Below are 251,496 nucleotides of genomic sequence, written 5' to 3'. Positions count from 1 at the left end.
GCTGCTGGTTGCTGTTGCTGGATGCTTGCAGGATATTCAAACCAAACCATTCCTTTTGTTTTCCTTCGCGACCACACACATCTTACCTAACTACCACGCAGTAAAACCCGCGATGAGAACATGTGTCCGTTTCCGACCGGTATTTTCCATTTCTGTTACAATTCGGGTAAGCGGATTGAGCGATAGGCACAGGAACAGGAAGCGTAGAATATTGCGAGTAGAATTCAGAACGTAGGGATGAGACGAGGACGGGAATAGTATGCGAACCAACCACAACCCAGGTGAATGTGCAGGTGCTTTCGTTACAAATCGGGAGAGGAGGGAATAGGAACACGAACATGCGATACGCGTCTTTCGGGGCGGGCAGTGAGCGTTCGGGCTCCGGTATGGGCTGCGACATCACCGGCTGGAAAGCAAATACTTACGTTTACGTGACGCTTTAGTAAGCAGTGTACAAAAAACCAAATCCAACCCGCCCCACCCCCCTCTAGTAGATGTTTACGTTTGTTCTCTCTCTCTCTCTCTTCCGTTTGTATGCCTGATCAGTTTATTTAATGCTCATAACACATATCTATGTATCCATTATTCTTACGTTTAATGTACACGATGTTGTTATTTGGTTTTTAGTTTAGTCAGCTTCGAAAAGGATATGACAGTTCGGATGTTTGGCTAGTTGTTGCGAACTGGTCGGCTGTTTAATCAGCATGCACAAAACCGCACGCCCCACACACACACACCTACACCGTACTACTTCCAAAAAACGTGTGCGGGATCATACATTTTACACAAGATGCTCATCATCACTGGTGTCGCTGTGCCTACTGTTTGTCAGTATCAGTAGTCAGACCCTTCGTAATAGTGGCTATATCCAACTCGTTAGTGCCACCATCTACTGGTGATGATTCATCTACACACACAACACTTATCTACAGCATCCTTACACGCATACAAACATATCGTACGAAAGAGATAATTCGAACCATTTTGTTGCGTTATTAGACGGGGTATATATTTCTTTCCACTGCTCCATTTCTCGTAGCAACAACACATTCAAAACCGAAACAAAAAGGGTCAGCTTATAGGACAATAATTGAAGCAAAATGGAGAGCAAAGGGTATCTATTTTTTTTGCTGTAAAAGGATAAAGAACAAGTGTGTTCTTTCCTACAGAAAGCAGTTGAAAGCTGTGTCCTAAGAGTCGACATCAGTTAAGTAAATTTGGAGGGATTTAAGGAAAAATTGCGACAGCTGTAATGATCACCTAGTTGATAAACTGTGCTTTGTACAGTGCGAATGTGTATTCGTAAAAAATCCTAAAAAAAGCGTGTTATGTACAGTATGTAAATTAAGAGAGAGATGATCATATATATATACAGTTATTTATATACAAATATGCAAACAGGCAAGAAAAGTTCTACATACGAAATGTAAATGTATATTTTCTGCAAGTAAACGCAATAGTCGTGAGTGTAAGAATAAGCAAAATGTAATCGATGAATAACACGAGGGTAATAACGTGCGCAAAAAGAAGGGATTTAAATCGGAAGAAAACGGAAAAACACAAAAAACAAAGCATTAATTAAACAAAAAGAAAACAATACGGATGTACACATGTTCTCATTTGGTTTTACGTTTTGTGGTTTACTGCTAAGTTTTGTTAAATATTTTATTTAAAAATAATTTGCCTAACCTTTATACACCTTGGGCGGGTATGGTTTGAACAAATACTATAGGCTTACCGACGAACGACGCGAGCAGGCACGCAAGGATCTCAAGGGGTTGGAGGATACAGTGGCGAAGGAGTTGCAATCGCTGCACGCCTTGCGCAAACTGTTCGTGCTGGATCTGCAGGTAAGTTGTTGCATCCGTTCGGTAGCATATTTTCCGCAACAGGGCCTAACATGTTTCCCATTCTTCCATCCCAGGCCCGCATCAAGAAGTCGCTAAACTCCGAAGACACCGAGGACGATGGTGGTTCGCTCGCCCAGAAGCAGAAGATTTCCTTCCTCGAGAACAATCTCGAGCAGCTGACGAAGGTGCACAAGCAGCTGGTGCGGGATAATGCGGATCTGCGGTGCGAGCTGCCGAAGCTGGAGAAGCGCCTTAGGACAACGGTGGAGCGGGTGAAGGCACTCGAGACGGCACTGAAGGAGGCGAAGGAGGGTGCAATGCGCGACCGGAAGCGCTACCAATATGAGGTCGACCGCATCAAGGAGGCAGTGCGTCAGAAGAATTTGGCACGCCGCGGACCGCAAGCACAAATCGGTGCGTGTCTAATGAATTGCGATTGTTATATAAGAAGATTAATGAACTGTTCCCTCCCATCTGCAGCTAAGCCTATTCGGGCCGGACAGCCATATTTGTTCAAGAGTGGTGGAACGGGTGGGGTTACCACGGCACCAGGCGGTGGCACCGCCATAACACCGAAAGCAATGGCGGACGAGAAGCGGAAGTCTCAGATCAAGGGTATATAAATGCAAAAGGGGAAACACATTCCCACCCCTGAAATGGGAGGTCAATTACTAATTTTGAAAAATTATTTCCCTATTTTTAGATATGGACAGTTGAATGCATTGATCACGGACACGGACAATTGTAGTAGCTAAAAGTGTGTGATTGAGCGCGTGTGTTTGTTTGCGAGCGCGCGAAAGCAGAAGTATAGGAGGTTAAAGAAGTTACAGGCAACAGCAACACGGGGAGGGCGGGGGAAGAGGTGTAAAAATGGATGGCAGAGAAAGAGAGTGAGGGAAGAGTGCAAGATAACAACAAAACCAACAAGAGCAGAACAACCAGCAAAACAGGATTTCAGCAAACGATAGAGTTAATTAAGTGCTGCGATATGAAGTCCTCCTACACCTTCTCGAGCTACTTGAGTGCATTACGTTTACACACTGAAATTCGATCCCGTTCGCTGTCTCGCTCTCTGTCTCCTCCCACTGAACCTCGTTATTTCCCCCTTTTCGTCTCCTTTTTTTTCCTTTTACTGCATGGGACGCGCTCAACCGAGGCAAAATAGTGAAAGTGTAAAGATTTATTATTATTTTCATTATGAGAACTATTATTATTATTATTATATTATGATAACTATTAAAATAATTAATATTTTTGTCATTCGCTTAAGTCAGCCACGAGAAACAGAGAGAAAGAGCGAGTAAAAGAGGGCGAGAGATAGAAGAAGAAAGAATGAGAACAGGGCAAAGGTAGACACCTACAAGATTCAGCATAATAAGCACACCGGGACAGATAAATATGGACAAACGCCGTGGTAAATCAAAGGCTTTTATGACAGTGCAATTGGTCAGCGGTGTTAAGTGGTAGAAAGGAGGAAGAAACGTTGTGCTTTTCGCTTCAGTCAAACAAAACCCAGAAAGGGAAACTCCCGAATGAACAATCCGTAACAAGGTACTATTATATACTTCTGCTACTACTACCAACTACACTACGTCTACTACCGCTGCTAACCGCCATCGTTCGATTGCGATGGTTTTAACAAGAACCCGGTTCCAGAATCATTCCTCTTTTATTTACGTTTGCGCAACTCTCTCACGTCTCACGTACGCTTACACGATACTGTTGTGATCTCGTGTAGTTTTGTTCTCTCGCTAGGGCAGAAACATGCACAGTGAAAGTGAAAAAAAACAAAACTAACTTAGCAAAGTTAGTTGCATCTGATTGGATTAAAGTATAAGGAAAAGTGAGACCGAGAGATATTGCGAAAGCGTTAGTACGGAGTAGTTCATGTAGGGACATGTGTGCAACTACATTAAGGAAGAAAACACAAACAGTATAGTCGAGCAATTCGATTCGAACACACAATCAAAGAAACCCAAAGGACATTAACTTGACGGTATCGCAAACGATCGCAACAGTGAATAGTGTCCCGCATTGAAGTTGCCTGCATGCAGTTAGTGACAAACTGCTCCTTACCTTTCCCTTTCCTTTTCCAACCTCTTTTCACCCTTGCATCAGTGTCAAGATGGATGTTGTATCCTTTTTTCCGATCGATGTCATTGTCGCTTCGCACTAAAAGAAAAGGCAAACAAACAAAACCGAACAGTAGGAGACCGTTTAGAGGAGAAAGTGCAGCGATGCTTGCTGCAACGAATCAGTTCGAAGGGGGTTTGCAAAAAAAAGCTAAATACTAGAGCAAAAAGCAAAAGCTAAAAGTTGTACTCAAATCACACAATAAGAACCCCGCAACCGATGGTGCACTGCGCGAAGGAGACTGATTAAAACGAAACGGGGTTGAGGGATGCTTAGAACAAGATCCTACGGCGCTCACGGATATGATCCGTCGCGCCGTTGCAGTCTGTGCTAATGGTAAATTGCTTCCTGTAGACCGTTACCCCTACAGCGGTGCTCACAGAAAAGGTATCGAAAGAAAGGAAGAAAAAAAAAACAAGTAGTAGTACTAAAAGAAAAAAAAATCCAAACACACAACGTTCATGTAATCACGCTTCACACCGTCGCCGTGTCTCTCTCTCCCCCAAGCATATTACAAACTGCAGATCCGTTTCGGCATGCCGTTGGCCTGGATAAATCGCGCTAATAAAAAAGAAACCTATTCTAACAAGCAAGATATGTAGCTCCATAGAACCTGTAACCCTTTACCATCCCCGCTCCCTGGTATAAATTACTGCTTATTTTAGTGATCAACAAATATACAAATGATTGAAACAAAAACAACAATATAACACCTCCCCTTGATGGGTTTGTGTTTGTGCGTTAGTTTACTATGTTTCCCGTCGAATTGAGCTTATTATTGGGGTCGTTTTTTTTTGTAGTAAATTAATATTAAATGCGCTCAGCGATTTTACGTAAACTGAATCACCATTCACACAACTGATTCTTTCTAGCACGACCGCGTGACCGTGCCACATCACCGAAAGAAAAAGACAATTACATCACAGTGCGCCTCCACTGTGTGGTGAAAGTTTTCTTCGCTTGAAATATTTCATCAGCGGATGGGAAAAAAGCTTCCAGGAAAAGCATCCATCTTGTGCTGTTTTCCTTGTGATTGCAGCTATCCCTTTCAATTACAACGCATTTAAACTTCAGTTTGCAGTGCTTAATTGACTATTTCGAACCATCAAGTAGTCTTTTTTTACGTAAAGAATAATATTTTACTGCAATTTAACTGGACGGGGAAGTTTTTTTTCCAGATATTATTTACTAACGAGTTTGTCACAACGGTATGACAGCACATTGGTGAAAAAAAGGTAATAATTAGGTCTTGAGTAACTAAATGAATTTTTTTTTCATCCGTCAGGAAATTTTGGAACTCATTGTAAGCGATTTTCACCATGGAATGGAAATAGTTTTATTCCATTTTAAAAGTTTATAGTAATCATTAATATTAACTTATTTAAATTTCCGCATAGTTTCCGGTAAATTATTTTAAAATTTTGTACATGTTTACCCATCTTTCAGAATCTCGAGGATTTAATTACACGGATCGGAACTCATTCGAACGTAAATAAATTCAATTTTGCTATTTTTTAAATCTCAAGAAAGTAATTGTTTGAAATAACTCACTAAAAAATTCCAAAGTACTTTATGGTTAAGTATTCCAACATTATTTTAATAATTTTCTCAATCTCTCAAAAAGTTGAGAAGCATTATTGGAGTAATTGAAGCTGCTTGAAGTTGGTGGAGTAGAGGTAAGGGATGAAGTTTTCCAAGTTCAAAGTTTAAATCTCGGCCAAAACAATCGGATAAAACATAAAAGTCACACAAGAAAACGTGACAGTTGTCAACAGTGCTCATTGTGCGGAATGTTCCGATGCACGATAATTATCAAAAAAAAGCTCGGTGGGTAATGTGCGTGCAGGGTTGCATTGAACTGTTTTCCAAAGCTTTTGGCCGTTCGGAACGGATCGGGCCCGACTCCAGCAGGGTTCGGGTTTCGGATGTTCGGAGCTATTTTCCATTCGCCGGACAGCGCACATCACTACTATACGTGAGGTGTCACTAGATTACGGATGTGGATTTCGACTTCCCGAGTCACGGCCAATATCGTACGAAATATTTTACCATTTTTCCCCCCTCACTGTTGGTCCTTAGCATTAAATCACGTAGTGTTTACTGGTTCAGGGAACTTTGTGAAGTTTTCGGCGGAATCCGTATTTAAAAAGGAAGAAGTTCAGTTTTCATTGCTTTCCACATTTTTCGCCTCGCTGTTGTGTGTGTTGAACGTTTGCGCTTACTTGGTGGGTTTCTCGTGTGTTTCTGATTTTCCTCCCAAAACCCCACCCGTGGACACACCAGTTTGGGTTGCTGGTCCGTCTTTTTTTTTGTTACGTGCGTGCGTATATGTGTAATCTCGCTGTACCCGTTTATCGCGCTGTCTCACTCCGGCCAATGGGCGTTAAACCGCGCGGTATTCGGTTGTGTCTCGGTATTCTTGACGAGCGCGTTGTCTTGCCTGCCACAGTCAGCTTTTCCAGCTATCCATTTTTCCCATTCGATACATTGTTTTCGACTTTAGCGGCTCGAAAAGTTGCTTCCTTTTTTGCCAACCTGTGTTAAATTAGTAAGTTACACACGCGGTGGAAGTTTGTTTGTTTGTTTTTTGTTGCTCTTAAAAGGAGATAAACCCCGTAGGAACAGGTCAGGAATGAAAGAAAGCAGACGTTGTCTTTTTAAGAGTGCGTGCGAGTGTGTATGTGCATGTGTACGTGTATTTAAGACGTGTTGTTTCGTGGGGTGGTTGATCTGTGGCGATCGTCTCCAGTCCCGTAGAAAAAAAATATTTAAAACGTCATTAGCCACCCCTTTAGTGACGACGGTAGTGGTGACACGCGGCTTCCGGAAAATCTTCCTCGATCTGCGTGAAAAGCGATGCCTACAACCAACCAAAAAAGAAATTGATATAAAAAAAACTGCCCAACCAATTCAATCAAGCAAAAAAAACGGCCTAGCAGTCTCCTGCCTGCGTCAACCAACCTAAAAAAAACCAGCCGATGCACTGTAAAGCCTGCGTATCGTCCGCTCCCTGTCGCACGCACTGTCCAGTACGCGTACGACACAAGGCATACTCCGTCCCGCTCGCACGTTCCACGTAAAACTCACTTTTCCCCTTGAAGAGGTTGTGAAGAGAGGAGGAAAAGTGGGGGGAAAAGGGAAGAGGAGCGCGATGGAATTTCACATCATCACCTCATTAGCCACCAAAAGGAAAGAAAGAGAAATACACGCAAAGTGCCACATGTGCGTAAAAGAGAGAACACACACCCTTTACAAGAAGAAAGTGATAGAAATCAAACCCACACACACACACACATGGGAGGAAAGGAAACAGTAGAAAATATAGTGCTTGAAATGGTTTTCTGAAAAGTTTGTGTGTGTATATTGTTTAACATGTTGATAGTGTTGGTTAGTGATCGGATCGTAATTGCTTTATGACTAAGCTATATTGTCATTTTGGCACAGTGCATAAAATGCCCGTAAAATAATCTTTTTTCACTTACAAAATCACATACTGAATCACAATTGTCAGTCTGGAAGATGGGAATTACAGTACTTACACTTCTTTTCCTTATGCGTACTGCTTTCTCTCTCTCTCTCTCTCTCTCTCTCTCTCTCTCTCTCTCTCCCAATGCTACCGGGGAACGCGATCCCGGCGCGATTACCAACACCAAACCGTTTTAACGTTCCGTAGCGCAGCAGATCGAATCACGTTCGTGTTGTGTGTGTTTAACTATCTCTAAAGAATACGCCCTATCCTTCTCTCTTTCTCTTGGAGAAGTAGTCTATCGATCTTGCTTCTTCCGCGATCGAGTCAGGTACCTGTTTTTTGGCGTCTCCGCACACCACTACATCCAGAACGAAAGCCACACACATACTAGCGTTGCGTTGTGTCCAGGCTAACAGCAGAGTTGGCAGGTTGTTGCAGAGTTTATTTTTCCTGCTGAGTTTGCCTTCCTTCTTTCAAAAACTGATTTAGAAATAAGGTGTTCCTTTTTGGCATCGTGTACAGGTAGGTGTGTGTGGTAATGTCGATTATTAACAGGGAGAGTTGTTTTCTTTCCCCCCAAGTAACGTAAGCAGATTACAACTATCCTGTTACAAAAAGAAAGTTAACGTTACACATACACACCCACCACCTGATTCAGAAATGATCCATTTTTGTAACTTTGTATCTTTTTTTTAACAATTCTATGTTATTTGGAAACATTTGGACAAATTGCTATTTGGGGTGTTTTTGTTAATTGTAAATGCTAAATGTTTATTGTTTCATTTCGTTTTTCCTCTGCACCCGCACCATGCGGCGTTTCCGGTGCCTGTCCTTCGTCATCAACCCTTTACTTCCCCTAACCCCTCCCACCAACCACCTGATTCACCCAGCCACGACAGCTAGTGACAACGCGATCACTAATCGCGCACGACATACAAAGAGTGTGTAAATCGAGCGAAAAAGAAAAGGATAAGGCTAGTGTGTGTGTGAGTGACGTTTTCCGTGCAAGGTGGATCTTCTTGTAAAAGGACGTGCAAACAAAAAAGCAACAATAACAAGTGTTCTATACAGCACGCGTGCGTGAACTCCTTTTTTTTTATTTTTCCTCTGTATGTGTGTGTGTTTGTGATTTTTTTTACGTGGGAGTAAGGTTCCCCCGAGAGTTCCATCCAAGTTCCAAGTTTGTGCTCTTTTTTACCTCGTTTGTGTGTAGTAGTAGTAGTAGATAAGTGCGAAAAGAGGGTGTACATGGTGTACTAGTGGTACTAGGGTGCCTAGTGTGTACGTAAATTTATGCATATTATTTTCCTCTGTCCCATACACTATACTTCCTCCACAAACCATATCATTTTCCGGGTCTGGTAATTGTTGTCGCGTGCACCACCCAAACCACCTCACACTACCCACTTATCACCACTTCCCTCCGAGCAGTGCAATCCTCTGTGCGAGCCGTGCGCAGCTAAGGCCATTTCCGCAAGTCACCGGAAGTCGGACATACGCCAGAAGTCGCGCCTCGAATTTGCCTACAGTGTGAAGTGGTCAAGCTAGCGGGGTTAACCAACATCATCCCGTTTTTTTTGTTGAGCGAGGAAGTACCGACATATTTCTAGGTAAGTAATGATATCGTTTGATGGAAGCATTGGAGTTTACGATTAGCGAGTTGACGTTTCTTCTTCTTCTTTAGTGGTACTATAACCTCAAGAGGTCCAGGTCTGGTATTTCTGGCCTTCTTTGACTTTATTGACTCGTAGCTGGATAGAAAGTCGTGCGTAGCGGGGATTGTTCCAAATGGGAACCGGCGTTAGCTATATCAAATATGCCACCCAAGTTGACGTATAGTCTCTGAAATAATCGAACCTAATGGTGACATGCTGCTAGAATACGAGGCTGAGAATCGTCAGAAAGCTTATTTGTGATACCTCGCGCAAGAAATCGCCACCAACGACTGAGACATCACTCCAGTTTGGCGTAACCAAAAGAGACCCAACCGGCTTGAAGAAGGGTTCGTCGCTTGTATACATTGGCATCTTTCGTATCATTAACTTGGGTGCTTACCATAAGTGCAGGTCGTTATATTATTGTGCTGCCCGACTTCAAGACCGTGATCCTTTCCCTTCACTCTCCTTATTTGACTTCACCCGCAGTGTAAAGGGTTAATGTGTACACGTTGACCTGCTATCACTACGTGTCCTCTCACCGGTTGCCGTGTGGCAACCCGTTTCGAAGGCCAACAATCAACAATCAATCCACCAAAACGAACAGTCGTCATCGGTGTGGAACGCAGTCTTAGTTGTTTCTGAATGGTGTCTAAAGAGGAAGAAAACAACAACAAAAATGGCGCAATATTTCTTATCAGCAACTGCGGTGTCGCTCTTGTTCCGAAGAGATTACATCAGTCTTTACCAATTTCAAAGTGGATCTGCCGCTACTCTCGAGAACCGTTTGAGAGGGGGTGAAAAGAATGCCCAGGCACCCATGTTATCAGAGTTCAGTTCTGGTGTGGGGGAGCTTTTCGGACGTACCGCGTTGTTTTAGGTTATTTTGCATTCAGAAGTTACGGCGGACAAATCACTCAGAAATAGAATTGGAAATCTCCCGTTGTTCCCCCTTTGCACGTTAAATCAGAAGTAGGTGAGGAAGAGGAGAAGGTAATACCACCCAGGGCAACCTGTTTCCCATCCAGTCAATCGCTAATGATGCGTGCATGTCGCTTTGCTTACGTTGGCAGTTGGCCTGCTGTGTGTGTTTGCGCGATTTGGCCGTCGTTGCCAGGTTGGTGTGTGCGACATTGCACCGTTTTTGCGCTTGTGAGTGGTGTGTGGACATGGGAGATGTGGAAAACCTTTCATTAACCCGCGCTCAGTCCGCGGACCGTTGAGTTGCGCGAGTTGAGCGGCGGGGGGAACGTTGACAACAATCGAAACTCCACCCTTAGACCGCACCCTTTTCCGGTTGATTGAAGAAACACACCTCGGGACGAAGGGATAGGAGGAAAGGGAGTAATGGTGGAAGATGTAACGCAATTGGGGGTAAAAAACCATAAAAACAAGAACTGTATCAAAAGAGTTACTTTTCAATGGTTGTCTGCTTGGTGTGTGTAATGGCTGGGCATGGCTGTCATCTGTCACATTGTTGTTTGTTGTGACGTTTGAAGGTGTCATTGGTTTGACATAGATGTCATAAGAATATCTTCTATTCAGTAGTAGAGCATCCCTAAGTAATCCACTGTATTGGGTTGAGACACCCAGATGTGCTCAAGATCTGCAACTAAGACCCGTTTAGTGTCAGAATAGGATATGTGTACTTTGACTTGACGTCATGTCAGTTGACCAAAGTGCGTTATGCACGCTTTACTAACTATCTGTCATTTTGAACTCTGACAGGCCTAACGTCTCGCTGAACTTGTCAATATGATGCTCGAAAATCCTAAACGACGGCTATCTAGAGACATCTGAAGCCCTAGTGTACTTGGCGTTTCAAATCAATTCCATATCCTAAGTGCATAAGAGCTATTAGTGGTGATTTTTATGAGTTTGACATTGACACGTTACAGGACGTTACAGCTTAGACGTTACGGGATTAGTGTACAACACGGCTGTACTCCTTCAGATGCTGCGGGATTTCTGAACACTTATATTTCAGCACGTTATCTCACAAACACTCATATGGCGTTAAATGTTGCGTTTGAAGAAAAAAAAACCACCAATAACAAAAGCATCATGTTGTGTTACTGTGCTTTATTGTCGGCGCCTTATGCGCGTTATGCGTTCATTGGCGTGATGCGGTATTGCTTTGCTTGCCACCATTGGGGTGTAAAGGAAAGCGCAACCCTGCCGGGCAGATTGGTTGGTATGTTTCTTTTTTCTCCATTGGACCGCACAACAGTACCTGGTGTTCCGCGTGATAGGCTCGCACCGTTTGACAGGAACACAAGCGTCCAATGGTGCGCACACTGGACCCCGGGAGAGCGAAAGAGCGACTAGAAAGCGTAGTTGTTCCGTAAGCACTACTAAGCGCATGGTGTGGAAGCGAAACAGCTGTCAAACAGAATGCACCTGCTCAATACAAGGTATCGCCGCGTGTATATTGAGCGGGGAGGGTTGAGGAGGAGGTTGATGGACGTACGGTGAACGCCAGAGACATTCCGATACTGCGCCGATAATGGTGTTATAAGGGGGAGAGGGGGGAGGACTGCCGATCATCATCAGTGTGGCGATGCGAGGCGGCCCCCGAATTGGAAGATGTTCCGCCGATAGACGCCTCGGTGGCCTGAGGGACCTGAAGAAGTCGACCAACAACAAAAACATGCGTTCGCAGTCGTTGGTTATTGAGGAATTGTGAGGAGGGGGACAGATAGGCTTACGTATGTTTTCGCGTGTGTGTGGCCCAGGTGTAGCTTCCTTCATCCGCATCCCAGCGCTCACTGAACGGGGAAACGGAAATGTAACTTTACGTGTTGCAAAACGGTCTCCTACCGTATGACAGTTGCTGACAGGGGCCTTTTTGTGCGAATAAAAACCTAAAGTCGAAATTGATCGATTAAGATATAGTAGTGAGTTGTCGGTCAGTCTGTCTAACGGACGTCTTCTCTTCTGCAATTTACAGCCCACACAAACACCAGCCACATCAACCAGTCCTCCGGACATTCCGCCACCCGTCCAGGCACGCTCCAGGACTCTGCAAAAGGAAAAGAGACGTCTAGCGTATCAGTTCATTCAAACCCATCCACTTCCGGCCGTGTAAACTACTATCAAACTCAATCAAAATGCCGAAATCGGTAAGTACCTTCCGCTGTTGTTGTGTTTTCTTTTTTGTTTGCAGCTCTCAACAGTTACCTCAATCAAACGAATGGATTGATTTATTGGCAAGATATTGGGAAGATACACCTAAAAAAAAAAACAAACAAACAAAATCAATGCTTATTTCAAGCGGATATTTGTTTGCGCAAAACTTTTTCCCTTCCCCAGTCGGTTGCGTAAGTCTGGGAAGATGAGTGGTAGTTGAAGGGAAAGCTTGGATATAAAAGTGCTTGTTTATTTTCCTTTTTTTTTAGTTGAAGGAAGCGAAGCGATCATCTAAATAAAATCCCCGTGCGATTCACATGAATGCAAATGAAATGGGGCACCTTGCGCGTGTAAATGCTTCTGTGGGGAAATTTCGTAAAGGAGGCGCCTTACATAACGCGCGAGAGTGTTGTGCGGCATCGTTCGGAGTTCGGTGGTGTGAATAATCTTCGATCCGATCGGGTGTCTCCCGGCCGAACATTGGAATCGATGACGAGCGCCTAAGTATATCCGTCGCGTATCGTAAATGAACCGTTTTGCCTGCTACGCGTAATAATACAACCGCTAGACGGGTTTCACTTTTTCTTTATAGCTGTTTTCCCAGAAAAGTAATAAAACGGTCTTGGGGTTAGGTTGGTTCACAATCGATCACTTGATGTACAGTCGTACGGTGACGCGTTAGACGTGAACACCCAGACCCAGAGTACACGATTACGTTTAATGTCAGCATTTTATGCACGTGTGTTTGTCACACGTCGTAAGGTCACCTGACGTATGGTAGCTGTCACGCAGTGCCGTTGTACGGCCGGGCACGCTACCCCGCCAATCGATTGTGTGGGGGTGTATGGATTCGTCATCGTAACGTACGCTGGTGGCAGAGTCGCGTACTTGTACTGCTGTTTCTGTTTTCATAACGTCTAGCAAACACGGCACATTGTACGCTGTAGTTTGGGCGCATCTGTCTAGTGATGGACAAAACTATTTCAGGTCCATTCCTCAACGACGCGGAATGATTGGAACAACATGTTTGAACCAAGTCTATTAATACGTTGATGGTATCTTCAAAGAAGCTACACATCAAGGACTCTTAAATTAACCAATACTCACAATAATAGTGATTTTTGTACAGATATGGAGTACCTAAAATATTCCTGAATAAGTTTGCCTTCTTCTTTATCGGCACAACAACCTCAAGAAGGCCTACCCATTTCTGGCTTTCTTTGATTTTGGTTACCCGGAGCTGGATAGCCAGCCCGGCGTACGGGGGATTGGTCCGGATGGGATTTTGGTGCGGTCCTTTCGTATGAAGACCGGTGCCGCTAGCAATACATCACCGAGCCGCCCCAAATAAGTTTGCCTAACTGTCAGAATTATATCCAAGATGTCTATGGCAGGATTGGCTCATCATTAAGCAGTCCATGAGATCTACTGATGGTGTCTGATGAAGTATAGAAGAATATCTAACTGTCAGGATTATATCCAAGATGTCTATGGCAAGATTGGCTATTGGAGGCGAAGTGTCATCTGTATTCAACATTAACATATATCCGCGTTACGATAACCTTCCTAGTTAGTCCAAGTTCCTCAGATCGTTTGAAGTATGTCCATCACTACTTCAAACTACTCAAGACATTCTTGCAGGAATGAAGAGGAAATCCCTGACGATGCGAGGTGCAAAAAATGATCGACACGACCCCCGTCGATGTATGAATGACCAAGTGCGACAAGTGATGTCAGCCCGACCGCTGGAATTAGCTCCCCACGGGGTGGCGTTACGTAAGCTTGTCCCGGAGCTGCATACGGTAGCCGCTAGATCCAACCACGTACTCCACGAATGTTTTGTGTGAATTCGAGCACAGCAGAGAAAAGGGGTGAGAGAGATATATTTATAGCAGCCACAACAGTGTGCAATGAACCGAATGAGCATGAAGTTACCATCTGTCACCGGGTGTTCCAGTTTGCTCTTTGGTAATGATTGTTCCAGTCCGGGCACACGTTGGAGACTAGCAAGAATGGAGAAGTGTTACGGAATGTTGCATTGTGTGTCTGGTTTGGCGAAGTGAGCGAGAGAGAGAGAGGACGATGGAATGATTTCGGATAATAACAAACAAACTGCAGACTTTTGGAGACATAACATCATTAATTTTTTTTTACTGCGATATAATTACTCTAAAGTACACGAAAATGATGTCCAATTTGCATTGGCCTCACTAACATCATCCACGCTTAATGGCCACTCCGTTTCAATTTCTTGGAGGTTGCAATCAAACCTGTCTAGAATTTCTAGGAAGTTGTAACAAGAGCTCCAGTAGCGACCCGTAGACATGGATGGAGTCTTTCGCTATGGAGCATGGGACGGAAAAGTAAGCCAATTAGTCGTCTGTTGGGGACTTTCCCAGCGACGCTCACCGTTTCGAACAATATTTACCATACGCTGTGAAAGCAAAAAAAAAAAACAATTGCTTCAGTTACCTCCACGGAGAGAGAAAGTAATGAACGTCTGGGTTGTTCTAGGTGCTAGCGGACCCCGTTTAACTACCTCATGTCTCATTCGTCCAAACGATCAGAAAATCATCAGAGAAAGGGCCCGTCTGGTGGAGAGGGAGCAAGACGAAGCAGTACACGTTTTAATGGCCGCATCATGAACATTGACGTACGGCAACGGATGGCTCATCTGTTGTCTTTTGCAGTACGTCACTGTTTGTTTAAGCTCTAATTGTTGTTTATAATTTGCTGCTTACACAGACGCTACTGATTCTGCAATCGCTCGTATCTGCTGCTGGGTGTGTGTGTGGGTGCACGATGTTGATTTGCAAATTGTCTTAAAAATAGTCCCAGTAACGAGTGGAAACAACCAATGGCATCATCTTTATTTCATGTGTCCCGCTGCTTCTCGCCGCGTTGCACCTGTCGATCCATGTTTGGTGCATGTTTTGGAAATGTTCAAACAATCCGGGGGCACACGTTAATGTCAAACCATCAGCGAATGCAAATATGTGCACATTTGCACCCGCCAACTCCCGAGAGGTGTATCTCGTCGCCTCCGAACACCGCACTGCAACTGAGCGTAATGCGACCCGGGGGACGGAAGGAAGGAGTTGCAAGCCGTGGCAAACCGGTCCTTCGGGGGAGGAACTTCAAGGACAGCAGGATTTGTTTGCGAGGATGGTAAAAATGGCAGTACAATGAAATAATAAAGAGGAATGGGATGAGGCACCGCGGGGTAGGGTAAACGGGGGGAAAGTAGAGGAACAACAACAAAAAAGTGCACACATCTTTCCATGACATCATCCGGCCTGTGTCTGTGCTGTTTCCCTCTTCCCTTTGTAGGGGCCGCTATTGCCTATTTTGGCGTGTGATTCATTCACCATCCCTAACACACATGTTCCTTTCTCCTCTATATAACGCAAAGAAAAATACCGACATACTCCACGCCGTCTTCTTGCACATGTGTGCCAGAAAATGGGACAACAAATGTTGTTCTGTTGGGGAGAGTAATTCCAACAGCAACGAAACAAAAAAACATATGAAAAGCAAATAAAATCTTTGAGATAATGAGATCATTTAGTACGTGGGGAGGAACATTGGTGAGTAAGTGTTTAATTACTGGTGAGTGTGCGTAAGCCGGCAGTGAGATGGATCTTCCGTAGCGCTCACTGTGAGATACCTATCGACGAGATCAGCGAAGGGTTCACCGTGATGAGACTATGAAGTTCACACCAGTGTTGGGTGAATCGGAATACTGAATGAATGAATCTGAATCTCGATCTAAAAGATCCCCCAACAGTTACTTTCGGACCAAATCAGATATTCCAACATAAGCAACTGCATCTTTAAGTTTCGTCTAACTCACTAATTCTTCACAGAAATTAACTTATGGACTGTTTTAATAAAAAAAAGCTGCATTTTTTTAGTAAAACTATCTCCCTTTTTTGAGTTACCGCAACTGTTGAATATTATTCAACGGTCGATTCGAATTTGATAGCAGGCTTCGATCGTAGGACGGTAGAGGGCGCTACATCGAGCGGTGAAACCGATCGAGCCGAGGATAAACGAGCTAAGTGGATCAACGATCGGGAGAATTAGAACATAGATTTGCAAAAAAAAACTGATTTATTTTTGTTACTATTCACTCATGAGAACATAATTTGCAATGAGTTGGTAACATCACTGTCACAATAGCAATTCGTTGATACTCCTATTCTTGTGTTACTTTTTCTTCAATTTTCTTTCTTGTAAATTACTTAAGGCAATTAAAAAAAACGCCAAGAAACGTTTAATTTGTAAGTGTGTCCAAACATTCTGAGTGCCACATTTCATGTTGGTTTGTGTATTTCCCCTGACGTGGAGGGCAAACACGCATAGTGTAGCAAGAGACAAGAACCGAAAACTCCTCAGCCAATCGGTTCTTGACAGGTAATGTGTTTTTTTTTTTTGCGATAACATCATCCCCCCTTCGTTGATAAGGGCAAGGTGTGGACAGAACAAATTTTCAATCAATTCTTCTGTCGCTTCCAACATCCGAAATGGAGAATTGCAGTGGTTGAAGTCGTGCAGCTGGAAAAAAAATCCTCCTGCAAGCCTTTTCTAGGTTCTTTTTGCAAACACCATGCTTTGTTGCGCGGGTTTTATTGCTGCAACGTTTCATCACTTGTGCGATCGTCGATTTATTGATTGAAGTACATTCTTGGGTGTATACGGAGTTTATCAGGCACTGTTGGACAAAAAAAAAGCTGACCTCAAACGAAAGCAATCAATCGACTGAATGATAACGAGCAAAACTCCTTCCGTGTAGTCATTGCGTGCGCGACATGTTGGGTGTCTAGTCCCTGCTATGAAGGTGACACATTGCACCTACACTTGAATTATTCTTGAAAAGATATTCAGGAACTCACCACTCATCATGGAATGTCACCAAGAATGTCTGTCCACCGCTTTTCAAGCACACATTCGCATACTCCGGGCCGTTATCTTATCAGCTTCTCCCCACAGAGTGACGATCAGTTCGGTCTGTTGCATCTGTCATCAGGGTATCGGACCCTCTCCGGTTTGTTATCGCCCATAAATATTTGACAGCTGCAAGAACATTCTTCCTAGAATATGTTTGTGCTGGGGTAAAGCAATGTGTGTTAAAAACAGTTAACACTTTAGCTCTCCACGGCAACATCCCCAGCACGTCCACCGTACTGTTTGGGGCTTTCTTGCTGTTGTTGTTTTGTAAAACAATCACTACTTCGTGACAGTTTTGCCGATAACCTTGCACACTGTAATGTGCCCACCACAGCCTTTTAACAGTGGGAACCGCATGAGCTCACCGATTGGGGTGATGAACAAAAAACGAAAATCACAGCATGAGCAGGAAAGGGTGTCATTGGGTAGAATTACCCAAGTGACTCTCTCGCGAGGCCGCGCGGGTGGTAGTAAAAGCGACCATGTGATTACCATTTCGTGCCGATCGTGCTGGTCACGGTGGCGCCATCTGGCGGTCCGGATGAGCGAGATTGCGATGAGCGCCGCACGATTGGCTGGGTCTGATAAAGTTGTCACCGAAACGTGCTTCGGGCGAGCAGAAGTCGGCGACAAGGCCTGCTAGCCAGGCCGTGTGAGGACATCCGATTCATGGGCTTTGTATGTGTACGTGTAATTTCATATATTGCAGTTGTTTCATACATTAAATACCGCTGTTATTTTGTCATATGCCGCATAAAGTTTGTTGTTGAAGCTATCGCTTCGGATAGGCATCTCCGACCGCGTCTGTGTGTGTGTGTGTTTATGCTCATGTTTACCCAGCAGTCATGCAGTACAGATAAAGCCACGTTGGTTCTCGTCTCTATTTTTTTGTTGTTGTTGCTCCCGTTCTCTAATGCTCTAACCTTCCTAAATTAGCGCATTTGCGCAACGTTTTGTGAGCTAATCGGACCAAGCAGAATTGTTTACTTGCTGGCTAACGAAATGAGAAGAAAAAAAGAATACAAACACACAACGACGAGTGGGGGGAGAGAACTGCGTCCGCCCGCTCATTTCGATTGTTATGGATTAAAGGAAGGCCTTTTATTATTATTTTCTGTGTTGTTTCTTGCACCCACCAGCAAACCAGCAACTATTCCCTCCGCTTAGCACCACTGCCCATCACCCTTGTTTGCCGCGGCATAACTAAACAATTCCGCAACGAATAGCCGGGTGTTGCGGGGAGTGCTGCCACAATACCTCAATTATAATATTGCCCGTTTGCGGGGAAATGGGGAAGCCACGGGTAGACTGACCGAACCGAACCAAAGCCATCGTCTCGCACCTGCACTTGACCCAACCACTGGCACGCCGTTTTGCATGGTGTGTGGTGTTTGATGCAGCTGCTATTATAGTGTGCGTGTGTTGCTTTTTTTTTGGCTTTCATTTCGAATGGGGCAAACTAAAGCCACAATACGAAAGGTCTGCTGCATCTTGAGAACGTGTTGAACAAGAAGAATGTTTCGTTTGTTTTGCATGGTTACATTGACAGGTAAATGTCAAAATTGACAATTCCACTATGTCCTGACCTGTCACTTTTGACAGTTGTGTATGCGTATTAGTGATGAAATTTATGCCAAGAGAAGAACGTATTTCAAGGAAGATATAACAGTGTTGTGCTTAATGAATGTTTTTAGAAGAGTCATTTCTATGAATCTTTAATGAGGAGTCGACTCTCAAAAAATCTATGCAGCCTTGAAGCAGTGGGTGAACACGACGGACAAGCAGGATTCATGAATCTTTGAAACAGAGATGCAGATTCATTCGAAGATTCGAGCAGTTACATGAATCTGAACCAAATTCGCCCAACATTAGAGATATACAATCAAATTGTGTGAAGAATATCTGATGAAAGTTGCAAGTTAATAAGGCTCCTAAGTTTATCAGGCCACGGACTTAAGCGAGACATTAAGATTCGAGAAAAGATAATACAAATATTTGACATTTTCTAGACGCTGACTCTGTATCCTATCATAATCATTCTAACTTATGACGTGATCGACGCCAGAATTGGAGAGATATGAGAATTAGACATTTAGAAATACGTCGAAACACATTGAGCTTGAATTCTGACAGTAAAACCCTGTGGGCTTACACGCGCACCAAGTATCATAACTCATCGGCGCGCATCATCTGGCACGATCTCGGGTGGTTTCGGGTTCTGGACGAGACCCGTAAGCAAGTTACGCTTTGCGCGCCAGGGTCGAACGTTTGCGTGTCGCGGTGTGTGTGTGCAAGATGGGCTTTTTGGCCGTGACGAATGCGAAAAAGCCCATGGGGAACAAAAAAAAAAAGCTGAGGGTCTCCTATAATGGCCTCTCACAAACTCCACGACGTTGAGAGTTAATCTTTCCAATGCTAATTGTTTGCTGCACGAAGATAACTCCACGTGCTTGCGCTGCGGTGTAGCTGTGAAAATAGGTGGAGGTGCTCGCCGCGGGCTGGCAAAGAACTATCTGGAAGATCGTGCATGCTCTCTCGCGGATATGCATGTGACACCGAACCCTGAGCGAGAATGAAGCGGGATGAATTATTCATTCGCCGCGTGTCTCAATATCACTGGCTCGGCTTAAAGTTTGGAGCATAAAACCCTAGGTCTATTTACAAGGATTTTACCTGTCGCAAGGATTTACCTGTGGAGTGTTTGGCCTAGTTGTCAAACCATTTCGAATCGTTTAGGTCCTTGTCCGTGAATCCGTTCCAGCTTGGTTAGCCCACCATCACTCTCTCTCTCTCTCTATGGTGGCCCTGAGCTTTCCATTAGCGAGGTGCCGCGTATAGATATATTATACATCATGTGATGACCCCGTGAATCGTGCCTTAGCCTTCGCCGACTGGCGTTATACACGAGAGATATGTGGCCAAAACTGCAGGCATCTCACGTACTCAACACTGAAGGGTGGAATGAGCTGCATGACTTTTTTTTATCTTCCTGGGTACTACTTACGTCGGGAAGGTTGGAGGCTCATTATGGAGGAGGATCACACCAAAACTAAGTTGTGTCTTGCCGCTCCAAATATGTGGACTTATAATGGAGAGTTGCAACTACAGGAACTCTGAATATCTCTTCATCTTTTTCCCCAATCTTTTCTCAAACTTATCCGAACGTTTCTACTGTTACTGGTAATTTGTTTTACTTCTAATGGTAACCTCGAAGAATATTTTTTCGCAACACTGTTTTGTTGTAACCCTATCCACACTGACTGCGATGATTGCGGCTTCCACATTAGGACTTCCGGCTTGGAATGAGGCCGTTTAAGCGTTAATTATTTCCACTCCCCGTGTACTCGCGCTCATTTACTAATGACGTAATAATTGCCTGACAGTTCGGTTCCTAACCTATACGCACCGTAATGATGTGCGCCTGCATGACTGCAATCGTGTGACGCTTTCTCCATTTTTACACTTTCACCACCACCCCGATGGAAAGTGATGGACACCGCCTCGGTGTGTGTTGTCGGTAGCTGTGATCTTTCGGGGTTTCTGCTTCCACCGTTTGCACACCACTTTTCGCTACGCACCGACGATGGATTTGATGATGTTGGTGTTGAATGGTGACGCAAATCTTTCGACGGCTCGTTTCTTATCTTGGTTGACACGGTGATGGTGCGCACGAGCGTTTGATGCCACCTTTTTGCAGCATTTAACAAATGCTGTAAAGGTGTTTCGCCATTACAATAATGTTCATATCTTGCTCGCTTTTGCCAGCATTGGATGTACTATATCTCTAAAGAACGATAGAGGCAGAGAAGGAGACAATCATAAATATAATAAGTGTTGTCATGTCTATCTAATTACTAAAGAGGAATTTGAAGTTTATGCAATGATTTCTCCAAAAGGGCTTAATTTCTCTGTTCTACTTCGTGTCAGAATCAAATTGTGATGTTTTTTTTTTGTGAGAAAAATTCATAATATCGAGATAGATATTTGTTTTCCGATCTCCTAATCCATGGAAATACGTTCCGCAGTACTTAATCACGTACAAAAAGGAACCACACACACGCACCTATCTGCAACATGGCGGCAAAGGTTACCTGTCATCTGTGCGGTAACGCCCGGGCTCGTCGCTTACGATCTCGTTGCAGTTTTTTAATCCGCTCGCTTGCTTTCCCGTGTGAAACGTGTGTCGGTAGTGGTAGTGTCAGTGCTGATCATCGTCGTCGTCGTCGTCGCCGTCTACCGGCAAGATGAGATCACGAGGGCTTTCGCGCACCGAAACTATCTGTTGAACGGTGTAACGCAGGTGTAACGCATCACTGTTAATGTTGGTGATATACCCGTTCCACCGGGTTAATGGTGATGCGAGGTCGCAAAAGATATGCTGAACAAACCGTAGCGGGAAAGAGAGGGTTTCTACTGCTTAGAATTATCTTCTCCTTTCGCCCGGGTTGCGTTACGGAGCGGTGTGTTGTGAGAGCGTTACATGCCATTTGAGGGGCCGATACACACCGGGCGGCTGTGCTTCTAGCGGGTCGCGTTTTGCGTCAGTTCTTGCGCAGCCCTCGAAGATTACGGACACGGTGTGTGTACCGGCGTACAGTATTGTGCACGGGTGTGATTGTATGTGTGTTTTTCTTTATTGTTTCTGGTGCGTATGGTGCGTACCGGGGAATGCCACGGTGGTGTACCCCCGTACGCTTTGTGACCATACGTTCACTCTTTAGCGCGAAAACACGTGTGAAGTTCCAAAGGAAGAAACCTTTCTAGTGCGGCGAATAATACTGAAGCTATGTGAACGTGTCTCTGTTTGTGTGTGTTATAGGAAGGACATTAGAATTTGCCAAAGTCTCTTATACCACAGCATTCCTCCACTGAAAATACAGTAAATGATCTAGAAAGGGAAATTATGAGAATTAACAGCAAAATATAGAGAATAACCGACAACAACAGTATAAAAATGTCTTTGGTATTCAAAAACAAAACTGGGAACTTTCAATTTGGGTAGAAGATCCAAGATGCTCACAAAATTTGAGAATTGGAGATCCAAGAATACGGAATGACTTTCGGACGTTAGGCCAAAGGCAGAGGGCACATCAGTTACAGAGTCCTCTGCGTTACATGCGCTGGAACTTCACGATACTTGCACACACCTGTCTACCTGAGAGTCCCGTGTGCCTTTTCCATATCTGTATGTGTGACTGGATGATGGACCACATACAGCGAGAAATGTCTGTATTTTTTACTTAACTATCCAGTTCTATAGCCCTTCTGATGTCCTCTTTATGGTCATATTCTTTCAAGTTTGCTCTGCACATCACTCTCTGGCAATCGGTTACTCTCACCTTTGCGATGATCGCCAGCAGACGACATGTGAAAAGTTAGATATATTAGAAAGTCATTCGGACAACAGAAATTGCAGATTGCTTTTTGACAATTGTAACCCAAAATTCCCTAATTCCGTACCGTAAATGTGTGTTTCATGTGTTTTCCACTAGTTGCGTTACGGATAGAACAAACACGCGCTACAAGTTATGCTCACATATTCTCACCGCGATCGTTAAATTTTGCGCGAAGCATGCTCTCTCTTTCTTGCGTTCGCACACAATATTTTGGCGGTCCTGCTCGGATCCTTTGTGAATTTTGTCTGTAATTTCTGCTCTTTCTCTCACCCGTTACGCATCTCGCAAACCCGGAGAGCCACACAAAATTTGAATGCGTTTTCAAATGTTTCAAACGGTCAAAAACAAGCCATTCGCAAGCGTCGTTTCATCCTTTCGGGTGCACAAAAGTTTACTTACGCGCGTAGAAAAAGTTACAGGCAGGTCCGGATTGATTACCGGCATTCGTACACACTAAAAAAAACTTCCACTTACACTCTCTCAGTGCAGGAAATACAAAAGAAAAACCTTTTTGTGTGTAGTATAGCGTATTATATAGCGGTTGGGTTTAGTGTGCTGTGTCGTTGCGCTTCGTGTTGACGATCGCTTAACTTTCATGCTAATAAAAAACGGCAAGAGTAACAGAGAAAGAGAACATACTACGAGTGCCTGTGTCGTATTTTTGCGAGTGTGGGGGTGGGAGAGATTGAGCAAAAATAAGTAACACGTACCCCAAGCCCCAAGAAGCTTCATCTTCATCAAAGTTTCCTTCAATCAGCAAAACGTCGTCCAGCAAACAAGCAGCATCATCGATCAGTATTTCCCGTCAGCTATTTGACCATCATTATAGTGTAATAAATAGTCGCGAGTTTGTGTGAAGGTTGCGAATCGTTGTTCTAGCGGAAAAAGCGTTCTATTTTCACCGACGAAAATGGTTGCCAGCGGTAAAATGGTAAGCTTTGATTCGTACCTTGTGTTGCATTTTTTTCTATGGAAAAAGTGTGTGGGAATGGACTATGTGAAGCTCTAAAAACACGTGCTTATTATTTGAGGTTATGTTTCCTGGAGCTATTTCTTTGAGGCCTGCGTATCCTTTGTTCGTAATGATTGGTTTCGTATGTTTGAATTTGAATTAGCTCTATTTTTAAGTTCAACCCAAAGCGAATGCCATGCGAAATGAAGAGGGCGGGATTCCTTCATTGCACCAAGAGCATCGCGACCGGGAAGATCGCGCGATCAAGATGGGAAAAGTGGTCCGAGACCAAATAAAATGGCAGCTGTGGTGTGGACGCGCCGAATTGATGGCATTCGCGCATACATGTGCAAAAATCGTTCGCCCGAACCCTTTCCCGTTTGCGCATCCTGTGAAGTCCTAGCTAAGCAAGTGCGCGAGAAAAAGATAGCGAGTGAGATGCTAATGGTTGCTATATGCACAGAGCTACAGCCACAAATACAGGCTATGCAGCTATCTGTACTGTTTTTGCAGCGGGAGAATAAAAAAATGCAGCTCCGGTCTCCGCGGGCGCAAATAATTCGAGGTTTCGGCTTGTTCCGACTGAAAAAACCGGTTAAATAATTCCCCCGGCACAACGTAACGAAAGGAAAATCGGTACGGAAAGGGCGAAAAAGTGCTGCAGAAAAGAAGCTACAGACGAAAACTGGATATTTTTTCCCGCTTACGCATTACAAGGTGCCTCTGTGTGGCCTCATTCGTCTAACATCGACGTGTTTTATAAAGAAAAAAAACCTCAACGGATGCTGTAAAATGCTATACAAGCGAGCGTAAGAGCAAGAATAATAGGAAGAGCTATCTACCGAACGTGACAGACACCGGATATATGGTCTACACATATGGTTGCAAATATTCTTTTAACGACAAATGGTATTCAACGTGTGATAAAAACTTAATGTGTAATCTTCAATGGTGAAATGATGCACAACGGCAACATGTTATCGAATGGCACAATGTTGGACATTGTAGTTAATGTTTGACCGCACGCAACACATTTATTTGGAAGTAAAAGTCGGAAACTAATCCACCATCCCCGTAATAAGCGTTTTGGAGGCCGTCCGAATGGCTTTAGAATGGCCGTTAAAGCGGCGGTGCGAGATCACTCTATCCGCTGAACTGATCCAGGCGAGGTGGTCGTCCGTGACGTGTACTCTACCGTTGATTGCACAACAATACTAACCCGTGCACACAACAGGGTCAGAACCGGTACAACAACAGCGGGTGGGAGGGGGAGCGCGCGCATATGCAGCAGTTGTGCGGCACCGCTCATCATAACCTTGAGCCCGTTTTCCTACTCCCTTCGCGCCGTACGCTGGTATGCCGGAGAGTGTATGTGCGGTGTGTGGAGTTCACATTCTAGGGAGAACATAAACCGACACGACCCGCAGCTAATACCAACGTACTCAGACGGGCGATAAATCATCTAGCCGGTTCGCGCGTATATTTACTGCCTATTACCCTCTGCTAGAATACTCGTATGGGTTAGTTTTGTTTTCCTCCATTCAAAACTAGTGGTGCACATCTGTAAAAGCGAAATGTTACAATAATATGATATTGCGGTACGTTTTTTTTAGCAAAGGAGGAAGCCCCTACAGGGCGGTAGCAAATGTTTGGCCCCCTCCAACAGTGAGACCTGCCCAAAACTGGATTAACGTAAACGTCGCACCCGACAAAAGCGACCCCATATAGTTTGGGTGTGTAAATCATTGCAGTGTCACCGCTCTCTGCTCACCCTTGCCAAAAAACATTGCCGAGGGACACGATTGTTTATTCATTGAAAAGCAGTGGGAGCAGAAGGAAAAATCAATTCATTAATCTTTCCACATGGACGGTACCGAAAATCGGGTGCTATTCGATCGCGGGCCACAATTTGCTGTGTTAATCTGGTCATTAAAACTCCTCCTCGTGGAGAAGCGCGTGTTCGACTACCAGTTCGACTCACCCGCGTAAAACGGGTCAAAGGGAACAGTAGCAAAGTTCCTCTCCCAGGGCAGGTTACGACACAACATGGAAGCGACGGATAGATGGAGAGCAGGAGTCATGTTTCCTCCAAAAACCGTGTGTGTCTGCTATGGACGTAATTGGATTCGCCCCGTAATCTGCACTGCTGGCGAATACGGTACTCTGGTACCAACACGGTTGGCGATCGATTGGTCTTCAGCCAAACAGATAGAACGTCGTAAAGGTGTGGTACAGTTTAGCAGTTCGTTCTATTTAGCCTTCTGTCTTACGAATAGATGGGTCCCGTGGGCCGATGTTGAGAAGTAAAGGTCAAAAAAGGAAGTAATTCTCCCCGCCATCCACGATGTGTGTGCCAAGGAAGACTACAGTCATCGATGAATCCAATGCGATGCTTGAAATGTGCGAGGACTGCATCATTGGGAATTCCACATAAAAAAAAACCCCTGAAAGTCCTTCAACGCATTCGCAAACTCTAATCTACCGGCTTTAACCGGTTAACGCATCGGGAAAGACGTCGCCTGTTCGTGTCCTAGTTACTATTCAATGCAGAACACGTACCGCGCATGCTGTCCGGATGTGCTTCTGTGACCCGCAATGCGCTGACACGTGCACTGAACCAAGAATGTGGGACGCTGCCTGGGTACTGTGGAATCGATAATTGATCGCCTTATTTTGCACACTAGTAATACCAAACGCTTTCAATGATGGGTACGTTTGTAATCAACTTCGAAGAGCTGGATACATAATCCATGATAGAACTGATTTATCCCAAAACTACTGGTTCGATAATTCTAGTGTTAAACATCCTCGAGATGCGATGATGCATGTGATTTGCTCACTACGCATTCAATCTACTAAAATTATTCTACGGTTTTACTGACATACTTATAAACTGACATAATTTTAAACCCCCTATCTGTTTACTACAATCCAAATCAGCTTTTTATAGTAAATCGTAACGTAAGCCAAAAACCGTATCAGAATTCCTGGATGCAGCGTCAGTCATGTTTATGAACACATTAACCTTCTCATTTGCCGGTATATTGTGTGGAATTCCGATCTCACATGCGGCAGTCATCTATAAACAATTGCGTTACGGGGAGAATAATGGGGCACATACACTTATGCTGACTTACCTTATGGAAACCTGTCCCAGCAACAGGTATTAGACAGCAACTTCTATCAATTGGAATTTAAGTTGATGTTTGGGAAATGTACTTCAAGTGACAAAAGTCTCCTAAATGGTGTGCAATTAACCAACAACCACACACAAGTGTATGACTCGCCGGAACACATATTTGTCCCATTAGTTCACAAAGTGATTACAGTGGAAATAAGGCGCGAGATTAGAAGGCAAAAAAGGAACTGATAAAGCCTGCAACTACAATGATTGGCGCCCACTCAACTCCCGCAACTGAAGTACACGGGGGTGCAGGGGAGTGAACCCCAGATAGTTCTTATCTTGCTGTACTTTACGCCTTGTCTGGTGCGTCAGATTGTGGTGTGTTGCGCAACCCCGTTTCTAATTTATCGACAAAACGGGGATAGACGAAGCACGCCGGCATGTGACAGATAGCGGGGAGGGCGTAATGTGTCGGGAGTTGGTTTTATGAGGCACTAGTTTATGGTTTTATAGCCCATAGACACAATTCTCCCGTCTTAACCTCTGATTTGTCTTTACGCAAAAAAGGGAAAAAGGGGAATGTCATATTTGCGGTTATTTCGCTAGTATGATCATCAACAACAACTCCCCGTTCATTCTTCTCCGTGCCATTCGTGCTTTGTTGGTGAAGAAAGTCAACGTCTGTTGAGTAATTTGTAGCAACCGCCACATGCAGTCCGTTTGCACGTGGCTGCTCATTATCTTTGAACGTGCTTCGGATACATGTGTTTTTACGTTTTGGCATGGGTTGTTGATCCACCAAAAGTGTGGGTGTTGGATGCTGTCGTGAATGATGAACGTGTTCCGTATTTATGACTCTTCTAATGTAAAATGCCAATAGTACTTTCTAGCTTTTGACAAAAAAAACCCTCACTAACACGTTATTTTGTCTCTCTCTTTCGTCCTCTTCCTTCCTACAGATGAACGTGCGCGTCACGACGATGGACGCGGAGCTGGAGTTCGCGATCCAGCAGGGCACCACAGGCAAGCAGCTGTTCGACCAGGTCGTGAAGACGATCGGTCTGCGAGAGGTGTGGTTCTTTGGACTACAGTACACAGACTCGAAGGGCGATAACACGTGGATTAAGCTGTACAAAAAGGTACGTTTCCTGCCTAAACAATCCATGCCTAGCGTGCAGTTATCGTTTCAGCGGCTTCCTTTTGTGTGAGTGTGATTATCGCTAGGAAATTCGTGTTCCCCATTATCTTGAAAGTGGGGGAACTCTACCTTCATATCCGCTAGTGATGAAACCAGATTGAATGATTGATTCTTGGGATTGCCTCTGCTTGATTACTTCCCGGCTTAATCGCCCATCGGACCTGTACCGCTTTTGATTCTCCCATCAAACCCTCGCTTGGCAAAACGATACATCGGTTTGCAATTTATTTTCACCTGATGATGTGTCGCTGCCCGCGGGCGTTAGAAATGATAAGACATTCAAGAAGGGACGGCGAAAGACGAGGAATGCTTATTGCTCAATTGGTGGTGACTAAAGGCCAACTTACTTCCAAGGGGGTCTACCACCGTTGATGAGATCACCGTGCAGCGTGCAACAAAAGAATGAAGCTTATGTAGGCAACATCCGAGTAATGTTCAACATTGTTGCTCAAGGCGCTTGTAGTTACAGTTAATGCAGCAATATGCTAGTTGGGACCTTATTTTGAACGTAGATTGCATTTGTTCCTATAAAAACCTCCAACCAAAGAACAGCCCGCCCATCATCAGTCTGAATAGATTTAGCGTAGCTAGATCGGACATGTCGCTCCGGTAAACAGTGTGCTTATATTTGTTTTAACTCTACCATACCACGCGCGGAAAAATAATCCGTTTGGTCCCTCAGCCGGAAAATGTCATCTGCAAGCATATGAAAAAGATTGGCAAGATCATCAAGCGCAACATTGAGCAGCATCAGCATCGTCTGCTGAGTTCCAGCCTTACCAGTAGTAGTAACGGTAGCAGCAGTATGAACGGTTCGAAAATAGGTGGACAGCGGTCATCCATGTCCTCGTCATCCAACACCCTCGACGGGGATTCGGATTCTGACGAGGATGATCTGGTAAGATTGTAAAGGTTCCAACGATCCTGTCATAGCTATTGCGAGCGAAATGATCCAGAGAAGGATGGAACAAAGGTTATACCATATGGAGCGGAAGCGAGAAGAAATGTTCAAATTCCCGAACTCCTTCTAAAGGCGAGTTTAACTACGATTTCTAACATCAAACAGATTTCGTAAGCAAACAAGCGGTGTCTGCAGTACGCAACACTTTGAACCATCGCCAATTGTTTGTTGGGATGTTTGCCAAATATGCATTTTGTTCAGCGCTCAGAACAAGCCAAACTCCGCACGGGGGGAGAGTCAGGTCGCAGTGTTAGCAGTATCGTGTAAATATTTTCTGTTCTATCCACCGGAACGTTTTAATAATAATCGCCGGGGCCATACGGAATTCATTTTATCGCTTGCAGCTGTGTACGTACGATTGTTTATGTTTTCTCAAACCCATGGTACTGTGAAGTTTGTCCTGAGAATTTCTTGTTAGTTGTTTGCGTCATTGGGAAGCTGACCGTATTAAAGCACGCCGAAAGGGAAATAATCTGGAAATGTTCGACGTGTGGAAGCAACAACTCACTGAACCATCTTGCGCAGGAGGAGGAGGAGGAAGCTGTTCGTAAGGGCAATCGGTACAATAAATCGTCTGGAACAGAAATTGGGTCAATAAATTTATCTCTGTCGCTTTAGAGCACTTTGGAGTAATTTCGTATCACCACTACGCATATATGCAACCGCCTTTAGAAGTTTATTTCTTGCCATATAAATTAACGTTATAGATTAAAGTTGGGACGGTGGTATATTAGTAGCGGCACTGGGCTTCACACGATAGAACCGGTCTAAAATCCCATCCGTACCAATCCTCCGTAGCAAGGACTGTCTATTCGGCTACGTGGCAAAATAAGCCGATGCGGTCAGACCGTTCTAACGAAAACAAAAAAAAAATCTTGTGTTTCCTCACATTGAAGATACGTCATATCACGTGATTGCACGTTTTACATTTCATACGAGCAGAAGAGTCATTTCTTGAGAACCGTCGTGATTCAACCATCTCCAAGCATCCCGGATACCATCATAACTATTCGTAGACTTTTTTCCACATGTGTAGCAGCGAAAGGAGCAGAATGAACAGTCACCATTTATATATATTTGCTCGGCGCTTTATCGGCACCAGTGGTAGGCTTCGGCAAACATCTTAACAGCACTACTACAATCTAGCGAAGAGTTCCCGGATAGTGCATAACCAACTCTGCTACGCACGGCGTTTCTCTTTCGGACCTGACCTGACGCGCACAACACGATATCGTCATCAGCTTCCTCTCCACCGTCCTCCCATTTTTTGTTTTTATTGGCCAGATGATGCTGGCGGTTTTCTTTCTCTAATACTGGTTTTTACTACTTTTAGCTGCAGCGAAGAAATGACGCAATACGTTTGAAACACACTGCTGGTCACACACCATAAGCTGACAGACATGCTTTGACCGGAGCGCATGCGAGTCATCCAGTGCTATGTCAAGAACCCAGACGAGATATATACGCGAACCCATGATGCAACGTGATCGCGAGATGCGCCTATATACATGCCATGAAACTGAAACGAGGCGATTATTGGTTAACGCAAGTGGACTGTACAGTAAAAGTGTTAGGAGATTTTATCTTTTTTAAGCAATGTACCACATGAATCCATCAAATATGCATTGTAACTGATACTGTTCGCGGTATAATTGTTGCAAGGCTGTAACCATCGAGAACAAGATCTGGCGCAAGAGAATAATTAAACAGCAATCGCAGATGTATAATAGCTATGTTTATTATGTAAGCCCCTGTTATGATGGATTGCAAATGGATTTTGCTTCAGCTCAGGAAGGCGAAAAAGAGACAGAGGCATGGTTATATCCGTCACCGTGATGGAGTGTCACTGAATCACGGAGGTGTTTCTAGCACCACTTCGCTCGCTGGACCAGCTATTCGATGTACACTGTACAACCTGTAGCCGGTCGTCGATCATCCTTCTTTAGTGCTATACACACGTTTCACGAGGCACTATGTAGTGTACCTTGCGCGTTTTTTTTTTGCGTACCTTTCAGTTCAAACAAACACTAGGAATGTGTGTAGGCACGATAAAAAAAGGTACAACATACGTCTGAAAAAAGAAACTCAAAGTGGAGCGTTTTTTTTTTAACTCGTTCGATAAGAAAAGGGTACGAGTCAAGATAATGGGACACTGTGTGTGTCTCGTTGCCAAGGGTCGTTTGTGGAGATGAAATGCCGCGTCTATATAATACATTGAAGGCAGTGCAATAACACATTACATTACAACACACGCTTCGTTTCCCTTTCGTTTGAGGGAACCCAGCCCGTCTCGTAGTTCTTTGCCGAACGGCGCAGGGTCAAAGGTGCAACGTCTAGGCACCGTTAATATAAAGTTTATGTACGGTGGAGACAAAAAAATACACATTTATGTCTCTCCACTCTGTCATCTGTGTGTTGGCTTCGAAATGTTGCCTTCCCCATCCCTATGGGTCTTTGACTTGAGCTAATTGTGTTAATTAACATTTAGCGAACAAAGCACTACGTCTAGCACAGTTTGTAGCAGTATTATCTGTGTGGTCAGCTTCTTTTGTGCTATGCCTAAAATGCTGTCCATGAGATACAGGGGATGGATCTCGTTTCCCTCCACTGTATGATATCAGAAACTGACCTTGCATGGGGGGGACCATGAAGCACCACAGAATCAACAAGTAAGCAAACACGTGTCACACGACGCAATTTGGTGAACGTTTGCTCCATTCTTTTTTAGAAACTCGTCGCAAATTACTGCCAAACGCATTAGCACCCCACCACCAACGAGTTTGTCGTTCTGCTGCAAAAAACAAACAAACACTTTACTCCAACTCATTGCCATGCATTTTGGCTGGCACAAAATTTTCGCAGAACACTATCCCCCTGTGCCGGAAAGTACGCCCAAACCGAACGCGCACCATAGGGAGTTGTGTGTTAATCAACGCGCAGCGTAATTCACCAGTACGAAACGAACAAACACACGGTTTTCCAGCACATTAGCGTTATCAACATTATCGTTATCGTCGTAATTAACTCCGCTAACAGCACGAGCACTGTTGCGCTGCTGCGGAAAGAGAAAAAAACAACACAACTGCGAATTCTATGTGTTTCACGGTGTCCCTTTTCCACCCATCTGCAAGGCATTCTTCCCGTGTCCGGCCTTTCGGTCTCTCACGCGTGTTCGTGCAGCAGCAGTGGACCCGATTCATCCTATTTGCAAATGCCACCCCATTTGTGCAGCCCGACTGTCCCAGCTGCTGGGCACATTTTCCCACCGTACCGGAAAGGGACCGTAGTACCGTATGATGATTATGGGTTTGCGCCCGCTTTAAAGCCCTCACATTGGGCTAACTGCAAAGGTTCGTCGTCTATGACAATTGTAATTACCAAAGATGACTGAGGTGTAACACATGGTCAACAAAGTGCGTGTTATTTCTTCGATTGCATTTGGCGTGATGTACTTATTTTTCTTCGTTTTATGTCGGTGGTTTAAATATTTGTTATTTTTTATTCGACATGATGTTTTATAGGCAAAACAATTTTTAGTTTGCATATCATATTTTGCTAAAATCGTCCTGTTTGCGGGTGGTTCCAATGTTCTTCAACTCTGAATCTTCTTTCGCTCTTATAAAAAAAACATCGTCTTCTTCCTTGTGGATCATAAAAAAGCGATATAGTTTCATATATTTATGTTTCTTTATATTCCGCATGCTGCATGTCTGACTTTCTCTTTACCTACACGCCTTCGTCTCTGTGTGTGTGTTTGAATATAAACGAGAATAGACCGGATCTACGCCGTTTTCGAAATGGGTAACACACGCCGCCACAAACATGTTCTTCCAGCGTATTTATTCGACTTTTCAAACCAACAAAAGACGACCAAAAGATAAAATGTGCTGTAAAATAGTTTCAACAACCGCTGATTGTTTTCCTTATATTTGCCTGCCCCACCGTAGGTGATGAGCCAAGATGTGCAGAAAGGTGACCCTCTGCTGTTTAAATTTCGTGCCAAATTCTATCCGGAAGACGTGGCCGAGGAGCTGATCCAAGACATCACGCTGCGCCTGTTCTACCTGCAGGTGAAGAACGCGATCCTTTCGGATGAGATCTACTGCCCGCCGGAAACGTCCGTGCTGCTCGCGTCGTATGCCGTCCAGGCGCGCCACGGCGACTACAATAAGGGCACCCACGTGCCCGGCTTCCTGGCTAAGGATCGTCTGCTCCCGCAACGGTAATTACACGACCAACGCGCTCGGTTGTTGGTACTTTGATGACCAACAATGACCGCTTTCCGTTTTCTCCTCCCTGCAGAGTTATCGATCAGCACAAAATGTCCAAGGACGAGTGGGAAAATTCGATCACGACCTGGTGGCAGGAGCACCGCGGCCTGCTGCGCGAGGATGCGATGATGGAGTATTTGAAGATTGCGCAAGACTTGGAAATGTACGGCGTGAACTATTTCGAGATCCGCAACAAGAAGGGCACTGAGCTGTGGCTCGGCGTCGATGCGCTCGGTCTCAACATCTACGAAAAGGAGGATCGCCTGACGCCGAAGATTGGTTTCCCGTGGTCGGAAATCCGCAACATCTCGTTTAACGATCGTAAATTCATCATTAAGGTACATGGCCCTGCTCCGACTCTTCCTGATTCATGCTTTTAAAACTCATGATGCGCCTTTGGTTTTGTTCCCTTTTACAGCCGATCGATAAGAAGGCGCCAGATTTCGTGTTTTTCGCGCCTCGTGTTCGAATCAACAAGCGTATCCTGGCACTGTGCATGGGCAACCACGAGCTGTACATGCGCCGCCGCAAACCGGACACGATCGATGTGCAGCAGATGAAGGCGCAGGCCCGCGACGAGAAGAACGCCAAGCAGCAGGAGCGCGAAAAGCTGCAGCTAGCGCTGGCGGCACGCGAGCGTGCCGAGAAGAAGCAGCAGGAGTACGAGGACCGGCTCCGCTCGATGCAGGAAGAGATGGAGCGCAAGCAGGCGAACTTGAGCGAGGCGCAGGACACGATCCGCCGGCTGCAGGAGCAGCTGAATCAGGTGCAGGCGGCCAAGGAGGAGCTCGAGCAGCGCCAGAACGAGCTGCACGAGATGATGCAGCGCCTGGAGGAGACCAAGAACATGGAGGCGACCGAACGGGCCAAGCTGGAGGAGGAGATCCGTATCAAGCAGCTCGAGATGCAGAAGATCCAGGAGGAGGTTACGCTCAAAGATTCGGAAACGAAACGCCTGCACGAGGAGGTCGAGGAAGCGATACGGAAACAGGTAGCCAAGTGCAGTGTATGTATCGCTCCCTTCCCTGCCCATCTTCAACTCTTTCTCTCTCTCTCTATCACGCTGTGACAAGCGTGCGTGTGTGTGTGTGTGTTTTCTCACTCTCTCGCTCTATCTTTCTTACAACTTCGTCTCACACACCATCTTGAGCATTTTTCTAACCAAGCAATCAATCACATTCCATCGAAGCGAAACCAATCACTAGAGCCCCATGTGCGTGTGTAATGTGACTGTTTGCAGTGACATTACCATATTTTTTTCACAACACTTTCCATTTTTGCACTGTAACAACCCGTGACACTATTAAACACATCCACATGGAAGCAGCAACGCCTTCAATATGATATTAGCGTACACATAATATTGAAACGTAAAGCGGAACTTTTCGCAACTATCACTATCGCAAATGAAACATCGTTGTTTTACTACACACGCCAAATCACATCTACTCATCAAATGGCACAAGCACACATATACATACACATTAGTGCGCGCAATTGGCTTTCGATTGGATTGATTGTAAGCGGTTAAAGAGAAAAAAAGATGTGAGTGTTCCAAATAGCCAAATTACTATTCAATCACAAATATTGATCAGATTGCCGGTTGAAAAATGGTTGCTATATAATGAAAAGGTCTCATTGCGTCTTAAAAGGACCAGCAAGATTCAAGTTTAATAGTTTCAAATTGCATTTTGAAAAACAATTTACTAGCTGTTTTTGCTCTGGCTATTTGGAGTGAGATAGTGAGATGGGAACATAACACTCGGCGGAGAAGAAAGAATGGAAATTTGGAACGGGAAGGAAGCGTTCTTATTGCAGCATATTTAAATTACAAAGCAAAAAATTTCGCCAAACTATGCACTGTTTACAGTGGCGCACAACACCGCAAGTGGTAAATTGGTAGCACAACAGGTGTATGTGGTGCGGTGTAAACTTTCGTTCACACTAATAATACACGGTTGCAGTCATTGGAATGTGTAGTTACTTAGCAATTCAATTCTTCTGCTCTTTTCGTGTGCCGGTCGGGTTATCCTTTTACCAGAACGAGGCAGCTGCTGCGTTGCAGGCCGCCACCACGACCCCGAAACACCACCATGTGGAGGAGGAGGAGGAGAACGAGGAGGAGCTGATCAATGGCGAGAACGGTACGCAGGACTTCTCCAAAGACTTCGACACGGACGAGCACATTAAGGATCCGGTAGAGGAAAGACGTACGCTTGCCGAGCGTAATGAGCGCCTGCAGGACCAGCTGAAGGTAAGCCACCAACCGTTCTTGTTAGTGTTGTATGCTCACCCTTACGATTTGCATATTTTAGGCCCTTAAGCAAGACCTCGCCCTGTCGCGTGACGACACGATGGAAACGCCGAACGATAAGATCCATCGGGAGAATGTGCGTCAGGGACGGGACAAGTACAAGACGCTGCGCGAAATCCGCAAGGGCAACACCAAGCGCCGCGTGGACCAGTTCGAGAACATGTAAAAACGGTGATGGGACGTGGTCGTGCGCAGCGGGCTTGCACCGGTTTCCGGTTTCACACCCACAAATCAGAGGGCGTATCAAAAAGAAAAAAACAAAAACAAACGAAAACAATACTATCTACTGAAGAAGTTAAAGGGAAGAGAACGCTCTACATCGGATGAGGTTAGAAAGCAAACTATTGTAGGAAGGATTTATAACCCGCTCATATGGGAAGAAAAAAATTACACACCACCACCCCGAAAAGAAAAAAAATCCCAGCATCCTTTTCTCCAACTAAAAGTTATAATTCTCACACATATACATATACTTTCATTGCCCTTTTTTGGTTCTTTTCTCTTCTCCTTCCTGTTATTTTCCTTTTTTTCTTCTTTGACGTGGTGGTGCGGTCTCGCGCTAAAAGGGGGGCGCAGTACAACCGCCAAAAACAATAACACAACACAAAATAGTGCAGAAGCATACCACAACACATCAATTTATACTTAGTAGGGGACCCCCTTGCCGAAGGTCGATACACACACATACGGAGCGAAAGTAGGCAATCGTTAGGTTACATATTACTATACAGTAGGATGGACAACAGTCACGGTATTTGTGACCACACGCCAGCACCAGTAGCCCTGTATGACTTGATTAATTTTGTTTGCCCGCTTCATAACCTTCCCCCGAACAATACCGTCCTTCATCACCACCACAATATCCGCCGGGTGTGATTGGTTCGATCCGATTCGGCGGGAAGGCGGGGGCTTTAGCATCGTGGATCTCCCCGTGGCCACCGTGACCAGTTTGTGCGGTCCTTCCCATCCCTTCGGGGGTGACAATAGTACGCGCCTTTTGTGTATATGACACGACGGGGTCTGTTTTGTTACACACTATTTCGATTGTTTATATATTATATTTGTAACCATATACAAAACGCAGACACACTGGATTTAAGTAGACGGTAATCAGCTTAAGATTGCGCATGGAAGGGTATATTGTGTTTTTTTTTTTTGCTTGAGAAAGTACCCATCGGCCTTACATACGAAAAATATAACGATATGGAAGGGTTTTTGCTGCTACTGCTGCCTCGCGGAAAAAATGGGCAGTAAACTTTGTAACACACCACATTGTCCCTCCTCACCAGATGGCAATGGGGAGAGAAGGGGGGCTTGATGATCCGTTTGGGAAGGGGGGACGGTAGCAAAAAGCGGAAGAAATAACAGAAAGAAGTAGTAGTTATAGCATTAAGAATGAGAATGAGAGACAGATTTAGCAACAGGTATTCGAGTTTCTGTTTGTTCTGTTTCTTTCTTTCTTTTTTTATCCAATCGGCACTAAAAAAGAAACCGTCTATTAAAGCAGAAAAGGAGTGGTATGCATGCTGCCGGCACCACGGCGCCTACATTCCGGCAAGCCCGTGCGGGGAAACGGACGGACAAAGGATATATTTAGTTACGGTCAAGTAGGCATTGTTAGAGTACGGAGGAAACAACAGCAACAGCATATACATATATAAATATATATATATGAGGTCGTTTGGTTTGAGGGTTGGGAAAATATGGAAAACAGGTGAAGAAGGAAACGGAGCGATCTTAATCCTCGTCGCTGCGTTTTGTCATTCTGACCAGGCATTCGGTTTAATCTATATTATAACCCCTTTTTTATGGCTCTTTCCCCTCAAAATTTATTTTTGTTTCGTTCGTCACTGTATTCCGTATTATTATTAATATTTTCATGTTTTTTTTTAAATAACATTCAAGTGAATGATCGCGCCGAAGGGGAGGAATCGTATAAAATAATAGCAATCTGCTTGAAACTTCTTGCCGTGAAAGGAAAGCCTCGGCACCGTGCGAAATAAGCTCCTTGTGCAGGTTGAAGAAAGACATTGATAATGTTTTACTTTTGTTTCTTTCATAAATTCTTTTGGTACTTTTGTGCAAGTTTTGTTCGCCGGGACACATACACGTGTGTTTGTGTGTGTGCCGGTCCCTTTTTGTCCCTCCCTTCCCCTTTGCAAAACTTGGTGTAGTGTCTCATGTAATAAATCGAGTGAATTCGATGAATATAACATTTAAAAAAAGCAAACAAACACAAAATCAATTAAAACCTCTCAACCGCGTCACAAAACCACAGGACAAAACAAACTGGAAATTGCACATCGAAAAAGGTTATCATGAAAAATGTGCAAAACAGCGAAAGTGACTCCCTGGAAGGCAAAAGAAGGAGAAGAAAATTGGAAAAAGTAATAATGGGGAGGGGGTGCGTGATGGTTTTCCCCCCGCAAGAGAGACAATCTAGAAGAATCTTCTTGCAGTTTTTCACGGTCCATTACAGTTGCCTAGATATGGAATACGTGCAGCACACCCTTCCAAAACGGTTGTTATATACATAGAAATATATTATTGTATTAAAAAGAAGCAAAAAAAGAAGAAAACTATGTCGGAAAATGAGTGCAAGTGGAACCAACACCGTATGTTGAAGATTTTTTTTTGAAGAAATGATGGAATACTAGAAAGAGAGAGTGAGAGAGAGAGAGAGGTGTATAGGGAAGGTGGTAGGCTTAACGGGTTAAGAAAATTGAATCAAAATGCAACAAAATGAAATAAAACCATAGAGGATAGATACAAACAAGAGCAAATTCTCCAACCAATGTCCTGCAAACACACGCCCGGGTTTGTAGTATGACCGCAGCCTGTGTTAACGCGGTCTGTCTGTGTTATAGCATGGGGTGTCTGATGCTCCAAGGAGTTTTATTGATTTTTTAAAACTTTGTTTCACTCACAACGTGTACATTAGTGCAAAATGAGCAGTTTATTTGGGTTTTGTTCTTTTATACGATACGGAAACAAGGAAACAGGTAACACGGTACAGACCACAATCGACTTTGTGTAATGATTAACAAACAATAATAACAGGGAATGCTTATCCTAAACATCGAAACTAACGCTGCATGAAGAAACGACAAAGAAGCGTTGTTGATTCTAATGGTGTAAATAGGAAACAGGGTCTGTAAATTGCAGGAAACACCTACAGTGCAACCGGATAACGCAAAGCAAAACGAACGAAATTGGAGTAGTACGGTAATAACCAATGTCACTAAACTGCAAATGGCTTTTGAATACTTTCTTGGTGTAGTGCAAGAAATACGGACGAAAGAGTGTAGCATAGTGTTAATTAAGTGTTATCGTTTACTTACGTAGCTGAATGGGTCAGTGTTTTAGTGCTTTTCCCATATCATAAACGCTAACCAATCAAACAATTTCCACTAAAAATGCGCTGGAAAGAGTATTCTTTCCCTTTTGGTACATGATTTGATATGAAAAAACCCTAAATTGTAGCATTTTTCTTGACTTGTCCCATGTCCCAGTTAACTTTATGGTTGACACAGGGTGATTAGCAATTGGATGATTAAAACCTAACTCGGTGATGAATGAGTTCCGTCTTTAAAACACGATACTATTATCCGTTTATATACTCCAAACTTAAAGTAGGGGTTAAAGTAGGGTTAAAATACTTCCCCCTCCTCAACGACGATAATTTGATAGTTTTTAGTTCTGCAAGGAAAAAGCTACACCGCGTTAGGTCACGAAGAAATGCTTTTAAGCGTGACAGAGAAGTTAGAGCAGCATTGATATGCAATAAGAGGTTCGCCAAGATGCGATCCAGGGAGATGATTTTTGTTTTGTTGTGGCTGTGCGACGAAACACATCTTTGTGGTTTAGCGCTTTTGCAGTGCACACACCCCCAAAAAACATATGCTAGACATTTGCTACATTCATTTTATACACTCACTTTTACGTTTTACAATGCGGTTTTTGTTCGTGGGTTTAATGTTTCTTTCATGTGGCGTGTTGTTTGTGTTCGTTATTCGTTCTTTTGTTCGTTACACTGTATTGTGTTTTCTACTTTTGGATTTGCGTCCGTTTGGTAGGTATTATATGAGTTCTTTATATTTGTTCTTGGTTTTATGCCTTATTTCGTGTTTTATTTTCTCTAACTAATACGTTTATTGTGTGCTTGTTTGTTTTGTGGATTATATTGGTGTTTTTCAAATTATTTTCAGTTCCAACTTTCAGCTCCCCGTTCAATTTTTGCAAAGTAGCTGTGACAGATACAACATGTGTTTCTAGGAAGCGATAAGAGCGATAACGCATTGAATATCTTGCAACCCAGTTTGTCATAACCCCGCAAGTGCATTGTTCATCGTGGCGGGGATGCAAAACCCCCAGCTCACAAACACGCAAAAGACTTATTCTCTCTCAGCCTAAGCGAAACAACAAAGAAAAAAAAAACAGCAGCGATTTAGATACATTTACACATGTATACAAGATATTGAACCATATTTATCAAGCAAAGCTAACAAAAAAAAAGATTAATCCTGTGTCCAGGATAGCGGGGACGCTTAGTGAAGTGATACAACGAAAAGGACTAACTAGTCGGAGCTTGTGAAGCTCGCGGATGAGATGCTGGAGTAAAGAGTGGTAGAACTCTTGAATCTCTGACCCCGTTCAGAAATAACAAAACACCATTTATAAAAGCCGCTATAAGAAAAAGAACAAACAAGCGAACAAGGTTTGGATATATTTTTGTGGCGATCGAACGTATAAAAAAAAAACAGAACAATTGCGAAGCAAAACATTTCAGGCGAAAGGACGTTTGTACTACCGGTAAGCTTCCATTTTGTTCGCCCACAAATCCTCGGTCAATGTCCCCTTCCACCGGGGCTGTGTGGGTCACAACTTTTGGTGATGGAACAGTGTAAAAACAAAAACCGCTAATGAAATTGAATCAAGTAAAAAAAACTAAACATCTCTGCTGCGTTCTGTTTAATAGTGTTTCTTTCTATGTGTGAGTTTTTTTTTTGTTGGTCGTTGTTATTAAATGTTGGGTTGGGATTGCATCTAGATGAATCTTTTAAACGTGTAAATTAAAAAATAAAATGGGCATTTTCAGAGGATTTCTGATTTGCTCGACAGATTGGATTGAAATGAAAATAATTGATTTCTCAGCTGTTTGATACGCACATTAAAAAGACAAAAAAAAAACAGTACCAAGATATTTTATCATCTGAAATAGTCGAAGTCAGTAACGTTGTAACACCAACACTGGCAATTGCATATTTTGTCTCAATTTCGTATTTATTTTTTGGTGCAAGATTAATATAACTTCTTTTCCCTTCACAATCAACAGCTCGAGATTTCGAGAGAGAGATATATAAGGCTCTGGTGCGGTTACCATTCCTGTCTGTCGTACTGCATTTCTTTTTTTTTAATTGGATTTGTTTGGTTTTGTAGGGCGAATAATAGCCGAAAATGAGGTAATAATAGGCAATAGGCTAATATCTAGTATCTTATCATAATACACGAAAAAAAAACAAACAGATGTATATAAGGTAGCTTTAAAGGGAACGTAACAGTAACAAGTAGGGTTTTGTTAAGAGTGACTTCGAGAACAGTTGGAATATTGAGCGAATATTTATCGTCTGCGCTCTCGGTGTGCAATGAGGTTAACTATGGACTGACCCCCACCAATACCATTTCGGTTGTCATACTGCACAATACGTGTGCGATTGTTTCTACGGGTAAATTAGTTGGTTATGTATAACGGTGTGCAAGGAAAAGCAAAACTGTACCGTGTAAAGCTAATGCGCAAAAAGTCCCTCGGACAAAAAAGCATCTTATGCAGATTCTTTGTTTCATTATACACGCACAGTAGTGGATTTAAAACAATAGGGGACAAATACAAAAATGCAATACTAAAATCGATATCCGTCAGCCAGAGAGGACTGCAGCTGCTACTAACTAACACATACACATCCATAAAGGAGGAGGGAAATAAGGCAACAATCAGCAAGAGCCGAGCGTCCTTGTGTTTAAGGGCTCCTCTCTCTCCGCAATCGTTTGCAGATTGCGGCGGTTTAACCGGTCCCAACAGGAGAATTAATCTAACACCCACCATAACCTAATAGAATGTGGTTCAGTGTGAGTGTTGTTATGCACTAAACACTAAATGGAATTGGTTTTAAACGAAGGCGCTAAGGCTCTTTTGCTCTTCTTTTTGTTTCCTTTCAACTCTGTAAAGCTTATGCTCTGCAAACGTTGTGATGTAATGGGGGATGGGGGGAGGGAACGATTCCTCTTCTCGACGGTAAACGTTGGTGTTCTTTACACTTCACCTGCTTCTTTACACGAGCGCGAAGAGAGTGTGAAATTCCTCTTTACCGATCGCTGATCACACCCGTTTCGGGTGCATCGAGATCGGTCACTATCGGGTTGGTATCATCGGTGGCCACTAGTGCTTGTCGTTGTTGCTGCTGTTGCTGCTGCTGCTGCTGTTGCTGCTGCTGTTGCTGATGACGGTTGCGCTGAAGCCGCTGTGGTTGATTGCTCGCGAGGTGGGAAAACTCATTCATAACCGCGACATAGGTCGAATCGGACCCGGGATAACTTTCCCCATCCTCGCCCGAACCGATCTCATCGTTCAGCAGCGTTAACCGTAACAGCGTCACGATGTCCGCGTCCTCCTTCTCAACCGCAATGTCAATCGGGCGCCTCCCATCCACATCCGCCATATCGTACCTTGCCTTGTGCTTCAGCAGCAGATACGCCTGCGCTGCCGAACCTTGCTCAGCAGCGAGATGCAACGGTGTGCGCCCGTACCGATCGGTCGCATTAATTGACGCACCGTTCAGCAGCAGAAATTCGCACGACATCACGGAACCGGAGAGAATAGCGGCATGCAGTGGCGTCCGGTCGGCGTCGTGCACATTGGGCCAGCTTTTCTCCGCACCGAGAGCCAGCGCCTGGCTCATCACCGGCAGATTGTGCCCGGTGGCCGCCTTATAAAGCAAATAGTTGGGCGAGAGGCGCTCCAGCTCCTCGCACTCCATGATGGCGTTATCTTCCTCGCCGCTGGTCGACTCCTGGTCGGAGTTTAGCAGCAGCAAATCCTCGTCCGGCAGGTTATGATCGTCCGTCAGGATATTTTCCCCGATCAGCAAGATATCGGCAAACTGTTTCGGTACGTGCGTTAGCACATCCTTCTCGTCCGCATCCGGACAACCCTTCGACCGGCTTCCGGTACACTCCTCATCGTCCGCGTCCTCCCCTTCGTGCTCCTCCTCATCGTCGTCATCGTCGTCGAGATTGGTGATCGGTTGCGAACGTTGCCCACCCGTCACTTCCGTTGGTTGACTTCGATTGACCCTCGATTGATTGGTACGCCGCAACAGCTGTCGATAGCTGCGCCGGCGCAGCTTCTTGATGCTCCACTTTTCCGGAAACTTGGAACTGTCCGCACCGAGGCTCTTGAACGAGAGCGTCGAAGACGAGGTGCTGCTATCGTCCGGACCTGTACCGGTCCCACCACCCAGCGGCACCACAAACTGCCGATCGATGTACTTCGCCCGGATCCAGGCTTCGCGCACCGCTATCTCGCAGTTATCCGTCGCACGATCGAACCGTGCCAGCCGGGTTTTGTTGCCCTCGTACACCCGATTAATCACATCGTTACCGAGCTCGATCATGACGCGCAGTATCTCCGGCTCCCATACGTCCAGCGTTAGTGACCGCACCTTGCTGTAGTGCACGCCGAGGCTTCGGTGCACACCCGAGCAGGCAATGCACAGCGTGATGCCGAGGTTAATCGATGCCCAGCGCGGTTCCCCATTGCCACAGTCGGCACACCGCGAATTGCCTGGAATTTTCAACATTTGCGTCCAGTTGCTAAAAAGAAAGAATTCAAAGTGGAAATTTAGAGAGGACATCCCTGACAGAAGAACTGCTTCCTCTACTTACATCTTCTTGTAGCCCTTGCGAGCACCTTCGGAACCACGACCCGCACTACTGCGTTGTTTGTTCCCGCTCGCGTCCATCCGCGAGTCATCCGATCGGTTACCATCACTCGCCGATGCACTACCACCCGGTCCTCTACCCACACCCGAATTACCTCCTCCACCACCAACACTACTAACCAGACCTCGCATATCACTACTGTATGCACTGTTATGCTGGATGGCTGAGTCGATACCCTTTTGCAGGGCTTTTATCCACGCGTTCATCATCGTTTCCGAGTCCGCTTGCAGTATGTGTGATCTGGAAAGGAGACAGATCAATAGAATACCCAATACTTATAACAAGCACACCGCTACAAGGACGAGCTCTATGAGGTTTAGGATGAACCACCCTATCGTAAAACGATTTAGACTCAGCCGTCTTTTTCGTGATGAGCATCCCAACCTGGAAAGTTTTTCCAGTTCGACCACATAGATTCTGATGACTTACTTGGCCGGTGATATAACTTCAAAACAGTAGCGCCGGTCCGAATCGGCGAGTGGCCGGACCGTGCAGAGCCGCAAATCTTCCTCCATCACCGTGGGCAACTCTTCGCCGGTACGTTTGCGGTAGAAGAGTTGATTGTCGCGCATACAGAACCACCGCCTGTTCCACGTTTTGAACGCGTTCGAGGTACGCTTAAACAGATAGCCCTCCATGTAATTTGGAAAGCGACCAACGCCACCGTCATTATCAGCGCCCCCACCGCCGGCATCACCACCAGCACCACCACAATCGCCCCCGCTAGCCGTATCGCTAGCCGGCTCTGGCTGGTCCGGGCGTGGATCGTTCACGCACGTGTGGCGGTTTTGCATCTGCTTGTCCAGCACACCGTACTCCGACCGCATTAGTCCAATTTCGTCATTCAATTCCTTGAAGAATGTCCCGTAGTCTTCGCACAGATCCGTTCCCTGGTGGAAGTAGGTGCTGCAGGCCTGCAGATAGCTCAACAGCGTACCCAATATTTCGTGCCGCTTCCGGTTCTGCAGTAGTGTGATGTAGTTGACGTAGTCGAGCGCGGTATGGTTGAAGCACGATTTCGAAGCAGATAAAACGTTCTCCGCCTCGAGCACGTCGGCTGGACGGTTGCGGCTAACTTGCGAATTTTTGTACACGGCATTGTCGAGATTCTCCGATACCTTGGTGAAGATTTGTCGATATTCCTTCACCTCGCGAATGTCACGCTTCAGGAAGCCGGTTAGATTCTTCAGCACGGTACGGTTCGCTTGATCGAGCAGCGTTGTGTGGAACATGTTCATCTCCTGCAGCAGCTGTATCAGCTGCGCCAGTTTGTTGGTTGAATTCTTGCTGTCCTGAAAGTGTTTCTGCAGATCCCACAGCGAGGTGGCGAATGTGCTCTGGTGCCGAATGTACTCCTTGCCACTGTCGACGGCCGCGCTGCATGCTTTGATGATTTTCTCCAACCGCGTCTCAAGGTGTTCGATTTCGGCCTCTTCCTGCTCCAGCCGTAACCTGCGTGTGGGTAAACTCTGTTTACGTTCTGTTCTTCCCTTAGATTATATCACGGAACCTCACTTACCTAAATTTGGGCGAATCTTTCAGACATTCGCCAAAGTCGATCTTACATTGCGCCATCGTCCCTGGCGGTGTCCCCTACGGGAGCTTTAGCAACTTGACGTGATGTCACCAAAACGCGCATTAGATGCACAGCAGTGGTTGCCGCCTCTGAGACCGTTGGTTTGCACCGGTTGATGGATGTGATTGATCGCAGGGTGTGAGTGTGTTGGATAGCGCAGCGTGGCACTCATGCAATGTGAAAGTGAAGTTTCGCTTTGCGAATAACCCCTAACCGGAAATAATGACTCAAGCTTTGGTTTTGTGCGTAGGGAAGGGAACAGACACCCGGATCGTTGTCCAAACACCACTACACTGGCGACTTTTCAATCCACTTTCTCCCCGACTTTTGGTTACCACCCTCACACGAACAGGTTGCGGGCAAGTGGCGAGAACGGTCCCTGTCACGGTTGCTTCGTTCCGATCCGCTGGCGATCGTTCGTTCAACTGCGTTTTTTTGTGTGCAAGCTGGAAAGAGAAAGAGAGATACAATATATGAGCGTTCAATTAGAAAGGGACGCAACGTGTATCCACGCACAACGGGTGGTATACACACATAAATGGAACCGATAAGCGATATCACTGTTATTTGTTACAACCTTGCATGCGTGTCTCTTACATGTTTCCGCTTTTGTTTTTATTAAAACTTGATGTATAGCAGATTTGACATAATTGTCTCACAGTTCTACGTCTTCACATGCTGCTTTCTTGCTCTTTCTCTTGATTGGGTTATAGGCGTGTTAGTTTACAATGTTTAATGCGCTGAACAAAGTTGATTCCCTTCCGTATGGGATTCGCACACTTACAACAGCTGAAATTGTTGCGATGCAACAGACTGGAGGTGTGCATACAACACCATCCCATGAAGGCAGGCACACCTTCTACCGTGCCGCACACATACGTACAATGCCGATCGAACTGTGCCAGACACCAGCAACGAATGAAGCAATCCTGCCGTTTAGGCGAGCAGCAACAAGGAAGTTAACACTGTTCTTTCACAAACAACGAGAAAATACCTTGCACATTTATGAGGCAGGATGAAGGATGGGACCCATAGACACACACACTCGAAACAAAAAGGAAAACACAAACAAACTAACACACTTCAGGCACAGCTGCTGCACTGTTAAATGTGCGTAGGGAAAGGGTTGATAGAAAAAGGGAAGACGACACACACAACAGAGACACAGCGGATGGATTAAAACAAAACTGAACTGTTCGTTCACACGAGGGAACGGGTTTTGAATACACGAGCTGGGTTTATACGGGCGAGTCGGGTTTTTGACAGCTGTGACGAATAAAAAGTGAGAGCACTGGTTTGGCTATCTCGCTTTTTCCTTTAGCTTTGGGTTAAATATTTACCTGTCCAAACATTCTAGAAGGTTGTGAATGCTTTTATTCCGCTATTGTAAGGAAATTCATTCATCATTTAACAAAAATATTTTCCCCGCTCATGAACGGTTGGTTGGCACGTGACGGAAAGAAACGAAATCAAAAGATGTTGACAGCACCGCATGACACCAGCAGTACGATTTTAAATGTGTGTGCGTGTATTTTTACACTGCCTGCACAATTGAATAGAGCGCCACAGCGCACGATTTTTAACAAAATACACATTTGTGATTTTTGAAAAGGGTTCGAGTTAAGACAAAAAATTATTATAATGCTATTAAGGCTCTTATTCGCTTAATTTCCAGGGTAAATATAAAATGTCTGAACCTAACTGTCGTTATACCGGATTTGGAGATGCTATGTTGGGCCATTTTTATACCAGTTTGACTTGTTTCAAAACAAAATCGCAAATCTCTCTGAGCACTGCGAAACAGATGATCCCGAGTATATTTCCACAAAAAATGCGACCATTCCAGCAATGTACTACATTCTAAAGTAGACGAGTATACAAAACACACTACCATGGCAGCGGTTTTCCATCGTACTGCAAAAATCCTCCATTGTGTGATTCGTTCAGGGCGAGTACGGTGCGCACCATGGCGGTGCAACTCTCCTCCACCGTTAACGGTGCCTTCGATCCACCCATATCCGTTTGCACCCAACCCGGATGGAGTGCGACCGCCATTATCTGGTTACCCTTCAGATCCAATGCCATCGATTTGGTCGCTGCGTTGAGGGCGGCCTTCGACGTCCGGTATCCGTACAGTCCACCCTCGCGGTTGGCTTCGATCGAGCCAAGAATCGAACTCATGTTCACGATGCAGGCACGCTGCGGACCGACCGATGCAGTTGGGTTGCACTCGGATGCCTTCTTCAACAGAGGCACGAACGCTTTCGTCATCATGATCGGTGCGACCGTGTTAGTGACGAACGTGTCCACCAGATCTTCCTGCTTGGTAAAGTTCAATCGGGTCGATTTGGGCGAGATTCCGGCGTTGTTGAACAGGACGTTCAAACCAGCCCCCTGCAACAGCGCATCGACATCCTTTGCGAACTGGTCGTAGAGATCAAAGTTTTTCACATCTAAAACAAAATACAAATATTAGTTTTTTTTTATCAAGAGTAAAGAAAAGAAATATTTACCAAATTGCAATGGCACAATATTGGAGTGTTGTTTGGCAAGCTCTAGCAAATCCTAAAATTAAATAAAAAGGAAAGAAATGTGTAGTGAAATTTGAGCGGAAGGGAAATATCAATATCAATAACGATTTATTTAAAAGTTGCGAAACCTTACAACAGTCGCGCAAGGAAGGAACAATTGCATGACGATGTTGCAAAAAAAAACACACACACAACTGCGCTCTCGCTCTCATCTAGCACACGTTTCGACACATTTCACGCACACATGTACATATAGTTGCACAATTTCAGCGAAGAGATTCGGGTTATTCGTGCCAGTGCGAATAACCGGGCTGGCTTGCTATTCTTCTCACGGATAAACGAACGTCCGAGGCACAGCTCACGTCAAACCACCACCAGCAAGCGAGTGTGAACGAATCGTGAAACCGGCATAAGAATCCCGTCATCGAAGCGTCATCGGTGCAACAATTAGTCCATCTTTCAACCGTGTAAAACAATCACCATAGCATTCCCGCATTTGCGAACAAATAGTGCCTTCCGGTAGTGAAATTGCCCAGAGTGACGCAGCCAGCGAGCGACATAACACAGACAAGAGATTTCTGCAGCAAAATCATGGCGCCATTGAATCGTAAGTTGAAATTTTCTTTTCTTGTTGTAGAGCGTGGTGTACTGTGCGTGAGAGAGTGTTTTTGGAAGACCGTACACTGTACAGCGAGAAGGCGTTGTGGATCTTTCCAGACGCCTTTGCGAAGTGTCATTGGCAATGAAGCTGGATGGTGCAATATGGTGGCCCTTACCTGTGATTTCAGTGGATCGCGATACGTCGCTATGATGTGGGTCGGTTGTGGGGCCGGTAAACCAACAAGCACCTTGACCAGTCCCAGTCCGAGACCACGGTTGCAACCGGTTATAAGGATGCTGTTCATGTTCGTACGCTACCTTCCGGGTTTTCACACACTCGCGCGGAACGTTCCAAAACTCTCCACAAAAGAACAATTTGCATACAGTGACGTAACGATTGTTCCGAGGGCCTAGGTTTTATCCAAGTGCAAAGAAAGACCGCGCAAGATAATTACGAACTCTTGTGAGCCTTGGAAGATTATAGCTCTGCAAAACTCTGAACTCTTCAGTGGGGCGCTACTTGGTTTTGACAGCGGCGTGTGCAGGCGAAACAAACGGAACCGGCATCGTCTGACACGGCCTAGACGCGAATGATGCCGATTCGGTGTGTGCGGGAGAAAGAGTACAATCATTCTTTCGTTCTCTTCTGGCCGTTTCTGTCAAACCTGCTTTCGGCGCACAATCTCCGCCACCACGATCGTTCTGGGCATTTTGGGAATTTCATTGGAAATCGAAATCTTGAACATACCAACACACCGGCAAAAGATGTTCCTATCTTCCCAAAGGCGATAAAGGCGACTTTGATTTCTTTCTTTGCGAGACAATAATACGTAGAGAGAAAGTAGAGATGTAAGGTCAATTATGATGATATGTCCCACCACACACCCTAACGTAGGTTTGAGAAGGACCACTACCTTTGAGGTATTCAAGATCGTGACCAGTTAATATGTGTTTCAATAGCTTTCGGCATGAGTTTCATTTTATGTACAACCCCAACCATTTAGTTCTAGAAATCCCATTAGAAATCAGTCGAAACAAGTAGAAGGTCAGCTGCTAGAGTAGCCTTTGTAATTGACATAATGATACTGCTGAACTTATCGCTGTTGCGTATGACGACGGGATACAAGCAGCGATTGACAATAGTAATTCTTGAAGGGTTTCCTTTGCGTATCGCAATCACGTTACTTGATAGGAAGCTGATAAACCGATATCGCTTCTTTGGCCCATCATTTGTCTTTTTCGCCGCCTGATAACGCGCCTCGATGATGTTTGATCGTTTTTGGTACGGGATTTGTGATGGTACCATTAGATGGCTTCCAATTACTGCATTGGAAGACTCAACGTTATTGCTACATTATTGATTCCAATGAATCATGCAACCGGCAGCGGAGTTGTCTTGGGTATTTGTGCTGCCACACATCCGTTACTAGGCAACGGTTGTGAATTCCAAAAGGTAATGGGAATGTTTGTAAAACCAATTTGTGCTCATTCCAATTGGAAATGAAGGGTAGTGTTGAAGCAGCGAAAAGAGAAGGGGAGGGGGGGGAGGGGCTTCGAGATAGTAATGTCATAGATATTCGCTTTCTGCAAGTCATTCCGCATGACTTACTACTCGTCGGTGGGGCGGTTTTTCATCGAGAAGCGTCTCGACGATCCGTCCACACGAATGACTTGTGGGAAAGGGTGCGAAGTGAAGCGTTGAAGAGCGTTTACTGCCACAGGAAATGGTCAAGAGTGGGAAAAGATACCGTGCGTCCACTTTACATTATGACGAAATGATGGAATTATTTTAAAAGTTTTACAATAATGCTTCCCTCGCCATTGTTGTTTACTAGTACAATGGGTATAATTGTGGAATTGGTGCAACATTTAGTAGCTGCAATTGAACATTGCACGTGGAGAAGCTCAGCTTCCATCTCATCGCGTATCGTTGGGATCTTCAATAATGTATGGTTATTGGGTCTCCCACAAAAGGTGATGCTCATGTCCAACCTTAATCCTTATTAGTAAAGCATCAACCTCTTTACTCTAAAAGACTAAAAGATTACAGCTACAAACGCTATCAACAAAACTTCATGCAAATAATGCAGTAGACTCGCCAGTTTTTATTTCTACCGCCGGGAACTGGCGATAAAGGCGCATGTATGTGTGTATAAATTCCACCACTACACGGGAGGAGACCGCACTTTGATTTAACCGTGCGGCCATCCTGCTTTTCGTCACGCTGAACAATTGCGTCAGCGCGACTTGAGTGTGTGTGTTGTTTTGATCGTATTGCTTTCGGCGAGAGGCACAACCAGATCCGTGCGATCTGGGTTTTATAAGTGCACGGGATAAGGAGTGGTGGCGTTACGGTTTCCAGCTGTCCTATTGCCAACAATTCCTTCGCCCAAACTGGACTATCGATCCGAGTGAGAGTGTTTGTTGTGCTTCTTTATTGTGTATAGTAAAGGACAGCGCAAAACCCGAAGCATGGGAACGGAGTGAAACGGAAAGACTTTTCGGAACATATTACGAATATTGTTGTTACGTGTGTGGTGGCCCACAATAAAAAAAAACAGTCGGAAGAGACATTCTCTTTTTTTTATTCTTTCTTGTATGTGCCGGCGCTAGGAGCGTGTGCGTGTATTGTGTAAAGTAAAATAACATAAAAAGAGTACCTTAAAGAAGCTATCAAATCGTGTTCCACAAGCACAACTTTTTTTATTATTTTCGAACAGCCATATTGTTGGCAATACGGCTTGGCCGTTTTTTATGAAAAAAACACCCATATCGTTACGAAATTCGGTAGTGGGTTTTCGTTTTTGTGTATTACCATATTCACCGTGGGCTGGTATTATCAGTGTAGTGAGGAGATACACGAACAATACACGAAAAAAGGCATCATCATCACCGGCCGTCGCTACACGGGGACCGTACATACACAAACGCCGAACGCCGATGGCGACCACCGTGCTTACGAGACCTGTACGGAGCCTTATAAATGTCGTACAGTGTGTGCGACTTCTTCGAACACAGGCCACCGTCATGTTGGCAAGTGAGTAGAAACGAGCTGCTAATCGTGGTTTTCATCTAGTTCTGGTTAACATTTCCACCAAAACGAAAATTGTGCAGAAAATTTATTTTTCTCAATCAAAAATACATACCACTGTGCCGATTGGTTGACGTTTGTTTGACATTTGTACACCTGCACCCCGAACGGTTTGTTTTCCGTAGCCGGCAAATATAGAAGCGATAAAACGTTGGTTTCTGAACTACAATCAATTTTCCATGGCTGCGTCAACCGTGCGTTAGTATCTGTTGCTGTTGTTTTATCTATTTCCCACCATTGAGCATAATGTTGGAGACGGTGGGCCATTCGCTTTACTGCCATATTGTGACGCAGCGTTTCCTGCTTTACCAACTGTTGCAATCGTTGGACCAAACTGTTTGCCCGCTCGTACCGGAAGGTAGCACCACAACGCCGCCTGAAAAAGAAAACCTTGTGTTGTTCTTCCATCAAATGTGTTGTAATTTCGGTTGTCTATATGTGTATTAATGGTTCTGTTTTTGTGTCTTTCACAGAAGAAAACTACGACTATGATCTGGTGGTAATTGGTGGCGGTTCCGGTGGTTTGGCCTGTGCCAAGCAGGCAGTGCAGCTGGGCGCCAAGGTAGCCGTGCTGGATTTCGTAAAACCGTCACCGCGCGGTACGAAGTGGGGCCTGGGCGGTACCTGCGTCAATGTAGGCTGCATTCCGAAGAAGTTGATGCACCAGGCGTCACTGCTTGGCGAAGCCATACACGACTCGCAACCGTACGGCTGGAAGCTGCCGGAACCGGAATCGATCCGGCACGATTGGGCCACGCTGACCGAGTCGGTGCAGAACCACATAAAGTCAGTAAACTGGGTGACGCGGGTAGATTTGCGCGATCAGAAGGTGGAGTACGTGAACGGGCTCGGTTACTTCAAGGACGATCACACGGTGGTGGCGGTGATGAAGAACCAAACCGAGCGGGAACTGCGTGCGAAGCACGTAGTGATTGCGGTTGGTGGACGGCCGCGCTATCCGGACATTCCCGGTGCGGCCGAGTACTGCATCACGAGCGATGACATCTTCAGCTTGCCGAAAGCACCCGGACGAACGCTGTTGGTCGGTGCCGGCTATATCGGGCTCGAGTGTGCCGGTTTCCTGAAGGGACTCGGTTACGACGTGACCGTAATGGTACGTTCGATACTGTTGCGCGGGTTCGACCAGCAGATGGCCACCCTGGTCGGTGACTCGATGGTGGAGAAGGGCATCCAGTTCCATCACCGCACCCGTCCGCTGTCAGTGGAGAAGCAGGCCGATGGGCGGCTGCTGGTGCGGTACGAAACGGAGGGTGACGCTGGTGTCAGCACGGCGGAAGACGTGTACGATACGGTGCTGTTTGCGATCGGGCGTCAGGCCGAAACCGGCACACTGAAGCTGTCGAATGCCGGTGTCATCACGGCAGAGGCAGGCAAATCGGACAAGCTCGACGTGAACGAGATCGACCAGACGAATGTGCCGCACATTTACGCGGTCGGTGACGTGCTGTATCGCAAGCCTGAACTCACACCGGTTGCGATCCATGCCGGGCGCATCATTGCCCGCCGGCTGTTCGGTGGATCGGAGGAGCGAATGGACTATGCGGATGTTGCCACGACCGTGTTCACGCCACTCGAGTACGGTTGCGTGGGGTTGAGCGAGGAGGCCGCTGAGGCCGCCCACGGCAAGGACGGGATTGAGGTGTACCATGCGTACTACAAGCCGACCGAGTTCTTCGTTCCGCAGCGCTCGGTACGCTACTGCTACCTGAAGGCGGTCGCACTGCGCGAAGGCAACCAGCGCGTGCTCGGGCTACATTTCCTTGGACCAGCCGCTGGTGAGGTAATTCAAGGATTTGCCGCTGCCCTCAAGTGTGGCCTGACGATGCAGATACTGCGCAACACGGTCGGCATCCATCCGACCGTCGCAGAGGAGTTTACCCGCCTGGCCATCACGAAGAGCTCCGGGCTGGATCCGACACCGGCCACCTGCTGCAGCTAAAAAGGGGCTCGGCTCGTTGATCCCCGAACCAACACCGTTTCGTTTCGCGTTTATCTTTTCAGTTCTATTATCGTTCACAATACGCACTTGGCGGGAGATGGGCAGGAAAGGATGCTTTAGAAATTCCATTACAAAAAATAATCGTTTAGAAAGAGCGGAAGAGTTTCGTTTAGTTCGACTGTCAGGAATGGTTAGGGTCCCCATCGCTGTGAAATATGTTGTGTAGATTCGCTCAATGTAATTGACCGGATGTGACGTGTGTCTGTGGTTGATTTGTTTTGTCGTGGGGACAATGCAGGGCGAAATAACGATTGTGAAGCAAAGAGGGTGTGAGAACCATTTTTTGAAGAACGTCAGGCAAGATTAGGTCCCTTAGAAAGGTAGGCTCCCTCGCAAAGAGAGGTTAGATAGCGGTTTCTGCGCACGAAAAACACAGGGTTTTGCTTAGAATCTTTAATATTTAACATCACTATTTGTATTACCCTTTTCTCCCGCCAATGCATTTCCAGTTTCCGGTCGCGAACGATTGCTTTGCGGCACGCGCTCTAATTTCATCAGTATCAAACATCAAACAGGAAACTCAATACATGTGTATCGAAATTGCAAGTTTTAAACTTGAAAGTATGTGGCGTTCTTGTTGTTTTTTTTTCACCGTTTTCTTCTTTAATCGGCACAGCAACCTCAAGAGGTCTACTAGGTCGGCCATTTCTGGCTTTCTGTGACTTTATTTAACCGTAGCTGGAAAGTCAGTTCTGCGTACGGGGGATTGGTCCGATCCGTTCGTGTGGAGACCGGCACCGGTATCATCATTGCATCGGGCCGCCCCGTTTGTTTGGTCAGTGTTGGGCAATGGGTTGGTTCGGTCAGATTCAGGGAGTCGATCTTAGATCTTCAATTTAAGATCGTTCACGAACCATGGTGTTTTCAGAGATTGAAGATATCCACATTATTTTTTCATGAGTTAAATTAATCCCGATAAATTCAAATGTCTCGACATGATTGTATTTTCGATTTGGCATTCACATCCGCAAGATTTTGTTTTTTAGACATTGACCGAAACAAAACAATTGAGGATTTTGGATTGGATTCGGATCCATCCCAGAATGTTCTCACCGCATTTCTTTCGCGTTAATCGGGTCATGGGAAACCGCTCGCCACCGAAACTCACACGAAAGAGCCACCCCGAAACGTTTCTATCAATTCCATTGCCATCTGCGACAAAGGGAGAGATTTATTTTCAAGTCCATGCAGCACACACACACTGGTTGCGCTTTTTACCCGAAGTTCGGTCGGTAGCGTGGCTCACCTCCATATGATCGACCCCGAGCCAGTATTTGGGATGTGGTAGGGCCATCTGGGTAGGTATCCGGTATCCTTCTACTATATATCTGATTCGAACCTCCTTAAAACACATTGTCTGCTGGGGGAAGGGCGTGCACGCATAAATGCAATGTGTATGTGTGTGTGGTGATGATTTCGTCTCCTGCTGAAAAACCACATTTTCCTCACGATCGGTTTGCTTGGCTTTTTTTTTAATAGCCGCCAGTGCGCCCTCGACTAGTGCCCTAGATCAATCTTTTGTCCTCTTGTGAATGTTTTGCACCCTGTTCCGTTCGCAAACCCGGTTTCATCATGCTCCTACCATGTCTCCAAAACAAACAAAACCCAAAAATCACTAACAATCAACGTAAAGGTCTAAACATTTGTCTTTATACGTTAAATTTTGCGTTCCTTTCCGTTAATCGATACGCTCTACAAATACTACCAATAAGAAGGTGAAACTGTTTATGTGTGGTTGTGAGTGAGTGTTTTTGTTCACGATAAAGGAAAAATTCATTTACAAAGAAAAACATAATTATATGAAATATATCCTAACCTATCTAAATGAAATAGCTTGGTAAAGAGAAGCAGTACGCGGAAAAGCAAAAAAAAAAAAACTATTCCGGCGAGGAAAAAATCCAAACAAGATCATTTCTCCTTGTTTGTAAACACAATAATTAATAATGGGATGGAAAAAGAAAACGTAAACTTCCGTCCTTAAAAGCTACCATTTTTAAGCGTCTATCGTCCCTGGCTTTCTCATCCTTGCTCTATGTCACACGTGTACGTGTGCGTGTGTGTGTGTGGGGGTTTGTGTGATTAATTAAGAAATAGATTTCTTCTTCGCCTTTTCTCCACACCCTTGGGCCTGAATGTTAAATGAGCGCTTTGTACATATATGTTTTTCTTTTGTGTTTGCCCTTGCAAAACCTGCATCCTTCACTAAACTCCTCTTCCTTACCGCTTGGAGCTGGGCCGCTTGAGGTGTTGCCTTAGCGCTGGTGTTTGCGTTTCGGGTTTGCAAAGAAAGGATGAGAAATATGGGGACGGGTGTAGGTATATAGTTTCCGTGCGCTGGGGGGTGGGGCCCAGTAGTGCCCACCCGTCGTCGTTTGTGGGCGCACGCTCTACTCCGTTTTCATCCGCTTCGGTTGCGCGCTATCACTACCCTGGGAGTTGGAGTCCTCCGAGAACATGTTCGACACAAAGTCGGTTGCGCCCTGCGAATCACTCACGATGGAGAAACCTGTACAACGAGAAGAGAGCAGAAAGCGTTGTGTGTGAGTAGTGGTTTGGGGGAAAAATCGTGAATCGTTGAGAATTCCTCAAAGTTCCACGACTCCTCATAGACATAGTTTGAATCTCTAAGGTATCACACGATTTCATGGCTATGTTATGTTTCCTCTTTATCAACAAAACAACCTCAGCAGGTCTAAGCCTGCCATTCCTGGCTTTGTTTGACTTCATTTAACCCGAAGCGGGATAATCAGTACTGTGTACGGGGGATTGGTCCGCATTGGAGTGATGTTGTTATGTTTAAGCGTTTGAAATAAGAACTCTTATACATACAGAACAACCCAAGTACAGCTAGGTTTCGACAGTGAAGACCTTCCGATTATGCTAGGAGGATTCATAAATTTCCACCCATGGTGTGAATGTCGCCCTATCTAAATCATAACAGTCGCTTACATGTGTTAGAGTCTTCTGCTAGCCCAAAGTTGGAGTTCGAGTTGGAATCGGTACCGGTTGGTGGCGGTGGCAGTTGCTTTCTAATGTTGTTTTCCTTGTTTTCGCTACTGTTGCTGTTACCGTTCGTGGTGACGGATGCGGTGCTGCCACCGTTCACCTGTCCACCCGGCCCACTACCCGACTGTCCATTCGTTTGCCCATCCGGTCCGGTTGTCTTGCCGGTGGTCGCACTGGTCGTGCCCGTCGTTGTTGATGCACCACCCGTACCACCACCGCCCGCCGCCCCGCTCGTGCCCGGTTTTTTCTTATCGTTCGTCGAGATCGGTACCCATTTGTAGATCTTCATCGACGTTTCGCCGATCGTGACCCACTTCTTCTCCCAGTGCCGGACGCGATCCATCGACAGCATTAGCTTCTTCACGTCATCCTTCTTGCTGGCGCGCGTTTCCGCCCGTACGCTGCGCGACATCGTCGAGCCGGTGCTGCTGCCGCTGCTGCCCTTCTCCTTCACCACCACGCCCACCATCCGCCTCGTCAGCGCCGCCGTCGTCGCCGTCGTTGTTGTCTCGTTCGCCCGGGTACCGGTGGTACGCACGATTGCTTGACGCGGTACGGTACGACGAGAGGAGGTAAGGGAATGAGACGGCCGAGGTCAACAGCTGTTGCACAAGGGGAGAGCAATGTTTCTGATTCAGTACAGTCGCAAACTTCTCTTCAAGCTTTCGCCCGTAGTGACAATTTTCTGCTGCATTTGTCGTTGTTGCACCCTGTGGAAATGGTACAAAAAGAGGTTTCACATTAAACAAAATGGCGCAACGGTAGTGCAATGGAAATATTTGCTTACCTTCGTGTGGTGTTAACTCGTTCTCGGACGCTAGCCAGGAGCAGGGGTAAGGTGTGGGTGGGTGGGATGGAAGAACCGTCCCTGCTGAATCGGTTCCTTGACTTGAGTGTTTGTGTGTTTTGATTGTGGAGCAAACGTTCGATTCAATTATTCCGGAACCGCTTTCCAGCGCCCCCGAGGGTTTGGTGGTTGAGATTGCGTACGGTTTGATCGTGTAACAGAGTGGTCCTTCGGCTCACTGCCCACTGAAAGCTACCGTGGTGTTGTTGCTGCCGATGGAAGCCATCTGCCTTTTCTCGAAAACCAAAAAAAACGTCACACGCTTATGAACTTTTGTGCCAGAGAGAGCGCCTCGGTTAATGATGATGCGTTCTGACCGCGGACGCCATTCGTCAGGGCACACACGGATCACAAATAGGTTCCGAGTTCTGTGCAATCGGTCACCGGAAAAAAAATCGTCTAACTAAATAAAACTACACACACCGGAACTGTTCACGACACAGCACGGCTACCAGGGGCGTTTATATGCTCGTGGCGATGGCGGACCGAAAGTTTCAAAGATGGAGATTTCGCGATGGACACACACAACAATCCCGGACGCCGTTGGAAAAAATGTGCGTATTGGTTATTCGGGTGGTAGCGGAAGCAAGAAGGGATGAGTGCTGTCGAAGCGCAAGCGAAGCAAGGATAGCGGTACAGATGCATGAGTGCAAGCGAGCGCGAGAAATCGGCGAACGCTGGTGTGCGCCTTTCGCTCACACAATCTCGAGCATGCTTGCCGAACGGTGAGCAGGATGAGATGGAATAGATGCATCGATTCCGAATGTTTGCTCTCGCTCCGTGTGCGGACGGTGTGTCTGTGCTGCGTTGTTTTGTACGGAGAGTAATTTTTCCCCACTAAAATAACCTTCGTGAAATATTTCAACACACGGCACATCCAGCGAACCAGTATTGGGTGAAACTGATTCAGATTCAAATCGGGATATCGAGCTTAATATGTGCACCACAAACTTCTACAGCTACCTTTCTCGATAAACGATGCTGGCGAATAAATGTAAATTTATTTCTGTTGTTTATTTTATTATTATTTATTTAAACTAAAAGTCAGAAAATGTTTTTTTTTAAATTGAGGTTTATTGAATTTTATGCTTGTTTATACGCACTGTTCAGGTGCTAGCTGACGTCTAAAAGCTACTGTCACGCATGCAATATCTTTTTTGACAGCTTGCTCGGGATGAGATGCGCACGCGAAATTACTCTCTCGCTCTCTTTTATCTTTCTTTTACTTTTTGAATCGCCCCGTACGCATCTTTTCCTTACTGTCGCACGCAAACAAATCGCACACTCGTATCGTACCGTTCCGTTCTGTCCGACTATCTGAGCGTCGAACACGCTCTCTGGCCTATCTCTGCCCGTACAGACGGCCATTGAAATTTTCCTCGCTCGGTGCTGGGGTTGCCTGGTCAGAGAGTCACGACCATTTTGCCCGTGCGACGGTGTGCCAGGCAAGCAGGAAAATACGAAAACACGGTACACAAAAAAAAACAAGCACGGTTCGTGAACGAGAACGAAAAGTGGGCCATCAAGAGCTAAATAGCACCCGGAGACACTGGACGGGACCGGAAAGAAAGGCAGCAGTATTGGACGAAGAGGCAAACGAAACGGCACAGTGTGTGTATGTAATTAGAGCCTAGTGTCAAGTTGTAAACCAGTTGTGCGTGCGTGCGTGCGTGTTTGCTGCTGCCGTGTGTTGTGTGCGTGCGTATGTGTATCAATCGCCGCCATGGGATCGCGATCCTCTTGAGCGGTTCGTCACCAACGGCACACACTCACACCCATCAAACGGACAACGAGGAGCAATCAGTCAGCCAGCCAGCCCGCAACAACCGGAGCAGAGACGGGTGAGAACTCCCTTTTTTCACGGCCATCCAACGTTACACGTGCGTGCGTGCGTGTGGCTGTGTCGTTGTCGTCATTGTTGTTGCTGTGTTTGTTGTGCACACCTGTATCTGAGTGGTTTCCCGTGCGGTACAATGGTTGTGTACCGCGTGGCGGAAAACAGCAAGGAGAACAATCAACAAGAGTTGGAAAAGGCACGAACCATGTGTGCATGTGTGTTTGTGTGAGAAAACGAAAGAGAGAGAGAGAGGGAGAGAAAGATGGGAACGAACGGGAAAACTTCCATCAGTGAAAAATGGGATAAAAAATAACCCTGCTTTTCCTGTGCGAGATTTTGAGATGGTGGAAAATTGCAAAATAGAATATGGAAAAATCGCTTTGCCATTACCACTGTGCAGACGCACTGTGTGGTATATACGCACACACATCACCACACCATCGATCGTTCGATCTGTTTTTGTGTGGCAAAAGCTTAAAGAAAAAGGGTAAAGTAAAAACACACATACACACACGAACGGGTGCACATTCCGAAAGGGAGTACTGCAAGGAAAAAAAAGGCGGAAAAGAAAACTCATTCCGCCAGGTTTACCCACTGTGCGTAACTTCGTTGCGTGTCCGTGTGTGTGTGTGATAATGATTTGTGCAAAAATTAAAAAATCCCTTCACACACAGCACTGTGGTTGATATGATAGTGGTTTTCTCTCTTTCACGCGTGTGTGTTGCGTGCAATTTTAGGTATTTTTTATTGCGTTATCACATTATTATCGTGTACATCATTCTTAAGCGGACGTTCCGCCTCGATGGGCAGAAACAACAAAATATCAAATCAAACGTTCGGTACAGGAAAACAAAAGGGGTTGGCGGTTGGTGAAGAATCGTTTTTTTTTTATTGCTCCTCATCACCCACCCCGGGTGGATGAGCAACGAGTGCATATCCACACTTATGGGCGCAATCAACCATATCAACACTTCCTTTTTTGTCTTACAAGATGGTGGGAATGGAGTGGACAAAAGGAAAGGGTGTTTTTTTTTCGCCTCTCGTGATGGGTGTGTAACGCCGGGGGGATGGTGCCCTCTTTCTTTGCGTTTAAGCCTTCCTTATAAGGTTCTCCCCCACATATACACACCCATTTCCTTGAGTCACCACTGTCTTTATGAATAATGTACGTAGAAGGAAGGTTGATTTTATGTGCGTTCTTTTAAATGGTAAAAGAGTTTTATAAGTTTCCTTTGGTGTGTGCGTGCGTTTCAAAGTGTGTACTTATTTTTTTTTTAATCAGTTAAATCTTTCTGCTGCTTGAACTGTCATCTTACGCACATGAATGAGACGTTTCTTCTCACTCTTTTTCACTGAAGCTCACTTTGTGGAGAAAACGGTCGGAGCATTTCTTTCTCTTTCTCTCGCTTTGTCAGTTGGAAGATAAAAAAGAAAAGCTTCTAATAGCAACAAAGGATGAAAAATCGAAACAAATAAGAAAAGGCAATAAGAAAATAGTTAAAGACATATCGAGTGTGCTGAACATTATGAACAGAGTGCCGTGAGTGAAAAAAAACTAATTTCCCCAAAATTGGAATTCACACACGTGTGAAGACGGAGGGCATGCGTGAGAGGTGTGGATGTGTGCAGGAAAATCCCTTGCCTTCGGTGCGTGTGTGAGTGGACTGTGTGAAAAATTATCACGCAACGCGGAAATGGGAGCACACAAGTGGACATAAACAGCGCACAAGTGCCGTGTAACAAAGTTAAACACGAGTTACTCTCTCTGTCTGTGTGTGTGAAGGGTCTGCAAAGCAAGAACTGGAGGAATGAAGAGGGAAGGGAGGGAGGCTAGTGACACGAAAATTATAATTCACGCACAGAAACAATTCAATACGTCAACTACTCCTACATCGACAGCTGCTTCCTGTTGTAATTGTTGGGTGTATGCGCGCGGGCGCACCTGTGTGTGCGTGTGTGTGCGTGGAAGTTATGCGTGGGTGTAGATGTGTGTGAGAAGGAGCGTATGCGGTTTTCCAGTTTGCGTGAGCGGAGTTGGGTTTTTGGGGAAGAATTCTTTTTGTTGTTGTTGTTTGCGATTGAAAATTTTTACCCGTGGGTGGTTTGGCGCTTTTGGGAAAAATAAGGAAAAAAAACGCACAATTCCAGTCGCTAGTGTATAGGCTGTATTTTATGGAGATGTACAAGGCCCTGATGGGGCAGGTGGGGGGAATGCAGAGCAACGTTATGTGCAACAGGAGAGCGCCCTGTCTTTGATCTGTTTCTGAAAATCGAACACCAGACCATTGAACTCCTGCTTTGCTGCTATTCGCACGACACTTACACGCTTTTCGTTTTCTTTATATTCCCCGCCGTGTAGGGTATCGTTCCGAAACGTGGAACGTATCCATCCATCGTCCATCAAATGCAGACGGTTTAACTCTGGTTCGAAGAAGATTGTTGCTGATTTCTGGAACTGGAGTGATAAAACGTGTGTGAGATAGGGATTTTTAAGCGCCTCACGACCACCACAAGAATCCACTAGTGCAAGAGGAACGGAACACAGTTTGCCTCAGCTATCAGTATTGCGATTTCGTTCCGCTATCCAATCCATTTTGCGTCCAACACCTTTGACCAGGGGCAAAAGTTCTGCGACCATCAACGTATACACTCGCGCACATCACATCACCCATCCACACGCGGCGAAACAGACGAACCCGAAGAGTACAGGTAGAATACGTCGCCAGTAGCGGGACGCGCCACCAAAATCACTCCATGACGACGCGAATGTTCCAGTGAAAAAAAAAAATCCTAACCCCGCAACAATCAATCAGAAGCGGAGCACCCGAAACAAACGAAAGAACAAAGAGATCTCCGCGTTTATCAATCAATCAAAAGCTCTAGTGGTACGAGCGGAAGGTTACAGCGAAAATGCCGAAATGTGACGTTAAAACGAGATATATCCCAGCCACCTTCGCCTGGACCCTGCTGCTAAGCACCACCTTCCTGTTCTTCTGGTACCCGTGAGTAATCTTCATCACCGGCTCGATTACTAAGCCCGTTTCTAATGTTATATCCCGGAAACTTTGGGTCCTTTCTCATCCACAAACTTCTGTTCCTTTCTAGATGTCGCCAGTTTTACATCCAACGGCATCCATGGGTACCGGCGTACCAGGCCGTCATCACGTTCTTCGTCATAGCCAACTTTACGCTGGCAACGTTTATGGACCCAGGCGTTATCCCGAAGGGTAAGATCACGAGAAGGATAGCCGTGCGCGTTTGTGATGTCAAAGAAGTAGAGAGATTAGATAAAGTTGTGAGATTAGATAAAGTCTGTGTACCAGGCTCGATTTATGGAGCTTTGAAATATTGAGCGGAATGTCGATGCACGAGACTGCGGGAGGAAGCTCATTTAGGGACGTTTGATGTATGTATGTATTCTTCCTGATCTTGTTAGCTACTTAGAACTCCGCAAGTCCTCTACGCTGATGTTGAGTATATTTAATTCAGATATATATTCATATTGCTATTGCTATTGCTGGGTATTTTGTACATAATTGACAGAGGTTCGACAAATTTGACGTCCATTTGAAACAGTTTTGTCAGCAAAATCTATTTAGTCGTCAAATTCTAGAATTATTCATTCGATACGACGAGAGCTCTATATACAAACATTAGATTAAGTGATCAGGTGGAACATTGTATCATAAATTGGTAAAAACCCCTGATATAATTTTACTACAGGGTTAACAAACTTTTTGATTGTCATAGCTTACTTCTATCAGTTATTAGTTGAGTACAAGTCTTTTTAGTTACTATTATATGATACCAGACATCAGGTACCATCTAGGTACCTTAGCAATAACCTTGCTGGTATGATTTTGATGCTGCGCAATTAGATTTGACTTCAAAAGCAGAGGAGAGTTTTGCATTTTAAACGATTTTGGAGATGTGATTTTCAAGATCTTCGCAGTGAAAGCTGGTTTTCTGGTCTAATCTTGTTTCGAATCGGAAGTCTAATTGGGAGTTGAATCCTCAGTGTTCTTATAGTAGAAACAGATGAATTTAAAAATGAGCTATAACTGTAGCTAGGAAAGTTTATTATAGATAAAACAGTTCCAGCAACAGACCTAATCTCTACGTCACGTTACTTTTTTCTTTGCATGTACCAAACAGCACCACCGGACGAAGATCGAGAGGACGAATTCCGTGCGCCACTGTACAAAAATGCCGAAATTAATGGTATTACGGTGCGAATGAAATGGTGCGTCACGTGTAAATTCTACCGACCGCCACGCTGCTCCCATTGCTCCGTGTGCAATCACTGCATCGAGGTGTGTTGTTGCTATCTGATGCTGTTTGTCAGTTACTTCAATGCTAATCATTAAATTTCCGTCTATCTCCCACCCACCAGACGTTCGATCATCACTGCCCTTGGGTGAACAACTGCATCGGACGGCGTAACTATCGGTTCTTCTTCTTCTTCCTCATCTCGCTTTCGGTGCACATGCTGAGCATATTTTCACTCTCGCTCGTGTACGTGCTGCACAAGGAAAAGGACAAGCTGACCGAGGTGGAACCAATCGTGGCGTACGTGTGCACAAACCTCCTATTTCCCAATCTTTTGCGCGTTTGCAAACTTATCTTTAACGGGGATATTGCTCTTTTGTAGCATGATTTTGATGGCCATCGTGACGCTGCTCGCCATTCCGATATTCGGACTGACCGGTTTCCATATGGTGCTGGTTTCGCGCGGTCGCACCACAAACGAGCAGGTGACCGGAAAGTTTAAGGGCGGTTACAATCCATTTTCGCGCGGCTGCTGGAACAACTGTTGCTACACCCAGTGCGGACCACAGTACCCGAGGTAAGGGACGTGAAACCCCTCCTGCCAGCCGGACCTAATTTACGGTGTATGGTTTTGTTTTTTAGCTTGCTCAAACCACAAAAGTACGTGGCCCGCCGTTCGAACAAGGAAAACCAATCGATCAGCACCATCACCAATGACGGTGGTCCCGGCGGTGGTGGTGGTGGTAATGATGCTGCCGGTTCGGGCCGCCGGCATATGCCGAACAGCGGTCCCGGCACTCAGCAACAGCAGCAGCAGCAACAGCAGGCATTGAATCAGGGCGGTGGCATCTACGATAATAACCGGCACACGCAGGTAAAAACCTATATGGATCATGGAAATGGTCACGGTATACGTACAGTTGGATCCAGTCATTACAGTAAGGTGCGTAGAATGTTTGGCTTTGTTTCTTTATTATACGTTACTGTATTTTTTTCCAAAAACCCCACTGTTCTGTTCCTGTGTGATAGATAGTACTAATAGGCTATTAACTTAATACGTGGCGAGTGAAGTACTTTAAACATATATGGCAATATTTTAGCGAGAAAACCAAAGAATATCCAGCCATAAACATGGAAGACTGTGGTGTCGGTTACAAAAACAAACAAATATGACATATGTGTGACCGCGCATAAACAAAAAAGAAAAATGATACCATTAGCCACACATTGCCACGAATTAAGTTATTACGCCTAAACTAATTCAACTACAAAATTGTCTTTAAACTCCTCTTCCTTCTGCCGTCTCTCTACTGTCTTTCTCTATTGTCCTACTCTTATATTATCATTATCTGTGTTCCTCTTGCTGGTCTCTTACTTTTAATCTAAGTCTAAGGGTTTTCCGGTTTCCTTCGACCCCCTTTTTCACAATTTTACATCCGTCGGGTAAAATAATGGAACCCGGAGTGTCTGAGCTTTGTTCGTTTCCCTTTCCGTCTGACACATCCCCCTCCTATTCGGCTATAGGTGTCTGTGGTCTTACCGGTGTTTACTAATTACTCTCTGTTGGACGTTAAAAAAAGCAAATCTTCCGCTTAATCTGATCTGCAATTTCCTGTGTATGTGTGCATTTTAAAACACCAGCAGCATACACGTGCCCTGCTAATGTGTAGGTGTGCGTGTGCGCTGGATGGTTCCCGTCGCTTGGGCTAACCGTGTCCACTATCGGGTGGCTTTCGATTAAGTTTGCTTTTATTCTTGCAATACTATGTGTACCCTTTTTCTGTTACTCTTCGACTTGCTCGCTCTTTAGGTTTGTTTTCCTAACGATTTTCTTTCATTTGTGTATATATATTTTTTATCTTATTACCTTTTTCCTCCCCCAAACACACAAATACATACACCCTTTCCTGCTCTGTCCGAGTGTTGTTGTTGTTTTTATTTTATTTTATTTCTTTTTCTTTTTTATTATTCCACTTTTCCATAAACCTTCCTTCCCCGCCCCCTGTTTTCCAAACACCTTTCAATTACCGGATGTGACACCTGGCCGCCCGCCCGTTTTCCTTATTCATTCCATACACAAACACACCTACACACGCGCGCATCGATTTTGCGACCTCAGTTGACAGAGCGATAGTGTGTTTGGCGGATGTGCGTGTCGAGCGAGACAGGGAGAAACAGAAAGAGAAAAAAGAGAGAGAGAGAGAGAGGGAGGGAGGGAAAGATTCAACAACATCCATCTTCCGTTCCATTCAACGTCTCTCACGTTTTTTTTTTAATTGTTGTGCTGAGCAAGTACTGAGCGCATCACGTCCATCACCTGCAAAGACGTCCCCAGACGGAAGCATAGAATGTAAGGCTAGAATAGATAGTACAGAACGGTCCCGAAACGGTTTCGCACCGAATGGACTGGCAGGTTTTAGGGAAGAAATTGTAGCTTTGATTTTCTCTTTAAGCGTGTTGATGTTAGGCCATGTTTTTGTTTTGTTTGATTGCGCATTATATGTTCTCAGTGTTTGGTGTTTTCCGTCGTTCGATCTCTCAAGGAACAACGGACCAACCAAACACAAGCACGCACGCTGCGAAAACAGACTCCGCCGAATGAAACGACGTACGTATAGCAAGATGTATAGAACAAAATTTAGTAAAGCATCAGAGTAGGCGAAAAGATAGAAACATTTAGAAGTAATTAAGCAAAAAATACGCCCAAAACGAAAAACTGTTGGTGCAACGCATCTGCATACATTCCAGCTTCCAACTAGTCTAGGTATCCGTACTATTCGGCGGTACTCAGGAAAAGGAAACAGTAACACTAGACATCATTCTTACTGCGCATTAGACTAAGTAAGGTTTTTTTTTTACAGACTAGACACTATATAAGAAAAGAAACAAAAAAATATACAGCCCTCATGTTAGCAAAAACAAAACCATCAAAAAAAAAGTTTCTCATGTGGCAACACACGCAACATGGGCAGTGTTTAGAAGGGCATTAGTGTATTGCTTCTCCCCACACTTCTTTGCTATAATTGGGTGAAAGTATGCAATTATTTAGTTTCATACAATTGCTTTTGAATGGATGGTTGCTATGCAAGGTTGCTGGTAGACAGTGTGTTAACCCAATTTTTAACCCCAAAAGCTTTCAATACACGGAAGCAATGCTCGTCCATTGCATACTTTCCGGGCGTTAGGACTTAATCCTGCGGTGTGGCACCGATTGGGAAGCAATACACTTACACCGTTTATAGGTATAAGTATTATTTCTGTGTCTTATGTTTTTTTCTTCCTTCTTTCTCTCTTTCTCTATTTCTCTTTCTCTCTTCCTTTCCTATCTCTTTTTCCCGTTTTCTTTTGCTTTTGTGTATTAATTATGCATCTTTTGTTGTGTAATGATTTTACATTCACCATCATCATGTCCCGTCCTTGTACTAAATTATAATTTTACACATAATCATATTTTCCTCTACTATCGGGAATTTATTTGCTGTCTCTCTCTCACGCGCGGTGAAACATTTCTATCAATATCTATTTTTTTCAATGTAATTCCTCCATTCCGGTACGGCTGTATTATCTGGTGTTGTTCTATCGCTGACGTTTCATCAGGTGGTTAATCTTCGCTCTAAGTGATCGCTAATAGGCAGGGTTTCGCATTGCGGTTGCTACAATCTTCCCCAATCACCTAACGCGACCGGATGCTGTCTAACCTCACGTTTCTAACTTTGCTCTGCTACCACCCACACCACTAACACACCGCACACGCAATTCAACTCTATTCTATTTTTTTCTTTTGGTGTGTGCGTGCGTGTCTTACTCTCACACCCTCCCTCACCGCATCGCTCTACTACACCCTTCTCACGATCATCTTCTGTGTACGCACGCACACGGCAACACGGCAACAGTCCGCGACGGATTACGTGCATCTCGTTTCATCCCATTCCGTCTCGCTAAAGGCACTCGCGCAAGGCACCGCTGACGAGGTAAAGAAGCAGGGGGAAAATGCGTGCTTTTCCTGTTTTGTTTTCCCTGGCGCCGTTGCAAAATGCGCCATTGGGTTTTATCGTTATGCTGTCCCGCATCACCCCGTGTGTGTGTGTTCTTCATTTTACTGCCCTTCTAGTACTTCAGTAATGGCGCCTGTTTATAGGCTACTACTACTGCTTTTGTCGTAGAGTTTGCTAGAACAATTGCTTCCGGTTAATCGCGTTGCTAACGCTTGTTGACGATGATTTCCATGAATACCTCTCGCGATGCTTCGTTTGCTTTCTGTTTTGCTTCAAACCACCGGGAGAATAATGCTTGCTTTCGTTGTGCTTTTGTGTGCGTAACGGTGTGCGTAACGCTTGCGTTACGCTTCAGCGTTACTAGCCCGGTTTTCATACTGTTTTGATCCGTAGTTCTCCTCAGACAGGGCAACCCACCTACCTAACTTACGCTTTCATCTCATTACATCTCATTTAATATATCGCTCATCCATTCTTAAGCGCCTGTTTGAAATGCTTATTACTTGCCTCATGCTCAGGAACGAGCACCTGTGTTTAACAACTGTTGCTAGTTTTGTACTAAAACATAAAAATTATTTGAAATGTTTGAGAAATGTACAACTTTACCTTTCCGAAAATGGCGTCCAACGAAACAATGTTTAGCACAGAGAGCATACACAAGATTATGATTTACGCCAAAGGATTGTATCGAGGAGGGTTGGGTTGAGTGACGGAACAACAGCAAAAAAAAAAGAGAAAGAGTCGAATGAGGAACAAATTTGTTTTTTTTTTGTCTAAATCCAAGTTCAAGTTTGGCGAACATTAAAAGGTAAGTTGGCTCTGTGTTCCGTCCCAGTGTGTCCTCCCACCATCGCAATCCAGATTCGTTCGTGTCCTGCTAATACGTAAGCCTTCTGCGTGTCTGTATTGTAAAGGATGTGTGTAATACTAGCAGTTAGCATTTGTTATGTCATTGTTTCCGGCTGTGTAATGAGAATGTTTAACCGAATCTGAACCTGTATGCGTTTCCCCGCAGACGCAGAAAGCTGCGCCTCGGACGGAATTCTTGACGCATTTGAAGTTACAGCTGAATAAGGACTGAGTTTAAGCTCGGTTGGTTTAGAATTGGCTGCCGCAGTTGTAATCAACTCCCTGCAGGGGTATTGTTGCTAGTTTTCTATAAGAGATATCTATTTTTTATATATTGGACATTCTTCGTCTAATCAGCAGTTGTTATCAGTAACGATAAGCTCTTAGCGATCCACTGAACAAGCTATTCGTTGTTATGCTCCTGCTCGAAATGTTGGGACTTTAACTTAGGCAAACCATCGAAAATGGCGTTGTTCTAAGAATAATGCTCGGAATTATGTGGAAACAGTAGCACACCCTGGTCCACACCTGTCATGCGTCATGAGATGTCAGAGTGTAACGCTTGTGTGTTTGTGTGTGTACCTGGTTTTAAATATCCCACCGACACGGTATACTTAGTACCCTTCAACGCTATAACACGCCATTCCATTCGTTCCAGTCTTCCCACATTCATCTTTCCGCCATCTTGCTTTTCTGCGCCATTTTCTACGTATGCTTATTTCGCAAACCATGTTGATCTTTGTCTAACTATTTTACGGCATTACTTTTCTATGTACATAGTAGGTATTTTTCTTTGTCTATTGCCTTTCTGTTATACTAGTTTATCCAGTGTTTGTCCAAACCAACTGTCTTGTCCTTGTGTTTTTTTTGTGTGTTCGGGCTGTTCCCCAAATGCTCTGTTATGACTTTCCACCGATGTTCCCGTTTTGATGTATGTAAGTGTGTGTATGTGTGTGTGTGAATGTGTGTGTGTGTTTGTTTTGGAACCGTTTCTTTGCTCTAGTGCAGTAGTGTTTTGTAGCACGACGATTACTCTCTGTTTCGTTTTTTTAATCGCACCAGTAGCGAAGCGCACGGTGTAAACGCAGCCCAAAGTGTGCCCTACCTGTCTTTGCGGGTATTACTAAGCGTTTGCCGGCGTTACGCGTTACGCACGCGATGTGTTCACGATGTGGCAAGGTTAAAATGATTGCGCGTATATCTCGCGCTCTTTTTTCTTTCTCTCTCTCTCTCTCTTACGCTTTTCTCTTCCATTTTTCCTATTGTTCCTTCTTCCCCTTTCACCTTACCTTGTCCTGTTCCGACAAAAAAAAAAACCACACTATTTTGTCCCATCTTCTCCGCGGTATTAATTCACGAACCCCGCCCACCCCGTCGGTACAGCTGTCACCGGGCCGCGAATGCTCCGACATCGATATGGAACCGCAGGCGTCCCAGAGCCGGGACTGCGAACCGACCCCTCCGCTGCAGCGTCACGGGTCGAAGAGCAACTTCTTCCTGCCACCGCTGGACGGTCCACCGGTCGGTATGGCGTCGCAGGTAGGCAGCGGGGGCGACTCGCCCCGTCAGCAGCAGCAGCAGCAGCATATGCGGATGTACCATCCGCGGCATAGTCCGCATCCACGGCAGCGGGGACTCGATCCGTCGCGCAGCTTCACCCCGGAGGGTCTGTCACCTGACCACCCCGGAGGTCCCGGCGGTCCACCACCGATGATCACGATACAGTCACAGCAGCAGCAGCAGCAGCAGCAACAGCAACAGAGTGGTGGCCCCCGTGGAGGAGTACCGCCATCCTCGGCAACACCGACCATGCAGCAACGCATCAAGGCGCTCGGAGTCGCCACACCGCTAGCCATGTCCAGTCCTGTCCGAAGGTAAGTCCGCATCGACATTCGGAAGTCACCCATTCATAAAGCTTGTTCGGAAGGAGAGGATGCTCTGTGGAGCTTCACTGTAGGTTCAAAACGGCATTATAGGAGCTTCGCGGTGGAAGCTTCCAAATACCAAATCTCAGATGTGTCAGATGTACTATTATCGGTGGAGTATTGGGCACGCAAGATGGCGGATGACACAACGACCTTCGTACATTGATGATTTCTTCCATTCTCATATCTGCCCTCATCACTTTTCATCGCACGCTGTTCACGCTCCTCCTGCTAATCCTGCTCCACAGGTGGACGTAAAGATGGCGGCTGACAGGCTCTCTCTCTCTCACTGTGTTGCACCGGCAAGCCACGGTGACAATTTGCTCGGATGCTGCCTCCGCTCGACACTCTCCACATCCACGTTCCTCGCGACAGACGCGAGTGGTGGCAACTTGTCCACACCTTTACCACGTCCAGCTGCGCCACCACACGAGCCGCGTGGAACATCCGGCACCGGAAACAACCTCCCCCTCCGCCCCCCCCCCCCCCCGCCCCCCCTCTCGATTGATTTAGATAGAGTTGCAACATGTGCGGACACTGCCAGATTACAATACCACCCGTTCTGCTCTTCTTTACTGCCTCTCCTACAAACAACCCGCCCCCGTCCCCCTTCCCCACCGTTTCACGACCGGGAACACGTGGGTAACATGTTCGTTCACATTTGCGTTACAACGCCGTTACGTGTTCGTGTCGCTAGGCGCTCGTTTTCTCGTTTCGCTCGTTTAGAAAGCATTATTTTGTTTTTAAGACCCCAACCAACAACCAAAAAAAAAAAGAACATCCCCGCCTGCCATTTTGTGTTTGTTTATCTCTCTCTCTCTCTCTCTCTCTTTGTTCCTTTATCAAGTTACGTTTGTGTTTTTTTTTGCTGTCTTTCTGTTGTTTTCTTATCCTTCTCACAAAACAAAAAGTAACGCTCGTCGTAGAGGATACATCGGCTATTCAGTGCTCAACTCTTTAAGTTGTTGTTTTTCTGCACATTTCAGTTTTTTTTTTAAATAGTATTGGATGAATCTGGTCCAGCTTCACGCAGCTGAATGACTCCACATCTCAACGCTGAAGATTCGTGAGCCTTTGAGAATTCGTCATGAATACTCAAAGTTTCTAGAATTATCATAAATTCATGGACTTCCAATGTTCCATACCTTCTTAAAATTTCCTAAATCTTCAAAAAATGATCAAGCGTCAGATTTGAAAGACTCCCCAATGGATTGACTGACCCCCCGAGACCCTAGAAGAACTCTTCAGGGAAGATTCATTCATCGCAGCACTACTTTCAATACATCTTTCTCTAATTGTGCCGTGTATTATGCTAATCTTTTATAGTGCAAAATCTTTCGTTTGATGTTCTTCGATGCTCTGTGTACGGTTTTTTGTTTGGTATTCGTTCGATCTTACAGCAACGCTTAAGTTGCAACTGCTCAGCAGCCGCACTTACTCCCAGCAGGATTTAATTGTTGGTGCCAGTTTTAAACATCCATTGCACATTGTACAAACTCTCATTAATGCACTATGTTCTGTTATTATGAAATTTTTCGTTGTAAGTAATCTAAATCAGTAGCATTTACACCATCCCTGAACAGTCCTTCTTTTCTTTGGAGTCCGTTTTCTTTACCAATTTCGTTTCCCCCCTCACGCGTGGTACGCCCTTTTAACAATGGCTCTGTTTGTTCGTTAGTTTTGTTTTGTTGTGTTCATTCAACCCGTTCAATCGGCTTCCAACCATATTGCGCTAGTGGTGTACGGTGGCGATACAGAGCTGTCAGCAAAATTTGTGGTGCGTCGTACAGCAATCGGTGGCAGTAGTAGTGAGCACAGTGGCACAGGTGGCTTTCATCCCAGGATCATTCGCGTAAAATTGCTGTTTTTTTTATGCTAGTAGTGGAGGCAATAGTAACGCACAGGAACGAACCCGGAGCTGCTAGCGGCTAGTCGCCTCTTGACAGCTGTCAGCTGTCGCGCGTATAGTGTTGTTTTGCGTGTTTGTTTTTTTTTTTAATTGCGTGCCCATTTTGTTTGGCTGTCCCTGCCGGGCAATGTATTGGTATTCGTTTGTTCGCGTAGCGCGTACTTTGCTCGTTTTGCTCGTTATACTGCGTTCGTTTGTTTGTTACCGTTTTGTTTTTTTGGCAGGAGAGAGAGAAGAGAGGGCCCCCGCACCCAATATGAGTCGCGCGTCAATGTGTGTTGTGTGTGCTCTCTAGCTGTTGTACTACGCTGGTCACTGGCCGGGCGATATGTCATAGCACTCGGTTTGCGTGTGAGTAAGTGTACTTTTGAGGTGATGTCTGCCGAGTAAACGAGCTCTCTCTTTTTCTCTCCTTTTGAGTCTTGCTCTCCGTAGAGCTATGTGCGCGTAGCAAAGTTAGTTAGTGCTACCAGCTCCGAAACAACAACATCCCGAGTACGCTAACGCTTGATATATGCCATTTTGTTTTTTTTCTTCTTCGCTATTCCTTTTCGTCCCAATGCGGCGCGTCGCGCTTGCAGATCGAACCCAGGCACACCGACGCAACCGAGGAGGCCCGATTTCATCAGCGTTGGCCAACCGTCCCAGCTGCAGCAACAGCAGCTTGGTGGCAGTGGCAGCATGACCGGCAACTACTACGACTTCCCCCTGCAACCTCAACAGCAGCAGCAGCAGCAACAGCAGCTTCCACCACAGACGATGGCACTGCACCAGACATCAGGTCTTCCCCCACAACATCCTTACCATCAGCAGCAGCAGCAGCAGCAGCAGCAGCAGCAATACCCGATGGTACATCATAACGGTGGGCTAGCCGGACCGGGCGGGCAAACGGCCCAGCAGCAACCACTCCGGGGCGGCAACTCTGGCCCTTCGGTCGTCTATCATCACGGTAGCCCGCAGCGGCGCTACCTGTCCGAGGGTGAGCTGGTCCGGCAGGGTGCCGAGCTGTCCTACGCCCGCAACAACCAGACATCGGACAACATCCGGGAGCTTGCCGGCAGTCCGCAGCGCGGTGTCTACCTCTGGAAGGACACGTCGCCCGGCTTCAATCAACCGAACGGTGGTCAGCAGCCGTCCGTCTCGGTCTACCAGAACACACCCAGTCCAACAGCATCGCATCAGCAGCAGCAGCAACAACCGATGCCCCAATCGATGGCACCCTTCGGTACGGTGAGCGCCGCCCGGTATCAGCTCCAGCAGCAGCAGCAGAACAGTCTCGCGAACAGCACCATCGGTGGTGGTCTCGGTGGTGGAGGCGGTCTCGCCAGCTACCATCCCGCACTGCGCGGCGGTGTGCCGGTCTTCCCGCCCCAACCACCGCTCCAGCAGCAGCAGCAGCAACAGCAGCAGCAGCTACTAGGCCAACACCCGCAGCAGTCCCAGCAGCAGCAGCAGTCCGGTGTCGGATTGAACGGTCCGGGCGTGACCGGTCCACAGGCACCGTCCCCGTCAATCAAGCGCAAAGCCACCCCCACCCGGCCCATGTCGTTCGTGCGCGCACTGGAGATGACCGACTCCATGGAGATGGGCGGCGGCGTTGGAGCGGGCGTTGCACCGGGTGATTCGGCACAGCAGGGCGGTGGAGTGTTGCGTGGTGCAACAACGAACAACAACACCTCCACCACCACCACCACCACCTCCCCGCCCGATCAGCGGGCCAGCGTGTACGATATGAATTACGAGATTTCAGTGTAGAAAGAGCTATAAGAGGGCGCCACCAAGGCTGCTAGGTTAAATGGAGTAGTCGGGAAGAGGTTAGTTCGTGGCACGGCACTCCAATGCGCAGACAGCTGCAGCACACCACCACCGCAGGTTGAGGTTGCTGTTGAAGGTATCGGAACTCCTACCTATCTTCCATACAAAGCGTGTGTGTGTGTGTGTGCTGTCGGATGTGCACATTTGAAGCCTGTTGCTATAGTGTGAGGCGTAATGGGTACAATGGCGCCCCATCCTACGGGAAAGCAATGACTTAACCAGCGACATCACAATGCGCGTGTGCGCAAAATTTGCAATCACACGCCAAGGTCCAGTGAGCGCTTACTCAAACCCTCCTTCCATCCACACCTCTTTCTCCCCCCCCCCCCATCCCTCTTCCCACCATTTTCCACACGTCCGGGGTTTTTTTTGCTATTACGTGTATTTATATTTTGTATGTGTATATAGATATATGTATACACGCATACACACACAACCATGCGCGTATACACACACTAGCACTAGCTTAGTTATGTTTATATAAGCAAACGAACGAATGGCAAACGGAAGGGTTTTTTTAGATAATCGCTGTTGTTATCTAGTTGTTAGGAAGTCGTCACACCTTCACCAACGCTTCAGCCCGTCCCTGCGTAGCGTTATCTACTTCTCTTTCGATGGAATCCTGCTTGCAGAAGCATGTGCGCACGAGCGTACGACTATCAAACCAAACAACAAAAAAAAGAGCGAGATCCGTCCTATTGACATAGAGCGCCCTCTATGAGGTTTTTTTGGTATTAAACACCGTTTAGGTCGGTTTGCATCCCACCTTTGTTAGCAGTAGTTGCGTGACACATTGCGAGAATCGCGCTCCCCACTCTCTCCCCTGTTTCTAGTCCTAGCGTTTCATTGTTTACTTGTGATCTCGCGCGTACACGACGCATACGTCACACACGCCCACGCCCTGATACATTCAGTGTGCGTTGTGTAAAGTGTAAACCACCGGTTTCGAGTGGTATTGTTTTATACAGCTTCTTCCGCCTGTAGGGGCACCCTTTCCGACAGGGCGACGAAGTACTGGGACGGAGCGGCACAGAACGGTGAAGGTTGTTTGTTTGTTTGTTTTTTTTTTTAGGTTAGAATTAGGTTTCTGTTGATGTTCGGCGGACAGGTGTGGGCGCTTGCACACGGTACTGTTGTTTATGTGTGATTTTGTGTGTGCGCGTGTGTGAGTAAAAGAGCTGCCAAAAGCAAAGGCGGCTTACTGCACACCGCACACACCCACACACTCACGAATCAAAGCGTTACGGTCACCATTTCCTTAGCGCGATCTGAGCGAACCGTCAATGCGCACCGATGCGTTTAGCAAGGTGTACAGATGTGTGTGTATGTGTGTATATTTATTTATGTATGTAGATGTTTAAGTACAGCGCGTTTGTATAAGGGTATGCGGGTTTTGCCTGCATTCGATACTTTTAGTGATCCGTGTGCGCGAGGATGAACGAACTGCGTGCGTGTGTGTTCTGTGTGTATGTGTGTGTGCGAGCGCAGATGTTAATGATGCAAGCCGGCCAACCAGCCGAGATGCAGCAGCTTAGTGAGGGGTCAAGGACGCGTGGTGTGCGTGCGTAGTTGGTAGTGTGGTAAGGTAGTAGTAGTGTGGTTAGGTTAGGGCAGTGTAAAGCGAGAACCCGTCAAGAAACGAAACAAAATGAACAAATGTGTAATGTTTTTTTTTCCTCCCATTTTTTTCTCTCTCTATCGGTCTTTTCCGTCTTTTTTTTTTTGTTGTTTGCGTTAATATATGTGTGTAAATAGAGAACGGAAAATAGAAGAAGAACGGAACAGTAACCGAGCAGGAACTGCACTATGTCGTAGGCTGAGAAACTAATGATCCTCTGTTCGCATTTCTGTTGACATTTGTTGTTTTTTTTCTCCCTCCTCCCCTCCCCCTCATCCTTCTCCCCTATATGAAAACAGAAGCAGTTGGAACATCCAAAGGATAATGAAAGCAACTCCGCGTGGACGGGTGGATGTGAAACACGTGTTTCGGTTCTTATTTGTGTCAAATACAGGAAATGAGCAGTGAAAGAAGAGAACAAAGCAAAAATAAAAGAAAACAAACCCCCTCCCCCACATCTCCCGCCCGCCCCCTCTCGGATATGATAAGGGCGGGGGCGTATTTAGGCGTGGGGACGCCGGGCCCCGATGCACTTTAGTTTTGTAAGCGGAAAGGTGTTCCCGGTTCGGTACTAGAGTGCGCCACGGTAGCAGCAAAAGCAAAAACCACAAAGGGTGAACAGTAACAGATACTACAAATAAAGTCCCCGTACACACATACACACGCTGTCAAGTTTGGAGCCATATTGGATGTTGGGTGAGGGTCGGCGAAAGGGAACTGGGGTGAGAAAACCGTTTGTGTATGCATGTACTGCTTTGTGTGAGTGTGCGCGAGTGTGTGTGTGTGTGTGTGCGTGTGGAAGGATGAACAAAATGGGGAATGCAGAATTGTGCATCAAGCCCCCGCACGCACGAAGGAAGCAAATGGATGAACAATCTAATACAAAAAAAATATATTACAAATTACTATACAGCAGGAGAGAGAGAGAAACAACACAAAAAAGCCAGTAACGCTAGTACGTTTAAGTGCAACCAAAAAAAAAAACACATTAACTGTAACATTTCACAGTGACTGTATATGGCAGATGGAAGAAAAGAAAACAAACTCAAATATATGTATATATATATACATATGTGTATACATATATATATATATACAGCTATTACTAAAACTGATTGCGTCTTGTGTGTGTGTACTTTTTGTTTGCTTCTTTCCATTCTTGGACGGTGTAAAACACGATTTGCAACAATAAGTGTACGACCCCTTTTCCACCTGCAACGACCAAACGGTACGCTCTGCAACTGAGCGCACGGGCGTAAGCGATTGCATACCTGCCAGGCGCTTTCAATCAGCGAAGGGGTGATTGCGCTTTCCAGCGTCTGCGCATCAACGCTCTTCCCTCTTCTGCCGCGTGAAAGAGAGCGAGAGAGAAAGAATGAAATGACACACACACACACACACACACACACGCACGTATAAGAGCAGGCGAATGGCAATGGAGCAAACCTTCGCCACAGAACGATTCCATCCACGGTGCGGGTTGCATACCGTCCAGGCGCTCGTTCAACCGGTGCTTTCAGCATCAACTTTTGCTACTCGTTTTAGTTCATTTCTCTTCCTTTCTTTTGCTGTTTCCTTTTCGGGTGGGGAGGGGGAGATTTGTGGCTGATTTTACATTTCACAACGAGGATTGCAGCTTTGTGTGCCGCGTTTTTTTTTTTGTTATTTGCTTTGCTCTGCTAATATGAAAGTGCGTGCGAAATAGGCGTGAAAATGATGAAACAATTCAGTTTACAGCGAGGCAGAGCTGTTGGCCAAAATGGCACCACACAGCTTTTTCATTGCATCGTGTGCATCGGAGATGTTGGAGTGTGCGTGTGTGTGTGTGTGCATTTTGTAAAGAAAGATTGTTTCAGGAGCAGCGTTGCACACGCTGTGCTGCACAGCCAACCATTGGAGTCATTGCGTTATAGCGCCACACAATGCTTTTCATGTGTTATTGTTGTTTTTTTTCCCTTCGTCTGATTGTTCGTTGCAGTTTCTGATTCTTTTTTTTTTTAAAGATGTAATGAAGAGCAGGAGATGGTCAGCATCACACCCGAATCTCGAGTGCAACACCAGCGTGGTCGAGCGGAGAGCGCAGACGTGTGCACCAATGCACTCCTTTACGTGTGTGTGTTTGTGTGTGTGGGTGTGTGCAAGTGTTCGGGAGGAGTATGCCATTTTTGTCTAGACACGCCATCGCGGATGCAGTTTTACGACGGTTGCAACCGTCGCCGTGTCGGTGGTAGAATTTCCTGGAATATTCGGAGAATTCGGTCTCTTAGATGCACTCGCGAGACGAACGGTCCAGAACCACCATCAACTTATACATTTTCTGTACATCCACAGCGTACCCGCCGCGTTTCCACCCGGGGCCCCCCCCCCAAGTGTCTTCAGAGGCCACCATCAACTGCATCCGTTACGATTGCTGGAGCTCTCATTAGTAGCTGTCAGCAGCCACTCCTCCACTAAGCTCACCTATCAATGCTGATCAACAACGAAACAACAGTGCACTACCATTTGGCTAATCACTTCTTCAAATATTTCCTCTCTCTTCCCCTCCCCTGCTTCCTATTGCAGACGAACCAGGCAACGGGTCGTCTTCTTCCCGCGCCGGGTCCACCTCGATCCACCCACTGTTCGGTGGTGGTGCGTGCCGTTGGCCCGGTTGCGAGCGGGTGTTCGACGAGTTCGAGGACTTCTACAGCCATCTCCATTCGGACCACATCAACGGGGACTACTCGGCCGCCCAGGCGCGCATCCAGATGGAGGTCGTATGCCAGCTACATCTGCAGCTGCAAAAGGAGCGCGACCGGCTGCAGGCGATGATACTGCACCTGAACAAGAAGAACGAGATGCTCCGCACACCGGCTGCCCTGTTCGGTGGCTCGTTCCTGGCGCAGCTGCCCACGATACCGCCGCTACCGTCGGCCGCCCCGTCCCAGGCCGCCACCGTGCCCTCGCCCGCCGTGACGGGTCCGTTCGATCTGATCGCTGGTTTGCGCTTCCCGGCCGAGCTGGCCGCCGACATGGTGCAGGGTGCGTTCGGCGCCCGGCTACCCCACCAGCATGTGGGGGTGGGGTCGGCGGTCGGATCGGGACACCATCTCCACCATCACCACGGTACCGCACAGCAGCAACAGCAACAATCGTCACTCCATTCGCTGTCCCCACCGGTGACGGGTGCGCACGGCACAGGGCCGATGACCGCGGCCGGGCAGGGTGCCACAGGGAAGGGTGCCAAGGGTGGAGGAGCCGTACGGCCGAAGTACTTTTCCCCGCAGGACAGCGATGGTAAGTGGCCGGTGTTGCGTTCCATCTCGTCTCCTGCATCTGATTTGTTCTTGCTTCTTGCAGAGCTCAACTACCCGGATGTGCAGGACGGTAAGAGATCTCACAGGAGTAGCTGCAAGAACACTAGAAACAAAACTAAAAGAAAACCCCCTCTTCTACCTCTTCCTATCTGAACGTATATGCGGCAGATGTGCACAAGAATAGGGAGTTCTATCGCAGCCATGACGTACGTCCACCGTTTACGTACGCGTCACTCATCCGCCAGGTAAGCTAACCCGACACCGGCCCCCGCAGTCGTCGCCCAGCCCTGCAACTAGCTCTCCAATATTTCCCAGGCCATCATCGAGTCGCCCGAGAAGCAACTGACGCTGAACGAAATCTACAACTGGTTCCAGAACACGTTCTGCTACTTCCGGCGGAATGCGGCAACCTGGAAGGTAAGTACTGGAACACCCTTTATGTTATCTGCCTCCCAATAGCGGGTCGGGAACTGGGGGGGTAGTCGGGATCAGGTGCGTACGGCCAGTAGGCCTTTGAACGACTTTGTTCCAACTGCTGGTGAGCCGCAGCCCAGCTCACCACGAATCGGTTGTCATATACGTCATAAACACCTTCAACACACCTGCACATTCGCCCCAGAACGCCGTCCGGCACAACCTGTCGCTGCACAAGTGCTTCATGCGGGTGGAAAACATAAAGGGCGCCGTGTGGACGGTGAACGAGGCCGAGTTCTGTAAGCGTCGACCCCAGAAGCTCGGCATCATGCAGTTTAAGTTCCAGCAGCAGCAGCAGCAGCATCATCCAGGCACATCGCTGGCCGGGCCCGGTGCCGGTTCGGGACATCAGGGCAAGAAGAAGCAACCATCGCCGGCAGTGACACTGCCGACAGCGGCATCACCCCAGCATACGGCCCCGAACCACCCGCTGCCGGGATCGCCCGCCCGGGCGGCCATCGTGGCCAGTGTGGCCAGCACGCTCAAACCACCGCCACCACCATTCTTCTACAAACGGTTCGTGTTCAAGTGTCTCACCCACACATGCCAATCTTCCCGCTCGTGCCCATCTCCTACCTTTCCCACTAGCCTCGCCTGAGCTGCGGTAGTGCCTCAGAGTAGTTTTGTTTGCTATTCGAAGGGGACCACCGAGTGTCCCTCACTACAATGACTTGCCGTCTGCTTTTCGCCACTAGCCTAGGAGGCTTTACTAACCGCCATCGGTGTGTGTACTCTCTGCCACACGCTGCCATTGCGGTTCGTGTCTCGGGTGTGCGGACGCTCTCTCTTTCCTTCAACAACCACAACCCAACGGACTGCTTTGCTGCGTCGTAGAACAATGAACTCTGCCTTTCAACTTGGACCATGCGGGTCGGAGAGTTCATGTGTTGGTTTTCTCCCGTTCCGTTCCCTCTTCCACGCACACGCTTCGCACACGTTACACAAACACACAGAACGCAATACGCACCAACCTGTCGCTGCACAAGTGCTTCGTGCGGTACGAGGACGATTTCGGCTCGTTCTGGATGGTGGACGATCACGAGTTTCTCAAGCGGCGTCACCTATCCCGTGGCCGGCCCCGGAAGTACGACATCTCGATGCCACCGCTTACCGACCCTGCCACCGGTGCGCCGGTATCCTCCCGCACGCCGACGGTCGGCGGCGCCGAACCGATCGCCGCCGGCGACCACGAACTGCACGACGACCCGATGGCGATCGCCGGTCCCGGTGCGGATGTTCGGTACGGCGGGGAGTACACCGTCGGGGAGCCGACCGGCAACACCGGCAGGTCGGTACCGGGGGCCGCTGGCGAGAAGGAGATCCACACCGTCGCCACCAGGCGCCCGGCGGCGAAGAAGTCCGACTACAGCAGACGGTAACCGAAGCACCCGACGGTCAACCAAACAACCCACCTCCTGCCTCACCATTCCCTTTTCCGTACTGCTCCTTACGTGTTGTGACACACACACACACACACACATTTTGTCCGCACTCCGCAGATAGTTCTAACCCCTGCAGAGTGAGTTACGCATGTGTTTTGTATCTTCTCTGTAGCCGCAGCCGTACCGTGGAGATGTCAACGGGCTCCAGCCACGACTGCTCAATGGTTAGACAAATGTGGGATTTTATCATCCGGTGTATATATCTCAGCAACGTTTTGATGTTTTCAGGGGTTCTGCTCACTAAATGACATTCGGTTCCTCTATTCCGCTAAGCATCTTTTAATTCTTCCAGGTACTTCCCGGGGTGGAGTTCGCTTCGAACCTAAGAGTTCCGGTTCTCAGCTGGTTCGCTAATCTCCTACACAACACTGTTTTGCGTCCAATAAAGTGCAACATCTTTTCCGCAGCAAACACTTCACACCAGATACGAGTCTTCTTAAGGTGGAAAGAAATCCCGCTTGGTCCCGTTTGTAATTGTGCATTGGCATTAGCAGCGGGAAGATATCACAGTAGGGCACACCGGTTACAATCCCCACCCCTTTGCGCGCCGCGGTGACTCAATGACCATTGTTTTGTGCGACAGTGTTTCGATAAGACGCAACTAACCTCAAGATGCGTTGGAGTGGTTTCGGGACAGGGTCGGAAGCAGCTATCTTTCGAGTGGCGTTTCCGTTTGCGCACCGGAGAGTGCCGGCTAACCCAGTTCTGCGTGATAGCACCTCGCATCGGGTATATAAGGGTAGTGTACCGGGACTTCTGCAAGCATTACAACTCTGGAAGCTGGGCCTAATAGTCGTCAATCGCACTAGTCGCAATGTCTCCATCCGCTGGCATGGTGAGCTGTTTGGGTGTCGCGCTGGTTCTACTGCTGGGCGGTGCGAGCTGCACACCGGTGGATGTCTCACCATCCGTGCAGGTGTCCATCGAAACCATCCCGGATATGGCAGCGTACCGCAAGGCAAATCCCGATCTACACCTCGTGCCACTCGCATCCCGTTCGGCGACCGTGCCGGAGGCCGGCAGTACCCGGCAGGTGATCACCTATACCATCGGACAGCACTCCGCCGGCGAGCGGTTGGTCGGCATGGCATCGAACCAGCAGTCGTGGGCGACACCGCAGGACGTTAAGCTCGAACTGCAGTACCCAACGGCCGGCGTTGGTGCCTTCGTCACGTACGTGGAGGTAGTGGTGAATCAAAGTTCATCCGCCGGCCGGGGCTACATCGTGTCTGGTGGTGTGGGTCAACGCAACGTGCGACTGGTGATCGAAGCGTACGACACATTCTTTTTCAACTACAACGCCGCCATCTACGGACGCTAGACGGTAGCACGCGCTGTATCCATTCTCTTTCGCCGCGAGTGCCATGGTGCGGGGAGAGAACGTATCAGTGAGTGTTCGTTGCAGTGTGTGAGTCTAGCAGAATAAATTGTTTTCATGTATTGAGTATAACCGATTATAATAGCAACACCTGGCCAATTTGTTTTTTGACAATTTGACACCTGGCTGAGTCAACATGTTTTGTATAGGCAGTTCGCACTTCTTCGCCACCGTTTGACCTGCTTTCGAGTGTTTGGTGTGCGGGAAGCAGTTTGCTACTGCCAGCCAACGCTTAGTGCGCAGTGAAAGCTACTGCAATCAACCCGTCATTCTAAGGTGTCTGCTGCTTCGAAATGCGTTCGCTACATCTTGCACTACGTCTCGCTCTGGTTGTTTCGTCCGTGGGCGTGCTGCTGACATCTGCCGATGGCAAAGAACACAACTGTAAGTGGCGCAGTGGATGACCGGCAGTAGCCCGCACTCACTTCTTACCCCCCCCTTTTCAAGACATTTTCGATGCGTCCGAGCTGGACTGTCCCGGCAATGTGACGTACGGGCCGATCACGCTCACCGCCTACCATCCACTGTTCGACTCGGACCGGAAGCGGGACTATCTGGACGCCGAGAACCGGAAGCTGTACACGCTGCAGGAGTACCTCGACAACCGGGCACCGTACGTGACGGTCGGGATGGATCCGGATCTGCGGTTACCGTACGGGAAGGAGGCATGCATACCGGAGCTGAATCGCCATTTCCGGCGTGCCGTCCGGTTGCAGGTGCGCGACACACACGAGGATCTTCGCGGCGGTGGTTACCGGCGGGTGGACATCTGCGTGCGCACGCAGGAAGATAGTTACGACGATGTCGTCAATCTGCTGCAGGTGACGCTGGTACTGTGAGGGTCGTGAGTGGAATGGCGAATAAAGCGAGAAACCCTGACGCGGACCATGGGACCAACAAGAGCACATTAAAAAAAAAAAACCGGAATTCTTCTTGCGTGTGCTGGACATTACTACCGCCAAGGGGCGGCCGTTGTTGTTTGCAGAAATCGCCTTATGACCTTGAACCTCCTGGGGTGTTATCTTGGCTCCGGCATTCTGATACCAACCGGACCGGATCCACCCACGGGACCGGTTTTTGTTTTCCTACTGCGGAAGGAGCTGGTGCCACCGTTGGGTGAACACCACGAGCAGGTCAACCGATGGGCCAAGCGCGCTCGTGTGAGTGTTCGTGCTGGGCACGTTTCTTCGATCCGGTTTGTTTGCAAACCCGCGTCTGTACCATTGTGCGAGTGCCGAAAATTCCGATCAAGCACCACAAACGCTCCGATCAGAACGTTCGAGTGTGTGAGAGACCGAGAGGAATCGGGAGAGAAAAGTTTCATCATGGAGACGATCCTCGCCACACCACACGAAGAGCGGTTGTTGTCGTTTGTGATTGTTCTTTTGTCCGGTGTCTCCCCCCGCTTATCGCCGATCATCACACTTTCCTCTGGTGGAGCGTGCAAAGGTGTGTGCGTTTCGGCACGATGGTGCTGTTGTGGACGTATCTGCAGATCTTCATCATGCGATACATTTCGCTCAGTGCACAATCGGCTGTGAAGCTGAGCAAAAGTTCTGAGCATCATTCGGGCCTAGGAGCGGGGACGAGACAGTGCGAGAGTAGTGTCGAAGGTGCGTGAGACAAGTGTTTTGGTTGGTGACCAGACCAGTCTTCGTCCCATCAACTGGCATCGCCTCATTGCGGTCTCGTTTGGTGATTGCCATCCGGAATATAATATGCGGTTTCCATGTCCGCTTGCCAACCGCTGGTGGCCGGTGTTATCGCTGGCCACCCTCTCTCTTGTCACCTGCGCCGTAGAGGAGCTGTTCGGTAGGTAACACACCGCCGGTTGGGTGCCCCGTTTACGCATACCTCATTAGCTTTCCCTCCCAACCACAAAGAGAACGATAAGTGTCAACTGCATACGGGCGAGGAGGGAGTCTGCAGACGGGCGTCCGGCTGTGCCTGGTTACGGCCTGCACTGCGTGCGCACGAGATCACCACCCAGCAGCTGGTCAACTGTGGGTTTGAAGGTGACGAACCGATCGTCTGCTGTCGCACCGGCGACGGGCACACCAAATCGAAGTAAGTGCCGGTTTGCGGGTGGCTCCCTATTGACTGTTTGCTGCTGGTCACGCCTCTCTGAAACTCGCCTCTCCCTTTTGCCTAGCCGGGTTGGCGTGCGGGCATCGGTGAAGGCTTGCGCAACGTACGACGGGAAGCTCTCGCGGCTGTCGTACCACATCGTCGGTGGCAGCAAATCGCACATTGGCGAGGTGCCGTTCATCGGTGCGCTTGGCTACCGTGAGGATGATGCGGAGGACGGATCGGCGTACAAGTGGGCGTGCGGTAGTAGTCTGATCACGCTCCGATTCCTAGTCACCGCAGCGCACTGCTGCAACAGTACAACGTTCGGCGCGCCGGTAATAGTGCGGATGGGCACGGTGAATCTAGTGAAGCCCGCCTTTCCAGAGGAAGTGCAGGATCGCACGATCAAGGTAGGCACGGCCGCCCGTAATCTGCAAAACACGCAACCAAGTAACCTCAACCATTCCGCCGCCAGACCATCATCGTGCATCCGAAGTACAAGAACAGCCAGAAGTACGAGGACATCGCGCTGCTCGAGGTGACCAGCCAGTTTATGTTCGACTCGGTACTGCAACCGACCTGCCTCCATGTGGATGACGCCAATTTCGATGATAAGACCGTGCTCTATACCGCCGGTTGGGGCTACACGACGCATCGATACTCACCGGAAGCGCTAATGCAGACGTACCTGTCCCCCGTGCCGGAGGAGGAGTGTAATAAAGCGTACGCCATGTTCAAAGCCCGCATGAAGGATGGCATACGACCGTCACAGTACTGTGCCGGCGGTACTACCCACCTGGTCGATGGCTATCCGCTAGCGAATGATGCGTGCGAGGGTGACTCAGGTGGTCCGCTGTACTATGTCGCCGGTGGTGCTTACGAACCGAAGTACTACCTGCTCGGTGTCACCTCGTTCGGGGCCGGCTGTGGCTCAAATACACCTTCCGTCTACACGCGCATCTCGTATTACCTGGACTGGATCGAATCGCACGTGTGGCCATCAGACTCACGCGATGCAGCGTGAGTTCCCTTGTGATCCTATCTTAACTTCCTGGAAGTAGTTGCCATGACCCTAATGTTACCCCAAAAACGGATTCCTGGAGATTATACCGGAGATCTGATACAGCGACACGATGGAGTTACGCTCTCCTACTCTTACATGGTACTAAAATGCAAGCAATCTAGCTTCAATACCTCACGACACCCGTGTGGATCTCCGTAAGTCTTTGTTGTTTTTGAGAAACGTGCTATGTCCGAGACTTTAGTGATTTATTTTTTATTTATCGGTAGAACGACCGGGCCGTATATCGGGGACGTCCGTGATGTTGTTGTGAACTTTTATACAGACGCGTAGAGCTTTTCTGTCACCACCACCCAGTGTCAGAAGTTCAGCGCTCCATACTTGCCTACTAAGATAAGTAAGATAACGTCTTAACGTTATGTCTATTTGGGCCTACCACGCCTCCTCTGTCCATGTGGACGTCCTAGGAGGACTTTATGGGCTGGGTTGTCCGGAGTTATTCTCATGACGTGACCAGCCTACCGGCGAGCCTATTCCGCAGCTCATAGAGCTCGTCATTGTAGCGGCTCCTCCATTGTCCTTCCACACAAACGGGGCCTTCTCCTTCCTTCCTTCTGAGTATCTTCCTTCTGAGTATATCCTAATCCTTTTGAGTATCTTCCTCTTGAACGCAGCTACGAGGGTTTTGAGATAGAGTCCATGTCTCAGAGACGTATGTGAGTACTGGAGCTAATTAAGTTCTGTATAGTCCCAGCTTCGTTCTTCGCGACAGGTATTTTGAGAGAAGCTTCCTCAGACTGCAGTATGACCGGTTGGCATCAATGTCACTGTCAGTGCTCGGACACCATCGGTTTTATTCTCGCCGTGTTAACTGATGTTAACGCCTCTGTTGCCCAAGCATGAATGTGCAACTTTGGAGCACCAGCGAGAGCAATGAGCTTTATAGAACATGCACACGGTGCAAAACAACACAACCAAACCAAACAAAAGAACGATCCGGCCCCGGAAACCTTGAGGGTGATAATTCGCGTGTCGAACGGCGACGTGCTCCATCCCCGACCGGTGTTGGAACGTTCGCTACGACCCATTTTAGGCCGCCACATCGTGTGTCGCCTTCTTGCGCTTTCTGCGTCTCGCTTGCGCGGCCGGGATCGGGTGTCTGGTTGCGGTATTTACGCAGGTTCCGGGAATACCCCCCAGCGTGGGGTGGAATGCGTTTTGCAAATCTGTGTCGCCGTTCCGGGAAGATATCTCACGACAGGGAGCGTAACTTGTTTTGTTGCAGCGGAAGGAACGTTTGTGCCCGAATGGATTTGATCTGTGTGGAAAAATCTGGAAGTTCCTGGAAGTTTTGCCCATGGTGCTGCAACTCACTCTTGGATGTCTTCGATTAATGGACAATCTGTTGAAGGCTTAATAAGACTAAGAGAAAAAAAAAACGGACAAGGTTGTACTATGAGCAGCTAATTTGCCTCATTCGTTTGGCTCAACTCCCAGCATCTTAAGGGTTTACAGAGATCTCGCTCCGGGAGACTGATTAGAGGGTGCCCCGGTCGGAAGTAACACCTCGTGTACAAACAGAGACCACACATACACGCTCGTTAAAAATCCCCCCAAAGCAAAGCGAATCGCCCGAGTGGGAACGCAGCGACTCATCTGTGCGCGGTGGCCTCGCACGACGAACCCGTTAGTCGGCTTCGTGAGCTTCGTCGGCGCAGATCGTCCAGTGGCAGTGAGCAGAGATCACACGTCCACCAACCTCAGCGCAACCTTTTTTCGCTTCCCCCCACCCCCCCTCAGCCGTGTCTAGGACGAAGGTGGTGGTGTTCGAGGGTCTCCGTATCGACAATCAGCTGCGTGTACGAAAAGCGACAGACACCTGTGGGACAGGGTGGATGATCGCCATCAATCAAGCAAACGTCAGATCAAACCTCTTGCAAGAACGGGACGAAAGCTTAAAACTGCTCATCTGAATGTCGTCCTGCGTTTTGCTACGAACGCTATCCTAGCGACACTGCTGTAGCTCGCAACGTCCCGCTCTATCTCCGTGCCCTGTATATCCGTGCGGGTGTATTTGTAGTGCCTTAACACGTGCAATGGTTCAACCGTAACTGGATCGCACACCACATCCCGACCGTTTTGACATTCAATCGCCGAGAGTCGCCCGTGCAGTGCTTATTGTTTTATTTTCGGTTTATTCTCGCACTTCGCCGTGACGCAATGGTTCGGGCCTGAATCCGGGCGATGGCTGACCGTTGCGCGAGCGAGACACCAGCAGTGCAAGCGAGCGAGAAAGGCCAATGACCGGTTGCGGTCGTCTCTACCATTGGTAATACCCCCGTGCAGAAATCGCAGCGAACGGCCGGGCCGACCTGTTGTGTGCGGTGCCCACAACGAAAGCGCTCAAACGTTTCCTGACAAACAAACCCAAAAAGGAGAAAAAAAAATACCCCTCGACATCGGTGTATTGGTACGCGCCTGGAATGCGGCAAATAGCGGGTACACTTCTGCTGCTGGCAGCTGCTACTGGCGGTGCCCTCTGTCAGATGCTTTACGGTAGGTACTGGGCAGAATTGGATTTCCCAACATGTTTGGGGGGGGAGGGGGGGAATTTGGTTGGATATAGAGGATCCGGTTCGGTACTTCGGAATCGAGTACCTTCCCCCCCTCCCCTCCTCCCCTGTTTTGCAACGGAGTGGCGAATGTTTTGTGGTGTGCATTGCTGGCGATAGGCGAGCGTTGAAAAAAAAAAGCTTCGCAGCCAGAACGCTGCGATTGATAACCTGCAGCATGACCCCGACGGTGAGCCAAAACAAGCGACAGGGAATTGGGAAAGATTGAGAGAGAATCGGGCCGGGATTTCTCCACCACCCGTGTTCATTGTGGAGCGTGTCGGTTTCGGGAGTCTGGGGAGTGCGTGTGGCATGCAGCACGTACTAATCTCCCGACTGCACCCTGCACACAGCCGGCCTCACGTTTGCAAGGCCCTCGTCCCTCGCGCTAATGTGCGTCTTGTTCTTTTACTTTCCCAGAGGGCGATAGGTGCGAGTTGCGCGATGGTACGGCCGGTGTCTGTACCGATGCGACCGCCTGTCCCTGGTTTCTGGAGGTGATCGTCAAGAACCGCCGCTTTGCCGACCGTGTCTCGTGCGGTTTCGATGGGCTGGTGGAGGTGATATGCTGCAAAACGAACGGCACGGTCGGTGCGCGACCGTCCGGCGTACGGTCCCGGCTGGCATGCGAGCAGGTGCCGAAGTACACGTCGCGCCTCACCTTCCACATCATCGACGGCGAGGAGGCGAGCGAGGGCGAGTTCCCGTTTATGGCGGCGCTCGGTTACCCGACGGAGGAGGACAGCCAGAACGTGAGCTATCGGTGCGGTGCGAGCCTCGTATCGACCGACTTCCTGCTGACCGCCGCCCACTGTATACCGACGAACGATCGACCGACGGTGGCCATCCTCGGTACCAACAATCTTGCCCCCGGTAATCATGGCGTTGTGGTGGGAATCAAGGTATGAGTTGTGCCACCTGTTCGCCTGGCGGTTTAAAGATGTCTAAACCATTTCCATTTCTGTGCGTTGTAGGCATTCTTTCCCCATCCGGAGTATCGGACCAATCGGAACTATCATGACATTGCGCTAGTGCAGCTGGAAAGACGCATCGAGAACGAACCGGATGTGAATCCAATCTGTCTGAACGATGATCTAGCGGATCTGCCCGAGGCAACGGTACTCACCGCGGAAGGATACGGCATCATCGATCTCGACCGTATGTCTATGAAGCAACCATTCAGCCCAGCTGTCCCACCCTTTTCTGACCCTCTTGGTAATCTCTGCTTTAGGTAATCTCCGGTCGAACCAGCTGATGAAGGTGAACCTTACAACAGTCGCGTGGCAAAAGTGCAACCAAAGCTTTGCCGACAGCAACCTGCTGAAGAACAACCGGAAGCTGCCGCAGGGTATCGTCGCGACCCAGTACTGCGCTACCGGTCGCGAAAACGAAGAAACGAAGGTGGTGGGCGACACGTGCCAGGGCGATTCTGGCGGGCCACTGCAGATTATGGACGACGGCAAGTACAAGCTGGTCGGTGTCACGTCGTTCGGGAACGGTTGTGGCAGTAACACGCCCAGTGTGTCCACGCGTGTCGCCGCCTACATCGACTGGATCGAAAGTATCGTTTGGGCATAGGGACGTGGGACCGTTCGACTTAGACGAAACTTGTTCCAAATAGATTTCTTTTGCGAGCGCGCCATGGTTAGAATTTTAAGCAAGTAGACAGAGAGATAGAGGAAGAGGGATATATATGATATACAGAGCAGGAGAGAGAGAGAGAGGAGGACAATTAAGAAGATCGTCTAAACGATTTGAATGAAAATAGCACTACGGAAAGTGTCGATCACCGAACAGATTGTCACACTATATGGGCATTAACAGTCAATACTCAACGATGCAGCCTGTCGCGAAAGTGTGTGGTTTCTGTACGAACAGGACAAGAGCAAGAACACTTGTACAGCTATAAAAGTATATTAAAACAAACACTCATAGCACAATCTACTGGCTCGTTCGCTTCCCCCTTCATCCACAATGTATTCCCGCTAGCACTCGCCAGGTGGCAGCACCAGCAAACTACAGCTGACCTTCCCGAGATGTGATGGAGACGCGTGATGCTTAGCACCATACTATCATCTGGGTTGGATACGCGTTTGAGCCCGGCTGAAAACTGGTTTCCCTGCTGGATTCCCTGCACGTAACGTAACACCCTTGACCAACCGTTGCGTGGTGTGTGTGTTTTGTGTATTTTCACGCGATAAATAAGATGACAGCAGATGAGAAACAAACGAACTAACGGGCGCGATAAAGGCTGTCCAATGCCTGTTGTTCTTGGAGGTTTCATGTGTACCATGCCGCATGTAGCGGTTACGGGTAGTGATGTATGACAGAGCATCACCATCACCAAAAGATCATCACCTTACGCTTGACCCATGACGTTACAGCGCGATTAGATTGTAGTACAGCCGTCCTCATACACGGTGTGACTGTTAAGCTACGAGCAAGCTACGAATTTGGTTGGAACAACTGTTTCGGCGTCTGCACAAACGAAAGGGCACGGTCGGGAGCGGGGAGCAACCTCTGAAGCTGTTCTACGGATCAAGGTCGGTTGCTTCTCGGCGGGTTTTCTCCTCTAGGTCAAGAACCACTAAGTTCGCAGTAGATGCCTGTCAAACCGGAACTACTGGTCGCCGTTGGTGTGATCTCTTCCGCATCTTCTTGATTTCTTCTCCTACACACTACCTTACACGATCGCGAGAGAGAGAGAGAGAGAGAGGGAGAGAAAGAGAGACACAAGGGAGTAAGAGATGAAGGTGTGAAGAAGGGTGAAGAAGTTCAAGCGACTCGTTATTTGCGTGATAAATAACTAAAAGCACACCCATACAACCGCACGGGCAAATGAATTGATAGTTGATTGGGAGCGTGTTGCTGTTGCGTCGCGGTGACACAGCCACAGTGCAGCGCTGGCCGTTTGCGTCGAAGAAGCTTTTCGGGCATTGTTGGTGTTTTTTTGTTGTTGCTTTCGAGTGCCGTGCGAGAAACGTTGTCGTCACCTGTCGATTCTGAGCGGAAAATCGATCAACACACCATACACCCACACCCGCACACGCACTTGCGCACCGTGTTGTGTGCGTGCGAGCGTGAGAGATTGATTGTTTACATCGTTTGGTGTGAGTCGGTACGGCCCCTCGAGTTTACCAGCTGTGCGGCTGCGGCCTTGCGCTTCACTGGTGACGGTGACGGCGAAGGTGGTGGAACCGAACCCGAACTGTCAATCTGTCGGGCCGGGTCCAATGTGTGACAGTTCGGGGTGTGATCGACGAGATATGGGCACGTACGATCGCCGTCGGTTGCCTGTCGGTGACCTGCTGGCATTGGCGCTACTGGGTCTCCTATGTGGTCGTGTCCTGGTGCTGGCCGCTGATCGGATTGTGATGGAGGACGACCCGATGCTGTACGGTACGTATGATTCGGCGTAAGCCATGCCCAGCGACCGCTCGTGTGTTGATTCTCTTTCTCCTCCCCTCCCAGAGGGTGATGCATGTGGGCTGAAGAACGGGTCGGTGGGTGTTTGCCGGCCGGCGAACCAGTGCGAATGGCTGCTGCAGAAACCGCCACCACCGTTGGGTGAGCTGCGAACCTGCTCGTTCGACATGTCCATGCCGATCGTGTGCTGTCCGACGCGGGTCGAGTCGCGTCTGACGAACCCGCCGGTGAAGCGCATCAGCGCGACACAGTGCGAACAGTTCCCGAACATGACCGGACTAGCGGACCACATCTTCAACGGTGTCGTCGCACAGTTTGGCGAGTTCCCGTACATGGCGGCCATTGGGTACGTTGCACCCAACGAGTCGGAGGCGAACTCTCCCTCCATGTTCCGGTGTGCCGCCAGTCTGATCTCGCCCCGGTTTCTCCTAACCGCCGCACACTGTCTGAGGGACAAGCCTGTGTTCGCTCGGCTCGGCGTACTCGAGCTTCAGCCGGCCCGCATCGTCGACAAACCGCTGGACATTGAGATACTGCACGCGACACCCCATCCGGACTACCATTCCGTCCGGTACCAGAACGACATTGCGCTGCTCGAGCTGGCCGACCCGGTGACCGGCGACTTGCCGTTCGTCGATCCGATCTGTCTGTACACGAACGCGACCGGTGTTCCGCTCGGCCCGGAGCAGACGCTTTCGGTGCAGGGCTGGGGCACGATGCTGCCGGGCGAGATCGAAACAGCGAACCGTCTGATGAAGGCGAACGTCAGCATCGTCGAGCGGGACGTGTGCGCGAGCAGCATACCACGGAACCGGCGCAATCCGGCCGGACTCCATCCCGGGCAGCTGTGTGCGCTTGGGCGAAACGAGCGCAACGAAACGATCGCCGACACCTGCCCGGGTGACTCCGGTGGACCGCTCGAGCTGAACGTCGACGGGCGCCACTACCTAGTCGGCATTACCTCGAACGGGCATTCGTGTGGTTCTCCAATCCCGGGCATCTACACCGAGGTAGCGCCGTACCTCGACTGGATCGAATCGATCGTGTGGCCGAGTACGTAAAGCAGCTCCCTTGCAGGGCCACAAACACCTGCAGCGGAGCGGTACCAGAATTGAGATGCGTGGTATATCTGTAATTTAAGCACCAATAAAGGAACTTTATGTAACGCATTAGCGTAAATACAATGTGTGGCAGTAATGTGACATTCACTCAGGACACCCTGTACTGCAGTTGATCGATTGACAGGGACGGGTGGATCTTCAGGAGTTTTAAACTGGAATACTTTACTTTTCGAACCATTCGAACCGCCGATGCTCTAAAGGGCTACTAGTAGGGTTAGCATTTAGGGAATCTCACTAAATCTTCCTGATTCCTGACAGCATCAAGTCCACAGTGGAAGAAAGTCATTAACCACACAGTTTCTGGTGAATATATATATATATGCAGTCGGATAGAATCAGGTGTCAAGTGTTCCTAATGGACGACTCCAACTCGTTTGAATAATTGATGACTTTTGGTCAACAAACTTCAAGTTCTGGTGATTTTCCATCGCATCGAACACGCTAACCATCGCTGGAAGTAAAGCAACAGAGCTCTTTTTTAATATATTCGACATATACTAGTTTGCTTATCAACTAGCAGCAGAAGGCGGCAAATCATGACAGTGTTCGCGAATTCTTCGAATTTAAATGGCGACCTTCGTATTCAGGGTAGATGAGGCTTTCGGCAGTCACATTGCGGTACGAAGCAGATGTTTGATAAAAGGCTTCAGAAAACTCTTCTACTATCAGCTCAGGAAGTGAGGAGTCATTGAAATCGGGAAGCGACAAGCTCTTTGGAGGATTCTTGAATGTTTGAAGTGGAGATTCAGCTTGCTTCAATCAGCTCAAAGATTTATTCAGATCCATAAATCTGAATCAGACTCACCCAAGACTACCTCTAAACAGTTGAGGTTTTAAACATGGTGGACGTTATCAAAGAACCTTCCTAAAACCAGCTTACTGCCATGAAGCGGTCAAGCCGTACAGCTTGTATTTGCCAAGTGCGTCATGTAATGACTTGTTTGTAAAAACATCCTTTGCAATGATAGTGGCTTTAAAGCAGATTGACATCAGCGATCAGGGTTTCTGCCAGGAAACTCCAAAAGCATCAGGTTATCAGTGTTTTTTGTTCATCTACCCCGTTCCGTAGCAGATGTGCTCGTAGGCGCATCTCATATTACAGCGTCACTCCAAAACCCGGCGTAACGCTCGCGCGCGCGCAGTTTGCAACGCACGCTAAAACAAGAACTTTTCGGGGTCTGAAACTCCAACCTACCGGTGGGCTCCCGGGCGAGCGTTACCGTTTTTTTGTTTTTTTTTTTTTGCGTATTGAGACTGTGTACCCACTGCTGCGTTCGTTGCACACACTCACCGAGCCTTTACCAGCACAAAGGCATCGGCTTAGAAGTCGTGGTTTCCGAGGGAAGTCTGTCAGTTTCGTGTGGAGTTTGGTGGCGATTAGTGTTGGACGAACGTGCGCGCGCGACATCGGTCGATCAGATCGCATTGGAACGGGTAGCGTACGGGACGGGTTTTGCCAACGCTCCAGAGGGCGGTAAATGTCAGTCGTGCACACTGCCGTACACCGTGCTGTGTGTGGGTTTTCAATCGGGTGTGTGTGGGGCCATCAAGTTTCGGGGAAGCGATCGCCGTTAAGGACGCACGGTTCGTGCAGGCATGGCTCATCGACTGGGTACGTTCGTGCTGCTGCTCAGCCTGGCGGCTGCCGTGCTGGCCGCACCCGCCACGGACACCGTCTTCATGGACAACGTACTTTACGGTAAGTGAGTGAGCGCGGTTCCGCAATCAGCCGCACACCAACCAACCGTCTGTCAAACGAACGGACCCGATCCGGCCATCAGAGCAGCACGAGCGTGTGCGAGTGTGTGTGTGCGAGAGATGAACTAACCGGTTCGACGACAGTCCAAGGTTCTCGCTTCTCACTTTCCCTTCTCCGCCCGGGCGGGGAGTGCGGATTGCGGGAGGATTCATTGGTTTGCTAAATTGTTTAACAACAGCAGCAATAAAACGAATGTGATCGCCTAGCCATGCGTGTTGGTGTGAGCCGTGAAGAATTACTTTGCGTGTATGCGTAGAGTGCGGAAGTGCACACTATACACCACCATTAGACGGTCGGCAGTACTGCTCCGGCTACCACACCGCACCAAGAACGCACCAATGCAACGTGGCCCACGCATTCCCATCCCAAAACCATCTCCAGTGCCCGTTCGGGTATTCCACACCGTTGGGCACACTCGCGACCCCAAAAATAAACAATCCGGTTTCGTTTTTTTTTTTTTCGGACCCAACAAACCGGAATGTGTGGGAGCACCGGGCAAAAACCTGCTTTGCCGTGCAGTAAAACGAACAACACAGCGAGCAGAGGAGCTGATGCGCAGCTGTGCTAAAACCGTGTGTTCGGGTTTTGCGAATTTGCTAAGCGGTTGATAACGATCGCTTATCGCCAGGCACTCCTATCAGGTCCTGGACGCAACGCAAACCACCAATACCGGGCCGCCACTACTACTGCTTAGCGCGTCGCTAGTGTTCGGGTTGCAATCGGGCAAAGAATGTGCTAACGAGCACCGTTCTCGGTTGGCGCGGTATTAGTGGACGCGATGGTTGCGTGTGTGGTACGTACGTCGCTGCGTCGCTGTAGCTTACGTGCTGGCCAGGATGCTGGTAGCGCCACACACGGGAAACGAACTTGGTGCGATACAGGCAGATAACGCACCGAACAGCGGTACAATGAGACGACGGCGTTGGCACTCACGGTCGGTGCCGTTCTTCTGCCGTCACGGTACGGGTCAGTCGCCTCTTCTTTGGATCGTTCTCGCGTTGCTGTTCGTCCTGCTTGGGACCGTGATTGGGAGTGCGGGCGATTTTAATTTCCCGTCCGAACCTGACGGACTATACGGTTAGTTGCGTGTGATGAATAAGTTTCTGTTTCCGAACGTGTATGTGTGTGTGTGAATGTGTGTGTGTATGATAGTAATATATTAAATGTGAAGGAATTGCGCGTTACACATCGCCGATGGAAACGTTACACCTGGGTGTTGGGATTACGTGAGATGAGTCATCCTGCAGCCGCAGGTGACAGATGACGCATACAATCAGTCGCAACAAGCAATAAACACTCCAAACAACTTCGCTTCCGCGTTACAGATATCTTTCGAAACAGCTTTTTTTTTTCTCTCTGCAGAGTGTTTAAGGTCACGCTTTGTTTACCTTGATTGTTTTCTGCCTCTTTTTCCCTGTCTCCCCGTACCTCTAGAGGGTGACAAGTGTGGTCTGCCGGGGTCACAGACAGGCGTCTGCCGGAAGGCTTCGGTGTGCCCGCAGGGCGTTCGTGCCAACGGTGCCCGGTGCGAGTTCAGCGGTAACGATCCGGTCGTCTGCTGCCCGAACGCCGGTGCCGGTACGAGCAACCGCATCACGACGGCTCAACACACCAGCTCAACGCGCATCGCCAAACAGGAGTGCGACCGGTTGCAGGGTGCATCGTCGCAGCTGACCGATCATGTGTCCGGCCGGCGGCTGGAGGCAACCCTTGGCGAGTTTCCCTTCATGGCGCGGGTATTATCTACCGACGATCAGGGCGAGGATGTCATGTGCGGTGCGTCACTGATCGCGAAGCGGTTCCTGCTGACGGCGGCGCACTGCTTCGAGCATGCGTCACCCGCCAAGGTGCAGCTGGCGATCGTTAATCTGAACGAAAAGGAAAAGGACGAGTATACGGTACGGCAGCTGCACATGCATGAGAATTACCGTAAACGGATGAACGATATAGCGTTGCTAGAGCTAGAGGAGGACGTCGTTTACCAACGGGACGTTGGACCGGTCTGCCTCAATACGGATATAGATGATATCGGGTCGACGGTCAATCTCACTGTGATGGGCTTCGGACTCGATGGCGATGGTAAGGAATGTTACAGCTATTGTCGCTTGAATGTATTCCATTATGGGTACGGCTTATTGGAAAACTTTTCGGAATTTTCAACTTATTTCTTCAACCTTTATCTCTTTGCTTTCGAGTCGTTAGGATATTGGAAGTCTCAGAACACTATTTCTTCTGCTTCTGACCTTACAACTTCCAATATCTCACTAAGGTACTATCGCCCAGTAGATGCCTAATGAGATTCAACTATTAATATAAGGTAATCACATTGGTTTAGACACGTCTTTAGAGTGACACCAGACAACTCAGCATGTAAAGACTTTCGAAAAAGTCCACCTTTGTAGAAGTCGTGCGGTATGTCGTGATAATTTCGTTAACGTTCGGAAGAAGTTCACGTCATAGTACATTGAGGATCTGAACCAGAATAAGTATCCTGGTGTGAGTTGAAAACAACTCCAGTAAGCCATACCCATTGTGCGTACAGCTCATGCAGTGCCTCAAAATCTGCTGAAAAATTTCTACCTCAATACACCCTACCCAACCTCAACATACTCATCAATCCTTTTTTTCCCCTCCCGTTTAGGCCAGCGCACCAACAAGTTGTGGAAGGCAACGGTCAATGAGGTGTCGATCAGCAAGTGCCAGCAGATGTTCAGCTCGACGTTTCTGAAAATCAACATCAACGAGAATCTTGTATGTGCGCTGGGGGAGAAGGTGGAGGACGAGTACACGGACGCATGTAAGGGCGATTCCGGTGGACCGTTGGTCATGCAGGTGGGGCCAAAGTTTTACCTCGTCGGTGTTGTGTCGACCGGGGCACCGTGTGGTGCGGCGGTACCCGGCGTGTACACCCGCGTCTCCCGCTACCTGGACTGGATCGAGCAGCGCGTTTGGGGCAACCAGAGCTGAGCGAGGTGCCCGTAACCCTCACGTGCGCTAGCAAATGCGAACGTTCCGCTCCAGCACCAACCATACACATAGCGTAATGTAAGATAAGGCAGCGAACAGATAGTTTAGCGAACAGCATCTACGAATCGATGCGTCGTAAATGCTTTCAGTTGTTTTTTAAAACGAAAAGAAAAAAAAATCTATGATAGGCGTTGAGAGGAATGCTAAGGTACGAACAGGTTTCGCTAGCGTTGGTTGCGCTAGCGTTCTTTTTCACACTACCAAACACTCGATTATTTAGAGCGACCACTGTCCGGGGGTGTGTATGATCTTATTTCCCTTCTTTCCTGATTTTATATGTACAAAACAATACAACCATTATTGTTCTGTAGCTTCGATTATCTAGCACGTGATAACAATAAATAAACCTTTTCAAGATAACGCAGATGTTCACTTGTTCGTCTTGATTAAACCCAAATACACTGATCAACTATCCGATCCTGAAATTTCACTGCTCCAACTATTTTGGTAATCTATTCCAGAAACTACCAAGAATTCAAAATTTCGTGCACTGAATCTTTGAATAGAAATATTAGAAAAAAACTCAAAATATATAAACCAACTTACTTACAATGTATTATTTCATTTCAATGCATCATGCGTTGCGTTAAACGGTGTGCAAAAGCTCCACCGCTTCCAGATGGCATGTGCGCCAGTGGCGCCATCTGTTGGATTTTTGGAATTCAAAAATTAAAAACCGTTGGTTTGAATAGTGTGCGTGTTCGGAAGTGGATATCCATTTTGCTTACGCATTACGGCGAACCATCAATGTTTTCGTTAAGTTACTGTTGTATTTGTCGGAATCACACAAGCTTAGCACGTAGAAAGTTCCTCTATTAGTACAACTGATGAACTATTAGTACAACGCAAGTTGCCTAACCTTTTTTTTTTTTTTTTGAAGCAGTATACCATTTTATTTTTTGTTTCAAAACGTTTGTGTGGTTATTTTCACGTACGGGTGTGTTTGTGGTGATGCCACGTTAATGGGACAAAGGGAATACAGGGAATGAACTGTTTCGCAATACGTTGCGGCATGAACATGTAGTATTCTTACTTGTACGTTTAGTTTACTCTCTCTCTCTCTTTCTCTCTTTTCTCCCGCTCAATTAAAATATTGTGAGTAATGACACACACTTACAATACTAAATTCGCATCGGACGCCATAGTGCAAAGAATTGCACGCGTCGTACCGGTATCATAAATAGTGTTAGTAATTCTGACTCATCTGACACATCCGCAAGCATGTTTGTTTCAAAACAGGGCGCCATCACGAACGTCGCTATCCTATCCGCAAGCAGTTCCGTTTGCTTGTTTTAGCTGATTTTAGTGTTTTAGTGTTCGTTTATTCCCGGTCCGCCATTTTGTTTGTTTGTTGAACTCTTCCTCAAAAGTAGTGATGGAACAAGGAAAATCGGTATAGAAATGCATCTGTGTGGCTTAACCGGGAGAGCTTGAGCTGTACGTTGCGTGCCTTACATTAACACACACACAAAAAAATAAAATGGCCGCCATGTTCGTTCGTATCCTCTTATCGCTTTCAGCTGTGCTTGCGTTCACTTCAGTCGTGTTGTTGCGTGGCCTGTTGATGTTGTTGTCACCGTTACGGATCGGTTACCACCGGGATCGGCTTCACGATCAAACGCCGACGGTCCTCCAGCGATTGGTTCCGGGAGCGTCCGGGCCATTGTTTCTGCTACCGGCAGCGAGTCAACAAACCGGCAGGAAGAACGGAAGAACAAGAGTTGTGGGGAAGGGTTAGGTGATGATACGGGACATTAGGGGATGGTGGAATGATTTGGAAACAGGGCGAGGAAAAAAAAACGAGAAGAAGAAAGAATGAAGAGCATTATTTACTTGCGCACTAGCAGTTTGGAGGTTAGGGTCTATGGTTGGCCTGTCTATTTAAAGCGGAAATGGGAGATTAGAAACGGAACCAATAAGCCCGACAAGGAGAGTAGGGTTTGACGGAGAGTCCTGTTTTAGTTGTGGCGGTAGGGAGCTGGGATAGTACCGGTTTTGTATTGTATCACCGCACTCTGCCACGCCGCCGACCGGAAGGTAAAAGGGTGTTTGTTTCGGTGAAAGATAGCAAGCAGGATAGGTATAGAGAGGCTGTAGCTGCACTTATTTAACCCTAGGAACTCTGGCAAACCTGGCACCAGATGAGGTGTGGGAACAATGTACAATTGTGTCCAGAAGCGAACCACTACCCCCTTTAATTACACACATACACACACTAACCCCTTCTCCGATTTTGTCCGATGGTTAGTTGGTATGGCATATGATTGGGAGTTTGTTAGCAATACCTGTGACTAGCGCTCTCACCTTCACTCCACACATCGCCTATCAAGGCCGGCAACACGCTCTGCAAAAAAAAACCACCCCCCAATACTGCTGCTGCTTCGAACGGGGGGAAAGTAACAAACTTATCAACGTCCCACCTGTTGTCCGGGCCCGTTCCATCACACTAAGCTTATCCTAAGTCCTGCTTCTGCTCTAACGTCTACAGTTGTCAGCATCGCGGCATATGCCGCAACGGTGCATGCATTAATCTAGGAAGAGTTTCTTTCTTCGGGTTTTGGTAATGTTAAAATGGGTGCGTGACTGGTCAGCACCGGGACAAGTCTGGAAGCTGGAACCGGGACTCGAGGTCGAGGTGCTCCCGGGGTGGAGTACTTCCGGTGTGCCCGCCAAGGCTACGCTTCCCTTACCCGGAAGCGGCAGAGCGCGCTAAGGCGATGGGTCGCTGCTGCTGTTGCTGCTGCTGCTGCTGATGGTGGTCCCAGTACGATGCCACCCCGTCATATGCGTAGAATTCGTTCTGTCCGGAGACCGGGAAAAAAAAGAGGCGGATTGTACCCAGAAATTCGCACCGCACGAGTGTTCGGCACGGAGAATGGAGTGTACAGTTTTAATCGATCAGTCCGAGTAACGCAATTCGTGGCAGAGTGGGGTTATACGTTTGGGTGGAGGGAGTATGCCGAACGGTTTTGGGGAGGATCCGGTAGTGGAGCAAGTAGTTCAAAAGACATCATCGAAAACATAAAAAATAATTTAAAAAAAAACGTGATAATAGCGAAGTTATTACGGGAAGTAGTATCGAGATGTCCACAGAGAAGAGGATATATATTAGAGTGTAAAGAGTGGCAGATGTGAATAGGAAAGAAAGAGAGAGAAAGAAAGAAAGATAAAGAGAGAAAGAGAGTAAGAAAAGTTATATAAAAAGAACGATATTCGCAGAATCTTGTGTACGTGCGTGTAACGCAGAACGAGAAGACCTTCAATCGGTGCGAAAGAGACGGAAAGCATGCAGTAGTTCAGTAGTAGTAGTAGTGGTTATAAGAAGTTTCAACTATTCTTCATTCACTGGATGTATCTCTTTGGTATTCTACATATTGTTTCGATTAAAGGTTAATGGTGAAAGGAAGTAAGGAAGAAGGAAATGAACTCGTAGGTGTTGCGTGAGGTACCATCACCCTAGCGTTCCTGGGTGCTGGCAGGATCCGGAATGGATCCTATGCGCTCGATCCGCTGTGATCCTTCCCAGGTTCGGTGTTGGTGTCGTGATCAGTGGAAGGAAGGGTGCTAGTACTGGTGGTAGTAATAGTAGTAGTGGTAGTAGCAGTAGTAGAAGTGGTCGGCGGCGATGACGACGACGCTAGCGTTGGTGGTGTTGAAGAAGACGGCACCGGAAGCACGTCTGCGGTCACATCTCCCATGCTTACCGGTAGACACTTGCAGGCGCTACGATCAAAGTGGGATCCGCTGGTGCACTCCTCGTTCCGCGGCAGACAGTCGCAGGTACACGTGTTCGGGTTCCACTGCTTGATCTGCCGATCCTGTAGACAGCGGTTCCGGTCCTCCTTGTTGGTGCACTCGCACCGGCAGTTGTTCGGATTGTACACCTGCTTCTCCGTGCAGTGCCACTCCTTCACGCGGCACTGGCACTTGCACCGGACGTGTTCCTCCACCGGTACCAGCTCGAGATGCGAGAACTTGTCCCGCTTGCCGCTGCGATACTCCAGAATATTCACCTATAAGGTGTGTGAGAAAGAGAGCATGTTAGCGAACGATTCGGGCTATTCGCAGGTATTCGTGGTGTCGTTGGGCAACCTTGTAAATAATGGTACGGTTGGCAACGGGTTCGCAGACGAGCTGGTTCGTGTTGCAGCAGCCACTGCAACGCTTCACACGCGTGCAGGAGGGATAGAAGTAGAAGCGTGGACTGGTCAGATTTTCGGGTCGTAGACTAACGAGTTGCGAATCCGGTTCGCACGATGCCGGTACCGGATTAACTCCAATGTCACGTCCACTGTACTCTGTGGAAAGAAAGAAAGGAAAAGACAATCATTTCCGTATTCTTATTCCAGGATGTGAAGGTGTTGAAGCAAGACTTCTTAACTTCGCTACATCTTAAGCTATGTAATACCAGTATATACAAGATGTGAGATCTGCAGGTTCTAAGGAAATTTAGAAGGTAGTTGAAAACTCTCGAATAGTTTGTCATCATCAGATTCTAGGATCTCTCTATTCTAGGAGTCGCCAACTCTCCTAACTAGCATGTTGGATGTAAATGTCAATAACAGGTTAAAGACTTTCAGATGACTTGGAACCGAGCACTTACCTCCACCGTCCATAAAAACACGCTGATCTATCGAGTCCGGATCGAGCAGGTTCAGCATATCAGTGGTAGAGTTGAGTTCGGATAGCTGACGTGCGTAGTCGACGGGCAGCTGTAGCAGAGGGGAAAAGAGCAAATTTTATTATTTTTGATAATTATTCTATAGTTAACCATCAAAATGAACTAATATTAAGATAGTGAGAGATGGAGTGTTGCGTTGGTGGGGGAGCAGTAGGACTTTAAGATGCAAAGCAAACTATTGCTTCTTGTAAGAGGTTTTTCGAATGACTCACGAGATCGAGGGTTGATTTGAATGATACTTTGGGAATTATTATCTCATGGGATGTAATATGATATTGGTTGAAGTTGTGGTTAACTACCTCGTCCAAAAACAGATTGACCTAAGCGACCTAAGCGAGCTCCACATTACCCCTAGTAGATGCGCAAAGCTTCAAAGCGAGCTTCAAATTGCAATCTTGTCTCAAGAAGGCCCTTTTTATTGCTTCCTGGAACTACATTTCAGCAGCTAAGCGTGCCGTAAAATAAAATGCATAAAGCAACTGAAGTAGACGAAACGCAACCGCGACCTACATTAGATATGGATGTGGGCATTCAGTTCGTCCCATACCTTGACCAACTTCAACTACGCGCAGCTAATAGCTGTTGGGCAATTTCGGGCTGCAATGATTGCGATAGGTCTCCGACTCTTATCAATAGCCGAATAGAGAGAGAGAGAGAGCGCGCGAGAGAGAGTAACGCGCTACCTGTGCTACATTCGATTGCATGTTCTTAATCTCAACTACGGAGTAGCTCATAGATGTGAAGTTGGTTTCTATTACCTGGTGGTAGTAGTAGCAGCTGTGGCGTAGCAGTGAAGTAGTGACTAATGTATTTTTTTTTTCATTACATTTCGCACTTCACACACCATAAACGAGGTTTGTTTGCGCCGGTAGCTGGGTGTTCGTACGCGTACGTGCTATTCTTGAGCGTAGCCGTATTCGTCTACCGTGCCCGTTTCGGTGGATGTGTGACAAGAATGCAGGGTTGAACAGTGTAGAAAACAAGCCTTTCCATCTTTCAAACAATGCTCGCAAACATTGAACACAAGTTTAGCAGTCCATGATAAAATGTCCATTTCAATAAAACAACTGTCACATTGGCTTGAACAAACGTCACACAAAGTGAGGCACCTAAAACCCTTCAAGAAATGGTGATTTTGCATTTATTTCTTACGAAACTCATTAAGCAATGAAAAATTTGGTGTAAAACAGAAAATTAAAGATGCGGTTCTTTGAAAACAGGTTTAACTAAGTTAGACAACAAATTGTATAAGGGGGCACACTTGCCCCGAGTGCCGCTATACAACCAAAACAAACATCGCCGAATGACGTTTGTTCAAGCCAATGTGACAGTTGTTTTATTGAAATGGACACTTTATCATGAACGGCCAAGTTTGCGTTCAAGCCGTGGACTGTTGTGTTGCTCAAACCGCGCGTTGTGTTGCAGATAGAAACGCTCCTTTTCTACACTGGTAAACCCTGTAATAAAGTTTTAAAAACCATAACGCGACGAACGGCCATGACCGGCGCACGGCACCGGGAAGAAATGCCGGCCAGAGTACAAAGTACCCTGTGAACACTTCTGAGTCCCCCAATCCACTCGACTAACCAGTGACGGACAGATAAGAGTTCTGGAGAGAATCGACCTGTGTTTTATCTACCGGCACTAGAAGCAGCGAGCCAATGTTCGATCGGTATAGACACTTGCCATAATTTATCATTCGACGAATAAAAAAAAAGGAGGAACAATAACCTCTCTCTCTCTCACACACTCTCCGTCACCTCTCCCACTGCCCACTAGTGTCAATAGTTCTAAGCCCGTGCGCCCTTCAACCGGTTCAGCAACTGCACCTACATGGGCCGCGTTACGGGTGTTGCGATGGATTAGTCACTCGCCCGGGCGTCGCACACATTCCTGCGTGTCGGCGGGGTTCGTCGCGTGTAGGCCGGAGAAATTATGCTCGTCCGGTTTATGCCGTGCGTTGTCGCCGGTATGGCGGCCACGGGTGATTCATAGCCGGGTGGATGTCCTGATCGAGCCCTCCGTTAAGCGAGAAACCGCAACCCTCAGGGCAAATGCCCAATGTTTTGCACAGTACCTTTAGAGCTTTTTTCGCGTGAAAACTGTGCGAAAGGCTTTTCTTTTAGGGGAGCAGCGATCTCTGTTTTGAGCTGTCTGCGCCTTGGTTGACTCACTCGCCCACAGACACAAAACGGTGCGCAACCTGACGCCCGGTTTTAGGGGCGACGGCCAGCCCAGAAAATCCCATTGGCCCTTTTGGTTCGACTCCAACACCCCCGACACCCCACCCGCACCTACTCACCCCGTAGAATTCTTCCGAACCATTGTCATACTCATAGCGGGCGTCATCTTTATCCCATTCGTCACTTGCCTCGTCGGTGCGGCGCCGGGACGATTCGCGCTTCTCCTTCGCGAGCGTTTCCCGCTCCTGCTCGTACCGGGTGCTCAGCTCGTCCGGGAAGATGATGGCGCCGGTCCGGTCGGATGATTGTTGAGCCTGGACCACCGGGACTGTGCCGTCCGGTAGCAGCATTAGCATCACCACCAGTGCCGCCAGCAGTTCTGAGACCATTTTGCTTCACACTGAACTTACCACACACACACACTGTTGCAGTTATAATACGTTCTGCGTTAAGCACACCTCGGGTTGAAAGTTCTCTTCTGTTTTACCACACCAAAGTCACTTGCACGCTTTCGGTAGATTGTTCACTTTGCTGTCACTATCGTATCACCAAAGAGGGGAGAAGAATAAACAAACAAATATATTCACTTTCACCTTCCGTGCGTAACTAGCATCTTTGTGGGGCGTGCAAAGCAATGCATCCACCTTTCCGATAAAGGGGGGGGAGGGGGGGTTTTGAGTGTGACTAAATCGAAGTCGCCAATTCAGGCCGATTGGTGACTAAAAATAAAGCGCACCACGTAGAAAAGCCACGCGTCCGTACGAAAGGTGGACTAGAAAGGGAAACAAAAATGGACGCGTTCGGTGGTAAGAAGCAGGAGGCGAAAAGATGCAACAAGTATGTGACCGTTTCCACACCCCCCCCCCACCCCCAACCCTCCCACCCCAGAAACAAACAAATTCCCAGCAGAACTGAGCGAAGGTGAGGTGCTTTGGGTGAGGTGTGGCAGGTCAGCTTCGCAGAGATATTAATGTGTAACTGGCCGTGGGGACCATTCCACCAACACTTGGAGAACGCAGAGCGTGGAGTGCCAGCAGCGAGATGACAAATAATGTTGCATTCCTGTGGAGCTTTCTCGTGTTTCGAGGTTCGTGGACGAGGTTCTTCCACGAGCCTCAGGGTGCTGTCAGTAAGTGGGTGCACCGTCTGACAGATCGCTAATGCTTCACTCTCCAAAGAACCGCACCAAAGAGGGCTCGACCGTAAGAATGTTGCCCTATTATTCATCCGGTATCTTCACTCCACGTGGAGTCCGGTCGTTGCGTGTATCAATACATCACAGGCGTTGCCGAACGCCGGTGTCCATCTTCGCCTACTGCAGGTGACACCGGACAACCGTGCATAAATGATGGGGGCCTGTGTGGCCTTTTTGCTACAATTATGCAGTTGCAGTGCCCGGTGACCCACCCCGAACAAAGGAAGACCCACATCCTCGGGTGCGCTTGTCGGCAAAGAACGGCTCGTTGGTTTTCCGTACAAGGAGTTACCTTATCTCACCATCTAGCTCTCTCCTTCGTTCTCCTGCAAGAATTCGTCTCTGTTGTGTGTGTTTGCTATATCGCTTTCAATGTCAGCGAGACAAAAAACCCCCCCCCAGAGACAAGTTATCATTGCAAACGCACGTGCACACCCAGGCAGACCAGAGGTTTCCTGAGAGGAGAGGTGGAAACACCATGTCAGTAGAAACGGTTGTTTCCGGTGTGCCCACCAGACACGTGACAGGCATGCGATGTAACTCCGCTGCTACAAAACATCTCCTTTACGACCCCGTACCCGCCGTATGGTGGGAGTGGGAGAGAGCGCAACCGATAAAGATAATGGGAAGTCAATGCAGGTGCCTTCTACCTCGGGAAGAACCTTCTGTCACCGTGCCAAGATATTAATGATGTTTTGCCCTGCGCATTCGGAATAGCTACGTGAATAAGCTGAGGCTATCCTTCCTGGAATCAACACCTGTAACACGGCCCAGTTTACCGAGTCTCAGGCAGGAGAGGTATGCAAAGGGTCGCGTTAGAGTGAGATTCCAATTCTCGTAGACTGACGTCTAAAATGACCGTGTTGCGTAATGTCCCTTCAACTCTTCTGTCTATCTGGTATCTGATATAGTTCAAAAAACGCATTGAAGACATTAAGATGTAGAGACCCAAATGCCTAGAAATGATATCACCAGCTGGTGGTTCTACTACCTCACTACACCGGACAACTGCCACCGTGCGTCAAACGAGCGTCACACTTGGGACTCTCCAAGATGGCTTCGACGGAGGTTCTGTACCGGTTTTTCGCCGCGGCTATTGAGAATTCCCCGCCCTTAACGACATTGCGCGGGGAGTGACTCGTGTGTGATTGATTCACGATGTGCACCCGTGTGTGAGCCACTATTTCAACTACAAGCCTACTCGAAAGTTCAGAACGCTGCGCTCCAGACATTTGCCTTCAAACTTCAACAGGACTATTTCCATTGCTGCAAGGAAGTCTCTCTGCCAGAAAGGATGAAGAATTCCCCCACCCCCCCCCCCCCCCTGCTCAAGGAGGTTATAATCTCGTGAGGTCATTCTTAACCTGTTGTCTAGGGAAGAACACCGGAACGTCATGCGATTTACTGTGAGCATCAGACGTGCCTGGGATGTTAAACGGTGTCCAAGCGAAGCGTGGCTAGAGATGACGAGCTTTGTTTTTCGCTTTATATCACGCAACCAACACACACGCACTTCTATCCGTGCGAGGGGTTTTACCCGCAACCCCACCCCCCTTAATGGAAGTCTTTTGTCAGCCGCGAGTTTCGGTGTTCGGCGCTAGCGGGGCGAAATTAACAACCGCTAAGTGAAACGGATTTGCCCTTACGCGAGGCTCTAATTGACGGTACGTACGGTGCAGGGACGGTCCGTACGCGTGTTTGTCTTCATCTTAGCGGACAGTATCTTTCCTTGATATCAGGCGTTGATATATGGCACGGCACGCGGGAGGGTGTAGCGGGAAGGTTTGGAGGAGAAGATAAAAAACGACGGTGACTTTGAGAAGATCACGACGGTGTTTTTAGGTTAACAAGAAGATAAAGGATCAGGCTTCTGCATTAATGACTTAAAGGTGGTAGGGAATTCTGCAATAATCGCTTCTAGCAGGCTCAAGTGCAAAGTTCAAGAGGAGCTCATTAGGATCTTCGTCAGAATACACATTTAAACTCAATTCTTGAACAAATCCTGCAAGGCAACGCAGCTTTACGCAAGAAAACCCGAAGTCCAGCCATCGTCACGCGAGAACTCCAACTGCTCCGAAGTACCTCCCGGATGCACAGGAGATGCAGTTGCAAAAATGAAAACACAATCGGAAACGCTTGCATGAGTCACGGTAGCAACGGACACCAGTCATCACGCCCGTTGCGGTGATTCCGGAACCGTCCGGCTCAGCTGGCAAGTTTGACTCACTGGACGCTGACTTGCTGATGCGCACGAACAATCAAGCCCGCAAGTGGACGGTTTGTGATAAATCCCTTTCTATTAGCTTATCCACCATCGGTTTGCGCCCCTGCCCTCCCCTGTGTTCCCCTCCGGGTCGGAAGTGGGCAGCACACAACTATCTCACCCGCCAAATCCCCCTACCCACCCCCTCCGACCCGTCCGACCGGTTAGCATTAGCGGTTCGGTTTAATATGGCAACGGTGGCGCACAAATCAAGAACGCAAAAGCGGAAAACCGCGCTCTCCCGGTCGCTCTGCATCATAATTGGGTCCCGGCCATTATCCAATTGTACTACCGTCGTCATCCAAACCTCCAAAACAACCCCCCCCCCCCCCCCCCACTGCACGGTGGCCCGCGATTACCGCGAGTTTCTGGGTCGGTAGCAGCATGATGTGCCACGGGCCAAACACATCTGTGTGGGGGGGAGCAAAAAACGACGTTTGTACATCAAACTACAACAACGAATAAAAAAAAAAAGACTACAGAAGGTACTGCACGGCAATGCGCATAATGCGTAGGGGAACCGAAATGCAGCCACAGTGGCAGTGCGGCAACGAAACGCGGAAATAGAATAAGATCGTCAATCAAGAGAGAAGGACCAAGGCGGTATATAGAAATTTGCCGTTCGTAGCCTTGCGTAGCACTGTGTGCCATGGTGGCACCGATAAGGACCCTGCTGTTCAAGGATCAAAAAACGTCACCACCGAACAAGTTACACCGAAGATCCAATAGCGAAACTAAACGCGCTTAATTGCAGCGACACGTTGAATATGCAAACCACAGTCGTAGCACTCCGTTTCGGTTATCGATGGATCGGTCAGACGCGGTTTGATAGCGAGATATCTCTGAAATTCCCGCGAAAGTCACTAAAAACAACCAAGGGCGAACACTTGCGTGTGGTGTCGCATGTTTTGATTGTATGTTGCAGCACGTTTCAACTACTTTGAACAACATTTCCGCACATTGGCGATGGCTTTGCAGTGGATACGGGATGTGGGAGCTACTGCAGCTACACACTAAAGCAACCGCAAGAACACACAAGAACGGTGGCTTCGGTGTAGGCGAATCTATTCTAGGGTTGAACGATGCAACAGTTTTGATAGAAGCACCCAGTAGCACATCGTTGGAATTCCCACAAGGCCGGAACTCCTCCGCCAACGATCGCGCTGGACGGCTAGTGCCGGAAGCGCACAACTCTGCGGTACCGTCTCACACACATGTGGGCACGGAACGGAATGCGGCGATCACGAAATATCACTTCAACACCTACAATCGCGCGTGCACTGGACACTGTTTCACCGTGCAGCGGATGGCGTTACCCAGGTTACGAAGATGGTGAACCGACCGATCGGACTAGCGCGCTGCAACTGCGGCGTGATGCGAACGGCAACACCATCAGGCTGTACAAAACCGAACGTTCGGTTGCGTGCGTGTGGGTTAGGCTGGCGGCGCGCGCACAGAAGCCTTTGACAACACATGTCCCCACCGTCAGGCCGGTTTTCTCTGGCTGTGGGAGCGTGTTCGGGTTCGCAAACACCCCTTTCGGTAGCCTCGTGCTGTCGTTCGTGCGGCAGCCCTGCGATCGTGCGGATATTAGAATAGGTGTAAATGTGCATCTCTTTCGCCACTCTCCCTTTCTCTCTCTCTCCCGTTCTTTCTCATCTCTTGCTTACGTACGCAAACCGCACCAACACACAGAGGCGGGTGTCTGTGCGTGACAGGTTTGTCTGCTCACCTGTACACCTGTGCGGTATCAGTGGAGCACAAACAAACAGCCAGCAGGGGATGAAGTGTGACACACCAACACAAGTGTGCGTGCGTACCAAAACGAATCAACAAAAAAACACGCGTACGAAATGTTGAAGGTGAACCGAATGCAGGAGATCGAAGTTTTTGCTTGTGTTTTCTTTGATAAATACTTCCGTTCCAGCCACCTTTTCCTCCAAAATGCGAAAACTGCAAACAGTGGAAGGTAAGTATTTGTACACTTTTCTTTTGCTATTGATGCTGTAGGTTGTAATACCACACACCGAAGCAAAACAGGGCCAACAGTAGCTGTTTATGAGCGAGTTTCACGGTTGTCCAAGATTCTGGCGCCGATGACGCAGGTGGTTAGCGTTGCCAAACATCGTTTAAGAACCTTCTAAACGATCAAGAATTCGCTATTATTCTTTGCTACTGTTTATATTTACAGAATGATATTACCCGAAGTTTAAATATTGCTTTAAAGCAGTGGACAATTCTATTAGACACGGATTCAAACAATCTATGCCAACCGTACGCTTCGAAAGTCTTTTGGAACAGTTATGTAAATTTAGTTGGATACAATGTTGGCGTATTTTGTGCGATAGAAGAGAAGGTATCTTCCATTACTTACCTGAGGTCAACAGTTGCACAGCGAGTTGCGAATGAGTGGCGCTATATTGTCGCGTGTTCGTCGTTCGCACACCGCTGAAGTTCACGACCAAACCCAACGGCGACCTTCCCAAAACCCTATTTGCGTACCACCTCTCCGCACAACCGTGCCCTCTCGCATTGCATCCCCTCTATGTGTGATTATTTTCGACGTCATAATTGCGGTTCAGTCGTCTCGGTTGGTTCGCCGAGTCGCTGCGCGATATTTTGCCTTTACATTCGAAAGCCACCAACACATATCAGTTCGATGTTGCGTTGCGTCGCTACCTTTAGCCCGGTGGAGTCTTCAACAGTACCCAGCTGCGATCGCAAGCGATGAATCATGCCATCAGATGTTTTCTTTCCCGTCTCGTCCGTTTGTTTTCATGTGACACTTTTTTTTTCTCTCCCCTACGGCTTAAGCAATTCTATTGTACGAATAACTCCACGTCGAATCGGATGAGAGAGTCATCCTATCCAGTTGTTAGGTTTTACTGCAAAGGCACATGTTTGTCTGTTTTAATTTATGCGAGCACATTCGATACATTTATGACGGGCGCCTAAAGGTAAGATGATTGCGGGCGAAAAGTGCACAATGATGATGAGTAATTGCAGCACACCACATTCTAGCACGTGGTGCCCGTGCCTAACTCGCTCTTCCAGATAACGATAACGATGTCCAACGATGCCACTTGTCGGTGATGACGGGCGAGGGATGCCAATCCTGCAGCCGATTGATGCGTTCGATTGCACTTGCATGATTTTGCCGGAATGTCCGCTAGTCAGTGCCCAAATACGGCCGCAAAACAGTTCATGTGCGAAACACTTTGCTTAGCCACTTGCAAAACATCCTTTTCCTGCCCGGCGTTGCATACAGGCACCGACGGTGCCGACGGTATTAAGTAATACGTAAGTACAAATGGCCACATTGTCGTGCCACCTTCACGCTTCTGCTGCGTGTGGTTTTGTTTCTGCTTCTGTTGTTTGGCCTCCACTAAAAGGTGAATAATGCGTCGCGCCGATGATGCAACGTGCTGTGCGCGCGACGTGCAGAAACGGGTGGATTATGTTGGACTGATTGTGTCTATTTTTTTTTCGGCCCAACCATTCACGGAAGGACAATGGTGTTGTTTTCTGTTGTAGTGGGGTCTATCAGCTGTAGAAGGCGCATTAGATATAACAAACATTGATGATCTGCTCACAGCAACAGTGACGAAGCGCTTGACCTAGTTTGTAAAAATAAGTCCTTTTAGCTAAGCTCCAGCTCCAGCTTGCGGTCTCTAAACCTAGTAGGGGTATTCTGAGGAGAACCTAGCGTTGGATGAATGAGATGAACGAATCTCGCAATTTCCAACGATTACTATTTAGAGATCCATTACAATGCTTTTTGTTTAGATTCATGAACCCTTATGTTGTGTCAAACGACAGGCTGGTGATCCACCTTAGGCGAACCTTTCGGACATATCGTACCGTAGCACGGAAAAGGAATAATTCTTCGCCTAAAAAGAAACACAAAGAAATGAGACTAAAATTATGCATATTAAAGTGCAAATCGTTGAAAAGATAATTACGTCCTTCCAAACGGCCACCGTTAAGTGTGCGAGAGCTGGTCCTTGTACACGCGGCATACTAACCGCGCGGAATGTGCAATTCCATTTCGCATATCAATGTCGTTTTCTTATGGGTTCCCCCCTTCCCCCCCGGCCACCTAGCGATCGCTTATTGTAATATTGATTGTTGCTTCCCATCATGGTGTTCATTGATTGGTGGTAAATACGGCCAGGCATAATACCATTGTATTGTAATTTTGATTGTTCTCTACCTGTTCCATACCGCCACATACCACTTTGATTGTAGGCTCTATGCTGTTGCTTGTCGAACGGACTGTTTGATTGGTGCACATCTTACTGTTACTGCATGAAGGTTGCTGTACGTTTCTGAAGACCAAATATGAGCCAGATACTTCGTCTATCACATTGACGTAACTTTATTCTGAAAACTTGTTGTATTCGATGTATTTTAAGTAGTTGTATAGATAATGATTCACAGTGAAATGTGTAGTCTCGGCGCGAAATGTGAAAAGTCGCGCATTGGCTACAATTTCAAATGTATTACGAAAAAAATGAATCTGAATGTTGAAATATTTCAAACGTTCCATGCCCATGCCAGTCAAACTTTTTGTCTTTCCCCACCATCTCTTCGCTCACTCTAAATCTCTCCCGCATCGTTACAAATTCAATCGTCATAGCGTCGCAAATTAAATATCCAGCAGGGGTTTCCGCTTTCTGTACTTCGCCACATAGTCCAATATGTCGAGCTCTTCCCTATTGTTGGTTAAAATAAACAAACATTCGGTTAGAACTGCAGTGCAACACAAACCGACAGTATCCGCCGACGCGGTATCGCAACATACCGTTCATCCTTCGTCACGCGTGCCGGTTCGCTCGGTATGATGAAGGTGTTCTCCTTGTCGTTCTGTTTCGTCGTGCTGCCGGATGTGTCTGCACCGCCTTCGGTACCGTTCATCAACATATTTTCGGGCTCGCTAATAGTGTAAAGCGCGCGGTTAACGCAACTGGGCGGACACTTGCAGGCCGGATGACACTGCATGCCATGCTTTTGGCAACCGCAGCGTTTCGTCCCACAGTTACCGGTGCAGCTACAGTGGATCGTGGTGTTGAGAATTTTGTTCGGAAGCGACGATTCGCGTATGCTTATACTCTGCCAATGTAGAAAGATTTAAATTAACTAGCGTAGAAGCGGAACGTTCGCGTATATCTCTTACCTTCTTCCGTTTGTTTAATGGAGTGCCTCGGAAATCGGGATCAAGTTCTCTTTCCAGCTGTTCCTTCAGTTGACTATCGTCGGATAATTCCATTTCCTCCTCCTCCTGGTCCGTTTCGGTATCCATCTCATGGTCCACCAGCCTGGACGGTAGCTTAACGAGCCGGCGCTTCAATATTTTTTCATGTTGATTGGCCTGGAGCACCTGGACGAGTTGCTTGTATGATTCCAGCTCATCGCGTAGCTGCTCAATACGTTGGATCGCTTCCTCGTGCACGGTGTCCGTGTGGGTCGCAACCTCACCGCCGTCGCCGTTCGGTACGCCGCCACCTTGCGCGGCACGTTGCATCAGCAGGAAGGAAAGCTTCTCCTCGTACGTACGTTCGAGCTGTACCACCTTCTCCTTGTACTGCTGTTCGGCCTGCTGCAGCTGGGCGCGGGACTGGCCCAGTGCCTCCTCCTGGCATTCGCTTGTTGCCTGCAACTCCACCAGCTCGAACCGTGTCTCGAACAGACGGGTGTGCGTGTGGACCAACTGTTCCAGCAGTCGCTGAAACGCGTCCCGCGTTTCGGGCAAACTGGCCAACCCTTCACCCAACGTCGCCAGCTGCGACTCCGTGTCCATGCTGTGGATCTTCTGCTGCAGATCGGCAATCTGTGCGTTGCGATATTCCAGATCGGTTTCACACTGGCGCATCTCTTCCTCCAGTTCGGCCCGTTGCTGCTGCCGATCGTCCATCGATCCATCGGCACCCGTGTCCTCCACACCACCGATGCTCAGTTCCGTCAGCTGTGCGCGCAGCTGGTTTCGCTTCTTCGACTGCTGTGCACGCTGGGTGCGCAACATTTTCAGCGTAACCGACGCTTCAACCGTGTTGCAGATGAGCTCCAGCTCGTGCTTGATCCAGCGGGCCGCTTCGGCACCGCGCATTACGGACCGGTCAGCCGTGTTCGGATTGCGCTGCCGGCGTTCGAGGGTTGCCTTCAGCCGCTTGTTCACCTGTATCGTTTCGTCCATCTTGCGCTGCATAATATGCTTCTGCAGCGTGTACGTCGATTCGAGCTTCTTCAGCTGAACCTCGCGTTTACGATCCTTCGCCTTCAGCTGTATAATCTCCTTCTCCCGGTTTAGGCGCCACTGGCGAAAGTTCTCGCTCTCGGTGCGCAGCGCCTTGAGCAGCTTAACGCGCGTCATCTTCATCTGCTGTATTTCCGAACTCAGGCCGGCAATACGCTGGGCGTCCTTTTCGTTCAGCTTCAGCAACTTCGCCTGGCGCAAACTCTTCTGCCGCAGTACGGTCAGTTCGCTTTCGAGCTGCTGCACCTTGCGGCGACGTTCTTCGGCCAGCTTCGAACGTTTCTCGCCCGCCTTGGTGTTCTCGAGCAGCACATTCAACTCGATCAGCTGTTCCTCCATGCCGCGGATCTGCCCCTCATATTCTCGCAGCTGCTCGTTCAGCTCACGCTCCCGTTTGCTGGTCATTGTCTGTACCACTGAATTATTATCCATGCACTTACGGTGCAATTCCTCCTTCAAGGTAAGCTCACGCTTCAACTGGCTCAGCTCTTGGTGTATACGCATCTGCTCTTGGGTGTGATACGTAGATTTCCGCTCAAGCTCCTCCGACTCAGTACTGTACGTGCGGTGTAGTTCGTTCGGGTTTGACATGTTTGCTATGCCCTGAGCAAACAATTCTTCCTTGTACTTGTTCAAGAGCACGGTTATTTCCTGTCGCATCTCACTTTCAGCCACGGTTTCGGGCGCCTTTTCCGACTGGGTAGCACTGTTTCCATATTTTGCCAGCACCTGTTCGATATCTTCCAGCAACTTATCCGCCGTCATGGCACGCATCTCGTGTGATCCGATCTCGTGCAGCGTCAATTGTAGCTGTTTTTCAAGCAGACGATTATTAGTCTGCAGCATGCAGACTGTGGTGGACATGCCTGTCGGTTGTTCCTGCTCAGCTTTCCTTGGCGATCTTATGTCCGTCTCCGAGAGACCTCGTATGAGTGTCGCTCGGCGAAGATTGCCAGCAGGATATTTATCGTCTTGTTCCTCCTCCTCACCGCCATTACCGTTGTGGTCACTCTTCAGCGATAGTATGCGGAGCCGCAAATCTTGTATTGTTGCTTCCAGTTCCTTAATGCGGGCCTGCTGCGGATCCTGGTTGACGATCGGTTTGTTTTTGATCTTGCATACACGGTATGCGTATCGGAGCGTGCTGTAAGTCTCGGATAGATTATAGTCCGCCGGAGACACGCAAGCAATCATCACTGTGTACGAGTTACCGCCCAACGAATCTTGCAACAGTCGGGTAAGTTTCGAGCTGCGGTATGGTATGTGCACCTTGCCCGACCCACTGTTCGTACCCAAAACGGTGATAACATTACCGAGTGCGAGCAGGCATTTATTAATCTCCACGCCTTCCTTGAACCGGTCACCGGTTGTGGCAGTCTTTTTGGAACGTTCCGAGCCGGCCAAATCTACCAGGTGGAACTTGGAGCGCGTTATAGTGCTGGGATCTTCACGAGCGGTTTGCTGAATGGTGAGTGTGAAGATGGCGTGGCTTCGGCTAGACACGTTGTTCATCGCTGTCGCACGCACCACACGACCGGTCGAACCGCGCACCAAACAGTTGAAGGCACTCTGCTCGTTGGGCGCTTCGATCTCGGTTAGTCCCTGCAATACAATATCTCCACCGACTGCTTCCCGTATCTCGATCGGTTGTCGTTCGTTGCCATTTTTATCCTCTAGCAGATCGTACACGTTGTCCTGGTACACCTCGATGAATGAGCAGGTAATTTGGGTGTTCACATTGACACACGGTGCCCCAACCGAACCGTCGTTAATCATTCGAAAGATGTCGACGATTGCGCGCGGGATGACGCCAACATTCGAGCTCATCTCACCGGAAAAGTCCGTACCCATGGTGAACGTTTTGCCCGAGCTGGTTTGACCGTACGCGAGGATTGTTGCATTGTAACCAGCCAACAGTTTGGTAAGCAGTGGCGCTACCGATTGTTCGTACAGCTGCGATTGGGCAGCGGTGGGCGGAAACACATAGCTGTAGGAAAAAATGTCCGATGGTGTCCGTCCACCGCAGACGTGAATTTGCGGATGTTCCGGGGCTGCTTGCTCGACCACTATCTGACATCCTCGAGCCTGCTCTGCTTGAGACATAGGCCGGATGCGCACAGCCACCTTCACACATTCTGGACCGGACATACTGCTTACCAAAGGGCCTGTAACGCAGTGCAATATTCTTATGAAACGGATTCACTAATAAAACATTGATTATCTTCAAGATGGCGTTACCTGCCCCAAAGCGTCGTTTTTTGGAACACCCAGCTTTAGATTACCCCGAACCCTTTCCGCTTGCAAATATGCGCTACACGATCGTCAAGTAAGTGTAAGTGTTATCAAAAATAAAAACTATACAATCAAAACTAACGAACGCTTCTCAAATAAGAGTTTACAAACTCGGACAACCAGCACAACAGCCCAGCACGGTTGAGCTTGACCACGAAAAGATAGAAAAGGCGGTTACCAAACTAAAAAATTGAATGTCAACTGTCGAAATTTGACAGCAAGAGCGATGTAGAGCGAGAGCGAGAAAGAAAGCAAGCTAAACATATTTATATTTTGTGGTTGCGAAAATAGGAAGAAATACTAGAAATGAGCAACTAATTAAGATTCATAATAAATTATCCGATCTTTTTTTCCTTTTCTCTCAAGACATTTTAAACATAATTTTCAATCCAACATGTAAAAGAACCGGCAGCGGGTGAAGTATTGTAGCAGCGAGTCTAGCATTGGAATGTGCAGTTCACAACGAAACGTCACTACGAATGTAAACAGGGAGAAACGTCAAAATGAAACAGCGCTCCAATCTCCAAGGTTTTGTTATCATTGCACTCGTGAGTTTCGGGTGGTAATAGATATTTAGGCGAAAGAAAAAAAGGCTCCTCGCCGAAATTGAATAGCTGGTAGTTATTGTAAAGCAAACAAGACTATTTGTGTGTACATTATTGATCTGTTTCGTTTATCTTTTCTTTTACTTCAATTGTACATCAGGTGGTGCGAAATAGGGTATAGTTGTAAAGCAACATCGCACTTAATTTAGTGCCACGGAAATAGAGGATAGAAACCCTTTCCTGTTCTCTAGAAGAAAAATAGACCAGGGATTCGTAAAGTTTTCGTTGACAAGCCGCTTTGTAAATTTTCTATCAATGGCCACAATCAACCAAAAGCAACAAGCATAAGCAACGTGTGCAGCACACCCGAGCGAGCTAAAATAATCGATATCTTCGCGCGGTCGATTTAATCACCTCTCACGCAACCCCGCCGAGCGGTTGTTCCGTTTCGGGCAGTGCTTCCATGGTCGTTGCGGTTAGGCAACGGGTCACCGGTAGAGGATGGTCGCCGGGTCAGCAGATGGTCCGGTGCGGACTGGCAATGAAACACCCCCGTTGGAGAAGAAGCAAAAAACGCCCGCTACCGAACGTATCGGACTGGACACGAAAGATGCGCTACAGTGTCTGCATGACGACATTGAATCGATGCTGAGCGGCCACGAGGAACGTTTTCGGCAGTTATTTTGGATGAAAAAGATACGCTCAACGCTTGTCGGTACATCCACCAGTCCGCTCGGTTGGTTTCCGGTGCTCGTATCACTGCTGTGCGCGCTGTCACTCACTGTAACGGGATATTATTGGTCGGCGGGACTGTTGTTTGCACTGCTGCTGCTTACAATAGCTGTTGTGGTGCGTGAAAATAATCTACGCAAGACGGAAATCTTCCGCAAGCTGCGTACGGTTTTGCACGAAATTCAGCTCGGTATAGTACTGTGCAGGGAGTGGACGATTGACAACTATCCGCACCTTTGCAGTCCTCTGTCACCGTGCGTTACGCTCCAGTGGACGTACCGGGATGGGCACGTGGTGAATCTACCCTGGGCGTTGCTGGTGCGGGGGGATCACATCGTGATGCGACCGGGTCAGGTATCGCCCGGGACGTGCCGGGAGGTAGGTGGGCGAGGTCGACGGTTCAAGTGTGGCGAAACGTACGGGCTGCAACAACCGACCGATCCACCGATTAAACCTATCGCCCGCACACCGCTGCCGGATCTGGTGTGTGTGGTCGAGGCGACACCCTACCTTGACATACTGCGCAAATCGCTCGACAGCTTTCTCGATCGACCGAAAACCATCATCAATCTGCAGCGGGACCTGCTGGTATCGCGCTGTCTGCAACGGTGGGGTTTCGGTGTGATCCTTTTCCTAACCGTGTCGATCGGCATCCTGCGCAACGTCGGGCTATATCTGCAGGGCAAACTGCCCACGAACTGGATGAACGTATTTCTGCTGAATCCGACAGCTGCGGTACTGCCGCTGCTGCCGCTCATCTTCCCGCTGCTCTGGGTATCGATCAATCTGTGGGGTGTGGCACGGCTCGAAACGCTCCTATCAATCCCGCAGGCCGTTATGCGCGCCCAGGCACAAAAGTCTTTCGCCGAGGATCTCGACACACCAACTGGTGATCTTGACCACGTGAAGTTACCTCGTCGTACCGTGTTCTTCTACTGGTGGCAGTTGCTCAAGGGCCGATCGGAACTGCTAGGGCGCAGTGCTAGCGTCGTACAGGTGCTCGGTACTATAACGGTATGGCTACGCAATCAGATAAGTGTTTTCCCACCTTGGGGTTTATTCTATCATATTTTTTTTTCTATCCGTAGGCACTTTGTTGCGTCGATAAGAAAGGTATACTGTCGTGGCCAAATCCAACCGCCGAAAAAGTGTTCTTTCTGCGGAACGCACGCGAAGGCGACCACAACACGGACCAGTCAGAGCAGAGCAGTCTTAACTCGCAGGTATGGTTGTTGATGTCTGGTTGCCCTGGTTCTGCACACACCGCACACCTACTCTACTGCACGGCCAGTTATGTCATGTTGATATGCTAAAATTCATCTCTTTCATTCGCTCCCTATCGCCTTCAACATTCAATCCTTCCCGCTGTAGTTGCACCGGGCATTTGGCATACGGAAGATTTTATTATTAAACCACAATCGGTACCGGTTTTGCAAAAAAAAAAAATCCTCGTTTTGATGTTACACTAGTGTTGTGTCTGATGAATCTTTTAAGATGAGTGTGAATTTTTAGCGAAAAATCATCCTAGTGATGAGCTGATTCGCAAATTATTCTTGTATCATCAAAGATTTGTGAGAATGCTTCTTCTAAAACCATTCACCTTCGCATCCTCGTTCCCTGCCCCGTTCATTCAGCCCACAGCGCCTCACAACTGTCGCACCGTATCAACTTTTCACACTCTCCCCCCCCCAACGGTTGTTAATTTCAATTACCAAACAAAAACCAATTATTTTACAGTGCTGCCAGGAGCATTACCACCCACTCTCACATATCATCGAGCTGGTGATTAATAGTGTTTATGGTTTATCTTTACATACATTTGGTTATTTCCTTCGTATATCGTTTCTATATTTTAACTCCTATATGCTCGTTGTTTTGGTGCTGCAGCCATCGCAGCCATTGTCCGTTTTATATCCGTGTTTATCTTTACATGTTCGTTTTGTTGGGGTTTCTATTTTCTTTCTACGCAAATTTCCCGCTGGCTTAGCTGGTTTTAGCGCGATTTACTACCAATTTGATAAGCTGCGCGCGTGGTTGTTTTGGCTAAAAGTTTATCAACACAGTTTGCCTAATGTTTAAGTTTTGTCTGTAGTTCGCAAGCGAAAGATTCAAACGTTTCTGTAGTTTTCTGTCTCTGTCTCTTTGTATGCATTTTGCGTGTGGTTTTCGTTTTACAGGGTTTTCACATAAGTCAGAATTATATGTTAACATATGAAAGCAGCACAGCAAAACAGTCAAGAATGAAATGTTTTGGACGTAGATATTAACCAGTTTGTGTGTGTATGTTTTTTTTTTCGAGTGTGTGATATTGACGTTCTTTGTCACGTAAAACCCTGTAAGATTACTCTTTCCGTTTTCTTCTAACTTGGCTTACATATCAGGGTCGTTTTCATAAGTATAATACTCCACCTTTTTCTGTACACCTGGACGTATGCAATCTGGTCTTAATTTAGATACTAAAAGTGCTCAAAAACTATCAGCTAATAACTCTGCCGGCTGTCATACAAGTAGTGTTTATAAATAGTGTTTGCAAAGTGCTGGGCACTGCTGAAAATTTAAGGAATTTTAAGGAAGAAATAAGGAAGAAATGGAGTAATACACTTATGTGTAATAAAGTCTTTAATTAATACCTTAAATTATTGGTTAAACAAAAATGTTTGTCGTTGTTTAGATAATTGTTTAGATCGATCTTAATAACATAGACATGCCAATAAGCCATAGAGGTGTCCAATACTCGTTGTATGTTTCTTTTACGCTATTTAGCTCGTCTGTTTGCGTCCGATTAGATTATCTCGTTTTGTTTTGTTTTTTTTTTCGTTAATTTAATATGTTAAATAACGTTTGTTTGTTTACATTTGTCTGTTTCTTTTCACACATTTTACCTGTCCTTCTCATCACAGAGCTCACAGAAGGAACCACTCGGTGCGATCGCAGAGGTGCTAGATCTCACGCACGACCAGCACAGTCCGTTCAAGCTCGAGTTTGACGATCACGATTTCAAGAATCATCTTACCTCGTTAAAGCCGCTCGGTAAGCAGCGTCCATCCTTTACCGGCGCCAGAAGCCAATAATAATTCTGTTGCATATCCGTAGGTATCGCCATCCTGGTAAACACGTGCTGCCCATTGACGCAAGCCCATTATGCCAAATTCTGTGGCCACGTGACGGCAGCCGCGATGCTCGATAAGGATCTCGTTCCGGTCACCAATCGGTATGCGATTGTTGAGTCGAGTTTGAATTGCTTTATGCATGGGTATGTACTAGACATACCAACGTCTAGTTTTTTGGTGTTATTATCACTTTATGTTCCACATTTATGTGTTACCGTTTTCCGTTCCGCCGTTTCATACCATCGAATCGCGCATAGATTAGTTTTCCTTTTGTTTGTTTGTTTTTTCTTCTATTAAACCCTATCGTACTATGGTAGGGGCACTGCTACGTTCCTTTTTTATTGCTATGCAGTTGCTGACCGCCAGGCTAAGATGTTAAATATCTTTTCATTTATTGTTTTGCACATGTTTAATAATATAGCTAATATTTCAGATACAGTACCAAAGGAACGTTTGTGCGTTGGTTTAGCTTTTTTTTCCTAACTAGATGTGAAGACAATTCTAATAAACGTTTTCGATGTGCGAGATGTGCTCTTCGCCTTCAGGGTGGTTATCATAAAGTAGGTAATCAGTAAACCGTACTCTCCAACAAAAAAAACCCAACGTGTCTAGACGTTCCTACCTTCTTCGCCACTTACATTGTGCTGCTTCCAAAGGAATGCACCACACGGTACCTTTCGCCACGGGAAGGTAACGTAAGATTGTTTTTTTTTGTTTAATTAAACTATTTATCTTATCAAATCCCAAACCAAGAGCCCGCATCGACCATCACCCAGCTTTCCGTTAAGCGTTTCGTATCACCCCATTTCAATCACCGTGTGTTTATGCTGCCTCATTGTCGTATCGCCATGTAACTAATAGGGTACCTAATGGTTGCTACCGCTCCAACGAGTACACTTGTAGGTGCACTTGTTCGTTTTTCGTTGTTCTTTGGTTTTTCTCCTTTTACACTATTAAATGTTTTCACAAGTAACCATGCCGTCGGTTGATGTACATGAAATGATTCGATCATTCACTTTATTGGTGGCGTTTGGTGGAAATTTGGTGATGTACGAATGATGATGTCATAATATGTGAGGTTTTGAGCCATTTCTTTAAATTTCTGTAAAGAAACACATTAAACAGAGTAGATTGGAGAGAAGAATTTGAAGAATTTTTTTTCCTAGAATTAACAAATTTTTACAACAGAGATTGAAAACCATTTCAATCGGTGCGACAAAGCATCGGTATTGTGAGGCCAATGTGACAGCTCGGATGTATTTGACGCAAAACGCCACGAATCAAGTTAACGATCCTGATACCTCTTACAACGCGAAGCGATTTATAATGTCTTATATATATATATATTATATTTTTAATTAAAATAGATTTCCTGTTCTGTTGCCCACATTTCTAGCGTCCACTACCACTGTATGTAGCAAAACTGGAATGATATAGAAGCTTTTTATTGACTCTCTAGTGTTTTCGTTTTTGTTTTGCTGTGTGAACTGTCTGTGGTGATCTTTAAATGTTTAACTAAATGTGTCTAGGATGGAGATGTCTAGAGTGGGGTGTGCTAAATAATATAAAACAAAATAACCTACATACATGCTCGGTTTGCGGTCAACACGTCTTGTAACCAATATGCAATTGGCGTGTAGGATCTCTTGGTCCAAGTTGTGGATGATGAAATTGTTAAAAAAAAAAGGAAATACGTCTCATGATTCGACCTAGATGGTTCGCTCAACCTCAAGCATTATACCTCCAAACCCTTGTATGTGTGTCCGTGTGCCCGTGTGTGCGTCTTTGCGTAGTATGTAGAAGCGATTTACTGATTGAGTTGGCATTCTTTATGGCTCCGTCCCTGCCAATCAACCCTTCTTGCAGCCGATGTCTGTGTGAGCTCGCGAAGCAGATCGGATTTTCGCCCCAGGCCCGGGACATATTCCAGCTCGAAGGTCAAATATCGAGCTATCGCCATCTGGTACAGTATCTGCATTCCGTTCCCCTTATTACCGACCTTTCGAACCAATGTTTAACCGAATGCCTCTGTTTTGATGCCCAACAGCAACCGGATGTAGTGCGGCGGGACATTCGCTTTGCCCGATCGCTGCAGCTGGCCACGAAGGTGAAGGTACCGTTTCCGCACTCGCTCTCGGTGGTGATGCGCGAGATTAACAACGGTTCGCTGCAGCTGCTCACGCAGGGTACGGCCGACATTGTGCTGGACTGTTGCGACGACTACTGGGACGGGCAGGATCTGCAACCGCTGACGGAGAAGGAACGCAAGCGTGCGCAAGACTTTTACCAGCGTTCCGCACTGACCGCGTACTGTACGGCGTTTGCGTACCGGCCCCTGCGGCACGGCATCAGCGGTGCACTGTCCGGTGGTCCGAAAGGTGGCAGTGTTGCCTACCTGGAGCTGCCACCGGAGAGCAAACATCGGCGGGATCTGTATCGGCGGGAAAACTACAGCGATCTGGTCGGCGGTGGCCAATCCCTGATCGGGTGCGCCGACTGTGGTACTGATAATGCTAGCGGTGGAGGTGTAGGCGGAGCAGTAGGAGGAGGTGGATTACGCACCGGAAGTGCCGGGTTGGGTGGGTTAGGTGGCATAGCACCGCTGGCGCACCATTCCATCTCGACCGATTCGCTGCTGTTTACGGACAATCGGGACGACGACATCTCGGACGTGGATGGGTGCTACCGTATGCAGTGCCACCAGGTGTTTATCGGTATGGTCACGATGCAGTACCAGGCGCAGACGGACATTGTGCAGCTGATCGAGCGGCTCGAGCGGGCCTGCATCCGGTTCGTGCACTTCAGCAAGGAGAACGAGCTGCGGTCGCGCGTCTTTTCCGAGAAGATGGGTCTGGAGAGTGGTTGGAACTGTCACATCTCGCTGCTGAGCGATGCGGACAGCCGTGCGTCGACGCCGACACGCGACGACGCCGGTGACGGTGGTGCGGACACGGGCAATGGTGGGTCCGAGACGGGGGAGTGTGGTGCGGAGCAGCGGGTACGGTTGCTGGATGCGCTGCTAATGCCGGGCACGCTCGAGTCCTCGAAACCGCTCAGCTCGTCCGCACCGTGCGCCATCTCGAACCCGGACTCGAACAGTCTGCTCGAACCGGGCCAGTCGGGCGGTGGTGGTCGGGTGTCACCGGCCCCGAGCGGGCTCACCACGTCCGGTGAGTGTGACACGGCCGACCAGGATCAGAAGCAACAGCAGCAGCAGCAGCAGAAGGTGATCGGGGGCGGTGGGCACTGTCGGTCGCTGAGCTGTCTCACCGACAGTACCGAGCAGAGCGCCCCGATCAACTTCGACATGTCGAACCGGGCCAAGTTGCCGCGCGGCATCGAAAACATTCGGCCCCATCTGGAGCACGTCGACAATGTGCCGCTGCTGGTGTCGCTGTTTACCGACTGTTCGGCGGAGGCGACACGCGAGATGCTCAACATCATGCAGCAGTACGGTGAGATCGTCGTCTGTCTCGGCTCGTCCGCATCCAACTCCAACTCGGAGATCTTCCTGCAGGGCGACTGTTCGATCGCGATCGAACCGCTTTACCCGCAGGTGTGCCAGGAGTTCCCGGCGTACAGTGAGTCGAACATCTACAACAACCGGGCCCGGTCGGTACCGGGACAGTGCGGTCCGGGTGCTTCCCCGGTCGGTGCGCCGCTGCCCGATCGGTGCAAAACCATCTCGCCGGTCTACCTGAGCCGTATACTGAACTCGATCTCCTGCTCGATTGCCACGTGCCGGGACGATCCGATCTCGATCGTGGCGGTGATTGAGCTGTCACGCCGCTTCATGGCCGGACTGTGGAGCTGCGTACAGTACTGGGCGTGCTGTGGGGCATCACTCGCCATTATGAACACGATCACCGCTATACTGTCCCTTCCACCGATGGTGGTACCGCTGCACACGCTCTACCTGATGTGCATTGTGGTGCCGCTCGTTGCACTGACGCTGCTGCGCGTCGAACCAGACCCGGCACTGATGAAGCGAGCGACCGGCAAGAAGCAGAAAACACTCACCTCCCGCTTGGTGCTGTTCGTGCTCTGGTGCTACGGCATCAAGTTCGCCATTGCGATCATCGTACTGGTGCTCGCGTACTGTACGTTCCTGTCCCACCCGATCGAACTGTTCGCTAGTGGTGGTGAAACCGCCAGGCGTGTCCATGGTACCGATCTCGACGTTGATGCTGCCGATGGCACGCAGGCGGCAACGATACACCGCGCTATTGGCGAACCCGAACAAGCACTGGCCGGTGATCTACATCTGGCCCGGTCCTTCATTCTGCTCGGCATCGTACTGCACTTCGTTACGATATCTGCATCGTTCGTACATCGCGACTACAACTGCTTCAAGCGCAGCCCGCTGAGCAATCTCTGCTGGGTGTCGGTGGTGGCACTGCTGCTGCTGGTCCACCTGACACTAGTCGTGCTACAGCTCTGCACCGACAGCTACCTCTGGCAGGAGATGGAACGCGTCTGGCCGATCGTGCTGTGCATCGTGCTCACCGTGCTGCTTACCTTTCTTGCGAGCGAATTCTTCAAGTGGGAAGAGATCAAGTAAGTACCGATGCGCGCCATTCGCCGCAATGCAATTGTTCGCCTTATCAGTGTTGTTTCTCTTCTCGCCACAGGGTCAACAACCGCTACATCCGCAGGGCTAGGCTTGACTTCGGTACCAAGCTCGGTATGAACTCGCCATTTTGAAACCTTAGCTACACGCTAGCCATTCGTGTTCCGTGTGTGTGGGTGTTGCAATACGACGCAAAGAAACCGGTCGCTTCGGTATAGGTCAATTGTGGTAGCTTTAAACGTATAGATTTTAACACAGGTATATGTTAAGCACAAGCTCACTGTCCGGATAATCCATATCGTGTATCGTGCATCGTTTTCATACACGCATTTCGATGTCATTACGAGCGATGACACTCAACTCACCTATATCATCACCAATAACGTAAGCAGGCTTTCTACCTGTTTTGATTGAATGCTGTCGAACGATTCTCCACGAAAATGCTTCCCATCCCACAGAAGTAAGGACAATTTTTAAAAGAGATTAAGATAGGATTTCTCAACCGGATGGATGTATAAAACGAGCTGCTGGTTGATTTGCTAATGCGTCAAGGTTTTGTTGGTTAGGTGGCAAGAGCAGTTGAAGCCAACGAGATTATTTACCAGTTTTTCATGTGTACTTGCTGGCAAGTAGTAAGTTATCGTTTGACCATGGCTCATCCTCATCATTCAGCTACCGAGTAAGTTACGCATGGGGTCATATGTTTAAGGAGCATGGTGTTCAATTACACTTATAACGAAGCTCACTGAATGCCGAAGAGTCCGCTAGCCTCATTTTACCTCTTTTCTAACAATTGAATAGTAACTAAAATTATAATAAATCAATACCAAAAGCTTGGATAAGATAAACGACCTGTGGAGTGTTGGTAACAGGAAGGCTGCACATCACTGGCAAGAAATCTTCCCAAGGAACAGATGAGTCCTTCACCAGCCAATTGGTGAATCTGTGAGCAATTTATTAGGCCAAGATAGATCACGAGTGCGGTAAAAGGATTTGACAAGCACGAAAAAGAAACGGGTTAGGTAATAGGTTTTGTTTTTTTTTTCACAGTACCGAAAAAAGACACATATACAGACATTGGTTTTTGTTGCAAGAATAGACACGCGCCAGAAACCGTATGTATTCACGAATAAATGCAACTTTACACGCTAGTGCGTTAGGAAGGGAACAGAAGAGGAGAAAAAAGAATATAAGAAATTCGCATCACTCTGTGTATCTCTTTATATATATATGTATATAGATATATATTTCTATATATATATAGATCTCTATAGATATATAGATTTATATATAAATAGTTTATCTTTATTAACTGCTATATAATGTGTGTGTTTGTATCTATTTCATTTGCGATTGGTTCCTAATGATTTGGTTGTTTTAGTTTTATTGAAAATTACAATTAATGAGAGTGGTCGACCCGTTTGCTAAGCGGTTCGAAACGGCGATGGAGGCCGGCGTTGGCCAACCTGAAAACCTGGGATGTGATCCGATCTAATCCCCCTATCCCACGACGAACGAACGAGTGTAAAGGAGCCGTTATTGGTCTAGTAATGAAGGCCCCAGGAAGAAGAAGAAGAAAACAATAAGCACACACACACATGCACTCTCACAAGAAACGCATGAAACCATCGAGATAAGCTGTGGGTGTACCATTTTATCACAACGATAGTCCTTGTTACAGTCACGCACAAACCTCGTCACAGGGCCCGTCACAAACAGTGAATAAAAGGCCAAAGAGGCCGAATAGAACGTTACAGAGAAAGAGAGAGAGAGAGAGATTGAGAAAGCGCAACGAAGAGAAAAGGACGGGCCCGAGAATGTGCGGTGGTTTTACTGTTGTGCGGCGTACTGCATCTTCTGCTCGTTGTTCACCTTGAAGATGTTCGCCAGCTCGTCCAGCAGCGACTCGTACCGGAACGCGACTCGTATGTCCGGTACGTTCGTGCGGGTAATGTCGTTGCCGGCCACACCTTCGCGCGTGTAGTTCGGTCCAAGCCAGTGCTGCTTCATCTTGTGCGGAAAGCCTGACATCAGCACACTGTTGCGCGCCAGCTCGCACATATCGCACGAGCTAAGCTTCCACACCTGTGCCGCAATGCTGTATTCCTCCATCAGTGGTTCCTAGATGGGTAAATGCCACAAATCACCAAAACAGATTAGTAGAAGCAGAAGTGTGGTGTTTAATAGTGGGAGTTCTTTACCTTGGTATAGTGAAACTGGAGCGGATCGTCGGTGGAGAGTGACACGACCAACCCGCGGGCCAGATACTCCGGGAACGGATTGCGGTCATAGTTCAGAAACAGTGAGTTGTTGGACAGTGGTGACATGGCGATACCGATCTGGGCAAGATAGTAAAGATACTGCAGTACCGGCACCTTGCGCAGCAGCAACCCGTGCGAGATGTTCTCCGCCATCAGATAGCCGCAGACGAGATGCTGTACCGGGCCGGCCTCGCCGCAGTGGGGTCGAAGCACGAACGTGTTCATGCCGCGCGCTGCTCGGAAGTGGTTCAGTACGGTCATGTTGGCGTACATGTAGTAGATGTAGTAGGCGTACGGTGGATTCTCCTCGTCAGTCCACTGGGCCGGTGGTGTCACATCCCCGTCGAACAGTGGGTTCTCCGGCTTTGACTCATCATCCACCGAGTCGAACCCGATCACGTACTGCAGGAAGGTGTGTATCTCGGGATGCTGGCTCGGGTTGTTGGTCGCCTCAAACAGGGGCTTAAACACGTTGTCCAGAATTTGCTGGAACGAGGACATCAGCTGGTTCGTCTTGAAGATGTCACTGTGAAGCGAAACCGGGAATAAACAAGGTTACAAAATAGACGACAAAATTGTGCTATGCAGGCTTCACTCACTAGAGACGCGGTATCTGTATCAACCAGCGGATGTTGTCCGAGTACACGTTACCGTCGATGGCCCATTTGGCCAGCTTGTACCACTCGTCCGGCGATTTGCCGTAGATCGACAGCCGCAACTCGGCGTTCTGGTACTTGCTTTCCTCGAAGTCGCTCGCCACCTCCTTGATGATGTTCGCAAAGTACTTGCCGTTCAGGTAGTTGTCCGTCTTGAGGAAGACTTCCCGCAACCTCGATTCACCGATCGGATTGTACTTTGCGTTGAACTTGTCGAACCGGTGGAAGGTGTTGCGGTCCGCATGCACGTCCAGCATGTCCACGGTCAGATCGTACGTCGTCAGGTTCATCGACTGAAAGACCTGGGCGAGCGTCATCGGTGTACCCTTGGTAACCGTCACCACCTCGTCCGCACTGTTCTTCAGCGTCTTCTTGATGAAGCGTAGCAAATGCTTCTGGTTCATGCAGCTTGCCGCATGGATGTGCGTGTCCACCTTGCGGATGTTGTAGAAGTCACGGTGCGGTACCGCCTTCTGCGACGCGAGCTCACGTAGTTCGTTCAGCAGCACGTGCAGCTGGAACTTGGAGTACAGGTAGCTCAGCCGGCGGTAGCAGAACGACTTCAGCGGCCCGTCCGCAATCATCGAGCACATCATCTGCATGTCTTGGACAAAGTCGGGCAGACGTGTGTAATGGTAGGGGAGCGGTTCCGTTGTTTCTGTGGTGGGGAACACCTCGAACACACCGTGCACCGGTCGGATGCTGTAGTTCAGGTCCTCCGGTATATCAACGACCCATGGTGACTGGGTGCTTTGGGGTGGGTTCACTGGATGGTCTACGAAGATGAGTTAGCGGAAGATATAGGAGGAGAGAGCGAACAAAAAAGATAAGATCAGCCATACATCAGGTAACATCGTTCCACGTGGCGCAGCATAGACGAGACTCGGTAAGAGGCAGCAGTCAGTAAGTAATCAACGCCATCTTACACGATTCTCGTTGCAACCGAAGCAGGTGGTTGCGGCTGCACATTCACATGGGCTCACTCTATCGCATTCTCCCTAAACAGGCACTCATTCTCTTCACGTGTATTATCATGGATGCTCACACGTTTTTACGAGCGATTAGATTACAGCACTATGAACAACACCAGGCTATTGTATAACTATCGTACTACACTGACTCGCGAGCACTACCATGATGTAGTTATACATCAGCAATAACAACAACAAAATCACAACGATGAATCTGTTAGGTGCAGGACTTATACAGTACTAAAATTCAAAACGAAACAAGGTGTTGTCGGCTTTCCAACTAGCAACAAACTGAATTGATCGAATTGGGCTGAATGTACGGGGTATAGTGCAAACATAAAACAATAAACGATACAATTGAAATATAAAATAACCGGGTAGAAGAGTAGAACAGAAAGCAAACGGGCAAAAAGAATAAGTTAGGCAAAGAAAAACATGAAAAAAGGGAAAGATACATCGTAAAAGAGAAAAAAAAAAACAAAACAAGAACATATCTCAACATCTAAATAAAACTAGAAAAGAGTAAGGAGAATGAATAAAAATATAAAATAAAACATAAGGAAAAAGTAGCTTGACAACAAGAAAAAAAAATAGGTAAGAAAAAGAACAAAAAAAGTCTCAAAAATAAACAACAACTAACCAGTACGGTGAGAGAAACCCGCAAATAAAAGATCACGAAAGGTGCACAATAAGAGTGGAGTGGACGTATTTCGTAACGTGGCACGAATACATGTGGCAGAGTGTGTGCGGTAACGGGCGAGGCATTTTGTGTGACAAAAAGTAGTTGTGGAAAAAAGAATAAAAAATATATACACAAAAAATAGAGAAAAAAAAAACAATGAAAAAAGAAGGTAAAGAAGTAGAGTAAAACGTAAAAAGATAGGTTAGGAGTGGGAAGTTTTGAAAAAATAGGGTTTTCCCCTCGAGCGAATTGATACAGTGCGTGGAAGGCGGCTTGTAGACCAACCATCTCCAATATAACTAATTTTAGAATGATTTTCTTGAGGTTTTAGACGACCTTTTAGACGACCGATATTGCTTACCAGCGATAGATTTGCGTTCCTGGTGCGTAATCGTACTCGAGTGTGTCGACTTCAGGAACCGTGCCGTCGTCTGCGGGAACGATTGGTGCGAGTTACGCATGTACTTCTCGCGTAGCTCCAACGCCTTTACCAGCAACGTGGAGGCCCGCTCGAGATCGTCCAACGGTACGCCGCTGGTGTCCTCGCCCGAGATCGACACCCGCTGGAAGTGGGCAACGAAGTCATGTTCGTCGAACGGCAGCTGTTCGTCCGGATGCACTTCCGGTGCAATCGAGTGCCTATCCTGCTCCATCACTCTGGGAGTTGGAAGATTGCGGCAGAGATGGAGAGGTAATCAATATAAGAAAAAAAAACTATAACTACTCTCGTAGATCACGAAGGATGCACGGGATGAACTGCACGAAACGAGCTGTACCGCAGCACTGATGAGAGATACTATCCCAGCGTCACCTTCATCACCAGCCACATTAATCGCACGACGTGGAGAATTGACGGGAAGCGGAGCAGATGTACGGGGGATAGGAAATAAAGGGTGTATTAGCTCCACAGTCACGGATCGATTGGTTAATTGATCGGTCAATCGATTTTCCAATTCACTAATTATCAGCACCGCTCCTGTATTGCATCGGAGGCTATCAGCACCGAGGGCTCAGTCGAGCGAAAGTGTGATGCAAAAATAGAATTGCGTATAGAATGCAGAAATATACTGCAACACACAATTTCCGACAGGCAGCGAGTTTGAATGCTGCTCAGGATGTGGGCCGTTATCCGTGACGGTTGAGATGAGCCGATGATGGTGCGCTGATGCTGAAGGTGACGATACTGGGAGTCGTCGTTATCACTCCGCCTGCTGCCCGTTCGTATGTTGCATGATGCTTATCAGTAAGCCTAATGGAGTGAGTAAGAGGGGCTTCAGTAATTCTGCCACTACACTTGAGGTAACTTTCCACTAGATCCGTGTTTTGTAATCTATGAAATACTTTTGGAGGATTTCTCCATCAAAAACAAGATAGAGTAAAAACAGCAAGCTTTACAAGGAGCTCACCGAAGCAGATCTCTTTCGGAGAGCCATTTTTTCGTATCGATAGCACTGCCCAACATCGCACCCACTGTTCGGCGTGACGTTTGGTACGGTGATGGCCAGCTATTGCAGGTCTCTCTTGGAATGGTCCTGCCCGACCGGAGAGATACCTCGTACTGCTGCCACAGCGCTGCTACTGTTCGCGTTCGTGGAGTTCGGGTAGTTTAAATTGGATTAAGTGTCCACCCGTGCCCGCCGGGGGAGGGCAAAACAAAAAGTAAGCCTAAAAACAACACCAACGCATCATAATGACACATTCACTTCCGAATGCTAGGCGGGTCCTGCCCGCACGCAATGAGTTTTGCGGTGATGTTCGTCGCCGTTTGCGTGCCTGCCACACTCACCTGCCACTCAAATGCCACTGGGGCACTCCGTGCTTTGGGGAGTTGGGGCAGCAGATAATGAAACGAAGTAATAGCAAAGGAGCATGTATCTGCACCGCGCGGGATATATGCCGTAACGGCAGAGTTACGTTCCCATGCCAGAACAGCCTGGCTGGGCACGTGCCGAGGCTAAAAATGAAACACCGTCGCAGGCAATGGCTTCTTGGGGAAGTAGAACGCAAAATCCCCATCACTCATCTTAGGTTCGACACTTAAGATTGGACCGTTACTGATACGGGCGCTACCTTCGTCCAGAAGGTAAAATGTGTTGCGTAATAAGTGCCTCCACAGTTTGCCGCCTCTGCTCTGCAGGTGAAGCAATCAAGTGGTGAGATACGCTTAGAGGAGAAATCCTGGAACTACTCTACTTACTTGGCGTTTAGCTGTCGCTGGAGCTGAAGCTTCTTCTCAATCTGCTCGATCGGGAACTGTGGAACCTCGTACGGGGCAGAGATTTCATTGGGCAGCACACCAACAATATCCTCCTGGGATAGACTAAGGGCACCGCTAAGAACTCCACCGCCACCTCCTCCGCCACCACCGCCGCCTCCTGCATGACCTGCCGGAGACTCATTTCCCTGTACTGTGGACGAAACAACAAAGCGTATACAACAAATAAGTATAAACCAAGAATGGTCAGAACACTGCACAATGTCGTCAGGCAGTAGCTCCAAGCCTTCCGCAAGCAACCACGCGTTACCATCAACTTCAAGATCTTCAACATCCACCAGCGATAGTGCGGGAAGCGTAAACGCTCCCTTTCCATCAGCAGCCAGGCGTGACTGTTTCATCGCTTCCATAATTTTCTGATCATCCAACACCTGCAGCAGGGTGCGCGAATCCTGCTTGTTAAAATTAATCTCCCGTTTGCGGTACATTTTCTAAAACACCAGCACTACACCACAACCCGGTAACATCAACAGCTCGCTGCGTACTGGCCTAAGTGGTGCCGGATCATTCGGGATCGATGGAATCGTTCGATGTGCTTGATCAACGGCCAAACAAACCGTTCGATCGTGCGGTGAAGTGTTGGCAGCCTGTCGGCTGTATTTCCAGTGCCGTCTGTAGCGACAGTAGATCAGGGCAGGCAAACAGAATAAGAGAGAGAGAGAGAGAGATTGGGATGGAGCACGCAGCGTGAGCATCGCTGATAAGAACTTTGCTTGGGTCTTCTGATTAGGACCGGACGGGTACGCATACAACTGGGTGATAGTGTGAGGCAAACGTCACACAGTGAAGAAATTCCCGGTTGGCGTCGTCTACCACCACCTAGATAGTGATACGGGAATCAGTAAGACTACCCGTAGCTCTCGTGTTTGCTGCTGTGTGGAACTTCAGGAAATAGCCGTTTTTTTTTTAGATCGGAGCACAATACATTGTGAAATGTGTATTGCCTACCATCCATTTTGCCAAGAGTGATGCCTCCTGGTCACTGACACTGTGTGAACTCACGTTATAATATCTTGCTAGCTGGTTTTATTGTGTGTGATTTATTACCACTTTCAATTTCTTGACATTTATTCCATTTCATCTCACCTACTCACTCTCACGTCCTCTCTTTCACTTCATCTTACGTCTGGCTCCATTTTATATCTTTCCTCGGAGCTACTCTGAGATGTGTAAAATTCCCCTTTTTTTTGCTCTCGGACATCATTAGCGTCGGCACCGTGTTTACTACTGCGCCGTCTAGACTGCAGTAGGTCGTTATAGACGTACACGCCCCAAAGAAAAAAACACACACACTAGCACGCAACACAACTAACCTTCCGGTGAGAAGTAATCGTTGAGGAGGATGGCGGGTGATCGTGGTGACATGATGATCGCCGGATCCGGTTGATCGAAGGATGAGTTCATATCACACTTGAGCAACACTCCACGGGCACTCATTTCGGCAAACTGCTGTGCGCTGTCCTATTTACACCTGAATATGAATATCTAACCGCACCAACACACAAACACGCTGCGCTGGAGCACGGTTGATGGCAGAGAACGCGACAGATGCCGGTGGCGTGTCCGTGTCAAACGTGCCGGAAGTGACGCTCTGGGGCAACTCGTGCCAAACCAAGCGACGTGCTAAGTTCTGATCCGGCCAAAAAACAAACACTTTACCGCACGCCGGGTTCGAACTTTTGCGGGAGACAAGATGGACACGGCTGCTACGCAACGTGGTCTCAATATCACTTGTCAGCCGTACGCGGCGCGGACAGATCTAACGCGAACAAACAATCACACCGGATCTCTGCTGCTGAACTCCGTGTGCGCCGGTTCGTGAGCACGCAAAAACTGATCCACAACAAGACGATTCGGCAAGACTTTTCGCTTGGCGGTTGTTGATGCTGGGCGTCACACGGTATATTTCCCTACCACGTCTCTGTGTGTTTGTGCAAGTCGAGCGCTGGTTCGGTGCCAATGACCAGGCACAGGAACCGAAGGGTTTCGGTGGACAGACAGGCAGTAGGCACTGCACACACCGCGGGAGCGAATCCGATCCGTGGAGGTTACTCGGGTGCGAAGCACTAAATTTAGATCTCGTGTAGCCCCGCCTGCACCACGCCGTGTCTGCGTCCCGTAACCTTCGCTCGCTTGGGCGTAAGGAGGGCCAGGGGATCGGGTTTTGTCGTTGAAAATGTCTGTCCGAATACCGGTTGCTAGACACTGCCAGCTAGTCTGGATGGCTCCTCGCTCACACGCGTTTTCCCGCTATTGGAACCCGCTCGGAACGCAGTGACGCGCAGTGCTCGGGCGAATCCCGGTGTCGTCCTATATCTCCAACAGTCACGACCGTTTTGCTGCACCGTCTAACCTAACGGCTGACCGTTACTGACCACGGTTTCCGTTCGCACCAATGTTCGCACCTCGCCACACGCGCAATTAACGTCGATAAGATAATTTTATTATCACCTCGTTGTTGGAGATGGAGCACCGGTGCGCCAGGTCGGATCTCACCGGCTTATCTCTGTGTCGGCGATTGGAGGTATCTAGAGCCCGACCAATCTCCGCGCACAGAATCGAGTCCCCAGTGGCTGGTGTGTGTGTGAGGAGGAGTCGCACGAGTGCTGTACGCCGCACGTGTGTGTTTGCAACCGTCACAAAGCCACTTCTCCGAAGTGTGCAAGACACATCTTCCAACTACCTGCGCCCAATGCAAATGGGCACCGTAACAACTGCTAGCGCGTGCTCCATTTTACGTAATCTCGCCTGCAGCTAGTCGCCCGCACGATGCGCCTAGCAGCAGTAGTTGGCAAACTACGTCCGCTGGAGCACATTTCTTCCTGACCGATGAGTGCCGCCGTAAGAGGGTCGGTAAGATGTGACACTGGTGAAGCTATGTCTACGTACTGCCGTGTACAACCGGCACGGACCACCTCCGGACAGTACCGCTCCAAAATTCTTCGCACGCCATACTGGTGATAGACGAGCCGCTGAGGTACTGGTAGATGCAGCAAATCCGACTCATCGGGTAGAAAGCCACCATCGGGTGGCAAATGGTAAATGGTGGCGGGAAGGCTGGAGTTCGAGTTCGGGTTTCGGCGATTCTTCGTATGCTATAACGCGCTGCCTCGCTGGCCAGCGGCGGGGACTTCACCCCTTCATCGGTTCGCCACGAAAGGTTCAATCAGGTATAAATAACGCGACACACGCGGCTGCCGGTTGTATCAGTGCCTGGGCGTTATTGATAAAACATTCTCCTGCCAGAAAAGCGATGCGACTCGCACGGGTGCTTTGTGCAGCTTAGACCAAAAAAAAGATGGGGGAACCAACAAAGATGGGGTCGTAATTTATCATATGCTCCAAGAGGTTCTACTGCTGTTCTGGTTGTTTGTGTGGTGGCTTATGTACAACAAAGCAGCGTATCGGTGAGGACGCTTTTATGAATGAACTTCATGCCGACCCGTTGTCATAGACCGGTTCTCGTCTGCGAAGGAGTTCCCTGTTGGGTGACGGGGGACCAGCCTTTCCGGTGGCACAGACACGAAATAACGTCTGCGCTCACGTCTTGCCCGACTGGCCAGCTGATCTACTTACGAACAAAGAAATAAACAGCAACATCCCGTCGTTCACATCTTTTGTTGTCTAGCGTTGCGTTGGTGTGTTGCGAATTCTCGCGAATGTCTTGACGTGCAGTGGGCGTGAGAGAGATGCGGGAGGTTAACGGTACGAGTGTGGGGTTGTTTACGGTGAACGAAACCAGGCCACCAGCCGGCCGCGTAGCCCGCGTGCCTAGCGTGGCAAATCTAATTTGTTGTCACTCTGTCCCCTCCCAACTCTGCTCACTTTCCAACACCTCCATCCCTCCACTGCTATATGAAAATTTTGAACGAAAACAAGACGGTGAATCTAAATGCGGACTACTTCCGGCAACTGTCAGCATCTCTCCATGGTAACACCAGCGTTCTTGCTGCCGCAACGAAGCCAAAAGCCGGAGGATAGCCCATGCGTCACGTACGGAGGCTGCATACAGGATGCAGCAGAGGTGTAGTCGAGTGCTGTTTTTAGAACTACCCTACCACCAAACGTCTTGCTGTGGGTGTTGTCGGTATCGCAACAATGTGGCGTTGCGCGCCTTGCCTATCTTAACATCAAAATTCGCGTCTTGCGCGCCTTGTGACAATCACCGAACAGCGTGATCCGTGTAATTGAATACTTCTCTCGAGACAACGCCTCCAATCGCGCCTGTATCGTGTTGCCGTTGTAGGGTTCCGCGAGCCGGTAGATATTTTTGGTAGAGCATAACAATTCACCGTATACGTCAATATTGGATTTCACCATCGATTAATGATTACCAGCAGTGGCTTCTGTTGGGAAACGTTGCTCAAGGGTGGTAAGGCATGCCTGACAGGAGCCATTTTGGCATTCCCGTACCGACATTTAAATCCGGTCGGACAGGCGAGAAATTGGAAACGTGAAGGTCATCCGCAATGGTGCAAATCTTCGCCGGTATATTACTTTCCCCCACTCCCTTATGCGTTTGTGTGTGTGTGTGTTTTTTCTTCCTCGTTCAAGAGAATTCCAAAATATCGTTCGTGTTACCGTAAAGCCGCACATGTCAGCTCGCGCATCGATTCGCTTCGAGACGCGCTAATTAATCGTGCATCGGTAACAGTTCTAGATTAATCATGCTTAGTTCACGTCCGCAAGAGGGACACACACACAGCGATCGGTAACAATTAAGCCGGTCGGCAGTGCTCAGCCCTGTTTTTCTGGCTGTTGTCCGTTTTTGGCACGCGGGAGGAATTTTTCACCCATCGTGAAAAAGGGCACACTGAGCACTGTATCGGGGATGGTGATATCGCCGGACCCTGATGGGATAGATTCCACGGCTAGATGCTAATTAATGTGCTGTGCGGTTAATATATAGTTATATATACACATATAAAGCCATCCCAGTTGAACGCTTGCCAAGCGTCATCTAGCGTGACAAATGGAGACGACGGCGAAGGGCTTAACAGCACGCATTCCGTTGGATGATAATTGCATCGTGCTTGACGCACAGAGTTGTGGGTAAAATTTGTTGGATGGATTTGATGTCCACACATGCAAAAGCAAGCGAACTGAATGTTTGAGTAACCGCTCATCTGATAGTTTGGATTGGATCACAGAGGACTTCCCAGTTCTTGAAGGAATAAGGTTGAGTTGCGATTTACTTTTGCTTGCATTTGGTTGCCCTTATCCGTCGGTGCTTTTTTAATCTATTGAGTCATTCATATTCATCTTTAGGGAGGAGTCATTCAAATCACGAGTCGGCGATCAAAAGAATCATGAATCCTCGAGATTTAAGGATTCTTCAATGATTTATAAATCTTCAATATTCTCACGAAGCCTCAAAGAATACTCTACAAGATTCATGAATCCTCAAAGATTCATGAATCTCTCATCTCTCAAGCATGATTTTAAACATTTTTTAAAACTTTATACTTTTGATAATAGGATTTTATATACAGATGAAATAATCTTGAAGATCCTTGAGGAATCTTGAGGTTCTTGAGGATTCTTGAGGTTCTTGAGGATTCTTGAGGTTCTTGAGGATTCTTGAGGTTCTTGAGGATTCATAAATCTTTGATTTTGATTCATGATTCATAAATCTTTCGACTGGAGAATCAGATTCATTCATTCAGATCACAGATTCATTCGGATTCATGACTCTGAATCAGATTCACCCAATAATAATTGAGTTTAAATTTGAATTGCACCGTGAGTTAACTCTTGCGGGACTCAACTCGCGTTTTAAACCGTGAGTCAAAGGTCGCCGTGAAGAATTGATTCTTAATTATTTTGATTTAATTCGTTGTGAATGAGCTAAATCGCAAAGACTTATGCATACTCTTCTTGCAGATTTGAATTAACTCACTCCGTGGAAAGATTTTAATCCTTGATAAATTCTGAATCATTGTGCACATCGCTATTCTACGTGTCGTTGCTGTCCAAGGTGATCTTTATCGAACAAACTGGATAAATATCTCACCAATTCCGACTAATGCCATCAAGATGTGGTGTGGGGAGAAAGTGTCACCCCGAGGTAAATGGTTTCGTGAGGTTTTTAAGCTCCATGTTGGGAGTTCCAACAGGTACGAAGGGTGGGTTATTTAAATGAAATGTTCCCGGCTAATGGAACGCTAGCACTCTGGGATCGAATAATCGAAGTTGAAAGCTACCGCACCACCGTAAACGCAGCAGGTCTCCAATCAATCGACCCCGGGCGCGGCCCGGGATGGCTTACAGCACCGCAAACATTCCACACCGCCCAACACGTTATGGCTTGATTAACGGCCCTATTGACCTTTTTATTTCGTCTCGTACATGCACGCACATTCCGCCAGTCCGACGACCAATTTGGGACTGGTGTATATTGCCACGGCACTTCCCAAAAGCGCATCCGGTACGACATTGCCACCTCCTCGGAGGGTTCGACTTTAAAGGCGATAAGATATCTGCCCCGATACCGACACCGATGTCAGGTGGTTTGAGGTGTGCCATTTGGAACCGGTCGCCGCCCGCTGTACAAACATCACAGGAATGTTTGGGTTAATTGCCGTTGGAACAACACAATGACGAACCAGCTTTCCTAAATTTAGCTCCCATGAAGCTAATGAAACAAAGCACAGACCATGATCTCCTCGGATTCGGGAGTGCAGCACTGCACAGGATTGCAAGATGCTAATCGACTGCAGGTGAGTTGTGATTGTGGTGCTACAGCTGGTGCTGGAGATGAATGTAGGGACGCAAATCTTGACGGATTTATTTTTGAGTTTCTTCGTTTTTTTTTTCTTGAGTAGTTCGGCAACATTTTTCACATCCCCCAAGGGCAATTGGGCAACAGAAGGGCATTGTGCCAAAGTTGTCGTTGGATGCAACATTCTTCCACACTGAGGTCATTTGGTCGCTTTGGAGCAGCATGTTGGATTCTCGGGAGTTGGTGTACATACCTGCTTTAAGCTTGGAGGTCGTTTCTGCCTCTATCTCCATGTCGATATCGAAGGCAAATCGCTTGCGCGAGTTATAGTCATTGGTGCTGGTCATCGTCTGGGTAGAGGACCGGCTCTACCAGAGGTTCTCTGGAGTGTCCGACCGGCGGTCTGGCAAACTCCGCCAAAAACTCGCTGCAAAGGTAGTAGAATCCCGCGAAGTACCGCAACAGGTTTCAATCCGGCGTGTTTGTCGGGAGTTGCTCACAGAGTTTCGCACCAGCGCGCACCGGCTGTTATGTTCACCTTTTATGTCCAGCGAGTCACAAACACCCTGCACAACACCGTCCAGAACGCTGGTACTGTAAATGCAACAGAGAAAGTGTGTTGTGGTCAGCAAAATGTGCAACTGCAGCCAGTTGGTGGAAGGTTGAAGGGTTCGGAACGCAACGAGCAAACACTTTTGGGACAACACACGCGGTACGGTGAGAAAGACACCACCGAAAAAAACACACACACCAAAATACAGCTGTGGAGTCACACTGGACTGGACGACGCAATTGGGCGAGGTGGAGTATATATTATCGATTTCCAAGACTTTTTTTTCTGTATGTCCAGCGTACGGTTACGTCCAACATCGAACGGCCAAATAGTCCGAATGGCGAGCAAAGCAAAACCTCGCACCGAACGACTACCAGCGAGGTCTGTGAGGTTTGGTTGCTTTGGGAGTAGGAGGGGGAATGGGAGAGTTTGATAGGGAAAGGGAAGGCAGGTTGATTGTGTGTTTTCGGTTTCTTCGCGCAAAGAGATTCTTTGAAGTGTTGCCCGTACCCGGTGGGTGGAAAAACAAAAACACACTCGCCCCTCCCTTCCCCTACCTACACACTTTGCACTACCCCCTGGCCCGTCTAATCACCTCCGGGTGTTTCTGGTCTTCTAGAACCGTCCGTTACACTTGCTTGCACGCGGGGGATGAAGGATCCGTACCACGGTTCAACCGGGGAAACAAAAAAAAAACCAGAGAAGCGGACGTCTGGTCACGAATGCGACCGTTGCCAAAGTGTCGTACTGCCGCAGGGCGACGGTCAGTCATTGGTTTTTCTCGGGCTGGAGAAACCGGGAGGGAGACCGAAGTGGCTGAGGAGGGGGGAGTTCATACTGCGAGATGAACTGCGTCACCTTTCACCAGCAATCGTCGCTCGTACGCACACCGTAACGGAGCGAACATTTCATGGAGCCTCACACTCTCGCACTTGCTTGCACTCTCTATTCTGCTCGCTTGTTTTTGGCTAATCTTTCGGTGCGTTTGCGTGTCTTACAAGATGGTTTATCAAGCGTCTCGCATATTCTGTTCCTTCGGTTACCGCTTAGATTGACGCTTTGCCTTTTGTTTTGTTTTCTTTTGCACTCGGAACACACACACACTTGCCGAGGGATTGAATCATAAGTGATTAATGCGGATCGATGAGTAAACTTATCTTCTGTTCTCTCTCTCTCTCTCTCGTGTTTAATATTGCGTTTATTACACATCTAATCACACGATGCAAGCAGTTCCACACATCATCCCATGTTCTCATCTCACATAATCAAACACACACACACACACACAAACGGACGCTTGATAGCTGCGTTATCTTTCTTCTCGTGTTGTTGCTCTTTGTTTTGGTGTGTGGTATCGAAATGTACTTTCACTTGCACCGGCTATCATTTAACAGGGACGTCAAACTTATTGCTGATTTGTAATATATTTGCGAGATACTCAGCTACTTTCCCACTAGTTTTTAGCTGTATCAGATCTTTAAAATTAACACTAAAACTAGCAAACGTTTTAAGCGTTTTTCAATGATAATCCCTTTACAAACAATTTCGAAGGGCTGGATTATGTTTTAATACGTTTTTGAGTTCATACTACAGAAACGATGCGTAAAAGTCATGCGTCAACTCAGGCGGATTGGTTTTATCCCAAGAAAAATTGTAATAAAATTTAAGCGTTCCAGTCGAAATGATTGGAAGAATTCATCTGGTTCTTAACCGAAACGAGAGGACGGGTAACAAATTTCCAATGGCGTTTTGTCTTTTATTACGATTCGTCGAGCTGGCATATGCGGTAGAGTGGAGTAGAATTTGTGTTTCTTGTTGTTGTTGCGTACCTTACAAGGTCGCTTCGGCCGAGCACGCACGGCTCCATGTGTGCAAGAGGGCTGCATGTGAAATTCGTCACAGAATGTGAGCAAAAACCGAACGCAGAACAATTCGAACTTCATGAAATGCGAGAGAAGAGTAAGAAAAAAACAACCCCCCCGCCCCAAACACAAACAAACAAAACCCAAAAGCGGAAGTACAAATGTGCGGGCGTACCACGCACTATCAGCTGATGGACGAATTGGTATTGGTGTAAGCGTTTGGAACTCGAAGTCTGCTGGTCGTTAATTTAAAGACTTTAGCAGGGGTTGCACTAGATCTCGATTAACTGCATTCTATTACACACACTCACACACACACACACACACACACACAAGGAGTTCCCAATTTTCATCACCATTTTGATAGCAGAAGATGTAGCGTTGATGGGCTGATTGGTGGAGTTAGCTTTCAAAGCTCGATGTACGTGAAGAGTTGGGCGGACTCGTTTGGGACTTGCACCGAGCAAACGGCCCCAAAGGTTTGAATGTTTTCGTTGGAGCTTTTTTGGGCAGCTTCCGAGAAAGTAAAAACAGGACACGTTGGCACAACGGTCCCCAGACCAGAACGGGATGAAGCATACGCACACTATGCCCACGGCAAAATGCGTCAACCATTGAAACAAAATGGAGCGTATGAAGTCGGTCTGTTGACTTTCCTCCAAAAAAAAAAAAACATTCAGAATCTCTCCAGCCTCCAGAACACCCACATTCATCCCCACCCGTTGCAAGAATGGAGTTGTAGTGCTAGAGCTTTTCTTTTCTTCCGTCGGCCTGTGGCTGCTCACCTTCATCACTTTCCGGGCTCCTGGACCCGGCTGCTTGCTGTGGCTACCGTGAGCTTACTAAGCGTGCTCACGCGTTCATGTGTCCGTCCGTCGGTGCGGTTTGCTGCTCTCGTACAGCTGCAACTTCATATACACACGCCCGCATGCTTGGTGTGTTGGCGCCTCCGCACAAATCCCGTTACCACAACCGCACACAACATCTGGCTGCGTGTGGAGCGAGCGAGCGGTTCGTTTATTCGCACGGGTTGAACACTTTTGCCTCGTAGCGCACTCGACGCGCCTATCGCGAGCTGTGCCTGCGAGGCTGATGCGTGCTTCGGGTTGGAAAACTCGTTGGAGGAGGGTTTCCTATGGCTGGTAATCATCCATTTACCGCCACCACCATTTCGGCAGTGGATTACATTTGGTCACAAAATTGCACGTACGTAAGAAAACGAGAAGATGCCGCGGTGTGACACGTGTGTGTACACGCGAAGGCGCACGCGTTGGCACACCGCACCACATCGTCATACAGGAACGCAAACATACACAAAACACAGCGGCATATATACGCAGCGAGGAAACAGAGCGGAACAACTACCGTGAAGAAGTAGTTGTTGGTTTTTCCGAGCACCCTTGTGTGCAGCAGAGTGCTCTGAAGTAGTATTGTCGGTCAATATAGTACACTAGTGCGACCGAAGGTGATCGCATTACAGCTCGGTTGTGTAGTAACTGAACAAAGCGGTGGTTTTTTACCTTTACAAATTGTACCACAGTAGCTAAGTGTTCTAAGATTTATTAATCATCCAAGACCTCCAAGGAGCTTCTTCGCAAAGGAGTCACCCCTCCATCAGTTGAGAAATTACCATTTCGCTCCAAATGGCTTGACCTCTGTCACTGCTCCGACGATTCTTTTGAAAGTTGATTCTTTATTCGAATAAGCGACTTTGAATCTTTGTCCATGATTCCTCAATAATTCAAATAGATTTATGACTCATTGAAGGTGAAATGAATTCGTTTTAAGTTTATTATTATTTCATGTTTCATTCATGAATCTTTGGAGAATCGATTCCTGGTTTGCATGACTCCTCGCTAAAAATGACTCTTTGCTAAAAATGACTCTTCGCAAAAGATTCATTTAGCACAACATTAGTCATTAGTTCTGAAGTCATTGTCGTTCTTGTCACTTACTCAGTAGATATCTAATTAGTCCCAGCACTTAGTACTGGTACCTCGTTGGTCGCTCTAGTGTAAATGAATGCAATCTCACCTTCGAACAGGACGTGTGCACAAAGGCGCCTCACAAAAGTTTAACCCTGCCCGTTCATTGCGTGTCGCGCGAATCACACCTTTTATTTTTCTTCATTTCCCTCCTCGCTATCTCCCCCCCCCCCCCCCTCCACCCCTCCCCACCATTCACCCTTTGATCATGGTGATGCTCGCGCAACGCGGGGGGAGGCCTGTGGCGGAGTATTTGTTTACGACTTTGTATACGGTGAGCGCCCGAACCCTGGGTGTATGTATCGCGGGTTGCCTTGGAAATAGCGCCCACTGCCGCTAACAAAACAACCACCTACAAAACACATGCACCCGTGGCGGATCTGTGCTCCCTTTTTTTTGCACCGCTTAATGTGTCTTTTGATTTGTTTTGCGATATGCAAATTCACACGGCGGCATAATGTCGCTCGGCTGAATGAATGAGACGTTCTATCATTACATTGTTTCGGGGTGTGGTAAAAGCTGAGAACTTTACCTTAACATTCGGTGGAGTCAGATCCGATGCTTATCAAACTGTTTGAAGCTATCTAACAGAGCATGCACGGTAGGCCGATAGATTTATTCGCATATTGTCATGAATTGTAATACGCTTGGAAAGAAAGCTTCAAAGACACTTATCGCCCGTCAACAGCGCTCGTCCGCACACACACACACACCCGGCAGGGGGCAAACAAACCCCTCTTATCGGTGTTACCTACTGCAAGACACGAATACCTAGTAGTGTAATGCGCATTTCGGAGCACGCTGCTTGATTGCTAAGCTGATTCATTCGACCATCAAACAACAAAGCTCTTGAGTGTGCGGACGCGGGACAAACAATTACACATCATTCGCGTTATTATCTGTATCAAACAAGGGTGTTCGGACTCGTGCCCACATAGAGTTACGTTCTAAACAGTACTTTGTTTGTGTTTCTCTCCAATAAATGAAATATATTGTTCCTCCAAAACGCTAAACACACAGATGAAAACAGCTAGCTAAGCTAAGCTAAGACACGTTTACAATTGCTTCTCCGTCCGCTTTGTGATCACTGTCGCTTCCGTTATCATATAAATTAAAGCTCAATAAATAATTTGATCAAAACAATTTGGTTCTAGAAGGAAAATTTGAAAATAAATAAATGAAGCTAGTGGGCGCGCGCGCGTGTACAATTAAGCGTCATCGGTGTAATATTCTTTTGTTTTTGGAAGACAAAATGTTCCAACGGGTCGCGCGCCTAAGGTGTGTGTGTCTGGTCGAGTGTTGTTAGGATCTTCTCATGCGCAGCTGTTCCTCATCCTCAAATCCTGGGTGAATGCATAAAAAAATAGACATTAAACTCACATTCTTTAGAAAGCACCACGCACAAAACCGCTTCTTACGCTGATATCCGGAGCTGGATTCATTGCCAGTGTCGGCCACTACTCCCTCGTCGCTCTTGTGTGGCGTTTCCTCATACCGCCAGGTACCGCAGGGATCAGTATAATACTTATCAGCCGGTCCATTAAGGCGTCCACCGCCAACCAACTCGATCCGGTCGAGCGGCTCGGCACAGTCCTTCCCGTGTGTCACCTTGTTCAGGCTGGCGAGCAGAAACTTTTTATCCTTCGCCTCCATCCCTAGCAGCTCCTTCAGCAGCTTCACCTTCGCTATCTGAGCGCGTGATTTCGCTCGGAGATAGTACGTGGCGACACCCATCGTCAGCAGTACGCCCCCGATGATGGCCGGTTTCGTGATGTAGACGAAGACGCGCCAGAACAGGTGCTCCTCGCGCAGCTTCAGGATGCCCTGCATGAACAGCTGGTACATGTACTGGGTGCCCCGGAACGGACCACATCCGGCACTCACCGGCACCTGCATGATGATGTATCCGTGGGTGAGCAACACACCGAACAGTGACACGAATACCAGCACGAGGAAGAGTGTTTGTGTTTGGCTTGAGCGCCACACCCGGGCTGGTGGTTGGCAGAGGTAAATCAGCTCGAACTTGTTGATGTAGAAGACGAGTAGCAGCTTCAGCGCTACCAGCAGTACGAGAAGGGGTGCGAACAGCACACCAAACCACAGCAATGTTTGATTGTACACCAGTCCGAGGCTGTGCGTTTCGATGCAGAACGGTGGTGGTGTAAGGTAGCGACTCAGAAGAGTTGCTCGAGGTGCTTTACCCTTCACCGGACCGTACCGTACGTGGAGCAGGTAGCGTACCCCTCTAATCGCACAAAGCAGCACGGTTGAGATGAAGAAATCCACCACCAGTAGCCGATAGAGTTCCTGCCCTATTAGAGTCTCCCAGCAACCGGTCTCGGTGTGGGCACGCGTCAACCAGTACACCATCAGCACACCGACAATCGTCAGCTGGAGCAGGAAATGACGCAGCAGGTTAATGTTGAGCCGGGTCGCCACCTGTCGGTACTGTTCGAGCCGGCCAAGCAGCTGGCAGGCATACCCGAACGCGACCATCGTCACGTTCGACACGATCGCCACGTACAGTGCGGACCAGGCCGTAAAGTGATCCGTCTCGCCGAATCGTACCAACAGTGCCCACAGAGACGCGGCAACCGCACTGATCAGTGCCAGCACCGTCACATGCACCACCGCCCGTAAGGCTTCGCGCCTTAGACGATGCCACCGGCCGGGAACGAGCGGGTCACGGTTCCGCTGGGCCAGATAGTCACGCAGCTCGTTCAGGATGGTGGTGTGTTTGAGCCGGGCGGCTTTCCCATTCGCGATACCATAATCCCACGAGCAGACGATCTTGTGCGTCAGGATGTTCTGCACCGTGGCGCTTGACTCGATAAAGCTGATCCGGTACGAGCGGCCCATACTGATCGACACGATGACAAACGTCACCAGTGAGAGTACGGTGATGGTGAGAAAGTATGCGTGCGGTAGACTGTACTCAGCCGTACCAGGTACAAGCGTGAACGAGCGATTGCTGTACGAACCGTAGTACATAACCGATTCGCTGAGGTAACCCTGCAATGGAAGGTGAGTGTGGTTAACGATTGGGATATTTTTTTGTCCATTTGTTTACATTCAATGTTTTCAAATCGGTTAAAAACCAATGCTGATTGAACACTTACCGCTCAAAACATCCTTCAAATCAAATATATTGAAAGCGTAGAGATTAAGAGAGTTTACTAGTACTAATGTAGGTGTTTTATATAATGTACCCTGAAAACCCCTTTAGACATACCTCACCGGTAAACAGATCGCGCAGATGAAACTCTTGCCGTGAGTTAATGTTCCAACCGGAACTGATCGGATCGGGCCCGGCCAACAGCTGGGGAAAGATCACGAACGAACCGATAAACAGCAGCAGCACCAGATTCAGCACGAGCAATCGCCGCAAAAACTTAAAGTACGCACTGATACGGCTCCCAAAGTGTCCCTCGATCTGCTTCATGCTGCCATAAAACAGCTCAAAGTTGGTGACGAAACTTTTCAGCAGCTTGGCAGCGCGGGTCGCATACAGCTTGCCGCTGTACCGGTACCGACGGAGCAGTCCGATCGATTTGGCGCGTGTCGCCCGACGATTGACCGTCTGGGAGAGTTGCTCCCGGATCTGGCGTTTGGTGGAGATTTTGTGCGCAATCGATTTGATCGTTTCGATTCGAAGCTGTTCTGCGATCGGGTTGTCCTCCATCAGCTGTTCCCGTTGGCCAAGCTCCATCGTGATGTGGTCTACGTCGGATGCGCTAGTCGTTATCAGATCACCATCGATCGAGAGTGCTGTATAGAGGGCAAACATTAATTAAAATTGTTCCTTTCGCAACATCAATTAAAACTAAACTATTAAAAGCTATTCATTCTGTACTAAAAGAGTTTTGGTGATACTTATAGCAATAGCTTTCTTTTAGACGTTTTTTACACACAATTCAGAACTATCACTTTGCAACAAAACTGCAAACAAGGAGAATGTGCGACTTGTGCTGTTGCCTTACTTTTCTGTATTCGAGACGGCATCAAGCGGATGGTTTTGTTGTAAACAGTGCGCTTATTGTTTTTCACACTTCGTCCAAAGTTACTTGACCAGCGGCGAAAGCTCTGAAATGCCGTAACATCAATTAGTATAGTCAATCTAACTTTGTTGAAAAGAACCGTAGTACTTACTTGCGAGAAACTAGCATTAACACCCTGAAACTGGTCCTCCTGGCTGGCGAGTGGGTTGCCCGTGGGCGAGAACAGTCCAACCTCATTGCTCAGCTGTTCCTCGGTGGTGTCATCCGGTAGCACCTCAATTTTATCCTCTTCCGGTGGCGTCTTGAACACAGCACCATCGGCACCATTGCTACCCTGCTGGTATCGCCTGTTGCCAATCTCGTTGACTTCAACGTGAAATGTCGCGTCGCTCAGCACAGTACGATGACGGGCCATGACGGACGCCGAAGGCCACTAAACCAGCACTTGGCAACCTTCAATGCTTGAGGTGCGGTACACGTCTAAATTGCGCTGCACCCAGCCCCGAACGCTCGGTTTCGCTGCACTACGGCTCAATCGTTTCGCACCATTATCGAAGGTGCTGTTTGTATAACGCGCCTTCTGCCAGCCCTCGACGGGAAGATACCGTTTTTATTATGCCACCGTCCCGATAGGCGATTGTTTTAATCGATATTGATGTTTGTTATCGTACCGTACACCTACGATTTCCTTTCAGCTGAGAAAGTTTACATTCCACTCAAATGACAGTTCCGATAGGCAACCGCTTCATCGACCTGTCTACACTTGCTCTACATTACCAGGTTTGTGTACTTCGACGCAGTTGTATATGTGTGTACAGCGAATTGAGAGCACTGTAAGCTTTGTGGGACAGATCGCTTTCGTGAACCAAAAGCTCACCAAGGCGCCACCAAAAGTTGTCATGAAAGAAACAAATCTTTCACGAAATATTTCACAACATTGAAATTTTTCATCGGAGCATTATGAAAAGAGAAAGATTTCAGTAAAAAATCGTGAAATCAACAAGAACGAGATGTACTGATAGTAGTTATCTCATACACATTAACGTCTGAGAGCGTCTGAGATGAACGTGATCTACCCCACAGATACCCTAGGCACTTTGCAGTCTCGTGCCAGTTTTGTGACCACTAACAAACTCCCCAAGTTCAACACCCTCTACACAAACGAAGCAAAGTTTGTAGCACCACTTCGGCCGAGAATAGCAAATAATTCCTTTTTCCAACGCGAGACAAAGCACTTCTTCTTCATTATTCTACCACATAAAGTACCTCCTCCAGTACGCTCCAAATCGTATCAAGATGAAAAGTCTTTTGGTTTGGTTTCTTGTTTTCTCCTTAAGGTACTCGCATTGATTATCGATTCCAATCGTATGGGCGTTTGGGTGGACAGGTGTGCTGTAAAAGTGGCGATTACCGTAATGCTCTGCTTGATCCGTCGATTACCTCCGGCCATTGATCCAGTTGTCACGAGGATGATAAGATGGGTGCACCATGATAATGTCTGCCTTATCGCTTATTTATGACGTCTCTCGAGGGCACCGGTGCTTCATTGTGGTGATCGATTGTGATTGCTTTGCACAGATCGGCTATGAAAGGTGATGCCGCATCCGGTGCGATGGAGCAATATGGGTCGAGCTGCTAGAAAGAGAGGCCAGCTGCGACATCCAGTGCCTGACAGAGAGGAGCTGGTAGTTTTCCAGCTTTAAATGTTGGCTCCCTGCAAACAATGCCGGCAAGAATTTCCTCCTAGCACACGGTTTTGGTGCAGGTTTAGTGCCTCGCACAATTACGGCAACTTCCCGACAGTGGGGTTTTCGTGGTTTTAACAAGACAATCGATAATCTGGCTTTGCTCCAGTCACTGGCCTAATGAGGTTTGTTCGACGTTTTATCGCTTTGCAATTGCTCAATTCCATTTGATAATGGACCATTTTTCTGCATCGTTTCCAATACGTTCATTAAGGGCCTTTGTGTGTGTTTTTGTTTGTGGGAATAGTATCAAAGTCCACAACGAAGCTGATTACCCGAATTCGGCTAGGCATCTTGGAATATGTGCCAAATAATACATCTCATAGACACCTCTCTATTGAGAAGCGTCATCGCGCGATAGGAATGAGGAAGGAGTCGGAGATACCGCTGAAGAAATCTCAAGTAGTAGCCGGTAGTCGACCATCGACACCTGTCTGCTAGCAGTGTGCACACCTGAGTAGGTCTAAGGAGGACCTCTAATCACCATTTGTTGCATTACGCCAAGCGCGCGTCTCAATCTTATCAGACATATTTTCAGCTTCGCACCTCTCGTATCTCGTGACGAATCGATTAAATTGGTCAATTGGTGCGGAATCCAACAGATGGTCCGATGGTTGTTTGATACGGGGTAGAGGATACCAGTTGCGGCTATACTCCTACTGTGCCCGGTACCAACAGGTCCAGTATAGTACGGAGCACCGTCGGGACCGGTGCCGTTTTCCCAGCGCAACCAAAAAACGTCAGCCATAGTCCTCGATCAACAGGTCCCGCTTGAGCGGTAAACCTCTTCAAACAGAATTCGATCAGCATATATCTGACGGCGACAGGTGGTCCGCTGTTCCGACCTGGCGGCACCAGCGTGAAGTGCATGAGGGTTTGCCGACGGCTTGCTAGTGAAGAACGGTGAGGTGTAACGATGAGTGGTCCAGGAATGTACGGTTCTTGGCTTGTGGTACTGCTGGTTGCGCTAGCAGTACCGTGCCTGGGCCAGGAGGAGTATCATTGCGTGATGTATGATGTGTGTGCAATGATCGGCATACACGCGCAGAACTGTCCGGTAAAGATGGCGCCCAAACCACTGACGGAAGCGGTCGCAATCGAGATCATGCACCGACGGTGCGGATGGATGTTTCCAACCGACGATACACCGGTGTGCTGTGCGGTGAGTCAGGTGATCGAGATGGACAAGAACTTCCAGCAGGCGGAGGGACTGTTCAGCCGCTGCTCGACCTGTCTCACGAACATGCTGTACAGTATCTGCAGCTTGGCGTGCCACCCGGAGCAGAGTCGGTTCCTGACCGCCTTTACCGAACCGACGGGCGTGTACGTCAACCGGGTCGACTACCGCATTGATCGACAGTATGTCGAGGACACGTACGGCTCTTGCAAGGGTATCGTGCTGCCGTCCAGTGGCAAGTACGCGATGGACGTGGGTTGCGGGTTTTGGGAAGCGACGGGCTGCACGCCCGAGCGTTGGTTCCAGTTTATGGGTGCGGCCGACAACGAGTTCGTACCGTTCGAGATTAACTACCTGTACGAGGAGGACCCCGAGAAGCGCTTCAACCAACCGGTGAAGCACTGCAACGAAGCGTACGACGGGTCGTACGCTTGCTCCTGCATCGATTGCGACGAAAGCTGCCCAACCAGTGATCCACCGCAGCCGAAAGATCCCGGCTTTATGGTGGGTGACTTGAATGGCGTCACGTTCACCGTCGCGGTGGTGATCGGTGGCATCGGGCTGGTTTGCATCACACTCACCCTGCTGTTTGGTGGCAAGGGACGTCCGGGACGTTCGATGCCAGACTTGCCGGCCATCTTCGGTGGATTCCCATCCGTCAACCGGGCCCTGGGGCGGATATTTACACGCTGGGGAACTTGTAAGTCTTTGCCCACCAATCAACCAGTCGGCGATAGGAAAAGCGTCCGCACACACAGTGTTGGTTTCACTCTTTCACAGTCTGCGCCCGCAATCCGGTGCTGATATTGGCCATCTGCTCGTGGATTATCGGGGGTCTCGCCTTCGGCATACAGTATCTGATAATAACGACCGATCCGGTGGAGTTGTGGGCCGCCCCGGACAGTCGGTCGCGACAGGAGAAGGATTACTTCGATTCACGCTTTTCGCCCTTCTACCGTACGGAGCAGATTTTCATAAAACCGAAGCGCCAGGAGTTTGTAAGTGCGGGGTGATGATGGTTGTTTTGAGGTGCTTCACCATTTGCCGTCTCCATTTGCAGTTTGTGCATCCAACAGCGGAAGGCAATCAGACGTTCGGGCCTGCCTACGATCGCGAGTTCTTGCTGGAGGTGTTCAAGCTGCAGGGTATGATCGAGCAGCTCGGGCAGGAGGAGGGTCGCGGTTTGGAGAAGATCTGCTACGCACCAATGACGGCGGTCGGTGCCCAAACGGTACTGTCCGAGTGTACCGTGCAGAGTGTGTTCGGTTACTTCAAGAATAATCTGGCAGAGTTCAACCGGACCGGCACGGACCTGAACGGGTACGTGGTGAACTACCTGGACAAGATAAACGGGTGCACACGCAACGCCTATCTGCCGTCGTGCTTCGGCACGTACGGAGGTCCAATCGAACCGGGCGTAGCTGTTGGTGGATTCCCGCACCCAGCTCCCGGTTCCAACCCGGACTTTCGACTCGCGACCGGCGTTGTGCTGACGTTCCTGGTGGAGAACCAGGCAGACAAGGACAACCTCGGACCGGCACTGGAATGGGAGAAACGATTCGTGGACTTTATGCGGGACTTTGAGCATCCGATGATGGATGTCGCCTACTCGGCCGAACGCTCCATCGAGGATGGTATCGACGAAATGTCCGAGGCGGAGATGTACACCGTCATCATCAGCTACGTGGTCATGTTTGTGTACATCACCTTCTCGCTGGGGAAGATTCGGGGCTTTCGACAGTTTCTTCACGGTTCGCGCATCGTGCTTGCGATCGGTGGTATCGTGGTGGTGCTCGCTTCCGTTGCCTGCAGTTTGGGCTTCTTCGGGTATCTGGAGCTCGCTACCACAATGCTCACGATCGAGGTGATCCCCTTCCTGGTGCTGGCAGTCGGTGTGGACAACATCTTCATGCTGGTGCACGCGTTCAACCGGATCGACCGTGACCGGACGCCGGAAACGGCATGTGCCATCGGCGAGGCGCTCGGCCAGATAGGGCCCTCTATACTGCTGACGTCTGCGAGCGAGTGTTGCTGTTTCGCCATCGGTGCCCTCTCACCGATGCCCGCCGTCAACACGTTCGCCTGGTACGCGACAGTGGCGCTGCTGGTCGACTTCCTGCTGCAGATTTCGGCCTTCGTCGCGCTGATGGCGCTGGACGAGAAGCGTGTCGAGCGGGGTCGGCTAGATCTGCTGTGCTGTGTACGGGCGACAAAGAACCCGGACAAACCCGCCCAACCGGACGGTCCAGGGTGGCTGGAGCGCGTAGTCGAGCGATTCTACGTGCCGTTTTTACTACGGTCCAAGGTGCGGCTGCTGGTGCTGGCGGTGTTTCTCGCGTGGGCTTCACTGTCGCTGATGGTTGTGCCCAGCATCGAGCCGGGATTGGATCAGGAACTGTCCATGGCGGAAGACTCGCACGTGGTGAAGTATTTCCGCTTCATGGCGGAGCTGTTCTGGATGGGTCCGCCGGTGTATTTTGTGCTCAAGCCGGGCCTTAACTATACCGACGTTCGGCATCAGAATTTGGTGTGTGGCGGTATCCTGTGCAATGACGACTCCATCCAGACGAAGCTCTACCAGTCCTCTCTATATCCGGAAACGTAAGTACATTTGTTTTGCTGGAAGATTCCTTGGACGCTTAGCACTGAGTCGTGGATTTGGGGGTTTCTTTGTTGTAGTACTCACATTGCCCGACCTGCCTCATCTTGGTTGGATGACTACATTGACTGGCTTGCGATCCAGTCCTGCTGCCGATACAACCCCACCGATGGTTCGTTTTGTGCTAGCAACTGTAAGTATGCGAATTCTACACCCAATACACCTAAGGCAACCACCATTTACCATTGTTTCGTTCGGGGGTTTGTCTTTACAGTGGGATTCCTGTGCCCGTCCTGTCCAGAAGAGTACGATGACACCGGTATCCGCCCAACGGTAGCACAGTTCGAGCGCTATCTGGAATTCTTCCTCTCCGATCTGCCGGACGAAAATTGTGCCAAGGCAGGCCGGGCGGCGTACTCGCGCGCACTCAACTATGTGCTGGACGCGGACGGTCGGCTGAACGTGAAGGACTCGTACTTTATGAGTTACCACACAACGGCCGTCACATCGCGCCAGTTCTACACCGCCCTCGAGCAGGCCCGTCTGATCGCGGACGACATTCAGCGGATGCTGGACGAGCGTCAGGCCAACGTGGAGATCTTTCCGTACAGCGTGTTTTACGTGTTCTACGAGCAGTACCTCACGATCTGGTCGGACGCGATGCAATCGCTCGGGCTGTCGCTGGCGGCAGTGTTTGTCGTAACGTTCCTGGTGACCGGGCTGGACATACTGTCCGCGGTTGTTGTGATACTGATGGTGTTCCTGATCGTGCTCAATATGATGGGTCTGATGTGGCTGTGGAACATAACGCTTAATGCCATCTCGCTGGTGAATCTTGTGATGGTAGGGCTGGGCTGCACGCGCTGCCGGAGTTGAGCGGCGATACTAAACCGGTTTCTTTCTCTCCTTATCTGCAGAGCGTCGGTATTGGTGTGGAATTTATCTCACACATAGTGCGCACGTATCGACTCGCACACGGCACCCGGATGGAGCGGTCGGCAGAAGCGATGGTGCGCACTGGTAGCTCTGTGTTCTCCGGCATCACGCTGACCAAATTTGCCGGCATCGTCGTGCTCGCCTTCGCCCAATCGCAAATCTTCCAGATCTTCTACTTCCGCATGTATCTCTGCATTGTGTTGGTGGGAGCGGCACACGGCCTAATACTACTGCCGGTGTTTCTCAGCTACATTGGACCACCACCACCAACACCGTTCACCGACACTGCCACCGATAGTGCGAATTTGAAGCGTAACGAAAAGGTGGACCTTACCAACGGGAACATCACGACGCCACTGAGCACCGAGGTGAGATCGGCCGACGAAACGACCTCGGTAGGCAATGGTAACTCAGAACATAACGGAATCGAATCACTCTAGACTGTTACGTTCGTACGTTCGTGTGTGTGTATTTATGGTTGCGTGTGTGTTTTCTTTAATCATTAATTTATTTACTACTTACACAGCTGCACAATTTACACCCACAGTTTTAGGAGGGAAAAACTAATAAAGCAAACAGGGATTTCTGTTTAACCCATACTAACCCAACAAAAATGGCTGCACAGCGTTTGGGACGCGTGAAGAAAGAACTTAGCTTGATGGAGGATAGGACAGGCGATAGACTGCGCGTTGATTGACGTTTAAGATGTCAGTTTGAACGGTACACCGGTGAAGCGGGGCCGCTGCGTGATCCGGTCCGCATTGATCTTTTCACCGACGAGGGTGATCGGCGACCGTTTCTTCGGGTGATACAGCAAGTGGATGTCACGTCCTTCGTAGCGGTAGAACGGTTCAAAGTACCAACCGTAGCTGAGGAAGGGGGGAGAAGAAGTTGTAACCGGGTATCTGTAATCACACGGCACGGCTAAACACACTACCACTGACTCTCGGTGATCGGTTCCGGATATCGGTCCCGAGGCCCTTCCGCAATCGTCTTCTCCACCAGCGCACAGTAATGGTCAAAGTTGGGCAGCCCGCTGCGCCCAGCGGCGGTGGAGTCGTACTTCGACCAAAACTTGATCGCTATCGGCACACGCTTCAGGCTCGGCAGGAAGCTATCGTACAGCCGGATGTACCGATTCTGCCGGTTGATCAGCTCCTTCTCGAACGCGTACGACACGATGGCCGGTGGCCGTGGCGGGCTATCCTCACCTTTCAGCAGCGCCATCTGCTTGCCGGATGTCTACGCACTGTGGGCAGTCGCGGTCACACACTAACCAGCAAACGGACGACACACGTCCAGTCGGCGGCTCGGGGGCTCGTTTATGTCCTACTAATTGCTACCTTCTGAACTGCTTCAGATGAGCGGAAGCGATGAACTAACCTACCAGACCTGACCGACAGACGCCACGGTGAAGTCGAAATCGCGTCCCATCCATGCCTTGCCCGCCTCGCCACAAAATGCTGCGGTTCGCTACTGTGCTTTCTGGCCCAAATAAAAATATGCTAAGGAATCTACCATTTACCTTGAGCTTCGCCGTAGGCAAGAGTTCCCAAGGTTTCCAAGCCGCAACTTACCGACCGGGCAATTCATAATCAACACGCGTGAAGGGCACGGAAATTTTGTGATCCTATTGAAGAAAGGGACGGAAAGGAGATATTCTGGGGGCGGGGTGGTAAGGGTGGGAGTGGAAACTAATAATAGTAACGCGACTACGGATGCCACAACTAATGACAATGGTGGGGGCTGGGTAGTAACAATACCAATAAAAATAATAATGAACTTGATGATAATAATCGTAACCAAACATCGTGGCTTCCGTACGGTTTGCCTTTCGATCGTGGACACACCGCAACTTCTTGGATCCCGGTGAGTGGCGCTGCAGAAGGGTTAGTAAATTCGTGAACACCGGTACGCCCAAGACGCTTACGGTGACTTCTACCCAGGGTGTACCTTTGCCAGGACGGGAAGGAAGTTTAAGACCCAATTTCCTTTTTGAGCTCCGCATGCCTTCAGCAGTGGCTATAAATTGTTTTGTGGAAGTATTCCAGGGCCTTCCACAATTTGCTTTGCACAACCAACTCCTCCGAGCACCACCGGTCGACTCCATCACTCTCTGTCAGTGTCTTCTGCTGTCGCAAAGTAAAAACAGACACAAAAATACCATCGAAAAAAAAATCGGAACTTCTTGAAGTATGATTGACCTTCGGCGGAGTCGTCGGTTTGTGTAGCGGCAGGTTCACTCCTGTGCCATTCTGCCATTCCCTGTCTCGCAGGAAGGGGTTCTAGGCAGAAGACATCATTAATGGAACTCTCGCTCGCCCACCGGGTACCGTGTCCCGGTGGTTTATTTGCGTTTAATGACTGGTGGACTCCTCCAGCATGAAGCTTTGCATGAACACCGGCCATTATATGGTGGAAGATATTGGGGGGTTCCCGTTTGTTGACTGCGCGATTCCTCGGTGAAGTTACGGCGTAGCTGACATGGGAAAATTAATCGCTAATAACGTTCATCGTTTAACCGCAAACGGTGAACGGCTAGCATTGCTTGGCAAAATTTTAATCCCCCCGGTCTACCTCCTCAATTCCAAGACTTCTCAAAGCGACTCTTCAAAGCGATGTCTACTGCTGGACCAACAAGTGTTGTAGCAGTGGAAAAAGGAACTCTTTACGGGTAGGCTGTTTAAATCATCTCCCTCTTTCGCCCACTATTGGTTCTCGGCACACCAACTCACGGCAACTTCGGTATCGTCCGCTGTTCCGAGCGGTTCCTACCTCCACCTGATGCGCTCTCCTGCCAAGGTGCACGAATTTCTATCACTCCTTCCCGCTTCCAAGAAAACAATGCTTCCACGGGCAGTTAATAGTGGATGACATGCCAGGTTTGTCCTCACCCGGTTGGCGTGTTCTTGCTGGAAGTTTTATAATTGTCACTGCTGGGACGACCTTGACTCATATAGCAGCGGTGAGCAACGTTCCTGCAGGTTCCATTTCCCCATCGAGAAATTCTTGCGTGATGCAACTAGTTTCCCTAGTGGGCCTCGAAGGGTTAAGGGTTTTTTGGGGTTCCTTTTCCGTGGAACTCGCTTTAACTTTAGCACACCTTCATGTGGTCTTATTTTGAGCAGTAAAATCAAAACGAATCATAATCACATCAAATTCCTATCGTTAAACATTCTCCGATCTCTTTTTTGTGTCTTCCGGTGGCTTTTACGTGCAGTGTTGCCAGGTGGAGGAGTGACCGATGACGTAATCGGTCGTTAATCATTTTGAAGCAAAAAAAAAACAAATCAACAATATTATTCCTCGTTCCCTCCGTATCGGTTGGTAACAATGCGTATGCACTAGTCACTGTGATTTGAAACGTTTCTTCACACCTGCCAAACAAACCATTGTTTGCGGCAACTGGAGTGAGGTGGGATGAACCGTTTTGCTTATCATCGCATGGGTTTTACTTTAGCTGTGTCACCGTCGTTACAGGATGAGCTATATTTAGCTCAATGTCTATCATCCGTGAAGCGTCGCGTGCGGTGGATGTGTGGTCGTATAGCTGGAACAGCACCCTCAATATACTATCGCTCGAAATTTAAATACCGATCGGAACGATTAAACCACAATGAGTAGATGGTTTTAAATTCGACGAAATAGGTTCTGTCCCGTCCTCCATGTAAAACGTCAACGCGTTTCGCACAAGACAGGCCCAACGCTGTGTGTTGGTGTGATGATTTCCTTTATTTTTTTATTTTGTTTGTTTGTTTGAAGCTGCTGTCAAGACTTTCCGGGACTTTGCCTGCCAACTCGCGGCCAAAGGACAACGACCAGACGAAATTATTGATTCTCGGCGTCTCTGGCACACAAAAAAAAAACCCCCACGGGCATCCGTTCGCAGTTGCACAACACAACACCATCGAAAAACGAAAAACGGAAAGAACGCAACTGGCCGACGAAAAAAACCCCCCCCCCCCCCCCCCGAAACATTACCTAGGAATGGAACGGCATTTGATTCGCCCGCTCGGGTGCGACGGGTGTTGTGTGGGGCGGTTGGGAGACAAAGGCGGGAGTGGGATTTTTTTTTAAACACATTTTTAGAACGCTTCCTACTACCTTGCCCACTTCTCTATATATCTCTCTCTCTATTTCTTTGCTACTCTGTTGCCAAACACTGGTTATTTGGTAATTTCTGCCACATTGGTTCCGTATTTGGGACCGTTTCTGCCGTTTTAGCATTTAGCCCGAACTAGTGTGGTTGTATTCTGTTGTCTACTATTACTACTTTGTTCTACTTTGGGTTGGTGTTTTGCGGAACCTTCTAATTCTGGGGATTTGTATACGACGACTAACTATTTTTCTAATGCTGAGCGTTGGGGATCTTGAAGATATTCGGGAGTTCATGGAGTTCTACTAATATCCATTCATGATATCCAAAATTCATGACTTGGAGGCAATATTTAGCGACAGCGACTATAACTCTATGTATATCTAACCTGTTTAAAGTTCTTATTGTCTGATAGACAGAAGGTAAGTTGCGAAGATTACTGAGTGCGAGAAGACTGATCTTAGACAGAACATGGAATTCATCAGGGCCTTCTCATTACAGATTCATTGGAGACCAAAATTCACGACTTAGAGGAAATGATTCCAGGTCAAATTCTGGATATTCGTAGAAAAAGCAGATGTTCAAAGGTAAAGAGCAGATCTCCTCGAAGACTAAAATGAATATCACTGACACAACTCTCCTGGAACTCTAGAAATTCTTAAAAAAACTCCAAAGCAACACATAAGCCTTGTATTAACTATCTGTCTAATATAGTCTTACTACCTATCTGGAGGATTTGTAAAGTAATAGAATTGTTCTAATGTGAGACCTTGGAGTTCTTGAATATTTTCTGGAGTTTATAGTGTTAAACTGATTTTTATTTTTGGGTCTTCGAGGATATCTGTTCTTTTTCTTTGAATATCTGCATTTTCTAAGACAGTCGAGAATGCCCTAAACGAGCTATAGTCGTCTTCGCTATATTTTGTCTCTAAGGTATGAATTTTGGTTTCCAATGAATCTGTAATGAGAAGGCGTTGATGAATTCCATGTTATTTTTAAGATCAGTCAACTCGCACTCAGTAATCTTCGCAGCGCGCCTTCTGTCTAAGAGGCAATAAGAACTTTAGACAGGTTAGATATATAAGAGACATAAAAGACCGCTCCAGACTGTGTTGATACTTCTTATGGACTTAAATTTTGTTACTCTTTCTTCTATATTTCTATCAGTGGTCTTTGTTAGACATCTCCAAACCCTGGATAAAAATGTTCTGCGTATGTCACCAAACTACCTCCAGATTAAGGTTCCTAGATTCACTTAAAACTTGTAGTAACGCATTCTGAAAAAAAAAAATCACTTGAGGACGTTTATCTGTGACAGAAATTCGAAATGCAAATGGAAGAGTAACTGTAGGCTTTATCCCCGACCGAGGTCACTCAACAGTGCGGCCTCATGCCGTTCCGACCCTCCCCACCGTATAAGCCTTCGTTTCGTCAGCTCTTTTTTTTTCACCCAAACAACCGTGACGACGACTCATACACGCATCCCCATCCACGTTTCCCGATTCCAGCCCGCCCGGATAGGCAATCGTGGAAAATGAGGTGCATCGTATCGTGCTCATTTTCACACCACCCTGCATCAGTGACGTGAGGCGAAGCAACGAGCCGTGTGTGTGTGTATGCATTCATTTTGTTTCCGCGTTTATAATAATTTGATCGCTTCATGAATTATAGCGCTCTCCCCGTACCGGGGAAGGAGTGTAAGAAAACGGTCAGGTTGGAAGTTCCATCATCGTCTCCGTACCGACGCCAACCTTACACGGAGCCGTTGATGGTCACTTTTAGGTTTGGTGCATGAAACATGCACGTTTCAATTATTGGCCCCCGTTTTCGCATTTTTGAGGCAGGGCAGGAAAGGCGAACAGCTGCAGTTACGTCTTGGCGCTTTGTGCTGGAGGGACGCGCCATTCCCGTCTGCAAACCTGGACCGGTGGCGGGTGGGTTTTTGCAACAGGTATTGCAAGGGAACCGGTGACCACCGATGCAGTACCGTATCTGACGGTTTCGGGCGCGGTACCTCCGGTGATACCTCCAGCGATACCTCCGGAAGAAGTTGCGCTACAATCTACCGGCACCTTACGTTCACCGGGACCGGTCGTATGTTTTGTTTGGTTGGGTTTCTAATTAATTTACATACTGTCTTGTCTGCCGTACTGGACCGGTCTGGACGAGTCACCGTGTTATTTGCGGCCGTGCGGGTTGTGCTGTTGCTGAAGATCAATCAGCTCAATTGTGTGCCGTAAAGCATGGTCTCCCAGGGGCTTACGTTGTCCCAGATTGCTACATTCAATGGGACATCATCAACGGTCCCGATTTGCATGTCGTTGGAAGCGAGACTCTTGAAGATATTCTTGACAATTTCCCATTCCTTCCACACAAAAAAAAAAAAAACGCCGCCACAAATATCAGTTGGAGCAGGATTTTTTGTTGTTGTCGTGCTAACCAAAACTACACCAATTCGCTCTAAGAATTTTCCCGTACTTCTGGTCCGGGGGGTTTGTTTTTGCTTACCCTGGAGCACTCTTTTTTGTGCGGCACAAACCTCCGAAACAGCACGGCGAAGCACTTGATTTTCTGCAAGATATGACAATATATTATGTCTGTGCCCTGTTCTGGTGCGGACGTGTCCGAAACAAACTGAAGGCAAACGTATGGTCACAACAACCAAAAAAAATAAAAAATAAACCACCCCAAAATAACCGAATGGAAAACTAAATTTTTGGCAGCAACCTAAAACCAGACCCCGTCCTAAGTATCGGGGCAGTATCGCTTCCCTGTCGCTCTCTCACTCCCGTTTTTAAATAAACAGGTGAAGACGAAAAAGGGTTTGCGAATTGGAGCTTCGCAAATGTCAGGAAGCGACATGAGCACCACGCGGAAGTAACAGGTCCGGCAAAACCTCCACCCCCCCCCCCCCCAACCCCCCAACCCATCATCCCTTCTCTTCTACCCGCAAAGGTCCCGTACAGCTGCCAACAAACATGCGCTGCGTATCCGAATTACGGTGCTACGGTGCGATGCAGATGTATGTAAATTAAAATGTAATAAAATTTGCATAGCTCGACCACCCCCCCCCCCCCCCCTCCTCCCTGCCCCACGTAGTCAATGGTGGCCGGGTTTCGGAAAGTCGGGTTTGACGGAAGATTGATGGATGGTTCGGGCCCCGGGGTTAGATGGGTTTCGTTTTTGGATATGGTTTTTGCACGGCCGGTGGCGGGATGGCGGTGGTTTGGTGCGGTTGGTGGGCGTTCGCGGTTAGCTGATGTGCTGTCCGGCCGGTGTTGGAAGTTGTAATGGATACGCTTGGACACGCGGTGCTGGAAGCCCGCAATCCCGTACTTAGTTAGGCATCATCTTCCGGACAGGGTCGGTAGGAAATTTCTGGGGAGGTTTTTCAACTGCAACGCTGGTACATGTAGCTGTCATTCCTACACAACTTGCTACATTCAATCAGTAAAGTAAACGTCAGGTACGGTTTTGTTTCGAAATACCATCTACCAACTGTCAAAGTGTAAAATGACATTTCATCTCAGACATCCTGCAGGCTGACGTAGTAATAAACAAGACTCGCTTTGTAAGCTCGACGACTCTAGTAGTTTAGAGCCAAATAGATGTGGATGCTACCCTCGAATGTGACCGAGGAGGTGAGAGCTCCTTAGTCATAGAGTGTGGTGTCCCACTCAAAAAAATAAATAAAATAAAATAAGTTAAAAAAGATTCTAAGCACAATCAAGTCCCTTTGACAGCTCGTTATAGCTGCGTTTACAGAGCATGGTTGAGGACTGTTTTTGTTTTGCTGCAAAGCTTTAGAGAGACTTGAACGTGTCTGCAATGTTTTGCCATACGAATGAAGTGACAGTTAGGCTCATATGTCTAACAGGACAGATATCATTCAAATTGTAGAGAATTCTACAGATGTTATACTGTGCATTAGATTGGGAGCTGAATTTTAGAATAAATTAGACAACTGCATCATCAGTCATCTCTCTCTCTCTTTCTCTCTCTCTATGTTACTAACTTGTTCTCTTGAGTATAAGTAAATACGTGTGTTGTACCTCTGCACTTCACCCGGAGGATACGTTGCGTGTGAATCGGAAATTGAAAGGTTTCCGCCCACGTTCATCCAATCTCCCCTCCTGCCCCACCTCCTCCCATTCTTTCCGTTTCTTTCCACACCATGCTCCATCCTTTTCGGTGCCAGTAGGATGGATTAATTTCTTCCAACATAAAGCCAGAAGCAGTTCTAGCCGGACAATGCAACCGACGTGCAAGGGCGCGCTCAAATTGGACGCACTCACGCGCCCTTGGAAACACGGCGAGATAAATGGGATCCAGGCCGTGAGGGGGGGGAAGGTGGCATGTTGGTGGCAGAACGAGGATGAAACCAACACCAAAAACAAAACCAAAAAACCCGGGGCCCTTGCAAAACGAGCGTGGTCGTGCAGCATTAATTACGGCAACGTCATTATTTGCGCTACAAAATAAATAATAATAACCTCAAATCTAAAATACCAACCCGGTCGGGGGGTGCGGTTTTTCCGTCGAGGTGGGGCAGGGGTTTGCCGTAGTCATAAACATTGGAACATTATCAAACCACACACATACCCACCACATTGATGCGCGGCACGCACCAACACCGTTTCGAGCGCCGAACGCATCAAAATGTAGTGCGCATTTTGGTTGGTCGATTTGGTTTTTGTTGTTGCTTGTAATTTTTCTTAGTAGGACAAGGTTTCAATTTGCTACCGATAATTGAAAGGGACCAGCCCAGCGAGCGGGTGGTTGCAGGTGCTACGTACCGCCAAACTGCACACAACTGCACTCCTGTACGCACCTGGGGAATGCTACTTGAGGTGATGGAATGATTGTTTTGTTGCGCATATTTTTTTTTCCTTCCTGCATTAATCGGCAGCCCTCGAGCCGGAACACGTGGAATTGGGGTAACATTACCAGCGGAAATTGTGAGCACACAGCTTCTGCAGTCACGTAGTGTAACAACAGTATATATATAAAAAAAGGGAAAGAAATAAAACACCAAGCAAAACACAACCTGTGTGGGAAGGCACGCGTGTGCGTCGGTTAATTATATTGTCGAGTTAATTGAAACATTTAAAGTACACACACATATTAAGCGGATGCGGGCCAGCAAATGGAATGTGGCGGTGTGGTGAAGGAATTATTAGCCACAACGCTGGTGACGACGGTGTAAGACATAATATTGCGTTGTTTTTCATTATTGTTTCCACCGCTGTTTCTGCCCCGTGTAATGTAGCTTTTCAATTACCATGGGGTGGGTTTAGGTGTGTGTGAGGGGGGGGGGGGGGGGGGGAGCCACCACCGAAAGGGTGGTGTTCCCTTGTTAGCAAAGAAGCTGCTGCCCATTAATCAATCAATTAAGAACATCGTGTATGCGTTACCATTATCAGAGCAGCACGTGCTATTCGCTTTTTTTATTGTTGTTTTTTTTCTCAACATCTCTGGCGGTATGTCAAGACAAGATGTCTGGAGGAACGCTGGAAGTGATGTCGGAAACATAGCTTCCACGAGGCATTTGCGGTGGTTTTGATGAGCTGAAGATATGTATTTTATTTAAAGAATTTATAAAAAATAACTTATTGGGTTAAACTTGTCTAAGATCTTCGGCAGAGGTATCTTAGAATACTCCTCTTGAAGATATCTGGAGTTACGTCGGGAATGATAATGAAAACTTTGTTCACCTAGGCATTTGTGGTGTTTGGCGAGCTGTTGAGATACATTGTACTCAAGAAATCATCTTACAAGAGATTGTTGAGTTAAAATTGTCTAAGAACTTCGACAGAGGTATCTTAGAATACTTCTCTGGAAGATATCTGGAGGTACATAGGGAATAATAATGAAAACTTTGTTCAGCTAGGCATTTGTGGTGTTTGACGAGCTGTTGAGATACATTGTACTCAAGAAATCATCTTACAAGAAATTGTTGAGTTAAAATTGTCTAAGATCTTCAGCAGAGGTACCTTAGAATACTCCTTTGGAAGATATCTGGAGGTACGTCGGTAATGATGATGGAAACTAAGTTCACCTAGGCATTTGTGGTGTTTGACGTGCTGTTCAGATACATTGTACTCAAGAAATCATCTATCAAGAAATTATTGAGTTGAAATTGTCTAAGATCTTCGACAGAGGTACCTTAGAATACTCCTCTGGAAGATATCTGGAGGTACATAGGGAATGTTAATGGAAACTTTGATCAGCTAAGCATTGATAGGTCAACGAGATACATTGTTATCAAGAAATCATCGGACAATAAATTATTAGGTCATGCTTGTCCAAGGTATCTGGCTATCAGGAATTACCCTGGAATTGATGATGGAAACCTAACTCATCTAGACATTGGAGATGTTTGATGATCTGGAGAGATATATTTTAATCAAAGAATCAACAAACAAGTAATGATTGGGTTAAACTTGTCTAAGTTCTTCAGCAGAGGTCTGGTAGAAGTTATGTAAGGATTGATGTCGGAAACCTAGATAACCTAGAGGTCTTAAGCAGAGGTACACCTTAGAATGTAAGATTCATGCAGATGATGTACCTTAGAACACTAGTCACAGTTCCGTGCTTACATTTCACTTCAGGTCTTTTACAATAATTGAGTTATCTACATGACTAATAGCAATTGCGTTTAATAAACTAAAGCTAACAAGTCATCTTTCATTTTCATCTGTTCTAAATGTGTAAATCCTGAAGTGTCTCATTAAGATTCCTTATATCATCGAATTTTTATTAGAACACAGCAAAACAAAGCGCTAATCGTTGTGTAATGAAGGGTCCACCTCCAAAGAGAAGCAAATTGGTGCGCGAATTGTGTGAAACTCAAAACACACCAGCTTTACAAGCAAGGCAACGTCTACGCCTTTAAAAAGAACGTTTGCTCTCGACCAAACGTCAAACAAACCTAACCCCTATCACCGTTAGCAGATGAGGCGGGCGGGCACTGATGCCGGGGCAGGTGTTGAAATAAAAGACTTTGTTTTCTTTTTCACCTTTTCGCCATATTTTGCCCGGCCAAAAATTTTGGTGTGTTGTAGCTGGCACTTTTTTCCGTTCCTTCCTTCTCCCTCCCATCCATCGCTCCTCACGCCGCCAAACACCTTGAATGAGGGGTGTCGTACATTGCATCCGCGCACACTCAACGGAAGAACATTTGCGGTAGGTCACGTAACCTGCCGGCCGTCTTTAGACGAATATCGGTACGTGCTGCCTTGCTACCCATCCGCAGCCGAGAGTAGCCGAAAATTTTCCACCAACTCGATGAGTGTGTGTGTTTGTGCGAACACCCCCTTCTTTACTCGACAGCTCTCCACCATCGTCGTGCCCGTAGTGCCCTATCGTCCTGACCTGCTTTTCCGGCAGCATTACGTTATCGCTGCTTGAAAGGCATCCGCAAAAAGAAAAACCCCACCCACTACGATCGATCGTTCGGATTTTTCTTGAACGCTTGAACGTGTTTTTCCCCTGCTGGCTCCTTGGAATCTTTCTTCCCCCAAAGCTAGAATGAAATGAGCGAACGTTAGCGTTCCATTCCAACAACGCAAAAAGAAATGTTCGATAGCTTTTGTTTGATGTGTCGTTTCTTCTTTTCACTAACGTTTGGCATTTTCCTTTCGCTTTGCAGAATTTTCAGTGACAATTCTGTGGGTGTCAATATACGAAAAAAAATCCCACCCCCCCTTCCCGAAGCAGTAAACAGTGCACACGCTAGGCCACAGTGGACAATGTTTTATTCACAATTCAAAACCCATGGCAAACCTTCCAGGCAAGCGTGCAGAGGCTCCGCTACGTGCAGAAGACTGATGTGCATTATTTATTTACTGAAGCGCAGTAGCTTACATTGCAGCTAAGCTTCGGCACTACCAATCAGCATCCTTTCCATGCAGGCAATGAGGTTTCTTTGTTCGGCTTTCGGAGGTAATCCTACGGCAAACGTAATGCCGCACACCGAAGAAAAACGGAAGCAGGGAAATGAACCTTTGCTGTTAAAATAGTTTGTTTGTTGAGATAATGCCGTGTTACGGGATAAATTAGGGTTTATTAAACATTGCTTATTGACATCCAGTCAGTTGACAATCTCGTCAATGTTGGAAAACAGTAGATGTTGTCAGTAGACGCTTTATATTTCTAAATTTACCACTGCTGATTCCTGTTGGCTTTATAGCACACCCAGTAGCGCTTGATTTCATTACAAGTCTGGCGGAAGTTCAAATCCCAATAGAACTGAATTCTATACTTCTTTTTTTAAGGGTTAGAAGAATAGAATGCTTCCTATAAGAGAACCTTAAATATATCTGACAGCGCTCTCATGTTATCTATGCCACAGACATAAGAGCCAAGATTAACTTAGGACAATCCTTTATTATAAATCCTCACTACTCAATAAACTCAAGCTATTGATTTCTTAAGCTTTCGGAATTTTCTATGTTCAACCATCGTTTGATAATTTTACACCTTCAATGTAATCTGTGCATATGTCTAGGATTGTTATACCTCTAGTAATATGTCTATAACATTCCTTAGATGGCCAAGCAATTCTGGAATTGGAATCCTTTGGAGATCTCTGTGAAAAAGATACTAATTTTAATTTGGTGTCTCTCAGTTTTAGTGAGATGTTGTGTGTTGTTACTATTATCTCTAGAAGGTAGACGTCGGAGTTTTATAGCTTTTGGACTACGAATATCTTGCCAATGACCTATAAGAGCTAAGTTCTTCAATCTCAGACTAAGTAGGGAGTTCATTATGTCAAGAATTCGATTTCTTCCCTTGTCCATATAGCTAACCGTTTGAAGACATTCTGCATAAAAAGTAGCTTGGAAGAAGTCTGTCTGTCTGTCTGGAAGAAGTCGGTCTAAGTAAAAAATGAACTATGTTCAATTAGATCACACCAACACCCTAAGTTATCAAATAAGTGCATCTGGATCTATTTCGGATCTGGATCATCTTGGATATGAACACCAGCTGAGGCTATTGTCAAAAGAGTCTTTACACTTTCTGAGCTATTTTGGGCATTCTGAAACCTTTCCGACATTTTGACCAATTTTGAAGATGGCTGCTCGGGATATACAAAACAATATTTTATTTCAAACTTTATCCTTCCTGTTGAAAAACACATTTCCTGACTTTAAGTGGCTCCCTCTCTTTCGCGCTCTCTTTCTCTCTTACACACTCTTTGCCTGTCAGTAAATAAGGCAACATTTCGAGGACGCCTTACAGTGTGCTGCACATTGACTGACGCGCACCTTTTCACCGGTATCGGTCCGGGACAGCGGTGCTGGACGTGCCGGTACGCTAGTTGGCCCCCGTAATTATAATTTTTCCACCCGAGCTGGTTCACTTCGGTGTGAACAGAGCCCACCGTTCATCGAAGTATATTTTACGGATAATTAAACCGCGCGCGATGCATTATAATGAGCAAAACGGTCCGAGATCCCACACTGCAGCCCATCGCCATCATCATCATCATCAGCACCGCGTGTACCGGAATGGTGAAATGAAACAAGCTGCTTTCAAAAAAAATAAAACCCCACAGCAAAAAAAACGTAACAGAGTTTTTCATCTGCAAAACCCCCAAGTGGAAGCCATTTTCAGCGTGCATCGAGTCGAATCGAAACAAAATGAAAACCTCCCCCCCCCCCGCCATCAATGGAACGGGTTGAGAGGACCGTCCGGGTGTGGGGTTTGGTTGAACCAAATAAGTTAACAGTAACACCGGTCGCTTTAAAGTTCTATCAACCACCATCAAAGGGATCACACGCGAATCGTCCCACCACCCACGGTGGGTGGGGATATGCAAGTCAAAATAAAAAAAAAGAAAGAAAGATGGTAGCTTCGGCGGCCAAAAACAGAAAGCTATTTAGTCCTCAATGATACGCTTAAACACCTTCGCACAAACCCTCATATGCATCACCAGGCGTACGGCGTCGGGGGGGGGAGGACAGTGGGGCGTGCAGTCACTCCACCACGTGGATGCACTTTTCGCGGATGCACTGACACGGCTGGAGCGCAACGGCGGCAAAAAAACGGTGATTTGTGGTTTTATTTTTAAATACCTTCAGCCGTTTTTATTCTGCCATGTTGTTGCTTTGTTGCTGGGCGGGCTAGATGTGTTCCTGTTTCGTTTGTAGTGGCTCCATTCGCTGTTTTTGCATGTTGTTGCCGTATATGTTTCGGTGTTTTTTTTTTGCAAGCTGTTTGGAGGATGGATGATACGCGGCGAGGTGACAAAAAAGCTATTTAAGTGTGTGTGTCGTTCAGGAATTTTGCACACTCGCTTGGGTTTGGTGCGCGTTTGAAGTTGCACCAGGCATAGTTGGGAAGATTCGTGCAGACACAGGCCCCCGTTTAGTGTAACAGCTTCTAGGGGGAAAAAACACTCACATACATCGTGTGCACCGGAGTGCAATGAGAAACGATTAAATCGTAATCCGTGGTTAACGGGGCTTTCGGGATGGGAAGAAGGTATGAGATATGGACGACGTTGGGTATGCTGTATCCCCACTGACGTATGGGAAACTTTCACATTCTGGGCGTTCTGGACGACTTTCAGAGCTGTCAGTCTGTAGCTCCATTTGATGGTAGTTTAAAGTTGAATATCTGCCGATTTTCTGGACGACATCTTGCATATGTCCGGTGACGTCGAGGAGTGCAGCTCTTGTTTGAAAAATCCTGGAGGAATTACAGGCGATATTAGACAGAACGTTTCAAGGTAAGAATTTTTTTAAATGTCAACTTTTGCAGCTGCCTAAAAAGGTTCCTGTATCACCCACATCGCCGGTGTTGTCTATTTTAGACATAAAACCCTCAAACCCATGCCTGTTTAAGAGAAGATATGCAGTTGGAAGTTCGAAAAAAGGTATCTTTGGGGATTTGCGCTGGAGAAGAAACATCAATAAAGTTATCCTCATGAAGAATAAACATTCAGCGTTGGAGTAAGTGTTACCTCATACTGTTGTGATGTTGAGATCGCGAGATCTCCAACCTCCGCGAATGTTTACCATCGGCACGTTGGAAACTGAACGTAAAACCATGCGAGGAACGTTATAGCGCCATAATAAAATGCATAAAGAAATAGACATGAAGACATGAAACCGTCAAATAAACAAGCGTCTTTACTTCGCTTTTCCGGACACTTCGATGGGATTTATGAGCCAAAAACACGGGGGAGAACATCATCACTACAAACCGAAAAAAAAAACAAACTAAACCAATGACGTGAGTGACTGCTTCATGCATCATTTGTCACTGGCTGGCAACGCGCTGCGACGCTTTAAGCAGATTCATTGCAGAATTTTTCGTAATGGGGGGGGTTTTTGAGCATAAAATGAATAATGCGTACTAAAACCACCCAACACCGAACACTTCGCAACGCAACCGGAGCAACTTATTTACGGTGCAGTCGCAAAATGGCACTATTTGCTGCAGCTTTTATACCCCTTTTGCACCGTACGATAAACACGCGAGGCGGTGCGGGCGGAAGAACTCACCACGGCTAGAGAGAGCATCGGGGAGCAAATGCGCTAATCGAAGTGGCAAGATCTGTGTGCTGGTTGGTTTAATGTAAGACGTTTGACCTCACCGTTTCATCTTGCAGGTTTTGGTGGAAACCCCCGGAGGGGGGGGGGGGGGGGGGGGGAGGAGGGGGGCCGAACGGACGGGCGGTGGACGACGAAACTTTGACAGAGACAGATGAATGGTACGGAGAGTGAGAGCATTTCCGATGGTTGGGCGTAAGGGGGGGTGGGGGGGGGGGGAAGGGGGGGGGGGGGGGGGGTTCTACTTTTTCAAGTACGCCCGCACTACCCGCACACTAAACCTGCACAAATAGTAAGTCTAGAATTTAAATTCATCTTTCGCACTCTTTCTTTCCCTCCCGGCATCAAGTCTCTGTGTTGCTCTTTCCTTGGCTATCGCCATCTAAGCAGCAAGTGATCCCGTTGAATGAAACGGTCTACTCCACAGGACACAGCCACCAGACAAACGAGAGTCGCTAGTCGTCGTCTAGCGGTGCTCGGTGAGGACCAAACGATGTGGTGCTCAGCGCCCACAAAACACACTTCCTTCCCCGATGCGGTGTTCGGGGACGAGTTGAGCCGATTCCCGCCGGTACATAAGCACCCGAGGGGGGGGTGGAACCCCTCGTTTTGGGAAAACCCTCCTCGCCACACTGTCCGGAATGTCTGCCGAGTTTTACGGGAACAGCGAAGAGTGTCTGTCGCTCGTATGTGACTCGGTATACGATTAAGATGCTTTACCGTTTTTTGGCGGGACCGTGCCAAGAACGTTTCCGACGGAGACGTGACCATCCCAGTGGCGGTGAGTGGCTCAGTAACTCACGTTTCTTACTACCCTGTTTCGGGCGGGATGCATTATTCAGGTTGTCTATGTGCGGGTCATAGTATTCATGCCCAACACTCGCTTTCTTGCTCACAAACACTACGCGAAGCGGAAGGGTGTGCGTGTGCGATGGTGACTTTCTTCAAGCAGCTTCTTCGGGTGTTGGGTAGCATTACCAGCTGAGCGTCTTCCACGTACAATGCGACTGAACCGCGCAGGAAGCAAGGGGTTGGTTCGGTTTTGTTTTTCTCGTCCCTCCAAACTTCCGCCGAAGATTCGACGTCGCAGGAACCGGGTGGAACCCCTTCGTTTTTGCATTTACGACCTTCGTGCGGTCGTACCACCACCGGGAAACATTCTCGGTGTTTCTATTAAAATACTTTAATGCTAGCGGCAGTATGTACGGTTCGGCATTTTGGATGCTGGCGTTACGTTGCTTGCGCCCGTTTGTCGCGTATTCCCGATTACTCACCACGCCGACGATGGTGTGGATGATTTAATAGCTTTAAGAAGACCGCAGGACGTTCCCCGTGACGTCGCGGGTCGCGCTGCTCGCAAAATGCAAACAGAGTCCCTCACACTACCTGCGTTGAGTGTAATGCGCTTTTTTTTGTTTGGTGTGTGTGTGTGTTGTTGCCCGTTTTTCTGTTGGAGTATAAGTAGGTCTGTCGTTCACTTGACTTTCGGCGTTCGAGAAAACGGACTGGGAAAGTTGGCTCCGAACTCGTAGCGTTATTGACCTAGGTTCTGGTTTTTTGGAGCATCTTGATGCGAGTTTTAATGGCGCTCTGTCAGCAGTCGCGGTAGCGTTATCGCTTGGTTATGCTTGGTGTCAAGTTACTGCCGTTCAGATCCTCCAGACACGCAGTCTGCGCCGCGAGCGAATGCGTATCGAGCTGCGTACATTGTGCGTTCCACGTGCCCTACACGCAATGGTGAGGTCGTAGCAGACATGAACGTGTCCTATCGAAGGTGTGATTTCCTCACAAAGGCTCGCAACGGGATTAGAGTTCTCCAGCGCCCCGCCAGCGGCGGACATTCCGGGCCAGGTCGGTAAGCGCACTGGAAGCTTATAAATAGTGTTCCGCGTGTTCCACAGCACATCAGTACCACAGTTGACTGTGGAGACAAAAGATAGCGAACTATCTGGCGGTACGATGGGGACCTATCGAACGAGCGGTGCGTTGGGATGGTTGCTGCTATTCGCTACCTACTGCACGGCTACACTGGCCGCACCCAGCACCGGACACGGTTACGAGACGAAAAGCTTCGCCCAGGCGTACCTCGAGTGCCTCAAGTATCTGAACATCTCAGGCCAGTCCATGCTCGCGTATAACGCCTCTGCCGAGCCCTCGAACACCGGCGGGAATTGCTTGTTGCGCTGCATCGGTCTGAACACCCGCTGGTGGAACGATGAGACGGGACTGCACGAGACGGCACTGGTACGCTTCTTCCGTCAACCGGACCGGACCTCGCTGGACCGAGCGCGCACCTGCATGGCGCAGGATTCGACCACCTCCGACACCTGCGCTGCCGCCTACCGGTCGTTCCGCTGCTACAGTGACGCGCTGGGTGAAGTGATCGCCCACCCGGAGTACGTCGCACCGTGCAGGGAGGAGATACACCGGGCGGTGAGCGATTGTGCCGCGATGCTGCAGGTACCGAACCAGCAGCTTGCGGCTTGCGTAGGTGCCGAAACGTTCCAGCACAGTGCGAACACCACCACCTTGCTGCGGTGCGTTGTGCTGCGGCTGGGACTGTACGCCGACTCGACCGGGGTGATGTGCGATCGTGTGCAGCTGCTGATGGACAGGGACACTGCCCAATCCTGGACGGAGTCGCGCACGGCAGAGGCTAAACGGTGTGAGAACGATTTGCGGGAGTTGGGCGCTGACGTGTGCCTCGTTGCGGCTCACTCTGTGGAGATCTGTTACGGTTGGATGGCGTTCGGAGAGCTTTGGAAGGTGATGAAGGAAGAGTACGGCAACTCAGACGATGTGCTACGTTACGACGATGCGGAAGAATCGCTTGTGGAGTCGAACGATGCGGCTGAGGAGGTGGCGGAAAACAATGATGTCTCTCCTTTCCCGGGAGATGTGGAGATATTTAGCTACCCATCCAGTTCGCGTTATCGATCACTGTTGATAGTAGCTCCTAAGTGGATTGCTAGTGAGTCGAAGTCTGAAGACGACCGATCAGATGATTCATCTTCCCAGGAAGAAAAGACTCCGAGCGATGAGAAGCTTGAAACACACGACCTTTCAGGGATTTATGCCGAGAAACCGACAAATCCGGATAATGCAGTGAAGCAACAGACAGTTCCGGAGGTATGAAGATTGAAGTCCTTCAAGAAACATAGACAACCATAGGCTTTTTGATGTATTTTCCATTATTATTCTAGCCTGACGAAGGGAAGCAACTAGAAACGGAACACATTGTTCACGCCCGATCGGTAGTGTATCCAATGGCACCCGAGCTATTTCCGTACTGTAGACAAGGTATGTCTAGACCAAACTCGAATTCTAGAGTCTAGCCTTAATATAGCCTATTGAGATGATTGGAGTATAATATATTGCTTGTCTTGATATAGTTCTGCCACCTTACGCACTACGGATGAGACGTTCCATTCCTCTGTCACATTACTCTCCGCATTCTATGCCACGTGAGTGTGTAACGCTTTATACTCCTGCAGAAGGTAGTATTGTGAGAGTGCATTTTTTTTTTCTTATATTTCTAGTGATGGACACTCACTACTACCATCCAATGTCTCACCCTATCGTGAAGCGATCCATCCTAATGGATCCGATGTATGCTCCTGCATATAGACCCTTCGTGCCAGCGCGTTTTGTAAGAGACGTCGACTCCACGGCTTCACAAGTAGCATTGGGCGACGCTCCGGTTGTTGGTCTCAGTGAACCTACCTCATCTCAAGGGCAAAATGAGTTTGTTTCTGCATTGGTTGATGACGATTCCACTGTCACGAGACACGAGGAAGTGGATGTGGAAGCTTCTAATGATGGTGAGGTGTCACCTACTGTTGATGAGGGTGTCTATGAGGAACTTGTCGTACCAGCTCTAAATGAGGAGTCGACTGGAGCTGTCACTGATGAGGCACTAAACGTTGGAGGTGATGCGTTGGAAGAAACGGAACCAAATGTTGCTGATGCAAACAACGGTGAGACAGCGGTTGATGATGACTCTTACAAAAGCGAGAACTCTGACGATACTTCCGGCAATAGTGAGACGCCTCTTGCCGAAGTGGGTAGTCCACCAGGAACAGAAGCTGCTGCGTCCGCTCCAGAAATTCCACAAGATCCAAAGAGTTCACCCTCAACCACGGATAATTCTGTCCCACCTCCGACAGATGCTGATCAACCGAAACAACCGATACATCCGCAAACCGTACATCGACTTATCCGGGCGGTGCACGCGTCCAACTTGATCAAAAACTTACTATCCACGATAAAAACACAGTGAGGTTAGGGGTAGTTAATGCCACGAACTTACACGGCAATGGAAATGGACCTGGAATGAAATAAATCTATATGAGCGCGGACAAACAACTGAGTAGAATGTACAATGCAAGCATGTAAATGTTGAAAGTTTTGCAGTAGCCGTCTACCCACCACTGCCACGCTGCTTGCTGGAGTCGTACCAGATATGGTGAATGGTTTTTCCCGCAGGTATAGACTAATTTGTATCCCATTTTACATTGTGCTGTGAAATTCCTGGTAAAAGCTGGTAACGAGCGAATGGTGTTATTGCTTGCTCCTTGCTCCTTGCTCGGCAGTAGAATTTTGTTTGTGAGCCACCCTGTGCTTGCCCAGGACGGGTAAACGCCGACGACCGGGATCTAATCCAGGTTTTGATAAAGGTGAGAGTGGGTAAAGGTCGTCCAGGGAGCGCTGGTCGTCCCGGTGGTTATTTATTTATTTCAATGCTATGAACTACCGGAACAGGAGGTTGTCACATGGCCCTCTTTTTCTCTCTCACTCATGCTGAGTTTTGAGCTAGTAGCTGAGGTGAGTCGTCCTGCGAGTGTGAGGTTGCAAATTGGTAAACCTGCTTTCGGTCCGATGCCGATGCGTTGCGAATGTGGACAAACGATACGCCCGAATGCGTAGTTTGCAATCTACTGCCACGTACTGTCCGATGCCGGATTTTGGTGCGATTTACTTACCCGGGACTGTGGCCAGGGGCACAATCAAATGCCCGAAACGGTGTGCTACCGTTCGCCGATCCGAAATAGAAAGCCGCATTGAGTGGCGTCCTTTCGGCATGCGGGTCTGTCCAAAGTGTCTTGCCCTGGCAGTTCGGTCGATGGTGTTGCAGTATGCAAGATGTGCGCATTACCGGACGATGCGGCACGACGCATCAATTATTTACAGAGTTCCTTTTTCAGTAAAATTAAGATTGTCAGCTAATAAATATGCTGAAGTACAAAAGCGGATCAGACCGACTGGAGCTGGAGTCGACGGGACGAATTTGTGAAGAGTGACCAAAGGCTGTAACCATCTTCATCTCGTGCGTTGGCAGAAGTCATTCACGGCTAAGCACTTTGGGACGAGTTGTCTCAGCCTTGCTGTCCCGACTGCACCCGCCCGTAAAGCGATCTTCCAAAACTGCAAAGCAGAACGTTTACTTTCATTAAAGTTTGAACGTGGAAATTGTTTATCGGGGACAGAGATCGAGACACCCACACCCAAACGGACCGATATGTGTCTGAGGGCGAATGTTTCTTCAAACCTTCACTGCTAGTTGCTCATTAATATTCCTTCCTAGAAGCACCATCACCTGTGCACCTGAGCGGCTCCAAAACACCACCCATTAAGCTGGTGGCACGGTACAGGTACGAACCCGGCAGGCGGTACGTGGGCTGCAAAAAAAGGAAACAAATGATGCACTTCCGAGCGCCGTAGAATCCGTCTGTGTACATGCGCCCCGGTAGGAAATGATAAAGCGGCACTATGAAAAGACACGGCAAACGTCAGATTACTGAGGTTCTTATACTGCAGGGGGACCTGCTGGCTGCGCAGTGCTGCTGTGACATCAACAGTTTGAGTTACTGGGGTGTCATTTATGGTGGTTTGAGTTGGAAGTCTTAAAAGATTTAAGATTATCGAGCAGATAATCTAAGCTTGAATTCTCAGCCTCGAAACACTTACGTCGCCAAATGTCCAAACACATACACACTCTTTTAAGATATCTCAAATTATTTGTCAGAGCTACAAACTTTCACGACCAAAACTCACAAGAAAATCTGCATGACTCATTATTGGAAAACCCTGTAAAATCGCAAAGTAATACATAAACGATAGGCAAACAGTTTTATTAAATCATGAGATGTCTGGCACCGGTGGTGGAAACGGTTGAAAATAAATTTCCATGAAACCCGTACCTTCCACTTGTTCATGACTGACAGCACGAGTGCAGATTACCGATAAGCGAGCGAAATATACAGTGACACCATCCTGTTAGATCTTACTTTTGGGTATGATCTTACTCCCCCTCCGTTCCGGCGGCCACCATGCCACCACCCGCTGCAAAGCAAAACTGCAACAAAAGCGGGCTCGATGCGTTCGCAAAACATTCATCGTGATTGGACCGATCGCGGGTCGTAAATTGACGACGCGACCGGTAGGTCGTAATCGCTGCCGGCAGCACAAACTTCAACCCCCACCCTGGGGGCAGGGGGGTCGACATGTTTCGATCCGCGCTATCGATATGGGGACATAATTGGCCCATTCGATGTCAGATCCTGGGAGCGCACAAATCAATCACAGCCAGCGAGACGGCTGGTTCGCCCCTTTTGCCAACGAATGGCATCGTCGTGGTGGCTTTGTCCGCCAGGAGCTGTATCTGTTTTTTTTTTTTGCTCCCCTCCCATTTCTCTTTTGGGGGGTCTGCAGCACGACACAACTTTTGTTTCTGCTCCGATTGACGTCTTATTATCGCACACCGGCGAGAACGCGTTGATATGTGCGCGCCGCATGCATCTTGTAGCTGGTGAGAAGTAAACGTCATTACTATTTTTTTTGTGTGTTTGCTTTAAATTTGTCTTCCCTTGCATCCTTCAGTTCCACAAGCAAGCAAGAATGGGGCCATTATTTACGAGTTTATTGCTTGTTTCAAGAGATCTTGTGAAGCTTTTAAATTCGTTATGTAAACAATATTAATTAAATATGCAACAAAAAGGCTTACTTTATAGCTTTTGTAAGTATTTAGACTGTAATTAGAAGATTTCCTTATTTTAGGGATGAAATAACTCGTCATTAGTGTGTTTTTCTTCAATTTAGTACAATATGTTTATTTTTTAGTACAACTTGTTTACTTAGCCATTGTCATCCACGCGACTTTGTAAAGAGCGTCCCGACAGATTTGACTGATCTCCATCGCTTTAAGATCGTGTTCGAGTACGACAAAATTTCCAAACCAGCAAGATTAATGATAACAGATCGTTTGTTTGTTGTGTTTCTTACGTTTGGGTAATCCACAGCAGTTTTTTTCTCGTCCCTGTAACGGCTTACAAATCTTCCCAAAAGCCATTTAGTTTGGATAACGTTCGCATGAAAAACGCAACCGCCTTCCATCAACCGATGTGCCACAATCAGTATCCATTATTGAGCCACGGGATTTGCAACGACATCCCGACACCGATGATGGCGCCGGGAAAATGGCGCTCGTGTTGTAGGGCTTTCCCATCCCCCTAGCAATACACAGCCACAAACATACACATACGGCAGATACATAGCGAATGTGAGGTTCACCCTTTATTCTGATGCCATTGCAAATCTTCGTCCGGGTTTTTTTTTTTACCGCGCCGCAGTAGATAAGGGTGGAAAACCATACTCCCCGCACAAACACACACACATACGACCCGCTTCTTTGCAAAAACCGGCCGGAAAAACATGGCGTTTCGAAAATCAATCTCCCGTCCCCCGTTCTTTCACCGGTGCTCTCTTTCACACACATACTCTTCTGCAATCTCTACCGTTCACTGACGTTCTCACTCTGTGTAGTTAGAATGAGTGTGTATGTATGGTTTTTTTTTTGCTTCACTCCAAAAAAGCTACTTGCAAGCTGTTAGGGTAAGGGTTGGAAAAATGTAGCCCTAATGGCCGGTTAGTGTCGGTGAAGATTTTACCGCCCCTGACCCCCTGTTTGCCCCTCTTCGTTTCCCTCCCTTCGAGGCACTATTCTAGCCGTGCCGTGGTAGCCATTATGTAGCGATGGGTACCGTCCTTGCGTGGTGCATGCATGGTGTGCATGGTCCTATGTGAAACGTGGACGCAGAGTACGAAATCTTTGCCCCGCACACTACTCGCATGCATATAAACACACACACACACTTACGGTACGGCTGCACGAAAATTCAAACAAAACCATCATCTACACCTTTCCTCCCGAAAGAAAAAATCACCTGAAACCCACCCTCTTAATCGGAAAGCCGAAAAGCAACTGTTCGGGATACGAAAAGGTGAGAAAACGCGCACAGTAGAAGGGTTCTTGTTTCATGGCTGCCTGCTGGGCGAAGGAAGGCGACAGCAGGTTGAATCCTTTCGGATATCCAAAAATAGAAAAATGAAAAACAAAATAAATAAATAAAACGCGCTGGTAGCCCGGAGGAGATATCCCGAAAAATGGGGGAAAAAAAAAATACACGAAAGCCTGGCGTAAATGGAAAGGCTTCAATTATAGAAGATGGCGTAGATGAGCGTTAGGGCGATGGTCCGTACATGGGACTGGAAGCTTTTAAACCCTTGGGGGACCATGTTTAAGCAGTCAGCAGTGTGTCGCCGTTAGTGGTAGTAACTGCACGATAAGTCAGCTGTCATCAACCGTCAATGTCAACCGTGCAGGTGTGCAACTGTCATCGGAGCTGTCAAACGAAAAGCTGCAGCTACCTCCAGAGTGTCCTAGCGCGACTGATGCCGAAAGGGTTTGGTGGGTGGGTTAGTTCATTTGCACGTCGCACTCCCAACAGGAAGAAACAATCGATCAGAGGTCACCGATGCTCCCGATGGCTGGAGCGGACCAGCGAGAAGATGCTAACGCCACGGGACACCCAGGTCCCCTGCGTCCGCTGTGCCAGGTTTTTGGCTTTTATGCATCGAACGGTTTGATTTCGGTTGCTCAAGATGATACACCCGATAGGCACTAGTGATGGAGGGCGTACGCAAAACGGGGCTACGGGGAAGGGTGGTGTAGCGCAAACAACAACAAACAAAAAAGCAGACTACGCTCTCCGTTAGGTACCATTATCAGCGTATCCCGGCAGAGGGCCAGCGAAGGTTCGGGGAGACTACATTCCGGGGGGCCGGGATCTGACAGTACACCAACAAAACGGAACCAGCACCGGCACGTACCGAGCATCACAGCGCACTCTTCATTGTTTTTGGCATCGTTGATGACTACGGGTGTTTGCTGCGTCGCACAGTACATGGCTGCAAATCGAACCGTGCAGGACGTTCGGGGTTGGTGCGGCAAGGGAATGCGCCCCACCAAACCCCCGGCGATATGTTACGTGCACACTGGGACACGGAGTCGAGGGTGATGCAAGGTATTGGAAGTGTATCCGGTGTGCTATCCCCTAGCCAAAACGTGGGCCACCCAGTGTCCAGCCAGTGTCGCACCGCGCCGAACAGGGATGGAGCTATACCACGGCGTGCGCTAGTGTGCGGTATCAGCTGCACCGCAAGGGTCAGCAACCATGTACAAAAGGTTTAAAATTTCGACTTCTCCCACCGCCTAGCATCGTTTCAGGCTACCGTTGTTCGGAGCGGTGGCAGCATCAGTTGCCGGACTGCTCGTCTAGATGTCTCAGGCTTATATCCGATAGTGCCTGAAGTTGACGAGCATGGAAAGGAGAAGGAGAGTTGCGGGGGAGCAGAGTGCGGACCATGCAGAAGATAGCCCGCTCGTTCTGTTTTGCGGAGAATTCTATTAAACCTTTAGAAAAGCTGAAACGATTGCGAATTCGTATCGAAGTGGAATTGATCATTCCAGTGCATCCTGTGTACTGCTGATAGCGGATATGGGCGACTCGTACGGGACGCTGGGTGCTAGTCAGCAACGGATGCGAATAAGACTGGTTAGGGAATACCTTCCATTTCCCGAGCCACTCGCTCGGTACTATGCATGGACTAGCAGCGGGTCCTCTTAACGAGGAAATGAACCTACCCCCAAAGAAGTCCTACACCACCCCCTAGAAGTCCTAGCTTTTGCAAAGACCTTCCTTCGGTTGTGTTCCCGACATGTCAAACCGTCATATTCTTTACATCAGTGAGGTACGCATCGAAGTTGTTCGACTTTTTTTGTTCCGTGGCACCCGGGAAAGTGTCCTCCAATAATCGCAATCAAACTGCCATGCCCATCTGTTTGGCAGCGACGGGGAAGAGGCGACTTCCAGCCGACGACAAATCCGTAATAAAGCCTTTTACTGTGCCCGCTTCTGCAAACTAACCTCAATCAAAGCATTCGCCCGTGATCCGTAGCGTGAGCGTGTGTTGGTGGTTTCGCCTCCGCACGACCCGCGCTTTACATCGTACCGTACCGGTCCTAAACGGCATGTACTAAGCGAGAGAACGTCGAAAACTTACGGCCACGGCAGTGAAGAGCGCGCGAAAGAGATGCAGTGCAGTGCGGGGTTAGTTTGGGTACAATTTTTGGGGAAGAATTATACGATCAGCAAGGGTCCGGCACGCAACGGTGGGTGCGGCATCGTGTGGATAACGCACCACTGCGCCCTCTATCGGGCCGTTTGTTTGTTTCTTCTTTTCTTTGCGTTAGTCTTTTTTTCGGGTGGGGTTGGGGGAGGGAGGGGGGGGGGAGGGAAGTTTAGCCGTACTCTTTCACTCTCAGGCTCCTGTTTGCCCGGCACCGCTGTAGTGCCCGCCTTTTGGGGAATTTAGACAGCGGGCAGAAACAACAAAAAACGAACCTCGTTCCGGTACTTCTCGATGGCGGTGGCTTTGTTTATGCTACCTTGATGTGTGTAGCTGTGTGTGTGTGTGTGTGCGGTATACTCAAAAACGATGACTTCGAACTTAACGACGCTTTGTTCTCCATGTAGCAAAGCGAGCGCATGTGGGCGTACAGGACCTTTTCGTTTTTGTCCCGCTTCCCTTGGCAGCGGCAACACTGCGCTGCTGCTGTGGGAAATTCTGCCCCCTGCTGGAGGGGTGAGGGAGGGGAAAGGTGTATGAACCGGAGACTGGATAGTGGAGAGCAGGAGAAAACTTTTTAGACTCTAGCCGCTGGCTGGTCTATGTAACTAGGGCAAAGAAAAAAAAAAACCCTAACGAATAACGCTGTGATATGTCGGGAATTTGGGAACTCTTGAGCAAAACATGGTGGAAAGCCATCGTTGCTTGGGCTATCAATAGATATTCGATTTTTTCCCCTGGACGCATTTCACCTCCGCTGTGTTTTAGAAGCTACAAATATAGTAAGAAATTTGGTTACACTTTTAAAATCTTCATGCGCAAGAAGCGCACGATGCTGACAAATCCTTTAGGAAGCGCCTAAATGTATGCAACATACGCGACTTTTCGCCCGTAGTAGCGTGCCAAAACCGTCCGCGTGGCATTGATGTCATCGGCAACAAAATGGCTACCGTGTGCGTTCTATAGGTGTAGGCAACCCTCCACCATAAATCCCCAGCCCCCCATCCCTTACACCACCCTCCCGTTCCGCCACTCAATCGTGCGAAACACCCACAGAGGTGGGGTTAGAAATAAGTGGGGTGCCGAGGAAATAGCCCGCAAAACGCCGACGGAAGAAAAGGGGCGACGGGCAAGACACAGAAGTTTCTCCACCCCGTTTTCCACCGCTCAACCCCCGCCACCTTTCTCCCTTTCCGGATAGCAAAAGGGAGTAACAATTTTATGAGCCGTTCGGCAACCGGATTCGTCAAAGGCGTCAGGGTGCGAGAGCGTACCAAAACAAAACAACATCAACAACAAAAAACAGGGCAAAACAAAACTAAAGGAAGAAAAACGCACCCTCCACTTTGTCCCGGTGGTAGGGGTGGATGAAAATTCCCCCGAAAAGGCAAAACGCATCACTGCACCAGCAGAAGGAAACGCAGTCCCCGGGTTTAGGGGGGGGGGGGGGGGGGGGGAGCGAGGGGTGAGTGGGAGAGTTGGAGTGGCGGGAGGGGGGGTGGGATTACCGTGGAAATTCTAAACCCCACCGCATCTATCTAATGCCCTGTTTCTGTGTGGGTGGAAAGGGTGGAGAAAGTGGGGGAGGGTGGGGACGAGTAGTAGATTGGAAAATTCGAGATGAGCGTACGTGTGTGTGTGTGTGTGTGTGCGTGTGTGTGGTGGGTGATTGTTTGACCTGTCCAACCCAAAATCCATCCAGGCCATCGATGGCGAAGGCTCAAGAACTTCGACAGAAGCAGAAACTTCGTCCATGTTGGTTTGGGAACTACGAGTTCACGACTTATTTTGACGTGGAAGGAAGGGGGCTTGCGGGGTGGATGAGAGAAGGGGTTGGAAGGAAAGGATGTATTACAACACTGTATATGTGCACTATGCAGTGCCGGGTAGGTGGTGAGAGCGAGACGAAAACGGAACGTCAGCGAGTGAATGCGACTGGCGCGTAGCGCGTCAGACAGTGAGCGATAGTGTCCTGATGGCGACCAGATGGCTGGATGGTTGCGCTGCACCCGAGGGTGGGCTATAGAATCCGTCAGAACTTGCCTCCACCACCCCCACCCCCCCCAAAATGGTCCGATATTCTTATCGTGTTCCGTACGCTTTTTTTGCCTACCCACCACACAAAATGGTGCCCTGCATGAGCATCCCTTCCCTTCTCCCACCGCTCCTACCGAAACAGGTGCGGTGGTGCAGCGTGCAGGGGTCATGGTAAATTGGCTCCAAGCAGGACATCCTACCGGACGTATAAACACACATATACACGTATATACGTACGCGTTGTACATAGGAGATCCCTTTTCCTTGTTCTGAAATCGGTCTCGAACATAAAGTGTGCTCCGCCGAGCAGGGGTTGGGCGAGTGCATTTTTTGTCACCTCACCCACATCTGCAATTACCTCCCGGTCTGCTGACCCTTCTCGCGACCCCCTCCGGCTGCGCTTATCAAGCGAAATTGGTTGCATTGCGTACGGGTCAGGGCGAGCTGCGTATGCGCTTTTGCGCGTGTCCAGAAATCGGCCCGGCGGAGGAATAGAGACGGCTAGCTGGCGTTACAATCACGACCACTCACACACACACACACGCACGGGTGCAAGCGAGGGAAGGGAGGAAGGGGGTGGGGAGAGGCGAGAGGGACTCGCATGCTGGCACACACAGACACCGCACGGGGTAATGCATCCCGTGCCTGTCCGTTGCAGTAATGTGGGGGGCACTGTGCGCTGGCGTACGAAGGCGTACCGAGCGAGTTGCTAGAGGTGCTACAGGGAACGGTGCCGGAAGGGGCCGGATGGCGCAGCAGGATAGTGGTGACGCACCAGAAACATGCCGACCAAGACCAAAACCAGGCGGGCAAAACGAGGACGACAACTGCTGGAATATAGCGCGACAGGAGCAAAACAAAACCAACAAAACAACAACAGCAGGGACACACACAAAATAGTCCTTTTTGTTTGAGGGTGGGAAAAGGGAGGGGTTGGGGGGGATGCTTGGTACAACCGGGCGGATGACGATTGGACAGCCTTAGATAAGGTAGAAGAGGGGATGAGTCAGCAGGTGGATGGATGCATGTCACCATCAAACAATACACACAACTGTGTGTGTGTGCGTGTATCTGTGGATATACATGGGTGTGTAGGAGGCAAGGTAGAGGGAGACAGCACTAAGGCTAAACTTGCAAGTAGTTGCATGGGAACGCATTTTCCCTAAGCGAATCAAGCACGAAAAAAAAACAATGCAACCCGTGGAGAGTTGCAAAACATGCAGAGACAACAAAAAAAAATGCGCGTTACATCGTCCTCCGGTGACAGGAGCACTGGCAGCAAGAAAACAATGATGACGAAAGCAAACCGAACCAGCTAGTACCGGTAGGGGGTGGGAAGAGGGAAGCAGAAGGGAGGGACGGCAGGGTGCAGAAGATCAATCCACTCCACCGTTCAACTACTGCGCGCTGCACATACACATGCAGCGGTGCTAGTGGTAGTGGCTGCCTGTCACTCACCAGCAACACATATGACTACCCGGCGCTACTAGCGGCTGTGTGGTTAGTGGAACCTAAAATTTGCAAACAGGGCGCCCAATCGGGATGGGGGCTGGAAGTTTTGTTCGGGTCCTGTTGTGCTCCTAGTGCTGGCCGTGTCTGTGTGCGTAGCTTAAAAGGAACATGTGAGCGGAAAATAGGCTATTGCTTTGAACAAAAAAACTACAGTCACGCAAAGCGAAAAAAAAAGACAAAAACAAATGGAAGCGATCGAGAAAAAAAAAAACAGTGCAAATCAAAACAAAACAAATCGGCCATTACGGGGCGAATTGATAGGTGCCGCGAAATGTTAGCTATGTACTTAGATTACTAAACGATATGCATCGTACCTGGAACATGTAAACAAACACAATGTGACAGCTGACTGCGCACGCGAACTGTCAAATGCAAGTTGTCATCGTGAACAATGCGATCCGCGAAATACTTCACCTACACTAAGCTGAAGTACTATGCGCTGCAGTTTGACAGCTGTCAGAACGCTTCGTCCGTTAAAGCACTAATTTGCTTTTAATTACAAATAACTTAAGGGGTTACGAGCAATTTGTGGGAAGATTGGCATTCCTTACACAAATCATGCCAATATGTCAAATTCGTTGAATAGATAAGTGGAAGGCTGCTAATAACCCTTATATTAGTCTAGAGCTAGGAAGTAAAATTAACAGATTCGTCTGACTGTTATACTAGTTATGAGTAACACTGTTATACAGTGTAGATAGCAATGAAGTTAGTGTTCTCATTGTAAAGTGTAGATGTTATACACTTTAGAATTTGTGTACGTCGAAATTGGAGGATGTTCCTGTGGTATACTAGTTATACGAGGTACTGTTATACAGAGTAAACGCTCCTTTTTAGCCAAAATATAACAACTACCTTCGGGCAACTGTAAAACGTGCTACAATAAATTGTTCTGTATAAATTACGAAGGTCAAACGTATCTGGTTATACGTTGCGCAGCAGAGAAAGTGGATGACATTAAGCTTGTCCTGTCAGTTCATTTAGTTTTCCACACAGGGGCAGCTGTTCTACAGACTTATCACACCGCTCCCGTGCACGCTAGGTGCAGTGCGAAACTATTGCGGACATCTCGTTCCGTCCCGTTTGCTCGCTAGGGCGGCAGCCTGCTGCATCGCACCGTGGAAAAATGGTGCGCTTTTCCTTTCGTGCGGTGAAAAACAACCCTTCTCGCCCAGCGCCGACCAAAGTTCTTCATCCTCATCACCCACCCCGACTCCCCGCCCCTCACTAACCCCCTTCCTTCCACTTAGCAATGCGTCCAGATCAAAACAAAAAACTCCCAAAATGTACAACCCCTTTACATCCTTACCTCGCACCTCCACCTCCCTTCCAATGGGTCGCTTCTGCGTTACGCTTCCCAGTGATTGCATTCGGGCAGCAGAACGCAAAAAGGCCCAACGCAACCAAACAAACAGGCGTACTGAGCAGAAAGAAAAAAAAACGAAACACAAGCGCAACAACAAAAACTGCACCCTTCAATCCCCTTTATCTATCCTCCCCCTTCACCCTCTCCCTCCCTCACCTCTCCCCTTCTTCCCTCCTTCCATCCCTCTTCCCTTCGTGTACCGAGACCGACCAATCAGCGTGGCCGGGAGGTGTGGCCGGACCGCCGAAACAGCACCGAAAGTGCACTATCGCTTTGTCCTGCATGCACCGCTGCACCCGGCTGCACCCTATAGTGCATTCGCTCGCACACACGCACACACGCACGGCGCACGGGCACGCAACGATGCACTCACGCATCGTCCGAAGCGCACACCCACACAGCCTAGCCGCGTCGTCGGTAGGGCGCAAGTTTTTCCCCAAGCGCGCCCGGTTGCACTCACCAACCCCGAACTGCATCTCATGCACTCCGTCGCATGCGTTCTCTGTCGCACGCACCGGACCGGGTACCGTCGCTCGCTGAGCACCCTCTATGTACACACACATACACCCATTGCAACACTGCAATCTCTTTCCTTCCTTCTGTTTTTCCACCCCTAAATCCATCTCGCTTCCCTTTTTTTGTTCTCTTTCTTGTTAATCACCGTCTCTCTCTCTCTCTCTTTCTCTGTCTCTTCCATTCTCAGGGTGCTTTTCCTTTCCTAACGAAAGCTCTCAATATATTGAACGTGCGCTATTTTTTTTTTTGCCCAAAACGGGTGTTTGTTTGGTCCGAGCATGTTTCGGTACGGTCAGCCTTTGGGGTTGGTTTTTCCTTTACGAAACACAATCTCAAAAAAGGGAAAGTGGGAGGACTGGGGTGGATGGTGCAGGAGGAGGAAAATGGGAGGTGATTTGGGGAAAAATTTGCTAAAATCTAAGGAAAAAAAAAACAAACGGTTCAAAATACATGGAAGCAGCAAGAATTTCCACTAATGTCTCATCAACGGTTTGGCTTCCTTTGCTGCCCTTTCCGTTTCCAACCCCCTCCCGCTTACGTGACGGCAGGATGAAAAACTAAAACCGGAAGCTTTCATTCCCGATTCGAGGGCACTTGATCCTTCCGCTTTGTTGTGGTTGTTCCGCTGCCGGCGCACATTCGCAACGCGGGCCGATGCGAGCCTGGGCAAAGACATTTTGCCAATCAATCGTTTGCACTGCCCCATTTCCCTTCGCTTGCCATCTTTCCAACAACTTCACGGGGAGGATTTTTTTATTCTCGATATCTTCTAATCGTTAGCGGCATTATGTGCGCGAAAGGATCGCATTACAGTGTGGAAGGATATCAATGATAGAAATATTTGTTTCGTTCTTGGATTGGTTTTATTTCCACGCTTAAAATAATATTAAATTAGTAACAGACAACCTTACCAGGAACCCGAATATCTCACCGTAAATAAATGAATTGAAATTAAGTTAACTTTGTGAGGTTTAGCAATGCCCTTCATGTTCAATTTTGGCGAATCCTAACCTCAAATATTTGCTTCGATCATTTTTCAATTCATACAAAAGTAGTGTGATCTACAAATTTTTACTTTTAAAAGTTAGTTTTCCTATTCGCCATTTTGGGACCATTTTGGCAGTTAGTTTCGGCGCCATATTGAGCCACCCTTGTCAGTAGGAAAATAGACAATGGACAAGCGCAGCGGGTGAAAAAGAAAGGACACACACAGCCCGGCATTTAACTACACGAAAAAAAAAAACCCTTCAACACCCAGAACATACATACGCACAAACAATGCAGCACGTACACGCACATCCCGGTGCATGTTTTTCCCCTTTGGTTTGCCCTATCGTAGAACACACGGGGGGAGGGTGTTCTTTTTTTCCCTGCTGCCATCGCATCGCGATTGGATGCGCAAATGAGGTGCAGTTGCAACTGCAGTGGACATACGCACGCACCCGGGGCGCCATTTTGTTTTGCCCAAAACGATAGCTAACCGCTAACCCACACGCGAGATAACGCTGCAAGGGGGATGACAGTTTAGGGGTGCGTTGCAACGTTTGAATGGGGGTAGTAAGGAAATGCAAGTGGAAATTCTGTTTCAAATGTAAAAAAAAAAAATAATAACAATTTAATTATAACAGCTAATACCTTTGTAAGAAATACTCCAATATTTATTTTGTCCTACACCACAGGGATGCAACAGCCTAAATGTATGCAATTCGCCGTAATTTCTTCAAAATCACCCAATTGGCGGGTAAAAAACGTATGAAATGCCACGAGATCAACACGCTCAACTGCAAACACCTACATTTCATGTAACAAGGACCAAGTTTTTTTTCATACCACTGGAAAATTGTCAAATTTTTAGCTGCAGTTAAGGTGAGGCGAAATTCCTTTTCGGGATATACACGTTACCATCTTCCCGTTTCGCTTCCGTGCCGGCAAGACAAAAGCAGTACGTACCGAAAATTCAAGATCATTCATCTGGCGGGTCCTCGTGGTGGAAAACTTTTCCACCCGCCTTTCTCCGCACCCTTAACCCCTCCCCCCTTTAACCCGGCGAAAGTGATCGCAATGGGAAAAGTTTGTTCCCGTGCTTCGGGCCGGGGGCACGCGGAGAAGTAGGAATAAATGCAGGGAAAAGTTTTGCATCGTTGCACCGAAAGCTGCCCCGCTTTGCCGGGTGGAAGTGCAAATGTGGGTCACCTTTTTGGGGGTCGTTCTGAATGACGTACAGCATTAGGGAAGCATGCTAGCATGCGAGTGTTCTCAGGGGTGCCAAGCATCGCAGTGGAAGACGAATTTTAAAGCGACCTTATTTAGAACTCCCGACAATCCATTCACTAGACTAAAGCTTCATCGCTTTAATGTGCCTTCGCTACACGACAGTAAGTTATTACACGCAGCGGCCAAGAAACGTGCCCCTAAGTTGGGAAGAGCGCACTATCCGTCCGGCAATGAACATTGAAGTGTCGTTTAATGTACCTTCGGCCTGTTCTCCACTGTGCGACGAAGCGACGAACGCTCCAGCCCCACAGACCGCAGTTCGAATTCGTGGAATGCTATCGGTCGCGATCCAGTGTATGCCTAATGACCACCGCAAAAAGGCGAGCAGAAGAAATTAAGTGGTACCTGGGCAATCTTGTTTCGGTGCGGTCACGTACGCGACGCTAACGGTGCGGTTAATCAAGGTAATAGTCCTTCGCAACGGCGTCGGTGTGGGTTTCGTGTGTACAGTGTGTGACGCATGTTGATCGCCATCATTACTGCAAAACGGACACATCTGTCAGCGTGACGCGACTGTGTGTTGGAGCCATGGATGAAGGCTTAAGGCTGGTAAGAGACTCGTTTTGCTGGTAGATGTATAAGAAATTAACAACCATCCTGCCGTTCGCTGTGCGTACTAAGCAGTGGCAAGCTTGTGAACGATTTCCGTACCATGTTTCGCATGGCGTAAGTTGTCGTCCATTAGTGTGGTGATGGTTTCTGGCGCGCCCTCATTCAAAACCTGGAACGCTTCCCCTTGTGTGCAAGATTCCGGAGTGTAGATCTCCACCCTGGGCACATCCGGTGGCAGCTACCCGGTGATCCTGTACGATTCCTGGAGAAGACCACCCGTCATCCGTCGCGGGTTCGCCGGAGCTCCACAAGGACCAAGTCGCCCAACGGTGAAGTTCGTGAAGTGATGATGGTGAGATATGCAAAACAGGCAGACAACGCTTCGTACCTTCTACCCATCCGTAGGGTTCCTCGGTCCCGCGGACCCTGATTGGCGAAAAAAAAAGGGGGGAAAATAAAACCAAAAACCCTAAGCGAATGATTCCCATCCTTTCTTCTTCGCCAACTGAACGATTCGCGTTCGGTGACCACCGCGACGGATGACTGTCATCGACGATCAAAACAGACATACAAACACACACATAGGACGGAACCGGATTCTGCACCGTTCGGACATTCGGATTCAGCACGCGGAAAATGTTCCCTTCCCGGAATTACACGGCCCGCGTTCGCCTCTATCGGCCGGCTTCATCTCAATTATTTTTGCGTCATTATGTCTGACACGGTGAGTGAGCATTTACCTTTTCGGTTGGTTTTCTTTTGCCCTCGCTTTTGGGGGTTTTTTGCTGTGTTGCGGTTGCTTCCTTGCCCGTTCGTATCCGTTGCGTATCGCTTACACTAATCTGTCAGTTACGAAGGACAGAATGAGGCAACCGAACGGTGTGCACGCACTAGGATACAAGAATTCCAATGCGAGCTGTACTTCAAAAGCCACAAGATAAATGCAGGAAATGTTGCATAGTAAAGTACATTGTATTGGGAATTAAGTTATAGCAATAATGGCACAATATTTTGACGTTAGTTGACATTAACTAAACAGTGTTAAATCAAACCAGTGCGAATAATGTGTCTGTAATAATAAAGACTAATAACTCTGTTAAAAATATTATTTTATTTTTATTAAAATAAAAGCATTGCAGAAATTTTGTACTAACATTTTACTATTACACATTATATAATTAAAACTATTATCAGCTTTTCAACAGATAGCTCAAGTAGATATTGAAGTATGTGATGCAATGAGCAAAGACAAGCAGCTTTAATTTCAAAAGTTTACAGTGTTGATCTTTTGCGTCGATTACTGTAATTGTTATCGCTTTCGATCGTTATCTATTGACAGGTAGTCATTAGTGCAATACACATCAATTCTTCATTGCTTTAAATTTGGTCCTGATTGTGATCTGATTGTGTAGGTAATAGAGTTTTTGTTGCTTCTTCTAGAGCTCAGCACACACACACATACCATTCGCCGCATCGACGCAATCTGCAGAGACAAAATTTAAATTTGTATATCAATCATCGTTTTGCGTCCGAAAAAGTGTACCCATCCCATTGCAGGTGCGTCACATGATGTCTTTCTTTCTCACTTTCTCTCACGCACACACTCTCTTGCAGTAGCCGCTCTGTGGTCCGAGTGATAATGCTTGGAATAAAGCTGTTCAGCGCTGTCAGATATTTGTTTCTTGTGTCGTATTCGAACGACTATTTCGGTGCGGGTGTTGTGTGTTTTTGTGAGGCTATATGGTATTTTTTTTCATCTCTTCCCTGGGCGTGATTCTGACAGAATGATGAACTATATCTACCGTTCGCAGGTTTTGGTCGCATCGTGCTGCACCGATCCAGATTTACACCGGACAGATGGTTGCTAATGGCGCAGATATCCTGGCGACTCTATCGTGAAGTTGCTTTTTCAAACACGCGCTGAATGGTTTAGCACCAAACGCAAAATACCCACAAAATGGTAGGATGTCTATGGGAGGATCATGCACCAAAACAAAAAAAAAAACGTTAATGCTAATCGTGCTCTTCGAGTAGTCCGTTGCCTGGAATAGTGAGTTTTTACAGATCTACACTTCATGATTCTAGTGCTTTTGTAAACAATTCCAAACACTGTTACCTTTTGAACGTAGCTAATACGTGGAGATGCCTGAAGGTGTTGGAGATTTGCACCCGGCCAGCATAATGGGCGGACGGCAGGGCTGAACCAGAAAAGAAAAACTCGCTCAATGTTTCGAGCTCACGATTCGCCTGCGTGTACATCATCGGAACGGTAAGCGAGCATTAATGAAGCTGGATCTGGACGACCAGCCGAGCGGGACGCATCTGTCAAACATTATCCGGGGAAAGTGTTTTTTTTTCTGCTCCCGTCCATTTCATTCGGTGAAATATGTATGGGATGGTTTGGCAGAATGTGTCTGATACGATATATCCGGAGTTTTCGAGCCGTTTTGCTGTTCGCACTACGTCCAGACCGGCTGGAGTGGGGGTCGGATTAGTCTGGTCGTGTAGCACACCGTACAGGACCTTAGTGAGCCGGAGCTGTGCTTCGAAGCAAATAATCAACAGACGCTGGCAGCCCGGTGACGTCTGTTCGGTGATGCGACCATGAACAAAGATGTCACCGTGAGTGACATGGCGTTCGCCTGGACATGGCGGAGGTGTACGAAATGTCTCGACCGGAAGCCATCAACCGGTATGCGGGTATGGGTTTCACGTTTTTCGGCACTGGTCATCCGTGCCCATCCCGAGCCTAACCGAAGGGCCTAGCGGAATCATTCCTGGTCCTGGTCCAAACGTCCCAACGTTTGACTTGCTTTTAGGCAGTGACAGTTTGAATGGAATCATATACATATATTGTATCACTATTCCGGAAGCTTAAAGTTTTATCTGTTTTATTCGATTCCGTTGCACTGCCGTTGCTGTCATGGCAGCAGTTTGAAGTTGGTTTTACGCTGGATTGGGATTGAACCGTGTGTGGACACTGGGTTTGCCAGATTATGGTGCCGCCTGCGACGGTGACGTGGATGCTGTTGATGATGTTTTGTTTTGCGGCAAAAGCCAATTTCACACAGTCTGCCACAGACGAGCCCATCCATGAAATGGCATTTCGAGCGATGTTTCGTTTTGTTTTCGCTCAGAAACAATGTAGAACTGTTGTACGGAGACGGAGATGAATGTTTTAATTGGAATCATCTTTCGGTTGACACAGGGGTGGACTGTAGAACACCACTCCAAGCAACGTTTTTTAAACAATTTACTTGAATAAATCGTGTTTTAAAGTTTAAAAATAGAATTAGACGAGAATTCTCCCAACTGTTTGGAGAAATTACCAAGCAGGGCGCTCGGTTGAAGTTCCCCAACAGAAAAGGATCAACATAATCACGTTGCTTCTGGACCGCAGCGCCATTGCTGCTAAATTTATGAATGAAAACAGCGTCACCCACCGGTTACGGTGGTCGATTGAAGGTCCAAGTAAACCGAACGGAGCACACCGAAAGCTCCAAAGTGATCAAACCCAACCGAGTGGTCGGGCATCTTTATGCATTGCCGGCGCTTTCCTTAACCTTCCCAGACGGTGGGTTCCGGTGCTGGGGGTTTTTGAATTTTTCATGTCACACACACACACACACACCCGTCCAGCCCGCTAGATTGGCGCACGCAACCCGCACCACGGACTCGGATCGGCATTCATTTAGAACCGGGATGTTCTAAGACCGGCAGCGTCGGTGGGTGGAATCGGTTCCGAACGGGAGCCAATAGTCGTAAAACTTGCTTATCCGCCCGGGAAGCATCCAGGGCAGCCGTCCGCTGAGCGTACGAAATTTTGCACCCGGTAGCACACACAAGACACATTCGGTACCGGCCAACCGTTTGACATCGGCAAATGTCAGTGTCGGCGGCTTAAGTGCACGGGTCGTTGCAGGGGGGGGGGGGATTGGCCGGTGTGGGGTAGCGGTCGCAATTTACAACCGGGCAGCACTGGAGCATCATCTTCCACGGGGCATGGGCGTTTGGGCAACCGGGCAAATAGCGGGTTGTGCAGATACATAATGGAAAAGTTGCATTCCACGTACACCAGCCGAGCGTACTAGGGCGTTGGAATGAAACAATTACGCTTACGGGTAGCGCGGTACAGCATCACCCGGGGGTTGTGTCGGTTCCCTCCCATCCGGTGTCTTAAGTGATCCACATCAATACGTATCCAGCGTGCAACACCCGGCACTGGTGGTGGGATGGTTGGCCATTTTACGACCATCCCGCACAGGGCTAGGCAACGTGCTGGGAAGCGTTCCCAGCTTATACGGTGCCGTAAAGTTGGTACGGATGATGGCTACCCGGAAAGGTAGTCCGGGATCCTAACAGCGACAGTGTCGACCCATCTACCGGGACGATCAAGATGGCGGCAAAATTGGACGACACGATGATGTTCGCAATTCGAAAAGTTAGCACCACCGTTTTATCTCGTTTCGAAATGATAAAACTAAAATACACACAAACACACAGGGAGAGAGAGAGAGAGTGGGGGAAAAAAAGGAAAACAACAACAGAACAGGTGGTAAACAGTTTTGACAAAGCGATTTGACGTTTGACGTCTCGCAAACGGCTAAGTGTGCTGTCACCGTTAGCAGCAGCAGCAACGGGTGTGTTTTTATTGCACTTTATTGCAGTGCGAGTTGGATGATGATTTGTTCACACCGCTGCGTTGAAGTGTTCACGCGACGAACTATTCAATTACGTAACATTAATCACGGGTTATGCCGATATAGCTTGCCCTACTTGCACGTATAGTAGCAGCGTCTTAAATTTGTCTCGCTTATGCCGTATTAAGCGGGTTAATGGTAATAAAAACAAGACGAGAGTACTGTTGCAAGTTTATCTTTCCGTAGATACGTGACTATTACGGCTGCCTTGAAGATGCATACAGCCTTTCTAGGTGAATGTGTGTCTAGAAGTGTAGTAGTAAACGATGGCGGCAAAGCATATCCATTGCCGAACCGGCTGCAAGATGCGTTTGCTGAACTTCCGACTTGCCGTTCCATTGACCATCGCGTTTTGGGTGGATGTGGATGTCGTGTCCACGTTTCTATTGTCCACCAGGACGAAGATTCTCGCCGAAGAAGAAGGAAAACAAGAAGGAAACAACAAAACCAAACAGCCAACAGCAAAAGCGGTAATAAAGCGAAACTAAAATCCCAAAAATGTTTCCGCGCGGGGCAAAATAAAGATTCAAGATGGCGCGCCACAAACCAGAGTGGGGGAAAGGGGGACAACCCCCACCCGCCCTTCCACTCCAGCTGGGTCTTCTTCTTGCTGTGCCTCGGGGAAGCTGTGCATAATGTAATAAATTTTGTATTGGGGTAGGTTAGGGTTTTTGGTACCGTGTTCTTTCTGCTTATTTTGTACCGTCGCCAACCACCTTCACAGACACCGGTATCGGTTGGCTGGTGGATGGCAGGACGGGATAAAGCGCTCGAGCTCAAGTAATAAAGGATATTATGGCAGCAGGGACCGGTGTTCGTGCTGCCTTTCGCGTCTCGCTGTGGACGCTTCGCGTCCAAAACGAAGAAACTCATGGACCGTGGAGTTGTGTGTGTGTGTGTGTGTAGGTACATCAACTCCCAGCAGTGCGCCGTTCTCGTGCACCGTGGTAGAAAGATCTCGTGTTTCGTTATTCTTTACGACCCAAGACGGTTGGCGTTGGCAGTGCAAAGAAAATAGCCAAAAACTAAAATATATCTCAAAACACAAAAATGAAAAAAAAAAAAACCCAACAACAAACTATTCACTCTCGCCGGCTCGTCCTGCTCGTTGGGTGCCGCGGCTCGATGTGTTCGACATGTTTGTCTCCGGCACGTTTTGCACCGAAGGGCCAGGGCTAAGAAACCGAAGGGAGAATAACACACACAGACACGAAAAAAAAAACGCACACACAGTGAAGCTGACAGTGGAGCTGGGTGGACAGTTAGGCAGAGGGGGTGGTGCGGTGCAGGGTGGGGGAGATATATTTTTAAAATTACATACCGGCTCCGTACCGGAGGTGAAGCGAAATCCTTGCCGTGGCGGAACTACTGCTGCCTTATTTATGCCGCTCGCGCTCCAAACTGCATTTAGGTTTTATTTGGAGTATTTTCTTTTACGCTTTTATTTTTATTCCCCCCCCCCTCCCCTCCCTCCCTCTGCATTCTCCCACCCACACCTTACAGGACGTACCATCTCGTACATGCTTCGGGTTTTATTTGCCACGTGAGAAAAGACTGTGCGGCATTGTTTTCGTTGTTGTCGTTTTGGTAGGTAGACAGGGGGGGGGGGGGGGTTTTTTGGCCGTTGTTGCTCTTTATTTCGCCATTTTCAAATGCTCTTTCCCTATTCGGCGGCACGACACACGGTACGGTGAAATCGATATTAATAATTCACCAGAAAAGCATGCAATTTCTTGAGAAGGAAAAAAAAAGACAGCAACACCAACCTGCAGCAACGCTTTTGGCGATAGATTTGTACGTTTGTTTACTACAACCGTAAGCTGTTTGGGACGTTTGCCGCCAGAGGGCGCTACGGGGGGGGTTTGTGTCTTCTAGGATTTTGCAGCACAAAACCATGGAGAAGTTAATCTTATTCTACTGTTATATTAAAGACAAGAAGTGTTCAAAGCAAACAATCGTGTTTGATGTACTCATCTATACGTACTGATTGGGAAACACCCGATATCTAATGAAGTTATCTATTGGACCCAGTGTTTATAGCAAAATCAACCTGTACATAATGAACAAGTAATACTAAATACTAAATATTAGTAATATCGCCCGTTGTTGAGGTATCTTCAACTAGACTTACAAATACGTGAACAAATAATCCCCGAGATGACAATTATCTGATATACGTGGAGGTCAGAAATTCTACGTCACATCGTCCAAATTAATTAAAAAGTCTATATGATGAAGTCGAAGCGGTTCTTTAACATGTTAGTTAAAGTCATTGCTCTAGCTACCACATATGATAGGTAAGAAACAAATGATGTTACTGGATAGAACACCTACAGGAATACTGAGGAGTTGGAATTAGAGATGCACAGAATTTCTTGAAGTTTTCCTGAGGATTTTTACTATATTTTGCATTTATGGTATCTTCTATATCCTTCTAGGCCCATTTCAGACATCTCAGGCGGTAAGTTATTTCTTTTCTGCTCAAGACACAGTCCACCTCAGAAATTAACTTGATATCTTAGTTACAACAGTTTGGGAACTCTACCTTCCAAAGCACTCAGCAATTCTTCAATTCGCAAAAAAGCCTGCGATTGCTTTGAGAAGCTTACTTTGAATACTCGCCACCTCCAACAGCTCAACTTCACCTTTTATCAGCTGAAGGCAATTTTTACCCGCTGCTCCAAAGCTGCACAAGCTCATCCAACGCTGCGAAGCTGTCCATGGGCTTCGCCCAGCCGGAACATCGCGACATCGTCTCGCGTCTGATAAAGCCGTCAAATGCATCACTCTGGGCAAAAGGTATGCTGTTGGGTCGGGTCGGGACCGATCTGGGCACACACGTCCCCATCGCGTCCTCTTCTTCTGTACGGGAGTCTGCGAAACGCTCCTCACAGCACGGTCCCACATTCGGTCCCTCGTTCCGGCTACCGGGGTTGGGTGACAGGGTTGTAGATTCGTGATTCACTCTCCCGCTCGTACCAGCGTGCTCAGCAAGATATCTTCTCCTCGTCACCCACTTCCTCCCCCCCCCCCCCCCCCCATCCACACTTCATTTTCATCATCCCTTCTTCTAATCTTCCGCCTTCGTTGCAGCATGAAACCACCCCCCCCTCCCCCCCCCCCCCCCTCTCCCCCGGAAACTCGCGCCGCTTCTCTCTGCCGGCAGAAGATTGTGATTTGGTTTTGGCGACAGTGCGGCGTGTGTGCGAGGGTGCGCTCGAGCGGATTGTATCAAGGCTCTCGTCTCGGGCTTCCTTTTCGTCATATTTACCATGGGCGCGCGTTTCTCACGGTTGCGGCGACGGCGCGATCGGCGCGTTATCAACGATCGTCATCGAGTCCGCGAACTCCGCGAACGCGCGAACGTACCGCTCGGCCCGACATGACTGCTCGCGTTCTCCACTCTCGCCGTGTTCGCTCCTCCCTTCCCTTCCCCTCGCCTTCCATTCCACCCCTCCTAGCGGGTCGGTCCTGCTTCGTGTGGGTGATCTCATGAGAAAAGCGTGATCCAGCCTCCCGCCCACCGGTCCCTGCCTGCCCGGTATGTCCGCCTCCTAGATCCCGTTCTGGTAGCTCATTTTCCTGCCGCACCGTTCGCGTCGTTGGGTTGCGCTGAGGTTTCGCTTTGATGCACCCGGAGGCCCACCCCAATAGAGCACGCACACAAACCCTTCCCGTACGGCCCGGGCCCGACCGCTTGCCGAAGGTACACCAGGCAGCGCAATCGGTGCACCAGCGGCATCTGGCTTATCTTGGACACGGGGACCCTACCCACGCCGTACTACCACGCGTGGAACGATGCATTTCCACGAACCGCGAAACGAGTAACTGTTTGTGTGTGTGTGTGTGTGCCCGCTCACGGGGCTTTTCTTTCAGCCGTGGCTTTTGTTTCAGCTGCGCCCGCCGCCGGCCGCTCTTGGGCGGTTTCGCGGTGGCCTAGACCGTTACCGGGACTGCCGGGGCAGCGCTTCCCATAAAGTGCACTTTTTTATTATTATATCTTGTCTTGTTAATCATGTCTCACGCAGAATAATCGTGCGCAAACTAATGTTTTTTGTCGTGCCAAACCGGGGCGCGCGAGCACATTCCCCCACCCCCCACCCCCCTCCATCTCGCTACGCTCACCTCACCTCCTTTCCCGTTTGCGCCCGGATTGGCCTTTATCGGTCCCGGCGCATTGCCCCGGTGCGTGCCAAGTGTGCACGTATTTATTTTGTTTGGGCCCGGTTTGGTGGATTCATTTTTCATGTCCGTCCACCGCACCCCATTTCCCATTTTCCGCATCCCGGCAGGATCGTACTCGCTTCGAGTAACTAACCATAAGCGTTGCTCTTCTAGCACGACAATAGCCACAAACCCCGGTGCGAATATCAAGCGTGGTGTAGCAGTGTTGTGTTTAACGCACTGGATCGAATTCTTACCATAAAATATTTACTACCATTTCCTATGCAAACACCTCACCATTGTTAGTACATATCTTACACCATGCAATAAACAACGTGAAGTTTTGTGAGCGCTTGCTCATTAAGTTCCAACGGAGGATAGTCAGAATTCGCGTAATTGTCTTTTATAGCACTTTACTTTCAACCTTGATTGAAGCTGCATTTTATTGGGAAGATTCCAATACCACTTGGGCAATCTGTGCGCTGGCAGCTCGTACCGGATAACCTTCGACGTTTGACACCTTATACTGCCCCGAGGTAACCGCTGAGGTAACGTATTGTTCACACACCGCGGCTGGAACGTTCTGCTCGTCACTTTTATTGACTGATATTGGCGATCGTACGAGACGTCCGGTACCCTCATACGATCCGTAACGATTGCGTCCCGCACGGACTTGCGATGCTGCGGTGCGTTAGTTGCCTGCGTTGCTGCGGTGCGTTAGTAGTTAGTTGTTCGATTTGCTATTGGCATATCATTTACGCTTAGCTCGTGCTGGGCGACCTCGCGCCATAAAACATGACGGATATTGCTGGATTATGATTTTATTGGCACACCATTGATGAGGGTGCGAATACGCATTGTGGATGTTGAAGTGCGGGTGGTTGACATCTTCGGCAGGGCGTTGGTGTTTGACCAACGCCCCAACGAAACGGTGCGAACGGTGGAATTAATGCGTGCCACGAGATAATTCAAGGCTACGGCGAGGCGTACGTTGCGCTTCGTTTATGATTCAACTTTAAAGTAGGGTGTAATTGCTGTAATTGGTGCAATAAACATTCTTACATCCGGATACTTGCAGCGTCGCGTTAATGTCTGAAATATTTCCCACAACTTTCGAATTCCTGAAGTCTCTTGGGGAATTTTGAAAAGATGTCCGAATGTTGGAATCTCATGAGCACACATAAAGAACGGAATGTCAGTGTGGACATATCAGCAGGAATGTAGCTCTTTGAATATTGAAGAAATAGACGACACTCTCAAGGATTTTGGAGTAGTTTTACGAATTGATATACAAAATACAAATAGTAAAGGATGCTAAAATTGTAACAATGTCTAATCTAAATGTCTAATGTTTAATTTATTTCCTAAAATTACCAACATAATCCTTCCTGTCTGCATCTGGTGGTAGTGTGTATCAGACTAGAGATGGTCTAAACAATATAGAAACAACAACAAAAAACACTACAACGCACGGGAAAATTGAGCCGACCTGGGCGATCAGGCCACTCAGTCAAAATGGCCGGGCACGACTGGAAAATTAGATCTTCTTGATGCGATAATTCGAACGTTTTCCCCCTGCCTATCCTTTCCTCCCCCCCCTTCCCTTACAGACCGTCCTTCGCTGGATGCGCGGCCTAGACAAGCGTACACGTGAAGAATCGGAAAAAGTAAAAGCACAATGCACAAGCGTGGCAGCGCTTTCCTACCAGGGGCGGGCGCTGTAGGGGTGCATAGGGCTTCCTACCCATCGCATCGCCTGTTTTCGTAACTAGGATGGATCGAAGTTCATCGGTTTCATCGGCCTCGGTCCCACGGAAATGCAAACCGCAAACATGGCAAAACTCCTCCCGCATCCTTTCCTTTTCCGCCCGCGTCGCGCCTGCCATTTGATTAAACAGGGAGAGGATTATGGAGGGAGGGGGGGGGGGGGGGGAAGAAAGAGGAAGCGAAGTGTGCATACACACACACACGTGTTCGCGAAGACGAGAAGACTTCATCGAACGGTGCAACGCCATCAAACGCGATGCGCATATATTCACGAATTCTACTCCGGGTTTTTTTTCCCCTCCAATGAGTAGTGAGTGTTGGGGGTGGAGGGGGCACTAAATTGGCAAGCGCAACGCAAAATTAAGTCTCCCCGCTTGCCCCACGGGCACCCGTCAACGCTTTCGCCATTTTGCGGCGCGCAGCACGGGCCGCGGAAACGCGAAAGCTCCGATGCATTCGCCTCCGCCGGTGCGCTCGGCAAATGCCGAATTGTGAGGTTAACCGGGCCCACCGACGCTACACTGACGCGGAGTGTGGGTGAGTGTGTGTGTGCGCTAAGAAAACATCAAATCGAAGAAGCAACGTGGCGCATAAAATAACATAATCGTGTGTAGCTGTTTGCACTCGGTGAACGTTTCCGACCAGCGCTTGGGGCGGGGGGGGGGGGGGAGGGGGGGGGAAGTGTTTGGGTGGTGCTGCCGGTGGGTTGCGAGGATGTGTTGAAGATTTTAGCGCTTGAAAATAGAACGAACCCTTGTGGCAGCCTCTAGGCAGCGGGAATCGTTAGCGATTTGCGATGGGAAGATTATTCCTAGCCACAACCCTAATCGACCACCCAACACCCCTCCGCCCCCGGGGTTTTCCTCCCACTGTGTACTAGCCGATTTTCCACCTCATTTCCTTCTTTACCACGAATATTCCACGCCTGTTTGAATGACAAAAAGCGAGAGAGAGAGAGAGAGAAAGAGGGAGAAAGGTTTATGCACACACATTTGTCTATGTTTCAACCCCTTCGCGTACACGCGTGACATGAGCGCGCGTAAAAACAAAAACGAAAAGGTGCAAGAAAATGCACTACAGGGTGAGAAAAAAGTTGGCCAGGTTTGTTGTGGTGAAGAAGAGCAAAACATTGGACGGCTAAACACCCCCACACTCGGTGCCCCATATGGGTTTTGTATGTGTTGGTGTATTTTTGAAATACTTTTATTTCGCATGTGTATTAAAGGGGTGAAATGTTGTTGGAAAAACTCACCCCTCGGCTTGGGTCCAACAAAACCTCAAGGTGCCACACAGCATCACCTTCGGCGTATGGACAGAACGAAGCAAAACCTTTCATTTCTGGTTCACCGGAGCGCTTTGACAGCGGAAGTGTCACGCCCGGGGGTTGGAGCCGTGGCGAGAACCACCAGGGCACACTTGCCCTGTCGCACGCGATTGATTCTGGAACTGTTCGGTGGGAACTGTTTGAGGGGTGGTAATTGTGTGGCGGAGGTGAAGGTGCGCGGATTCCGAGCTCCATCTAGAAAGGTTCGTCGATGTAGAAGATTGCTATTTGACCCCCCTAGCGGGGGCCCCCATCCGGGGCCAAGCGTGTCGCGGCCGAGTGAAATGTAAATTGCCGCGTGAAAGCGGAACGTTGCTGGATGCGCACTGGACAGATCGTCTAGCGCGGGCACATTGACAACCTGGGCGAATTGGAGTGGGTTAGTGCGGGAGTTGTCCGAACGCGGAGAAATCCAGTACTGCAGATGGTAGAGATAGCAGGAAGACATTAAAAGTAGTCGAAGTATCTTCGTGTTTCAGCAAAGAACTTCGAAATTAGACAAACATTTTGTTGGAAATATGGCTATTGGTGGTTTAAGGACTAGAGTAAGGTGGCCCGAGTGGAAGATGTTCTGCAAATCTTGAAGATCCTTGCGTTAATCAATGAACAGTTCAATTGCTAATCATTAAATCAATATTTCAATACCTCAAGGACCTTCAATATGGCATATTATCTGAAGTAGAGTGGTTTAATTCAGCATACCGAGTGGAACGCGTTACAAATCCGCTAACTTAATAGCACTTTCCCAACACAATCAGCGTCTTATCGAGCGCCCCCCAGCACCATTTCGACCATCACCAGGTTTGTCCCAGTTTTGGACTAATTAGCTCTTCCAACGCTTCATTCGGCGAACTCGCCGCAAAAGAAATCGTCCCAATCAGACGATAACGGTACGCTTACGCGAGAGAGAAAATTTAATCGAAATCAAACGGATCGCACACGTCCAACGTCCGCAGTGCGTCGTGTGTGCTTGCAGCCCACCCACATCGGTGGGCACCTTCCAATCCAACAAAACCATTCCCAGCTAATGTGCTTCATCTCGCTTTGCTATAAACCCAACTCGTTCTTGCTCGCGCAGCCGTGTAAGAGCTGCGAAGAACCTGTTCCGGCTCTATTCCGAGAGTCTGGAGCAAGAAAGAAAAAAAGGTTATAGCAGGTGTGATCGACTCGTATGTACAGACTCCCAACGTACCTGGTACCTGCCAAGGAACACCAACGCAAACCGACTCTCCCTCCACTCCCTTCTGCCGTGGCACACACACACACACGAGTATTTATAGCCTATTGAAATCCAATTTTAATTTATAGCTTTACTAGAAGAATAGCGCGACTAGTCACCGTCCTCGTGCAGTGCAGGCCCCTCGAGGGAAACACCTCCCAATCCGGCCCCTCCGCACCAGTAACGATTGTTGGCCTGGCAAGCAACAACAACAAAAAAAAACTATAGTAAAACATGGTTGGTGCGTTTGGTGCCCGGTCTAACATCTCCAACCGCTCGCGTCTTACCGGTCGCCACCACACCATTCTAACAGCGCTTTCGCACTTCCAGGTGCACCGATGCGGAACCACAACGGCGAGGTGAGTGGCAAAATTCAATGAAAACGCATATGAATAATTAATTAGCTCACGATCTTACGCCGCGAAGCCCTCCACCCGGTGCCGGTGCATCCTTTCCCAGCAGGTTGCAGCCCAGGTCGCAGGTTTGCCATTATGTTTTGCCGATCTGTATATTTGCATTGTATCGATGCCCTTCGCGAGGTTAGTTTTTATGTTGTTGTCGTTGGCCGTTTCTGGTTGCTGAGCTGGTAGATTTCTTGACGATTGGATACGGCACCTGTAACACCCTGATCACTGATGTCCATGTGTTTAAAGAGCTTGTTTAGAAAGGAGTTCCTAGATATCTTGAAATATTTCAATATTGCATAAGAAGAAGTCTTGTCTTATTGAAACTATTGAAGATAACATAAAGTTTGAGAAATATTTTTTTAAGATTTCATACGGCACCAGTAAAAAACCACGATCTCTAGCTAAATGTGATGTTTATTCATTTAAAGAGCAGATTTAGAAGGGAGTTCCTAGATATCTTGAAATATTTCAATATCGCAATAGACAAAGTCTTGTCATATTGAGACTATTGACGATAGCATAAAGTTTGAGAAATAATTGAAGATTTCATACGGCACCAGTAATGAATCTCCAGTGACCTCTAGCTAAATGTGATGTCCTTTCATTTTGGGAGTAGATTTAGTAGGAAGTTCCTAGGTATCTTGAAATATTTCAAAATTGCATTAGACGAAGTCTTGTCTTATTGAAACTATTGAAGATAACATAAAGTTTGAGAAATAATTGAAGATTTCATACGGCACCAGTAAAGCAGCCTGATCTCTTTCTAAATTGTGATGTCCATGCGTTTAAAGAGCTTGTTTAGAAAGGAGTTCCTAGATATCTTGAAATATTTCAATATCGCAATAGACAAAGTCTTGTCATATTGAAACTATTGAAGATATCAGTTTGGGAGATAAATTTTGCCTACTAACATTTGCCTCTGCCAGCCTCAGTAAGTTCTAGAAATTGGTAGTAAGTGTCAGTAAAGCATCCGAGGGACACAAATCGACCAGATAAGCATCCGCCAAAAGCTCCCATCGAGCCGGTTCCACGCTACAATGTCTGTGCCGGTGGGAATACGGACGACCGTATCAGTACGTGCAACAGATCGGGATCATCTCTGTAAGCGCAATTGCCTTCTCCACACAATCGAACCTCAAGCGAAAGGGCCCAACCAAACCTGCCTGATGAGCAAACGGCAACAAAATCCCGCCAGAACGCGGGAGAATTCCGATTCGGAAGCTGAACGAAAATAAATAAAGGAAAAGCGAACCGCCACCCCAAAAGCTGTCAGCACCGTCGGTGGTCCGGTGGGAGGGTGGCCTGCATTTAAAAAAAAAAATAATCTCTCCCCACCACCCCACCGAAACATCACGGTACCTTCCTGATTGCAATTGAAACGCCGTCATCGCCGTCAACTATCCACGCGGGCAGACTGAAGCCGCCTCCCAGGTAACCGCTGATGTAACAACAATAAAACTTAACCCGATAGCGATCAGTTTCTGCGACTGCAACTGAGCTGCTCCACTGCTCCAGTAGCCGGCCAACTGGCAAAGGGAACAAAGACCCGCCATCAGGCACCGAGCGGCGGCGTGCGTGTGTGTGTGCGAGTTCGCGCAGGCGGCAATTCTGCGCCGATAATTAACTCCCGATCGGTTGCGATAAATTTTGCCAAGCTGACAATTCGATTCTGATTGTGTGCCATCCGGAGGAGCGCTGGCAATCCGATTTCTGGGTTCCCTTCCCCGGGGGTTTCGGAGCCGTTTCGGGGTTTTGCTGGAGCTTATCTTCGGTACGAGCCTCAAGCGAATGGTGGACATTTCCATGAGGATTGCGAGTCGGTAGCCCTAGCTGAAAGAGATCTTGATATGCGAGATCTTCGAGAGGGGGGGAGTTCCATGGATCGGTTTTCTTGCCTTCATATTTTGGAATATGACTCGCAATTATAGTGTATGTGTGGGTTTCTGGTGCTCCGAAAGAGTCCAAAGCTCAGCAGAATACTCCATAGAAGGTATTCCCTGTTGAAGTTTGTCTAGAGCATTAATTGGAACATACAAAATCATCAGAACTCCTGCAGATTTAAATGCTAGACCATAATTATTTCTTATATCTATAAGTCCTCTCCACTCATGTTTTACCAACAGCCGAATTCTATAGAACCTTAACTTCGCTAATGTGAGAACTGTTGTCCGTTATGTTCGAGATCTTCAAAGCCAACAGCCAAAACCAATATCCCGAAGGCATTCGGATCAATACCTCTAAGGCATCTCTCCAATCTTTTTCACCAGCCTTAGGCAACCCGACTGCATAAGGTTCTTTGCTCTCTTCCTGACTAGTGCCCTCGCACGATTTCCCAGGCAGAGTTCACACCGCGGCATGCAAAAACCCCGAAAGAGGTGTGACATTTATCTCTATACGCTTCGTAGACAAACGTGCGGTGGAACTCGCCCGGCCCAAAAGCGCATCCGAACGCGCGGCAAGGCTGTCGCTAAGTGTTTCGAACGAAATGATTTAGGTTCCACCGGCCGGATTGGTTTATGAACGCGCGAAACATTCATTACTACAAACATAATAGACCAATTATCGTCGATTCGCTCGGTTCGCACCGCCAGAAGGGACGGCGTGCGGTGCTGTGGTCATCCCGGGCCCCCGCCGCCACTGTCCGTTGGGATGTTTGTTTTTATTTCAAGGAGAAATGAGGTTGCGCTGCTATCACGCTGGTGGAAGCGGTTGGGAGGGCGATCGAACGTACAGCTTCACCCTTTCAATACGACGAGATGAGCATCTCGCATTCCCGGTCCCGAAGTTCCATTGGAAGTGCATCGCAAAAGGGAAGGGCATGGTTTTGTTTTGGTTTTCGGTTGCTGCCCGCCGCACCAGCCCTCAAAGCAGCGAGCAAAAGGAATGCGAAAAATGGAATACCAAAAAAAAAAACAAACCGATGCATCAAAACATTTTATACCGGACCGAGGCGAACAGTGCCAAAAGGCAAGGCAAGCGTTGGAACCTTTCGCATGCATGCGATACGCATCTTTCGCGAACCGAAAGGCCCTTTTCCCTGGTGTGGCTCTTGGTTTCTGCCACCCCTGCTCCCCAGTGATGTAATGCGAGTTTTTGGGATCATAATTCTTTCCACTCGATTCGCCGCCGCCTCTGTGTTTTGTGTTGGTACCAGTGGCCGAGCAGGGCCTAGGGCATGTCACCGTGTAAGAAGTCTCGAGAAAAAGCTATAAAGTAGGAAAGAAAATATTGTTTGTTGTAGTAAAAGGGCCCGAAAAGTGATGATGAGAGGGTCCCTAATTTAGAACAGAAGGTGATCACCTCTAACCTTTATTTTTAATCAGAGGCCCCAACGAAGACTAAGAGACTCTTACTTGAGAAAAAAAGCTCAACAAAAAGCGTAAATATGACAAGCAGTTTGACATCTCTGAGTGTTTATTTATATACTATTTCATGACTATCAGTTAGGGTTATAACCCTCTGCTTCAAAACTTCACACCTAGCGATGGAGTTTTCACACAGAAAAATCTTCAACTTTCTCCACTCTTTCAACGTCTAACGTGAATCATCCTCAAGAAGAAATAGTTTATTTTGCTTGGCGTGCACTTCCACCAACAAGAAAAAGTGTCGTCATCAAGGAAATGCTCCGTTCTCATGGCATTGGCGACGAGTGCAAACCCGGAAGTGGCACTTTCTTCGAAACCTTACCCCGAACGTTTCCGGGACCTGGCAGGAAGGAAAAACGTAGCCAAACACGGAAAAGTGCCGTCCAAGTTCTCACGCCGTCCATCTTTCAGCGGAACTCAATCCACATTGATTTCGCGAGTGGCATGAAGCAACTTTGCGCAAATCAGTTTACGAGCCATCCGCAAAGCTAATGAGGCAATCTGGACCGCGCAGAAGTTGGAACGTAAACATTGGGACATTCGGCACGAAACCGTACCAGATGTGAGCGATGTCATTTAGTGAGAATAAAAAACAACCGCACACCCAGCCAGCCGAGTGATGATGAGTGATTCGATTCGGGGGATCTAGCGGTGGTGTATCGTAAACAATATATCGGGGTTGGGCAGTGGGGCAACAACAAAAAAAAACATCATGAAAACCCTGCCCCAGTTGCCTTCGGTAAGGCACTTCCCGGAGCTGGACGATGGTGGGACTGGCCCCGGTATGAGCACGTACGCGAAATTAGTTGGAATAATTATTGCTGTCACTGCCCATTTCTCACACCGTTCGACCCAAAACCTATCAACAACCAGCTGTGGAGTGGGGTCGCCAACTAGCGCTTCTGTGACGTTTAAGGAACGTTCCGGGAAGCACGAACAAAAAACAAAAAGGCAACCTCGAATTCGGCCGCAAAATTCGCAACCGGTTCTACGCAAAATTCCATCCAGCACAACGGTGGTGGAGGCCACATAACGTTTGCCCAAGAAGACACCGGTTGCGTTCCTGACCGGTGCATTGCAAAAGCGTACAATTAAGGGGTTTTTTTTCGCTCTTCGCTGTTGCTTTTGCTGCAACAGTCAGCGGGAAACTTTGCAAACGCATTACGCGACCACGCAACCCTAGCCCTCCCCTTTTGGGGGTGGACGAAAGTGTTCAGGGATTTATTGACCGTGCGGGTTCTAGCGGTGGATCGCTAACCGGGCTGGTGGGGTGTATCGTATTACCTGGTCGGTGTATGATTCCTCAAGTACCGTTAAAAACAGGGCGACCAAAAAAAAAAAACAGCAAGAACCTACAGAAGACGCGGAACATTTCCACCGAACCGCTCTTATGCACCCACCGGCAAAAGGTGCACAGCGCGCCCGGAGACACTCCGACATTAGCGGGCTCGAATTACGTGCGTTATGTGTGTGTTGCCTAATTTCGACCCCGCCTGGACGTTGTCGCCAGACATGCGACCGATTCCCGCGCAGCGCGTTACGCTTTGTTTTGCTTGCACAGCCCCCCCCCCCCCCCCCTCCCCCCAGTGGATGGAGTCGGGTTGCCAGACCAGACGCGTCATCGACCGGGAATTTTTGCCGGAACGGAAGAAAAAAAAAACCCCCCGGTGGGCAACTGTTGAGTGACTCGCCTAATTCCCACTGAGACACCGGTTGTTTTCGGTTACCGGTTACGCACACGGAATTGCACTCGATGCTGGAAGCTTACGGGCGTAGGGTTTCTTCCAAAGTCATCGACGAACTACGACCAGTTTTTGCAGGAATGCGGTAGTAAGCCTAGTGGGTGCTATTTTTTTCTACGTTTTGTTATTGTGAGGTCATCTGACCAGATGCGTCCTATTCTGTGTCCCTGGAGGAACCTTCAATATCTGCAATTTCATACAAAATTCTTTGTTCCTGTAGGAACTTTTTAAAACTGCAATTTCAATCTCTAAAGGAGATATATAAATAAGTATTTGGAAGAACACCTTCAACCTCACGAATTGAGATGTATCGGGAAGAACATCTTCAACCTCTGGAATTGGGATGCATTTGGAAGAACAGTTTCAACCTCTAGAATTGGGATGTATCTTGAAGAACATCGTCAACCTCTGGAATTGGGAAGTATCTGGAAGAATATCTTCAAAGTCAGGAATTAGGATGTATCAGGAAGAACATCTTTAACCTCTGGAATCGGGATGTGTCTGGAAGAACATCTTCCAACTCAGGAATTGGGAAGTATCTGGAAGAACATCTTCAAACTCTGGAATTGGGATGTATCTGGAAGAATATCTTCAAACTCAGGAATTGGGATGTATCTGGAAGAACATCTTCAACCTCTGGAATTGTGCCTCTGGAAACCTCGGAAATCAACCTCTGGGATGTGTCTGGAAGAACACCTTCAACCTCTGGAATTGGAATGCATTTTGAAGAGCATTTTCAACCTCAGGAATTGGGATGTATCTGGAAGAACATCTTCAACCTCTGGAATTGGGATGTATTTGGAAGAATATCTTCAAACTCTGGAATTGGGATGTATCTTGAAGAACATCTTCAAACTCAAGAATTGGGAAGTTTCTGGAAGAATATTTTCAAACTCAGGAATTGGGATGTTTCTGGAAGAACATCTTCAACCTCTGGAATTGGGATGTATTAGGAAGAATATCTTAAAACTCAGGAATTGGGAAGTATCTGGAAGAACATCTTCAACCTCTGGAATTGGGATGTATTTGGAAGAATATCTTCAAACTCTGGAATTGGGATGTATCTTGAAGAACATCTTCAAACTCAAGAATTGGGAAGTTTCTGGAAGAATATTTTCAAACTCAGGAATTGGGATGTTTCTGGAAGAACATCTTCAACCTCTGGAATTGGGATGTATTAGGAAGAATATCTTAAAACTCAGGAATTGGGAAGTATCTGGAAGAACATCTTCAACCTCTGGAATTGGGATGTATCATGGACTAAATCCTAGAATAAGTTGAAAGTTCGACGTAACTCATCAACGAATGACCCCAAGGAAGATCCCCTATCTTATCTATCCTATTTCACATCCAATTCCGAAGTATCTGGCCATCTTAATCTCATTTACTGTCTAAAACTTTTAATTTTAAAAACATTCTTATACACATCACTGTTCTTCCTACCGATAGTCCATCATTTACCAAGAGACATCGTCGTCGATAAGACTGGCTATGGAGTCAAGATAGTTAAATTTTGGACGTAAAATTCATAATTGAAATTATGAAACAGCTTAAATTGTTATATTGAGGTAATCAAAATAATAGGTATAAGATATAGTTACCTCCTTAAGCCACCTGACGTCCGTAAATCTCAATCCCCAATTCCATACACGGAGCTCCGGCAAAGAATTATAGCACCAACGCTGGATTGAAAATAATGATTTCATCCATAATAAAATATTATACACCCACCATTACCATCAAATCCAGACAGATCGATTAGCCGTATCATAATAACTACCCCTGTTATAAAACCATCAACCCAAAGTGTACCCCTTGGTGCTCTGCCCCATTTTTTGTTGTTGTTGTTTTATTTGCACCTTCACCACAGCACATTAATTATCTCATTATATGTCCGGATTCTCCTGCCCATCTCGCTGGCGGAGCGGCATTTAATTACGCACCGAAAGCAAAGACGTGCATACCACCCTTCAGGGTTGATTTATGTGCGGCACCCGGGTGTGAACACATTGTCGTACAACGTGCACAATTCCGATGCAATCATCATCGGTACCACCGCCGATAATGGGTGCGTACGGTACGTGCCGGCGTTAACATCTCTGTTCGCGTACGAGCGCAAAACCACCGGCAGGGATGGGAGGGTTGTAAGAGTGTTTAAGGATAATTAAAATCCACGCGCCTCATTAACACGTTCCAGTGGGAGCGACGGTCGAAACAAGGGGTTTTTTTTTTCATGTGAATGCAATTTCCATTGCGAACCAGGCGAAGAATGAAATTGGATGATGAAAACCAAAAATTATAAGCCCTTTTGCATTTTGCCGAGGGTAAAAGGAGTTATATTTTCAAAAGTTCTGTCTTGATGGAATTCAAAAACAGCTCGATAAGATCTCGACCAAGACAGCATATATTACGGGTGTCTTTTGAATGGACCCTCTTATGCTAACTCCTCTTCGATTCATTCATCATCGTGCGAGTTCGGGTGGTTAATATGCGATCAGGTGTGTATGTCTTGCAACCCTACGCTGTTAGAAGAAATCTCCCCCCCCCCCTTCCAAAATAAAAAAAAAACCCCATCGAGCGAAGAACGAACATGCTAATTGCGATGTTACAAATTTATGACGAGCAGCATACAGAAGAACCCGGCGAATTGAAGGGCTAAAGAGGGAGAGATGTCTAAGATTTATGCAAATCAGCGTATAAGCATATTAGCCTGCCGGCGGCCCTTCACAACACGACACGCTTATTATCTTGTTTTTTCAAAACAAAATTATCCCCAAATGTGTGTGGAAAAAACACACACACACAGAGAGAGCACGCAAAGTACAGCAACAACCCAAATGGTGTGGTAAATGGCAGAGCCTCCGGACATTTGTTTCCGTTGGTGCGTTGGTGCGTTTAAGGTGCAGTCGTTATGTCGTTAGGTTTGGTGCAAAGCACACACTCGAAGGGCAAATGCGGAGTGCCCTGCTTACACCCTCCTTCTCGTCCCGCCTCCCCCGGTTAGGGTGGTGGCCGAACCTGCTAATTCTAGCGTCGTCCCGCGTCCGGACACCCGTAACGATAAAGGTTCTGCATGCACACAATTCACACCCACGCGATAAATGGGATGGAGCCCCGATCGGATGGGCACCCCCAGGGGGTGGACGGTTCAGGTTGGCAGGTGGTAGCTCCAGTTGCGGCACTCCAGCACTGGGGAAGAATTGGGCCACCGGTAACCTACCCGTGCGCGGTGACTGATACCGGTAACCGGCAGTAACGCAGCCCCGACATGCCAAAACATCGTTCCCGGGTAAAGTGGCACGGCAGGCCAGATAGGCTCGGAGATGTTCCTTACCGCATCCCGCACCCCGCCACCGAGGCTACCCTGCCGCGCGTATCGGCCGGCTTCTTAATGGGTTAAACCTTCATGTGCAGTTGGCATGCAACCATTGATGCGCACATTCCAGTACGCGTTCGCGGTGGGAGGGGGAGGGGGGGGTGGTATTAGGGGGGGCGTAAGGGGGTTTGCTTTTGCACGTTTTCTAACGATTTTTCCCGCAGGCTGATCGCTGTACTGCTGTGGGTCTTCACGGTCATTACGCGGGCTAGATCCCGGTGCATTCCCCCCCCCCCCCCTCCTCCCCCTCCCGAAACGATCATCTTCTAGCCCATCAGTGCTGCCTACGCCGTTGCGCGTACCTGGGTGCGTGCGGTTCGTTTCGGTGTTTCGGGAGAGTTAAGCGCACCCCTCAGGGCATCCCTGGTCGACCGGCCAGCCGGGGCCGATGGAACGCCTGCACCAGATTTCGGACGCACCGCGCACAATCTTACCATCGCGGCGGTGAACTGTTACGGGCGATAAGTGCCGACTTCCGCGGGCAGTTTTTTTTATTTTTGCTTGCCCTCCTCCACCCCATCAAACCCCCGGGCGGGTAAAGGTCTTGCAGGAACACAGCACGGGACAGCCAGAAAATCCCCCCCGTCATCTCGTGGTGCGTTTTGTTTTGACATGAGTTACGCGCGAAAGTGCCCAACGTCTCCAACGTGTGCGCCCCAACCCCACGTGCGCGATTGCCCGCGGGCGCACTACCAAAGTAAAAAAAAAGCGGTAATTTGTGCGTCCGTGGGTCCTTTCCCGTTCCCGTGTTCCCGGTTTGTTTGTGTTTTGTTTGCGGGGCAAGAAGCATTAAACCACCCCCCCCCCCCCCCCGTTCACCACTCGTACACATCGCAGTGAAGTGTGTGGGCGGATGCGTTTTTGTGCGCAAAGGTACAGCGTGTCCGGTTGGTGGTTTTTTTTCCCGCGCGTGGGTTTGTCCGAACCGTGCGGTACCTCACCGTCCGAAAACAGCAATCGACACCCGAGCCCAGTGCCAGTGTCCGCGAGCGGTGCGCGCGAAACCGTGTGCAACATTAGCAATTAAAAGCGACTGCTCGCGTTTTTTTTTTTCCTTTTTGCGTGGGAGGCCAATAATTGATGTCCCCGTGCTTCGTGGGCGCAAGGGGGAAATGAGAAGCGCTGGGGGGGGAGGAGAGGAGGGGAAGAAAATGATCAGCTATCTGGTTCTCCCGACACGCCCGGTAACGGGGGTTCCAATCACGTTTACAGCTGTGAGCATCAAACTTCTTGAAAATCCTAACCTATATTCGGAGTTCTTCAGGCTTGTGAGAGCGTTCACCTTGTCAGCCAAAGGAAGAGGACGTAGATATCTCTCAATAACGTGAAGGAACTATTGGTAGTAAGATTTGTGAGAGCGTTCACCTTGATAAAGAAAGAGGACGTAGATATCTCTCAATTACGTGAAGGAAATATTGGTAGTGAGATTGTTTACATCTACACTCCGCTCATTTGACATCTGTCAAAACACTGCATGACATCTTCTAATGATACACCAATCTGACGTTTTTATATTTCTAAGTGATTCAGTATTAGTATCTCTGTTTGTTAAAGAGTCTGCTTCGTTGGACATTAAGTATTCTAGCAATGACGCCTTGTATGTCCCAAGGACTCTTTAAAAAATCATTCTGTGTAAAGATATTTTCCCACTGACAATCATCTAAACAAAGAGCTCTAAGCCAACCTCATCTTTAATCACTCCCGTCTGGCCGGTCTGACGGTTTTCGGCAGTAACGCCCCGGCCCAGACACAACAACAAAAGCCCTTTTCGCTAACCCCAGCATAAACCCAAAGCAGCTGGTAAAGTGCGAAACGAAAAGCAAAAAAAAAAAAACCAGGTGAAGGAACTCGGCGTGTGCGTGCACCATTCGCAGGACCTACGACTACGTTCGCGCTCCCCGCGGCCAAACACGTCCAAGACGCCAGCTGTACACCAACCCCCTGCCGGGATGTTGGGGAGGGGCGTGAGGGGGTGGGTTTTGCCATTTTTACGATTCGGCGCGACCGAAAAAAAATGAAATAAAACAAGAATAACATTACATTCGCAGCCAGCGAGCCGATGGCACAAAGGTTCAACGGCCAGCCAGGTGGTTGCGGGTTACGGCCCGGGCCCAGTCGTTCGCCCTTGATGATCCTTGAATGGGATCCGGGGGGGGTACCGTACAGCGGCCATCGATCGGTTACGGATGAAGGATGTGTGTGTGGATGAGGAGGACCTCTTTCCGAAATTCACCCACCCCAAAAAAAAAATAGAAATCACGAAATAAATACGCCCCAGACATATTTGGAAATAATTTTCACAAGAGAGCGGTAGTAGCCGACCAACGGCCGAGTGGATGGGAGGGAGAAGGTGGGGGAAGATTTTTCTCGCAAAAACACCACTCATTCCTACTGCCGGTGATGCAAAATTTCCTTTTTCCAGTATTTTTTGTTTTTGTTTTGCTTCTCACCCCCACGGTGGTGCCACGTCGGCAAGGTTTCCGTTCGGCCTCGATGGGTAGATATGTGTGTGTGTGTGGAACATGGCGGAGGGGGGGAGGGATGAGTGGCGCTCATGCTTATTTTATTTTCGTCTGCAGTGAACAAGCAAAGTCAGCACAAAAAAAAAACCCACCCTTACACACACACACCCCACAGTCGTAAAACGGCGGCCAAAATCATCGCACACCGAAGGGTGGGTGGAAGGGTGGCGAGAAGGAGGACCGGGATGTTGGGGCGACGATACATATTATTATCATCATTTTTCGGTTAAGGTAGGTCAAGAAGGTATTTGAACGCTTCTACATAGACGCAGGCAGAGAGCAGTGGAGCGAACACGCTCGCAGGCGTATAGTTTCTCGGGAAGCCGCTGAAGAAGCCGCTCGAAACGCAGCTGGCGGGATGGCATCGCCCCGTTCTCGCATCTTTTATCCTTTTCTCTACACCACTCTACCTCTCTGTTGCGCTTCAGCTTTGCTCTCTCTTCCTCTCTTTCGTGTGGTCCTTACCAGCTTCTGCTTCTAAAGTCCTCAACCTCATCGTATAAACGCCTCTCTCCCCCATTCCCGTCCGGTCCGCTGCGTCGATACGAGATTTTGTCAGACTTCAGAGACCCGCAAACCCACCGAACCCTCCCCCCCCTCTCCTCCCCCCGCACTGCTCACGTAGCCAGAGGTTGTTGGTACGTGGATATGTGCACCGTCTGCAGATGTTTACGCGCCATTATAAGGATCCCATCCTTGTTGTCAGTCAGACCGCGATGACTCGGCCTTCGTCTTGCCCCGCCACGGCCAAGGATTTTTTTCCCCGTTTGTCGGTGGCTATGTTTTGGCGCTATTAACATATATATAAAAAAAAACCGGCCCAGGGCCCAACCTTCAGCTCGCCAGGCGGCAAGGACTGTAACATTGAAGAGTCGCTCGAGGATAAGCAGACCACTTTCCCTGCCTACACCGCCAGGAACACTCGGTGCTTCTGTTGTATTTTCCTTTTTGTTGTTGTTGTTGGTGAGCTCGCCTTCTTCTCGCAACGGCTTACAACTCATGATGGTACGATCGATAAATTTTGTCTGAAAGCTTTTCCCCCCCCCCCCCCCTCCCCCGTGCCTGCCTGCCATGGCTGGGCAATGCAATGTGTGCAACCATGTGCATGTGCGTGTGCTTTGGTGAGTTAATGGTGAACTGCTCGATTGTGTGTGTGTGTGTGTGTGCGCTTGTTTTCGTTTGCCGCTTTCTTATACCTTGCCCGTTAGAAGGTTGCCTGCCCCGCGGTTAGCCCGCCCAACACTGTCGATAAATGCCTCACCCGGACATTTATCGGAGCTTTTAGACGTCGCTGATTTTCTGATCAAATAGTGGGCGATAATTTTTAACGATATTGAAGGGTGAGCTATCTGTTATGCAGAGGGGGAGGAGGGTTAAAACTATGTCATTTGACAACAAAATCGCTTGGTGGAGTTTGAAGTGTTGAGCTGTTGGAACTTCCTCGATAGTGGTCTAATTGTTGAAGATTCGTTAATTATCATTGTCAAAGAAGTGTCTGGTCAGAACACTGAGGATAAACTTCAAATATTGAAGAACATGACAACTGTTCCAGCTTATTCAAGGTTACTTTAAGGACATCTTCATCTTCCAAAGTACCTGACGTTAATATCAGGAACTCTTCCTCAGGAAGATTGTTCTCCAAATCCTGGAGCTCTTTAGACAACCCTCGTCGGACTCAGAAATCCTTGGAGGATTCTATACTTCTCAAGCAGAAAAGAACAACATAACAACGTTCTTCATTCAGAGATATGTTTTGTTGCGTCTGGGCAGGAGGACGCTTGTTTTTGGCGTGTGTGTTTATTTTTTCCCTTAATGTGGCTCTTCCATTTTCGACTACGAATTTCGCACGAAAAGGATATGCTGTGGTGGCTGATGATTTTATTTTGTTTTTTCAATGTCTAGCCCGCCTCAAGTCTGGACCGTGTCTGGTATGTCTCCGGCCGGTCTACGACCTCCAGTGTGTGCTAGCCGGTGTTGGTTGGCGCCCCGGTTGGTGTTGGTGGCGGACGGGTCCAACGCGCCCCCCCTGTGCCAGACGAAATCGAAAGGAACCACACACACATGTATGTGTGATATTCACACTTGTGTGAGTAGGCTGTGATTGTTGAACTTTTATACGTCCCGCATCGGCTTTCCCGAACCGATTCATTAACGGTTTCCGGGTGGGGGTGCGGGATGGTGATGGTGCGTGAGACATGCACCGTCCGTGGCACGCCGGTACGCCGGTCGCTTGGCAGCAACGGCGATTTCGGTTTGCCTGACAACCGCATGCTGATCCTGATTGATCCTTTTTTTCCGGTCGGACAACCCATCGGCTTCTGGTGGGGTTTGGGTGGGTGCACGAGCTATCAAGCCGAAATGCGCGTGCGTTACCCCCCCAACGCTGTGTCTGCAAACTCACCCTGGAAGGTACAAGCCGTACGCGTACGTCCGGCATCGTTGCTGATGCTTCGCAAACCCCACGATCTGTCGACCCTGATCCCAAACATCGCAACATCCTGGATCCACCGCGCCCGGTCCTTATATACAATCTATCTCTATATATATATCCCTATCTCTCTCTCTTTCTTGGTCACTCACACGCACACACACACATGTATATTTGTGCGACGAAACAGGCCCATACTCGTATTTTCGGGTGGAATCAATTAGAATTTACAGGTTCGTTGACTTTACCCTATGGGCGGCCATCAGCGTCATCCCGTTGTCAAACGGGGAGTCTGCCTGGCGTCTGGGCCAATTAAATCGTTTCTGCTACCGTGCGTTTCGCCTTTCGGGGAGGGCGAATCATCCAGAAATTCGTCCCGAAAAGCCAATGTGGTTGAGAATGTGGCTGCCGCCCTGAAGAAGACTGATGATTGCCATTTCTGTGTTATTGATGTCATAAATGCTTGGACTGGCAAACATTAATTGTAAAAAAGAAAATAAACACACACACACACACACACACACACGCAATGGTGAAGTACCGCTCCTAGTAGTCACAGTCGACATTCCCACGCGCAAGCACATTAACGACAAATCTTAGACCCATCAGCGCCCATCAGAACGACTGGCTGCATTTTACAGTGCGTCTTAAATTTTTCCCCATCCCCGAAAACCGATAAACGTCACCCCGTCCCGGGTGGCTATAAAACGGAGAGCAAGTGCAGGATTAAACCATGATTTACGATCGGTTCGGTTGCTTTCACCGTCCATTGTGTTCGCCCCCTGCCTGACGTCTTTATTCGTGAACGGTTTGACGTGCCTTGAATGTCTGTCACCGAATGACAGCGCGGCATGGTGGAATTGGAGGGGGGGGGGGGGGGGGGGGGTTGTATCGTTATGATACGGTCGAAGGATGTTGCATTTTATTTCCACTTTAATGTGGCACCGTTGATGCGATGCGTCGTTGCGCGTCCCATTAAAATTGATTTTCTAGCGCTTGTGGTTCGGAATCTGTGCCGCCTTCGCCGCGCCGTGCCGGATGCATCCTGCAGCTGCCGGGAGTGCGCTGGTTTTAAGGCCAGTTTTAGTGACGTTTCGTTGCATAACCACCACTGCCGGTTCGGGTGAATTGTTATCTTTCGATAATCGTTCCTAACCCAATAGAAACAACTGCAACCTAACGAGGAGCGTTTGCATCGCGCGAGTTGCAACTCCAAAACTTCATTCCGGTAGAATATTTCCTTTTTTTTTCTTGGTTTATCTGCGTTTTCTGTTGTGTTCCTTCTGTCTTCCCACCAACGAAAACCTGCTCTATCGGTTTGCAGCAACCATTTGAAAGCGGAAAAAGTAAGGGGAAAAACAACAACAAAAAAAAACGCCGAAAAGAAAAGGGCCGAATAACAGAAATGGCAATCGGTTGTGGGTGTGGGTGGGAGGGGAGGATGAAGAGAGGGGTTAGGATTTGCATACAAAGCGCCGACTTGAAGCCGCCCCGCTTATCTATCATCAGTTTTGGAATAGAGGGAGGGGGGAGGGGGAGAAGGGGGGTTGTTAGGGGGAGGAAAACCGAATTTAAGCCGCAAACGCTGCTACTCCGCTGCTCCGGAACATTCCCGTGGGCAAGGTGTGTGCTTCCCCGCCGCTAGGTTATTGTAAGACCACGGAGACAGGCAATTACGTGGCAGGGATGAGTGGTGTTTGGGGGGTAGGTGGTACAAAAAATGGAGGGGATGGGGAGGGGCGCAAAAGCGATAGCGAGAACCGTCCATTCTGACAGTGCGAGGTGTTGAGAACTCCTTTTGCGGAATGCATACGTAAAAAAAAAACGGTTACCTGTCAAATGCACGTTAATCACTTTGTAAAGTACGGTAAGTACTGCTTAGCAATGCTTTTATGCAGCTCCATTTGAATATGGTAATGACTGGCGGCTACGGCTTAGTACGCCGCAACCATTTTGACAGTTGAGGGCACTAGCTGCGTGTGTGAGTGTATGCGTTTGACAGTTGCATATGCAGGATTCACGGGCACCATCTGTCACTTTGTGGTTAAGCAACTGTCAAACTTCAATATGATGTTGATGTAACGTTTGTTTTTTGGAGATCATTCTGTTTACTAACTGAATTTGAGTAGTCCTTTATCCAAATTTATATAAAAATATACACAAATATTGTAACTCAATTACCAACTCTGTTAAATACATCAAGAATCTCAATATCTGAAGGTATCTCCACAAATGTAGTCTAAGCAGCACACTAAAAAATAATGTTTGCCAGTACACCATCACCTGTCGCTAATATCATGCGGCCTTCTTGGCGGCCTCTTCTCCATCCGACTGGTTAACGCTTGTGGGCCCCTTTAAAACGGGACCACACCCAAATGCCATCCATCCACTGTCCGTCACAAAACCTGGCAAGATGATCATGCTGCCGGTACCGAGAACTTTTCTCCCGGCACGACAAGACTCATAAAAAAAAAATACACACACATCGTCGTTCCTTCATCAAAACGGTCGACAAGGAACAATTCCACTGCCGCTCATCGTCATGCCTATCCTGTCTGCCTTTCGTACGCCGGGAAGCATTCGGGGTCCTCCGTTGGTTGGCTCTCATTCATTAAAATAAATGATGAATTGCGATTGCAATAAAAGAAAATTGGTTTTTCGGTTTCGCTACCTTTCACTCGCGGTAGGTTAGGGAGGGGAAAGGCAGTTCCGCCGACTGGGGGTTGTCATGTGTGTGAGTCGGAGGATGTCGGTTTAGCAGCGGTAGCGGATTAATGGTGTTTTCGTCGCTGATCCGCAACTCGACCGTTCGCTGCTTTAGCCTTGTTTTCTTGTTCCTTTTCCCTCTTCTCATTCCACCCGGTTTCCCCCCTCATCCGTGGGACGGATATGCCTAATAATACGTCCGAGGCGCATCAATTCCAGGTGTGCGGGTGGTCGGTGAATTGCTTTCCTCCTTCACATTGCAACCGCTACAATGCGGTGGTACCGATTAGCAAGTCGCGAAACTTTCCCGAAAGGGACGGAGCACCGGCCCGTATTCTGGATGAGTTTTGGCGGGCAACATCCGCTTCTGCTCGGTCGCCTGCCCACGCCCTCTGGTAGTGCCACTGTTCCGTCTGGTTGTGTCAGTTAATTGAGCCTGCTGCGGGCGCTTAATCCGCTTCCTTTCCCGGCGAGGTTTCGGCTTTGCCACATTTGCCACGTACCGGAAACGATGATGGAAAGCGTAACAGGCGTATCCATCCCCTCTTTCGCGGGTGGAGAAGGCGGTGAGGTGGACAACCGATCAAAGTGGTTAGATAAACCCGGGGATACGTTTCGGTGGCGCTTGTCGCCTCGTTGCAGGCTGTTGTAAGCCGTTCATTAGCTGGTGAGGAATGCAGGTGGAGAAGATTGCGGGGAATGTCTGCATTTTCCCAGGTTTCTTCTTATCCCATCCAGAAGTTCGATTTTATTACGGATTTGACAATAGCCAGCCCAATGCCCTAAGTCCACCATGGACATACATTGGATCTCTAAGTTTTTACAGAGGTAGGACGGGTTTTGCCGACAATATCGCTACAGTATATTCGAAGTTGCCTATCAAAAAAAATCTAGACCTCCAATTCTTCTAGAACCAAATAATAACCAGCAAAATGCCCTATATCCATTATGGACATACCTTGGATCTCTAAGTTTTAAGAGAGCTAGGGCGGGTTTTGCTAACAATACCTTTGCAGTGTATTTTAAGCAGCCTATCAAAAAGAAATCTGAACCTCCAATTTTCCTAGAACCCAATAATAACCAGCAAAATACCCTATATCCATTATGGACATACCTTGGATCTCTAAGTTTAAAGAGTGCTAGGGCGGTTTTTGCATATGATACTTTAGCAGTATACTGTGAGGTGCCTATCAAAAAAAAATCCAGACCTCTACTTCTTTTAGAACCAAAATAGTGCCCTATGTCCATTATGGAGATACCTTGGATCTCTAAGTTTGAAGAGTGCTAGGGCGGTTTTTGCATACGATACATTTGCAGTTTATTCTAAGGTGCCTATCAAAAAATATGTAGATCTATAGAACTCCCAGATCCTAAACGCTCTCCAAAAAGTATCACAATAGGTATATTCGGGATACTCGTAATGAATGTATTAAAAAAGTAAAATAATGTCGTTTTTTGGCTAAAACAACTTGCAAATAACATTTTATAGAAGCAGATTCGTCTGAACCCATCAAAGTATACAATAGAATACTACCACTGTCCAGTATCTTGACAATATACCCTTGAAAAACCACGTTCTCCTTCTTTAGACAATTCTTGAATGAAACGGCAACATCCGGAAGACATTTTGTGACCAAATGCGAATTCGCCGTGGGTCTTGAAGGATGGTTTGATGCTGGTTTAACGTCAAAGAAGCTCCTACGGGTAGAGGGTGAGGAATTTGTCATAGCAATTGGGTCTCGTTAGCCATCAACACCTATAAAATGGTCCTGATTTGGTCGATTGATCCGTAGAGTAACCATTGTGCCAACGATCTTCACCAATAGCAACCTCCTGCATTGCGGAGCTCTGTTCGAACTCTTAGCTATCGAATTATTTTCCAGTAGGCTATTACAAATTAACCGATAACCTTATCAATTTTTGTATGTGGACTCATGTAAAGGGTCTTGAAAGGAGCTCGTGTAAATGCTCTAAATACAGCTCATGGTTTTATTCAGTGCCTTACAGGAGTTTCATCCTCGAGTGAATGTATCAATGCGGAGGAAAGTAAACAGTACCCAGCAAACGTCCATGAAACCTACCGCTCATAGCTCATAAACCTCATAAAGACCCCCTGGAGATCGATAAGCGGCCCGTAAGCGCACCCGCAACACGACGCACCAGTTTTGTTGTTTTGCTTTTTTTTCCTCCCCTCCCCCGCCCTCCCCCTTCCCCGCTTCATTGTGCCTTCAATGCACGACTATTTTGCGTGCATGCCCACCAAACTCAAGGGCAGTTCGTGCAGCAAAGTCCAATGACCAGCGGTGTACGGTGTGCGCGACTCCGTGGGACTCTTCACGCGCCCGCCCTAGGTGTGTCGCCGCTGGCTGCCCACAGCGGAACCGGAGCGGTTCCCACCCTGCGTTTTTCTGCGAAAACCGTCACGCGCCGAACGTCACGGCGTTGCCCTGACTTTGCCAAACCGCAAATACCGGGAAGTGCGCAAACCCACCCGGTGACAGCTCGTGGCGCCTTAATTGAACGACATTCCGAAAGCGATTTTTCTGGTGCTGTGGAAGCACCCGGAACCAACCAGCTTGCGTGCCGTCCCTTTTTTTCCTCCCCCTTCCCGGTCACCTTCGCGCACACATCAGCGGCAGTTGCCACGACTTCGATGGCATCGATCGAGGTTTCTGCCGATTAGCACCGGCTGATAACATTGATTAACCGTTTCGACAAAAGACCGTCGTAGCTACCGTGAAACCACCGCCTCCGCCTCACGCGAATCTTCCAGCCCGCACCCCTGTCGGTTTGTGTGGCATTCATAATTCTTCGCCACCAAGGATCGAACCCGGGGCGATCGTACCGTGGTGATCGCTTTCGGACGATGAATGGCTGACTGCTGCATGCCGGGGAGGAGGGGGGGACCCCGGGTGCAGAACCTTTGTTCGCGAGTCCCGCTGACTGGCGTTAATGGTGTCTTCTTTCCTGCTCTCGTTGTGTGTGTGTGTTTTTTTTTTATTCCTTCTTTAAGTTGGTGTTTGTTTGTATTTGGCGCAAGGGCGACTCGGGGTGCGACTCAGATAAAGCAAAACCACACAGCCGAAGACGATGCGCCCGTTTCCCAGAGCCGGATCGGCGTCCACAAACTCCAATTACAATCGCCACCGCCGCGTCCGCACACGAACGAACGCACAATCGACAACACACGCGGGAGAGGGGTGGGAGGGATGCAACATAAAGCAAACCCCCGTTCGCCCCAGTGATGCACAATCGTGCCGATCCCAAAACGGGGTGGACGGGGCGGTCGCGTTTGTGATCTGCCGACCTCGAACCACCGAACTCGCGTCTTCGCGAACATTTACGCGACGTCTTCAAAAAGGATAATTATGCGGCGATATCAAAAAAATGTGACCGTGGCAAATAAATGCCGACTTCTGGTGGTTCTCATCTCTCTCTCTCTCTCGCGCGCGCTCATGATTTGCATGTGGCATCGGAATGGGTAAAGGGAAGAGGGAAAAGGAGAATGGTTTATGTGCTTTTTTGTGTGTTGTTTTGTTTGGCTGCTATCTTTCCAACCCCCCCTCCGCCTTTTCACTCGCGTGACAGCGGCTTTGGAGCGGGCCCCGCAGATCGTATCGCGCCATCAGATGCATCTGAATGCCGATCCACATTTCGCCATTGGAGCGCGCTGCTTATCGATGCTGTTATTGATTATCACGCTCATTATAATTCGCTCGCATAAATAACTACCCCCTTACACCCCTTTCCCACACACACACACACACACCACCACACTCCTTAGTTCCCTTTTTATCCGCATCTTGTGATGGGTTCACTTACACTAGCATTAGTGTCACTGGCGTTTGTGACGCATTATTGTTTACAAACAGTGTGTAACTTGGGGATAGGCCGCGCTAGGCGATTGACAGCTGTCAAAAAAGATGCTCATTATGACGTCTATACCAAGGTAAGTTTAGTAGGCATTTTTTCTGTGCTCGTTTCGCGAAGATTACCTCAGAATTCCTCAGGAAACACCAATGGCAGTTATTTTTGCTAAATTGCTGGGGAAAAAAAAATCCAAACCTCCAACTGCTAGAGTTCACCCTAACAGTTCCAAATGATACGCCATTGCAGCAGGGCAGCCGTATTGGGGGTTGCGTATGGGATATCGAACGTATCGTAGGCCTCCATTTTCTGGACCCACTTTGGCAAATCCGCACAACCCGACTGGTGGGCGGAGTGTACATTTTAATTTCACGCTTCACGGCATACATCGCCCGCCCGAGCTTGGTGACTCTTTGCGGGGGGAAAAACAGGAAGATAACACACCACCCGGGCCGCTAACGCCCCCACGGTGTAGGCGTCTTGCGTCCCTTGTTTTGAGGAACGGTTCTGCTGACGAAGGGCGATATCTGCACGCAACATACTATCGCCTCCCAATTATCCGGAACTACAAGTGCAACAAAAACACCACACACACACACACACACAATGAGACAGGTATACTTCTCCCACCGACCGTAGAGATTATGAGCAATGCCAGCAGCAGGCGGAGGATGTTCTCACCCCGGTGCCGGATCGCAGATCAATCGGTAAGGATAAGCGGTACGATGGGTTTTGCTTGTTGTGCATCGCGTGCATGTGCAATCTCGCGTGGGATGCAACCACTTCCGTGCTCAAAATTAGTCCACACACACACACACAAACACGATATCATTTTCTCATTTAGCTCCGCACCGTTTCCTTTCTGGCGCGGTGCGCTCTTTAATTCCACAACCGAAACCGGAACGAATCGTTTCCTTCTTAATATTGGACCGTTCTCCAATGTTTGCTGGCGTGCGTTGATAGTTTTGTTCTTCCCCACCCGAAACGGATGCTCAAGAACTCGCCTGTTTGCGGTTATCATTCGTCTATCATCATCATTAGCGAGAGCGGAGTGGAGGAGTGTGCTCGGCAAGGTATTTTTCTTGGTGCGCAAGGTGCCGATATTAAGACTCCTCTCAACGTCAACGTTCCCTTCCTTTCGCTGCGCCCGGTAGCAAGCAGATCGTTCGCGAATTACACAGCGGTCGCTGCAGTGTGCTGCGGCCGAAGAGCCATCCACAACCTGCACCGCACTGCGAAGATGCGGCATGTCAAAGGCAGGTATCGCTGCAAAAAAAAGGGTTACACAAAAAAAAAACCCACCCATACTGACAGAGGGAACGATTAATCGTGCATCGGCCTCGTTCGGATCGGTTGATGAAAGCCCAGCATTGCAGATGGGAAGATCGGGAGATGCAGATCGCTTCGGGGGCGATAAGCCGTCACCCCCCCCCCCCCCCCCCCCCCCGGGTTTTTTGCCGACTTTCGGAATCGCGCTTTCAGAATTGACATGCACCGGCGAAGGGATTGGAGCGCCGATCGAACATCGAGATCCAGTTGGGAATTATCACAGACACACAGACAGGCACCGACCGAAGGATGGTTAAAATTAGGATAGGAAATCGTTTCCAGTGGAAGAAGCCGTAATTACGTACTGCTGACCCTCCTTCCAGCCATACAACGACGATGGGCAATGAGGGTATAGAGCGTTGGTAGAGGGTTTTTTGCAAATTCATACAAATTAATGATCGGTATAATTGAGTGGCTGTAATGGAGTAACCGCAACCCTGGTTGGGGTTTGGGTTGGTGACACGGGACGTTGTCATCGGGTCGAGCGGAAAAAGGAGGAGTTTTCTACAAAACTAGAAAGGAAAATTACCTGCCCCTTCACCGGCAAGTGGAGACGCCCGTTCTTTCAATGGGAATTGGTGATTGCACCATGTGAAAAACGGGATGGGATGGGTGGTGAAGGAACTCCAACGGTCAGTAGCACTGTACCAATCAAATAGTCATGATGGCGGTCTGAGATTCAGTCGAAACTGACGTTCGTTGGGGAGTGGAAAATGCTTTTCACAATTAAAACCTTATACATTTTTAAAATATGAAATAATTGAACATTGCAAAAGGCACTTAAATAGAAGCATCCTAGTGCATTCCACAATACCTTACTGCTTCGTTCGAAATTTTGTAACGATCAATTCAAATTTGACAGCTGTCATGCCGTTCAGTGTAATGATAATTTTTCTTTTCTCTTGCCTCGCAGTGTGAAGCAAGCAGGGGTTGCGTTTAACCCCTTGGAGGAATGATAGATGGGGCCCCTACTTACCCCAGGTCATGATCTAATTTCAGAAATTACAGTTCTGGGAGGGGGTGAGGGGGGGGGGGGTTGGTACGAGGCCATCAAATGAGACGAAGCTAAATGATGGGGTCGTCCGATAACATCCTTACCGGAGATACAGTTTTTCCTACTATCGGGACCCCCTACACGACGATGCCCTAGGCGGCCGCCTACCCCACCCACCGTTTCATCCGCCACTGGAAGTAAGGGCCAATATTGTGTGTGAAAATTGAAACAAATTCCATTGCAAATCACACAAAGAAGACGCGCCATCAGCATCTGAATTGGCCTGCGTAGGATGACGTTCAACGGTTCTCCACCTTCGGACCGTTCGCAGAAGCAATTTGCTTCCCGCACAACGCACATCAACCGGCGCTGGATACAACTGCTTGCCTTCCCATTTTATACCCTCTTGCAGAAACTCTTTTCATACTCGCATTCACCATTCGCGGCAAAACCCCTTTTGGAACACTTGGAACCATGAGAATGGAACTTTTCCTGCAGTGGGAATGGGGTTGATGAGGGGAAAGCAATCGCACCCTACCATCCATTGTCGGTTGGCGGAAAACTTTTTCAACAACCCACCTTCCGCTGCTTTCCTGCCCCCGTCGCCCACCCCTCCGTACCACCCAGTGAACCTTCTCGCCTTGCAAGAAGATGCTCGCTGCCCGTGCTCGTATCTGGGCCAGTAGAGCACCGTACCGTCGCATCGATTTCGAAAGCGAAAGGACATCGACATTCACCAAGGATCAACAACCGAATTACGGCCGCGCGAGTTGGTACGGGAAGACCGTTTTGCAGAACATATTACGGAGGTTATGTATGCAAAAATATCGCCCGCACCGTATCACCGCAGCACGGGTGGTTTTTTTTTTCTTCTTCCCCGCGGAACGTTTCCGACGGGGCGGGGGTGGGTGCCGTGCAGATTGGTACTTACATCATCAAACTGCACATACGCAGGGAGGGGAAACGTTAACCCTTACTGCGGCGTGCAGTTTCTTATGAGATGATCCGATGGGAGCGTCGTTTGACGACGGGGCAACAATCAGCAAATAAGTGTCTGTGCGTTCCAAAGCTTCCAAACTTCCAGGAACAGTGTCTTCAGATATACGCAGTAGTTTCGGAATTACGTTTCTGTGCAATTTTTTTTTTTTTTACTCTCAAAAGGAAGGGTTTGAAGATTTCCCTTTTACTGATGTTGCGTTGAGTAGCTGAGTCACATCAAGCTGGAGAGTTCCCAAGAATCTCAGGGTGACCTACCTCAATAGGAGAAGCAAATTGCTGCCTTGTGTGATGCTGGAAGCGCACAGTTAACAAGAATTCACTATAAGCTACTTCTTCCAAACGGAAAGACGCCAATATTCCATCCCTTCCATCGAGTTCTAGAAAGTTGAGGTTAGAATAGCTATTTCTGGTTAAAAAAGGAAAGAGGTCTTTGAGGTCGTAATACCCTCCCATCAGAACACTCCCGTACCGCACTTGGACGTATGCGTATTTCTTCGAGATTTAAAACTCGAGTACAATCAAATCCACCTCACAGGTGGATGCAACTGCAAAACCTCCCAGCGCTGGACGTGATGACATGCGAGCATCGGGTTCCCAGCCCACAGCAGCGCTGCCCCGCATTCGCCGGCTCCTTCTGCCAAACGTCAGCGTCGTGCCAGAGTGGCGTGACTTTTCGATTCCAATTATCTTAATTAGAAAACCAACGGAACATGCTGAAGCATCCGAATGCGCGGCCACTTGTCACGCCGGTTCACCGCTCCGGCGGTCCGTCCGTATGCAATCGTTCGCTACGCCCGAACGGTGACTCGCTGAAGATCGTCCCCATCCGGGGGGTTTTTTCCCGGGATATATGCGGGGGCGTTTTTGGGGAGCGGGGGCGGATATGTCTTTTCTAATTTCGAGCTAAAATTGGCAATCCGGTCACCGCGTCTCCCGGTGTATCCCGGCGGAAGTGGAACGGTCCCGGATCGGCAAATCGAACATCATTCGACTGGAAACTCTCCCATATCCCGGACATTGCCGTGTTCGTTCCGGGCATTCAAATTACTGTCATCCACAACACATACACGGCTACTATCACGGCGGTGGTAATCAAATCACAATGGCGTATTACAGCATCGGTAACGAACAGCGTCATGTGTGCATCGTCCCGAGACATTCCCGGACGATCGATGCCTGGTCGAACTGCTAATTCGGACCATAACAGGGAGGTGGGTGGAAGGGAGGTGAGGGGTGAGAGGGGGAGAGGGGGGTGTTGCATCGCCTTTCGCATTCGGCTATGTACACACGGTGCTGCAGGTCCACTGTACGTGTGCATGTACCACAGGACACTCTTCTCATGCCCGCGTCCTCCACCGAGCTTTTCATTTGTGTGGGTTTGCCATTCCTTTCTTTTTTTGCCTGTGTGTAGCGATTTATTTTTGCCTCGGTATTCTTTCCCGCTTCCCAATCATCAAAGATTGCAGCACAAGAAGACGAGCGGCTAGTGGCACTTGAATGGTGAATGGGGTGGGTGGGCGAATACTAGCCACTGACATACACAGCTACACGCAGAGTACGGAAAATTCGGAACGGAAAAGATCGATCGAATACAACAAAAAAAAAACCCCAGAAAAAACAAAGTACACAATCCGGGTGGAACAAGTAACTAAGAACAGAGCTCTAAATACATACGTATCGGTATGTGTGTGTGTGTGTTTGTGAGTAAAGGTAGTGGGAAAATGGAAAATCTTCATCGTCCATTTCATCGTCCTGTAAGGGAGGGATTTTGCTTTTCTCCGCACCTTGCTGTATGGCCGCATCTTGCGCATCGCTTCACTGTGTGCGGTATTGAACGATAGAACATCAAATGAGAAGGACCAGCAAGGGGCAAAAAAACAACAACGAACCGGACTAAAACACACCAAAAAAAGCACCACCAGCACGAATATCCTTTGGGATGTCTGATCGGGTTTAAAAAACACTCACTCACACACACATACACCTGCAACAACAACCAAAAAAAAGTGGAGTGCATCTTTTGCTTTCTAACGAGATGGACGCACCAGTGCTCTCCACACATGTCCGCGCCATGTTTAGCGTTGGTGGGTGGGAAATACAATTTTTAAAAATAAAACTCCACTAGCGTGTTTCGCTCTGCCGGAAGCAGCAGAGGAAACAGCATCAGCTACTAGCATGCTCTAGAACATTGATGGAATACAAAAACACACACCAAAAAAAAAAAAGGGAAAAGGGAAAAGAAACCCCTATATATACACCCCGCCGGGTAGCGGGTTCGAGATCTTTTATCATTAGTATTTTGTTTTGTTCACATTGTTCATCGAACCGAAAACCCTTCGTTGCTTCATTTGGTGCGATCGCGGGTGGGTAGTTTTTGTACGGTTTAAAAAAAAGCGCTGCCTTCTTTTTCGCCTACAAGGTATGCAATGCGTTGGGCAGCTGCTAGTACTAAGAATACGCTTCGGTACTAAATCGTAATTGACAGCTGTCAAATAGTGACATACAGTGCGACACCGTTTTATCCGTGTTGATCGTAAATTAACCGTGGCCGGATAAGCGAACAACGCGAATAAAGGACACAATTGTGTTTTCGAGTGAAATAAAAAATGGTGCACAATGTGCAGTAGGTTTTGTTGTTTTTAGAAATATTGTGTTTTTTTTTCATTTAATTATGAAGTTTATTATTACTACAAAAAATGTGAATTAACGATTTATTTATCAATCATAAATATTTAATTATCGTTTAATTATTATGTAACATGATTTTTAATGAGCTGTAGAAAGGTTTTAAAGTAAATATTGAAGAAAACATGTTTTAATAATTAAAATAATTTTTTTTTTTAATTCATGCTCCAAACGTGAAGGTTTTCGTGGTAAACAATGTTGCTTTGCCCCTAATATCGATACCTGGCGCCTTTCGCCGATGCATTCATTTTCCATCCATTTTGCACCATTTTCCACTCATTAGACGCGTGGGGCTCCCTTTGTTGAAAGGGAATTTCCATCTCTAGTTACTTATATGGGAACTCGCTCGTTTGCTATGTAGCGTAGGTACGGAAATTAAGTGATGGACCACTTGCACACAATTTCGTCGTGCCGCATCAATGGGTGTACCGGTAAAAAGGAAACCTGGCCGTGGCCAGCAGGACAATGTGTGGTGAACAGTTTTTTGTCGGAAAAATAAGTAAAACGCAACGGGTAGAGGAAAATCAAAGAATAAAAAAGGGGTGGGGGTGGAGAAAACCATGCGGTAAGATGGTACACCGATCAGATACACCGATGAGAATATTTTCCAATCGATGCAATTTGTTTAAGATTGGTTTAGCTTTTTTTTCTCTTTCTTGTTACATCAAACCATCCAAGAAACGTCATCTTTGGGTAATGAGAATGATTTTTACGTTTTTCCAATATTTTCTTTTTCTTTCTTTCTCTCTTTGTTCTTCTTTCTACCTCTCTTTTTCATCATATTTTTCTATAAATACAAAATTAATGCAAATCAATCATTCTTGCCCATCCCTTTCGTGGAAAATAAATTTCCCACCAACCCCCCGGGTTCAAATAAAACGGAATTTCTCCAAATGGAATTAAAAGGATAAGAAAAAAATGCACGCTGCACGCGTTTCCATTGGTGCAGGCACTACATCCGAGTTCGAATTTTGCGCAACAAGATACACGGCAGGCGAAACGTGAACGAAATGGACAGGGAAAACAAAACCTCAACCGGCCACGATCCCACAACACCCCAACGATGCCCCAAAGCATGACGGCCCACGACTATCCGCACCGCGCAAAGGAAAAGCGATGCGATCAAAAAGTACAGCACTGGAAGAGAAGAGGCAAAACGAAACACGGAAAAGAAAATCGAAACGGTGGTAACGTCAACCAACCAGGACAGAAGGAAAATTGCACCGATTGCTGTTGCGGTAAAGCGATGGAAGCGCCTGGTGCAGCAGTGACCGGGTTGCCGATTTTTTTTGTTTTGTTGGCCAAAACCGGTCAGCCAGCCCTGACCAACGGTCGCGAGAAGGATCCTTTTTCTTCCCTTGTTTTCCCTTCGCTTGCTGAAAAAAGAGACGAGTGTATGGGTGAGCGTGTGGCCGCGCTATGTACGTTCCTTTCTACCGTAATCGCGGCTGGAGCAAATGGAATGGATGCAGTTTTTTGGGGAATTTTCCATCCCCCCCAAACGTACCCCTCCACCCTGCCTTCTCGATGTACGAAACACTGTTTGCAGCGCATATGCAGCGCTTACTGCGGGGAAGAAACAAAAATCCTCACGCTCACATCTCCCAGGCCTATCAGGGGTTAACCGGGTGGAACGGAAAACGGGACGGAGGTTTCCTGCGCCATGCGCCAGTGTTTGGTTCCGGGGTGTTTCTTTTTTATGTTGTCGTCGGGATGGTCAGCAGATGTGTATGGTGTTTTCGGCGAATCCGAGCGCACACCTATTGCAATAAAACCCATTTCGTTTCGGGTTACGGTGACAAAAAAAAAACACACACACACAGCAGTGGTTGTAAGGAACGGGAGGGCGAGGGGTGGTTTGGCATAGGCGTTGCACCCGTAACGGGCGCATATGCAACGCGCGCATCAATCGAACATTTCGTGGCCATCGTCACCAATGAAAGGCGGAAAAACAGCCGCCCCAGAGTGTACCGAAAAAGGACATCCGGCTGTGAAAGAGAAAGATGCTCCCCCCATCCTCCTCACACACACATACCGAGCTCGGAGATGCGTATAGTGTGGCACTGTGTATCGGCGATTGCCGATGACCGAAAGGCGCAGGAAAGCGCAGCGATGTTATGTTTTTTTTTTTGTGTGCCGTCTTGCCGTTGGTGTAGTTGCTCTGGTTGCTGCACATATTCGCATGTGCAGTGGATGGAGTGCCACGGTTCCGGTGGGGTGAGATAGTTTTGTTTTTTATCTTGCGTTTTGCTCCACCAGTACACCCGAAGCTTATCGTTCGTCGCTCGAAACCCACCCACAATGGAGGCGATGCAGTAGACGAGTTGTTTGTGGGATGCGCATATGTCCGAACAGTGACGCGCTCGTTAATTGTTGGAGTGGATGTTTCTTTCACTCTTCTCCCCTCCCTTCCTTCCTGGAATCGCGAACACTCTCCACATATTGCAACTCCCGGAATTTGAAGCTTTTAACGATTGGAAAATGCGGTTTTTTCCGGTTGCAGTTAGTGGGGGGATGGGGTGGAGGGAGGGGGGGGGAAGGGGGGGGGTAAAGAAAGCAAAACAGGCAAATGTTCGTTATAGTACATCCCCAGTTTTACTACTGGATACATTGTTTCTTGCACCTTTTTGCTTTACACACACACGCATGCTAAGAAGAAGAAAACGAAACAGAAAAGAAGAAGAAAAAACAACAAACCAAATGCAATTTTGGTCCAGCTATTTGGGTGTATAGGGGATTTTTTGTTTTCCCCCCGTGCTAATGCCGAATATTTGTGCGCCTGCAAGTTATGCAAGCACGCAAGGCATGCGTTGCAAAATGGAGCCAAAAAAAAACAAATAAAACAAGATTACCCAAAAAACAAAAGGCGCACACAACAACACACACACACACACACCACTAGCGCCGTTCCGCACACAGGATGGGGCGAGCGTGAAAATGTGTACAAAAAAAAAAAACCCGGGAAAATGCTCGTTTGTTTCCCACCTTTGCAAAGGATAACGGGACGGGATGGGGGGTTTCGCATCCTTTAACCCCACCCTTCCGGTCCACCCGCCGATAACCTTCCATTCCTTGCTTTACCACCTGCCGTGTGTGATGTGTGGGCAGAGCCGGTTTAGTGTGGTATGCTGTTTTTTTTTTGTTTGTTGGCCATTCCAATTTCGGGATGCGCCTGCACTGCGAGCCCTTTTTCCTTTTTTTTGCGTGGAGATTTTTTTGTTGTTGTTAGCCGATGCAAGACTCTTCTACTGCACACACATGTCCTTTTTTCAGTTTTGCTATTTCATTCGCTCTCTCTCTGTTTCACTAACTCCCATCGGACAGGATGGATTTTGCTGTGGTGATTGGGAATTTTGTTTCGCTTTTCATCCTTTTTTTTTTGGTTGGCTTCCATCCCGTATGTAGTTCATTCGTCGGTCTGTGCGCTTGGGAGGCTGTTTTCTGTCCGCTCGCAAACTGTTGCCCGGCGGTCCCGCTAAACCAATCAAGCAGAAGAGGTGTTGTTTCGGTCGTTCGGACCGGTGCGGCCGGTGACAGTTGGGCCAGCGTTGGCTAACGATGCGACGGTTTCGCTTCATTTCGGAGCATTCCGGTGCATCCACTTCACATGTGCAAGGATGACACGTTCGGGGACCGTCAACGGCATTGATTTGTTTTCCTCCTTTTTTCTTCGTCATCAACTCCCAATGACCACCATTGGAAAATGCCGAGAAGGGAGCAAACAAAAAAAACAACATAACGCCACACCAAAGGCACCAATCGTAACGTTCCGGTACGCGGATGCAATCTATTCCCGCTGCCGGCACTCCATTGGATGCGTTTTTCTTTTTCCCGCACTTGTGTCTGTGCATTGTTGTTTTTCGCTCGTTAAATCCATTTTTAGCACTCAAACAGTGGGACGCGTCATTTGCGTTTCGGTACGTTGTTCACATTCCTTTTTTTGGGGTTGTTTAATTATTCTTTTTATCTTGCCCAATTTATGTCCAGTTTTTCGAACGCTCGAGGGTTCTAACCGGGGGTCCTGAGCAATGAGTGGTTATTATATTGAATTTTCCTAGCATTTCTAGCGCTTGAAAGTATGCAATCGCTTTGTTTTTAAGTCTTTTTAATAGCCTATTTTGTGTCGAAAAGATGATGTAGCCTATTATCAGTACCTCTTAAAAGCATAAAATAACTATTCACCTAAGGATAATCGCCGTACAGTCAAAGAAATGGGAACATGCATGAAATTTTTCCGATAAAAATAGCATACTTTTAGGAGCGATCAGGGCTGAAAAGTACTAAAACGAATTTGGATCCTGGTCACGGCACCAAATTGTTTTCTTTTCAAACGCAATTTAAAATTGAGATATAGTTTGTTTTTCCTTCGAAATGTGTTCATATTTATTGAAATTCAAACAAATATCATTAAAAACACATTTTAAAGCTGGTTTAGGAAGGCTTTAGACAGCCTTTTAGTGGTAATTAAACCATTTTCACCACTTTTCTCGAAAATAACAAATTATGAATTAACTCCTTCATTAGCTACAGTCTCTCCAGCTACAGCTACAGAGGAGTTATGTATTTTTGAGGCATATATATTTTAAGATTCATGAATCTTTTGAATATAGGATCAGATTCATTCAGTTCTAAAGTTCATTCAGATACACGAATTGGAATGAGTTTTACACAACGATAAGAAATATTTTATTTGGCACATTCAACGCATAGACTTGCATATATAATGGTTATTCCATCGTCATTTCATTGGCCACAATTCGTGTCAAGTTGTGCCATGTACGTGATTTCGCCTGCGAGGTATACTACACGCATTACACTTCAGCATTTTTAAGCATGTCAAGTGCGATCGATTTTTCTGCACTTTTAATCGACAGGACGCACTTCTTTCCTTCTATCTAAGGAACACCACCCGCATCGAGGCAATGGGGCAGATAAAACAAAAGCAGAAAAAAAAACAACTGGTACGGAAATAAACACTCCACTTACTTTACTACCCTTCCCATTATCTTCCATTCGTCATGCACCGCCTGAGCAACCGAACTGTACCGGTGTTCGGTACAAGTTGTTGGCCCAGTTTTTATCCATCCCGCAGACCGGGGGGACGGCGGAAACCCGATGGTGCAGCCAACCGCCAAGGCAAAGAGATCTTGAACTTGAGCATGAATGCTGTATCAAGTGTACCGAGCGAAAGAGAGCGCGTGAAGACGGGGAGCTAGCAGACCCGCGTTGGTAGGGATCCCTGTTCCGGATGGTGGTTCGCTTGCATTTGCACGTGTCCGGGCCACAAACACCGGCCAAAAAGGGAACAACTTTTTCCGCCAAAAACTTTTGCAACTCCCCCATTTCCCCTCCCCAACGAAGCGCTAGGGGTGTGCGCTAGTTTTAAAGTCACGCCGCCGAGTCGCCAACCAGGGGTGGGCCGGTGTCCGAGAAGGTGTCTGCTGCGCTTTTGCTGTCAATGTACGCACACCACCAACACCCCATTCCGGCCGGGTGTCGTTCGATGGGTCGGGGAAGGCGAGTAACATAAATCTGCACACCCACCGGGTAAGAAAGGCAACGGAAGAAAAGAAAAATGTATATCCAAGAAAGAAACCTCAGCCAGCATGGATGCACACGGTGCAGGAAGCGAAAGTTTGTCTTCTCCTGCTTTCCTGCTGCAGTCGGTAAAGAAAGATGATGCAAAGGAAGGAAAATCCTGCCACTTAGATCGTCTGCCCTCGCTTCACCTACTCTGGGAGGCGAGGGTGGCATTTGGGGAGGGGTTGAACGAGTACTACTAAGGCACGATTACTCAAGCGATATTTCCGGCGCGTAATGGCCATGGCCTCCGTGTACTAAATAATGTTAACGAAGATATTGTTGAGCCCTTCCGTGAAGTTCATGCTTAAAGTCATTTCGATCTTATTCATGCTAAATGAACCTTTTTCTTTAAAAAAAAAAACCCAAAAGCAATCCTTAATATTACATTCGGAGTTGGGGTTACAAAATCCTTATTTTATCACACACTCCGGCCGCCGCCGATTGTCAGGTCGATAGGAGGCGGTGTAAATGAGCAAACAAAAGCGCAAAAGTGCACCGCCACTCATCAGCTGCCAGTGACGAGACACACACACACGCGAACACGAGCCATCGTCATCTCACCCGTCACCAGGCGGTTGGCAGTCGGGTTGCAAATGCCCAAGGATTTGCCGCACGCGGGCGCGTGCAAGTTTGACTGCATTGCCCTGTCACGTTCGCTGACAGTCAACCGTAGTCAGCGAAAAATTTTGCCACCTCTTGACAGGGCCCCAATAACCCCTGCATGCCGCTCTACTCTGCCTCTTGCCAGCTGCCGCCACCTTGCGCCAAATTATTCTGTGCGCTGACAGGAGCGCTGGCAGTTGCGCCTGTGAGGTACGCAACACGCAATACATGCACTGCACGGGAAGCGAACCTTTGCGTCTGGAAACATGTTCCAGGAAGGGAGGGGGAGCGGGGGGAGGGGGGATTGTTTTTCTTTTCCCTTAACGAGGAAGCGCCCTGAGTTGTGGCCTGTCATCCTTATCAAGCTTTTCTTTGGTATGCTCGTGGAACAGCAATATTCCGGTGCTACGTGTACAAAGGAACAGGCGCCTCCATCGATTAAGCAACCGTTAATAAGAGGTTTTTTATTTTGTTTTTTTTTCTTTTTGAAGGAAAAACATATTCAAAAACCCTCTCATCGTTACTGTTCATTATTATTGCATGCGTGCGTTCTGGTGACGACGTCATCGCAAAAAATAAAATAAAAAAAAATCCTCCTTATTCATGTACCGCCATGTAGCATCGGGTGGGTCAGGACCGTTTGCTGAGCGTTTCGGTTACCGCACCCCCACCAACCGCCCGTTCCTTCTCTTCACGTAGGGGGAAAAAAGGCAAAATTATAGCTTTGTTAACCTGCAATTCGCGTCCTTTCCCACGCCACCGACATCATGCTGGTGCTGCACGGTGAAGTTCTTACAGCGTTTTCGACGGACCAAAAACGCATCCACCTCACCAGCACATTCCGCGCCCCACCGCAAACTCGCCCACTCGCTTATCCCACTCATTATCTGGCAGAAGTCTTCCCCATCCCACCCGGGCCGATGCCGTCTCCGGCACAGCGTGAATGTCAGCACAGGCGAACTCTCACCTCTTACGCTCTCTTTCTTACTCTCCACCGGGCACACAAACAAGCGCACGCTTAATCGTACCTGATACATAGCACCCAGGGTCCTGGCAAACGTCGTCATCTCACCGTACCTAGTGGCGGCTTTTCCGAAATAACCAGCATTCGTGTGTGTGTGTGTGAGTGCCGTTTTACTGTTTTTTTTTATCTTGTTTTGTTTTTGCCACTACCCAATGTCACAAGTTCGTTTTCGCGCTTGCGTGCCCTGGCCCGCAGTTCGTTCACACGCGCCCCTCGTTCGGGGAGCCCTAACCTCAACCCCTCACCCCCCCCCCCCCCCGGCAAAACCACCACCCCGAGTGCGACAGACACACTCGCGTATACGGTGAGGAAGGTTGTGGCAGGTGGCCGACCGGTTTCGGTCGATTAATCCGGCTGGAAAATTCAAACCCCCCCCTCCACCCCGCGCCACACCAGCCCCTCTTCAACCCCTATTTTCTCGGCTCGCTTTTGTTCAGTCTTCTCTACCCTCGCTTCCCAAAACCGGGCCCAGCTAACCGTGTGCATGGGGTTCGGGATAATGAAAATGAAAACGAATCGTCGTAGACATCGTTAGGTTCTGCCCTCACTGCCACGGTTCACCCTTCTTTCGTGCTGGGCGCTTGGCGGACAGTCCCACCACCTTCCCGGTTTTAAGAGATTTTGCACCGCCCCGCACCAACTACCGCTCGTGCCGTCTTTTGATGCATGCTGCCCTTTGTTTTGTGTTCCGTACCTTCCATTCGTTTGGGGGGGGGGGGTCTTTTTGGGGGCTGAAGCCACTGAGTCACCAGGATGCGTTACCACGCAGCGGTGTGTCTGTTGTGTCTGGTTTCAGTGACGGCGCATCACGAGAGGCTGATTAGTGAGCATTTCTCTACGCATAATAATTCTAAAAATACATTCAAATGGTAAAAAAGGAGAGGATATTTGATTTTTTTTTTGTTTACTTTTTATTCATATTTTTTATTTATTTTTATGAGCTTTATTTTGTGACTAAAACATTTTGATACTCTTTTTCTCTTTTTTACTACTTACACGCCAGCTTATTCGCTATCGCTTTCATGTTTGCTTTACGTCATGCAATTTGTTTTCATGTTTTTATAACTTGTTTTTTTATTAATACATGATAAAAACAAAACAAAAAAAGCAAACTGCAGCGCGAATTCACTTGATTGGATCGTTGCGCAAATTTCGGTCCCATTACCAATCGTGGTCAGGCAATTTGGGGATGGGTAAAAACAACCCCTCACCATTCGCCCCCGCCCACAGCATCACGAAGCCAGTGGGTGCCAGAACAGGAGCACTGGACCATTTTCTCTCGGGCTGCAGCACGCCCCGAAAAAAAAAACACACACAAAAACGCCCGTTGCGTTTGCGTATCGCAACGCATCCCCATTGCGGGCACGGTAGGTGTTGCATCCGAAAAACAACGCTAGGCGTGCATAAGTTCATCGGCCGCATACCCTTCTAGCAGGTGTCCTTTTTTGTGGGGCGATAGGGAGGGGGAGGGGAGGGGGTGGTTGGTAGGTAGCCAATAAAACTCGTCTAGCCAGCCCCCCCCCCCCCGGCGTAGGGACTGGAGGTCGTGTGTAACACCGCGTAGGTCACTGCATTCCTGCAAAGCTGGCCGGATACATCGAACCTGAAATCGAACCGTGTACGCAACACGCGACGTAGCCGAGCAATAAGAAGAATGCCAAGCATCAGCCCAGACACAACAACACCATACATAACCTCAAAAATATTTTTTTCCTCCTGCCCGGGCCCTTCGCTTTACTGTGGTGCAATCAATTTTCGGCTAGACTAGACTTCGCATTAACCACACAACAACAACAAACAAACAAAAAAAATCATACACATAGACGCAATGGCGTGTGCGCTCTCCATCTTCTCCCTTTGCGTTTTCTAGCTCTCTCTCTCTCTCTCTTTCACGACCATCACAGTCAACAAGCAACAACAACAACGTCGGGTTCGTTGTTTCGTGCAGGTCAGGAACGAGAAACACGCACGCATTAACAGGCTACTGCACCCACTACTGCCCGCGTCCGGCATACTCATTCGACTCCCTCTATTCCACTCAATCTCTTCCTCCCGCAAAAGGACACGCAGAAAGGACGAAGTCTAGTGGAGTCTAGTTAAAGGACGACTTCGAGCCAGAGCGAGCAGCGGAGAAAATAAAAACATAAATCGAAACGACGGTTCGTTTTTCCTGTTTTCTTTGAGTTCTTCTCTCCTTTTGCTACCGACAGGGTGCATATGGTGCGAACGAGCAGGATAAAAATTGGATTTACAATTCGCGAGGAGAACAGGGATAGGACGAGAACAACAACAACAAAAAATCATGAGAAGATCGCTCAAGCAAAGCAATAAACAGCCGGAACGCTCACGTTTCTATTGGAACTACCAAGCCGCCAAGGCATGTACACAAACATACAGACACACACGCAAATTCACGCAACACACACACACACACACACATAATCACGCAGCTACTCAAAGCACCGGATGGGACCAACCGAGAGGTGGCACTGTGAAGCATATAGCCGAAAAACTATGCCCCCCTCCCTTCCCTCCCACACACACACACACATATACACACAAAAGGAGTAAAACGCAGAAGAAAATGCTTTGCCAGCTCGTCGCTAGCTCGTCAAAGCGAGTTTGTGTCCTTTTTTGCTCTAATTTTGCTATTTTCTCTTCTCCTTCTCACACATTTACTTTCGTTTTCTCATTCTCTCTCTCTCTCTCTCTCGTCTCGAGTGGGCTTAGTATTTTTCTGCCTGTCTGCCACCCTTTCTATCTACTCCCTGCGTTTGGGGGGGAAAATAGGAAGCAAAGCTATTTTCCTTTGCCACAGCGACTCAGTGAGCGAGACAGAGCGAGTTAAAATATATCTTTCATCCCTTATCCCCTGGTTCTAACTGCGTACCCCCCTCCATCTCCCCCCCCCCCTCCACCTCCCCCCCCATCCGGTGCCTTTAACCTACCGGGGTTTTACTTTGGTGAATGGCAACGACACTAACCTCCCCCCGCCCCAACCCCTCACGAGCCATCCACCACGCGTCTGACCCAGTCCATGGGACGAAGGACCCGAAAAAAGCGCCCAGACGAAATTATTGATTTGTGCGTTCGCTCGTTACAACGCGCACCCGCACCCGAGTGCAACGAACGGAAAATTCACAATCCCCAACCCCCTCCTCCACCTCCCTCCGCCTTCATTTTCGTCGCAACGCCTTCGGTACGTTCTGGGTTTGCTTACACGTCTCATCAGCAAATAAACATCGAACGGCCAAGAGGTTTGTAAAAGGATCCTCGCCATCCCGTTCCGCCCCTCCCCAAGCATGGTGGAGCCAAAATTTTTTGACACGTGGGAGGAGCGGGGAATGAGAGGCAGGTGTGTGTGTGTGGGTAGGACAAATGTACGATGTAAAAATGCGTCCGGACCTTCAATACACCCACACACACGGTTGGATACAAATTCCCCATTTTCCACCCCAAAACCTGCCGCACCCCGCCGCCCATCACACACTATGTGCTTGGGGCGGTGATGTGGAGAAGTATTTTTGGAACCTCAGCGCATTCCGCACCAAACATTATGCGAACGGAATGGACCACTGCTTGGGTGGTTTGTCTGCCACCGGAATGTGGGAGCCGGTGCGGAAGGTTGTTGTTATGTCTGGGAGGCCTGCCACGGTCGGCAATCTTGCTTGTAATGGAAAGTGTACGACCTAGACGAATGAGGACCCGAAATATGTATATATGTATACATATATATGTTGCTCCACTCCACCCCAGTCGAGCCTGTCTAATAGAAGCACTTAAAGGAGCGCTGGTGGATGGTTGGGGCTGGATCGGTGGAGCGCGTACTTGGTGCGTAGTAGTAGCGCGATTTTCAGGCAGCGGCAGGAGCGTGTCCATTGCAGACAGACAGGCCGGTGACCCTTGCGGTGTGGGTTTACTACCACCGCACCGAAATTCCCGAATTTAGTACTTCGCCCAAAACATGTCAGCAGCCTGTCGACTGTTTTTCGTACCTCCATTAGCAGAACCGGGACAGGGATGGCGGACAGGGAAGGGTGGGTTGGGGAAAAATGCTTCGAGAAACGCGATACCTACTGCATGCCGATGCGCAATTCCGATCCACACTGTTTCTGTCGTCTAATCGGAGGCGTTCGATCTGCAAATGGTGAGGTTATGCTGGCAGTGTAACTGCCTGGTAACGACGCATTACTCGAAACAGCAACAGAATATGTAGTTTTGTACACTCGTTTGGAAGGAGGAATGAAATTCCAAGTTAAAATATAGTTCCCATCATTAGAGGACTGACGGTTGCATGTTTCTTCATATAGCACTAATAGACACTCATGTTGGAGATGGGTCCAATAGTCTAAGTCAGTCATCCACGACTTTCCCATCACGCTCGGACTGGGTTCAAATCTCGACAGAATCTTGGACAATTCCTCCCACAGACATCCGCTATAACTAATCAGTTGTAGGTGGTAGGTTTAAGTCTCTCGAATAATCATCCATTCAGTCATCCAAGGAGAATTATATGTTGGGTTTAGGTGTTCAAGATTGATTGAGAAATGAGGTTACGTATTGTATTCTAATCCTTTTAGCTCATTCGCTAATGAAATCTTAAAATGACTTTAATATGGATGTGAATACTACGTTATGAAGCGTCAAACTCACTAAGACCGCCCTCCGGAGCGTTTCAAGCTCTCGTAAAATCGCGTTGAAGTTGTCTGGAAGGGAACGATAAACCGAGACGCTACCTTGCTCATCCCAGCCGGTTGAACAACCTTTGCTTGTACGTCACCGGCGCGTCACACGCGGGTAATCCTGGCACCGGTCAATAAAAAAAAATACCCCTTCTTCTAATCGTAGGCCAAAGCGGGCTGGATCGAGAGCAAAATCTGCCGCGAACGCCGGGCAAAGGAGAAACGAGAAGAAACACGGCCGTGAGGTTTAATCTGTCTCGTCTGCTGGGCCTGGGTTGCAGAAAAGTCAACAGCCAAAAGTACGTTAAACGCCCTGCTCCCGTACGTGCTTCCGCTCAACGCTCCTGTCACTCTTTCTCCCTCTCTCTCTCTCTCTCTCTCTCTCTGTCGCGCTCCGTTTTGCTGCTGTCAAAGTTTCGGCACGCGCCCGAAAGCCTCCCGGTTTGCGGGGCGAGCTTTGGCAAAGCGAGCTAAAAACGGTACACTGAAGCCTGACTGTAGGCGATGTGACTGACCTCCGTTGAACCAGGCTGGTCGGTTTACAGGCGAAACAACCGAAGTTCACGCTGAAGTTCAAAACCGGCGGGCGGTGGAGGGACGCAAACAACCGTACCGTGGGGAAGAGAAGCCGGGGAGCTGAAGCATCCTTTTTTTTGGGAGGGGGGGGGGTGGGGGGGTGGGTAAGACATTTTCGGCAATCGCAACACAACACTGTAGCAGACCCGGCACCGGGGAGTGAGCGAATTTTGTGCGAAAATCGTGTTGGGCGAAAGCGAACCGACAGAGACACGACAGCGAGGTGGGCTGAGAAAGTGGGAGAGAAATTCATCAGACGTATTATTATATATTTATCTACCAAACGTACGCCTCGTACCGGCAATACTTCTTCAAAAACAAGACTGCTCACACACATACACCAACACGACGCAGGTTGCATGCGAGAGGACAAAGGACCATTTGGAAGTTTCTGGCAGGACAACGGTAGGACATTCGCCGTCATCGAATCAGCCGACACGTTCGATGGCGGATCAACAGCCTCCCGCGAATCGTGCTCGTCTTACATCGGATGGTAAGTGGAACATCGTGGTAAGGAGCGGGAGAGCCGCGGAAAGGGAGGGAGGGTGGTTTCACACGCATCCTTATCGATCCCGCTACAGAAGGTTTTCCCTTGCCCGATCCAACCTCCAGCCATACGGTGAAAGTGCAAGGAACCTATTACATCCGACCACTCGACCTGCAGTGAACTGACGATGTTAGAAGTTTGCTTTTGTAGCACAAACTGCTACTGAAATATTTTTGAGTTTTACTTTTTTGACAATCAAACGATAAAGAGTGGAAATATAATTTTTTGTTAAGTTTTGTGCAAAACATTTACTTCAAATTCTAGAATATACTAATAATGTGACAGCTGTCAATATGCTGGAACAGCCGCCACATGACAGCTGTCACTGTAATGTTTAGGTCAAGACGTAGTTGAAGGTAAACAATGCGCCATCTTAAAGTGCGTCTTTAATGTTAGCGTGCTAATTCTAATTGCAAACCACTGTTGTCGCCTGTTCGACAAGAAGCAGCTTTACCGTTTTTTTTTTTTGAGTTTCTCATCCGACAGCCCCATTACACGGTCTGCCCGGACCTATCGCAACTTTACCCCGGGTATCGCACGAATTACGCCGCACAGCTACCGCTGGTTCCTGATTTTTGGCTGTGTGTGCTGTGCACCGAACCCGACACCGCAGACGAGCAAAAGCCTCGCAGACGAGCAAAAAGGAAGTAGAAAACGCAGTAAAAAAACAACAACAACAGAGGAAAGTTGGGCTCCAAGGATAAAAAGGCGGGTGGAATTTAACTTTGTTTCACAATGTTCTTGCTGGTTGTTTTTTTTTTTGTTGCGGTCCGTGGAATCTTATCTTCCTTTCTATTTCTTTCACCCATACACACACACACAGAGCCTCTTACACACATTTATAGACATTCTTGCTGAAGGTGAGCAATATCTGGAGGGTTTTTGGTGTGTGTTTTGTTGTTGTTGCTGTTGATTATTGATCATTGTGGGTGCGTTTTGTGAAGCCCAGCCGAGAAAGCGAAAGAGAGAGGAAAATTGCAGGCTTTCGTGCTGCCACCTGGCGAGTGAGATGGAGTATCGGATCCGTTTTTTTTTATGGTTGCGTCTATATACCTTTCGCCTCCTTTTGTTGTCGGTGCGGCCCGGCCAAGTTCATCGAACTGACGGATTGGGCATTATCGTGCACCGGGAAATCAACGTCTGGCGAGCCGGCGGCAAGATTAGCAACGCTCGCCAAAGACACCATCTTATAAGACAAGATGCGAAAGCTCCACGACAAGAGTTACTGCGGGCGTATTTAATTTACTACATTTATTGCTAGATCAGTGGTCAATCCGAAGATGCACCAATTGCTGTCTTCCAGAAGGTATTAATAAATAAATAAATATTTATTTATTTTATTTATTTATTTATTACATGAAAATAAATAAATATCAGTAGTCAATTTTATGTAGGTAAACCAAATTAAAACGATTAATAAACAGCAACAATATATACAAGAGGACGTGCCACAATCAATTTACTACAATTTGACATTTCACCTTTCGAGTATTCAATCTGAGAATGAAAACAGACAATCGATACTGCTGTTTCGATGACAGTATAGTTTCTTTCACTTAAAAGTAGACATATTTGTGCTTTGTGCTATTTGGTGTGTAATTTATGAACAAAAAAAGATGTATTTTCATGAAAAAAATTTATAAGTTCAAGAATAAATAGAAAAACATGTTTTAAAATTAACTTAAGTTTTGAACAATATTAGATTTAACACATTTCAATCGGAAGATTATATTTTAAGACAAACCCTAAATTGTGCGTTTAAAAATTTAAATAAATTTATATAAAACTCTACTATATCATTAATAATTTTAGGAAAAAACCCTATAAATTTAAAATCATTTACACGTAGGTAGTTTTTTAGACGTAGGTTAGAGGAATTCCTAATATCGATTTGCCAAGCACTCTTTTCGCAACGGCATAATTCAACTCTTAATCATTATTCTTAGTTCTTTTTCAACTTGTGCTCTTTCAGGTAATGTAATTATGAATATTCGATTTTAAGAACATGTTAAACTTTAACACCTTCTAGTGAATTTCAATATTGTAGTCCCAAAATTCTCCTGGTTGTACGATTCGATCGTGAGCCTGTGCATTTTTCGTTATTTTAACCCATTTGTTTGTTTTTTTTTTGTTTTTGTTTCCATCAAACACAGCCAAAAAACTTGAATGATGTAAGACACGTGCACGATGGCGTAATGCCAGTTCCTGGTGCAATTTTCAATGCTACTTACCTTTCAACCCGCCCCCCCCCCCCTCCCCCTCCCATCACCCGCCATCCTTCATCCTCAACGGATCACACATCCACCCCCTCTTCGGTTCCGCTACTCACATTTGTATTTGCGCTTCATTTGCGCCCCCTCAATGTATCTCCCTCCTTCCCCCTCCTCTAGACCCCCACCTAACACCTTTCCCAATCGACCGCGAGGTGCAAGGACAAGGACAAAAAGAGGAAGGTGGAAGGGTTAAATGAAAAAAAAAAACAACACCAACAACGGCACACAGGAAGAATCGGATTGCGCAACATGCATCCGCTGTTGTTTTGTTGTCGGTGCCCGAATTCCTTTTTTCGGTGCCGTTCTTGCTACGTTTATTCCATTTTTTGTTTTCTGTTTTCGGGCAACTCCGTACCATTATGCAACCGAGCGCACAAATGCATGCGGTGCATCCGAGCGATGTGTTTTTTTTGGTTGGCCCCCGTCTTCTTCCGCATGTTTTTTGTTGTTGTTATTATTATTGTTAGTTAGGTGCAGTTTGCTGCGTCTACTGTTTGATGTGGAGTTTGTGGCGTTTGTTCGCGTCGCCAGATGGCGTCGGTCCGGTCCGCCGATACGCGCGTTATGCTGTCTTTTGGGCTGCGTTTTATTTCGCCGTACAATTTCGCAGCGCGTTTCAAACGCTGACCACGTGCCACGGTTAGAAATGCATCACTAAGCGGGCTGGGATGCGTTGGGAAGGGTGGGAGGTGTTCCGGTACTTGTGTTATAACAGTGCCTGTTACAGCTGAGGCAAGCTGTTTTCACATCTCGCAGTAGCGTTGTTAATGAGCGATCTTTCTTCTGTTTTGTTTCAGCAGGAACACTACTTTAATTTTGCATTTACTTGAAGAACAGTAAGCGAATATAACCATGGTGTGTGAAAATTTAATATTGTCCTATCGCATCACGCATTTACAGACAGATAAATAATAACTGATCCTGATGAAAGCATTTATTTCATAACTCTATATCGCTTTACATTTATTTCATAACTCTATATCGCTTAAAATTACACTTTAGTTAAAACTGTATAGCTAATAAGCATATTGGCGGGATAAGGTGCTCTTTTACTGCTCAGAGAAGGAAATGTCTCCGAACCAATGTGAGTTTTACTGTCGACTTTCGGGGCCGGCCCGGTGGTGTATTGGTAATGGCGTCGGTCTTCACACGGCAGGGCCGGTCCAAAATCCCATCCGGACCATTCTCCCGCACGCACCTACGGGGTAAGCGCTCCTCGAGTGACTGTTCAGCTACAGGTAACTAAAATCCAAGAGAGCCAAAAATGGAAGGTTTTAGACCTACTTGAAGAAGATGTGCCGGTACAGAGGATGAAAAAGATGTATAAAAAACAATACGCAACAGTTATTGGACAGTTATAAAGCCATCTTCAAAACGATAGTGCTGCAGATTAGTCTAATGCTGTAGTCATGTGGTCACTAGAGGTAGTTAAGGTAGTTGACCATTTGATGTTTGAATTGTCTAGTCTCTAGTCTTACCGAGAAATTACCATGCTGAGACGAGAAAAAGAAGAGGAAGAAGAAGAAGAAAAAGAATTAACCAATGCTCTGTTTAACATAAAAACATGTTCGTTGAATGGTTCTTATTTATTATATAGAGATCTTTTTTCCGTTGTGATATTTTCAAGCGTAAATCCTTGGTTTTCCAAATTCCTTGGGCGCGAAATGTAAGTCAATATAATGTGTTAAGTATAGCTACTCGGACCATCTTCTACAAGCCAATTCCTGATGATGTGGCTCTTACCAGAGGATCAAGCAGACGGTGGAAATCCCCGGTTTGGAGGATAACAAGGCTCAAATCGATGGTCCAGAGAGAACAAAACTAAACTAATCGCCCATCAGCACACATAAGTGATCCGACTTTCGTCCAACCTGGTAATCTCTAAAGCTACTTTCCAAGCATTATATAGAATAAAATAGAAGCTCTAGCAGTCACATACGACCTCTGAGGAACGGACTCTGTCCAAAGTTGCCGAAGCCTTCTTGAAAAGGACAAAGCGCAGAAAGATTCTTGAAACCTCTAGCTATAATTCCAGTAGTCACATACGGTCTCTGAGATGCAGACTCTCTCCAAAGTCCAAAGTTGACGAAGTCTTCTTCGACGAAACTTCTTCAACCCCTTATATGTAGAGAGTCCCTGAAAGATCCGTCCCAGTGGCAAGCTCTTTGAGTTGTAATGATAAACTCACTCATTAGGCTACGGTTGACTTGCCAATGTCATTAGAATTACACCGGACGACTAAACCATTCAAGTCTATTCGGAGCGTCCACAGTCGTCCTTAATGAATGTTAGATTAATTATTCATACACGAGCTCCATATAGGAAGCAGGTGTGGTGTAGATGTGTTGATTATGTTGTCTAAACTATTATTTGTCTCGACAATTAACAACACTCATTGAAAAGATCTTGAAACATGGAAAAAAGAACCCCAAGATCATACCCACGAGCGGAAACGAGATTTCAACGGGAAGGGGTTCTTGCTGCAGGTGGTCGAATACATCCGATAGGAAAAACTTATCTTCGATTGCCCGAACACCGATGAGTAACATTTCTCCTTTTGCGTTTCCGAACGCTAATGCTTAACAGATCCTGCTGCAATTATGGATTCAAATTTGTTCCCAACATTCCCTTCTCCGCTGCTACACACGTTCCACGCACTCGACGCTGGTTAATGCGTTTTTCGGGTAATTAAATTAGTTCCAAGAAGGTGTGGGATGGTGGGATAGTTTGGGCAGCTTCTAAAGCCTTCTGTCACCCTTCCACACCTATTCGCCCACACACCTCGTTAGCATGGTGTCGCCACGCTTCCATGTGCGCTCCGGTCCGTTTCTATGACATCGCTTCACAGTGCTCAGTAGTGGCGAACCAGTGCTTGGCCCGTGCACATTTTTGGGCGTTGTATGTGGCCAACTGAATGCGCACCTTTTCGGGGAACTTTTACAACCATCGAGAGGACCTTTGCAGCAAGAATGAAAATAAATAAAAAAAAACGCCGAAAAAACCTTAGAAAGGGCGCAGTACGTCAACGGCAAAACGGCAAAATAGTTGCAATAAAAAAAAAAACGCACACACAGACATTCCCAAAATTAAAACAAAACAGATAAAACGATACAGATAAATGGGAACCCTCGTCTGTTTTATACATTTTTTTTTTCATTTTACATGTCGTTACCCTGTTTTGCGTACTTTTTCTCCGGCGTTCTTTTGTGCCGGGTTGTGTTATTATTTTTCCGCCACTCCGAAAAAGTTCAACGACCTCGCTGCGCTCGCTCTGCAACCAACTGACCAAAAAAAAAAAACAGGAAAAAGGAATGGAAAAAGAAAAGAAAAGGTCGCTAGGAACCCGAAAAAGCGGAGGACCCCGGGTGACTGATGCGCTCTTTGATCGGGAAACATGCAACATGCACCAGAACCCAAGCCACCCCTTTTATTATAATGTTCGCTCGTTTCGGAAAAAAAAGCCTTTCGCGCGGGAATCGTTGCGAACCCCCCCCCCCCCCCCTCCTCTCCCTCCCCGCAACCCCCACAAACCAGCGGGTGGAATCAGCGGTGCGGTAGGCCAAATGGTGGCGATAGAATAAAATAAAATCGTTCCATGAGAGAAAATAAGTGATGGAGCAAGAGGGGGAGGGGGGAGGGGGGAGGGGGGAGGAGGGAGGGGATGAAGGAATCGAATGGGAAAAAAAGAGGGACACACACCTTCACAGGCAAAGACACACGATTGTGCAACTGCGAAGGGGGGCTGATTTAAGGGGGGGAAACGCGTGCCACGAATGGTAGCATTTGTTGTGCAACAGCTTTTTTTTATTTTGGCAGAAGAACCAAGAACAGGTAAGGGTTTGGCAACAACAACAACCAACCAACCAACCAAACAAAAAAAAAACAGCGCTAATAACAACAACAGCAACAGCACCGTAATAAAACTACAAGAACAACAAACTGACCAACTGTTTGTCGATTTGTTTTGTCTTAGCTAGGCTGCAATTTGTTTCCAATGCAGTTGCGCATTCTTGGTTGTTGTACTCTTCTTAAGCGTGTTTGTGTATGTGTGTGTTGTGCCTCCGTTTTTTGCTATATTGTCCCTGTCGGAGGCGTGGGGCATTTTTGTTTCCAATTTTTGTTTTTTTTTGGGTGAAGTGCGCTACCAGGTCAATGAACTCCAAACGCACGGTGAAATAAAGGCTGCACGTCGAATGCGCCGGTACAGTTTTGGGTGTCGCAAAACAAACAAAAAAACCCAACAACCGTATTTTACCGTGCGTCCATTTAGCACTATCTGTGCGCTAAAAAGTTCAAACAATCCCATTTGCCCAAGGGTTGTAAAGCGAAATCCGCACGGCGCGCTCCAAAATTCCGCCACCGCTTTGCCTTGCACTAGGTCAGGGATTCTAAGGAGGCCAAGCGACGAACCGTACCGGGCCATGAACCTGACCTAAGCGAACAATCTCCGCGAAACGCTCGCGATTAACATCGGCGCGCTGCACCGTTGATGGGAAGCTGTACGCAGAGCACAAAAAAAAAACCACAACAACAACCAGAAACGCAGCTGCATCACTCGGCTTTCGCGCATAATCACCGAGCGCCCGAAGCAACCGCAACCGGACCAGAGAAGCAAAACAACGGCAGCAGCAACAAACACGGTCCCGGCTCGGCGCAAAGCAGACCAGCGAGCATGAACAAAAACAACAACAAAAAAAACAACAAATCGAACCTCCTTTCACCCCAACCCACCGCCTCCCTTCCCCCACACGCGCCGTTTACCTTTAGAGGGATGCTGAACTGTGGTGCTGGCCGTACCCGCGATGGGGTCATAAAAATTGAAAGTTAAAAATAATAAAGAAAACCACAGATGCGAACACGGCAAATAGCGAGCGTTGCCCCCTGCGGGGGGTAAGCTGGAGACCGGGCGAGGGTGGAGGGAGGGGGGTAGGGGGTTGCTAAGCGGGTGATGTTGAGCGGTTCGTAGGCAACTGGCGAAGACGATGCAGCGCGAAACAAGAAGGATACGTTAAGTTGCATAAGCGCCGCAGCTTCAAATGCATTTGCGGGCCGATGTTGTTTGCCTCCTTTGTTACTGAGAGCATTAAATTTTGGGATGAGTTTTGGATGAGTTTCGAGGTAGGAAAGGGACAGGCATGCTTAGGAACGATCGCTCTGGAAGGTACGTAATGGCTGAGCTGGATGGAGACGAGAACGATGTGCGTCGATTTCCATATGATTAACTTATGTTTTATAGCCCATAAACTGGTCGCATATATATGCTACATAATAAGCTTAATTGTACAAAGCACAAAGACGTATAATATAACTAACAACTTAAGCACAGAGATCGAAATTCATTTTAAATCAAAGTGACTTTCCACAAGCGAGGAACCTCATCAAGTTTATTTTGTTAATGTTTATATAATTTTATTTGCACGATTTGCACGATGCTACTTACCTGTTAAAGTGTACAAACCATCAAAGATAATGCAATGTAACTCAATATATCTTCACTTTGCTTAACAGCGCCTCTTTCTTCCGCCCAACGGTTGCTGCAGGAAAATTACTCCGAATTCTTGCTAAATCGACCGCCCAGTGGCCCTAAGGGGGAAACAAAACGTAACGGCAGGCCGGGGGATCGGTTTGCCGAGAGACGCAACATGGGCCAGATTGAAACCGAACACTATCGCGACCGGCGCATCGCTTGAGCCCGGGACGCATCGACCCGGCCCGCAACTGCACGCTGCAACTTCGTCGTGATCGATCGGTCGTGAACCGTGGACCCCGCGATTTCGCGACCCATTCGCGGTTGTGCAACGGCAAAACGCAACGCAAAACCGTTGTTGTCTGCGTCTTCTCCGGTGTGTGTGTTTTTTTGTTTTGTTTTTTTTTAACGATCGGTGCTCTATGCTGCCCAGAGCAGTCGGCGCAGCAAGCATAGCAAAAACTAAAGCATCCAAGGAAAAAGGGGTTTTGGTTAAGCGAAACAATCCATTTAGCTTCCAGCGATGGTTCGGCTTAAATATTAGCTCGCACAGCTTTTCCCCCTTTTCCCTTTGCTAGGTTCAAAGTTTTTCCTCCCATTTCCACACCCCATTTCCGGCCCTGGCGGGGAAAGCACGCTCCATATTTTGTTTGGATGTTATTTTATGTTTTTCGCTACACCCCTCCCCAATAGCTTTTCGCCACCAGTTTATCACCCTGTTGAGAGATCCGAGGGAAAATGTACGCGCTTAAACATGCGCAAAACATGACCCAATCGATGCTGCCGGTGCGCCATCCCATCGATCCCGGCGGAGGTTGGAAAAATAAAGGCTTTGAGGTTGGAGACGCGAAATCGGAGGAGGGTGAAAAATCGAGCTGGAAAGAAAAAAGATATGGACACAAGTTGCTCCTTTTTTTATTCGTGTCCCTATCCGTCTACCTCACCGTTCGGAATGGGATAGCGAAAAAAAAAACAAACGGAAAAGAAACAGCACCTTCGACAAGCGCGACTGCGTGATTTTCTTTTCCTTCCCACCCGGTAACTGGGGCCTGCTGCATGCCTCTCTTTATTAATCGTTTCGGTCGATGAAGATAGTGGGTGGAATTTGGTGAAACACTCGAGCAGGGAGGGGGGGAAAGCGAAAGGGTTGTTTGTAACCGAGAGATGCGTTTCGGGTCGATCGTGTCGACGGTTGTGCTTAGATCAGCGCAAATCTTTCACCACCTTTTATTCCCAAGCACCACCATCGTGCAGTTGCCCTTATCCTGCGGGGTCTAATTCACGATCCGCCCGCCACGGTCAGCTAGCATGCTTCTTCCTTTTGACAAACACCACCCCGAAACCGCCGACCGCCCCCATTATCGGTTCATCAACCACGAGGGAATCACGATCGACCGCCCTCAGAGCAACGCGGCCTGTTCGATTTTCCCAACCAACCCTAGCTCCCGTACCGCACAGCTTAGATCCGACGGTAAGCCGGGTACGGGGAAAGGGGGATGAATAGGTGAGACGATTAACTCCTCCACCGTTGTCCGCCCCACCGCTATCACCACACAACCCAACCGCGGTTCGGAAAACGAAGCAACGAACCGGTGCGCAGGAAAAGCGGCACCTTATAACCACACGATGCGGCCGGACTGCTTTAGGGGGCAAGAAAATCTATGGCCACACCGGCACACCGTCGGGGCAGAAACGATTGCGGAAGGTCAGTCAACGTGCACAACGGAACACACGCGAAGCAGCGAGTGCGAGTATCGCGATCTTAATCAAAAATCGTTTATACCGCACAATACGCGCTCGGTGATGCCCGGAAGGTGAACGCGATCTATATACGGTACGTTCTTCCCAACCCAGCACGCGTTGGCTATGCAATCGCACGTCAAAAGATGTTTTTTTTTATGCGAGGATGAAGCTCACCCTCCCGTTACTCATTCGGACAGGAAGAGTAGACAATTTGGTAGCTGGAAAGACCGTTTGAGTCCCTTCACCAGAAGAATTTGCTTCGCTTTCCCTTCATCAAAATTGTAAAGAAAAAACCGAAACTTTGCGTACTAAACGAGAATTAAATCAATCTCTCAGAAAAAAACATGCTTATATTGAACAATTAAACAACATTCCCCTAGCGGGACGTATAGCCGTACAAGTAAGTAGTGAGCCGATAAGTTATAAATCATCCCTCCATAGGTTCGAATCCCGATTTTACAAATCCTTGCAGGAACTTTTTCTATGAAGCCAAGAGGTAGTAAATGAAATATAATACAAATTACAAACATTGCTTGTAATTTATACAGCAAAAATTATGCTATAGTGAATGGTGCAAGGTTCACGCTGGTATGAATATTGGAGCTGTTGTGTTTGACCCTTTTATTTTTACTAGTGGTATTTTATGAGTTAATTTCGAAAAGCTTGTTTATGTTTTGAAATTTTTATTATAGTTTGTATTTAAGAATAGATATATATCTGTAAAAAAAGACTTTTCCGGTATTGCAGCATCAAAATATAATTGCATACTTGCAGGCGCTGCGTAGACAAAATATTTAATAGGCTTATTTTTATCCATCCTTTTAACCTAATTTAGCAGAACTAGATGTTACTAAATGCTTCATTTTCACATTACGAAATGACGGTATTTAAACTTATTTTTACTGTTCCAAAGGCTATGTGTATTCCATAAAATTATCGAACGGCCATTATGCAACGACGTGGATCGAACCCACCGATTAACCGTGCAGATCGTTGCCTTGGCTCGCAGCGAATTAAGCAATAGAGCCGATGACGACGGTGTGGGCTCGTTGCACCGCCGGCACAAAACATACTGCATTGTGCTTCTTCCACCCCTTTCCCACCCGGTACCCTCCCGCCTTGGTTCCGCCTTTCGGGGGGTTTGGGATTTGCCGAGCAGCCCAGGAGACCCGACCCGAATGTCAGCCCCGATGCACCCTGGGAAGATTACCGACGTGCGCGCATACCGTGTGCACGGGTGATGGCAACCGTTGCGAATAGGGGGTGTGCCACGGGAGCCCACGAATCCGGCCGGCCTGTGCATCAGATGCACGAAATCCGCGAAAAATCGTGGTGCATCGTCGCAATGCGCGAGCGCGCTCGCTCGCACACACTCGCATCCGCTTGCGCCGCCGTCCCCGGGTCGGTCGGGGTTGCGGCGTGATATTTGCCCAAATACAGTGCAGATCCCACACCCAACTGCTTGCCGTGCTGTTGCGGGCATCACGCATCACGCTCCCCGGTCTCAGCGCTCCGGCGGCCCCAGCACCAACTGACGCAGGGTGAGATTTCCTGGATCTGGATCTGGAGCTCGGCGAACGTTACCGGCGGGGTCGGGCTGGCATCTTCGATGCTGTTTCGGTTGATCCGCTTACCGTTGGACCTCCTTCATGATTATGCCAATCAGACGAAACTGCTGGAAACACACACAAACACACCGAACAGCGAACCGATCGAAACGGCACCGGGCATCCGTACCGTGGCGATCGATTCGCCTCGCAGCAGGCACCGCAGCTGATCGGCGAGCAATTTGCTCCGCACATGAGACGATCGTTGGAAGGAAGGGCACAGGACAACGAAAATAATAAAAAAAGGAACACACAAG

At 47.9% G+C, this 251,496-nt stretch overlaps 20 protein-coding genes across 24 annotated transcripts; 12 read left to right on the top strand and 8 right to left on the bottom strand.

Moving 5' to 3' along the window:
- Positions 1-23,495: 23,495 nt before the first annotated feature.
- On the top strand, positions 23,496-35,568 carry LOC128709926 (moesin/ezrin/radixin homolog 1). Its single transcript, XM_053804998.1, has 7 exons — positions 23,496-23,513; positions 27,618-27,797; positions 32,765-33,039; positions 33,120-33,426; positions 33,507-34,079; positions 35,130-35,342; positions 35,404-35,568. The coding sequence occupies exons 1-7, from the start codon at positions 23,511-23,513 to the stop codon at positions 35,566-35,568; spliced, it is 1,716 nt and encodes a 571-aa protein (XP_053660973.1). The 5' UTR covers positions 23,496-23,510.
- A 6,196-nt stretch (positions 35,569-41,764) lies between these two features.
- On the bottom strand, positions 41,765-44,975 carry LOC128707357 (arf-GAP with coiled-coil, ANK repeat and PH domain-containing protein 2). Its single transcript, XM_053802312.1, has 4 exons — positions 44,920-44,975; positions 43,830-44,852; positions 43,344-43,640; positions 41,765-43,271 (listed from the first exon to the last, which is right to left on the bottom strand). Exons 1-4 carry the CDS (start codon positions 44,973-44,975, stop codon positions 41,765-41,767), a joined length of 2,883 nt encoding a protein of 960 aa, XP_053658287.1.
- Positions 44,976-46,863: 1,888 nt separating this feature from the next.
- LOC128713294 (C-factor) lies at positions 46,864-48,412 on the bottom strand. The gene is made up of 3 exons (XM_053808158.1): positions 48,284-48,412; positions 47,490-47,541; positions 46,864-47,429 (listed from the first exon to the last, which is right to left on the bottom strand). The coding sequence occupies exons 1-3, from the start codon at positions 48,410-48,412 to the stop codon at positions 46,864-46,866; spliced, it is 747 nt and encodes a 248-aa protein (XP_053664133.1).
- On the top strand, positions 48,099-53,158 carry LOC128713263 (thioredoxin reductase 1, mitochondrial). 4 transcript variants are annotated; one of them, XM_053808147.1, is made up of 2 exons: positions 48,099-48,114; positions 51,675-53,158. In XM_053808147.1, the coding sequence occupies exons 1-2, from the start codon at positions 48,099-48,101 to the stop codon at positions 53,156-53,158; spliced, it is 1,500 nt and encodes a 499-aa protein (XP_053664122.1). The 4 variants fall into 4 exon arrangements, with proteins under 4 accessions (XP_053664122.1, XP_053664113.1, XP_053664106.1 ...); XM_053808138.1 differs by having other exon boundaries at positions 51,672-53,158; XM_053808131.1 differs by lacking the exon at positions 48,099-48,114 and adding an exon at positions 51,048-51,144 and having other exon boundaries at positions 51,672-53,158.
- Positions 53,159-55,605: 2,447 nt separating this feature from the next.
- LOC128709229 (B-cell CLL/lymphoma 7 protein family member A) lies at positions 55,606-56,693 on the bottom strand. The gene is made up of 2 exons (XM_053804218.1): positions 56,168-56,693; positions 55,606-55,724 (listed from the first exon to the last, which is right to left on the bottom strand). Exons 1-2 carry the CDS (start codon positions 56,691-56,693, stop codon positions 55,606-55,608), a joined length of 645 nt encoding a protein of 214 aa, XP_053660193.1.
- A 5,125-nt stretch (positions 56,694-61,818) lies between these two features.
- On the top strand, positions 61,819-73,610 carry LOC128712374 (palmitoyltransferase ZDHHC8-like). 2 transcript variants are annotated; one of them, XM_053807279.1, is made up of 9 exons: positions 61,819-61,910; positions 62,014-62,135; positions 63,064-63,221; positions 63,302-63,477; positions 63,560-63,754; positions 63,820-64,120; positions 69,405-69,895; positions 72,437-73,128; positions 73,171-73,610. In XM_053807279.1, the coding sequence occupies exons 1-9, from the start codon at positions 61,819-61,821 to the stop codon at positions 73,608-73,610; spliced, it is 2,667 nt and encodes an 888-aa protein (XP_053663254.1). The 2 variants fall into 2 exon arrangements, with proteins under 2 accessions (XP_053663254.1, XP_053663246.1); XM_053807271.1 differs by adding an exon at positions 67,071-67,148 and having other exon boundaries at positions 72,437-73,610.
- A 4,293-nt stretch (positions 73,611-77,903) lies between these two features.
- On the top strand, positions 77,904-80,669 carry LOC128718426 (forkhead box protein L2). Its single transcript, XM_053812055.1, has 7 exons — positions 77,904-78,564; positions 78,628-78,654; positions 78,753-78,829; positions 78,900-79,001; positions 79,204-79,574; positions 80,012-80,495; positions 80,613-80,669. The coding sequence occupies exons 1-7, from the start codon at positions 78,036-78,038 to the stop codon at positions 80,667-80,669; spliced, it is 1,647 nt and encodes a 548-aa protein (XP_053668030.1). The 5' UTR covers positions 77,904-78,035.
- A 645-nt stretch (positions 80,670-81,314) lies between these two features.
- LOC128713581 (uncharacterized) lies at positions 81,315-81,821 on the top strand. The gene has a single exon (XM_053808479.1). It carries the CDS (start codon positions 81,315-81,317, stop codon positions 81,819-81,821), a length of 507 nt encoding a protein of 168 aa, XP_053664454.1.
- Positions 81,822-82,171: 350 nt separating this feature from the next.
- LOC128712820 (uncharacterized) lies at positions 82,172-82,717 on the top strand. Its single transcript, XM_053807694.1, has 2 exons — positions 82,172-82,262; positions 82,326-82,717. The coding sequence occupies exons 1-2, from the start codon at positions 82,172-82,174 to the stop codon at positions 82,715-82,717; spliced, it is 483 nt and encodes a 160-aa protein (XP_053663669.1).
- Positions 82,718-83,346: 629 nt separating this feature from the next.
- Positions 83,347-89,159, top strand: LOC128718415 (uncharacterized). The gene is made up of 8 exons (XM_053812045.1): positions 83,347-83,491; positions 83,762-83,945; positions 84,031-84,358; positions 84,424-84,968; positions 85,644-85,681; positions 88,002-88,483; positions 88,556-88,739; positions 88,813-89,159. The coding sequence occupies exons 1-8, from the start codon at positions 83,347-83,349 to the stop codon at positions 89,157-89,159; spliced, it is 2,253 nt and encodes a 750-aa protein (XP_053668020.1).
- A 1,688-nt stretch (positions 89,160-90,847) lies between these two features.
- LOC128718404 (serine protease persephone-like) lies at positions 90,848-92,068 on the top strand. The gene is made up of 2 exons (XM_053812034.1): positions 90,848-90,980; positions 91,053-92,068. Exons 1-2 carry the CDS (start codon positions 90,848-90,850, stop codon positions 92,066-92,068), a joined length of 1,149 nt encoding a protein of 382 aa, XP_053668009.1.
- Positions 92,069-94,795: 2,727 nt separating this feature from the next.
- Positions 94,796-96,854, top strand: LOC128710095 (serine protease persephone-like). Its single transcript, XM_053805138.1, has 3 exons — positions 94,796-94,964; positions 95,322-95,966; positions 96,529-96,854. The coding sequence occupies exons 1-3, from the start codon at positions 94,796-94,798 to the stop codon at positions 96,852-96,854; spliced, it is 1,140 nt and encodes a 379-aa protein (XP_053661113.1).
- Positions 96,855-99,600: 2,746 nt separating this feature from the next.
- LOC128718394 (uncharacterized) lies at positions 99,601-104,167 on the bottom strand. Its single transcript, XM_053812023.1, has 5 exons — positions 103,898-104,167; positions 101,518-101,626; positions 101,007-101,212; positions 100,619-100,927; positions 99,601-99,714 (listed from the first exon to the last, which is right to left on the bottom strand). Exons 1-5 carry the CDS (start codon positions 104,165-104,167, stop codon positions 99,601-99,603), a joined length of 1,008 nt encoding a protein of 335 aa, XP_053667998.1.
- A 7,717-nt stretch (positions 104,168-111,884) lies between these two features.
- On the bottom strand, positions 111,885-115,637 carry LOC128711844 (chromosome-associated kinesin KIF4A). The gene is made up of 3 exons (XM_053806733.1): positions 112,413-115,637; positions 112,041-112,348; positions 111,885-111,951 (listed from the first exon to the last, which is right to left on the bottom strand). The coding sequence occupies exons 1-3, from the start codon at positions 115,635-115,637 to the stop codon at positions 111,885-111,887; spliced, it is 3,600 nt and encodes a 1,199-aa protein (XP_053662708.1).
- A 1,190-nt stretch (positions 115,638-116,827) lies between these two features.
- Positions 116,828-124,872, top strand: LOC128714829 (transmembrane protein 94). The gene is made up of 8 exons (XM_053809713.1): positions 116,828-118,072; positions 118,147-118,281; positions 118,796-118,840; positions 119,959-120,088; positions 120,152-120,311; positions 122,035-122,131; positions 122,216-124,725; positions 124,800-124,872. Exons 1-8 carry the CDS (start codon positions 116,828-116,830, stop codon positions 124,870-124,872), a joined length of 4,395 nt encoding a protein of 1,464 aa, XP_053665688.1.
- Positions 124,873-126,568: 1,696 nt separating this feature from the next.
- Positions 126,569-132,011, bottom strand: LOC128714166 (AMP deaminase 2). Its single transcript, XM_053809045.1, has 6 exons — positions 131,834-132,011; positions 131,506-131,716; positions 129,670-129,965; positions 127,599-128,430; positions 126,940-127,525; positions 126,569-126,859 (listed from the first exon to the last, which is right to left on the bottom strand). Exons 1-6 carry the CDS (start codon positions 132,009-132,011, stop codon positions 126,569-126,571), a joined length of 2,394 nt encoding a protein of 797 aa, XP_053665020.1.
- An 11,995-nt stretch (positions 132,012-144,006) lies between these two features.
- Positions 144,007-147,117, bottom strand: LOC128710244 (transmembrane channel-like protein 3). Its single transcript, XM_053805294.1, has 5 exons — positions 146,854-147,117; positions 146,685-146,787; positions 145,937-146,472; positions 144,123-145,716; positions 144,007-144,047 (listed from the first exon to the last, which is right to left on the bottom strand). The coding sequence occupies exons 1-5, from the start codon at positions 147,115-147,117 to the stop codon at positions 144,007-144,009; spliced, it is 2,538 nt and encodes an 845-aa protein (XP_053661269.1).
- Positions 147,118-149,363: 2,246 nt separating this feature from the next.
- On the top strand, positions 149,364-153,599 carry LOC128718384 (NPC intracellular cholesterol transporter 1 homolog 1b). The gene is made up of 6 exons (XM_053812015.1): positions 149,364-150,324; positions 150,405-150,622; positions 150,685-152,225; positions 152,304-152,416; positions 152,498-153,066; positions 153,141-153,599. The coding sequence occupies exons 1-6, from the start codon at positions 149,364-149,366 to the stop codon at positions 153,597-153,599; spliced, it is 3,861 nt and encodes a 1,286-aa protein (XP_053667990.1).
- A 260-nt stretch (positions 153,600-153,859) lies between these two features.
- On the bottom strand, positions 153,860-154,386 carry LOC128712742 (uncharacterized). Its single transcript, XM_053807620.1, has 2 exons — positions 154,097-154,386; positions 153,860-154,028 (listed from the first exon to the last, which is right to left on the bottom strand). Exons 1-2 carry the CDS (start codon positions 154,384-154,386, stop codon positions 153,860-153,862), a joined length of 459 nt encoding a protein of 152 aa, XP_053663595.1.
- Positions 154,387-170,570: 16,184 nt separating this feature from the next.
- LOC128718373 (uncharacterized) lies at positions 170,571-173,095 on the top strand. The gene is made up of 6 exons (XM_053812004.1): positions 170,571-170,590; positions 170,718-171,945; positions 172,020-172,116; positions 172,209-172,280; positions 172,356-172,880; positions 172,983-173,095. The coding sequence occupies exons 1-6, from the start codon at positions 170,571-170,573 to the stop codon at positions 173,093-173,095; spliced, it is 2,055 nt and encodes a 684-aa protein (XP_053667979.1).
- Positions 173,096-251,496: the final 78,401 nt, after the last annotated feature.

Source organism: Anopheles marshallii, chromosome X (genome assembly GCF_943734725.1).
Source record: "Anopheles marshallii chromosome X, idAnoMarsDA_429_01, whole genome shotgun sequence".
NCBI lineage: Eukaryota > Metazoa > Arthropoda > Insecta > Diptera > Culicidae > Anopheles > Anopheles marshallii.
The sequence above is the reverse complement of the archived record's forward strand: the minus strand, read 5'-3'. Positions and strand labels throughout refer to the sequence as shown.

Bases quoted from the DNA above. Each gene is read 5' to 3' on its own strand.
- LOC128709926 (XM_053804998.1), top strand. The intron at 33,040-33,119 runs GTAATTACACGA...TCCTCCCTGCAG, and splicing joins GATCGTCTGCTCCCGCAACG to AGTTATCGATCAGCACAAAA. The intron at 34,080-35,129 runs GTAGCCAAGTGC...TCCTTTTACCAG, and splicing joins AGGAAGCGATACGGAAACAG to AACGAGGCAGCTGCTGCGTT.
- LOC128707357 (XM_053802312.1), bottom strand. From the start codon at position 44,975: ATGGCGCAATGTAAGATCGACTTTGGCGAATGTCTGAAAGATTCGCCC. The intron at 44,853-44,919 runs GTAAGTGAGGTT...ACCCACACGCAG, and splicing joins AAAGATTCGCCCAAATTTAG to GTTACGGCTGGAGCAGGAAG. The intron at 43,272-43,343 runs GTAAGTAGAGGA...CTTTCTTTTTAG, and splicing joins CGCAAGGGCTACAAGAAGAT to CAACTGGACGCAAATGTTGA.
- LOC128713294 (XM_053808158.1), bottom strand. From the start codon at position 48,412: ATGAACAGCATCCTTATAACCGGTTGCAACCGTGGTCTCGGACTGGGA. The intron at 47,542-48,283 runs GTAAGGGCCACC...ATTTAATTTTAG, and splicing joins GCGATCCACTGAAATCACAG to GATTTGCTAGAGCTTGCCAA. The intron at 47,430-47,489 runs GTAAATATTTCT...ATTTTGTTTTAG, and splicing joins TATTGTGCCATTGCAATTTG to ATGTGAAAAACTTTGATCTC.
- LOC128713263 (XM_053808123.1), top strand. From the start codon at position 51,445: ATGTTGGAGACGGTGGGCCATTCGCTTTACTGCCATATTGTGACGCAG. The intron at 51,557-51,671 runs GTAGCACCACAA...TGTCTTTCACAG, and splicing joins TTGCCCGCTCGTACCGGAAG to AAGAAAACTACGACTATGAT.
- LOC128709229 (XM_053804218.1), bottom strand. From the start codon at position 56,693: ATGGTGGGCGTGGTGGTGAAGGAGAAGGGCAGCAGCGGCAGCAGCACC. The intron at 55,725-56,167 runs GTAAGCGACTGT...CTCGTTGTACAG, and splicing joins AGCAGAAGACTCTAACACAT to GTTTCTCCATCGTGAGTGAT.
- LOC128712374 (XM_053807271.1), top strand. From the start codon at position 61,819: ATGCCGAAATGTGACGTTAAAACGAGATATATCCCAGCCACCTTCGCC. The intron at 62,136-63,063 runs GTAAGATCACGA...TGTACCAAACAG, and splicing joins CCCAGGCGTTATCCCGAAGG to CACCACCGGACGAAGATCGA. The intron at 63,222-63,301 runs GTGTGTTGTTGC...CCCACCCACCAG, and splicing joins TGTGCAATCACTGCATCGAG to ACGTTCGATCATCACTGCCC.
- LOC128718426 (XM_053812055.1), top strand. From the start codon at position 78,036: ATGGAGGTCGTATGCCAGCTACATCTGCAGCTGCAAAAGGAGCGCGAC. The intron at 78,565-78,627 runs GTAAGTGGCCGG...TGCTTCTTGCAG, and splicing joins TTCCCCGCAGGACAGCGATG to AGCTCAACTACCCGGATGTG. The intron at 80,496-80,612 runs GTACTGCTCCTT...TCTTCTCTGTAG, and splicing joins GCCTCACCATTCCCTTTTCC to CCGCAGCCGTACCGTGGAGA.
- LOC128713581 (XM_053808479.1), top strand. From the start codon at position 81,315: ATGTCTCCATCCGCTGGCATGGTGAGCTGTTTGGGTGTCGCGCTGGTT.
- LOC128712820 (XM_053807694.1), top strand. From the start codon at position 82,172: ATGCGTTCGCTACATCTTGCACTACGTCTCGCTCTGGTTGTTTCGTCC. The intron at 82,263-82,325 runs GTAAGTGGCGCA...CCCCTTTTCAAG, and splicing joins CGATGGCAAAGAACACAACT to ACATTTTCGATGCGTCCGAG.
- LOC128718415 (XM_053812045.1), top strand. From the start codon at position 83,347: ATGGTGCTGTTGTGGACGTATCTGCAGATCTTCATCATGCGATACATT. The intron at 83,492-83,761 runs GTGCGTGAGACA...CCAACCACAAAG, and splicing joins GTGCGAGAGTAGTGTCGAAG to AGAACGATAAGTGTCAACTG. The intron at 84,969-85,643 runs GTGAGTTCCCTT...TCTTGAACGCAG, and splicing joins TCAGACTCACGCGATGCAGC to CTACGAGGGTTTTGAGATAG.
- LOC128718404 (XM_053812034.1), top strand. From the start codon at position 90,848: ATGGGCACGTACGATCGCCGTCGGTTGCCTGTCGGTGACCTGCTGGCA. The intron at 90,981-91,052 runs GTACGTATGATT...CTCCCCTCCCAG, and splicing joins GGACGACCCGATGCTGTACG to AGGGTGATGCATGTGGGCTG.
- LOC128710095 (XM_053805138.1), top strand. From the start codon at position 94,796: ATGAGACGACGGCGTTGGCACTCACGGTCGGTGCCGTTCTTCTGCCGT. The intron at 94,965-95,321 runs GTTAGTTGCGTG...CCGTACCTCTAG, and splicing joins CGAACCTGACGGACTATACG to AGGGTGACAAGTGTGGTCTG. The intron at 95,967-96,528 runs GTAAGGAATGTT...CCTCCCGTTTAG, and splicing joins CTTCGGACTCGATGGCGATG to GCCAGCGCACCAACAAGTTG.
- LOC128718394 (XM_053812023.1), bottom strand. From the start codon at position 104,167: ATGGTCTCAGAACTGCTGGCGGCACTGGTGGTGATGCTAATGCTGCTA. The intron at 101,213-101,517 runs GTAAGTGCTCGG...TTCTTTCCACAG, and splicing joins TGTTTTTATGGACGGTGGAG to AGTACAGTGGACGTGACATT. The intron at 100,928-101,006 runs GTTGCCCAACGA...CACACCTTATAG, and splicing joins ACCGTACCATTATTTACAAG to GTGAATATTCTGGAGTATCG.
- LOC128711844 (XM_053806733.1), bottom strand. From the start codon at position 115,637: ATGTCCGGTCCAGAATGTGTGAAGGTGGCTGTGCGCATCCGGCCTATG. The intron at 112,349-112,412 runs GTAAGAGATATA...CTACATTGGCAG, and splicing joins CATTAAACAAACGGAAGAAG to AGTATAAGCATACGCGAATC. The intron at 111,952-112,040 runs GTATGTTGCGAT...AACCAACAATAG, and splicing joins CGCGTGACGAAGGATGAACG to GGAAGAGCTCGACATATTGG.
- LOC128714829 (XM_053809713.1), top strand. From the start codon at position 116,828: ATGGTCGCCGGGTCAGCAGATGGTCCGGTGCGGACTGGCAATGAAACA. The intron at 120,089-120,151 runs GTAAGCAGCGTC...GCATATCCGTAG, and splicing joins TACCTCGTTAAAGCCGCTCG to GTATCGCCATCCTGGTAAAC. The intron at 122,132-122,215 runs GTACAGTATCTG...GATGCCCAACAG, and splicing joins TATCGAGCTATCGCCATCTG to CAACCGGATGTAGTGCGGCG.
- LOC128714166 (XM_053809045.1), bottom strand. From the start codon at position 132,011: ATGTACCGCAAACGGGAGATTAATTTTAACAAGCAGGATTCGCGCACC. The intron at 131,717-131,833 runs GTAACGCGTGGT...TTTCGTCCACAG, and splicing joins TGAAGATCTTGAAGTTGATG to TACAGGGAAATGAGTCTCCG. The intron at 127,526-127,598 runs GTGAGTGAAGCC...TTCGCTTCACAG, and splicing joins ATACAGATACCGCGTCTCTA to TGACATCTTCAAGACGAACC.
- LOC128710244 (XM_053805294.1), bottom strand. From the start codon at position 147,117: ATGGCCCGTCATCGTACTGTGCTGAGCGACGCGACATTTCACGTTGAA. The intron at 146,473-146,684 runs GTAAGGCAACAG...CCCTCTATACAG, and splicing joins GCCGTCTCGAATACAGAAAA to CACTCTCGATCGATGGTGAT. The intron at 145,717-145,936 runs GTATGTCTAAAG...CTTCCATTGCAG, and splicing joins GCGATCTGTTTACCGGTGAG to GGTTACCTCAGCGAATCGGT.
- LOC128718384 (XM_053812015.1), top strand. From the start codon at position 149,364: ATGAGTGGTCCAGGAATGTACGGTTCTTGGCTTGTGGTACTGCTGGTT. The intron at 150,623-150,684 runs GTAAGTGCGGGG...CTCCATTTGCAG, and splicing joins AACCGAAGCGCCAGGAGTTT to TTTGTGCATCCAACAGCGGA. The intron at 152,226-152,303 runs GTAAGTACATTT...TCTTTGTTGTAG, and splicing joins TCCTCTCTATATCCGGAAAC to TACTCACATTGCCCGACCTG.
- LOC128712742 (XM_053807620.1), bottom strand. From the start codon at position 154,386: ATGGCGCTGCTGAAAGGTGAGGATAGCCCGCCACGGCCACCGGCCATC. The intron at 154,029-154,096 runs GTAGTGTGTTTA...CCCCTTCCTCAG, and splicing joins CCGATCACCGAGAGTCAGTG to CTACGGTTGGTACTTTGAAC.
- LOC128718373 (XM_053812004.1), top strand. From the start codon at position 170,571: ATGAACGTGTCCTATCGAAG. The intron at 170,591-170,717 runs GTGTGATTTCCT...CGTGTTCCACAG, and splicing joins ATGAACGTGTCCTATCGAAG to CACATCAGTACCACAGTTGA. The intron at 172,281-172,355 runs GTGAGTGTGTAA...TTATATTTCTAG, and splicing joins CTCTCCGCATTCTATGCCAC to TGATGGACACTCACTACTAC.